Genomic DNA, 245,198 nt, shown 5'->3' with positions numbered 1-245,198 from the left:
TGATTTTGAGGCCTAAAGATAGGTGGAGCAGTGAGAACCAAACAGACCCAGAAAAGCAACTTTCCCTGCATTTAGAAATGCAATTACTCATGGTTCACTGACACAACTCACTTCATAACATCTACAATTTTTTTAATTTTTTTTTTTTTTTTTAATTTTAGTGAGAGAGGAAAGGAACGTCCGTCGGCCTGCTCCTGTATGCACCCTGGCTGGAGATCAAACAGGCAACCTCTGAGCTTCGGGACGATACTCTACCAACTGAGCTATCTAGCCAGGGCACAAAAAGATTTGAGACAATACCACAGCGTTAAAAAATCATTTTTCTTCAAAACACATCACAGAAAACTTTATGTAAATTGCTTAAAAGCCAGGAATATCAAATCCATGGAAATACTTTAAGCAAATGCGTATGAAATTATGTTTTGAAAATTTGACAACACAAATAACAGTCGGATTCTCAAGCGCAATGATCAGTCCGTATGCTTGGGGACGGGGTCCGTTTTGGGTTGAGTCTTCAGAGTCAGTCCCAGACCTTTTAATTAACTGACACCTCAGGCAAGGGCCCCTGCTGCCACCCACTCCCACCTGGCTTGTCCTGAACATACCAATACTTTCCAAGTTCTCGGACCCAGAGTCACAGAATGAGACGTGAAGTTCCTCCTGCTTGGAACACAGGCTGCCACTTACATCTTTATATTCCCCAGCTAGGGGGGCAACTCAAGTGTCTCAGGACAGATTCCTCTCCTGTCCTGCAACAACGTATCCATCAGCCACTGAAGATGCTGCTAACACATTCTCACATAAATTACTGGCGCAGGAAGCCCCCGTCCTCGCCCCCAGTCGCCAACAGCTTTGTGTACCCTGAATAAAAAGGAAGCCTTTCCCTGAAAATGACAAATAAGAACATCTATGTCCAGGCGCAGTCTGCAGGATTTATTCTTTACGGGGATGAAAAGCCTCCAATCCATCAAGAGCCCCTTTTTCTCTCTGGAGTGTCTATTTTTTTTTTTTTTTTTAAGTGAGCAAACTCCTCAGTTTTGAGAAAAGCAAAAGCATGTTTGGAATTTTAAAAAAAAAACCAAAAAACTAATTCTGTCATCATATGTAGGCTTCAAGTAACCTCCGAGGGTCTAGGGAAGCTTTCACACCCGAGAGGCTTCTGAATGAGAAAATAATCTCTTTACAGTTTTTTTCCTCTCTCTCTCTTCTCTCTTCAAGTGGCTGGACCCCCTTTTGTCAATGGCTTCCCGTGAATGGTGTGGCTAATAAGCCTATTAATGAGCTTCCACGGCCGAGTGTGAATAGGTAAATAAGCCCCAATCTGTCGAGGTTCAGGACCGAGGGCAGAAAAACCAGCGAGAACTAAAGGTGACAGTTTGAACTGAACTCAGAACGCCAGCACCAGGTTTCAGCTGAAAGAACCGTCAAACAAGGGCCACATTCACAAACCCTCCACCCCCTACTGGGGACCCTTTTCTTCACAGTTTTTCCCCCTTTACAAAATGTCCTGAGCAGTCACCCTTTTTTTTTTTTTTTCAAAAGCCCTGGAGCGGCCCTTCAGTTTTTCATTCTAGTGATGCTCCATCAATGGATGGGAGAGAAATGGGGACAGATCGCCAACGGCCCCAAGTCTCAGGACCAAATTGTGCCGCGGACCCGTTGGTTATGGGAGGAGAAACGGGAAGGGGGGTGGGGACACGCTGCCTCTCCCCTTCAAAGATCTGGAATTTCTGTTTTATTAATCTGCTTTTTGATGGGTGGCTGTTCCTTCGCCCTATAGAGAAGTTAGATGAATAAAGGCTAATTAAGTGCTAATGAGCCCATCGAATGTGATTCTGAGGCTCTCTAAAAAACGATGAACTTCAAGCTTGAAACTACATCTCAATAATGTCTGAAGCATAAAAGAAGCCTTTGAAAGGAGAAATCAGGGACAGCCCCAGGATTATGGTAAGAGTTGTCCTGCTGGGGTGGGGTGGGGCCCTGAACCCATCTTTGGGGAGGAGATGGCATTACACTGAAGCAAAACCAGGGGTCCCCGCAGTGAGCATCCCCAGTGATTTTTAACTTAGAACTGAATCTCAGAGCCTGGAGAGAAAGTCCTACCTCATTTTGAGGCTAAGGGCTCTGGTTCCAGCAGGCACCGTGTGGCTCTCTTCAGTCCTGGCTCTGTGACCTTGGACATGTTGGTTAAGTTCCCTGAGTCTCCCACGTCCTCAGGTGTAAACTGAGGACAATAATAGTACCTATCCTGACATACGAGGGTCATGGAGAGGGTTCAGGGAATTAAGGTTGGACAAGAACTGTTTTATTTGGACCTCCTTTCGGTTCTAGAGAAACTCTTTGGTACATGGGAAGGGCAGTGTGTTTCCTACGATTATTATTAGCTCTTAGTATTCCCTCCTCCTGGAGCTGTCAGACGGGCTGAAATGTTTCAGTGAAGATTCTAGAACCCACTAGCGCCACCTGGATATTATTAGGGATATGGTTTTAATAGAGTCTGGAGATACTAACTTCTGAGCTCCCCATGCTGCCCCCACCCCTCTGCCCAGCTGAAACGCCTGCTGGTTCTGCACACAGCCCGTCTGAGTGTGGCCCGGGCGGGTAGCCTGAGTCCTGCAATGGCCACCCAGTGGAAGGTGATGCAACGCCCACTGGTACCCCTGCTCCCAGCAGCAGTCCTGGGGGTGGCAAAGGAGACAGGGTGATGCCAGGTGGAAGGCAGTGTTTAAACTGTTGAACAGTTTAGCCCCAGAGAAAGAGCTTCTTTAAAAACAAGAGCAGCATCTGAATAAAAATGGCCTCTATGCCCCACTCTTAAGGTTGACTGGAATTCCAAGTGGCTTGAGTCACATGGATAAGTGTTCGTAAGAAGGCTGGGCCCCACGGTGAGGACGCGTGTGTTAAACCATCACACTGATCCCCATGTTATATCTACAAGGGAGGAAAGCAGGGCACAGAGTGGGGGCTGACGGGTTCCAAGCCACCCCAGTGCTTAGTGGCTGGGAAACCAGAAGTCTGGTCTCCTGATCAAGCTGGGGTTCATTCCAGTGGCCACCAGAGCAAGTGACCAATTTCACAAATACAGGCCCGGTAGTCCAACTCAGTGTAGAATGGAAATGTTTTGAGCAGAATTCATTGCCTCCCCAAATGTTGCTATTTCCAGAGAACAAGTACCCACTCACCATGGGTTTAGTCTAATTCTTTCTCTAAACTCTCCAAGGAGAACTTGTGTTTCCAAGAAGCTCCAAGTTCAGGTGCATACGATGGGTTGATGTCACCTGGCCTGTGGTGGCTCAGTGGATAAAGTGTCAACCTGGAAATCTGAGGTGGACGGTTTAAAACTCCGAGCTTGCCTGGTCAAGGCATATATGACAAGCAATCAAGCAATGAACAACTAAAGTGAAGCAACTCTGAGCAGATACTTCTCATTCCCCATCCCTCTCTCTGTGAAATCAATCAATAATAATAATATTATTAATAATAATAAAAGATTATTATTAGGTAGGTGTTGCTTTCACACACCTGCAGTTTCACCATCTACATTTGCAATCTTCAAGATAGGGGAAGAATTAAGAACCAACATTTGTGGTTCGTAAAATGATTCTTAGTGATATTACAAAAACAAACAGAAATGGAAAATTCTAAAGAATTAATAAAGGCTGAGAAATTAAAGCCTAAAAATCTGTCACACGTTTGCTCTTTACAGCTAGGTGGCCAGGTCTGTCACTCAAAATGCAATGAAGGGGCAGTTCAGGAACCTCGACAGCATTCTATAGTATCGTATAGTTTAAGAAAAAGAAAAATTGTTATAAAAGCTAGTGGGAGGGGGAATAATTGGGGAGATTTTGCTCTGGCTTCAGTACTGTCCCACGGTACCCCCCACCACCATGCTGCAAGTTCCTACCCAGCATCTGCCAGTCTGAACATGTGAAGGAAAATGGACCAATTCACTGGTTGGCCAAACCAGCCATGTGTAATGACTACAATTCCCAAAGTCACAGGGTGCTTGACAAGCCATACTGTGCGACAGAAGCAGCACCAGGATAGGGCCCCCCGAGACCTGAGTTTTCATCCCGACATTGTCAAGAACTAACAGATGTAATTCTAGGCAAGTCACCAAACATGCCCCCCCACACACACACCATGGCCTCACCTCTTTTGCATAATTGAGGTCTCCTTCTTCAAGTTTAAAAGATAAATTTGCCTATGATCTCCAGCCCCTCTGAGCATTCCCGTCTCCAGAGAAACCGAGAAGTTGTCATTTACCCAGTACCCAAGAGAGACGGGGTTACAGGAAGTCAACAGCCACTTTCAAGTATTTTGAAACCATAGTCTAGGAACCCTGCTGTTGACCCCGTCTACCGGAAAAGTCCTCTAATCCTTGGCCCATTGCTGCTTAAGGGCAATTTATGGCATGTCATTGCCTGGCTGCCAGACTGGTGCCCTCCCACCACCCCCAATTTGCACTCAACCACCATCCCCCCTACCACAACGCTTCCTAGCGGACTGGAGAGAAAACTTGCAGGTGTTTTTAGCCCTGAGGGGGGGTGGCAAATCAGGAAGAGATGAACAATGAGGTCCCATGGCCACTTCTGCTTCCTCCCACTCCCACCATCACTGCCGAGAGCTTTGCGGGCACTGTCCCATCTGGCAGCCAGTAGCCAGTGTGACTATTTTAAGTTAATGAAAATAAAATAAAGCTAACTTCAGCTCCTCAGTAGCACCAGCCACATACATTCAAGTGCTCAGTGCCATATGTGGCCAGGGTCACCAAATGGGGAGACAGGAAAGTGTCTCCTTGGCAGAGAGCCGGGTTGGACTTCACTGGAAGGTGCCCCCTGCTTTCCCATCCTTCCTCCAGGAAGATCTTGGCCAGGGGTGTCCGCGGGAACTGCTCCGGCCTTTCTCTCCCGGACATCCACGCACTGTCCTTGGTCTTGTGCCACCAGTAAGGTTTATGGAGCAGACAGAACTCGACTCCTCATAATGCGGGCATGCCCAAGATACCTGGAATGGATCTTGGTTGGACAACACAATACTGTTGCTCACGGGAGAAAACAATCTGGTGCCTGAAGCGTCACCTCCTGATTCTGGGGCTCGTGTGTAGCAGCCCCGGGCTCAGAGGGAGCCGCCGTAGGCCCTATGTTTCTCTCTGTGAGGATGGCAGTGCCCTCCAAGCCTCTGGAATTCAAGCCTGTGCGCTCAGAGCCCTGAACCCAGAGGAGGAAAGGCCGGCCGAGCCAAGGTGGCAATGCCCTTGGAGAAAGCCCTGTTGAAATTGACCTTGGACGACAGTTTTGAGAGAGAACGGTTAATTGGGAACCATTGAATTATAACACCCAGTAAAGCCCAGCCTGTCTCCGGATTCCAGGGCCTGGCACCCTGCCTGGCGAGTCCTGGACAGTTTATTGAGCTGCCTTTGTGCCTAACAGGCCCTGAATAGATAACTTGTTGATGGACGGTAACTGTAATTTAGGCTCTCTGGGAGTCTGCTAATTAAGGCCCATGGTACATTTACAGAGGGTCCTGCATGTAGTCGATGGGGTACCTTTAGCAGTTAGAGAATCAAAGCCATTTTAAGGCAAGGCTGACCTAGCTGTGAGGTGGGAGTCACCCTTCTTGCCAGGACCTCATTTCCATGGGCATTCGGCCCTCTTGCTTGCCGCCTTTGCTGTGTTACACTGTTTCCCGAGGGTGTGCGTCTACATTGTCCAAACGTGGAAAAGAGTTCACTTTAATAAACCAAAGGGGAGAAAAATGATGCTGCCAGGACCCTGGTAAACTCGGGGAAGGAGACGGAGAATACAGAGCAGGACGCGTCGTAAAACCGCAAACCCAGTAACCCTTTTAGAGTCCCGGAGCTCTTGTATTTTGTCCCCAGGCTGGGGAGAAAGGCCGTCAAGGGGGAAGCAATTTCTTTAACAGATTTCTAAGGGCTGCGTTGAGCAAAAATTAACTCCTTCATGGGACCTGGGTGCCGACGTGGCGCCCGGGCCCGCCGCCCAGGGAGCAGGTGGCTTCAGGTGAGGGAGGTCCCCAGGGCTCCCTTTGTTCTCGGGGCTCTGCGCGGGGAGGCGCGCGGCGCGTGCCAGCGCCCCCGTGTGGCCATAGGTGTTCCGTGCGCGTACAGGGTGGATGGGAAGACGCGCGGTGCCCGGGGCGATGTGGGGCCCCACGGAATGCAGGAGGTGGGCAGCCCGCCTGCAGGAGGGGCGATCCCGCCTGCACCCGGCCTCACCCGAAGTCGTTTGGGCTGTGTAGGTGATGAGTGATCAGTGTCGAGGCGTGTCTGCAGCAGGAATCCTGGGGCTTGCCAAAGCACAGCTAGGACAGAATGTCTTGCCCCAAAGGCTACAGCTCCCTAGCAAATGATCAATACATTTTTGCTGGTATTATTTTTAGACTAGAGGAATTCAGACCTCGTTCTTTGCAGCCCTGTCCTAATCCGGGCTTTATTTCCTGCTAGTTTTCTTTGCTAGCTGACTGTGGGCAAGTTACTGAGCCTTCCTGAGCCTCTGTGTCCTTACTTGTAGCCTGTGAATATTGGATGCAACCATGTTCCAAACTCACGTCTAATAGTTTTGAGTCCGGTAGCAACTCAAGCTGTCTAGGACAGAGTATTTTTGCTTACTTTCTTCTAAAGGTCTTTTCAGTAATGGATAGAAATTCATTGTAGTGTTATAGCTCATCATGACCACCAGCAGGTTCTTTGTTTATCCAACTGAGGCATTGTTTTCTTCCTGTCCTCTGGGGACGAAAAATGGACCCATTCATTTTATTTATACAAATCCTCTGCGTGCCTCAAAACAGGAATGAAGATATTTGTTTGCCTTCGGTCGTCCAAATATAAGACAAGACACCACTAGACACACTGCTGGGTCCAGGGTGTGCCAAGTTTAGCTAATGAAATGGGGCCCCCAGTAAAATTAGAATTTCAGATAAACAATAAATAATTCTTTTAGTATGAGTACTCCCCAAAGTCGCATGAACAAAGATGGCACGGGACCTTCTTCTATTAAAACATTATTTCTTTTTTTTCGGGAATTCAGTGTAAACTGAGAGCTCTATGTTTCCTGGGGCAACCTGACCTGCGCTGGGTAGAAACCAGTCCCACAGGCTGGGGCACGTCCAAGAAAGGTGGGCACTAACTGCCTTCTTCTTCCACCTGGAAATGCACCAGAGAACAACACAATAAACACAACAGGACGGGTCCGACAGGGTCACTGAATGGCAGGCTTGGGCCTATTTCAAAGTTATTAATTTACATGTTGACAGAGCCTTTGACTGGTGGTGATGATCATCTATTGTGAAGCTGTGTTTTGCCCTCAGTGACGTAATTGCGGTATTGACTCTGTGCTGTTGGGATGGCATGATATGTGGTCAAGTGTGTATGTGAAATTCACAGCTATGGTCAATTCCCACCACAGAGGTCTTCTGTGAGACCCCAAGCATGTAAGGTACCAGCAGTTTCACCATGAGCCAGACAGACCCGTCACTACAAGCAGGCCCTCAGCAGCCAGCCGTTGGCTCCTAGCCCTCAGGAGGGATTTGGGGCACCATCCGTTTCCCAGAGCCCAGTGACAGTGTCACCAAGGAGTGGTGGTGTCTCATCAGCCTTCCAAGTGCTAGCCTTCCTGGCTCCTGCCTTCCTGTTCCTGGAGGGACCGGCCACAAAGCCTGTGGCGTCAGCCTTCTCTGCCCATCTCTGCCATCCTGTGGGAAGTTAGTTGCTGGACAAAACATGCAAAGCTGTGGGGACCATCTCTGGTCCAAGATACAGGCAGATATCTTGTGTTCCCACACATCTGGTCCATTCTTCCAGCTGCTTCCAGTACCAAGCCTGCTCTTCTACGCCTGCTGTGTTATGGGCAGTATTCGATTCCTTCTGCTGCTGTGACAAATTAGCACCAACTTAGTGTCTGGAGACAACATGAATTTGCGATGTCACAGTTCTGTAGCTCAGAGGCCTAAGTGGGCTCAGTTTAAATCAAGCTGTTGCTGAGCTGTGTTCCCTCCCCTTCTAGAAACTCGTGGGGAAGGCTTTGCTTCCAGGCTCCTAGGGGTTGTTGGCAGAGCTTGGTTCCTTGTGGCCACAGAGCTCAGGTTCTGTTTCCGGCTGGACAGAGCCTCTCTCATCTCCCTTCCGTTTTCAAAGCCAGCAACAACACGTCAAGTCCCCCTCACACTCCGCATCTCCCCGACTTCCCCTCTGCTGCTGGGAGAAGCTTCTCCACTTTTAAGGGCTTTTGTGATTAGATCAGGTCCACCAGGCCATCGCCCTCTTTTTTTTTTTTTTTTTTTTTTTTTTTGTATTTTTCTGAAGCTGGAAATGGGGAGAGACAGTCAGACAGACTCCCGCATGCGCCCGACCGGGATCCACCCGCACGCCCACCAGGGGGCGACGCTCTGCCCACCAGGGGGCGACACTCTGCCGTGACCAGAGCCACTCTAGTGCCTGGGGCAGAGGCCAAGGAGCCATCCCCAGCGCCCGGGCCATCTTTGCTCCAATGGAGCCTTGGCTGCGGGAGGGGAAGAGAGAGACAGAGAGGAAGGAAGGGGGGGGGTGGAGAAGCAAATGGGCGCTTCTCCTATGTGCCCTGGCCGGGAATCGAACCTGGGTCCCCCGCACGCCAGGCCAACGCTCTACCGCTGAGCCAACCGGCCAGGGCCCCATCACCCTCTTTTAATGTCCATACCTTGAATTCCATTTGCAAAGTCCTTCGACCAGGATCAGGGGATTGGAGAATGGACGTCTTAGGTGGGGGGGATATTCTACCTACCACTGATGGGGCAGTGATGTTATTTGGTAAAACAAGGTGTATATTTCCCAGGCTACTGTGACAAAGTACAAACGAGGTGGCTTAAAACAGCAGGAATGGATTGTCCCGTAGTTCTGGTGCCTGGAAGTCCCCAGTCAAGTTGTCAGCAGGGCCATCCCTCAGAAGCCATGGGGGGATCCTTCCTGTCTTCTCCTGGCTCCGAGGGGCGGCCAGGGATCCTTGGCATTCCTTGGCTTACAGCAGCACCCCTCCAATCTTTGCCTCTTTTATCCCGTGGCCTTTTCTAAATGTCTCTATCCAACTTTTCCTTTCTCATAAGGACACCAGTCCTACTGAACGAGCGTCTACCCTAACAACCTTATAACTTCACTCCGTGGACATAGATCCTAATTCCAAATAAGGTCATATTCAGAGATACCGAGGTTAAGATTTCAACATGTATTGAATATTTTGGGAGGACATAGTTCTACCTGGAACACAATGTCATGCCAGAAAAGCACCTTAGTTAGCATGAGTCCCCACCACAAGTAGGTGCCTAGTCAACAGCAGCAGGGGACACTGCACCAGTCTGGTCTCATACACCCTGGGGCGCGGTGGGCATGGACAGGGCCAGTGGCACATGCGCGGTGGGAACCTGAGAAGTCGGACCTCCTCCCGTCCTGCCTTCCTGCCTGGCCCTTTCCCAGCATGAGCTCAGCTTCCCTCTGCCCCTCGCTCAGGCTCCCCGTTTCCCGTGACACCCTCTCCCTTCTCTTGGGCTGTCCAAATTCACATCTTGGCCACTCTTCAAGCCCCACCTGTTCTAGGAGGCTGCCCCTCAGTTACTGCGCCCGTTGGCGGTAGGGCCCACTGAAGACGGAGCACAGAGACACTAGGCCACCTTGGAAACCCTGCTGCCCCACCGGCTGGCAAAACAGCCTTTCTGTTAGGGAATGTGGGTGCAAAGCTCAACCCTGCCCGGGGGACACGAAGGTAAAGCGAGGCGCTGACTCAGGGGCCGGAGGGTTCAGAGGAAGAGTGATTTTCAGGCAAGAAATCACACCCTCTCCCTCTCCTGACCTGATCCATCATTCATTTTGTAAACGTGACCTGCTCTTCCTAGAAGGAAGAACAATGACATCCAGACACTCGTGCCAAGTTAGCCTTCCAGGGGCCATCACTCTTGTGGGTCTGCGTTACACTGGCCGATCACCACCCTCGCACGTTTATTATTCTTCTGCTGGCTTGCCTTAAAATGCAAGGGAGGTAAGGCTTGATAGATTTCCTCAGCGGTCCAGGAATCTCGCTCTATTTTTTTGTTTCGCGCCTCCACATTTAATAAATTAGAGCACGTGCAGCCCCGGAGGAGTCCCCTGCAGCATCCCCGCCCCCAGCAGTCTCACGGAGAGCAGAGGCTCCGCAGAAGTTCCCTAAGATGACTTCCAAATACTTTAGCGTCCTGACCTCTCCTCATTTCTGGAAACCTTCTTGAGCGAACCTCCCCCAGCGCGGATGAGAACAGAGCTGAGAGGACAAGGGACAGCTGTCGCTGCTCCGGGGGGAATGGAAGAGACAGGCAGTCTTGTCTGGGGTTGGAAAATGTGCCAGAGGGAAGTCATCACCCTCCCCCCAGGACAGTGCCCCTCGAGGCGCCACCTTTGGGGTGAGGGTCTCCCAGGGGCCAGGCTGATCTTTTCATCACCAGTGTCTAGCTCAAGGTCCGGGAAAGACCAGCGTTGGTTTGTTACAGAAAGACTTTGAAGTGACTGAAGGCCACAAGTCAAGGTTCTGTAAGACGCTCCCACTTGCAATCAAGACTTGGTCTCAGCCTGACCAGGCGGTGGTGCAGTGGATAGAGCATCAGACTGGGATGTGGAAGACCCAAGTTTGAGATTCCCGAGGTCGCCAGCTTGAGCTCAGGCTCATCTGGTTTGAGCAAAGCTCCCAGCTTGGACCCAAGGTCGCTGGCTTGAGCAAGGGGTTACTCTGTCTGCTATAGCCCCGACGGTCAAGGCACATGTGAGAAAGCAATCAATGAACAACTAAGGTGTCGCAACGAAAAATTGATGATTGATGCTTCTTATCTCTCTCCCTTCCTGTCAGTCTGTCCCTACCTATCCCTCTCTCTGACTCTCTCTCTCTGTCTCTGTAAAAAACAAACAAACAAAAAAACTCCACAAAAAACAAACAAACAAACAAACAAACAAAAACTTGGTCTCAGACCCACCTGGGTCCCGGTGTGTGGGATGTCACCTCCCACTGGCGTCGCCCCCTAGCGGAGGTGGAGGGCAGAGCCTGCAGAAAGTGCAACCACGTTTCAGCAGTAGAGCGTGCGTTCCCCGGGGTCAGTGTGGAGAGCCGCAGCCACATGGGGTGCAGGGAAAGAGAGGCGTTTGCAGCTGTTTATATGATGTGTATCTGGTGGATAAATAAACTTCATTTTGCAGGGCTGCCAATCTCTAAACATGCAGAAATATACACTCGCTCAGAAACTTTAAGAAAATAAACAAATGTGGTGATGTTTGAATCTTCCTTGCATCAGGGTCCAGGGTCCCAAGCTACTCGCCTTTCAGCTGGTTAATAACCCCAGTTTATGGGCCCCTCCTATGGGCCTGTGTGTCAGAGTTCCGCTCGGAGGAAACGCTCCCTGTGAGGATGGGGGAGGGGGCGTCCAAGCCGCAGACCCTTCCAGGACACTTCCCAGCACAGCGAGGCAGGCACAACACAGGCCGAGGTGACTCTTCACATGAGCCAGGAGGGTCCACCAGCATCCACTGCCAGCCTGAAGCCGTGGGGCCCAGCTACTCTTTCTGTCTGTATTTGAGTTTGGATGTGCCTGATGCCAACAGGAAGCCCTCACGGGTGGCAAGCGCCTACTTTAGTCTACCGGGGAGATCAGCCTACGAAACCCACTTCCTGTCGGCACCTTTCAACCCCAAGCCCCAAACACAGTTTCCGACACCTGTGACAGCGATCTAAATAAAGTGGAGCTTAAGTCTGGGGTTTATTTCACCTGTAGCCGATTTTAATCTGCATCGCTAGAGAGTATGCAGGCACGAGAGAGGCACACACACTTGCCTTTGTGTTCTCAGTCTCGCTCATCCCCGACGTTACCTACGCAGATGGCAGATGTTACCTCCGCCCCACAGGGCCCTCTGAGCCGGGCCCCCGAGGACACCTGCACACCCGGACGGCCAGTCCTCTCAGTCCCTAGAAAACCGGGGGGGGGGGGGGAGGCGGTGTAGGTGTTAGAGATAGCTTTCTATGCCTCTCAAACAAATACTGTGAACACCACACCAGGGTTCTAGGAAGCTATTCTCGCAGCCACAGGCCAGCCCAGAGCGCGTGAGGACAGAGCTGTCTGTAGGCGGCAGCCCAGGGGCCCGGGCGGCCACAGTGCCCACGCAGCTCTGCTCACCTCCGCGACAAACAGTGACCTCGTCCGCTGTCCCAACGTCCCAACGTTCCAACGCTTTCTTCTGCAAGGAGTTTGCTCCCAAAGCAAATGTGAAGTCAAAATGGAACAGGAGTGACAGCCTGTCTCCACGTCAAGGCTCATCTGCGAGGCAGCGGAGCAGCGGGTAGAAAGCCCGTGCAGACACACACGATGGGTAACCAAGCCACGCCAGACGGTGGCACTGACCTGTAAACTTGTTTATTCAGTCACTCATTCGGCATGTATCAAGCGCCTGCGATGCCAGGGACAGCAGCACACGTGGGATGCCCCTGTCTGCCGGGAACGCGGGTGCTCCTGAGTACTTACAGGTGGGAAGGGGGACAGAGAACAGATCCTCACGGCCAGAGCAATTCAGGTTATTTGTTCTGAGTGTGAATGAAAAGTTACAACAATTTTGATTCTGCAAAGTCCTATCTGAAAACATAATACACGATGACAAATGATTTGAGCTCTAATGCTGTCCGCAGCTGTGTTTGATTGACGTGATCCCACACATGATGAGATGACCAAGCCACTAAATACCATTCAAAGGTTTGTCTAAAGTTCACACCATAGGTGGACACTTGACCACATAGAAACACAAGCCGCCCCTTCGTGATTCACTGTCTTGGTCGGTTCGGGCTACTGTAAGAAAAATACCATAGACAGGGGTGTGCCCAGGGCAGCCCCAAGAGTGGCGCAGGGGGAAGCACTGAGCTGGGCAAGACAGTGTGTCCTCCGATCTGGAACCGCAGGGCAATGCACACCCCAGTTACATATGCCATCAAGACTGGGCTTCTGCACCAGGGTTTACTTACAGATGTTTCCCTGATAAAATAAATAAGACAACAACCATGGCAGGTGATTGGAGGATCCTTGTGACAAGCCCACACTCCTTCCAGTCAATCTGTGCACATCACACATTTCTACCAGTGGCAGCTTTGTGACAAATGCTTCACAGGTGAGTGAGGCTGACAAGAGATGCCTTTCAGGAACTCAAGAGGGTGGCAACTCGTCAGCCTTTCTTTTTTCCTTCCCCTCTCTCCACATGAATTTGTTCGTTCATTCCTTCACACATGCATGTGTGCGACCAACCAGCCAGCCTACTAGTGTTTTCTGCACAACTTCCTTGGAAGGGGCTGTGGCCAAGGACACTGAGGATCCAGCACGAGATAAGACAATACATCCCCCCCCATAAAATTTACATTCTGGAGACAGACAACAAACACATACATAAATGAGTCGATTGCAGATTGAAAGAGAGTGAAAAATAAGGTGATGGAGCTCAAGAGTCCCTGTGGGCTCGTTCTCGTCGGTGGGCCTTGAGCGCCGACATTCTGCAGGTGGGCAGCCGTGGCATACAGCAAGTCTCCCCTCAGCCCTGGCGGGCTCCTCAGACCGCACTGTGCACGCAGAGCGCCTGACGCTCTTGTGAACACGCAGAGTGCAACGTGGTAGTTCTGGGCTGGGACCTGGAATACTGCATGCCTGACCAGCGCGGGCAATCCAGGGCTGCTGGTCCAGGGGCCACAGATCACGGGGCGCTCCCGGTTACCCCACCAAGTGGCTCAGGCTTCGGTGGCCCCCTAACACAGGGACTGCGGGAGAGAGCTCAGAGGTATCCCCATCAGGTACCGGGATCTTTAGGAAACTCAAGTAAATACATCTACCTTTTGTCTGGAAAAAAACTCCGCTCCCTCTGAGCGTGTGGTGCGATGGACAGCTGGCCGACGGAAGGTGGAATCGTGACGGACTTGTCCGTGGACAGAACCATGAGCCGTATCTCTGCACCCGGCTACTCCCTCCCCCTGCCCTCGCACTTGCCTCTTTCCACTCCCGAGTCTCTGTTTGTCGTCCTCGGTCCCCGGGTGCCCCACGGTGCTGTGGAAAGGTCACGGGTGTGGACTCGGCATTCAAGCCCCGGCTACCTCACCAACCAGCATCTAACCTCCTGTCCCCAGTGGCCCAGCTTGTGTGTGGACTCATAACGCCCATACTGCGTTCCAATCAGAAAAAAACAGACATTGTTCACAGAATAAGGACTCAGCTCTAGAAGCCTGGCGTTTATTCAGCCTTGACATACACAGACGAGAACTCTTAGCAGTGGACCTGAAGGGCTGGCAATGGTCTCGAGCGCTAAGTATTCAGTGCAGCAGACACCGGTCTGCCGTCTAGGAGAGAGGCAGTGATCGGGAGTCAGAGAGAAGCTCTGCATAAACATCATGCAAAATCAAGGTCTAGACCAGCGCCTGACATGCAGGACCTCCCCTTAAAGGGCTGTGGGTAGACATGGAACCTATTGTCCCACCCTCCATCCACACTCCCCTCGGGGATCCCTTTCTTTTCCCCTCGACCTCCACATCCCCGTAACGAAGCAGTCCAGTTGCACCTGAAAAGGAGGTGCTGTCTCTTTAAGGCCCTGGGAGGGCTCCCTGATTTTCGTTGGCATGAGGGTTGGGCATCTCTGGGAACCTGACCCACATCTGCAGATGATAAAGAACAATTGTCAAGCAGAAACATGCCCTGCGCCAAACACACCTACTTAATTGGCGCTTTACTTAAGCTAATGTTTCACATTATTCTGGCCTCCCCAAAGCATCAGGTTAAAAAAATGGCAAAGCTCATTTACGGTGAGATTCCTTGGGGTCAGGATGTGCCGTACACACACCACGTGCACCAAGACCTCCCGTGGGGGCCGTGGGCGTGGGACTCCTTCACGACGCCGTTACTTATGAGCGACAACCAACTCCGCATGCAGAGCTTTTTGAACTTGTTTCTGGAAACCTCTTCGGAGACACGGGTCCAGAATAGGTCACCGGCGCTCTGTAAATATTTGCGGGGCAACTGAACAAAGCTGGGCAGTGGAGCATGGGGACCAGGAGAAATTGAGACGTCGGCTTCAGACAGATCCAGAGCCTCTGTGCTGTCACTATTTTCGTGACCTTGCTGTTCGGTAAGCTTATGTCTTCATAAGCGTAAATGACTAGAGAAAGTGGCTTGAAAATAAAATCATTAAGTGAAATCATATCTATGAAGCACTTTATCTGGCCAGCAGGAAAGACTTTAAAAATGTTAACTAGTGAAAGGGACCATAGACAACACTGTCCAAACAGGAACGCTTTGGTAGGAAATAGGGTGCTGTAATTAATTAATTACACCCGAATGGGAGACGTCAACCAGGACTGTCCCCAGCCAGGGAGAGCCCTCACTGTGACCGTTTACTACACACGAAGCCAGTGAGCCCTGGGGAGGTAAAGAATGACCTGAAGTAATGTTGCTTATTGACAGAATAGAGGTGCAGGGTCACGCTGGCTCAGACCCCAGGTTCAGGGTCACACGGCAGTTGCTAAGCTCCTTGCCGTCAACAGCATCAGCTCTACTGAAAGGCACTGTGAAGAGATGGTCTCTGTCACCGCAGTTCTGCAAGGTCCAGTTGTGCAAAGGATGACAGTGAATCTCAGAGAAGTGAAGAGACTGGCCCAAGGCCACCAGCCATCAGTGCAGGTGGCGGGACTGCAGGTGGTCTGCTGGACTTTCTCCCACTGAGATACAAGACGTCTCTGCGTGGTTTCTAACAGCACGGGAGGTGGCCAGAGTGCTGACAGTGGTTGTGATACCAACACTTCCTCTGGTGCACTCATCTTTTTGGGGGGTGTTTGTTTCAGCGCTCACCGATCATCCTGATTATTCATGCCCGAAGCAGACATTTGGGTGAATTCACTGCCCTTCGCCTTCCTCCTGTACACGTCTCTATCGTTGTATAATTACCTGCTTACGCGTCTGCTTCTACAGACGAAGTCCTGCAGAGAGAGAGAGGCTGTGCCCGGCACCGTGGTGGGGTATGGCCTCTCACACATGACCTTGCGGACAGCACGCAACCTCAGCAGATATCACAGGGCTGACCATCCAACGGGAGCAAACAGTGGGGCAACATTCTGCCTGTCGAGACATGAAAACCTCGGAAAGAGCCTCTAAACATCCCTGCAGAAATGTCCTACCACCAGGAAGAAATGATGAGTGACAGCCATCCTACTGAATAACTGAGCCTACTGGTTCACACTCAACAGGCTCATCTTTTTCCCTTGTGCACATGTCCATCTCTGTCTCTCTCAAACCTAGACAATCACTGTTGGCCTCATACATGTACTGGAGCCAGCTCCTCCTGCTTCACAGGAGCCAGCTGTATGCACCTCTGGCCGAGGCCGTGTCCGGGGGACTCGCGTAAGTAGCCTGACCTTGCCCGTGATGAGCGTGTTCACACCATGGAAACGGCAAACGCTGTCAATGTGGTTACACAGTTATCACACGCCATGGCACCTGCAGCAGAAACCCTGCCTCCCCACACATCATGATGCCCTTTATCCACCCAGTCCTCCCCCCACCATCTCCCCTCATTCCCTCACTTCTCTGCCCTTCCCTGGCCAAGTGGGCAGTCAGCCACTGTTGCAAAAGAGACAAGCACCATCTAGAACAGAACCTTTGATGACCAAGTTTCCCCCCAAATGAGTCCGTTTAGCATGCTGCTTGTAAAAGTGTTTATAGAATTTCTTTCAGATCTATGCCTTACACATGACTTAACTTGCTAAAAAATTATCCAGTTCCCCTCCACTCCCCCCTTGTGTGCCCCAAACAACGTGTGATCTTTTTTTTTTTTTTAATTTCTAGCACGCCTGGGGTCTCGTCAGGGGTTTACATATGGACAGTTTCTTTTCAACAGGCTAGAGTTTCTTAGCTCTCAATTTCGGCTTTAAGGATCAGACTGGGTGAAAGGCACACACACATCACTGCCCAGCGAGGCTGCCAGGAAGAGGCTGGGCAGCCCCCCCCCGCCCCCGCCCATCCCAGCTACAAAGTCTCCTCCTGAGGAAGCTCCCCCGGAGGAAGGCTGCTACACAGAATTAAGTTTCGGCCTGACTGTTTAAAGGGATGGTCATGGACCGTGGCAAAGCCTGAGGCTGAAAGGCAAGTGGCCGTTTCGCAGCATTCGTGGGGATCTTTAGGAAGCCCGCTCACACTGGTGAAACCTTAGCCCTGTCTTTGCCTTGGTCAGTGTCCACGCCCCAGGACTCTCTGGGTATCTCTGGGTAACGCTGCATAAACGGTGGGCTTCATCCGGCTCACCCCAGGAACATTTCTTTACGATGGTTAAAAAAAAAACCACCACAGAGAGAAAGGTTTTTGTTGTTTTGTTTTTTACCTTGAAGAAAAGTCTTATAGAACTCTCCCTGCCTCTTCTGACTGTTAGAAATGACTGTTTGGGGTTCTGAATACTTTTCCATGAGAAACGTATTCAAGCCTCTTAAAACAATAAACTGATCCCCTCCTTAGTAATTTAGCCATAAGGCCATTATTTTGGAAACAAAATGCAGAGACTGGAAAAGCTTACTCACAAGAGTAAGTCACTGCGCTGGGGAAAGTCGGTTCTAAGACAGTTCATTGTGCGGCAGTAACAGTCTCCAGCGTCTAAGGGAAACTGTTCGCTCCTAGTCCTGGATGGAATCAAGCAAGAGACTCGCCAGAAACTCCCCATTCTACACTCATCATGCCGGGGCCCTATAGGGCCGCTCAATCCCTGAGTCCAGTGGAGGAAGGCTCGGGTGGGACGATGGGAGGTAGAAGCCATATTTTGGCCACTTGCGCACCATCGAGGGTGGAAGAAGGCAAGCACGTTTCTTTGGTTGCTGGCGCCCTTCCGTGGGGAGGAAAAGCTCAGTACCTCCCCCATCCCCCCTGCTTGTCACCGAGCAAAAAACCTGGGGGGAAAAACTGCAATCAGGGAAATTCTTTTAGGAACCAAGGTATGTGTGATAAGCTTGGGACCCAATGCGTGCACACGCATTCAGATCACAGGTGTTACCACGGTTCACTCTCCTCTGGTGTCAACCTTTCCTTACGCAGGTGGATTTCGTTCACTGAGTGCTTCGCTGCGGGTGGGGGTAACTCTCTGCACTGTACACACATCTGCTCTTGACTGTCGTGGTGAAAGTGCACGACATACAACTTACTGAGCATTGTCAGTGGGTGGTTCAGCCGTGGTACGTTCCTTCACACTGGTGTGCAACCGTCACCGCCATCGGCTTCCAGGACTTTGTCACCTTCCCAAACTGCCACTGCCACTCCACACAGATGAAATGCTACCTTCCCATTCTCCCCGCCCCCAGCCCTGACAACCACCACCCACCCTACTTTCTGTCGCGAAGAACTTGACTGCTCCAGGGCCCTCCCAGAAGTGGAATCATACCATTTGTCCTTCTGTGTCTGGCTCACTTCATTTAGCATAGTATAAACCTCATAGCATTCCTGCATGCCAAAAAATCTTATTCTTTTGCCTTTTTCAATGATTTATTATTTTTATTTTATTATTATTCTTTTTAGCGAGAGAGAGGGGGGGGAGGAACAGACAGGAAGGGAGAGAGATGAGAAGCGTCAACTCATGGTTGCAACACTTTAGTTGTTCAATGATTGCTTTCTCGTATGTGCCTTGACCAGAAGGCTCCAGCCAAGCCAGTGACCCCTTGCTCAAACCAGAGACCTCTGGGCTTCAACCAGCTACTGCGGGGTCATGTCTACGGTCCCACACTCAAGCAAGCAACCCCAGGCTCAAGCTGGTGAGCCCAGGCTCAAGCCGGGGACCTTGGGGTTTCAAACCTGGGTCCTTCAGCATCTTAGGCTGATGCCCTATCCACTGCACCACTGCCTCATCAGGTGCCTTTGTCATGGATTTAAAAAATGTAAAAAGCTTTAAAAGCTTTCTTCCCTCACCAGCTATACAAAAGCTAGATTTGACACATGGGCCATAGTTTGTCAACCCCTGATATAAAGAAGGTTTTCATCAGTGCAAGTGCAGTCCTCTGCTCTTTACAAATGCTTAAACTCAGGCACAGAGAGGCCGAGCAACCCACCCGTGGTAACACAGCAGCAATACAGCGACCCTCCTCAAATCGGAAGTTGGGAATCGACACCCCCCACCCTCTTTGTTTCAGGCGCAAAGAAATCAAAGTGCAGGTCTCCAAGTTTATCGTCGAAAGTGGCCCCGTGCTGGGTGACTCAGCTAGAAGTGGCATTGCTGCTGGTGAGCACACAGGAGGTCTCCACCAGCTTCCCATCCTGGGGACGGGTTGGCACCGCATTAGACACTCTGCTTTGGAAGAAATGTCAAGTATGCACTTGTCCTTCTGACTGTTGTTCAAGTCAAACACACAGGGCCAGATAGTGAATAGTCAGCTTTATTCACTCAAGCCTCCTTTCATGGGAACATGCATTACTTTTATAGGAGATGCCTTGCCAGATGCTTAAAAGACACATTTTAAAGAATAACAAACACTCCTCTGTTCCTTTCTGGTGGCCGAGGGGCTCCCAGCACGCCCAGCCTTCCCCCGGCTTCCTTCTGCCCGCTCAGCCAGACCTGCACACGTAGGTTCTCGTCAAGCCGCCACTGTCAGCGGGACCGTGGGCAGGGGGACCCGAGGGGGCCCACGTGAGGGGTGAAGGTCAGCCTTCCCCACAACTGCACGGTGACACAGAACATGTGAATCATTTGAGTCGGGCTGGGGACGCAGTCTGACATCCTGCGCTTCAAGGTCAGTGCCGGCGAGAAGAAGCAGAGCTTACGTTCAGAAAAAGACAGAGTTCAGGTTCGTTTTCAATAGCTGTCCTTCCAAAACTGGACATGAGAGACCCCAGGGCAGGGGCAGCGGCATCACCATCTCCGCAGTGTCTTTGGGACGGTCCCACCACTTCCTTTCCGCGACCGCCAGCCTCAGACTTGTTGCCCGGGGTCTTGGCTTGGCCTCCAGGGTTTTGTGGTAAACTTCCCTCTGTGACATTATGAAGTGGATCCTTGGAGGAAAGTGTCCCCAGGCCTCCACTCAGGCAGAACACAGGCTTCCCCGTTTTAATTACTGTCTCACGTGGGATCGGCAGCTCTGGCTGATCCGGTGGAAACTGGTAGGAAATGCTATGTTGTTACAAGCTCCTTCCCGGACATCTAGCCTCGGGAAAGTTTCAGAGAAATACAATCTTGGACCAGTGTTTCAGCATTTGTAATCAAGAATTCTTCTTTATAACAGACCTCCTCTTTGGGACTAAAGTGAATGGCAGGGAAGACCCTGTTTCTTCAATGATTCTAGTTCATTGTAACGTCCATCGTAACTTTGTTCATGACCAAGCTTCCGCACGGCTGTCAGGGTCAGGGCCCTCGCTCAGTCCCTTGCCCCAGGGCTCCTAGCTGACTCCCCAGTTTCTGCGTGACTGGAGCATCACCTTGCCCGCTTCAGGTGACCCAGGGACAGAGTCCAGACCCAGAGCCACATCCCCCTGGGGCCTAAGCCAATACCTCCTATCTGTAGAAAAGGGCTGCTTATGCAGCAGCATGCATGTTAGTGCCCCGTGGCCACCTGGCTTAAAACCCCTGTACCCCGAGGACGGGTCTCACCTCTCTGATCTCTCCGCCCCCGGACGTGGTGAGTAGCAGGTGACACAGGAAAGAGAAAGGGATCATGGCAGGTCACCAACATTCTGGGGAGAGAGAGAAGTGCGGTGCAGTGGAACCAGGTGACGTGACCTCTCCCCAGAGAGCAGTGCTGGACAAGCAGGTTGGCGAGGTCAAGGGCTGGGGCGTCCCCACTTCCACCGCGATTAACTAGAAACTTGTGTAGACTATGTTATAGACTTCCTTCATGTTTTTAAGGAGAATTCTGACAAATCTGGTGGCAGAAATGAAAAGTCTGCACGAAGAACATCATAATAAAAATTCAGTGTCAAACAGGAAAAAGATTTGTGAAGTGCTATATATTAAAGGGTCACTATGTTTACAACATATACAATTATTCCAAAACAAGAAACAGACGCCCGATTGTTTTTAAATGGCCAAATAATACGAAGAGGGAGTTCTTAAAGAAGAAATGAAATTACCAACAAGTATTCAAAAAATCAGCCTCCCTAGTAATCAAAGATTTTCATGTTAAAGCAACTTTCAGACACAATTTTTCATCTATAAGAAAGTTGAAGAAACCCATAGGACGCCTTTTTAGCAAGTTGCGGGGACAAACACAGCCACGTACTTCTCGTGGGGCTGAAATCTGGTCAATCCTCCTAGGTAGCAGTTTTCGATACGCGTTAAACACCTTTGTCAAATGTGTTTTGATTCTGTCCCAGCAACTTCATGTGCAGAAGCAAGGCTGTGCTGAAACATTTACTTACAAGGCATCTTCACGGCATTACAGATTGTAATAGTGAAAGACAGGAAATCACCTAAATAGCCAAGACTGAATTAACTAAAACTAAAGAGCCAAACAGTAAAACAGTACATAATAATAAAACAGTACATAAACTTTGGGGAACAGTTTAAGAACGCGGAAGATGTTCACAGTAAGTTAAGTGGAGAAAAGCATATTGGAAAACAGGGTGGTATTGCGACACTTTGTAAAAAATAAAAATCTCAGCTGCTGTTTATATAGAAAAGCATGTGGAAATACGATGTATGCCAAGGTGTTAAGGGGAGCTGTGACGTGGTTCTGAATAGGTGGGATTGTGTGCTTTTTCTCTTTTTTTTTTTCTGTGTATTTATATTATTGGATCTTTCTGCAGTAGTCATGTATTTTTTATTAAAAAGATTATTTTAATAATAAAAATGTATATGCAAGCACAACTAGAAATAATATTTGCAGCAAAGAAGAGACACACTGATGATAGCAGGGCTAGAAAGCACGGACAAATGCATGTGAAATGGAGAATTATGTAACAGACACATCAACGAAGATCAGTAGGTTGCTGGTTCACAGAGATACGGAAGAATGTTCAGTACCATTAGTAATGAACAACTGCAACATGAATAAATGAAAGCGGATAATTTCCCAATTTCTAATTCATTAAAGCCTTCAAGTTTTTTAAAAAAATACTCGTTTTTCGCCCTGGCTGGTTGGCTCAGTGGTAGAGAGTCAGCCTGGCGTGTAGAAGTCCTGGGTTCGATTCCCGGCCAGGGCACACAGGAGAAGCGCCCATCTCCTTCTCCACCCCTCCCCCTCCCTTTCCTTCCTCTCTGTCTCTCTCTTCCCCTCCCACAGCCAAGGCTCCATTGGAGCAAAGTTGGCCCGGGCGCTGAGGATGGTTCTGTGGCCTCTGCCTCAGGCGCTAGAATGGCTCTGGTTGCAACAGAGCAACGCCCCAGATGGGCAGAGCATCGCCCCCTGGTGGGCATGCCGGGTGGATCCTGGTCCGGCACATGCGGGAGTCTGTCTGACTGCCTCCCCGTTTCCAACTTCAGAAAAAAAAAAAAAAAAATACCCGTATTTCATTGAAAAGTGTTATCCATGTGCCTTATAAACGGAGGTTAATCAACATGAAACATAAAAGACACGCTTCAAACTTCACCACCCAGCAATCACAGAGTTCATGTTTGGTGAGCATCATTCTGGATTCCCCTAAGGATAGACAGAAGGATGAGTAGAAATAACTTTATAGCATTTTTGTTATATAAATTCTATAATAGAAATGTTATATGTTATATAATTATATTACTGTATGTTAATGTGATAAATATATGTAATTATATATACAAGTATATATCATATACATATCACTTTGTTCTTTTTTCTCTTCAGTTTTTCCAGTGTTCAGAATAGTGTCTAGCAGAGGCGCTAAATAAATATTTCTTGAATAAAGTAACTAAAATGTCATTTTAAAATAAAAGTTTTTTAATTTTAATTTCGTGAAAAGTAAAAAAGCTGATCCAATTTCTAAACTTCAAATAAACGTTGGTACTTCATTGACCTTTCAAAAGAAATAGTCTTATAAATGCTTCCAAAGTTTTGAAAAAAATAATGCTGATGAATAGTCATGAAGTAATTAGCATCATTCAGCTTTTTAAAAACTGTTGTTTTAATTTTGATTTTTTTTTTATTCTTAAAAGAAATTGGAGATCTGAACTCCTCGCCTCCCCCTCCCAGTTTGGTTCAGGGCGTTTCGTTCCCGAGTTCTTCACCTGAAGTCATCCTGCCGGTGGGCTGGGCTCCTTCCCAGCAGAGCGCGGACGCTGGACGTCCCCAGGGCTGCCTGCTCCCATGTCCTGCTGCTGCTCTTTTGCTTAAATGACAACTCATATCGGTTTAATATTTTTGGATTTTGCTTCCTTTCCTTCAGAACTTTCTAGACATTGCTCCATTGTCTTCTCTTAATGAGTCTGGGACACCTGACTTTTTCCCCCGTGTGAGCTTCTTCTGCCCGAATGTCTGAGAAGTCTTTGTTCACCCTCCAAGTTCAATAGCTTATCCAGGATACAGCTGAATGGCAGAACTCACATATCGTTTTTTTTTTCTGATGCCCTTTAGATGGAAAAGTTTGTACTTTATTTCTGAGGATTTGTCTCTCTGAGTCTATCCCTCCCCCCGTTTCGTTTGTTGGGTCCCTCTTATTCAGAGACATCATTTATCATTAGATTGGATCATCTTTGTCCTCATGGCTGTCGCCTCCTTTAACCTACTTTAATCTTTGCTTTTCTCCCCTGTCTTGACCACGAATAATTTCAGCAATTCTTCCTTGTCAACCATACTTCTTTTATTGGTTGATTGATTTTAGAAAGACAGAGAGAGGAAGGGAGAGAGAGAGAGGGAAGCATTCACTTGTTGTTCACTTAGCTGTACCTTCGCCGGTTGCTTCCCTCCTGTGCCCTGACTGGGGATCGAACCCACAACCTTGTCGTTTCAGGATGACGCTCTCACCGACTGAGCTAACTGGCCAGGGCCTTCCTTGTCAATAATTTGACTTTTCAGCGATGTCTTTAGCATTTCTTACATCTAATAAACTGTCATTGATATTATTTTTTAAATTTAGTGAGTTTCCTCTGCTCTGAAATCCTTTTAAATTTCATTCATTAATTTTTTTAAAATTTTATTTATTTTTTTGTGACAGACAAAAAAGAGAAAGAGAGAGGGACAGATAGAGACAGACAGGAAGGGAGAGAGATGAGAAGCATCAATTCTTCGTTGCGGCACCTTAGTTGTTCATTGATTGATTTCTCATATGTGCCTTGACTGTGGGGCTACAGCAGATCGAGTGACCCCTTGCTCAAGCCAGCGACCTTGGGCTCAAGCTGGTGAGCCTTGCTCAAACCAGATGAGCCTGCGCTCAAGCTAGCGACCTCGGGGTCTCGAACCTGGGTCCTCCGCATCCCTGTCCGACGCTCTATCCACTGCGCCACCGCCTGATCAGGCTTGTTCATTAATTTAGACCATCTCATTTTTGAGGTCTTGTTTTACTGAATTCATAGTCTTATGAAGTTCCTCTGTCATCCAAAATGTACACTGGTAGTTTCTGTAATATGTTTTCATCCATGACAGGCTCTTCATCTATTTTTCTTCTTTCTTTCTTTCTTTCTTTTTTATTTTATTTTATTTTACTTTATTTATTTATTGCCAGCTATGTCTCATTTCCTTCATTTACTGCTGCTCTGTTTGCACCTCTTTACTTTGAACAGCAGAAGAATTTTCTTTGATCCCCACCACCCCCTTTTCACATTATCTGGGCTCCCTGCCCTATAGTATGACAGTGAGTTTCACTAACCTCTCCACTCTTCTACAGTGAGGTGACACGGAGTGGGGAAGGGGCAGGACATGAGGCAGGGAGCGTGACCAGCAGCCTCTTCTTGAAGGCCTGGGCTCTGCTCTCTCTTTGGGATGCCACTAAATGTCACACATCGAGGTCCGTTCCAGCCAGCCAAGGCTGCACCATGCTTCTGTGGTTTTTGGCTCCCTGCACAATGGCAAGCTTTGACAAGGCCTTCTCTCCCCTGGGGTTTCAAGGTGACATTTTGGGCCTTCCAAGCTCGAGGGATCTTTTGACAGGGCTACCCACTCCTGCCTTGACTTCTAGAGATCCCACTCCTCTCCAAGTCGGTGAGTCTCAGTAAACATGCTGAATGTCACCAACCTCTCTTCTTAGACAGATAGGTTTGGACTCAGGAGCTAAACCCCATCAGAATTTTCTGGTTCTTCACAAGGTCATGACTTCTCCAGACAACAAGGTACTTACTCGCTCTCTGTCATTGGAAAACGGGGAGGAGGGATGTCCCTCGGCCTCCTTCGGCCAGAAGGCCTCCCTCCCTTCTCAGCGCTGCGGCTGAAACAGTCGGCTCCGCCCATCCTCATCCCTGGTGTCGCTCCAGCCAAGACTTCCGATTAGCAGAGAGAGGGTCTGCTTAGCCTGCCCCCCGGCGAAGCGACAGCAGAGCACCTCGGGGAGCTGGTTCCCCAAAGCAACACCAAGTTTCTGTTCAAAACAAGGGGCTCGGCCACCGGGCCAGCAAGTTCTCAGCTATTTTATAATCTCAGCACCAGAAGATGAAGTCCCTTCTCCTGGCAACGCCCCAGGCCGTCGCTCCCACAGGAAAACATGTGACTTTTAATGAAATGTCTCTCTCTCTCACACACACACACACACACATACTCAGAAAATTCTAAGCTATAACAACATTGAATAGTCAGAATAACACATTCTGGGGCTTACGTTAAAGCAGGGAGGTGACCTTGAAGGGAGACAGAGGTTTAAAAACCACCAGCTTTGTCTTTCGAAGGGTGCGAAACCACCGTTCAGCATCAGAGTAGCTTGTCCGTGTGCAGAGAAGCCACTCATTCTGTAGAGGGAGGAAGCAGTCAGAAAAATGTAACTGAGAGGCAGACTAGGTGACCGATCCACCTTCCTCCTGCCAGTGTGGTCCACGGACCGACAGCCTTCCCGTCGCTCGGGAACTAACTCATCAGAAATGCAGAAGCTCAGGTCCCACCCCAGACCTGGGGGGTCAGGATCTGAATTTTAACCAAACCTTCCAGTTATCTGGGCATGTGTGAAAACCCGGGAAGCGCAGATTCAGAGCACAAACTCTTCAGTCAAGCTGCCTAGGCCAGCAAGTAGTCGAGGTGGGAAAACTCTTCGGGGAGGAAGCTCGGCTAATGAATACAGATCGGAATGACAGGATGATAAATCCCCAATTTCCTACCTCGTGTGATGATGTAACAGACCTTGACAGCACTCACTGGTGACTGATGGTTGCTGAGACAGATGAAAGACCGACGGGGAGCTGGGCTTGTCCAGGCTGACGCCACCTGAACTCCCCGGAACAACCCTCCCCATCATTAAAAGTTGAGCATCAGACATCCCGGATGATGGAGGGAGGAGCAGCCCCTCTGCAGGATGCTCTCCAGAAATCAAAGCTGACTGGGATCTCCCTGGAGTTCTAACGCCCAGGTTGGAGGGCATATAAGGGACAGAGACACGTATTAAATGACACCACCAAGATAAAACCAGGAAAATCCAGAACATTTCACAAGTGACTAGCATGGGGGGAAAAAATACGTGGGAAATTGTTTTAGACTAGAAGAAACTAAAAAAACAACAACCGAATGCAGTATCGGGTGGTCGCGAAAGGACATTTTGGGGCAATCAGGAAAAACTGAACGTGGAGCAAGTATCAGATGATATCAAAGAATCATTTTGAGGGTGTGATAAGAGTTTTACAATCTTATAACAAAAGAAAAAGCCCCTACCTAATCTGGAAACTTATGAAAGTATTTACGGGTGAGATCACATAATATAATACTTAGGATTAAGTTATTCCAGAAAACAACGACACGTGGGGAAGAAAGGCAAAAGAAGATGGCAGCACACCGATCACTGTGGAGAGCGGGCGACGGGCACGTGGAGGTTCATTAGGCGATTCTCTCTCCTTTTGTAGGTACGACATTTTCCAAAGCAAAAACTTTGAAAAAGAAAAGGAACTTGTCTGGGCTACAACGTTCCCTGGCTGTGTGATCAAGGGAATGTTACTAACCTCTCTGAGCCTTAATGTTCCATTTACAAATAAGAATAATAACAGTACCTGCCTCACAGGCTCATTGGGAGGATTCAGGAGGTGATACATGTAAAAGCACATTAAAAATGTCTGGTGTGGGCCCTGGCCGGTTGGCTCAGCGGTAGAGTGTCGGCCTAGCGTGCGGAGGACCCGGGTTCGATTCCCGGCCAGGGCACACAGGAGAAGCGCCCATTTGCTTCTCCACCCCTCCCCCTCTCCTTCCTCTCTGTCTCTCTCTTCCCCTCCCGCAGCCAAGGCTCCATTGGAGCAAAGATGGCCCGGGCGCTGGGGATGGCTCTGTGGCTTCTGCCTCAGGTGCTAAAGTGGCTCTGGTCGCAACATGGCGACGCCCAGGATGGGCAGAGCATCGCCCCCTGGTGGGCAGAGCGTTGCCCCATGGTGGGCGTGCCGGGTGGATCCCGGTCGGGCGCATGCGGGAGTCTGTCTGACTGTCTCTCCCTGTTTCCAGCTTCAGAAAAATGAAAAAAATAATAATAATAATAAAAAAAATGTCTGGTGTGGGCCCTGGCCGGTTGGCTCAGTGGTAGGGCGTTGGCCTGGCGTGCAGGAGTCCTGGGTTCGATTCCCAGCCAGGGCACACAGGAGAAGCACCCATCTCCTTCTCCACCCCTCCCCCTCTCCTTCCTCTCTGTCTCTCTCTTCCCCTCCCGCAGCCAAGGCTCCACTGGAGCAAAGTTGGCCCAGGCTCTGAGGATGGCTCCATGGCCTCTGCCTCAGGCGCTAGAATGGCCCTGGTTGCAACAGAGCAACGCCTCAGATGGGCAGAGCATCGCCCCCTGGTGGGCATGCTGGGTGGATCCCTGTCGGGCGCATGTGGGAGTCTGTCTGACTGCCTCCCGGTTTCCAACTTCAGAAAAATACAAAAAAAAAAAAAATGTCTGGTGTGGACCCTGGCCCACTAGCTCGTTGACCTAACATGCCAAGGTTGTGGGTTCGATTCCTGGTCAGGGCACATACAGGAATCAAGTAATGAATGCATAAATAAGTGGAACAACAAATTGATGTTTCCCTCTTTCCCTTCCTGTCTCTAAAAAAGTAAAATTAATTTTTTAAAAATGTTTTTAATTTCTGGTGCATAGTAAACAGTAAATGTTCACCACCAAGTCAGTATTGGGTACCAGCTTGGGTTCTGCACAGGCACAGATCAAGAGGAGGTATCTCTGAAAGCCCTGAGTCAATACAATCTTTTAAAGACACAGGTCTTACCTTATGGAAATAGTAGCAAATACAAAAACGGTCACCTAGTCCAGGTTTGGCTTGAAATCCCCACCTGCTACCAATGAGGTAATGAGAACTGTATAAACAGGCTAATTCCACGCGGCTGTAAGACCCTGGCCTTTAGCCCACACTCGGAAAGTGGTTGCCTCAAAATCTACAGGACACTTCGAGAAGATCATCCTTGTGTGGATGACTTTTCTCTGCTGAGCTTTCATGGATGCTTGGTCTCAGTTTTGAGAGTCTAAAGGATCCTTTCTGGGAAATGAGCAGCACCACACAACACAGCGTGCCTCAGAGCCACCTGGAAGCGCAGGGAGGTACAGGCCCCTTACAGATGCGTTCCTGGGGCTCCTTGTTCTGGCCGCCCCACTGTGACTTTCAATGACTAAGTCCTTAAAGGAGCCTCAGTTTTTGCATCTGTAAAATGGGCGTAAGAACGTCTCTCTTACTTAATCCTTCGAGGGTTAACCAAGTTAACACACTTGCAAAGCACTCACTCCCTGGAAAATTCTTGGGGACAGCTAGTTCCTTCTCAGAGGCAATTTCCCTGCCCTGACCTCTTGCTCTGAGAAGAAAGCTCTCATTTCCTTCCCGCTGGCCTTCACTCTAGTGCCTCCTTTTCTGTTGCCCACCAACCAGGGACGCCAGCGTGGAGCCCAGCACCGCTCTGCTCCGCGGCTGTCTCCCCAAATCCTCCCACATTCCCGCTGCCCCAGCAGCCCCTGGCTCTCTGCCCTGAGTGTGAAGCACAGGAGCTTTCAGAAATGCTTCAAATGAGCTCCACGAACCACTCGCCTCCCCCACCACCAGCCACACTGGCCCTGTAAAATCTCCCACGAGGCTCAGCTCTGTCCCACCTACAAGGTGTGTCTGAAATTCAAACTGGGACACACGTTGGATTCCTGTTCCCAGAATGTTCCTTTCCCCGTGAAGGAAAGAACAAAACCCAAGATTTCTGGCTCTCCACTCATTTCCTAGAGGCAATTACAAGGAAAACACTGAGGCCCGAGGCCCTGTGGCTACCGAGGGTACAGAGAAGGAGTGATGGGAGGGCTTCCCGTAGGAAGTGGAGCGCTCACTCCCCATGTTCTCTTGGGAGCAGGGAGAGCATTCTCTTCTGCAGTTAGAGTATTCCAGATGCTTTGGTGCACTCCATATTCTCAGCAGTGTAACCACCGTCCGGTGTACTCCGGAGCACCAGCTGGGGGACCAGATGGTGCCGGGTCTGGTCCAGGTGGCCCCAGGAGGGGAATTAGCCTCCCTTCCTTCCCCCTGCAGCCCGGTGCAGCCCATGTGGCAGTAATGTGACACCCAAAGTCACACTCAGACTCGACATATGACTGAGAGCAGAGCCCAGGGCAGGGTAAGGGAGGCCCAAACTCCCACCCTATCCTGGCACGCCCACCAACCCCCCCTAAAGCTCCACATTGGATCCCCACGCCAATGGTGAGTGCCCCCAGCCACCTGGCTGTGCCGGTGGGGCGAGACAGGCAGCCTCCGGTGCAGACCAGCACATTTAATAGACCACAAGGGCACCTTCTGCTGCCGTCACTGGTCATTAGCAAGGCAAGGCCACAGCTCCTCCTCCGGCCAGCCAGGCAGGTCACGGATGCTGGGACTCCCTCTCCTATGTCATCCAGGTACACAGCTTCTATACCAAAGGAGCAGTGGACAAGCCACGCTAGGGATTTTCTAGTTCCTGCGAAGGCAGGGCCAGCACACACAGCCCAGGGAAAGGCATGAAGCTTGTAGGGCCTCGGTTTCCGTTCCTGGAGGGAGGGTCGGAGAATGGTCTGAGGACCCAGAGCCCCGCCCCCCCCCAGCTTGCTAGGAGCGCAGGGTCTCAGGCTCCGCCCAGATCTGACGAATGGACCCCCACTTCCTGACAAGGTCAGCAGGTGGTTTGGAAGCACAAAGTTCAAGAAATGCTAGTTTATGAAGCTTGTGTTTCAGCCAAACTATGCAAGGTAGCATTCGGCTCGTGGGGTGACATCACTTGGGAAGTTGGCTCTGTCCTCAAAAGCCGCTGGGAACAGGACGTGGGGAGGGGCGTACGGAGGGGGCGCTGGACCCTCTTAACTACGGACTGCACGCTTGGGGTGCTCAGTCCGCTCCTCCGTGTCTGGGCTGCCGAGGAGGTGGGGAACACTGCATGGCTAGGTAATCACAGGGAGCGATGCTTAGCTCCGTACAACCCAGGCCCCGGGCTTCCATTTGATCCCTGCGCCGGGACAGCGGGAAGTCCTCCCGGCAGACAAAACAAGCCAGTCACGTTTTTGTACTGCTTTGCCCCGATGCACCAAATTATAATATTAATTACTGTTATTAGTTTTATATTATTCACAGCTACACTTACCCAAAATTTACCACGAGCCAGAAACTTCACACTCGAGCCCCGGTCCGTGGACCCGCAGCCTCACGCACAATCTGTGCAGGAGTCCGCTGAACAGACCCAACAGACAGTCCTAACGAGCACGAAAAAGTTCTACAGGGCGGGTGGAGGGGAAAACAATCTGGGAACCAAACCTGGACACTGACCATGGAGTGGCCAGTGCCGGAGAATGGACAGGTTAGAACCTCAGGTCTGAGAGGCAGAGAGGGGACGGGTCCTGGGCCTAAGTCCTCGCACAGAGAAGGACCAGCGAAGGCCAGGGAGGAAGGATGAAGTCCGCGCCAGGTCGCTGGTGGATTTGAGGGGGGTGGGGGGGTGGGTAGCGGCTCATAGGTAAGGGGTTTTCTTTAGGAACAATGAAAATATTTTGAAACTTTATACAGGTGTGATATCACACAGCATTGTGAAAGTAGTGACCACCATTGACATGCACATTTTTACATGGTTAATTTTATGTTTTGTGAATTTTACCTCAATAAGGCCCCCAAGGCCACATACTTAATTAAATAAAAGAGGGTATTTGTCTCCTTTGGGTGGAAAGGTAATTCTGACCCTGCCAAGGTCATGACCCTATGCTCACAGATGTCTCCAAGGAGGAAGGGAGGCCAAAGGCCTTCAGCTTGGCTCCTGGGCTCACTACTCACCGTTTGCATAACCTTGGGCAAGACATTTAATGTCCCTAAGCCTCAGCTTCCCACTCTATAGAATGGGGTAATATACGTGGGAGTGCATAAAGTCTCATCTGAGCAAGGCCACCAAATGCCCTGCCCATCTTGCCAAAGTAAAACTCTTGAGACCAGACGTGTCCCCTGGGCCATCATTTACAATCCAGAGGTTCCATGAAACCAGAGCCATAGCCTTGGTGTGAACTAGTTTATCAGACAACTGGTCAACCTGAGAAAGTGGAAAGGTCGTGGTAAGTAAGAAGCAGGTGGACAAGAGTGGGGAGCAGAGAACAGACCATGGGGACTAGACCGTGTTCATCCATGGCCATGGGCTCAAGGAGCCAGGACACCTGCTGGGTTCCTAGGAGAGCCGGGGTGCCCAGCAGGACAAGGAAGTGGGGCAGACCCAAAGCCACGGGACAGCTCCCTCTAGACTCGAAGCCACAGGATCAGAGCAAGGAAGAGGACACTAAGTCAGTGGCTCCACTGGATGCATCAGCCCCAGTGAGAGCAGATCAACCAGATAACGGAGTTCAGTGAAGAAGTCCGTAAGCCAAGCGCCAAGCCACCCACCCACCCAGTGGGGCTGTGAGGACTCTGCACAGGTCAGTTTTGATGAGGCGAGGAGGGGGGTGGGGAGCAGACTAGGTAAGAACTGATCTGAAGACAGAGGTGCAGGGTGCTAGGGTGGGGATGCTGGCCAGACAGGAGCTACCACAGGGCTCGGGGTTGGGGGGGCGGGGAAGAAGGGGGATGGGGAGCAGTAGACACCTGCTGTGCGAGTTGCAGATAACAAGAGTGAAAGGGAAGTGGAAGAAGATAAAGGGACAGAGAGAGAGGGGGAGGGAGGGAGGAAGCAGAGGAGGATGGAAGGAAGGGGAAGGGGAGGGATGGGCTGAAGTACAGAGATGTAGAAACAGCGCTCATGGGCCAGGGGCAGCCGGTGCCAGCCCAGTGCTGCCACCTTGATCCTCAGCCTCCCCAGCCTGGCCAGAGCCCTTCAGTGCCTCTTTGTGATTCAAGTGGGAGCCCAGCCGGAGCGGAGGCCTCGCCTCATGTGGCAGCCCACGTGGCGGGGCGCGGGGCGAGGAGGCGGCCTCTCTCGCTGGCACCAGAAGCTGCCAACTACAGACTGATCACTGCCCCTTTGTGTGGGAACAATGGGCCCCCATGAGCCCCACTGGCCAGAGAGAGGAAGTCTCAGGACAATGACCTCCCTGCCCCCACTTCCTCGTCTGCATGAAGCTGTGGGGATGGAAGAAAGCCTGGTGTTGTGACATCTCGGTGGCTCAGTGACCCAGCCAGGACCGAGGTCTTACTGGCATGTTGTCACCAGCTCTGAAACCCTGCCTGCCAGGTCACCTCCTTATCCCACATCTGTCCCCGTTTCCCAGCCCTGCCTACGATACCTTCTTAGCTGTCACTTTGTCTCCATGTCCCACACTGGTCCTGGTGACGCCTGCTCTGTCTCCGGTCTGGACTCCTCTACCGTCTGCACTCGGGGTCCCTCACGCTTTCCCCATCTCCCACCTGGCTCCACCCCGGCTACTCTCCACCAGCAGCCAACGTGGTCTTCTAACAATGCACATGTGTATCAGTCAGCTCACGCTGTTGTAACAAATACCACAGACTGGGTTGGGGGAGGCGGGGCTTAAACAACTGGCATTTACCCTCTCACAGTCCTGGAAAGACTCATTATCCCGCACCCGTCTCATTATCCCGGGCACCCAGCACGGAGCCCGGCTCTCCGACACAGCATGAGTCTATTTTTAGTGTGCAGTAAATTTAGCTATCACAGCTCATCAGCCCCCAAACCTTTTGTCTTCTCACTCGTTCATTTCTCCATCAAATAATTATTGAGCACCTACGACCGAGCACCTGCGCCTGGAGTCCATGACTTCTGGGATCCCGTGAACTTAGGTAGGAAAAAAAGGACATCTTATATCTTACTAACCCTAAGTTAGTATTCAGCATTCCCATCAATGATGACCATCTGGCCTGACCCGTGGTGGCGCAGTGGATATAGCATCAGCCCAGAGTGCTGAGGTCGCTGGTTCAAAAACCCCAGGCTTACATGCAAAAGAATGAAACTCGACTACAGCCTGTCCCCGTGTACTAAAATTAATTCAAAATGGATCAAAGACCTAAATATAAGACCTGAAACAATAAAGTACATAGAAGAAGACATAGGTACTAAACTCATGGACCTGGGTTTTAAAGAACATTTTATGAACTTGACTCCAATGGCAAGAGAAGTGAAGGCAAAGATAAATGAATGGGACTACATCAGAATAAAAAGTTTTTGCTCAGCAAGAGAAACTGATATAAAAATAAACAGACAGCCAACTAAATGGGAAATGATATTTTCAAACAACAGCTCAGATAAGGGCCTAATTTCCAAAATTTACAAAGAACTCATAAAACTCAACAACAAACAAACAAACAATCCAATAAAAAAATGGGAAGAGGACATGAATAGACACTTCTCCCAGGAAGAGATACAAATGGCCAACAGATATATGAAAAAATGCTCAGCTTCATTAGTTATTAGGGAAATGCAAATCAAAACTACAATGAGATACCACCTCACCCCTGTTAGATTAGCTATGATCAACAAGACGGGTAATAGCAAATGTTGGAGAGGCTGTGGAGAAAAAGGAACCCTCATTCACTGTTGGTGGGACTGTAAAGTAGTACAACCATTATGGAGGAAAGTATGGTGGTTCCTCAAAAAACTGCAAATAGAACTACCTTATGACCCAGCAATCCCTCTACTGGGTATATACCCCAAAACCTCAGAAACATTGATACGTGAAGACACATGTAGCCCCATGTTCATTGCAGCACTGTTCACAGTGGCCAAGACATGGAAACAACCAAAAAGCCCTTCAATAGAAGACTGGATAAAGAAGATGTGGCACATATACACTATGGAATACTACTCAGCCATAAGAAATGATGACATCAGATCATTTACAGCAAAATGGTGGGATCTTGATAACATTATAAGGAGTGAAATAAGTAAATCAGAAAAAAACAAGAACTACATGATTCCATACATTGGTGGAACATAAAAATGAGACTAAGAGACATGGACAAGAGTGTGGTGGTTACCAGGGGTGGGGGGAGGGAGGACAGGGGGAGAGTTAGGGGGAGGGGGAGGGGCACAGAGAACTAGATAGAGGGTGGCGAAGGACAATCTGACTTTGGGCGAGGGGTATGCAACATAATTTAATGACAAAATAACCTAGACATGTTTTCTTTGAATATATGTACCCTGATTTATTAATGTCATCCCATTACCATTAATAAAAATTTATTTAAAAAAAAAAAAACAAAAAAAAAACCCAGGCTTGCCCCGTCAAGGCACATACGAGAAGCAACTACGAGTTGATGCTTCCCCTATCTCCCCTACTTTCTCTCTCTCTCAAATAAATAAATAAAAATCTTTAAAAAGAAAATGATGACCATCTGTCCCAAACACCAGTAGTATTATTAGTATCTGTGACTTTTGTCACCAATAGAAATTTCAGATGATTTTATATCCTTTTTAATTGTTGCAGATGTTGTAGAATAGCATCGACCCTCACCATTACCTTGAAATGCAGTTATTATAGTAGTTATTACACCCATATTGAATTTCATTGTTTAATGTATTAATATAGAAGCATATGCATTATGCCACATGTTTCTAATATATTGATAACCATCCAGTTATATTTCAATATACGTGGTTTCCTTTATAATCTTATATATTTTATTTTATGCATTTAGAAACATTATTCCGAGATGGTCACCAGATGGCAAGGAGGCCCTGAGTCCCCCTGGTGAGCCCTGCTCTAGGACCTGAGTCTCTGACAATGAACCAGGCCAGATGAATCCCTGCCTCCCGGAGTGTGCTCTCTAGGGGGTGGGGCAGAGAACAAGGGCTCAAGTAAGTCAATGATATCATTATACATCGTGACGACTACCGTGAAGAAAAGACAACAGGGTAACGGGCATAGGATGTCTGGGTGGGATGGTCAGCAAAGGCTCTTGGAGAGCAAGGTATTGGAATAAATATAAACGATAAAACTCAAGCAGTCAGAAGAATCCAGGGAGGAGAGATCTGGGCAAAGGTTAGAGCAAATGCAAACATCCTGAGGCGGATCTGAGGGGGCATGTGGCTGTGTGACCACAGGCAGGAAGGAGATGGAGAAAGGGGACAGAGATGGAGAAGGGACGGAGAAGGTCGTCTGGGCCAGTCCTGCAGGACTGGACATGCTGGGGACAGAGTGGGGGGTTCACCCCAGTGTGGTGGGGGCTGGTGCAGCCAGGACAGCGGAGCAGCCCCTTCCATCTCATTCACAGTTGAAAGGATCACTTTGGCTGCCTCGGGGAGATGGGGACAGGGGCTAGTGAAGAAGTCATTGTACTCACCCAGCCAGAAACAATGGGGCCTTGGACCAGCATGGGAGCTGGAGGCAGGATGAGAAGTGCTTGGGTTTGGAATATATTTTGAAAACAGAGATGACAGGACTTTTGATGGGTTGCAGGGGGTGGGCAGGGGGAGGAGAGCTGGACGGAGGAGCTGAGGCGACTCCCTGGCTTGGGCCTTAGCAGCTGGGGGACAGCAGTGCCAGGATGGGGAATTCAGGGCAGGGAGATAGTGGGGCAGAGTGGGCCCTGACCTCGGCTCCTCTGCACCCAGGCTGACGGCCCGAATCCTGTCACCTGGCTTTAAATCCGCCACAACCGGGCCCGTCCTTCACGTCCATTCCGGTCCTGCTCTGCCCCTTCCGGCAAACACTGTGCACCACTCAGCACCAGCCACATCTGTCTGCCTGCCGTAGCCCTGGCAGTGCTCACTGTCTCCCACTCCATTCTCGCCCCGTCTACTCCCATCCCCCAGCTGCCACATCAGAGCCCAGGGAAAACCCGCCTCTTCCACGCAGGTGCCCACAGGTTCTCAACCCTGCGCCATCCAGGTCCTCTCTCGTCCGGCACTCGGCACACCCTGCCTGGTTTGCTGCTCACTTTTCTGCCATCCTCCCTCCAAGTGGTGTCTCCTTCAGGGGTGGGAGTGGCCGCCCTGGACCCACGATGCTCGGGTGCACACACAAGACATTCGGGGTCAGTCCTGATGCCTCTTGGATGTCATCCACAATTAATCTGAGTATCCTTGGCTCTGCCAACAGCGAAAGCCGCAGGTTTTGAAATCTTTGCTTGGTAGTCTCCCAACTTGAACAGTTAGTCAGAAATTACTAACTGAGTTACTATGAAATGTGACATTTTAAAGCATCTGTGACGTTCTGAAATTCTCTTAAGGACATTCCAGCACTAGTCTCATCAGAAAATGCATGACTGAGGCCCCTCCGTGGCACAGAGGGACGCAAAAACCAACGTGCACCTTGGTTAGAATCTCTTGGCTGGTGTTCAGGTCACACAGGCAAGGCAAAATGGAGGGGGGGTTCCGTTTAAAGCCGTGGCCCCCATGTCTCTGGTCTCTGCGTGGTAAGGAACGGGATGGATGGTTCTCCCTGTCTTTGGAGCTGATGGTTCTGTTTCCTCTACTCAACCACAGTGCACAATCCTGGGCACCAGTTCCGTGTAGCAGCATTTAAGAGCAAGTGTGTCTTGGCTTCCCATAAACATTGCAACGTGCTTTGCTTTGTCAGCGAGGATATTTCCCACTGCCTGCCAGACTAGAAATGTGCGGCTGGCGCTCAACAACCCACTACTGTTTTTATGGTAAAATACAACCCTCAGAATTGGAACACCTTCAAGAGAACCTGTAAGTTCAAAACTACATCTGATTATATAATAAAAACTCCCTTGCATCCCAAGCGTCCACCGTGCTCCGGGCCGACTCTGCGCACGCGGTGTGGAAGCCAGGCAGCTTCTGAGGATTAAAGACGGGATGACGTCACAGCGGCTCCACGGCCCAGGGTGAACAGAGGGCTGCGCTCACCTGGTGAGCTGGCGACCTGAAGTACCTGATGTTCAGGGTGGGGCAGCTGTAGAAACACTGGCTTTCTCCCCTTTCCCTGAGAGAAAACCACCAACCCCTGTTTTTGCATGAAGGCATGGACAGTCGCCACCTTCTAGCCAAGCAAGGGGCCAGGGTGCCAGGGAGAAGCTGTACATGAGAAATGAGCCCGGGACAGCACGGAGCCATGTTCTGTCTGACCACCACGGTGGAAATCAGCTCCAGCTTCTGGAGCAGACGGAATCGAATTTGAACCCACCCCCCCCGCAATAAGGCACTAACACCACTTTCTCACTTGGGCACATCTATTACCCCTCTGACCCTCAGTTTCCTCATTTGTGAAAGAGGGATAATACTTTAAGGGCTGGTCTGAGAAAAAAAAAAAAGGAAGAGAATGAATGAGTCTGAAGTTCAGAGACCCATGCCCGGCGCAGAGTAGTTGCTCAATAAATGGGAGCTGGCGACTACGATGAAGCAAGACCCAGCCGGTAATGACACGGTCCACGGTGCGCACTGAAGGGGAGAAGGCAGCCACTGGCACGAGCAAGTTTAGCACTGCTCCCAACTAAAGGGATTGGCTCGGTCCTTTGTGCCACTCATGCCTGGTACCGTGGCACAGCCCGGTGCTTAAAGCTGCCCGCTGACCTGCCAGCCAGACCTCCAGGCTTGTGCCGTGCCCGCCAAGCAGTGCGGATGCCGGGGAGAGGGAGAGAGACATTGATGAATGTGAAGGAGGCCAAGGAAGATTTTACAGGCCAGATAGGTTTTTGCAGCCTATTGATTTTGGAAGCCCATTTGCAGAACTCATTTGAGGACCTGTCCAGGAAGCCTGTCCACCGCGCGGCGCCTGGAAAAATGAAGCAGAACCCTTGTTAATGCCCTTGGCGGCTCTGTGGCCGCGGGGCCGTGCCAGCTCCTGCTCCGCCGACCACGGGGCTCGCTCGTTCCACACCTCGGTTTCTCCAGGCCTCCGGGGGCCCCAGGTAGGCAGCCAAATCCCTGCCCGTGTTACAGAAACAGCGAGTGTATGAACAGAGCAGGAGGCGGCGGTGGAGGCCAGTTGCACATATTATAAGTTGCACTTAATTGCATTCTTTTTATCTGCCTTTTCTCTCTCTGTTTAAAAATGGTTCTTAAGAGGTGGCTAGGACAGCGAGCCTGATATATCTTAGCAACATTGTAGCCTCTCCAAAACACGTGTCAATCATCGCTCCTGGTGGAATAACAATCCATGTGGCCAGCTGGGCTGTATATATGTAGTCCTCCAAAACCCAGACCCAGGTTCCTATAACCTCTTCTATGGATGACGCAGATTAAAAAAAAAAACAAAAAAACAATTAGTCATGAGGTCCCTTCCAGGTTTTACCTGGAGACATACTGTCCATTACAGCACCAACTTGCTATTTTTAAAAAGGCATCTTTTTTTTTTTTTTAGTTAGTTAACCAGGCTGAGGCTTGAATCTTGACCCTGCTACCTACTAACTGCTTGAGCTTGATCAACATAAACCTCTGTCTTTTGGTCACCATCTGGAGATGTGACCTACTTCGTAGGATCGCGGTCGTTCACACCATTGACTTCAAAGGGGCATCATTATTGAATCATCAGGGAACTAAAGGGGAAAAAGGACGCTGTCACTAGACCACGACACAATGCTTTCTTATCACATACCAACACGGGCTGGCGAACTATTGAATTTCCATCTATTTTCATATGGCCCACAAGCTGAGAATGACTTTTATAGTTGTAAATGGTTTCTTTCCCCCATCAATCTAATAAAATTTTGTGACACACTGTATGAAAATTCCAATTTTCAGTCCATAGATAAATATCACGAGATATGTATACTTATATAGAAATATATACACTGCGTTGTGCCCGTTCGTTTACACGGCCTCTGGTGGCTCCGTGTTACAGCAACAGGGTCGACAGGGCGAGACAGAGACCGGTCTAGCCCACACCGCCTGAAACATTTACTGCCGGGCTCTTCGTAGAAAGATGCTGTCAATCCCCAGCTTAGAACATTTCATACTCACAGAGAGAACGGTTTTAAAGTTACTCAGACAGAGATGTTTTTATCACATGCTACTTTGCATTCTTGATGAAATGAGAAATATAAGTGAATTCAATGGGCTGAAATAGTCTTAAACCCACTTCTCATTCACAGTCTTATTCCTCTCAAGGATCTCTGCCCGGGAGCTGTCACCATGCCTGTTTTCCCACACAATACTGTCCTCCATGCTTGCTGGAGACACAGCGTTGCTTAAATCCCTCACTCTAGTGGCCAGTGGATTCTCTCAAAACGATGTTCCTCATTATCTCTGGGGCTTTTCTGTCTAAGCCCCTGACCCAGCAAGTACTGATGTTCACGCACAGGTATTAAGGTACACAGCCAGCTGTGACTGACCGCTAGGATCAAACTGATAATTTTTACTGGTAAAATGTGCGTGTGTTGGGGAAGCATGCTGGTTCAAATCTATACACCCCAAGGCTGGGACGCTATGTGGCCTGAAGAAATAGTCAGCACTTGTGAGGCTGCCCTCTGCCTGCCTAGTCCCATTGTCACCACACTCAGGTCCCTGTTCACAGGGAAAAGTTGAGGAGAAGGCAGCTCTGGCTGATTTAAGATATTTGGAAGAATGGAGGTGCTAACAGAACTGAAGGAAAGAATAAATATTTGAATCTCAGAAAAGACCGGAACCTGATTAGCTCTGGGAATCTACCTTATGAGAAATCTAAGCTACTGTGGATTTTTCCTTCATTGTGTCACTCGAGTACATTTGTGACTTGCTCAGGGAGAGGCACAGCAGCCATGTAGAGGGACTGTGACTCAGGGCGGTGGGTAGGAAGGACAGAGAATGACACATCTGGACGAATGGTCTTCCTGAAGTTCTCTGACCCTCCCTCTGGGGGGCGTTGAGTACAGAAGCTCACAGGGGCTCACCGAGCCATTTCTCATTCCTCTTGCTACAGTAAGGAGAAATCTCACTTCGTAAATTAAAATGATGTCCATAAGGCAGGCTGGATGTCTTCCACATCTGTTCAGAGCAAGAGAGGAGTCGACGTGGGAAAAACAATTTGGGTACAATTGTCGGGAACTATGACCATGTGCACCCAGCATCATGGGGCTCCATGAGAGCCCCTGGGGGAGTAAGGAAGCCCTCCTCGTGGAAGCAGCTCCTACCCAGTCAAGATGGCAAGGTGCCCTGGACTCAGCTCAGGGTCCGTCCTCTGTGAGGCTGGCCCTGACCCCCCGCTAGGTTAGAGAGCCCTCTGTGCTTCCAAGGTAAGCTTGTATGTCCCTCACTTTGCACAATGCTCCATTTCTATTGGTTGACCTGGATCCCACTCTGTACTAGGATGCTAGAGAACCAACAGGGTGTGTATCTACACAGAGAGGAATTATCTTAAGGAACTGGCTCACACAGATATGGAGACAGGCAGATCTAAAACTGGCACAGTGGGCCCTCAGGCAGGAGACCCAGATAAGAGCTGATGTTGTGGCCCAAAACTAAGGGCTGTCCGCTGGCAGAATTCTTCCAGCTCTGGGGACATCAGTTTTGTTCTGTTGAGGCCTTCAACTGATTAGACAAGGCCCACTCACATCATGGAGGGTAATCTGCTTTATCCCAAGTCCACCAATTTATACATAAATTTCATCAAACAAACAAACAAAAACACACACTCTTGGAGAAACATCCAGAATAATGTTTGACCACATATCTGGGCACTATGGCCCAACCAAGTTGGCAGATAAATTAGCCATCACTCTAATGGTGTGGGGACCTCTCTGAGGGCAAGAACTGGGAGAATTTTCACTCTGCTGTTTTGGCAATTGTGGCTGAACCCATGTTAGTTCAAAGTAAGGAATAAGAAGCAGCACATGCTGCACGGCAGGCCAGGACTTCAGACGTGTGCTTTCAGGTTAAAGAGCAGGGAGCTGTGGGGTAAGAACCTCAAGATATCCTTCCACAGGAGGAGGGCTGGCCCTGGGTGTTGCAGGAGCACTGGGATCAGGGAAGTAGAAAGCTTCTAGTCCAGTTGGAAGGCACGTACTCAACAGCTATGTACTGGGTGCCCACCATATGCTGGGCTCTGGGCCTGGGGGGCCTGGAGGGAGACTCTGGGGCAGAGTGGTGAGATATGGGCACAGAGGCCCAGGCTAGTTTCTGGAAGGCCTTAGTGTAGGCTGGAAAAAGTCCCCAGTTTCCTGTCCAGAATCCTGTCCAAAGCTCTAGGTCTGTTTGGTTGTCCTGGCCCCGGCTTTTTACAAGCTGGGGGTGGCCATGAATCAGGTGGACACCCAGAAGCTGGTCTCACTGACACTCCAGATCTTGAGACTGGACATGCAGCCTGTGGGTGCCCGCTGCCGCTGCAGCCTCGGAGGAAGTGCGGGCAGGGTTGGCGGGGTCAGCAGGGCCCCCTGAGCAGGAAGGGGCTGTGCTGTGGGCCTGGCAGGCAGCCTGCCTGCTTGGTGGGATGCAAAAGCCCAGAGTTTCCGCGGGGCAAGCCAAGGTGGAAGCAACACTCAAAGGGTCTCTTCCAGCTGTCTGGGCCGCCAGGGAGCCCAGTGCCAGATGCAACACCAGCGGAGTGACCCAGGAGCATCGGAACCAACACACGGCCCCGGGGGCCTGGCCGCAGGTCAGCAACAACCCCTGCGGAAGCCACAGCAGGAAAGGAACGTGGGGTCCAGGCGGGGAGAGGGAAAAGCCACATCCTCTGGGCCCACGCACGCTGCGGCTTATATAGCCCGAGATGAGACTCCAGCTCCCTTTCCTGAGAGCACAGCATCTTTGTACCAGGGAGCTCCGGCACTGATCCTCACCTGCTGTTGTGGGGGAGGGGGGCGTCTTTCAAAGGAACAGTAGTTCTGTGGCATCAAATGCTACACCTGTTGGTCCAAGTTCCTTTGAGAAGTGAGAGCTTCCCACTGTAGGAACATGAAAACTCTCCTCCTCTGAGGTCCTTACTCTGAAGGATGAGCTACTTCAGGTCTGCGTAGGGCGGAGGCAACCTGAAGTTGGGGAGCCCAGAGCCAGCCCCCCCACGTGTGGGAAGGCGCACAGAGCCAGCCCCGCAGAGGAAAAGGGGGCGGGTGCTTTAGAAACCACGCCCTCCCGGAAGTCACAGAGCTCTTCTCTTCGGCCCCATGAAACCTCCTTCCAAACGACTTCCTCTTCCTGATTCCCAGACTCTGTCAACGCAATTCAACTTAAACAATATTTATTTATTGAGCACCTACTCTGTGGCAAGCCCTGTCATGGAAACAGTGCAGAAAAGTGTCCCTGCTTTGATGCACCTTGTGGTCTAGCTGGAGGAGGTGGGGGAGGGGACAGAAAATAATAAATATATGAAATCAGTGTTATTTATTTAGCATGTTAAAGAATGATAGCTGCTATGAGGGGGTAAAGGGCACCAGGGATACTGGGGACCAGGGCGGGAAGAGGGCAGGTTATAGTATTAAGTAGGATAGGCAGGCATCGCACCGTGAACGTGGGCATCTCAAAACGGGGCACAGAAATCCACCTGCCTGCAGGATGACCCGCACTGCTCAGAGGATGGCCGAACAAAAGGCAGGCCCTTCCCGGGACACACAGGGTTTCTCCAAGGGCAACTTTGGCCAAGGACTCCCCCACAGTCTCACCGAGTCTTCTCAGAGCTGCACTGTGGTTTAAGACACCCCAACCCCGCCCACCAGCCTTCCCTCTCTCCTCCACCAGGTCTGCTGCCTCTCCCAGCCTCTCCCTGCTCCCGCCTCATTTTTCTCTCCTTGGAGTGGCTCCAATAAATCTCTCAGCCCGCTAATCCCATCTTGGCACCTGCTGCTTGGGAGACCTGATGACCACAGCAGGTTGGGGCTCACTGAGAATGCCACTGGAGATTGGGGCCATGTGTGGAAAGGGGGTGGGGACAGCCAAGTTAGCAGTGCCACATCCTCCCAGCCTTGAACCCGGAGCTATGGCGAGTATGTGTATTTGTACATATATCATTGCCTCCTCGACCTGCTTTGATAGCAGAAACCATGCATTTGGGCTCTACGGTAACCGAGTAGACTCTCAGAAAATAAGGACTGAACAAATGAACAAATGCACAGCCGGTTTATGAGAGAGATAGATAAATGGATGGGTGGGTGGGTGGATGGGTAGATGGATGGATGGATGGATAGGTATATGATTTATAAATAGAGGGATGTATGCATTTATGAATAGATAAATGCATATGTGGGTGGGTGGGTGGGTGGATGAATGAAGGGAGGGAAGGATGATGCATGAATGGTCCATCTCTGATCTTTCCTGAGCAAGGAAGAGCAGTGACAAGTATGGTCAGTCTCAGGAGAGGTTCTGAGATAGTTAAGTGACTGACCAAAATCATCAGAGGATGGCAGCAGCAGGGCTAGACAGAGAACCTATACAGGTATTCTTGACTTTTGGAGTTGTCCTTTTGCCAGGAAATGGAGTGGCTTCCCACCTGAAGTCTGACGCTCTCCTCTTGCCTTATACACAACCCCTGCTGGAATTACCAATGCCCCGCCATGGCCAAGGTGGCCATGACCAGCCTGTCCTTTCTTGCCCAGCTCAAGCACCTGCCACCCCTGGGGAGCCTTCACTGCTCACCCTTCCTCATCTGGCCACACCCCCAGGAGCATTTCTTTTTCTGAAATTCTGCTTAGCGTATTTGACCTTTTCACCTTTACTCTACTCACCTGCACACTGTGTCTTATTTCTCCACCTAAACAGGGGCTGTGCCATCTGTCCCCGTAGCACTGCCCCAGGAACCTATGGTGTGTCCTGTTGCCACTCGATAACGCTTGTACTTGAGCTGCAGAACCGTGAAATTGGGTCATCTACAATTAATCTCTCCAAGTCTCCATGCAAAACCATTCCACATGCCTAAGAATTAGAGCACTTGAAAGATATATGTGTGTGTGTGTGTGTGTGTGTGTGTATATATATATATATATATATATATATATATATATATATATTTCTCATTAGCCATCCCTGCTGTCTCAGCTTTCAGCAAGAACTTCGAGCAAGGAAAGCCAATGTAACATGCTTCCAAACAATGCCCACAATTCAAAACAGCAACAAAGACTGGGAACTGACCACATGCAAAAAGAAAAAGAAAAGAAAAAAAGTGACAAAAAGATTAATTGCCTTTGGAAATAAAAGATAATCACCGCGAGCTCGATGGGACCATGCGCCAGGGAAAAGCTTCTGCAGAAATACCACATTAGTGCGACATCCAGAGGCCGAGTCATGTGCTTAGCACATGAGGGTCGGCACAATTTGGCATCAAAATGTCCCAGCCAGGGTCCCCCACCCCCACCCCTGGGAAGGTTGGCAGAGAGCCAGGTGACTCTCACCTGGAGATCTGCTCAGCTTATGAGGCTTCTTCAAGGAGGTGGAAGGCCACCAAACCTATGAAGAAGGGGGCGGTCAGTGGATTAACATCTGACCCCGAGAAAGAGAGAGTGAGGGTACGAGAAAGCTAAAAAGAGTGAGTGAGAGAGAATACACTTTAAAATCGCTCTGGATCTCTCCCCGATCTCTGGGCCAGGTGCCCGCCCCCCCCCCCCCATGCCTACCTCGCAGGGACTGGCAGCCAGCTCTCCACAGAGCAACCAGGACAGGAAACAGCAGCAGGTCCACAGCTGGGCGCTGGCAAGCTGGCCCACAGGAGGCCGAGGATGGGAGGAAATTTGTTTTGGATGCGATGCCCAGATGGGATGCGGATGTTGGCGGGAGAGGAGAGCGAGGCGAGATAAGACGATGCTGTGATTTAACTAGAAAGTGAGGGACAGGAGCGCCGGGGCTCAGAGTCTTAGATCTCCCATCGCGGCTACCTTCCGCCAGCACCGTGTGCGCATGCTCCCAGGCCAGCGCCGCACAGGAACACCGTGACTCAATTGGTCTGCAGTCTGTAACAACCCTGTCCGATGAGGCGGCCACTAGCCACATGTATATTACAATGTGGCTCGTCCAAATTGAGACGTTCTATCAGCATATTAATATGCACCAGATTTGGAAAAGCCAGTATGAAAAAAAAATACATTATCTCATTCATGATTTTTGTATTGATTAAGTATAGAACCGATACTATCTGCATACACAGAATAAATAAAAGATATGAACATTATTAGCGTCACTGTTTCTTTGGACTTTTTTAAACATGGTGACAAGAAAATTACGTCAGCGGCTCCTGTTTGTGGCTATTATATTCCTGTTGGTTAGTCCTGGTCTACAACCTTATTTACCACCTCTGCTCCCAATTTCCAATAATTCTGTTCAATAAATACCTGAGGTGCTGGATACCACCGAGGACACAGAGACGTTCTCAAAATGCTTGGTGCCCTCGGCCCTGCAGGGGATCCTCCACTTCCCAAGTCTTCACCGCTGTCCCCACAGGAGGGGCACCTGGGCCGCCCATGCTGTCCCCCAACTTCGGGTGTCCTTGTTTATGGACAGAGAACAACGCCTCACCCTGCCATGAAACAGCCCATTGGAGTCTCTTGTGCATAACGTTTTCAGCAGTCGAGGTGTGAAGCAGCCGAAGGGACCTCTTGGCTGTAGGTTGTCAGAACGCCTAGAAATGTGTGTTCCCCAGACGGGCACCCACGGTGTCGGAATGCTGCTGTCTCTCCACCCCGGGTGAGTAAGGCCCATTGCCAGTGGCCCGCAGGCTGCTTGGGTTGCCTCAGCACCCAGCAGCCTGCTGGCTCGGGCCAGCCCGAATAAGAAAATGCCAGGGATGGGGGTCAGTGTGATCTTTCAGGAAAGTTTGTTCCTGTAACCCGTGATCTGGGTTCAAAGAAATATCTATTAATTGTAACTCTTTTGCTAAAAAACAACCACACCCCGGCGGCAGCAGACTTTCTGCCAGAGGCATTTATCATTTCTTGAATGGCAGACCCCCCCCCCCCCCGAATAACCTAGTTCCCTGCGAAGGCGGCCTCTCTGCCTAGCTGGGGGGCAGCTGAGCAGCACTCAGCACAGGGCAGTAAGTCCCGGGAGATGCAATGGGGCCACAGAACAGCCTTGCTCTCCGGAACGGACCAGGGAGGGACCTGGTACAGGGATCAGATGGTTCCCATGCAGGGCAGTGAGAGAGAAGCCTGGGACAAACCAGGTAGGTGTCGGCCCTCTGTCACCCTTGTTACCAGTGATGGAAACGGTGACCTGGGGTTTCCAAAGCCAGCGTGACCTGGACTCTGATTTCTACCCTTTGTTGAATAAACGATATTTGGCCACATGATTAAGCCTGACAACTTGCTGGGTGTCTTAGTTCCTTACTGTAGACACTGAGTGGCTTCATTCACTACCACCCTCCTCCTGACGGTGCACTTTTGGGAAAGAGGGAATATTCTACGGGAATAGTCTCTGTATTGAGTCTATTACTCCTCCCCTTCTCTCTCTCTCTCTCTCTCTCCACACGCACATGCACACACATGCGTGCACACACACCTTTGACGACTTTGAGAGCCAAGGATGCCTTTACCAGGCTGGAAGCGATGGCCTGCAGACTGACTGCCCACCCCTGCCAGCTTTCTTGGAGCTGACACATCTGCAGTAATTTATTTCAGAGATTGTGGTAAATTAAGACAGACGTAGAACACAGCCAGCAGGCCGGGAATGGGCCACCAGCCCGCTGCAGCGGGGACAGACTCCTAACTCAGGTCCTCATCCCACCCCAGTTCAGGGTGAGTCGGAGCGAGGCGGGCGCGCAGCCAGGCAGCATCAGGAGAGAGAGGGAGAGACTGAGAGAGAGACAGAGAGAGAGCGAGAGAGCTTCCAGTAATCTCTTCATCTCTTCCCTGTGGCTGCCACCAGCCCGAGGTGATCAGGTGAGCTAAGACACACCTGAGAGGGAGTGATGCCAGAAACAGATGGATCTGAGCTGGAAGCACGCACGTAAAGTCTCTGTCCTCAGGCTCCGAGGTTGGCCTAGGGTGCCAGGAGCCCATGAAGGAATCAGCCCCACAGTCCAGGACGTGCCCTGGAACAGGGTAGAGTCGGAAACGCTCCCAGGGCTCAGCCAAAGGCAGAGGCAGGTGTCAGGGGCTCTTTCTTGAGACCTGCCAGCTTCCCTTCCCAAGCGGGCGGGTGCGGGAGGAGCCAGGAATTAATGCGTTGCTTTGGAAGGACACCAGGCAGCCGGAGGGGCTGGGGGGGGGGGGCAGCCCTTCCCCCTTTATGGGGACTTCTTAACTTTTATAGGACAGGCAATATCCCAGCCTGCTCCTGCAAAAACAGGTCTTAGGGAGTGGAGGACTCTGAGCCTGGGCAAACAGGCGTCTCGCCATCCTTAATTCAACAGATTTGCAGGCACCGAGCAAGGTAAAGTTGTCCCTTTGAATAACATCACTGGCAACGGTGAGCGTGACCATGGAGGGATCAGGGTGTTCTTCCTGGCTGAAGTTTTCAAAATGCCCATGTTCCAGGGTCAGGGCTCACTAGCCTGAGAAGCACCTGCCTATCTGTGTGGGAGGCTGTACAGCATGAAAGTTGCAGGCTGGGTTCAAACCCTGGTTGCTGCTGTGTGACCACAGACTACTTAGTTAACCTCTCTGTGCAGTGGTTTCCTCATCTGTAAAACAGAAGCAACAATAGCACTGATCTCACAGGATGTTGTGTGGATCAAAGGAAATAATGCATTCAACATGCTTAGCATCCTGCCAGCCACATGGTAGATCCTCAGAGGGGGAAAAAAAAACAACTGGCTGCTATTTGTTAATATGATGTCAGGGCATTTGAGAGGTACCCAGTCTAACGAAAATTATTTTCTTCCATGGAACACATGTTGCCAATTTTACATTCCTCCAGGGGTCATCCATCCCTGCCCCTTTGAGTGCCATCTTTTAACTCAGAGGGGTCCTGTCATCCCTCCCACCAGCCCTCATTAGCCCACACTGTGGGCAGCAGGTCTGCAGCATTAGGAACTGAGAATAGTCTTACGGGTGTTCCCTTAACACGAGATCCAGAAAGCTGAAAGCAAAGACCAGCGAATGCACTGAAACTACCTATGAATGACTTGACTTAAATATAAGGAGATGCTCACAGAAAAAAGAAAACCAGGAATAAACATGGCACTCTTTCGATCCCGTTAGATCACGTATTTCACCTTCCAGGTTATCTAGATTCAAAAAGACGGAGACAACCTCAATGTTCGTTATTGGGAGGCTGGTTGTGTTCATTGTAAGTCACAGACGAAAGCCCACAGGGCGATCCCCTCCCTGGTCCGCATTGCACGGCCCCCTTTCACCTGAGTAACCCTAAAATAAGGAGCAGGAGATGGAAGCAGAGGACCCTGAGCCTGCGTCCCATGCTGCTGTTGGCCAACGTCTTTGAGCCTCAGTTTCTCCACCCACAAAATGGGTACAGAAACGCCTTCCCTAGGAAGAGTGGGCAAGTTACACGGGGTGATGTATTTCAAAGCACAGTGTCTGGCCCTTAATAAGGGCTTAGCCAATATTTTTATTATTATTAAATGATTAACCACTACATTGTAGTTAGGAGGGAGACCCTTGAAGCCAGATGGTGTAGGTTCAAATTCTCTAGTGCTACAATCTGTTTTCACTGCTCTGTACCTCAGTTTCCCCATCTGTAAAATGGGGGTGGTTGTGAATTTAAGTGAGCTACTAGACAGCACACACTCAGAATAGTGCTGGGGCAGAAGTGGTGACTAATTGTCAGCCAGTGTCACTAAACTCAGTGCTACTGCTACGGAGTAAAGTCATGGGGTCCTAGCAGAATGACTCCTCGTTTACCTGGGACGCCACCTCCCACCCTCTCCCCACAAAACACGGTGTAGCATCTCCCTCCTCTCTCATCATTTTGTGAGCGAAGCTGAGCTGGTTGGATAAGAGGACCTGCTTTCCTCCCCTTCAGATTCCTGGGGCCATGGGGCCCCTAGAGACATCCCAGCATCTCAGGGTCCCAGTGGGGACCTGGCCGGCCCCCCAGGAGCCTATGTCCACCGAGACTCAGAGAACATGCTGGAACACTGGTGGTGACCAGCTAAGAGAGGCCCAGGACACAGGCCCTGATGGGCACCCTCCTCCCAGGTGAATCCTGCGATGCCTGCACTCTGGGGGCTGTGCCTGAGACAGGAGCCTCCTGGGGAGAATGGAAGCCTCACCTCTATCCTCCGATGGGCCGCGCCACGTGGGATTCCGTCGGCTCAGACGGGAAGTCCACGTTCAGAACCACAGCCTGTGAAAAGCTGCTCGGCCATCTGTGGGGATGGAATCACAACAATAAGACAGGCTGGAGATGGGGGTGGAGAGAGGCTCCTCGTTACCAACGCATCAAAGGACTAGAGAAGAGAGGATGTAGACACGGGCTCCTAGACGAAGGTGGGGCGCATGCGTGTTCCTTGCGGAGCGTTATCCTGAGGCAGGTGGAAAGGGACAGCTGCCCCTCCTTCTTCCCCTCCATTTCACCCGAAGCCAAGGAGCGCGGTTGACACGGGTCTGAGGGGAAGTTTAAGACAGAGCCAGGCAGCAGGCCTGTTCCTGACGTCCTGTCGTGGACCGTCCTGGACCTGGTACGAACGTACAAACAGAAGGACCAGGCTGAGTGGTCTGTTCCCTGCCCCCTTAGGAAATGTCTTCACAGTCTGTGCCTCAGTTTTCTCCTCTGTAAAACGGAAGCAATAACAGAGCCCAACTCATAGGTAATTAATTGTTAGGAAGATTCAGTGAAGCGATATTGGTAAGGAACTTGGGACAGCCTGGCACATAATAAGTCTATGTGTGTGCTTAATAACTTAGTAACACAAATTAAAACACACTAAAGCAGTGGTCCCCAACCCCCGGGCCGCGGACCGGTACCGGTCTGTGGGCCATTTGGTACCGGTCCGCAGAGAAAGAATAAATAACTTACAGTATTTCCGTTTTATTTATATTTAAGTCTGAACGATGTTTTAGTTTTTAAAAATGACCAGATTCCCTCTGTTATATCCGTCTAAGACTCACTCTTGATGCTTGTCTCGGTCACGTGATACATTTATCCGTTCCACCCTAAAGGCCGGTCCGTGAAAATATTTTCTGACATTAAACTGGTCCATGGCCCAAAAAAGGTTAGGGACCACTGCTCTAAAGTATCTGTAAAGGACTTCTCAGGAGACCTTAGGTAGTACTAAGGTTTTCCCAAACAGCCTAGAGGGCCTGGGGCTTGGGAGCAGGCCAGAGGTCTTTAACAGAATATTTCATTTATATGGGGATGCTTTTTGTGTGTAAAATCAATTTGATATGCAAATTAACTAAAGTTGATTGAGGATTATTAACCACATGCTCTGAACAGTGGCTGTGTTTGAGACCAACCACCGACCCCACCGTGGATCTCATTGGCCAGTAGCATTTTTTTCTCCCCAGTCTGGGCCCTGCCCTCCTCTCTGGTAGGATTAGCAAGACCTAACCCTGCCAGGTCTGTAGGGTCACCATAGTGACCACAAGGCTGGAGGTGGGTGTATGTATTTATTCAAAATGTCCTTGTTTCCTTGTTAGAAATTCCACGAGACCTAGCCTGGCCTGTGGTGGCGTAGTGGATAAAACATCGACCTGGAATGCTGAAGTCGCTGGTTCGAAACTCCGGGCTTGTCCAGTTAAGGCATATACAAGAAGCAACAATCCCAAGTTGATTCTTCCTGCTCCTCCCCACCACCTTTCTCTCTTTCTCTCCTCTCTCTAAAATCAATAAATATAATATTTTAAAAAAAAAAGAAAGAAAGGAAAAAAGAAACTCCACAGGGCCTAAGAAGGACATAGGCAGAATGTTATCGGGGAATTTCCAACAATGAAGTGAGGCCGTCCCAGGACAGAGAGCCAGAACTCTGCAGTCAGGATGGGAGGTGCTGGGCACATCTGCTGCCTGGTCTGCCGCAGCCCGGGCGGAGCCCTCAGCTGAGCTGCACTCTGCGGGGCCCTTCTGAGAAAGCCCAAAAAACCAGAAGTCTTTTCCTCCCCAGACCACAGCAGCTGGGCCAGGGAGACAGGAGGCGAAACAGCGTATGTGCTCAACAGTGGGAGCTCCTAGTAGACCTTATTCCAATGCGACCTAAGACTCAAGGATTCCACAACAGGATCTGCAAATCCTGTTGTTTATTTTGTTCTAGTGGTTGAAAAGGAAAGCTGAGATTTTGTTTGTGAGAGTAAAATATATATAACAAAGTTTATACCATTTTAACCACTTTTAAATGTACAGTGCAGTGGCATGAATTACATCCACGATGGCGTGCAAGGATCACCATACAGCAGGCAGTTAGACACGAGCCGAGTAGGAACGACAGGCCAGGTACAGAGGTCACTAGGGTGGAAAGCCCCGGGTAACTAGCAACACACTAGAGTGGGCGAACAAGAATTGTAGGTGGGACCTCACCCCCAGGGTGACCTTCTCTCCCCCAGCATGTCGCTAGTCATGTGCTTTAGACCCCCTGACCTTTCGTATCACCCACCTGTTATGTGGTTCGGACGCTCCCCCGGCATGTTGCTAGACATGTGGAAGACCCCCTTAGAGGGGGAACAAGGGGGCTGGAGAATAGCCCCCTATGACTCCCATACGAGCCCTTATACGACCAGTCCCTTTAGCATTAAGCCCTCGGAACGATGAGGTTCTGGCCCACATCTCATAATCTGAGGAACAAAGTCTCGGATATGTTGACCATAGAGACAGAGTTTCTGTCAAACTAGAGATGACATTCGGGCCTCAGTAGTGTTTCAGCTCCAGGCCCAGAAAAACAGCAAAGCCAGACGAAGAGACGCCATGGCTGACGTCAGTGCCCACTGCAATGACTAGCACTGGCTGATCAGGAGAGACACAATCCTGAAAGCTGATGAAGATTCTATTGAGTTCCTCCCCTGAGACCTCCCCTAGTGTCCCCACCTTTGGAAAGTGGATAAAAGCCCTTAAGACCAAGGAACCAGCTCTCTCTTTCTCTTTCTCTCTCCACCTCCCTTTCCCCCCTTCCTCCCCCCACTCTCAGGAGCACATATTTTCTCCCCTTTCTTCCCTTGAGGCTCATACCTTTGCTTTCTTTTTCCTAAGCTCCAAGAATCCCTCTCTTGCCTCTGTAACTTTTTTCCTGAGCCCATGCAGCCCAGCTGGCTCACTTCTTCTACCTTCGTGATGTCCTAAATAAACATTCTCTTATAATTAGAGCTCTTGCCTCTGAATTCTTTCTTAGCCAAACTCAAGGACTGAGGTCTAACTTCACCAATAACAACTGGGGCCGTTTGCGGTTAACATCACCACTATTTATTTCCAATTTTTTTTCATCACCTGAAATAGAAACTCTGTACTCATTAGGCAACAACTCTCCATTCCACTTTTCCATCAGCCCCTGGTAAACGCTAGTCCACTTTGTCTCTAGACTGTGCTTCCTCTAGATCAGTGGTCTCCAACCTTTTTTGGGCCACGGACCAGTTTAGTGTCAGAAAATATTTTCACGGACCAGCCTTTAGGGTGGGATGGATAAATGTATCACGTGACCAAGACAAGCGTCAAGAGTGAGTCTTAGACGGATATAACAGAGGGAATCTGGTCATTTTTAAAAATAAAACATCATTCAGACTTAAACATAAATAAAACGGAAATAATGTAAGTTATTTATTCTTTCTCTGCGGACCAGTACACCTGGCTTTCAGGAAGCAGTCTAGGGGAGATGGTGGCGGGAAGAAATTCTGAATGTCCTAAAGTAAACTGCAGCAGGCCGGAGTGTGGTAGCAACAGTCAAGGAGGGGTGAATCCTAACAGCGGAACAAAACCCCCAGAGACTTCCCACGCTGCTTGGCGTGCTCTGACTTCGCTCCGGGGGCTCCTTCCTGCGATGCTCTAAGACGAGAGAAAGGCGGGCGCCTTCGGTCCCCAGGGCCTGTGCTCCTAGCCTCCCCCAGAGCTTTGCAGACTCTGTGGGTCTAACCCAGCACCAGCCCGGTTCACCATCCCGCCCCCTTTGTCTGTCACTCACGCAGATTCTCTCACAATAGCCTATAGCTTCCTCCCCGCTACTCGGTGTATAAAACCGCTTGTAGAACTCCAGGGCAGTGGGCACGTCTATCTTTCCTACGAGCCATGCTGTTGCTGCTTGGGACTCCATGCCCCAAGACCAGTCTCTTTTATTTTTTATTTACTTATTTATTTTGCTAAAATGGCCTCCTAACAAACCCTTCCCCTCACAAAGGCTTTCAGCCATGCAAGTCAAAAATGTTTGCTTAGGCCTGACCAGGCGGTGGCGCAGTGGATAGAGCATTGGGCTGGGATGTAGAGGACCCAGGTTTGAAACCCCGAGGTCACCAGCATGAGCACGGGCTCATCCGGCTTGAGCGCAGGGTCACTGGCTTGAGCGTGGGATCATAGACATGTCTCCATCGTCTCTGGCTTGAAGCCCAAGGTTGCTGGCTTGAGCCCAAGGTCTCTGGCTTGAGCAAGGGGTCACTTGCTCTGCTGCAGCTCCCAACCCCCAGTGAAGGCACATATGAAAAAGCAATCACTGAACAGCTAAGGCAACTAAGGAGCTGTAATGAAGAATTGATGCATCTCATCTCTCTCCTTCTTGTCTGTCCCTATCTGTCCCTCTCTGTGTCTCTCTCTCTCTGCCTCTGTCATAAAAAAAAAAAAAATTTCTTTTTTTTTTTTTTTTTTTTTGCTTAGCAATGGTTTCTAGCCAAGAGTTGAGGAAGGTTTCGTGAATCACAGCAGATGTGGCACTTGAGCGGGCTTCTAGGGGATGTAGACAGAGATCAAGGCCAGCCACGGAGAGCCTTAGGCCAGACACTAAGGAGTCCTAGTGCTGGGGTTTGTCACAGCCCCGGTGCTCACGAGAGCATCAGGGTGTCCGGGGAGAGTGTCAGAAATGCTGGTTCCCTGGTCGCATTCCCAGACAGGGCGCTCAGTAGCTATGAAGTGGGGCAGGGAAGCTGCACTTTCGACCGGACCTTCAGGGAACCCTAGTGCCGGCCGTTCTTAGGTCTAGTTTGTTTTTGGTGGGGGGGGTTGCTGCTGGACAGATTTTGGGAGAACAGGCAGGAGGAATCAAATTCCCGTGAGTCAACACCTCAGAAGATCTTGAGCCAGAGCAGAGGTGGGAGTAGGGACAGAAGTTCAGGGGAAAGAAAACAACTTCAACGCCACCACATAGGATAATGATCCGGCCATCCCATTCTGATCCCCGGATAACCCTCGGCCACATGACACTAAGTGAGAGGAGCCAGACACAAAAGGGCACATCTTGTCTGACTCCATCTATATGGAGTACCGAGAAGAGGAAAATTCGTAGAGACAGAAAGCTGACTAGTGGTTGCTGGGGCTGGGGAGGGGGAGGGAGGGGGAGAGTCGATGGGGTATGAGGCTTCTTTAAGGGGCGATGAAAATGTTCTGGAAGTAGATGGTGGTGATGGTTGCACAACCTCGTATGAATGTACTCACGGCCCCTGAAACGCTCAGTTTGAAATGGTGACGATGAGAAATGTGATGGTGTTTGTATTTGACCACCACATAGGTTAAAGAGGCGGATGAACATAGATTCACATGGGTCCCTTTACTAATGAGTAAAAGGTGGCTTTTCTCCAGTGCAGTCAGCGGTCCCAACAAAACAGTTACAGTGTATTTTAAGTATGTTATTCTGAAGGTCGCTGCACAGGGCCTCTGCAGGAGGCTGCTGCATGAAAAGAAAAATTCAACAGCAATAAAGGCTAAGGTGTAAGGGATACACTGAACGCTCATGCACAGCCTCTCCCGGCACTCACAAAGGTGTCTAGAGGGAGGTCCCGCCTCAGAGCCGGTTCCCCCCTCTGTTTGTACTGGCAGGAGCGCGCGGGAGGTGGGAGGAATAACGGCAGACTGTGGGGCCTCTGAGCGAGCGGGCTGCTCTCTGGTTTGCAAACAGGGAACAGATCCCTGGCCGGGGGAGGCCGGCCCCCAAGCCTCCTGGATGTGGCTTCCAGAGCTTAGCCTTGCTGATGCCCATAAGTGTTGGGGGCTATGTTCCCTTTCCTTGGAAGAAGGCAGAGCAGCGAATCCATCCCAAACCGAGATGCAAGACCGAGAAAACCAAGCGGACGGCCTGGCCGGGCCTCATGGCAGATACTCAACTGCCCACAGAGCCAAGACAAGCACTCAGAGACTTCCACGGCAAACCCTACCAGCCACGTGCACCCAGCACCTGGTTCCCGTGCTCGCCCGAAGGTGTGCGAATGTCACCCTCCCCCACCCCCCATTCCCAGCGGGGGACTTCTCCGAGGGACACTGTCAGAAGCATGAGGGGCTGGCCCTCAGGAGCGAGAATGCTAGAGAGCTCTGGTGAGGAGGAAGGACTGGTGTTTTCTTTTCCTTCCCCTGCTGCAGGTTCCCAGCCCTGATGGCGGGGTGGACTTTGATCCCGCTCTCACTCAGCCATCCCCGGGACAGGGAGCGTCAAGGAGAGCCAGCAGAGCCAGGAGCCTGCCAGGATCAGTGCCCGCTCTCACTCAGCCATCCCCGGGACAGGGAGCTTCAAGGAGAGCCAGCAGAGCCAGGAGCCTGCCAGGATCAGTGCCCGCTCTCACTCAGCCATCCCCGGGACAGGGAGCGTCAAGGAGAGCCAGCAGAGCCAGGAGCCTGCCAGGATCAGTGCGCAGTCAGCAGAAAGCGGTCTCCCTGGATGTGGAGAGGAACAGTGCCTGGGGACTCACAGGGCCTTCCCAGAAGGTTCCATTTTAAGAACCACCACGCCTCAGTGTTCTGCTTGGGCTCCAGAAACCTCAAGAAACCCTGGCTGTGTGTTCTTTTCGGAGGTCTCAAGCACTCCTGAAATGGCTTGATTTCACCCCAATCCATCCATCCATCCATCCATCCATCTGTTCACCCACCCATTCATCATTTTCATTCATTCATTCATTCATTCATTCATTCATTCAGTATTTACTGAGTATGTTTTCTGTATACAGAACTGGCCCAGGTATAGTGGGGGCCCAATCCCAACCTCAGCCCTGGGATCAATGCCTCATAGAATATAAGACTCTGAACAAATGTCTGCTGACCAAATGAATAAATGAATGAATACACCTTTGTCTTCATGAAATTAACCATCCAGTGGGGTTGGCAAAACACAGACACGGCAGGTTAATCAGATGCAATCACACGGTGAGAGGGAGGGCAGGGCTAAGCGTCAAAGCGTGCATAGGACGGTACAAGCCCATGGCCAGGATGCTGGTAGTAGAAGGAAGAAGGTCTCCAAGGGCAAGTGTGACTTCAAAGGAGCTGGAAAATCAGAATGTGGGGGAGCAATGAGAGGGGCATGTGAGGAGGCAGGTGAGCACCATGTGCTGGGGACAGAGGTGAGCACCATGTGCTGGGGACAGAGGTGAGCACCATGTGCTGGGGACGCAGGTGAGCACCATGTGCTGGGGACAGAGGTGAGCACCATGTGCTGGGGACAGAGGTGAGCACCATGTGCCGGGGACAGAGGTGAGCACCATGTGCCGGGGACAGAGGTGAGCACCATGTGCTGGGGACAGAGGTGAGCACCATGTGCTGGGGACAGAACCAGGACAGGCCGAAGGAGCAGGGGCAGAGGCGAGCCATCGCGGGAGAGGGAGCTAGGGAGGCAGCGAGGACAGGAGTGTGCACTGTCCACAGGTAAGGCTTTTGCTTGTGGCAGCAGACGCGACAATTATGCTTCGGATAGATTACGCTAACATAAGACACAGACGAACTGGAAGAAAAGCACTCTCAGAGGGAGGAGGACAGTTAGCGTGACGAACTTTTGGCGGGTCTCTGACTCCTCTGAGAACCCATGGAGGACTCTCAGCCCGCCTGCCCGCCATCAGCAGGAATCTACTTTGGTTTCATCTTCCACAAAAGCCTGCGGGGCCTCAGCCCGCGGGGACGGCGGAAGGAGGAAGCATGTTGTTAGGCACGCACCTGAGAGTCGGAGCAAATGAGGGAGCAAGGGGACTTCAGAGCCTCCGAACTCAGAGCCATCACCAGGTTCCCAGCCCGTCATGGAGCGAGGACAACACTTCCAGGGAGGAGGGAGGGACATAAAGACAGTTTTTCAGAGAGGGTCCCCTTTGATGGGGCACTGTGCATAAAATGTGTTCTAACAGCTGGTTTTGGGGAAGACCCAGCGGCTTTTTGTAGACGAGTTATTCAGCCGGCCAAGCACTGAACAGGAGAAGGCGCAGGAGGCCTTTGAAGTTGAGTGTGTTTTTTGGGGGGTGGCTTGGATGTTTCTGGGTGAGAGGTTTTCGCATATCCATCTTCTGGGTCTAACTCAGCCTCCGCCAGGCCAGCGCCATGGGCTCCACCTTCTTGTTGCTCATTAACCAGGAGGAAGGCACGTAGGGCTTTTAGGGGCTTTCAGGAACTGTGCCATTGGAATGGTGCTGATTTATGGTCCTGCTGTTACAGCTCTGACGGGGGCAGCTTGCGCAAAGGAGCGGAGGTGGCTCTCACACACAATGCGGCCACTACTAAGGGATCGCAAAGGAGGGACAAAGGCAGGGGGAACTCTGCTGTCACCCTGGCTGCTGACCCTCCCTGCTCCAGAGGCCTGGGTATAAAACACGGACAACAAACCTGGGCTCCGTAGAGGCGGCCGCTCCTGGACCGTCTCCTTCTTTGCACACCACTAAAGGAGTTTAGGGGGAGGCCGTGGGGGCTCACACAGAACTCCGCACTCCAAGGCACCTGAGCAATACAACTGACGGGCGGACGGCATTTCGTTATTACAAGGATTGTGAAAATTCGATGCATTCTCTAAGAAGCATGGAAGAATGCTTCTTCCCGATGGGAGGAGGTCACGTGACACTTGATTATCAACATGTCCTTCTCATACTGCCTGCCATCCCGATACCCCATCTGTTAAATTTCCTAACTAATATTTGCAAAGGGAGAAATAAACATGGCTGGCTTTGAGCAGGGAGAGGAGCGAGCCTTCCCATGATCTGTATAGGTTTCTTCTGGGTGAAAATAAAAATGTCCAAGCATAGAAATCAAGCGAGAATTAAGCCTGAAAGGCCACCAGCAGCCGCGGGGCGGGGGTGGCTGGGGTTGCCTGGGGTGGGGGTGGGGTCTATGCGAGACTTGTCTTGCTTCCCACGCTGCTTACACTGTTTATTCCGTAACCAGAGGGCTTTGCAGAGGCACTTTACAGAGTCTCACTCACTCCTCCTGTCGGCCAAGGGGGCTGAGGAGACAATGCCTTCTCCTCCGACTACTTCATATCTCTGCTTACTGTGACTACTGCCTTCCTCTTCCTCCTCCTCCTCCTCTTCTTCTCTTTCTTCCCTTTCTCCTTCTTCTTATTGAACATCTAGATTTTAAACCTTCGCCTTTATAAGACCTTATGCCATTTCCTAGTTTTGTTTGTTGGCATTATTAGAAACAGCCTCCTCCTTGCTTGCTCTTTAAGTTTTAATTTTACTTTTAAAAATTGTTTCATCAAGACTATTACTTTCCAGCACAGCACCATCCCAACAACCTCGGACCCTGATGGAGAAACTGGTCGCACAAGGGGGGCCGATTCTGCCAGAACAGCCCCCTTCCATCTCCTTCTCCCCACGTCTGCACCTCCAGGTGCGACAACCTCGACGACCTGCTCCATGCGGGAGAGGAGGCCAGTGCACTGCCAGGTCTCTCCGGGGGGACATTGGGTCACAGAGGCCAGCACAAAGGAGGCTTTGCTCGGAGCGCACACCCCCAGCCGCTTACGTCACGGCATAGGCCCTTGACCCCTTCCTATTTTAGACTTTTAGAATAAAGAGCCCTGAGGGGAAAGCCGGCTTTCCATCAACACACAGAAATTTAATTTAACTTCCATGAAGGCAACGATTAACAAGCAAGCGGTCCCTCTCGGGTAGGAAGGGCTTCCACCGGCCCAGGGCTTGGCTGTGACTCCAGCTCACTTGCTTCCAGGACCAGCTGCTGTGCACATAGGAGGGCGTGTGTTATACAGCGCAAGGAACACCGCACAGCAGAGTACCTTTTTACGTCCCTCTCGTGCGCTCTTTAAAAAAAAAAAAAAAAATCTTTCCAGATCCTATCATCTTAAATAAGGGAACTCGTGAAATGCTAACTTCCGGTGCTCCAAATGTGAAAGCATATGGCTCCCAACGTGGGGAGGATCATCGCAGACCATCACACTCAAGGCAGACGTCTGGTGCGCAGGGGCGAGGCAAAACGATGGTTAGGCAAGCGGCTCCCTGCGCAAAGCGCACTGCGCCCCAGATTGCCGCCAGGGGCGCGTCCCAACTGCACAGTTACCGGGAGGGGTTTTGGGGTGGGAAAGCAGTTAATCAGGCTGAGATGAGTGAAGTTAGGAACATCAAACGTGGGTCTGTCAGAAAGGGCGCCAGTCTGCAGCGTGGAGGGACGGTCTCCTTCGATTATTATTCTTGTATTTTGCAACATTCCCTCCTTGCAATTGAAAAACGAAGTTCCTGAGCAGCAAAAAGAAATGTCCCTGTATAGCTCGAATTCACCTGCACTTTGTCAAGAAATATTGTTTTTCTAGAAAAAGTTGATCTCTTATGCTGTGCACCCCCCTAATTGCCCTCAGCTCCTGCCCCTTTTAAGAAATGGGAAGGGAAACCAGACCTACTCCACTATCAAAAGTCCTAGGTCTAGATCAAACCTATAAAAGCATGTGCCCAGAACGGGTTTGAAACTTGGCTCAACCAACAGGTGTTTGCTACAGAATACCTGGACCTGGTAAACACCGTGGCCACGCCGGGCAGGAGGGTTCACACAATGCACACCAACCCTCACTCATCTCCCCCTGCTGCCACCAGGACAGGTGGAAGGACTCCAGAGCTTAAGCCAAGGACTAGGAACATCACCACTTTCCTTCTAATTTGCAGTTTTTCTTTCTGCGTTGGAAACGTTGACATCTTGGAGTCCTGTCTTAACTCCTCTGTAAAAATCGAAGCTTTAGAAGTTTCAGTCACAGAATGAAATGACTATAATGCAAAAATAACACTTCTTTGTAAGTCAAGGTCGAGTTTCGGAACCTGTGAGAATTGCTTCTTTGTTCCCCTAACTGCCCAGCTCCAACGTGCGTCCCCCTCCTCCGTTTTAGCAGAAAGCCCCAATCCTGCCTCGGGGGCTCAGAATGGGCTTCCTTCTTCCTTCTACCTCTGTCCCCATCCTTTGGAGCCGGGGACATCTCCACATGTTTCCACTAACTTGTATCTGGTTTAGGATCACCTGGCCCTACTCTTGGCATGGCCACGTCATGACTGTAAGAGATGATTATCTAAGCTTGATGGCTTATCACAAAGGCCCCCCACCTCAGTTTCCCCCTTTGTAAGGATGAGTGTAATAACCCCATTATTATTTTTGTGTGTGTGCATATGGATGAAGCCATTTCTACATGGGTTCTGAATTCCTTAGAAGATGCTAGTCTCTGACTTATTTTTACTTCCTTATTACATGTGGAGTCATGAGCATGATAAAAGTTGGGGGTGAGATTACAAGGAAAATGAAACCAATTACTGCTTCTCCAGATCACAGCTCTGAAAAAAGGCGAGGACAGGAATTACGACCATGAAGCTTTTCAAGTCTCCTAAGTACAACTCTCTGAAACCCACTGTCTTTCAAAAACATCATAATGATCTCGCCATCGTGACTTCAAACAGTCTTAACGAAACCCACAGAGAAAGGCACACACTGCTTCTCAGAGGTGAGGGGAGGAGGCTCGTTTAGAAAATTAATAGAAAGTAGACGAGTCATTACACGCAGCCACCCTGTTGCTACAGTAAATTATTACATTGCTGAAGGCTTTTATAAGATGAGATACTTAGGTAGCAAGGGCGGGGGGTGGGGAGAGAAAAATGAAACGCTGTCTCATTTATCGGAAGGATCAGTGGCAACCGAAACAACTCTATCCTGGGAGAGGATTAAATTCGAACCTTTCCAAAAAAATGTCATTGGGATGAAAAAGCCCATCTGTGGCGGTGCTTCGTGCTGGAGCCTGAGCCGCCTCAGAGATGCGTGCTGGAGATAGGAGCCGCGCTCGCCTGTCCCTGCAGGTCCTGACGACGTGATGTCTTTCTCATCCACCTGCTTGTCTGCCATCCAGGCTGGGTGACAGCTAATAGCCAGCCGCCCTGAGCCGGGAGCAGCCTCGCTGGTTTGAACTGGTTTAAAAATGACACGTGTGGCTTCTCTAGCACACATTCTGATGGGTTCGCAGCTCGCCCTGCAGAAGAACAACCAGGGGGAAAAACCTCGGGTATAATTTTAAATGCTCCGTTCTTTCCTGAAGGAGCCTATCGGCTATCTTGATCTAATTAAATGCCCAAGGAAACTTTCATTCTGATGGTCTCCCCAGACCAGGGAGCATCAAGTAACACGAGCGCCCTGGAATTTGGTTTGCATGTTGGTCCTGTCTAGACTAGAGGAACCGTTTCTTCTGAAACGCTTTGACGACAAATGTTCCTTCTTGCTCAGAAGAGCCTGTGCGGAAGCCTCTGTTCACGGTTGCTGCACGCAGCATGTAGTGGACGATGAGACCCGCAAACCAGCGCGGAGAGCGCGCGCGGAGGACTCCTTCCTTAGCGCGTTCACGCCATTTCTCACGAAGCACCCAGGGAGCCTTCTGCTTCTTCATTGCTCTGCGGGTGAGACGGTGCAGTAGAGAAAGCCCAGCCCCAAAAAGCGCAGCCACCAAAGGTTTCTCAAATCTTCTGGGAAAGTTAGTTGGAGGAGACCTTAAAGGCAATGGGGCAGGCCTCTCAATGAAAACGTGGAGGGACAGAGAGGTTTCCATTGCCTGCCCCCGCACCTGGACGCTTTGGGGGGTTCCCCCGCCTCCTGCCACTCATCTTGGAACCCTCACCAGCTGTGGACACCGCTCTGAGAAGCCCCACGACGCTGTAAGGGGAGGCCGCACAGAGGACGAAGCCCTGGCCGGCAGCCACAGCTGAGCCAATGGCCAGCAACCGCCTGCCAGGCAAGGGAGTGAGCCCGCTGTTGCCATGGAGCCCAGATGACCTGTCCCCACCAGACCCTGCCCAAACTGCAGAATCCTTAGAAACAAAGGGGGGTTTTAAGCTTCTCTGTTTTAGGCTGGTTGGCTGCGCAGCAACGGCTGACCGACACTGTGGGGAATGAATAACCTTATTTCTCTATCTGTTTGCTTTCCATGACCTGCCTCCCCCATTGTCCCTACCCTTCCACTAGGATGTAAGCACCACAGACTTATCCTTCCTGCTCAATACAGGGTCCCCAGGACTCAGCACAGTGCCTGGCTCCCAGTAGCACTCAGTAAATGCTTGTCACATGAATAAATGAATGAACGAACGAACAAACAAGAGAAGTCACAAGCTTTGACTGGTTAGACCGCAATGCCCAGAGTCCGGCTCGCCATCTTGTCCTGCTTGGATACCCTCGGGCACCACCACTATTCTACTCTCTCTCATATATCATCCCCTTTGACCCGTGATAGGAATTCAAGTCCTAAATCTACCTGACTTATTCCAGCATGTGTCTTTAATTCCTGAGGGAACACGCTCCAGGCTAAGCATATCTCTAGGTAATCAGAGATTGGTTTGAATATGAAAATAGATTATTGAAAACAAATATTTAGGCCCTGGCCGGATGGCTCAGTAGAGCGTTGGCCTGGTGTGCAGGAGTCCCGGGTTCAATTCCCGGCCAGGGCACACAGGAGAAGTGCCTATCTGCTTCTCCACCCCTCCCCCTCTCTGTCTCTCTCTTCCTCTCCCGCAGCCAAGGCTCCATTGGAGCAAAGATGGCCCGGGCGCTGAGGATGGCTCTGTGGCCTCTGCCTCAGGCGCTAGAATGGCTCTGGTTGCAACAGAGCAACGCCCCAGATGGGCAGAGCATCTCCCCCTGGTGGGCGTGCTGGGTGGATCCCAGTCGGGCGCATGCGGAAGTCTGTCTGACTGCCTCCCCGTTTCCAACTTCAGAAAAATACAAAAAGAAAAAAAAGAAAGAAAAAAAAAAAAGAAAACAAATATTTATTGAGTGTGCCTATGGGCCAAACACACTCCTCCGTCCTTCATGTGTATCAACTCATTTAATCCTCTTCCCAATGCTAGGAGATGGGTACTGTTACTTTTATAGATGGGGGTGGGAGCAGGAGAGAGAAGAGACCGGCACTTGCCCGAGGTCACTGGGCTGGTGATTGGCAGCATAACCTGCCAATCATTTCCCCGTGCACTACAGGGAGTGAGTTGGCACGGGGTCCTTCCCCCTGCCTTGCGGCTCAGCCGGCCCTCTGATGGTTGTATCAGTACGGAGTGTGGTCACGCATCCTTCCCCAGTCTTGCTCTGTAAGGACTTGAGGCTGGGCTGGAGGACGGTCCTTCCAGAGCGGGACAGCCCTTCCATCACAGGCTGGGAAGGGCATGGAGCAAGGAACTCACCTTCTTCTGAAGCCAAATGTTTCCAGCAGAAATCCAGCCTGACTCTTAAGGTGTGGTTGCCTTTTGGCAGAAGCTGGTGTCTGGGTGGTGAGGGAGATGTCTGCCGTCCCCCACCCCTCCGAGAAACTCACACATTTGGGATCGTGGTTTGGCCCGGGTGAAAACTACAATGCTGTCGTCCACAGGGCGTGGCCTACTCTCAGTCTCACCGCCTTCAGTCCAGGGCTGTCCCGAGTGTGACCTGGCGCTGTGCTGGGTATGATCCTTCCCTCCGACTGTCAGAAACGTAGAGTCTAAGAATAGGTGGTGACCGGAAGGAAGGGGAGCTGACGTATCCTTGGAACCTGGATGACTTTATTTCTAAAGTGTATGGGAAAGCTGGGGGCTCCCCTATACCCAGAAAGCAAAGAAAAATTCTTTTCTTCGTCTTATATTCCTTATTTTCAGGCAGAAACCCCAGCTAAAGGGCACCAGCTCAGAGGACCCTTCCTAGGAGCCCCGTGGCCTGTGGGGCTTAGCATCTTGGAACAGAGACAGCATAAGCAGCCATCTGGCTGGGCACAAGCAGTTTCTGCTCCACAGGCTCGCTGGTGCCAAGCTGGGAGCCTTTAATCTTCCCCCCGGCCATTGCCCTAGGGCCCACATTCTCTGCAGCGGCTTCCTGACATTGGTAGGAATTACGTGCCTGGACGGAGAATGGGTGTGGGGAGAAATGCTTCCCTCTGGGGCTTCAGGTCATAGCAAGACACAGAGGATCAAAGGGAAGACAGATGCCTTGATAGGCTCTGCGATGGAGCACCATGTCAGGACCGACTCCGCCCCAGTGCCCGCTGCGCAAGGCGGAGCACAGGGAGCAGGCTGGGTGGACGGGCCGCTCACAGATGCCCGGTACAATGGCCCATTCAGGTGGGTTTCCGAGGGTCATGAGAAAAACCTGCATTAATGTTCCCGCCAGTGGAGCTGGAAAGAAAATGGCTGCAGCAGACACCGGTTCTCTTTAAAAATGGGCCGGGAATCCTTAATTAGTATTTTAAAATCACAAACAAAAGGAAGCAGTAATTGTCCTCGTCTGTTCCCGATGTCAAATTTATAAACACCCCACCCCAAGACATTCACGAGAAGATAGTAGGTCTCTCTTCTTTATCACCTCCAAGTTGAGCTGAGAAAATTCTGAAACTTTTAACTTTTCTTTCTTTCTTTCTTTCTTTCTTTCTTTCTTTCTTTCTTTTTTTTTTTTTTTTTACAGGTTTGAAAAGTGAGCGGAAACCTTTCTTGAGTTCATCACTTTTAGCCCAGCAGAGAGCATGCATTCTTGGGCTCCAGGAGCCATCAAAGCTAGGCTGCCACTGCCCCGCTGAGCAACCTGGGCATGCTTCTTCACCTCTCTCACCTGTCAGTTCCTTTTCTGGGAAACGTGGACCGCCCGCTGGGGTACGTGGAGGGCTTCCGTGCACGGAGACCCCAATGTTTGCTCTTACTGGTTCTGCAGGTATTAGGTGGAGGGTGAGAGAGGGATCCAGCCAGAGAGGACGGAGAACAGTCACTGAGCTCCCAAGAGCGCGCTTGAAATTTCACCTTTGGAGTTGCCATGACTGTGAACTTTTTATTCAAGGGGAAACTGAGGCTCCAACAGCATGCAGGGTTGGCCCAAGGCCACGGTGCAAGAGAGGGGCTGCAGGGGGAGCCATGGAGAATAGACAGCGTCCCTGGGGGGGCAGATCTGCCAAGGGGTGGGGGAGGGGCCCAGAGGGCAGCCATTTTAAGGATACATTTTCAACTCTCAAAGTCATCCCCTCCGAGTAAGTGAAAATGGGTAAATTACTAAAAACGTTTTTAACTTCAAATTTTAATGAAAGGCACTCTAGTATGCTTATCATTTAGCTAAATGTCAGGAAAGTCTTTCTTTCTCCTGAAGAATGGGTATCTAGGTGACCTCTTGTGCCTCTTCTTAATAACAGAGCTTCTGATTTTTTAACTGGGCACGTGATTATTGATTATTCGGAATAGAAACTGTATCTCCCTGATTCTCTTGCAACCAGATATAACTATAAATTAACTTCGGCAAAAAGGATGTTGGAGGAAATGTAGTGTGCAGCTGTTCCCTTTTCTAGCTGCTTGGTAGGTGAATGTGATGGCTGGAGCTCGAGCAGCCACTTTGGACCATGAGGTGCAAGCTAAGGTTGGCAGAAAGGCAGGATAGGAGGAGCCAAGATGATCATGGAGCCACCATCTCAGCCTAGACTGCCTATTCTTAGATGTTTATAAGAAGAAAAAACTCCCCTCTAATATAAGCCCACATTATCTGAGGTTTTCTGTCCCCGCAGCCAAATCTAATCCTGCCCCATTTTTCCCCATATTCCCAGTAGAATCATCTCCAACCACCATTCCCCCTTTTCCTCTATGTGACTGATGACCTCTCTTTCTAACCTTATTCTTATTATTTTTTTTTATCTTGCTGATTACATACCTTTATTTTAAGATGTCAAACTCTGGAAACAGCATATTGAGGTGAACCTGCGTGGCAGTAATATAATCGTTATCCTGAGGGCACCATCATAAACTCCTTCCTAGATTTCTGTGACCTTAAAAGAACACGCAAGTGGAGTCCATTCACTATGACCCTTGGGGACAAGAGCTTAAGCCCTCTTAGTTCAGAGTTTTCTGTGGCCCCTCCAGAATACGTGATTCAAGTACAGCCTATTTAGAATCATCACTGTGTCTTCAACCAGAACCCAGTTGCCTCCACCAACAAGTTTAGACACAGGGTGGATTCAGTTTGTGCTTTTAAGACCCCTGGTGGGTGGAGTGGGAAATCTTGATGTTTGTCACATTTCTTAGAAAAGTTTTCATCTTTCATCTAGAGTTGATATACCAGACAGAAAATGCGTATTCGTTGTTTGGGCTGCCACCAGAGCATGAAAGGAGACTGACATGTCAGGTAATTCTACTGGTGCGACTGAAATCCCCAACTTCCTCCCGGGCTCACCTTTCCTGAGACCTTCCGCAAAACACCCGCACATCCGCGTACCTGTGGAAGGCGTAGAACTGTCCGCGTGCCCTTTGTTTTTGGATTCCTAAAAAAGTTTCCGAACTTCCGAATGTTCATACAACCATCGAGGGCATTTTATTTTATTTTTTATTTATTTATTTTTTTTTTTTTGTATTTTTCTGAAGCTGGAAACGGGGAGAGACAGTCAGACAGACTCCCACATGCGCCCGACCGGGATCCACCCGGCACGCCCACCAGGGGGCGACGCTCGGCCCACCAGGGAGCGACGCTCGGCCCACCAGGGAGCGACGCTCTGCCCACCAGGGGGCGATGCTCTGCCCCTTCGGGGCGTCGCTCTGCCGCGACCAGAGCCACTCTAGCACCTGGGGCAGAGGCCACAGAGCCATCCCCAGCGCCCGGGCCATCTTTGCTCCAATGGAGCCTTGGCTGCGGGAGGGGAAGAGAGAGACAGAGAGGAAGGAGGGGGGGGGTGGAGAGGCAAATGGACGCTTCTCCTATGTGCCCTGGCCAGGAATCGAACCTGGGTCCCCCGCACGCCAGGCCGACGCTCTACCGCTGAGCCAACCGGCCAGGGCCCATCGAGGGCATTTTATATCAGCAGCTTACCCCTCCCCCAGCCCCCTAACACCTGCACTGACCTCACCGTCTCTCTCGCAGGGTCGGGCCGCCAGGTCTTCTCCCCGACATCCACCCAGATTTTTCCCTCTACAGTATTGCCAAGGAGGTGTTTGCCATTTTCCAAAATGCAACCCTGACAGGAATTACCCAAACACAACTAAATAAAAAATAAAATGCGGAGCTTAAAACATTCCAAAGGCCGTGAGCGTTTGTCATGAGCTGACTCTCCTCAGAAGAGCGAACCACAAAAACAGCAGCTCCCTCTGCACACGCGTGTGCGCGCACACACACACACACACTCCACTACCTTTACATATCTGTGTCTGTGTATGTGTGATGCTGTCTTTGCTTTGTTGATACCAATTTGGACGAGTGCTTTAAAAAAAAAAAAAACTTTCCTGGGAGCTATTACAAGTTCTCTGTTAGATTCAAAAATTATTTTGGTCCTTAGGCTCACACTTAGTCATCTGGCCACGGTGTTTATGCTCCAGAGAGCGGGGCCTTTGAAGCCTCCCGGAGAGAATGACCAGGCTGATCAAAGGGCAAGAAGACAGGGCGGGGAAGAGGCTGGAGGTGTGCCAGGCTGCGCCAGGCTGAGCCACGCCGGAGGCGACAGTGGAGACGATCTCCGTAGCAACCTGCGGGCTCACGAGGGCTCCGCGTCGAGGGCGTCGGTCCCTGTTCACCAGAAAAGACCTGGAGCCAGAGTTAAAGCATGACGGTGACAACGAAGGCACCATTCAAGACAAAGGCCACGGTGGCCCTAGCTCATCCCCTACACATCTTGTAGAACAGAGGCCACTCACCTGGGCACAAAGCTGAGACCCTCATGAGATCCAAGCTGAGGGGCTTCTAAGATGTTTCCACCTCCAGTGTGACTACGGAAGCCCAGTCTACCTCCCAGCCCAAGAGTTCCTGTCCCACGTCTCCTTGGGGTCGTGGCTTCTTCTTGGGGTGACATTTGTGAAGTCTCTCAAAGCACGGGTTCAGGCGCTGAAGGAGCACGGAGCGTTATTTATGACCTGTGAAGTCCCAATTTTCCCCGGGCCGGGTTTCCCAGCACAGCTATGTGGTGCTGTCAACAGCCAATGTGCGGAGATGCAGACCTTGCCCGAAAGCATTTATTTTAATGGAAAACAAATACTGTTTGGTAAACTGTAGCAAAATGCGATGTCAAGGGGAAAACATTCCATGTATTCTGATGTCTCTCTGAATAACGGCCGCTTGGAAAATGCACATAAAGACCCGTTGAACCCCAAGAGATCTGGGCCGTTTTGCGGCCTCGAGAACGGTAGCTTTTCCTCTCCTTTATTCCAGTTATAAATACAGTTCGGGTTCTGAGTGTAAACTGGACCACTAATGCTCAGGAACGGCTGATGCCATTACAGATGCATAAAAATGAGGAAACTCGGAGTTATGATTCCCATCGCCACAGTAACTCACCCACACCATGCAGTCTGTTTGTAGCATGTACTACCGAATGTCGTGTTAACTTTTACGGTCCCTGTTACATATGTGTGATGTGAAAAGGTTATAGCAGGAGAGGGAGTCATAACTCTGCATTTTCTGATAGTTATGACTTGAAAGTGAGTTTAAAATGGCTACTCTTTTTCCTTTGGATTTTTTTTTTCCTTGTTCTGGTCAAGTCTGTTTTTCATTGTATCTTGGATTCTCAGAACTATTTGGCGGATTCTTTATTCCGATACAGGGATTGATTATATACTTCTGTTCCAAAAATAGCCCCTAAGTGCCTATGATGGGGAGAAGGGCTGCAGGAACTACGACGGGACTAGACACCTTTCTTATTCTCGATTTCTCCACCTAGTCCGGGGGTACTATGCGCACAAATGATCTTAGCACACAGTAGGGCTACAATAGCTGCACAAAGTAAGAAGCCGTTACTTGATGGAAGGAGAGTAAGGGAAGGGAATTAAAATGTATTAACCCTCCACTATAGTTTACGGACATTTTATGTTATCCCCCTCATCTGATAGGAAAGGCATTCCCATTTTACAGATGTGTAGACTGAGGCTCACACAGCCTGAATTTACGTTTTTATAGCTAAAAGCTCATATTCTACCATCCCAAGCAGAATTTTCCAGCATCCCAAGCTAGGTCTTGAACACTATGTAGGTTCTATTTTTGAAATCCTTTCTGTTACCCCCTCCCCATTAGAGCAAAATATATTTGATATTAAAAATTCAGGAAACAAAGTAGAAAGAAGGAAAAAAAATGTTTGTATGACCCCATCGTACTGAATTTTTCAGTGTTTTTTTCTCAAAATATTTTTTTGAACAAAAGCTTTTGCTTGTTTAAGTGTCTGTCATACAAGTATTGTTCTTTTACATGAATGTGTTTACAATTATTGCACACTGGTCCAGGTGGGGCAAGCACAGCAGGGGGGCGGGGCGGGGAAAGGTGTGAGCAGCAGGCCCAGCAAAGACGGAGCAGGGGCGCCCAGCTGGCCACAGAGCTGGACCAAAGTCTGAGAGCCAGGTGGGCCGCCCGCACGCCTGGTTTCAGGGTGAGGACTTGGTTCCGTAAGCCACAGATAGGCACACTCTCTAGCATACAAGTGGCAGCTAATAAATGTTAAATACACCCAAACGATAAGATGCTGAAGGCTTCTGATTGAGGAGTGAAATATCGCAACGGTGTTTTAGACCATTATTCGGGCCACAGTGCCAGGTGGGTGACAGAGGGCACGGGGGTCTTCCCACATCTGCAAGGGAAGGTCCAGGAGTCTGAAGGGAGGCAGGTGCTGTGGGGGATGGTTAGGAGGAAGAACAGGGATGCGTGAGACTGCGGCGTTCTCCACGGAGCTATACAAACTCTGAAGCAGGAGACCAGGTAAGCCTTGGGTCCTGAGGGCTAAAACACAGTTGAACTGTTCGCTGTTTGAATTTTAAATCCTCTTTTGAGACCAGTTTCAGGTCAGAAAAACTTACCATCCCGCAACAAATTTGCAATATAATTCATTACTTTTGCACGTTGCTCTCATCTCTATTAAGTTTCCACAGGACCAAGTCTTGGCACAGAATTCTCTATTCTTCTTCCTTAAAGCTGGGGGCAGGAGTGGCAGGTGACCCTGACATTGAGGCTGAACTTCATAAGGAGTGCATGTGAGAGATTTGTGAACCGTAGCCCCGGGAACAGTGGCTACAACCCCCTGCCCCCGTGTGACTGTGTGATTTCTATCATGTTCCAATTGCCTGGGTTATAATTATGTCATCTCACTTCTCTCATAGGTTGTGAATTCCCTTAGAGCAGAGCAACCTTGTGTTGTCTTTGTAGTCTAGGTACTTGGCACAACAGCAAACGGAGCAAGCAAGCACTCCATAGATCAGGGGTCAGGAAACTTTTTGGCTGAGAGAGCCATGAACGTCACGTATTTTAAAATGTAATTCCATGAGAGCCATACAACGACCCCTGTACGTTAGGCATTATCCAATAAAAATTTGGTGTTGTCCCGGAGGACAGCTGTGATTGGCTCCAGCCACCCACAACCATGAACATTCGCGATAGGAAATGAATGACTTGTAATACATGAGAATGTTTTATATTTTTAACGTTATTATTTTTTTTATTAAAGATTTGTCTGCGAGCCAGATGCAGCCATCAAAAGAGCCACATTTGGTTTGTGAGCCATGGGTTCCCGACCCCTGCCATAGATGGTTTTTAAAGGCACCAACTGTAAGAAATGGTATGTGTTTACATATGTGTGTGTGTATATGCATATATGCTCACATACATGTGTGTGTATATAGATAAACCCATACACAAATATATGTAGATGTGTATCGAGTAGATCCATAGATGTCTATATGTAGTCATCTACTAAATTGTACTTGCCTCCAGTCTGGCTTTACCGGCCTCATTCCTGCCCATCAACCACGTAAGGAAGCGGTCTTGGTCACCATCAGTGCGTTATCTTACTAAGCAGGTGGGTCCTGCTTCATGCAAGTATTCTGAATGAAATTCCCTACAAATCAGACGTTTCTACGTTGAACTCAATTCTAAGTGGACTGAAGGAGTCTGTTATTTGATGTACACATCCCTTACACTTTTGCAGAGTATACTTCATAGAAATGTAGATTGTCCAACTTAATCTGTTTTCAGGTCCAAGTCTGACACGTCCGTTCTGCTTACTCTTGGACAGAACTCTGCCCGTCTTCCAGGGCCGATGAGGCCAGGATTTCCCTTGCTCGCCTGTGCAGGACTGGTGTGGCCCAGTGGAATGTAGCCAAGGACCCATGTGAGGATGGCTGTTCCGGGCCCTCCACCCCTAAGACGCATAATAAGAATGACTGGTATCATTTTGATCATAGCTAGCACAGAAGTTTTACAAAATAATGCAAATAATTCCATGTGTGCCCCATTAAACATGCTAATAACGCGTAGCACTGAAGAGGAATACTAACAGTATTCGCACGGTGGGAGAAGGCGGGCCACTTGGACGGCATGGGACAGATATGTGTGCTAAATCTGCTCTCATAGCTGGGTTGCTGGTATAGGATTGTGACACCTGTTGCTCTCCAGAGAGAGAAGGAGAGAGGGAGAGAGATTTTGGCCAGTGGCCTGGGTTGTCTGTGCATGGTCTTTGTACCTCCTTCTGACATGTGGTTGTCAACATCTCTGTTGGGCTGGAAAATAGTTTGGGGAGGGGGGACGTCTAGTTTGCTAGGGCTGTCATAACAAAACACCACAGACTGGGTGGCTTAAGTAACAGAAATTTATTTTCTCACCGTTCTGGAGGCTGGAAGTCTAAATCAAGGTGTCGGCAGGTTTGGTTTATTTTGGGACCTCTCTCCTCGGCTGGCAGATGGCCGCCTTCTTGTTGTGTCCTCACATGGCCTTTTTCCTGTGCGCATGCAGCTCTGATGTGTCTTTGTGTCCACCCTCTTCTTATAAGGGCATGGTCTGATCGGACTAGGACCCGCCCTAATGTCCTCAGTTAGCTTAATCACCTCTTTAAAGGCCCTGCCTCCCAATGCCGTCGGGTTCGGAGGTGCTGGGGGTTAGGCTTTAACATACAGATTTGGAGAGGGGAGGGTGGTACATATCAGCCCCTAACAGGGTCCGTGCTCTTCACAGCCCTGAGCACAGTCCTATCCGAGCTATACAGAGACTGAGGACCAGGAGACAGAAACACCTGCCCTCAGTTGTCCTTCCCCCCAAATAGCCAACTGGTCAGGAAAACAGATCCACCCTCTGCTTGGTCCTCACCCCAGGAGCAGGGCTGTGAGCCTGGAACCCGTCTCTAAGATACGGAGCGTCCACCCAGGGAGAAAAGCGGCTCCCCTCACCCCATGTAATTAATTCTCTACGCTGAGGCCGTTCCCTGGTGTAGACCCCCACTGCCTGCCCCTCCACCCAGCTCTGGTCCTCAGCGGGCACAGTCAAAAGCAGGTTGATGCTGACAGGCAATTATGCAGACCCATGAATTCATAATTCAAAATAAACCCATCAAAACATTTGCTCTTACTTTTAACCCCCATTGATCCCCGAGTGGAAATGTTAAGACACAACAGCAGAAGAGATAAATATGGCAGACAAAAGTTTTCCCACAGCCTTTAGCCTCTTAAATATTCTAATCCCACTGAAGACATTTCTGCCTGGACAAACACCGCCCCTGGGGGCTGGGCTCCCGCCGACCGCCCCTCACCGTGCCCTGCCGGCTTCGTAAAGGCCAGCTGCCTGTTGCTATGGCGATTTGGTTACGGAAAGGCAACGCAGGGCACCTAACCCAAGCGCTTTTAAACCAAACCACATGCTTATTAAAAGAAAGGAGAAAGTTTCCATTAAAATATCTGGGCTGATTACATTTGGAAACTTAATAACATGTCTTGACTCAAATAACTCCCATTGAACCGAACCCCAGCAGGACTTAAAGAGTTCACCAGGGGAACAGATATCTCTGATGAAACTTGGCATCTTAACCCCATTTAACATTTTAATTAAGGAAGGAAAATTCGGTGTCATTTGCTTTTCTTTGGTCTCCAGGAGCGGCAGGGGACACGCTTGAGAATTCTTCCAAGAGTCCAGCGGAAAGAAATACATTAGCTAATTAGGGGTGATACAAAAACATCTATATACAAGAGCTACACACCAGTTCTTTGTCTGGTTGGCCAACTGTTCTACTGCCTCTCTCTCTCCAACGGGTTTCTCAGAAGAGGATGCATAAGTATACCTTCTTTTTAAAAAAATTAATTACGAATTCAGTCGTTTCCTGCGCCTTTTAATTCTACACGGCTAGAGAAAGGCTAGGACACAGACACAAAACTAGGGCCCCGCTTTTGAGAAATGGCACCGAGTTTAGTAACTTTAGAAAACTTCTCCCCTCCTCCCCCCAACCCTCATTTCATAATCATCAAAAACTCATCATTTTCATTAGCATTTTCTCTGGCCGGGCAGGCCCCCCGGGGAAAGTTTCTTATGATGGCCCAGTTAAGTTGAAAATATTATCTTCCCTGTTTTGCAAATGAGCTTGTGAAAGGGAGTTTATAGAACAGCAGACAGAGAGGGCCAGCGGCCTCCAGCTCACTTGGCTGGGCTACTGGTTTGTCCAAAAGTTGGAATAAAAAAACAGTAATAAAGTCGGTTTCAGCAGAGGACGTAGAGTTTTCAGTATATCTCCAAACTCACAAGGTAGCCTGGAGACTTTCTTTCCTTTGTTTTGTTTTTCCTTGCGTGGAAACACTCGGTCAACCCGTACCCTGGGTATATATTTTCTCTTCGCCTGAAGCCTGTTCCTCCTCTGGGTGTCCCTCATCCATAGTCAGTCCTGTGCAGCCCAGAGTTCATTTCCTGGGAGCACCCCCCCACCCTGTGTGGCCGGCTATCTCCTGTGGGACCCCCCCCCCCCCGCCCTGTGTGGCCGGCTCTCTCCTGTGGGACCCCCCCCGCCCTGTGTGGCCGGCTATCTCCTGTGGGACCCCCCCCCCGCCCTGTGTGGCCGGCTATCTCCTGTGGGACCCCCCCAGCCCGGTGTGGCCGGCTATCTCCTGTGGGACCCCCCCCACCTGGTGTGGCCGGCTATCTCCTGTGGGACCCCCCCCCCCCCCGCCCTGTGTGGCCGGCTATCTCCTGTGGGACCCCCCCCACCTGGTGTGGCCGGCTATCTCCTGTGGGACCCCCCCCCCGCCCGGTGTGGCCGGCTCTCTCCTGTGGGACCCCCCCCCCCGCCCTGTGTGGCCGGCTATCTCCTGTGGGACCCCCCCCCCCCGCCAGGGAAAGTAATACCCTGCAGCCCCTCCATCTCAGGAGCCCAAAAGGGATGGGGAACAACTGAACTATGTGTTAATTGCGTTAAGGCGCTCTCTCTAATGAAATAGTGGCTTTCTCCATAGCAACAGTGATTAAAAGATGCAGAATGGCATGGCGGGTCCTCCAGGGCCTGTCTATCTGGGAAGTGATTGCCACTTTACAGAACAATTCAGTGCAGAGAGAAGTTTATTGTGCACATTTCGCCTAAGCTGACTGCTCAGGTCACACTCCCCAAAGCCTCTTTCTCTCCCTCTGAGCGCTATTTTCAGGCTGATTTGGGGGAGGGAGGCCGGGATTTAGGCCGCCTGGTTGGGGGTGGTGGATGAGAACTGTTTGGAGCTGGGAGTGGGGGTGAGAGAGAGTTGAGATCTGCTCCAGCTCCATTTAGGGGAGATTGGGGAGAGAAAAAAACAAAACAAAGTTTGCCACTTGAATGTAAGTCAGCTCTAAAGAAGCCCCATGCTTCATTAAGCATCTTTAAACATGCTCATTGAGATGCCCAGAGGAGGTAAGGTAAATTCCCTTTCCATTTTTGTACATCTTTCTAAAGCACACAGCATTCCTAGTTTAGGCACAGTAGGGTGAATTCTTTATGGAGTCAGAGGGAGGGGGAAATAAACATGATCTGAACTACAACACTGCAGAACGAGGCGAGATAATAGTCCTAATAGTCCTAACAGATCGAGGGATCTCAAACGGACGGACGAGCGGGAGGTATCCATTATCCGCTTCTCTGTCCTCCCCCCATGCCTACACCCCTCTCCTCCGCTCCACAGATAAACCGAAGGCCCGAAGGCTCAGGTCCCCCAACCAGGGTGCTGAGATAGAGAGTTTGCCTGCAGCCCCCCACCTCGGATGCTCTGAGGAAGGGTAATAATGACTACCCTTCAGAGACCATGAAATGAAGTTACCAAGAGGTGCCCCCCTCAGCCCCAGGAGGGAAAGGCACATTCTGGAATATGGAAAGCAACTGTAGTAAATATAACTGGGATCTTTAAAATCCAAACTCAAGTTTGAACATATCCCAAAATGTCCTCACTTTATAGCAGACACAGATTTCAACATTTCGTACCGAAGAGCGCAGGTGCTGGTGGCCGGTGGCCGGTGGCCTGGGTTGGTGGCCTGACCCTGCAGCTCAGCTGTGTGACCCCAGGTAAGCTACTGAACCTCTCTGGTCTGTGTTTCTCCACTTTTGACATGGAGATGAGCACCATGTAAAGCACTGCTTCTTGGAACATGGTCAGTGCTCAAAAAATTAAAACCATCATTGTTCCTACTATACAGGGTAAGGCACCATTAGGCTTGTAGAGCACTCTACCATTCTGGTAATCTTCCTAATGACCCTGGGCTATTCTGATCAGCTTTGCTTGTGCCTGGCTGGAGGCAGATCAAAGTCCCTGCACCAGGCAGCTGCCAGGTCAAGCAGAAAAGGCCAGCCACTGGGGACAAAACAAATGGAGATACCCAAACATCAACATCTTGCCCTGGGGACATGGAAACATTCTAGGCTATGGATACAGGGGATGAACGAGAAGCAGACAGTCCTGCCATCGTGGGGCTGACTGTTCAGGGCCTCTGTGGACAGGGAGAGGAGGCGCGGAAGGCGGAGCAGGAAAGAAAGGCTTCCCAGGGACGCTGGCTTCTATTTTGATTAACAACACTTAAAAGATAATGTACTTAAAGGGTCCTGACGTGCTTAGATTTCTCGAGGAAATAAACGCCCTATTTATACTGACATAAAGTATAATTATTCACACTTCCAAAAGTGTTTGAAGAAAATTGGACGAGGGCCACAGATCTAAATATTTATAATGCCAAGAAATCTGTGTGCTACTGTGATTTGTTTTCTACTTAGAAAATAACTCATTTTTATATTATTATGCGAGTAATACTATTACTCAAACCTTCTAGTGTTAAGGGAAAGCTCCAAGTTCTACACAAAAGCTAATATACAAGGGGCCTTCTAATCACACTTTGTACACCGGCACATTTCTGGGTATTTAACATAAATATGCAACATCCTCCGAAGGTAGTTTTACCCAAACAGCTGCAGCAGCAGTGACAGAAAGCTAAAGATGGCACCTGCTGCAAGACCAGAGTGCCCTGAAAGCAGATAGTCCCTCCTGCAGGGTCATCTGCACCCTTGAAGTGTGGTGATGAAGTGTGGTGAGGAAGTGTGGTGAGGAAGTGTGGTGAGGAAGTGTGGTGAGGAAGTGTGGTCCAAGACCCAACAGTATCTGCTTTACCTAGGAATTAGTGGGAAATGTAAAATTTCAACACTCCCACCTCCCACTCATGTCCCTGAATCAGAATCATTTTAACAAGATCCCTGGGTAATTCATATGCACACTTAAACTTGGAGAAATAATGGTCTACACAGGGTTTGCACATAGAGTGAAAAGGCACATGGTCTTCCACTTAGAGACTACGCTTCCCAGACTCCCTTGCAGCTAGGTGTGGCCAGATGACTAAGCCCTGATCATGTGGCAGGTGATCAGAAGTGATCTATACAACTTCTAGGTGCTGGCCTGAAAGGCTGGAGCCTAATTTCCCTTTGCTCCTCCCCTTCTCTGGTGGGTTAGAATACCAAACCAGAGTGATACCCTGCTTCTTCTTTTCACTTAGTTCAAAAGTCTGGCTGACTCTAACAGGGGCACTTCCTCAGGATCCAATAATGTCATTCAATATTCATGTAAGATAATATTCATTTACTTTATTGACTTCTTGCTATAGAAGGAACTAACCTTCTTTGAAAAAGAATTGACATAAAAATAACTCATGCACATGGTGAAAAATCCAAATGGTAAAAAAAGAAGATAAAGTCTGTTTCCACTTTCTCCTCCCTCAAACTATGACTACGACAGCTCCTGTGTGCACCTCCAGTAAACAGCTCATACCATTGCGGCGTGTGTGTGTGCAGTCCTTAGAATCAGTTTCACACAAACTGTAAAGTCTACAGACTATCTTCACTTTGAATTTTTCATTTAATATATCTTGTGAAAACTTCTATTTTAGCACATAACAGTTCTACCTCATTCTTTTTAGCAGTTGAGTAATAGCCCATTATACAGTGTGTCCGTAAAGTCATAGTGCACTTTTGACCAGTCACAGGAAAGACGGTCAACAAAAGACGATAGAAATGTGAAATCTACACCAAATAAAAGGAAAACCCTCCCAGTTTCTGTAGGATGATGTGGCAGCATGTGCGCATGCGCAGATGATGACGTAACACCGTGTATACAGCGGAGCAGCCTATGGCCGTGCCAGTAGAGATGTGGACGGTACAGAGGAAAGTTCAGTATGTTCTGTGGCTCACTAAATTCGAATCCGTGACCAAAGTGCAACGTGAATATCAGCGCGTTTATAATGAAGCGCCACCACATAGGAATAACATGACTCAGTGGGATAAGCAGTTGAAGGAAACCGGCAGTTTGGTGGAGAAACCCCGTTCTGGTAGGCCATCAGTCAGTGATGAGTCTGTAGAGGCTATACGGGATAGCTACCTAAGGAGCCCTAAAAAACCTGTGTGTGAGCCCACATCGAACTGCACTGAATAGGTATGAAACTGGGAGAGTTTTCCTTTTATTTGGTGCAGATTTCACATTTCTATCGTCTTTTGATGCTTTCCTGTGACCGGTCAAAAGTGCACCATGACTTTACGGACACACTGTATATCTGTCCCATAAATTAACCAGTCATCTACTGATACTCCTTTGGTTCTTGCCATTTTGTGCTACTACACACGTGCTGAAGTGAACATCCTCGTACAGAGATGGTTGCATAATTTTGAAAGGACTTGCACAGGATAGATTTCTTAGCAATGGAATCATCAGTTCAAAGGATATGTGTGTTCTGAATTTTGAAAGATACCGTCAAACTATCCTTTACATTTTGCGATGTTTCACACTCCCAGCAACAATCTATTTAGTGCCTATTTCTCCATATCATTCATGACACTGATTATCACATTTATATTTTTGACAAATTAATAAGTGAAAAATTGCATGTCACTGATGGTTTGACTATTTCTCAACTGTGAGTGAAGTTGCTTATCATTTCACGTGCTAATTGGTGACTTTAATTTTTTCTGTGTTCAGATCCTTTATACAATTTTATTTTCAGGCTTACATTTTTCTCAATGGGATCATAAACCCAGAACAGTTACTCAGTTAACTGCAAGGATATATAATAATATATTACCTTATTACCAAAAGGAAGAACCTCACATGGTAAAGCATTAACTTCTGTATTTCGTGGTGTAATTATTCTGAAATGCTTATTGTTATATAGTGTGGTCAAATAACATAAGAGAGAACCAGTCATTACATTTTCTTAGCCATTTTCATAATAGTTTCTGACTTCTTGTTAGCCATGATAAAATTTAACCTAACTCAGCCCTGGCCGGTTGGCTCAGTGGTAGAGCGTCGGCCTGGCGTGCGGAAATCCCGGGTTTGATTCCCGGCCAGGGCACACAGGAGAAGCGCCCATCTGCTTCTCCACCCCTCCCCCTGTCCTTCCTCTCTGTCTCTCTCTTCCCCTCCCGCAGCCAAGGCTCCATTGGAGCAAAAGATGGCCTGGGCGCTGGGGATGGCTCCTTGGCCTCTGCCCCAGGTGCTAGAGTGGCTCTGGTCACGACAGAGCGACGCCCCGATGGGCAGAGCATCGCCCCCTGGTGGGTGTGCCGGGTGGATTCCGGATGGGCGCATGCGGGAGTCTTTCTGACTGCCTCCCCGTTTCCAGCTTCAGAAAAAAAAAAATACAAAAAAAAAATTTAACCTAACTCCTAATAATCTGTCATTACGCAAAATTTTGAATTTAATCTCCGCCTCCTTAATCCAGCAAAAGGTGATCAAATGAGCACTTTCTCCTACCTTGAACTTCCACTGACAGCATATCAAAACATCCTGCAGCCCTCTGAGACCCTGTTTGCCTGTCCGTGAAGGAAGAGCTACATGCCCCCTGAGTCTGCCATTCCTTAGAAACAACATCCTATGAAGCCATGCCTAAAGGAGCTCATTAAACCAGAGCTCAAACAGAATTCGTTTAAGCCTAAAAGGAAGCCAGGCTACATGGAAGAAGAAAGATGTTTAACGTGAAAATCTGACAGCCGGTGACCAAAGATTCTTTTCATCAGTCTTATGGCAATAGCACGGATAAGAAAGATACTTGTAGACTGATTCCATCTGAACTTCACAGTTTCCAAAACCTTCTTTGCAATCACAGAGGTGTCATTCCTTTGTTGGCTGGATCCTAAGTGACATCCTAATTCCCTCTGCAAGTGTCATTGCCCAAAATAGCAACAAAAAGTTTGAATTACTCAAGCAAATCCCCACACAACGTACTCTTGACCGGAAAAACCATTTTCAGTAAACACATTGTTGGTATTGTGTTAGCATTGTTATTCTGAGACCGCTCTGTGTGTGTTGCAGGATAAAGTGAATGAGTGATTACATTGGTATCATGGGGAATTGGAATTTTTCAACATAGAGAAGAGTGACACAGGTGGATACAAGATTGATCCGGTGGGTAAAATCCTGAGAGTCCTAAATTTGAACTAGAAAGATAGTTACAAACTCATGTTATAGTTTTGTTTTTTTTTAAGTGTCTCTGAAGCTGTCCCTTGAAAAGGCCTAAATTAATTCCAGCCCCTTAGTAATGAATGATCTTAGCAGCCAGTTTCTAAAAACCAATTCTCACTAAAAGGAATGGGGACTCCTTAGAGGGGTGGCAGGTCTCCAGAGGGGGCAGAAATTTGCAAGATGAGCTTGGAACAACTTGTCACATCAAAAAGCGAAGACGCTACCAAGGATTCTTAAGATCCTGTCAAAAGGCCACAGCAACAAATCTGACAAAAGCCCGTTGTCCAAAGAGAGGATAATCGAGCAACCAACTCAGGATGATAACTGCAAGGTATTAAAACCCACCAACTCTGTTTAAATCCATGAGAGTTCATATGAAACTTAAAATGAAACTCATTGGTTAGCTTTGAAATATGCTAGGAGACCAGCTCCTTGCTTCTAACATTGCTAAATAAAAAGCAAGAATAAAGAAAGCCCTTATCTGGCTTTTCTATGTGAACTGTCCTTTGGGGTCAATCAGTTGGTGAGGGTAAGTTATCTTTATCAATAAAAAATTAAGATAGAACGATAAAATTAGAATGCCACCATTTTCAACCCCAAATTAAAAAATGGATCCGGGCAATGATCACTACTGGCTGCTAATATCAAACAAGAGAAACAACCAGACTTTTTTTTTGACTCTCGCTAGAACGTATCATCACCATTAAAAAGTCTGAACCTGCATTAAGCCTGGAGATCCAACCAGCCATTTGCAAGAAGTACACAGGAAAGAGGAATGTGTTATCTAACACCAAGGAGACGTCATCACCAAGATCCGGACTTTGGGAAGCTCGGCAGGACAAAGGACCAGGTCTCTTCAACAAATAACTTCCCAGGGAAGAAAACGTGCAAAGGGGACTTACAGACTAAGATAAACTTAAGAGACCCCCATTTGGATCCTAATTTGAATAAACAATCCGTAAAACAATGTATAATATGACTGAGGAAATGTGAACAGATTTCTGATGACATTAAAGAATTTTTGATGAGTATAAAAATGGAGGTGTGATGAGAAATGCTAGTGGTTTTGTAGTTAATCATCTTAAGAGTTTATATAGCTTTTAAAGATACAAACTGCAATCTTTATTGATGAAATAATAGGTCATCAGTTTTATTCAAAATATATAATTCAGGATAGGGGAGGGGAGTCAGGGCAAGGTGAGACAGATGAAACATCGATAATGACTGTGGTTGAGGCTGCGCTAGGTACATGTCCTTCATTACATTGTTCTCGTTTCTGTGTTTGACATTTTCTGTAAGAAAAAAGTTTCTTTCTTTCTCTCTTTCTTTCTTTCTTTCTTTCTTTCTTTCTTTCTTTCTTTCTCTTTCTCTTTCTTCTTTCTTTCTTTTCCTTTCCTTCCCTTTCTCTTCCTTTCTTTTCCTCCCTCCCTCCCTTCGTCCCTCTCTCCCTCCTTCCCTCTCTCTCTCCCTCCCTCCCTCCCTCCCTCCCTCCCTCCCTCCCTCCCTCCCTCCCTCCCTCCCTTCCTCTCTTACCTTCATTCTTTTCCTTTCCCTCTCTCTCTCTTTCCTTTTTAATGGAACAAACAGCAATTTCAAGGGTGCTTAGTTTCTGCTTTCTGACCTGACACTAAGCACCTTGAATGACCCACTAAGTACCTCCCAATACTCCAGTCAATTAATACCATCTGAAATTTCATTCACAACTCTCAGCAAGTTGACATTCCTACAGTGTGATGAACTACCGCCATGCCTTCTTATACAAAGCTTCTTTGACCTAATGAAATGCACCCGATCAAAGACACCTTGCAAAGGACACACACACACACACACACACACACACACACACACACTAGGACAGGGGGCAGGGAAGAAGGATATAGTGACAATTCTTGGAACCCAACTCCCTTCCTCTACTGTAAAACTGTGAGAGCTCAACGTTCCCTCCTTTGGGAGTCTTCACTGCCAGAGACAGGAACGCGTGCATCCTAGAGTATTTCCGAGAGGTTAAATCCATCCTTGGACTTGGGTGTGTCAGAGGAGGCATGGCGGCACCCGCAGCAATGGTCCACCCTCAGCCTATGTAGGAACTTTTCTTCTGACCATTTTTTCTCTTCCTCTCACCCCTGTTTGGTTTCCCATGAGTGGTTCGGTTCTGCCTATGGTGAATGGCGACATAACGGTCACTTCCGCCAGGAACCGGACATTGTTCCCACGGCCAAGTGTTTGCATCAGAACTGCCCCCGTTCCTGCCAAGGGCCGCTGTCTTGATGACAGCTTGCTACCTGTGCAGCTGTTCTATTTACATAGTTTGCAACAAAGAATCAAATGAACAGTCTCATTTATCTTAAGCTATTTTCAATTATTACAGGGTAACAGGGTATATTGATAAGATAAAGTCAGATAGACATTCATCTTATTTTAAAGGGCAAATATCACTGACTCATACAGGCAGGAAACAAGTTAAGTGTGTTCCCCTCCAGTTCTTTGTGATCACCGACTTCATTTTCTGCTGGGAAGTGGGAGAGGAGGGGGAGGTCTGGCTTGCCTAACGGGTGGTCAAACGTGAGTGAGCTCACGAGGGCTGAATGCGCTGGGTACGCGGTCCCCAGACAGCAAAAACACAGTGACAAAAGACTTGATGGGGAAAACCGGTGGAATGAGATATATGTTAGATAACAGTATTGTGCCAGTGTTTACTCTTCTGATTCTGGGGTTGTATATTAGTATACAGAGAGAGACAAAACAGTAACAATTAGTGAACCTAGGTGAAAGGTATGCAGTGGCTCTTTGTATGATTTTTGCAATTTTTCCATAAGCTTGAAGTTTCATATTTTAAAAATATGAAATTCTAAGAAATGAGGAGGAATCTGAGAGCCAGGCCCCACGGGCACTTGATTCCTTGTGCGGCCCCCTAGTGCCACACTGCCTCCCACCTGTGAGCACTGCAGGGGCGGGGGGGGGGGGGCAGGCAGTGAGCCTGGGGCTCCGGGAGAGGGGACACAGGGCGGGCGAGGAAACACGGGGCGGGCGGGGGGCCGCATCAACAGTGAGAGCCGGCCGCCCGCACTCTCCACGGCCAGATGCCTGAGGGCTTTTATTACCGAAGCAAAATAACAGCAATCAGAACAAAACAAATACTCTGTACGGTTTAATCTTTATTTTTACAGGACTGAGCGGGAGCCGGGAGGTCTGGAACGATGGGGTCTTTTGGGGAGCTTTGTGTTTATTAAAATGGCCTGGACACTGGTTCTTATTATTCTTTCTCTCCCTTTGAAACGGGACTGGAAAGGCTGATGCATGGGTGGGGGCCTGGTCCAGATGCGCGAAGCTACGGGCTTTCAGACCCCGTTGTGTCCAATACCAAGACGTACTCCTGCCTGACCCGTGGTGGTGCAATGGGTAAGGTCGCCAGTTCAAAACCACGGGCTTGCCTGGTTAAGGCACGTATGGGAGTTGATGCTTCCTGCTCCTCCCCCCCTTCACGCACCCTCTCTCTCTCTCTAAATGAATAAATAAAATTAAAACTAAAGACATACTCCTGCAATTCAGTGCCTGGAGGGTCTAGCCCCCCCCCACCAAGAAGGGCTGGGCCACGTAGAACACAGGACCTTTGGTCATGCCAGTAAGAGGACAGAGTTTCAATTAGAAAGCTTTGTCTAAGAGAATCTTACAAGGATCATAACTATACTACATGAATCTAGCTCATCCTTCTGTGAAGAGAGGGGGAGTTTCTGCCTTTAGAATCGACCTTTTGTTATTCTGCAAATTCCAGAGTTTTGAAAGTTTGCTTCTTCCAAATACTGAAATGCATCTTCCTGAGACGGCACAGCAGACAACCAGGCTGCTGTGTCATGATACAAGCAGAATTAAAAAACAAACAAACAAACAAACAAAACCTTCGCCTGACCAGGCGGTGGCGCAATGGACAGAGCGTCGGACTGGGATGCGGAGGACCCAGGTTCAAGACCCCGAGGTCACCAGCTTGAGCGCGGGCTCATCTGGTTTGAGCAAAGCTCACCAGCTTGAGCCCAAGGTCGCTGGCTTGAGCAAGGGGTTACTCAGTCTGCTGTAGCTCCACAGTCAAGGCACATATGAGAAGGCAATCAATGAACAACTAAGGTGTCGCAACGAAAAACGAATGATTGATGCTTTTCATCTCTCTCCGTTCCTGTCTGTCTGTCCCTATCTATCCCTCTCTTTGACTCTCTCTCTGTCTCTGTAAAAAAAAAAAAAAAGTTTTAATTGTGATAAAATGCACATGACATAAAATTTAGCATCTTAGCCAATTTTAAGGGTAGGAGTCAGTAGGGTTAGGTATACTCACATTGTTGTACAACCAATTTCCAGAACTGTTTCATCTTGTAAAACTGAAAACTGTCCCCACAAAGCATTTTCCCATCTCTCCCTCCCCCCAGCTCCTGGCAACAGCAACTCCAGTCCATCTCCACGAACTTGACTGCTCTAGGTATGTACGTGGAATCAGACGGCCTCGGTCCCTTTGTAACGAGCTTATTTCCCTCCGCATAATGTTCTTGAGGCTCATGCATGCTGTGACCGCCGCCTAGCACTTCCTTCCTTCCTAGTGAAGGCTGGGTAATATTCTACCTTGTGTATCACGTTTTGTTCATCCGCTTGTCCACAGTTAGACGCCTGGGCTGCCCTCACCCTGGCTGTTGTGAGTAACGCGGCCAGGAACATGGGTGCACAGATATCTTTTTGGGATCCTGCTTTCAATTCTTCCAGATCGATACCCAGAAGTACGATTGCTGGATCATAGGGTGATTCTATTTTTAATTTTTTGAGGAACCACCTTACTGTTTGGCAGAGCTGGGCCATTTTATATTCTACACAGCAAGAATGTGCTAGAGTGCTGATTTCTCTGCCTTCTTGCTATTTTCAGGGGGGGGGGGGTTGTTTGTTTTGGTTTTTGATAGTAGCCATCCTAATGGGGGTTTAAGACTGAACATCTAAGTTTAGTATTTACTTGTGTAATAAAAAGCTGACTCAGCCTAAGAAAAGTCAGGAATTAACGAGAAGGTCTAGAAGGCAAGATCGTATTTTAGGTAGAAATGTCCTTTGCCAATGATTCAGCAAGACATCGGCTGGATTAGAGGGGAAGACTGCAGCCCTTCGCACTCGCTGGGCTGAGAGCTGATGGGTGCGTGAACCTCATAGGTGACCGTCCACTCAGCCATGACCACGCCCCACCGCCACTGAAAGTGGCCCGTGCGCTGCAGGGAAGCAGCTCCCCGCTCCCAGCGGCAGGCTGGCGGTCGGAGCCCACCCTCCGTTAGACGCCGAGTACTGGCCTGTGCAGCTGGGTCACCCATGACTTTCAAGTTCTCTGTATTTCAGCCAAATTACACTGTCTGCCGCTCTCCAAACATGGCCCGTGTTTCTGCCTCTGCACAGGGTCTTACGCCTCTCCTCCTGCCAGGAACGCCCGGCCCGTCCTTTCCTAACTTTGAGTGCGGGTCCAAGGTCAACTCCCTCAAGAAACCGCTCTGATCGCCTTCAGTCAGAGGCTGGCTTGTCCTCCCAGGAACACGCACACGATTCCTTCTGTGCTCTTAGGCCAGTTTGCGTTCCATCTCGTGGTCCTGAGTCCGTCCTCTAGAGCAGTGGTTCCAACCCCCGGGCTGCGGACCGGTACTGGGCCGTGGGCCATTTGGTACCGTTCCACAGAGAAAAAATAAATAACTTACATTATTTCCATTTTATTTATATAATATTTAAGTCTGAACGATGTTTTATTTTTTAAAAATGACCAGATTCCCTCTGTTACATCCGTCTAAGACTCACTCTTGATGCTTGTCTCGGTCACGTGATACATTTATCCGTCCCACCCTAAAGGCTGGTCCGTGAAAATATTTTCTGACGTTAAACTGGTTCGTGGCCCTAAAAAGGTTGGGGACCACTGCTCTAGAGGGCAAACTCTAAGAACACGACTGGTCCGTCTCTGAACCCGTCCTAACCCCATGCGCTCGTGTGTCCACAGTTCCATTCACACGTAACTCGCAGAGACTGTCGCTGCTTCCAAGGGCCTTCCTCCCCAAACACCCCGTCCACTGGCCCTTTGTACCACTGGGCACAGCCCGGCATGGCTGCTTGTCTGTCCACCTGTACACCGCCCGGCTCTCCCCTAGGATGGAATTCCAAGAAGATGGTGACGCAGTCGGCCTTGTTCACCTCGGTGGCAAGCAGAACACGTGGCACAGAACAGGTGCTCAGACGGTGGCTGCTTGGCTAGGTCAATCAGTAAATGAATGAGTGAGGTGTGTGCATGAGTGTGTGTGACTTGGATTCTGCATAGAGCTGTCCAAGAGCGGGCCGTCTGAGAGCCTTCAGCCGCTAGAAGAGATGTGGGTCGGCAACCCCAAGATGTGCTAGATCAGTCGGAGGGCTATTTGCCCTGGAACCCCCTCCCTGCCAGCTGGTGGTGCCGGGCCTCATCGCTCCCGGGCGTTGGGGTGATTCTCTGTAGACATCACTGTGCGCTCGTGTCTGCCGCCAGGCCACAATTCAGATGTCACGCACAGCATGGCTCACAGCTGGGCCTGTTCCTGAGCCTCATGGGCTCCAAGGAGCAGCAGTGGCCTCACTGATGGAGGGATAGTTAACAGAATTGAAGGCCAAGTAGAAGAACCAGCAGTGAGCACTTCACACCCCCGTCCGAGCACGGTCGAGGACTCCGTGGGCATGTGCGATCCCGAGAGGAAGGGGGTGGCACTACCGATGCCTCCTGGATGGTGGCGAGCGCTCTTTCCTGGCCTCGCCGAGGCTCCTTGGCAAGGGGTGATCTCAGTGAGGTGTGAACGGACCACGCCCAGGACGAAGCGTGTGCTCAGCTTGTGTAAAAATGCCTTTGCGTCCACTGCAGGAATGTCTTGCCATATGCGAAATGAATTTAAGAGGAAAAGTCCAAATTAAATAGGGATTACACTGATCCCCTTTAAGAACTTTGTTTTCTTCTGGTCCGTGAGCACCAAACCAAAACCAGGCCTGCCCCCAAGTACTGGGAGCCACAGACCCGTTAGGCCAGGAGTTCATTATGGTTCATAACTGCTCTACCGACATCCACCTGTCCCCGGTCTCTCCCACGTGCCCTTCCCTGCTGAGCACGCCACGCCCAGTTTTCCTGGGGTCCTGTATTGTCTCCTTTCTCTCACTGTTCAAGCGGCAGCCGGTGACCACGAAGGTGCCCATCTAGGCACAAGTGCTATCTCCACTTCCAGTAACAGAAGAAAACGTGTACTGCCATGGACCTCTTCATCCCACACCCCCTGTCTTCATTGTTTCAGACAGACTTACAAGCCTGCAGGACGAAGAATGCATTCCTCAGAGATAACCTTTAGTAACTTGCACATTAAAAAGCAACAGATTGGTGTTTTTCTAAGATTGTAAAGAAAAACTCACTTATATGCATCAAGCTCACAACCCGTCTTTCTGGATCTCTCCGCTGTTCCTAACGTGTTAAGAGCTCCATCTGGTCCACTTTGGACTTGCTTCGTGGGAGGGAATGCTTCTTAAACATTTCCACTGAGGGCTGACCCAGCCTGGGGTCACAGCCTGCACATGACACAAGTGTGCTCGTTTGCTCTGGGGAGCGTCCTCCAATGAGCTCAGCCTTGGGCTGGCTTTGCTGGGAGCAACACGCACCCTTCCTACAGCCGCAGGTGTGCTGCTGACCTTCTAGAGCCCGAAACATTGCCAGGTGAAGAAGGGATTTGGATACTGTAGACGAGATGCTAATTAGGAGGTGACACCCGATCTGAGATGCTAATTAGGAGGTGACACCCGATCTGCAGCTCAGGGACTTGAACCTGGGGAGCTGGAAGGGGCTGGGCCACAGGAAAGGAAATGCTGAGATGGAGTTACAGAAGAAGGGAGATGGAGGGGGAAACGTGTGAAATAGGAGTTGGGGCCAGCCAGGTGGGGCTGTTCATTCATTTGGTGGGGGGTGAGATGCCGTCTGATGTTGGACTGGGAGATGACACGGCGGGGCAGGCCAGGTGGCTGGTTGAAAGGCCTTTGCGAACCCTCATTCACTGTTGGTGGGAATGTAAAGTAGTACAACCATTATGGAGGAAAGTATGGTGGTTCCTCAAAAAACTGCAAATAGAACTACCTTATGACCCAGCAATCCCTCTACTGGGTATATACCCCAAAACCTCAGAAACATTGATACGTGAAGACACATGTAGCCCCATGTTCATTGCAGCACTGTTCACAGTGGCCAAGACATGGAAACAACCAAAAAGCCCTTCAATAGAAGACTGGATAAAGAAGATGTGGCACATATACACTATGGAATACTACTCAGCCATAAGAAATGATGACATCAGATCATTTACAGCAAAATGGTGGGATCTTGATAACATTATAAGGAGTGAAATAAGTAAATCAGAAAAAAACAAGAACTACATGGTTCCATACATTGGTGGAACATAAAAATGAGACTAAGAGACATGGACAAGAGTGTGGTGGTTACCAAGGGTGGGGGGAGGGAGGACATGGGAGGGAGGGAGGGAGAGAGTTAGGGGGAGGGGGAGGGGCACAGAGAACTAGATAGAGGGTGGCGGAGGACAGTCTGACTTTGGTCGAGGGGTTTGCAACATAATTTAATGACAAAATAACCTAGACATGTTTTCTTTGAATATATGTACCCTGATTTATTAATGTCATCCCATTACCATTAATAAAAATTTATTATAAAAAAAAAAAAAAAAAAAGAAAGGCCTTTGCAATGACCCAGGTGGGAGGTGCTGAGGGCCTGCCGTTGCCCGGTGAGGCTGGACACAGGAGAACAACGCAGGAGAGACGGGATGCACGCGGAGCTAGGCCCGGGCACGGTGCTGAATCTCTGCGGATTCCCCCTCACCCCTGCCTCAGATGCAGGACGAAGGATTCATTCAAAGACAACCCAAATCAGAAAGAAATCAAAGCTATGCCAAATGGAAAATAGAATTTATATCAAAAACATTGGCCTAGATGGACCAAAAGAAAGGTTTACTTTTCCTTGTAGTTAGAAGTTAAAAAAAAAAAAAAAGGTTAAGGAAGTTTCTTTCTGCCCCCTGGTGGCTTTGGGGAATATTTAACTAAAAGGGCAGAAAAAAGAAAGGGGACCAACTTCACTTTGCCCTCAAGGCCAGCTGAGCAAACAACACTGTAAATAAGGAAGACTTTCTCCACCACGGCTCACTTCAGAAAATTTTTTAAAAATTTATTGTTTTAGATAGAGATGGGGAGAGAGACAGAAACATTGACCTGTTCTTGTATGTGCCCTGACTGGGAATCGAACCCACAACCTTTGCACATCAGGATGATGCTCCAACCAGCTGAGTCACCTGGCCAGAGTGACACAGCTCACCTTCTGCCTCCTGAGGTTGGCCAGTGGATACCAGGCCACTGAGTCCTGTGCTAAGGGCAAGCAGGTGGCTCCGTCCACCTCCCAGCAGGACAGGAGAGTCAGTGGGAGACTCTGAGTCCACTTGACCAGGCTCTGGGGCAGGGGCTGGACCGTGAGCTATGAGCAGAGTGCTACTCACAACGCCCAGGAAACAGCTCTGCTGGCCCAGGGGCTGGGCGCGCCGCGCCTCACACAAAACTCACTTCTCATTAGGCTGGAGAACGTTACTGCTGATGTACAAATACTTTTCGGTTAAAAGCTACAAATCTATTTGCAAGTCTCACCGCCCACCGCCCACCCCTCAGCCCTAGATCATGTCACCACAGCCCCGGCCTTAAAAATGTGTTTCCCATTTTCTTCCTCCCTCGTGAAAACGCGCTCCGGCTCACCTGTGACCCTGGGAAAGCCCGCTGGAAGGCGCGACGCCCCCTCCAGAACTTGCCTTCATGAAGAACATGGCAGGAGGAGGAAGGGAAACGTGAGCACTTGGGGACAAGGTGAAACAGGTGTCCCGTCCCCCCAGCCCACCCCCATGATCAGTTCAGTGGCATCCGGATGTGGCAGCCTGAAGCCTCAGCCAGCCCGCCAGACAGCGCTGGTTTCCCAGACAGCCTGTCGTTCAGGTTTGTCTCAAACAGGACAAACAGAAATGGGCATGACTGTACCAGACCTGGAAACCCACTTTATCTCCCATCATACCTAGGAAGCTGGAAGGGGGCGCCACCTGGGTAGGAGGCTCCCTCCGAGGGGCCCCTGAGTCGCTGCTTATCCACATTCTCTTAGACAAAAGCAGCATTTGAAAGTTTTGACCCTTCTGAGGTCAGGGTACCCGTTGTGAACGGGGATTTAAAATGGACTCTTAATTCCAAGATCCGGAAGACCTGTTCCCAGACTGTCGATTTGCAAGTAACTCATTTGCCCAGTACGTAGAATCTCTTTTTAAACAATTTTGAATGGAAATATTCAAAGGCCTTATACATCTGCCTTATGTGCATGTACACGGAATGTACTTGAACTGTTTCCTTGCCAATTCATTACCATGGTCATTACCAGTGTCAGCTCTGAAACTGCTGTGTGCTCAGGGGCGGTTGAGATGGTTAGGATTCTATACCTTGGATTACTAAGCGCCGACCAGCAGGCCCCCTCTGCCCGAGTCACCACTCCTGACGGGGAAGCTGAGGTCTGCCGACCTGTGGGTGGCCCTTGTCTGAGGTCACACATTTAGAAAGGGATCCTCGGACTTGAACTGAGTCTGGCTTGTCTGGAGCTGGATCCAAGTTCTCTCCCAACCCCATTTTCTTTTTAAACTTACAGTCAACAAAGGGATCTGCTGGAGGGTAGAAGTGGTCAGCAGGTCACTCAAGGTCCGCTGTCAGCACCCCCAGCCCACAGTCCCTTAGAGACCCCCAGCCCACTTCCCTCCGCGCGAGACCGGGCCCCCGGCACCGCTGTTCACGGGCAGTGTTGAGTGTCGCCGTGCACACAGCAAGAGCTGACCGGGGGACGGTGCGCACACTTCCATGAGCACGTCATTTCCAACTTCATTTATCCTTTCACTTTGGCCCCAGATTTCTTCTTAGGCTCCACGGCCCAGTGGCTTTCCCATGAGAGACATGGGCTTTTGCCTGGACTCAAGTCCGTTTTAGCTAAGAGGGAAAGTTGGTTTCTTTCCTTTCTTTCTTTTTAACCTTATTTTTTGATATTCCATCCATGTTCCCGATGGCGAAGTAGCCAGATAAGCTAGGGGAGGCCCATGACCCACCATCGCTCACCAATTACACTGACGTGGGACAGTTCCCGTATCTCGGCTCAGGCGATCAAGGGTGACAGAGTGAATAGCTCGCTTGTGGTAAGAGGCCTAACCTGTTCTCCAGAGTCCGCCCTCGCAACTTGGTTCCTTTATTTCCAACCTCTCCCAACAATCTTTGGAGACATGAGCAGAAATGTTCATTACGCCGAGTACGACCCACGGGCTGTCATAGATGGAGGACGCAGTCACACACAGCTGGCCAGGCACTGTTCTTCTTCTGGCCTGAACAGCACATGGAATAGCATGAACTCACAGCGTGGCTCTCAAGGACAGCCTGACAACCACAGAGACTGGGGACAGCAATGCTACACACTTCTGTAGCCACCGTCCCTCCCCCTGTGCCCAGGACCTCCACTGGAACCTCCCTGGGCCCCCCGCATGGCCGGCTCTGCTCAGGAGTGTCTGGGAACCAACGCTGGGGAGGGGAGCGCAACCCCGCATCCCCTGGTACAAAAACCACGCCCCTGGTGAGATTCCCTAACAGCTCCATCCATGCTGAGGACAGAGACACAAGTTTTGGTTAGAAGTTGGCTGTGTATCAGGTAAAAAAAAACAAAAGTTATCCTAATTACCCTTAAAATCACAGTGAAGGAATAAAAAAATCTTTTAAAAGCAAAGCAGTAAATGGGCCTCATCTGTCTTCTGGGCTAACCCCTATGAGGCAACACCAGCTGATTCTCACACAGCGAGAGAGATGTAACGAGGATTCATTTGTCCTACTTTTCTTTTGCAAAGTCAGCTCACTGCGTATCTTGGGGTAGACTTCTTTAGGGAGATGCATTTAAATCCTTTTAGTGCTCAAGATTTACTGATGAATTTATAAAATTTTTTTCTATTTGATGAAAATAAACATGTAACTAGAATTAGAAACCTAAAAAATTCAAGATGGAACATAAAAATGGAAATAAGGAAACACCAGGAAAAAGGAATCCTGTATCAATATTCCTGAACTCATCTATCATTCAAATCGTTATTCAAAGCAACATTATCTCGCCTGACGAGGCGGTGGTACAGTGGACAGAGCATCAGACTGGGATGTGGAGGACCCAGGTTCGAGACCCTGAGGTCGCCAGTTGAGCGCGGGTTCATCTGGTTTGAGCAAGGGGTCACCAGCTTGAGCCCAAGGTCGCTGGCTTGAGCAAGGGGTCATTCGGTCTGCTGTAGCCCCCTGGTCAAAGCACATATGAGAAATCAATCAATGAACAACTAAGGTGTCGCAATGAAGAATTGATGCTTCTCATCTCTCTCCCTTCCTGTCTGTCCTTCTCTCTCTGTCATAAAACAACAACAACAACAAAAAGAAACATTATCTCTGCATACAGTTTAATTGTAGAGCATAATGACATGGCAGGTGTCTGAGGAGGCTGACAGCCCCATGGTAACAGGGTACGACAGACTCACACACACATTGCTGTGCTTAATCAGACACTGAATTAGATGGAATACTCAAAATTATGAGCAACCAGGAAGTTGCTCCAAATGCTGTGCTGTAATATAATTCGCTAGTGTTTCGCCATATAGAAACCTAAAAAAATGACTCATTAAAAAATTTAAAGACCACCTTACCTCATACGGCACGTCCACTAGAAATTACTGAGATGACGAAAGCGTTCCATTATCTGCCTTGTCAACATGGCAGCTCTCGTAGGTTGAATTGTGCTTCTGCCGCCAGAAACACTGAGCCCAAGCCCCAGATGTCCGTGAATGTAGATATCTTAGGAATATGGGTCTTTGCAGAAGTATTCAGTTAGAATGAGATCATCCTGTGGGTGCTAAATCCAGTGTGGCTGCTCTCCTTGAGAAGGTGACACAGAGAGACACAGAGGGAAGACCTCGGCCACGTGAACACAAGGACAGAAGGGGGGGATGACACAGCTGCCAGCCAGGAGACAACAAGGGTGGCCAGGGGCCACTAGAAGCGAGGCAGGGCAGGGCAGGATTCGGCCCCGGGCCCACAGGGAGAACGCGGTCCTGCCAACACTTTCGTTTTGGACTGGAAACCTCTAGAACCGGGAGAGAATAGATTCCTGTTACTTTAAGCCACATAGTTTGTGGCAGCCCCAGAAAATCAATACAGTAGCCACAGGGCCACATGTGGATACTGAACACTTGACATGTTGCTAGTGAGGCTGAGAAACTGAATTTTAAATTTTAATTAGACACTCATGGCTAGTGGAGTCCTTATTGGACGGAGCTGCTCTATTGGTGATATTCTACAATAGTCCTGTAAATCCAAACGCTTTGTCGAGTTCATTGAATTAAAACCGAGAATAAATCACACTATTACCAGCCAGCTTTAACCGCATACGCGAGCACGTGCACACACACTTGCTATAATGATGAATAAAATAACAATAGGAATAGTTTCCGTTATACTCTGGCCATTTCTCAGTGTTTTAAAGTATGCTGGGAAAGTGCATGGAACTGTCCACATACAACTGAGCTGAAACTCAAGCTCTGAATTCACAAACCTAAAATGCTGTTTTTCTTCTTTCATGATCAAAAAGTTCCATTAAGACTTACTGTTGCCTGACCAGGTGGTGGCGCAGTGGATAGAGCGTCGGATAGGGATGCAGAGGACCCAAGGTTGCCAGCTTGAGTGCGGGCTCATCTGGTTTGAGCAAAAACTCACCAGCTTGAGCCCAAGATCACTGGCTCGAGCAAGGGGTTACTTGGTCTGCTGTAGCCCCATGGTCAAGGTACATATGAGAAAGCAATCAATGAACTAAGGTGTTACAACGAAAAACTGACGATTGATGCTTCTCATCTCTCTCTGTTCCTGTCTGTTCGTCCCTATCTATCCCTCTCTCTGGCTCTCTCTCTGTCTCTGTAAAAGAAAACAATCCCTGCTATTCAGATCTACTGAATAGCGAATTAACAAAATGTGATAAATTGTGACTTCATGAATATTCATGAGTTCTCACTTTATGCTAATTAAACTTTTTTTTAAGGCCTATGTTAAATGATTTTAAGACTCTGGCACAGCCCTGGCTGGTTAGCTCAGTTGATTGGAGTGTTGTCCCACTGTGCCTAGGTTGTAAGTTTGACCCCCAGTCAGGGCACATGCAGGAATCAACCAATGAGTGCACGGATGGGTGGAGCAACAGACCGATGTTTCTTTCTCTCCCTCTCTGTCTCTAAAGATCAGTAAGTAAACAAAATAAAAAATATATATTTTAAAAAAGACTGGTGCAAACAGGACAAAAACATGAAAACTCAGGTTCAGGGGAAAATATAAACCCAAATTATACAGAATTATGCAAATTAAGAACATTTATACTGTTTTAATATATGGCTCTAGCTGGTGAACACAATAAAATTTAAGAAACCACTTTCGCACACCAGTTTTCATCATACTGTAATGACCAAAGAAAAGGTGTTTGTGCTAGTCATTAGTCGTCTTCCTTACGCCAGACAAGTGGAGGATGTCACTTCTCCAAGGTGGCTGAGCCCTTCATGTTGAGTGCCATATTACAGGGTGATTGACCATCAAGACTCAAAACGGCCCCACAACACTCAAGATCTGTGGTGCTAGCTCTTTCTGAATGGCACTTTTATTGGGAATCAGCGTGGCAGGGGAGGAGAGGCGATGCGGAAACCGGGCTACACGCATCCGAATGCTGTTTGGATCTGGTACATAAAACCGAAGTCAGCAACTTCCATTCTTGGTCCAATTGAAGCAGGTAACAGAAGTCTTTTCTGGACAGCACTGCACTCAAGGTACCAACTGTGACAACCAACTGGATACAGAAAATGCAATTTTACTTAGTACTAAATCTTGAAATATTTTAAAACGTAAAAAAAAAAGTATTTTAAAGAGTAAAAAACTTAGCTGAATTAATAGTGGTCCAGTTACCCACCCTTTCCACTATACACATCTGCAGAGCCTCTGCTCTATAGAGAATCAAGGAATCAGAACCAGTTTGCTTTAAATAACCTTCCATCTTTCAGACAGACACTTTCTGACTGGAAATCCCAGAGGCAGGCAGACCGTGGAAGCAGTACCGGAGGTCTCCCGGAACACACTTTGTTGAGGGACAGAGAGAGGAGGGTACAGTTTTTCTTAAAGCTACTCATTTTCTGAACCTTCAAGGAATAAACACGATCCCTCCTTGCCCAGTGAAAGGCAAAGGGAATCGGAAAGAAGGACATGACATTTTTACAAAGAACTGATTAAAAACTATGAATGCTGCTCAGTTCCACTCCTGGGACGCACAGAGTGGGGCTCAAGTCTTAAGCCCCCGTTCTCAAGCGACAGTAGACACTTCAGATTACCACGCAGCCATTAAAATAACATTCCTCCTTATTTGCGTATTTACAATGTTAAATGTTCAAAAATATCAAATAGATTAAAAAAATTATGATATACAAGGCATGATTCTATTTTTACTTAAAAGGAAAACAAACATATACATCCATGTAGGCAGAAAACAGGCTGAAAGGAGATGCCCACACTGAGTGGCAGCACCAGTCAGAGACGGGGTTCCGAGGGACTGTCTTCCGTACCCTTTCCTACATTGTCTAAACGTTCTCTGGTGTCCATTTCAAAAGAGAATAACAAAGGTAATTCTATTCTGGAAGAATGTCAGTGGCAATTATAGTATCTAAATACCTTGGAAAATTGGGTTCATGTTATCATACCTACCAGGAGCCTCTTTACTGTAAAAAGACAAACACAAGTAGCCGTTAAAAAAGGAGGCCCTGGCTGGTTGGCTCAGCGGTAGTGTCAGCCCAGCGTGTGGAAGTCCCGGGTTCGATTCTCAGTCAGGGCACACAGGAGAAGCACCCATCTGCTTCTCCACCCGTCCCCCTCTCCTTTATATCTCTCTTCCCCTCCCGCAGCCAAGGTTCCACTGGAGCAGGTTGGCCCGGGCAATGAGGACGGCTCCATGGCCTCCACCTCAGGTACTAGAGTGGCTCCGGCTGCAGCAGAGCATCACCCCCCGGTGGGCATGCTGGGTGAATCCCGGTCAGGCACATGCAGGAGTCTGACTGCCTCCCTGCTTCTAACTTCGGAAAAATACAAAAAAATTTAAAAAAAATTAAAAAAATAAAAGGAAAAGGAAATTTTGCCCTTTGCAACAGCGCAGATGGACCTGGAGAGCATTGTGTGCTTGGAATCAGCCAGTCAGAGAAAGACAAGGATCGTATGATTTCACTCATGTGGATCTAACGAACTATAAACAAACAAAACAGAAACATACTCATCAAGAACAGACTGACAGCTGTCAGAGGCGGAGGAGGGTTGGGGGGCTGGGTGAAAAAGTTGAAGAGATTAAGGGAAAAAAACCCTCCTAGACACAGATAACCAGTGGGAAAGGGGGTGGGGGTAGAAGAGGGAAGAGGAGGACAGATGGTGATGGAAGGAGACTCTGACTTGGGGTGGTGAACACAATACAATACACAGATGATGTGTTTCAGAAATAATTGTAACCGCAACCTATAGCGGTCCCTCTATCGCGGGGGTTAGGTTCAGAATCTCCAGCGATAGGCGAAAATCCGCCAAGTAGCAACCTTATATTTAGTTTATTATTTATATATATTTAAAGCTTTATAAACACTCCCCACATTCTTATAAACCTTTTGCACACTTATTTTATGCAAAAATAATTAAAATATTAAAACACCTATATACCACAAAATCCCTCGATATAGCAAAATATCCACAATAAAAGATTAGATATATACGATTTAAAAATCACAATACAGTGAGACCACGAACAGTAAACCACGATATGGTGAGGCATAACTTTTATTAACCAATGTCACTCAAACAAATTCAATAAAAAAAACGACACACACTTGTAAATGTATTCCATAAATAGACTGTAGACTATTATAAACAATTAAAGCACACTTTGCTTTGTGAGATATTTATGAAAATTTCTTTGTAAACTAAACATTTTAAGAGAAATTATATTTGAGTTTGTTACTTAAATCATTCTTTCAAATCCCTCTGGGTAAAATAATGTCTGCTCCTGAATTTATCTTGTGAAAATCCAGTCGTTTTTATTTTTATTAATTCCTTAGAAAGAAATCCATCGTGCTTTAAGTACCTAAAGGATCTGGAATTCCAATTATGGAAAATTAAATATTACATTCAGACAGCCAATGCTTTACCCTCTGTTTTCTGCATATCCACTCCGGATAAAATGTACTCTAGAATTTAAAAGGCGAGAACGTAGGTCTTTTATGTATTGACCAGCGAGAGCTGCCGCTGCAGGCAGAAGCAGCTTTGTTTTCCCCACGCAGGCGTCATCATATGGACTGTTTAAAAAACATATACAAGGGCAAAATATTTAACAAACATGCAGTCCAACTCTGGTCTTACAGTGACTGGTTTTCTTTTGGAAAAGAATATATGTAGAACAGCTTCTAATTTAAACATCTCCCAATTACATCCATTTTCTTTCCCTCTTCAAAGTTAACAACAAACAGGTACATTTTAGGTAACCGGTCATCATATTCTTTTCTCATGTTTATTCATACTGAAATAATATAAAGTCTATAAAATGAAACCATATATTATACAGAAATCTGAAAAGGTTCATTTACATAATATATTCCAATATGCTAAGCAACCACACACAACTGCTGTTTTGCAAAATGGATAAAACGTAGGATGAGCTGTTTGAAAGCAAACATGAACAGTAATAACATCTAATTTTTATCAAATGAATAATATATTTATCTGACAATAGCCTCTATATTTTAGAATATAAAAGTGCTCAGAGTACACATTTTAAAAATAAGAGAACAAAAATCTCAACAGAATGGAAATAATTTAAATAAAGGTGGTAGCATGGGGAATCGCTACACTTTTGCCCCAGACAGGAAGGCAGGTGTGAATTTATCTGAAATCAGAAAGGGACTCCGGTACTAAGATTGTAAATGCAAAGCTTCCAGCTTTGAAAAGGTATCAACCCCTCTGAAAGGTTCTCGCATCTGTCTTCAGGTGAAAACCACTGACATAAAATCAGATTTCTCAGCTAGATTGCTTGTCAACTGACAAAGCCAGGTCACTGTCCTTGTTTTTTAGCCCACTGTCAACACTCAGCTAGAACTCAAAAGAATAATTGTCTTTTCAAAAAACTTTGCTCATTAGGATGACTATACGATCCATTCTCAAAACAGACAAACAAAACAAGAAACCCAGCACATGAATACAGCAATCTAGCAGAAAAACCTTCATGCTCAACTCTCTCTCTGGGGAGTCACTGGTGCTAACCAGAACACCACGTGCAGGGACAGCAGGTCCCCAGACAGGGTGACTCCTCACTCTCCTCTGAAGGAACCCCACACGGAGTTCTTCAGGAAGAAACCGGCGCTGTAGTAACATTCAAGCTTTCTCCTCATCTGATACTCAAGAGTTGCGATCTTTACGAATACCATGTCACACGCCAACCGCGAAGATGGAAGTAGCTACTACGGTCACCGACCTGGACATCCAATGCCAAGGGCACCATATACTTAGACCCGATTTTACTTTAGTACTGAGACTACTCATGACACTTCTGAAACCCTGTTCTGAAATTTCTACTTTCAGATGTTCATAACTAATTATTGAGAAAGCACAGCATGGAGAGCTTAATTCTGTTTATATTAATATTATGTGTGTGTATATGTATGTATGACAATCCTCTCTGAATGGCAGGATTTCAGATTTTACTTTATATTTTTCTTAATGTTTTAATTGCTCACAGTATCATTTCTTTTAATCATAAAATAGTTAAGCTATTTTCATTTTAGAAAAAAAAAGAAATTTCTACAGATTCTGAAGGCAGTTCCAAATAAGAGTGAATTGAACGCTCCTGGGTGCCTGTCTCTGCAGGAGAAGGTCCCAGAAGAACGTGCAATCTGTGCTGAGGAGGTGCTCTGCTCACTACTCAGCCCCCGTCCGCCGGGGCCCTGTGCGTGGCAGGGTTTACAAACTCGGAATGAACACCTAGTTTATGTGCATGTTTAATTTTTAGGCATTTGACTTTTAGATTGTTATATGAGCCTTCCTTTTATTCTAAGCTGGCTAAAATTATTCTTTTTTTTCTAAATGTGCATTTAGAAGAAAAATTTTAACTCAGCAGTGAGATTCAAACTGCTAAGCTTTATTATAACTGGTTTTTAAAAAGATCAACAGGAATTAGACAAATGGACAAAACGGGGACTGAATGGCCAGGCAGCTGGCCACAGAAGACGGGGGCGGCTGGGAAAGCGCTCAAGACAGCCCTCCTGTCCTCACCAGGTGGCCACACAGCCCGACTGTAACTGTAACTGTGACAGACAAGTCTCACCCCTCCTTCTCCCAGTGCAGAGCAGCCCCCTGCGGGGCAGACAAGGGACATCACTCAGTGGGCAAAGGACCAAACTAAAGACAGTGAAAGGCCAAGAGCGGCAGTGTCCTTCCCAAATAACCAGCGCAGCCGCCCTGCCCCGGGGCCTGAGCAGAGGGCAGGCCATGGGGTCTCCTCCCTTCCCCGGGACAGAGGTCAGAGCCATCCTACCTAGTTCAACGTGACTTGTCGCACAGCCATGAAAGAGTTCTCAACCAGCACCCAAGACGAGTGTCCTGAGTCCTAAGGGATGGAAAATGAGTGCACCTGGACTTCTGATGAGGCGGCGCAGGCAGGAGCCAACACTTTCCTTTAAAATGCCATTTCTTAGATTTCTAGGAATAGATCAAATTATGTAATAAATAACTAGGGTAAACATATATTTTTGTCCAAATTGGGATACTCTGAGAGTAAAAGGGAGCACTAATAATAATTTTTCTAAGGAAAAAAAAATCATGCCAAGATGGCGGATATGAACAGGACTGTCCTGGGTCAACAGCCATCTGATGTCAAGACAACAGCCTTTTTTAAACGTCTGCACTTCCCTTTTTCGGGTTCCCCGTAAGCGACACAGCACAACCCTCAGCAGTGACACCAGGTGCCGCCTGGCTGGGCTCTTCTGAGGGGGCATTTTCCAAGTCAGGAGGCAGACTTGCTGCTTCCTGCCCCACGCTGGGTTCTCTCTCTCTCCCTCTCATTCTTTCTCTTTTCAGCCCAAACTAATGTTTTAAATGTATCTGAGGAAACCGTCCGTTTTGATTTCTAACAGAACAAAAAAGTACAACATAATTTAAATCATTTAAGATGCACATACTGATTTTACGTTCCAAAATATCAACAAGAAGTTTACTCTATCTTGTTCATATAACCAACTTCCAAAACGATAAATTCCTATTATGAGGCCAGATAACATATTTTAAAATCTTTATATTAACCATGAGATTCTCACAAATACATTCCACAAAATGGTTTAGAAAGGCTTATGGTAGTTGACAGCCTGGCGGGCCGGGCTGTCAGTTCCGGAAGAGCAGCATCCGCTCGGAGCACGCCTGTCCCACCAGGCCCGCGTACTGCAGCACGGCCGCCTCCGCGCCGGGCTCCCGCTGCTGCTTCTTGTAAACGCCATAAGGCATGACGGCTTTCTTGTAGAACACCTTCAACCGGTCGGGGTCCCTACTGCGACCTTCGTCCTCTGCAATGACAAAAAATGCTGGTTAGAAACATCACGGAGCAAACTGCTTCCCATTTCCTCATTTGAAAACACGTTATCTGCAAGATAAAAATGAAGATGTCCTCTTCGAGCTATTTGGTCAGGCGAGGGTGTACAGCATTGAGACCAACGTATGCCAATAAATAAATAACACACGCGCTGCTGGAAAGTAATAAATTCCTGAAACATCAGGGAGAGACAAAAACTATATGCAATGAAAACACTGGCCTTCGACACTTGTTATTTTCTTGTAACGACGAAGTCTACGACAGGCAGCTTTCCTGAGTCAGACTGAGGCTCGTTACCTGTCCTCGAGCCGCACCTGCCCGAGGCCTCCCTCGGCGGGTGCCATGAGCACTGTGCCGTGGGCGCTGCTGCTCTGTGGGCAGGGTGCAGTCTCGCTCTCACAAAGGACACGGCACAGCCCACTAGGAGCTGCCACTATTGTCTCTCCTTTTTTCCCCACAAAAGAGAATTCCTGGCTTTTAGCAGGACACACTGGCCCCCAGAGGAGAGCCTGGCCCCCAGCCTTCTTCGCAGCTGGGTGAAGTTCTGGCTAAGGCAACACAAGTTGAAGATTGTGTGGTTGTTTCGAGAGAGCTTTAAAAGGATGCCCTCTGCTTCTTTCATCCTTCATCCCTTCCTCCCTCCCCCCCCCACCGCGTGGCACCAGGACACCATGGCGGGAGCTCCAGCTGCTGTCTAGGACCCTGGGCAGAGAGCTTTCTCTCAGTCTAGCAGAAACAAAGTCCAGGAGGTGCCAGGCAGAGAGGACTCCGTGGGACAAGCCCACACCAGTCCTGGCTGCCTGTGTCTAGAATGTGACACAGAACAGAAATGAACCATCTTGTTTAAGCCAACTTATTTCAGGTTTCCATGGCTGGCAGTTGCTACTAATTCAAACTAATACAAAGAACAACGTTAGGATATCCACAACGGCTTGACCGGTGCTGGTGCAGACAGAGCGTTGGCCTGGGACGCTGAAGTCTCATGGTCGAAACCCTGAGGTCGCAGCTTGAGCAAGGGGTCACTGGCTCAGCTTGGGCCCTCCAGTCAAGGCAATCCATGAACAACTGAAGTGCCGCAACTACAAGTTGATGCTTCTCATTGCTTTCCCTTTCCCTCTCCCTCTCCCTTTCTCTCACACACACATACATCCATAGTGTATCATTGACTCAAAAAGGCCACTTGTAAGAAACATCCTACAGTTATGGTTCCCTGGCTGCATACTGGAGTCATGTGAGGCGATTTTAAAAAATACAAAAGCCTGCCTGGCCTGTGGTGGCACAGTGGATAGAGCGGCGACCTGGAATGCTGAGGTCGTCGGTTCAAATCCTCAGGCTCGCTGGGTCAAGGCACATACAAATAAGCAACCAATGAAAAGCGCGAAGGGAGCAACTACTCCTTGTCCCCCCTCTGTAAAATCAATAAATAAAATCCTCTAAAAAAAATACAAAAGCCTGGATCCCATTCCCAGATCCTGATTTAAAAACTGGTCTGAACAGAGCCTGAGCATCAGTCCTTTCTTAAGGCTTTCAAAGTAGGCTGAGAACCACTGTCCCAGAAACACACACGCCAGCGTTTGCACATGTGAATAAGGATGCTTACAGCAATGCTCTGAAAAACCTGGAAGCACCTGCACATCCGCCAATGGAGGGCTGGTTAAATATGGTAAGGGAGAGCCATAGAATAAAATGGTACACAGCCATTACACAGACAAAGCAAGATAATTCGGTGAAAAAAAAGCAAAGAAAGTACAAAAATTGGTTTTCATCCCTCTGCGTCACCAGATCAGTAATGCTGGCTCCTCAGCGGCCCTTTATGAACAGCACCCCCTCTTCCTTGTTCTCTCTCTTCATCACACTCACCTGACACACACATGTACTGCCTGCTGCCCTTCGCACTAGAAAGTACAATGAGTATCAAAACTCAATAAAACACTGCGACTCTTTGCCATTAATAGTCCCCTAGTGTCCAGTACAGCAGGTGACAGGCAGGAGGATCCCTGCTGAATGACTGAGCAAGTCTATCTCTGAAGGTGGGATCACAAGGGACCTCCACACCATGGGACACACACACACACCTTCTGAATTTTCTATAATGAGCATAAAGCTTCTATAATTTAAAAAATAGTTTTTAAGGTTGACTGATGCATTTTATTTCTTTGCTAAATTTGGATCTTCTAGAAATGAGAAGTGGGAGCACTAGTCTCCTCTCCTATGCATCCAAAGGTGGTGACACTTCTCAGGGCCTTTCAGCCAGAAACTCACTTCTCAGTCAATACTCAACCCTCCACAACTTCACTATTTATAAGTTACAAATTTCATTGGATGCCCACTCATCCTCTATGCTTTAATACTTAGGTATACTTAGGTTGGATCACATTCCTTATTATTGTGTAATGAAAGCATCAAATAGTAATTGTCTACTCTTCAACATACTGTTTTCTCTACCAGGTACTCATCAATCAGGATAAACCATCCAAGATCAGTTTCAGAAGAGACGAAGTACCGATATCCCAAGAGATCCCATTCTATGCACTCGTCTCGTAGGCGACCTGATCTCCATCACCTTCTAAGAAAGAATCAGGGCATTCCCAAACCGACCACATTCTACGCCTGTTCAGATATTTGCAATGTGGGTGGTGCACAAGCTAATCAGGCTCCTGGCCAAGAGAGAAGTTACCCACATCAGAGGAAACAAGTGTCTTCCACCAAGAACTGCCTGGGAGAGCACGGTCAATGGGAGGAAGAAACACTGAGGATGCAGCCAGAGGGTCCTCCCAGCGGCAGGACTGAAGGCCGGTGGAGTCTTAGATCGCCATTTTATCCAGGTACTCAGAGGAGAGCAAGGTGAACAGGAACACAGTGGCAGGAGAAGGCCTCCTCAGAGCTGGGCTTCCCCCCCAGTGCTGTCCCCTGTTCCTGGCCCAGCCGTCTGTCAGCCCTCAGCTCCAACCCCGCCTCCTGCATGCTGCAAGAGACAGAAGCCAGGCGGCCTCTCCCCCAAATCTCTCCTCCCTCCTCTCTGGCTCCAGCTGCTCTTGAAGTTGTCAAGGATCCAGCTTCCACGTGTAGCCCGGCCGCTGGGCCCATGGCTCTTCCGTCCAGGCGTGGCGGTGGCTTCCTGCTGCTGCTGAGCTCTGGGAAACCTCTCTGTGCTTGCCGGGCTCTCGGCAGTCCCTGCATCCAACGCGCTCTGCTGGAGATACCTGCCCTGCTTCCGGTCCCTGGGTGGACATACCAACTCCAAAATGTGTTGTTTCTTACAGATTCCTTTATCCAACCGAAGCAGAAAATCCATGTACTTTAAAACAAGAAAATATTTATTTAACATTTACTGTTACCACAGCCCTCACCAGGGTAAGTGACAAGCAGAGGAAAAGGCAGCAACCTGGCTCCTGCTGTCAGTCCCGAGCATGTTAAGGCACATGCATTCATTAGAGCACAGACAGCCGCTTCCATCACCCACTATAAACGCTGCAGGCAGGGAGAGGTCGCTTCAAGTATGCTTTGAGTCTAACAGAAAACCCATCAAGATCAGCGAGAACAGCAAAGGAGAGACACAAGAACATTGCCAAAATTGCCCCATACCTTCTAAATCTAAACCCTTGAATTTTCTAAAATTGGAATTCTAAAGTATGTCTATATGGAAAGATGTTTAACCGTTGAAACCTTTACCCTAAAATATTTTTTAGAACAGACACACTTTAAGATTCAAATAAACTGAACACCCCAGCAAATAAAAATATAAACTTTGATATATTATTTTATCTAGAATGAAATGCCAGTCTCTAATTCTTGTTTTCTAGTATGGCATATAAAAATAAAAATAGAAGATTAGAAAAAAACACACCATGGTGTATAATTTACATCAATGATTTTAAAGTGTATTCCTATAAAGTAGGAAATTTTGTATTGTTTCATTTGTTAAAAGGTATACAGTTGACCCTTGAATTGTGTGGGGGTTAGGGTCACTGGTCCCCTCTGCAGCTGAAAATCCACCCAGAACTTTTGACCCCCCAAACTTGACTAATAGCCTATTGCTGACCAGAAGCCTTATGCAATAACATAAACAGTTGATTAACATATATCTTGTATGTTATGTATTATATACTGCATTCTTACATTAAAGTAAGGAGAAAAGGAAATGCTAGTAAATAAAATCGCAGGAAAATACACGGATAGTACTGTACTATATTGATACTGTTAACTTTGGGTCACCTATTTACAAGATGAACTGTCAGTACCTACACATCTATATTCTTATATAATAAAAAAACGCTGTATGTTATATGTATTACTAATACCAGACATCAAAAATAAAAGATATGAAGAATTCATATTTACAAGAATTCATGCATTGCTAACAAAAAAGCAGCAATACGGCCCTGTCCAGTTGGCTCAGTGGTAGAGCGTCGGCCTGGCGTGCAGAAGTCCCGAGTTCGATTCCTGGCCAGAGCACACAGGAGAAGCACCCATCTGCTTCTCCACCCATCCCCTCTCCTTCCTCTCTGTTTCTCTCTTCCCCTCCTGCAGCCAAGGCTCCATTGGGATGGCTACGTGGCCTCTGCCTCAGGCGCTAGAATGGCTCTGGTCGCGACAGAGCGACGCCCCAGATGGGCAGAGCATCGCCCTCTGGTGGGCAGAGCATCGCCCCCTAGTGGGCGTGCCGGGTGGATCCTGGTCGGGTGCATGCGGGAGTCTGTCTGTCTCCCCATTTCCAGCTTCGGAAAAGTACAAAAAAAAAAAAAAAAAAAAAGGCAATACAATAATTGCTTCACAGTGCCCTCGCCTATACACTAATGAATAAACAACCATAAGCTTTTTTGGCATACAGTATTATAGTTATATTCATAACACAGCACTGTACTGGAAACACTGTTACATTTTTTAAAAACCACTCACCTGCGATGCTAGGCTAATATTCAGTTTCTCCAATTATGAGAGTGGCACATAGTGGACAGTAAGGTAATTCTTCGAAAGTAACATTATAAAACAGTAAAAACAGGAACATACTATTAACCTTGCATGAACTATCACTCACCTTATACAAGGATAGGACTTTGCACAGTGTTCTGTGTGAGTACTGAGATGGTGATGATGACACAGAGCGTCTCATACAGTTCTGGCCGGAGTTACATTGTCACAAGACGACACACGCACGACAGATACGCTTATGAACTGTGCAGCACGATGTTATTTACTATTCTGTAAGTGGAAGCGGACCACCATGAAGGCCGCCCTCCTCGCTGTCTTCACATGAAGGGGGGGAGGGGAGGGGGCGGAGGAAGTCAGGCAGGAGAGGCAGGCACACTGGATGTCATACAGAAATGGACTATAATTCCTGTCTGACCTTTTGCTTTTCCATGTCTCTAAAAACGTCTCTGTACAGCAACAATCCTCCTTCCACTGTCTGCTTCTGTTTCAGGGTCCGTGCCATAAAACAAGTCTTGAGCAACTGGGACCCTCAGGCAGGCTAATATCCAAGTCTTCCTCCTCCCTAGTCTGGAAGCTCTCATCGCCATCAAGTCATTCTGTTAATTCCTCTGGTGTGGTGTCTATTAGCTCTTGAATTTCTTCAAGATCCGTATCTTAAGACCCTCCACCCCATTTTTTTTTTTTTTGCCATAGCCACAACCTCACTATTCCTTCGTTGGCTCTGTCATAAATCCTGTGAATATAAATCCCTCTGGACACAGCTTTTGCCAGCAGGACTTGATTTGTTTCGGGTTCAATGGCTTTCACAGCTTTTTCTCTAACGATGGCGTCTTCAATGGTGTAATCCTTCCAGACTTCCATCATGCTCTTTCCACCGGGATCTCTTCCATAGTGTTCACACCCCTTTCCATGGGGTATGTATGTAATAGGCCGTGGAGGCCTTTATGACCCCCGGATCTAGAGGCTGAATTTGAGATGTTGTGTTTGGGGGCAAACAGATCACTTTGATGTCATTGGTGAACTCGTGGGATTCTGGATGGCGAGAGGCATTGTCCAATATCAGAACTTTAAAGGGCACTCTCTTGCTGGCCATGTACTTCCTGACTTCAAGGACAAAGCATCAATGGAACCAATACACAAAAATGGTTCTTGATGCCTATGTCTTTGCACAAAACAGGAGATCTAAGCTAAGCTATCCCTTCCTTCCTTAAATCCTAGTGCGCATTTCTCTTCCTCATTAATAAATATCCTTTGTGGCATTACCCACCCCACGCCCCCACGCCCCCACGCAATAGGGCACTTTCGCCTGCATTAAAAACCTGTTCAGGCAGCCTGACCAGGCGGTGGAGCAGTGGATAGAGCGTCGGACTGGGATGCAGAGGACCCAGGTTCGAGACCCCGAGGTCGCCAGCTTGAGCACGAGCTCATCTGGTTTGAGTAAAAGCCCACCAGCTTGAACCCAAGGTCGCTGGCTCCAGCAAGGGTTTACTCAGTCTGCTGAAGGCCTGTGGTCAAGGCACATATGAGAAAGCAATCAATGAACAACTAAGGTGTTGCAACGCGCAATGAAAAACTAATGATTGATGCTTCTCATCTCTCTCCATTCCTGTCTGTCTGTCCCTGTCTATCCCCCTCTCTCTGACTCACTCTCCGTCTCTGTAATAAAAAATAAATAAATAAATAAAAAATTTGTACTAATAAAAACAAAAAAACCCCAAAAACCTGTTCAGGCAGACATTCTTTCTCCTCAACAATTTTCTTAGCTGCATCAAGTACTCATCTGTTGCCTCTTGGTGGGCGCATGCAGGAGTCTATCTGATTGCCTCCCCACTTCTAACTACAAAAAAATACCAAAAAAAAAAAAAAAGACACAAAGATATTTCACAAGAAGTGCAAGGTTTCTGTGTCTGCTGGAGTAGCTGCAGGGATGGCCTCACCAACCTCCCTTTCTCACAGGGGCCCCCACGCTGGGTTCATTTATCCTGAAGTGGCGGGCAGGCCCCGCCACAGACCTCAATCTGTGGTCTACTATCAAGCACGTCAGCTACTTCTTGGAATGCCGTGACTTTTCTCTGCTACCTGGGAGCGTTTCCACCATCTCTGCTGGCACTTTGGGTGGATCCCATGTGTTACTCAAGGTTTACGGCATTGAACTAAACACAAATGAATAGAACCATGAGAGATCACTTGAACCTACAACACGCAATTTGCTAGATGAGCTGCGCAAGCAGAGATGATGAGATGATCAGCGTCACAGGGCTTTGTAAGCAGAAACTCGCAGCCACCGAGTTATCCAACCGCAACAGGCAGCGGCCATGAGGTTACTAAAGCAGTACAGGGTGTACGAGTTACTTTTATGCAGTATGACTTAATGCATCTTTACATCTGTTTACATTTCCTTGACAGTAAATGCTGTCATGTATGGTATGTAGTTATGTGCGTAAATTTTGATAAATTTTATGATAGATTTTTTTATAACAGATTTGTGTATATTTTATGGTAGTAAATGATAAAATAGACTGGTACCTACATATAATTTATACATTTATGACAAATCTTTTTAATTTTTTCACTATTTCTAGGCTATGTGGTTCATCTGTGAGTTTTTCTAATTGTCACAAATCTCCAAAAAATTCTCCAATATATTTATTGAAAAAATTCCACTTATAAGTGGACTCACGTTGTTTAAGAGTCAACTGTGCCTGACCAGGCGGTGGTGCAGTGGATAGAGCGTCGGACTGGCATGCGGAAGACCCAGGTTCGAGACCCCGAAGTCACCAGCTTGAGCATGGGCTCATCTGGTTTGAGCAAGGCTCACCAGCTTGGACCCAAGGTCGCTGGCTTCAGCAAGGGGTTACAAGATCTGCTGAAGGCCCACAGTCAAGGTACATATGAGAAAGCAATCAATGAACAACTAAGGTATCGCAACAAAAAACTAATGATTGATGCTTCTCATCTCTCTCTGTTCCCATCTGTCTGTCCCTAACTATCCCCCTCTCTAACTCTCTCTCTGTCCCTGTAAAAAAAAAAAAAAAAGTCAATTGTACTTCGCTTCTGCTTATTAATATTAGGGAAAAGGTTTTTAACATTATATGCAAATCAAATTTGGGGGCAACACAATATACAAGTTTCAAACATCAAATTCCTAAGTGGCTTGTGATGTTGTGCCTATCTATTGTCTAGTGCAGTGATTTTCAACTTTTGTTTCTCACACACTCATAAACTAATTACTAAAGAAAAAGGGGCCCTGACCTCTTCTCCCTTAGTAACTAATTTATTTGTGCCATAAGATGAAAATGGTTGTATTTAGTCAGGGGCACTGACCTTAGTAATTAGTGTGTGTTTGTGCCATGGAAAAAAAAGGTAGAAAATCACTGGTCTAGTGTATATAGACATATCTCATAAAATTTCTAAATAAATTTATAAAATTTTTAGACAAGCTCATAGCATATAAGCTAATCAAGTCCAGTAGTTCTTTTTAGTCCAAATACCTTTGAGGCCTTGGTATCTAAATCAAAGTGATCAAATACATAATATTCTTATTTTTTATTTTTATTTATTTTATTTATTCATTTTAGAGAGGAGAGAGACAGAGACAGAGAAGGAGAGAGAGGAGAGAGAGACAGAGAGAAAGAGAAGGGAAGAGGAGCTGGAAGCATCAACTCCCATATGTGCCTTGACCAGGCAAGCCCAGGGTTTCGAACCAGCGACCTCAGCATTTCCAGGTCGACGCTTTATCCACTGCGCCACCACAGGTCAGGCCAATATTCTTAGATATCAACCAGTTACCTTTTAACATCATATATAATGACAAAAAGCGATGATAATGAACTTTAAAATCTCCTCACTCTTTTCAATATTAATGTTCTTAGTCACTTGGAGATGCAAATACACTTGGTCTTAGTGTTCAGATACTTTGGAAGTATGCGGGGTTGTTGCTGGTGTTGAATGTTAGATGTGGTATTCTAACACCGACTCACAGATGATGATGAGTCAACTGAAATTTATTATACATTTATTGAAATACAAATTCCTTAACTGCCCTACAATCTCAGATTTTCCCATTACCAAACGTTGACTATACAAAGGAGCACTGAGCCAGACCAGGCAATGGCGCCGTGGATAAGAGTGTCAGCCTGGGACACCGAGGATCCGGGTTCGAAACCCCTGAGGTTGCCGGCTTGAGCATGGGCTCACCAGCTTGAGCACGGGGTCACCAGCTTGATTATGGGATCATAGACATGACCTTGTGGTTGCTGACTTGAGCATGGGGTCACTGGCTCAGGTGGAGGCCCTCCCCACCAGTCAGTGCACGTATGAGAAGCAGTCAATGAACAACTAAACTGCGGCAACTATAAGCTGATGCTTCTCATCTCTCTTGCTTCCTGTCTGTCCCTCTCTCACTCTCTCTAAAAAGAGAGTACTGAAACATTAGCAATTAAGAAAGCATTCTCTTTCCCCACCTAAAAAAAACTTATACTGCAACAGGAACCTGAAATATAAACTTAGAATTCTACCTACCCAAAGATCGCAAAGATATCAATCTAAAAACTGCCAGTACTTTAGGAAAAGGGAACAGACATAACAAGACATAAAATAAGAGTTATCAAAAAAAAGATATAATATAAATTTTTAAATATTTCAATAACTTGAACTAACAACCAATTTTCTGGAATTCAGTCATCTATTAATTACTGAACACTCAATAATAAGTACATTATTTAAAAATCTTTTTAAATCATAAAAGAATGTTTGTTGCAAAACTCATACTACAGAAATAAGTAGGAAGTAGTGTCACCCGCCATGTATGACCCTCTCTCCTACCGCTCTTTTTGCTCCACCAAACTCTACCCAAGTTACCAATTTAACATTTTCAGAAGATGCATTTCAATATGCAAATATAGTATTCCATCACCTTTCTGCCATATCTTAAGTCCAGAAAATCAAATCAATCAAGCCTTTCAAATAGATATGTTATATTACCGTCAGAAACCACTCATTATCAGTATAGATGAAAAAATACATTTCTGTCTTCTGAGCTTAACAGCCTGCAGTTTCATAATCACAATAAAGGCAGATTCTAATTCTTGGCACATTATATAAAATTAATATTAAAACCAACTTAAAAGCTAAACAAAAAAATTCTACCAGATACTTAAAATATTGAAAATAAATTAATGATTTACTAAAGTTAAAAAAAAAATGCATCCTAAATCCTCACAAAACCCTTTTGTAATCATCTTGTATTGTTTGCCTGATAAATGTCCTCAGTGCTTGTAGACACATCTTCATAGCTAAACCTACAGAGCACAGCTGGCCCCTTCTTGAGGGGACCTTTAAAAACAGAAAAACAGGCCATTTTGAGAGTGAAGACTATCTGCCATCTCCTCAAAGGGAGACTGCCAGTCTCTTGAGATGTCTTGGAAACGTGCCAACAAGAACACCTCCCGCCTGACCAGCGGTGGTGCAGTGGATAGAGCCCCGGACTGGGATGCAGAGGACCCAGGTTTGAGACCCCGAGGTCGCTAGCTTGAGCGCGGACTCATCTGGTTTGAGCAAGGCTCACCAGCTTGAGCCTCAGGTCGCTGGCTTGAGCAAGGGGTTACTCAGTCTGCTGTAGCTCCCCTGCACCCCCATAAAGGCACATATGAGAAAGCAATCAATGAACAACTAAGCAGCTGCAACAGAGAATTGATGCTTCTCATATCTCCCTTCCTGTCTGTTTGTCCCTGTCTGTCTCTCTCTCTCTGACTCTCTCGATCTCTGATACACACACAAAACATCTCCCATCTTCCCTTTCTCTAATGTATCACAATTTCATAAAACAAAACAAAAATTATCACAAAGGCAATCCAGCACAACTCTTTTCTGAGGTGAGTATTTGATCGCTAGTGATAGAAATATGCTGTCAGCTCTATGATGTTTTAATCTTAAGGAAAACTCTGGTGAGCAGCAATTGCTTGATTCTTACCCAACTTTTTCTTCAAAGGAGATGAACTGTATATCTCAGGTGCCTTCAAAGGAAAAAGAATCTAGAGATCAAAGCTTTACTTCTCCTTATGGGGATTTGACTCATTATTTTTATAGAGACCTGATGACTTCTAGGCTTTCTGGAAAATGATGCAAGTCTACTTCAGGCAAGGTAACGTGAACGAAGCTACATATGCTTGCGCAAAAGTGTGATATATCGGAAGAGTGTGAAGGTTTAAAACAAATGCATGATAGAACTAAACTCAGGAATCAAACTCAACTACGGAAGGTCCAAAGTCAAATATGCTTTAGAATATTTTAGAAAAGGTCTTAACAAATGTTTTAATAGCTGTGAGGGAGGGAATGAAGATGGTGGAGAGAAAAGCAGCTTTAGTATGGGAGAGAAGAGGTTATGCAGAGCAAAGGGAAATAAATGCACAGCAGTTATTTTAAGACAAAAATAAGCTCAATCAGCTAATGCTTCCAGCCTATTTACTCTGGGACTCGATCAGTTTCCTATGCTATAGAGAACGTTGTTAGTAACCTCACACAGAATATATTTTGGTAAAAGTGAAAGTAGTGTGAAGCTAACTCAAAAAATAAAAAATGGAACTTCCTACTGGCCCAGCAATTCCGCTTCTGGGAATTTATCTGATGAAACCCAAAACACTAATTCAAAAGAGTATGTGCTGCCCTCTATTCATTGCAGTGTTATTTACGACAGTCAAGATCTGGAAGCAGCCAGGTGCCCATCAGTAGATGAGTGGATAAAAAAGCTGTGGTAGCCTGACCAGGTGGTGGCGCGGTGGATAGAGTGTCGGACTGGGATGCGGAAGACCCAGGTTCGAGACCCCGAGGTCTCTACCTTGAGTGCGGGCTCATCTGGTTGGAGCAAAAAGCTTCCTGGCTTGAGCCCAAGGTCACTGGCTCGAGCAAGGGGTTACTCGGTCTGTTGAAGGCCCGGGGTCAAGGCACATATGAGAAAGCAATCAATGAATAGCTAAGGTGTTGCAACACGCAACAAAAAACTAATGACTGATGCTTCTCATCTCTCCGTTCCTGTCTGTCTATCCCTCTCTCTGACTCTCTGTCTCTATGAAAAAAAAAAGCTGTGGTACATTTCCACAATGGACTACCACATGAACATTAAAAGTAGAAAATCTTACCCTTTGTGATGGTATGAATGGACCCAGAGACTATGCTAAATGAAATAAGCCAGTCAGAGAAAGACAAATACCATATGATTTCACTTATACGTGGAATGTAATGAACAAAATGAATTAAATAACAAGCAAAACAGAGACAGAGAGCAGGCTGATGGCTGGGGGGGAGAAGCAGGGAGATTGGTGCAGGGTAGTGGAAGGACTGCACAAAAAAGAAAACTCATGGACATGGACAGTGTCAGGGCAGGGGGAGAGGTGGCGGAGAGTGGGGGCAATGAACGGTGATGGACGGAGACTTGACTTGGGGGGTGAACACGCAATCCAGTGAACAGATGATGTGTTGCAGAACTGTGCACCTGAAATCTGTATAATTTTGTGAATAATGTCACCCAAATGAATTCAATAAAAAGTAAAAATAAATAAATAAAAAGCTCAAAAAAAAAAAGAAAACAAATCTAAACTTAGGTTAGCACATTCACAGTAGTTAAACCCTGATAACAACCATTTCAGAGCATCGTCAGCATTCCGGGAAGAAACCCCACACCTCCTCTGTCACTCCCCATGTCCCCTCAACTTCCTGAGCCCTGAGCAACCCGTCCACCTGCTGCCTCTGGAATCATACACTCCACGGCCTTTTGTGACAGGCTGCTTTCCCTCAGCACCACCGTTTCAAGGTTCACCTGCGCTGCACGATCAACACTTCAATCCTTTCTACTGACCAGGAGGATACCCTTGTATGACTTTATCACTTTTTATTTGTCTGTTCAGCAGTTGATGGACATCTGGGTTAATTACACTTTTAACCCATTATGAACAATGTTACACTCATGTAAAAGCGTCTGTGTGTTTTCATGTCTATCGGACATAAACCTAGGAGTGAAACAGCGGGGTCACAGGTCATTCTACGCCAGGGGTCTCAAACTCAACTCAGCATGTGGGCCGCAGAGCAAGATCACAGCCGTTCGGCGGGCCGCACTAGGTCTACAAAAGGCAACTGTTACGCAACACTTTTCTCACTGCAGTTGAAAACAAAAAAAAAATCAGTACAACAAGCACAATCGTACATGCAGTTTACTCAGTGTCACAAAACGACCAGAAACTGTAGTTCGCATCACAACTGCTGTTAACTAAGCTAATATCTAGCTAGGATGCTAGAGAAATGAAAAATACAAGTAGGCCCCTGGGCTTACTTAATTTTATCCAAAATATTTTGAACTTCGTGCATTAGTCTGCGGGCCGCACAAAATTGTTCGACGGGCCGCGAGTTTGAGACCCCTGTTCTACGTGGAGCCCACTGAAGAGCCGCCAATCTGTTTTCCCTGGTGGTGCGCGCACCCTTTCCCAATCGGACCAGCGCAGTTCACATCTCACCAACACTCGTTATTGTCTTTTTGATCAGTCACCCTAGTGCGAAGTATATATATTGCAGTTCTCACCTACATTTCCCTGACTGCTGATGATGTTGAGTTGTTGTTTTCACGTGCTTACTGGCCATTCACATGTCTTTTGTGAAGAAATGTCTATTCAAATCAAACCCATGTTAAACTGGGTTGTCTTTTCACAGAATTTTAAGACTTCTTTACATATTCTGGATACAAAAGGTCCTTATCAGATAGATACATGATCTACAAGTACATTCTACCATTTTCTGGACTTGTTTTATTTTGTTGATGGCATCTTTGGAAGTAGGAAAGTTTTTAATTTTGATGAAGTCTAATTTATTTCTTTTGTTGCTTGTGCTTTTGGAAACTACTGTCTAATCCAAGGTCATGACAATTTATTTATTTTTGCAATTTTATGGTTTTAGCTCTTACATTTAATCACAATCCATTTTGAATTAATTTTTATATATAGCGTGAAATAAGAGAAATGATTTCATTCTTTCACATGTGAATATCCAGTTGACTCAGGACCATCTGTTGAAAAGATTCTTCTTCCCCCACTGAATTACCTCAGTATCATTCCTTAAAACCTACTGACCATGATTTTAAATTTTCAATTCTAGATTACTGCTATATATCTGCACGAACCACACAGTCTTAACTTTATTATTATTTTTCAAGATTATTTTGGCTATTCTAGTTCTTTTCATTTTCATATGAGTTTTAGGAATTGTTAATTTCTGCAAAGAACTTTACTCGTATTTTAATGCATCTTCCAATCCATGAATAGGTACTATGTTCCCATTTATTTAGGTCTATACTTTCAACATTTTACATTTTTCATAATATAAGTTTAATACTGCTGTTAGATTTATTCCCAAAAATTTTATTCCTTTTATAAATATATTTATTTTTAAGTGAAATTGTTTAATTTCATTCTTAAATTTTTTTTGACGTGCCAAAACATAAGAAATTTCTATTTATTTCTTAAATCTCCCACTCTAATGTTTTAAATGTGCCCAGACAGTTTAAAACACCTCAAGTGAGAAAGTAGGAAGATAGAACATGTGTTAGAATAACTGTAAGTGAGAACAAAATGGGCTTGCTCCCAGCACCGCTGAGATGAAATTATACCATGTAATATGCATCTGTTCTCCTTAAATGCTACTGAGCTGAGCTCTTTTCCAATTAAGTTTTGTAAGTATTTATTAAACATTTACTACAGGGGTCCCCAAACTTTTTACACAGGGGGCCAGTTCACTGTCCCTCAGACCGTTGGAGGGCCGGACTATAAAAAAAACTATGAACAAATCCCTATGCACACTGCACATATCTTATTTTAAAGTAAAAAAAAAAAAAAAAAACAGGAACAAATACAATATTTAAAATAAAAAACAAGTAAATTTAAATCAACAAACTGACCAGTATTTCAATGGGAACTATGGGCCTGCTTTTGGCTAATGAGATCGTCAATGTACTCCTCTGACTGACCACCAATGAAAGAGGTGACCCTTCCGGAAGTGCGGCGGGGGCCGGATAAATGGCCTCAGGGGGCCACATGCGGCCCGCGGGCCGTAGTTTGGGTACCCCTGATTTACTATATGCTTACCCATGGTAGTTTCTTTTGATTTTTTTATTATTATTATTCATTTTAATGGGGTGACACTGATAAATCAGGGTACATATGTTCAAAGAAAACATCTCCAGGTTATTTTGACATTTGATTACGTTGCATACCGATCACCCAAAGTCAAATTGTCTTCCGTCACCTTCTATCTGGTTTTTCTTTGTGCCCCTCCCCTCCCCCGGCTTAGATTTTTCATTCTATGTATGTAGAAATAAAATTGATTTTTGTGTGTTGATCTTTTATCCAGCAGCCTTGATGAACCTGTTCATTAGTTCTGCTAATTTCGTAGTATACTCTTTAGAATTTTCTATGTACAAGGTCATGTGATCTCCAAATAAAAATAGTTTTCTTCTTCTTTTCCAATCTGGATGCTTTTAGTTTCATTTTCTTGCCAAATAGCCCTGATGAAAAAACCATTTTTTAAGGGAAAAAAACTAGTAATTGGTTTTTTTTGTTGTTGTTGCTGTTGTTGTTTGCAACAGAGACAGAGAGAGATAGAGAAAGGGACAGTTAGGGACAGAGAGACAAAAAGGAGAGAGATGAGAACCATCAATTCTTCATTGCTGCACCTTAGTTGTTCACTGATTGCTTTCTCATATGTGCCTTGACCAGGGGGCTACAGCAGACTGAGTAACCCCTTGCTCAAGCCAGCGACCTTGGGCTCAAGCTGGCGACCTCGGGGTTTTGAACCTGGGTCCTCCAGGTCCCAGTCCAATGCTCTATCCACTGCGCCACTGACTGGTCAGACAAAAACTATGTAACTGTTAAACTAGCAACCTGATGTTGATAAAAAAAAGAAAAACCTTTTGGCTCCCAGAGACTGTATTACAAACTATAAAACATAAATCACCAAGATAATTCTAACAAAAAACACAAGATTAGTTTCAGTGGTATAGTCATTCGGTATCAAAGTCCTGTAAAAGGTTACCAGAGAAAAGCAGGATGACCCATTATCAAGCTCATGCAAAAACTCACACTAATTCTGCTTCCTGCCTTGGCACAGTGCTGGGAGGACTTGTTCATACTGTTTATCTATGGAAGATGCTAACAGAAACCCTCTTTTGATGATGAGTAGGGTTGTATTCTCTCAAATTTCCACTTTAGGTGTTTTTTAAGGTGTTTCTACCCTTACTCTCTTAAATACTTCTCATTTCACCATTAAGGTTTACCTTAATGAAGCCTACATTTAAAACCTGACAACAATATAATGAAAGAAATGTAAATTCAAACAGGGAAAACATGCCATTACAGACTTTCTCAGGGACGAGGGGAAGTGGGCGTGCACCACTATGCTGCTGGGGCCGATGCCAGTCTGTGCGTCCAGGCATCTGTGGCCTGCATGGTCGAGAGAATAGTTACATACGAGGGAACTGACCACAAAAATAAACACACTGAGAAAAATGAGTCAGATTTCTCTGTCAGAGAAGGGAGGTACCGGTATGGAAAGGAAGAAGAGGACAAAGTCTGGTGTGTCAGAATCAGCGGCACTGGTGAAAATGCATGGTTTTTATACATTGCACAGAGATACAGATAAAAATATATATGAGTGCGTGTGTGTGAGACTGAGTGTGTGTACGTGCACACACATGTATTTCCCAGACCTAAGGGGGCTCGAAAGCAAAGCAACCTCAGGAGCAAGGTGCACACTTAGCGCCCAGGCTTGTTCTGCAAACACTACTCTATGGAAAGAAACCGGAGCACCTTGGAGAAGCGCCTAATGGCACAGCTGGGTCGGGGAAAGTACAAGATGAGCCCGGAATCCTTTGTGCCAGAAGGTAAGTAAGTGCTCGAAGAATCATGGGACATGTCAAGAGAATACGGGAGTCACCCTGAAAAGGTTCCCACTGGCCAAATCTGAGACAATTTGAGCATTCAAAATAAATAATGAGTAATGGGTCATAACACACTGACTGAAACAGGACCCCATGTCCACACTGATATAGACAAGCAGGAAGAAGGGACGGCTCTCTCTCATAATGCAGGAGGAATGAGTGATGAAGTCAGGAATCCGTCCTTCCGCAGCCACCTCAGCAGGAGATGACTCAAATGAGCATTATCAACGGAGGTAAAAGTAGTAGATATAGTTGATAAAACAGAATACTTACACTGTCTCAAAGTACAAACCTACAAAATATTTAATCATTTTCTAACTTTCAAAATCCTATTCACTTCACACTTAGCACATTATTACTTTCCCAAGTGGCACAAATTCAAGTCCCCAGCAGTGAGATGAACTGACAATGTGTGGCTCCTCAGACAATTCATCACTTCTAGGATATTCTTACCCAAACTATATAACCTGAGTCAAATCATAAAGAAATATTTATCCACAAAGATATATTCACCCCTCTGTTCACTGCAGCATTACCCACAGTGGCCAAGACATGGAAACAACTGAAGTGTCCTTCACTAGATGACTGGATAAAGATGTGTCCATATCTATACTGGAATGCTACTGAGCCCTAAGGAAAGATGAAATACTGCCATTTGTGACAACATAAATAGAACTTGAGAATATCATGCTAAGCGAAATAAGTCAGACAGAAAAAGTCAAGAACTGTATGCTTTCACTCATATCTGTAATATAATACTGAAAGCAAAAAATGAACAAACAAGAAAAACAAACAAAAACTCAAGACTGACAACAGTGTGTTGATTACCAGAGGGAAGGGGGTTGGAGGTTAAGGGTAAAGGGGGTCGAGTATCTGGTGATGGAAGATTGGACTTTGGGTAGCGGGCACACAAAGCAATATATAGATAATGTATCATAGAACTGTGCACCTGAAACCTGTATAATCTTATTAACCAGGGTCACCCCAGTGAATTTAATAAAATAAAATATAAATAAATAAAATGCTAGGATTCTAAAAATAAATATAAAAAACATTTTATAAAATATTCTACAAAGTAACTAGACTATGTTCTTTAAAATGTTAAGGTCATGAAATATAAGGATATAGTACTTAGGAACTGTTCCATATAAAAAGAGACTTGGCCCTGGCCTGTTGGCTCAATGGTAGAGCTTCGGCCTGGCGTGCAGGAGTCCTGGGTTCGATTCCCGACCAGGGCACACAGGAGAGGCGCCCACCTACTTCTCCACCCCTCCCCCTCTCCTTCCTCTCTGTCTCTTCCCCTCCCGCAGCCAAGGCTCCACTGGAGCAAGGTTTGCCCAGGCGCTAAGGATGGCTCTGTGGCCTCTGCCTCAGGGGTAGGGTGGCTCTGATTGTGGCAGAGCGACGCCCCAAGATGGGCAGTGGATCCCGGTCGGGCGCATGCGGGAGTCTGTCTGACTGCCTCCTCGTTTCCAGCTATGGAAAAAAAAAAAGAGAGAGAGACTCAAGACACATGACAACAAATGCAACACATGATCCTGAACAGAAAAGTAAAGTGTGTGTGTGTGCGTGAGAGAGAGAAAGAGAGAGAGAGAAAGGACACACACTGGGAGAATCTGTGACATGGGGCAGGGTCTGCAGATTAGGTGGCAGTAACAGATCAATGGCACGGTTCTGTTCTGATGGCTATACTCTGGTTATGTGGAAAAATGTCCTTGTTTTCAGGCAACACACAGTGAACTATTCAAGAAAAGTGGTGCCATATATATGCAACTTACTGGCAAATAGTTCAGAAAAAGAAACAGAGAAGAAGGAGAAAAGGATAAGGCCAATGTGATAACGTTATCACATGGGCAAATACAAAAAATACAAAAACAAATTGTGTTCATTCACAATTTTTCTGGAAATCTGGAATTATTCCAAAATAAAAAATTAACAAATGATAAACGACGTTCTTCAGACTCCCACCATATTCCCTCGCTTTTGTTTGTCTCTGGAAACCAAGCATTACATTTATACTTTATTCATTGTTAAATCCTGGTCTGACACATTTCTTATCACTCTAGGCCAGGGGTCCCCAAACTTTTTACACAGGGGGCCAGTTCACTGTCCCTCAGACCGTTGGGAGGGCTGGCCTATAAAAAAAACTATGAACAAATCCCTATGCACACTGCACATATCTTATTTTAAAGTAAAAAAAAAATGGGAACAAATACAATATTTAAAATAAAGAGTAAGTAAATTTAAATCAACAAACTGACCAGTATTTCAATGGGAACTATGTGCCTGCTTTTGGCTGAGATGGTCAATGTCCGGTTCCTTATTTGTCACTGCTAGCCTTAACAAGTGATATGACGCGCTTCCAGAGCCGTGACGTGTGCGTCCCGCGTCACCGGAAGTAGTAGTGTACGTGAGCGACGCTGCGCTTTGCAGCCTCTCACTGACCACCAATGAAAGAGGTGCCCCTTCCGGAAGTGCGGTGGGGGCCAGATAAATGGCCTCAGGGGGTCACATGCGGCCCGCAGGCTGTATTTTGGGGACCTCTGCTCTAGGCCCTTCCACGCTGTTTCTTTTATTCTGACATGTTAGCGAGCCTCACCAGCTTCACAGCATATAGAAATTTAGCTATCAAGATAACAACAGGCCCTGGAAAAAGTAGTACTATATGAATATAAGTCAATACATAGATAGCTGATAATTTTTTAATGAATCAGTTCATTTTAGGATCTATGATGTCAATTGGTTTGATAAGTTAGATTTTTTTTTTAATCAACAGCTTCAAATCATCCCCCCCCATTACGTGACAGCTCACAAAAGCTAATACCATGATGGCAATAAGTAATCTCATTGGTAAAATCACTGAAAATTCCACTTATAATAAAAGCCAGCCACAATACTAATTTCCAAAGACTGAATTTGGCATTGGAATGACTGATTGCTTCCAAGGGAATCAAACTAGAGAAATGGAAAGGTACCTTTATGAAGTAAAACCTTTGAGAATTTCCCGGGACATAAAACCAAATTAGGAATTACAGTATTCACCTCAGGGGCAAACAAAAATTCACTTTTTTTCCCAAGGTCTCAATCCAGAAATCTATACTCTTCCCCATTCTTGGCCTCAGCCCAATTTGCATATAATCTCTGTAGATTTTAATTATCTCCTGTCATCAATTTTTCTCTTTAGTAGTTCCTTCCCATTAACTTTCATAAAAGTTTAAGACTCTGCCACCTGGCACAAACTAACAAAACTCTCGCCTGACCTGGAGGTGGCGCAGTGGATAGAGCATCGGACTGGGACATGGAGAACCCAGGTTCGAAACCCTGAGATCACCAGCTTGAGTGAGGGCTCATCTGGTTTGAGCAAGGCTCACCAGCTTGGACCCAAGGTCGCTGGTTCGAGCAAGGAGTTACTCACTCTGCTGTAGCCCACCCATCAAGGCACATATGAGAAAGCAATCAATGAACAACTAAGGTGCCGCAATGAAGAACTGATGCTTCTCATCTCTCTCCCTTCCTGTCTGTCTGTCCCTATCTGTCTCTCTCTGACTCTTGTCTCCAAAAAAAAACCTCTCTGATCTCCCACTTACCCTCTAGTTACTCACTATATTTTCTGGCCTTCCTAAAGAGTGTTTATTTAATGGCCATTTCCTCACCTCCCACTCACTCCATAATCGATATTCTGTGTATCTTGGCTCAGTCACCTTCACACTATTCACTAAGGTCACAGGGTCTCCTTGTTCTTTAACACAATGAGCACAATTCAGTCTTCATCACCCTCAGCAAAATATAAACTCAGAGGACCACTCCCACCCCCTGGAAGTCTACTCTGCCTTGGCTTTCCTGATACTGTTTATCCTGGTTACTCACCACCAGCCAATTCTTTACATGGCCATTAAATGTCAGAGCTACAGTGTTCCGTTCTAGGTCATCCTCTCCTCTTGCTCCATGCTTTATCCTTAGGAAATTTCATCCACATCTCTGGTTAGGTCTGACCTACAAACCCTCACTTCCAGCCTACATCCACCTCCTGAGTCTCAGGAGACTCGACAGTCCTCAGTGATGCTAAGGGTAGAAAGTTATGATATACAACTCACCTTGCTAATTCACATTCTCTTGGCCCAAGTAATCCTACTACTCTAGGAATCTGTTGTATAGAGATAGTATGCGTGCAAAAGGATGTATATTTAAAAGTATGTTTTAGCATTATTTGTAAAAGCAGAAATAAAACTAAAATGTCCATCAATGGGGGACAGTTATTATCAACAACACATCTCAGTATGCAACCATTAAGAGAACAAAGAGAATAGGTACACATAAACTGTCATATGACCTAGCAACTGCGCTTCTGGTAGTCACCCAAAACAGCTGAAAACTTATGTCCACACAAAAACCTACAAACATTCATAACAGCTTTATTCAGAATTGCCAAACTGTGGAAGCCACCAAGATACCCATCAATAGGTGAATGAATGAATAAACTGTGGTACAACCAGACAATGGACTACTATTCAGTGATGAAAACAAATGACTTATCAAGCTATGAATAGACATGGAGGAACCTTAGATGTATATAACTAAGTGAAAGAAGCCAATCTGAAAAGGCCACATGCTGTATAATTCCAAGTACAGTCATATATTGCATAACTATGTTTTTGTCAACAATAAACGTATATGACGTTGGTCCCATAAAATTATACTGGAACTGAAAAATTCCTGTCAGTTGTTGACCTTGTATCCATACATCCTAATATTGTAGCACAGCACATTACTTATGGGTGTGCTGATGCCAGTGTAAACCAACCCACAGCACTGCCAGTAGTATAAAAATTTAGCAAGTACATTTTTTTTAATTACGTGACAGAGACAGGAAGAGAGATAGATGAGTAGCATCAAATCATAGTTGTGGCACTTTAGTTGTTCATTGATGGCTTCTCATATGTGCCCTGACAGGGGCAGGGCGCAGGGTGGGGGCTCCAGCCGAGCCAGTGACCTTGGGCTCAAGCCAGTGACCATGGGATCATGTTTATGATCCCACACTCAAGCCAGTGACCCCACGCTCAAGCCAGTGACCTCGGGGTTTTGAGCCTGGGCCCTTGGCATCCCAGCCCAGGCTAACACTCTATCCACTGTGTCACTGCCTGGTCAGACTAGCACATACAATTATGAACAGTACGTAATACTTGACAATGATAATAAACAACTACTGTTACTGGTTTATGTACTTACTATACTATAGTTTTTACTGTTATTTTAGAGTGTTCTCTTTCTACCTATAAAGAAAGTTTGCTGTAACACAGTGAGCTGTGTATGCTGGCAGCAGCCTCAACCAACTCATGTTTATATCTCTTTTTTTTCCCTCTTTTTCTTTCTTTTTTTTCCAGAGGGAGGGATAGACAGGGACAGACAGGAACGGAGAGATGAGAAGCATCAATCATTAGTTTCTCATTGCGCATTGCAACACCTTAGTTGTTCATTGATTGCTTTCTCATATGTGCCTTGACTGTGGACCTTCAGCAGACCAAGTAACTCCTTGCTCGAGCCAGTGACCTTGGGTCCAAGCTGGTGAGCTTTTACTCAAACCAGATGAGCCCGCACTCAAGCTGGCGACCTCGGGGTCTTGAACCTGGGTCCTTAGCATCCCAGTCCAACACTCTATCCACTGCGCCACCGCCTGGTCGGGCATGTTTACATCTCTTGACTGCATCCTTTTCACCTGTGCGTGACCGAATCCCATGTTGTTCTTGTACATGAACATGCTGCCATACATGCTCATGGCCCAGGAGCAAAAGGCTATACCATGCAGCCTAGACGTGCAGTAGGCCGCACCATTCAGGTTTGCGTACGTAAACTCTGGGGTGTTCATACATGACAAAATCATCTAAGGATGCAATTAGCAGGAATTACTCTTATTGGTAAGTGGCACGTGACCGTATATAACACTCTGGAAAAAGAAGAAATGGAGGCAGTGAAAAGGTCAGAGGTTGCCAGGGAATTGGGAGGGAAAGAGAGAAACATGCAGACCACAGGGAATTTTCAGGGCAATAAAATTATTCTGTATGATATAATGAGAGAAACTTGTCAATATATATTTGTCAAAAACTGTTGAATGTACAACACAAGAGTGAATCTTAATAGAAAACATAGACTTTAGTCAATAATAATATAGTATATCAATTCTGACTTATCAACTGAACAAATATATCAAACATACCCCTTCAGATGTTAGTAACAGGGTAAAGGGTTAGGGTGCAGATGTGAATTCTCTGTGCTTTCTGCTCAATTTTTCTGTAGACCTAAAACTGCTAAAAATAGTCTATTGAAAAGAGTGAAAAAAAATAAGCTATTAACAGCAGGGAAACTGGGAATGGCGTATACATAAGTGCTCTGCATCAGTGGTTTTCTATAATCTTCATACAACATCAGGGTGGTTAATTCTTTCAATGACCTGCAGGAAATTTCTGGCGGACCGGCACCAGTCTGTGGATGGGCGGTTGAAAACTACTGTTCTAGGTGGCAGCTGAAAAAAGCTCCATCAAATTCTCAAAGAAAACCCACACTACACACGGCTAATTCCAGTGCAGTAATGAGTCTCAGCTTATGCTGTGCATTTGAGTCACATGGGAAGCTTTAAGAAATTCAGATGCTCAGGACACACTGTAGGACCATCACAGACTCTGGAAGTGGGGCTCCAGATAATGATGTAGAAATACCATTCATAATACAGTCTCTCTCTCTCTCTCTCTCTCTCTCTCTCTCACACACACACACACACACACACACACAAACAGACACACACACACACACAAAATGTCAGCGTATGAAACTCAAGAGTCCAGTACCAATTTCTTGCCATCTGGCTATAAAAGTGCTCAGGACGGAGAATTACTAAAACCACCAGCACCACGCCCAAAGATGCAGCAGGACAACCCTTACATTGCCACATGCATACGGGTAGTTTCACTGCAGCTCCCATTAAAGCTTCAGAAAAGGGAGTGACACTCCATTGTGCCTAAAAAACCAGAGCATCTAAGATCATACAAAATAATCTTGGCACAATAATGTTTCGAATCAGTTTTTTGTTTTAGAACTTGGCAGATTGCTATATAATTTGATTTGTAATGTGATAAAGTGAATCTGTGGAGACTAAAATATCCAATATATTAATCATAGATGAGAGAGAGGAAAAAAAGGGAAAGAGATTGATGTTCCCTTAAAAATCAATTTAAAAACATCAAAACCTCGAGAGCAAGGGACTGTCACTGGTATTATCTGTCATGACTGTGCTCTGTTACTGCCAAAGCTTCCCTCTTTTAAAACATGGCTTTCTCTTCTGGACTTTTAAATGTAAAACTGGTTGCTGTAATCTCTCTGAAATTTAATATAGTGAGTAATATTAGTATGGTACAAACAAGCTTTTCATAATACTTGCATCAGATTCTATCAGGTTCAATTTTCACCAGTCAGTAAATTAACTTCAGAGCTTCTCCGATTACTCATTTGCCACATATTAACTGCCTACGACATCTCTAATATTCTCCACTGTAGTCGGAAATGCAAAGCTAAATAAGAGTGATCGTTTATATACTCCTCACTAGTAAAAAGCAGTTCTTTGGACATTTTTTTCTTTTTAATTCAAGACTGGACAGAAAGGCTTCCACTCCCAGGAAGATGAGAAAAACCTACTTCTCTCTGTTGTCCCACCACCTACATTGGAAGCCCTGAACATTATAAATAACAAACATAAGATGCTGCCAGGTGAGACAAGAAGGCAGCCTGTCAGGAACTCTGAGACTGCAGGAAGGACATGGTGCTGGGTTCTATGAGTCTTCTGCGGCCTCACGTAGTCCAGATCTGGACAGTGGGCAACCCTGACATGCCAAGGCACACAGACTGGGGGAAAAGTACCAAGAAAAGCCTTCTCCTTCTGATCCAAGGACCAGGAAAGATGCAGCCTATCAAGAAAGAAAATTTTGTGACAATAACCTAGAATAAGACAAATTCCTGCAATCACCCAATATGGGATAGAAATATGTAGTCCTATAAACAGTGAAGAAATGGAACTTGCAATTAATTTGCAGAAGAGAAATCTCTAGGCCTCAAAAGCTTTACTGAAGATTTCTATTCAAAATTTAAAGAATACCAATCCTACATAATCTTTTTCAGAAAATAAAAAGGAGGAATACAAACCAAACACAGTACTAAAAAAGAGAACTACAAACCAGCTACCTTATAAACATGGAAGCACAAATCCTTTATAAATTATTAGCAAGCAGAATTCAGCAGCTGCATTTATTCCAGGGATACAGGCTGATTCAGCATTCAAAAACCAATCACTGTAATCCAGGTGTGAACAGTTTAGAAAACTCACATGTGACAAGTTCAAAAACCATATAAATGAAAATTCTCAGAAAACTAAGAATGGGAGAAAACTACCCCAAACTTGATAAAAAATGCATGCTTTCCCCCTAAGATTAGAAACAGGCAAAGATGACTGTTCTGACCATTTTTATTCAAAACAGTGACGTTCTAGCCAATGCAATATGGTAATAAGAAAATAAACTAAAAGGCAAACATTGGAAAAGGATAAAACTGTTCCTATATCCATATAACATAATAGTCTATATAGAGAATCTCAAGGACTCTACAAAAAATTCCATCTAGATCAGTAAGTGAGTTCAGGACACAAAATCAACATATCTGATAGGGATTCATGTTCAGAATAAAGAAAAGTGTATTGAAAATCACATATCTGATAGGGATTAATGTTCAAAATACAGAAAGAACTATTAAAACTCAACAACAAAAACACCAAATAAACTGATTAAAAACAGGCAAAAGACCTGAAGAGATTAGTCTCCAAAGAAGATATATCAGGTCTACCGGAAAGTTCTGTCCATTTCTAGCACAACAAGTTTCGACATGTAAGCACATGTTTATTTGGCGCACGCGTGCCTCTCTATTTTTATCACTTAATGTATACATACTGATGTAGCAAATTAACTAAAACAAAGTTGATTCACGTTAGTCTTATGTGTGAAGCTATAGTGTACCCATGGCTACTGATAAAAGTTCATTTACGCCACTGTAATTTTTACAAATTTCAACAAGGAAGAAATGCTACAGAAGCATGTAGAAATTTATTGAAAGTGTTTGGTGAAGGTACAGTTTCTGATAGGACATGCAGAGATGGTTTGAAAAATTCAAAACAGGTGATTTCGACCTTTCTGATAAGCCACGTTCTGGGCGACCATCTTTGATCGATGACGATGTCATTAAGACTATGTTGGAGCAAGATCCTTTTCTGACAACATCAGAGATCGCAGAAAGGCTTAATTCAGCTCAGCAAACCATTTCTGACCATATTCGGAAGATAGGATTGGTGTGGAAATATTCAAGATGGGTGCCACATTATTTAAGTCAGAAGAATTTGGATGATCGAGTCGTCAAATGCACATCTCTGCTTGCTCAGAACAAAATCAAGCCCTTCTTGAACCGGATGATAACTGGAGATGAAAAGTGGATTACCTATGAAAACATCGTAAGGAAAAGGGCATACTGTGAACCCGGAAAACCTAGCCCTTCCACCTCTAAACCAAATTTGACTCTGAATAAGAGAATGTTGTGTATGTGGTGGGACATTCGAGGACCAATACATTATGAGCTTTTAAATCCGAACGAAAAGCTCAATTCGGAGAAGTATTGTCAGCAACTGGATAATTTAAAGACAGCAGTCCAAGAAAAGAGGCCGGCAATGTTCAATAGGAAGAACATCATACCGCATCATGATAATGCCAGGCCACATACTGCTTTGGGGACTCGTCAAAAACTTGCAGAACTAAGCTGGGAAATTCTGTCGCATCCACTATATTCCCCGGACTTAGCACCCTCCGACTATCACTTGTTTTTGTCCTTACAAAATTTTTTGAAGGGCAAAATATTCAAAAATGAAGAAGATATCAAACAAGCACTAGTTCGCATCAAAAGATAAAACATTTTTCAAAAATGGGATATACAAATTGTCCTCACACTGGCAAGAAATCATTAATAATAATGGCAATTATATTATTTAATAAAGTTTATTGACGGTAAGAAAAATTTGTATTTTGTTTTATTCCCAAAACGGACAAAACTTTCCAGTAGACTGTATACTAATGGTCAATAAGCACATGAAAGGATGCTGAACATCACTAATCACTAGGGAAGTACAAATTAAAACCACAATGACCATGAGGTGCGGAGGCCCGGAGGAAGAGGAGACCTGCGGTGTGTGGCTGGACGCAGCAGCACTGAAGAGACGGAAAGTACAGATTCTCTCCTTGAGACCTGAAGATGGCAGCAGAGTAGGCAGACGCACAGACTCCCAGCTCACACCACCGAAGTGAATTATAAACTAATTTATGAACAATCAGCGTGAAAAACCATTTCTGGACTACAAGAACAGCTCTCAAAAACCAAAAAGCAAAGAAGAAGCCACAACAAACCTGGTAGAGAGCGCCTGATTCTCCCCTGCTTACAGGAACGGGGGGGGGGGGGGAGTGAGGCTGGGCTCTCACTCCAAGGAAAAGAGCAGTAAATACTGCTCACAGCCACTTGCCTGGCGACCAGAGAACAAGGTGTGTTGAAAGGGCCAGCTTGTCTTCCAAAAAGAAAAGAGATAGAGAGAGAGAGAGGGATGGTGAGGGGAAGAGGAATACAGGTGATGACCTGAAAAGCTGACTCATTCAGTGCTGGAGGCAGCCATAACTGGGGGAGGGGATGATCCTTCCACAAAGCAAAATACAAAAGTACTTCCAGGTCACAGAGATACAGACATTTCTCCAGCTCCAATCAGCGCAAAAAGACACAGCCGAAATCAAGAAGTGGGGAGGAGGGGCAGTAACTCAGGTCTCCATGAAGATTTGAGATACACCTCCCCCTACTGAAGCAGAGAAAGAAACCCGTCCCCAGAGAGATTAACTGGCAGAAGAGGGCTTCAGAGCCTAAGGTCACACCCACTGCATTCCTGGATACAGTTTCAAATAAGCCTCCTGCTGAGATCAGCAAACAAGACAATCACCTGTTAAGAAAAAAAACAAATCAAGACTTCAAAGCAGCCCAAATACGAAAGTGGATTACAAATAATAGCTGATGCCAACCCAAGAAGACCTAGAAACAACACAAGTGAAAACTGGAGGCAGACAACACCAAAACTAGACTCAACCAGCTCTACAAAGAAAACACACAAACACACAGACACAATGAGAAGACAAAGAAGTGCAATCCAAATGAAACCACAAGAGAAACCTTCAGGAGATGAACTGAGTGATATGGAAAAAATCAAACTTCCGATGCGGAGTTTAAAATAATGATTGTAAGGATGCTTAGGGATCTTAGAAAAACAATGGATGGTCATCACGAACACCTAAATAAAGAAATAGCAAGTATAAAAAAGGATATTGAAGTATTAAAAAAGAATCAGTCGGAGATGACAAATACAATATCAGAAATGAAGACCACAATGGAAGGAATTAAAAACAGGATGGAATGGCCCTGGCCAGTTGGCTCAGCGGTAGAGCGTCGGCCTGGCGTGCAGGAGTCCCGGGTTCGATTCCTGGCCAGGGCACACAGGAAAAGCACCATCTGCTTCTCCTCCCCTCCCCCTCTCCTTCCTCTCTGTCTCTCTCTTCCCCTCCCGCATCCAAGGCTCCATTGGAGCTAAGTTTGCCCGGGTGCTGAGGATGGCTCTGTGGCCTCTGCCTCAGGCGCTAGAATGGCTCTGGATGCAACAGAGTGACGCCCCAGAGGAGCAGAGCATCGCCCCCTGGTGAGCATGCCGGGTGGATCCTGGTTGGGCGCATGCGGGAGTCTGTCTGACTGCCTCACTGTTTCCAGCTTCAGAGAAATGAAAAAACAAACAAAAAAAACCCAGGATGGATAGAGCTGAGGATCGCATCAGCGACTTGGGAGGACAACTAGAATGAAGGCAAGAAAGCAGAGAAGAAAAAAGAAAAGAGACTCAAAAAGCCTGAGGAAACTCTTAGAGAGCTCTATGACAATATGAAGAGAAATAACATCCGCATCATAGGGGTTCCTGAAGAAGAAGAAAAAGAACAAGGGATAGAGACTTTGTTCAATCATATCATAGCTGAAAACTTCCCTAAATTAATGTAGCAGAAACTCTCACAAGTTCAAGAAGCACAGAGGACTCCATTAAAGAGAAACCCAAAGAAACCTAAACCAAGACACATCATAATTAAAATACCAAAGCTAAGCGATAAAGAGAAAATATTAAAAGCTGCAAGAGAAAAAAAAGCTATCACCTACAAAAGAGCCCCCATAAGGATGACATCCAACTTCTCAACAGAAACACTTGAGGCCAAAAGGGAATGGCAAGAAATATTCAAAGTAATGCAGAACAAGAACCTACAACCAAGACTACTTTATCCAGCAAGGCTATCGTTTAAAATTGAAGGAGAAATAAAAAGCTTTCCAGACAAAACACAACTCAAGGAATTCATTACAACCAAACCAATGCTGCAGGAAATGTTAAGGGGCCTGTTGTAAACAGATCAAAGTGGGAAAAGAATATAGCAAAAAAGGAATACAGCTTTAAAGAATAAAATGGCAATAAACAACTACATATCAATAATAACCATAAATGTAAATGGATTAAATGATCCAATCAAAAGACATAGGGTAGCTGCGTGGATAAGAAAACAGGACCCGTACATATACTGTCTACGAGACACACCTTAAAGATACACATAGATTGAAGGTAAACGAATGGAAAAAAACATTTCATGCAAATGTAAATGAAAAAAAAAGCTGGGGTAGCAATACTTACATCAGACAAATTGGACTTTAAAACAAAGAATATAGTAAGAGATAAAGAAGGCCACTACATAATGACTAAGGGAGTAATCCAACAGGAAGATATAACTATTATAAATATCTATGCACCTAATATAGGAGCACCTAAATATATAAAGCAGACTTTGGTGGATTTAAAGGGCAAGATCAACAGCAATACTATAATAGTAGGGGATTTCAATACTCAACTAACATCACTAGATAGATCCTCAAGAAAGAAAATTAACAAAGAAACAGCAGACTTATTGGACACACTAGATCAACTCAATTTAATAGATATCTTCAGAACCTTTCACCCTAAAGCAGCAGAATATACATTCTTTTCAAGTGCTCATGGTAGATTCTCTAGGATAGACCACCTGTTAGGGCACAAAAGTGCTCTCCACAAATTTAAGAAAACTGAAATCATATCAAGCACTTTCTCCGATCACAACAGCATGAAACTAGAAATGAACCACAACAGAAAAGCTCAAAAATTCCCACCCCCCAAAATTCCCAAACACATGGAAACTAAATAGCAGGTTGTTAAATAACGAATGGATTAAAAATGAGATCAAAGAAGAAAAAAAAAAGCCTAGAAACGAATGACAGTGAGCATACAACAACTCAAAATTTATGGGACACAGCAAAAGTAGTACTGAGAGGGAAGTTCATACTACTACAGGCACACTTTAAGAAGCTAGAAAAAGCTCAAATAAACAACTTAACCCTGCATCTAAAAGAACTGGAAAAAGAACAGCAAGTAAAGCCCAAATGTAGTAAAAGGAAGGAAATAATAAAGATCAGAGCAGAAATAAATGACATAGAGGCTAAAGAAACAATACAGAAGATCAATGAAACTAGGAGCTGGTTCTTTGAAAAGGTCAACAAGATTGATGAACCTATAACTAGACTCACCAAGAAAAAGAGAGAGAGGACTCAAATAAATAAAATTAGAAATGAGAGCGGAGAAATAACAACTAAAACAACAGAAATACAAAATATTGTAAGAAAATACTATGAAGAACTGTATGCCAAAAAACTAGACAACCTAGATGAAATGGAAAAATTCCTTGAAACATACAACCTTCCAAAAATCAATCTGGAAGAATCAGAAAACCTAAACAGACCGATTACACCAAATGAGATCGAAACAGTTATCAAAAAACTCCCAACAAAGCAAAGTCCGGGGCCTGATGGCTTCACAACTGAATTCTACCAAATATTCAAAGAAGAACTAACTCCTATCCTTCTCAAACTATTTCAAAAAATTCAAGAGGAAGGAAGACTTCCAAGCTCCTTTTATGAGGCAAGCATAATTCTGATTCCAAAACCAGGCAAAGACAACACAAAGAAAGAAAATTATAGGCCAAAATCTCTGATGAATATAGATGCTAAAATCCTCAACAAAATATTAGCAAACCAGATTCAACAATATATGGAAAAAATCATACACCATGATCAAGTGGGATTTATTCTGGGGAGGCAAGGCTGGTACAATATTCGTAAATCAATCAATGTGATTCATCACATAAACAAAAGAAAGGAGAAAAACCACATGATAATCTCAATAGATGCAGAAAAAGCATTTGATAAAATCCAGCACACTTTCATGATCAAAACTCTCAGCAAAGTGGGAATACAGGGACCATACCTCAACATGATAAAAGCCATCTATGAGAAACCCACAGCCAACATCATACTCAATGGGCCAAAATTAAAAGCAATACCCTTAAGATCAGGAACAAGGCAGGAGTGTTCCCTTTCACCACTCTTATTTAACATAGTCCTGGAAGTCCTAGCCACAGCAATCAGAAAAGAAGAAGAAATAAAAGGCATTCAAGTTGGAAAAAAAGAAATAAAACTATCATTATTTGCACATGATATGATATTGTATATAGAAAACCCTAAAGTCTCAGTCAAAAAACTACTGGACCTGATAAATGAATTCAGCAAAGTGGCAGGATATAAAATCAATACGCGCATTTTTATACACCAACAATGAACAGTCAGAAAGAGAAAGTAAGGAAACAATCCCCTTCACAATTACAACCAAAAATATAAAGTACCTAGGAATAAACTTAACCAAGGAGACTAAAAACTTGTACTCGGAAAATTACAAAGCATTGATAAAAGAAATCAAGGAAGATACAAACAAGTGGAAGCATATACCATGCTCATGGTTAGGAAGAATGAACATCATTAAAATGTCTATATTACCCAAAGCAATCTATAAATTCAATGCAATACCAATTAAAATACCAATGACATACTTCAAAGATATAGATCACATATTCCAAAAATTTATATGGAACCAAAAAAGAACACGAATAGCCTCAGCAATCTTAAAAAAGAAGAATAAAGTGGGAGGTATCACACTTCCTGATATCAAGTTATACTACAAGGCCATTGTACTCAAAACAGCCTGGTACTGGCATAAGAACAGGCATATAGATCAATGGAACAGAAAAGAGAACCCAGTAATAAACCCACAGCTCTATGGACAACTGATATTTGACAAAGGAGGTAAGGAAATACAATGGAGTAAAGACAGCCTCTTTAACTAATGGTGTTGGGAAAACTGGACAGCTACCTGCAAAAACAATGAAACTAGATCACCAGCTTACACCACTCACAAAAATAAACTCAAAATGGATAAAAGATTTAAATGTAAGCCTTAAAACTACAGGCATATTTGAAGAAAATATAGGCAGTAAGCTCTCTGACATCTCTCGGAGCAATATATTTGCTGATTTATCTCCACGGGGAAGTGAAATAAAAGACAGGATAAACAAATGGGACTATATCAAACTAAAAAGCTTTTGCACAGCCCTGGCCGGTTGGCTCAGTGGTAGAGCGTTGGCCTAGTGTGCGGGGGACCCGGGTTCGATTCCCGGCCAGGGCACATAGGAGAAGCGCCCATTTGCTTCTCCACCCCCCCCCCTCCTTCCTCTCTGTCTCTCTCTTCCCCTCCCGCAGCCAAGGCTCCATTGGAGCAAAGATGGCCTGGGCGCTGGGGATGGCTCCTTGGCCTCTGCCCCAGGAGCTAGAGTGGCTCTGGTCGCGGCAGAGCGACGTCCCGGGTGGATCCCGGTCGGGCGGATGCGGGAGTCTGTCTGACTGTCTCTCCCCGTTTCCAGCTTCAGAAAAATACAAAACAACAACAAAAAAAAACAAAAAAAACTTTTGCACAGTTAAAGACAACAAGAACAGAATAAAAAGACAAACTACACAATGAGAGAACATATTTGACAATACATCTGATAAGGGGTTATAACCAAAATTTATAAAGAACTTGTAAAACTTAATACCAGGAAGACAAACAATCCAATCCAAAAATGGGCAAAAGAAATGTATAGACACTTCTCCAAAGAGGACACACAGATGGCCAATAGGCATATGAAAAAATGCTCAACATCACTAATCATTAGAGAAATGCAAATTAAAACCACAATGAGGTATCACCTCACACCAGTCAGAATGGGGCTCATCAACAAAACAACACAGAATAAGTGCTGGCGAGGATGTGGATAAAATGGAACCCTCCTGCACTGCTGGTGGGAATGCAGACTGGTGCAGCCACTGTGGAAAACAGTATGGAGATTCCTCAAAAAATTAAAAATCGAACTGCCTTTTGACCCAGCTATACCACTGTTAGGAATATACCCCAAGAACACCATAGCACTGTATAAAAAGAAGAAATGCACCCCCATGTTTGTGGCAGCATTGTTCATAATAGCGAAGATCTGGAAACAGCCCAAGTGTCCGTCAGAGGACGAGCGGATTAAAAAGCTTTGGTACATATATACTATGGAATACTACTCAGCCATAAGAAATGATGACATCGGATCATTTACAATAACATGGATGGACCTTGATAACATTATACAGAGTGAAATAAGTAAATCAGAAAAAAACTAAGAACTATATGAATCCATACATAGATGGGACATAAAAATGAGACTCAGAGACATGAACAAGAATGTGATAGCAACGGGAGTGGGGAGGGTGGGGGGGAGGGGGGATGAGGCAAGGAATGAGAGAGGGGTTGGGGGAGGGGAGGGGCACAAAGAAAACCAGATAGAAGGTGACAGAAGACAATTTGACTTTGGGGGAGGGGTATACAGCATAATCAAATGTCAAAATAATCTGGAGATATTTTCTCTCAACATATGTACCCTGATTTATCAATGTCACTGCATTAAATTTAATAAATAAATTTTAAAAAATTATATGGAACCAAAAGAGAACACGAATAGCCTCAACAATCTTGAAAAGGAAGAATAAAGCAGGAGGTATCACACTTCCGGATATCAAGTTATATTATAAGGTCATTGTACTCAAAACAGCCTGGTACTGGCATAAGAACAGGCATATAGATCAATGGAACAGAAAAGAGAACCCAGAAATAAACCCACACACAACTGATATTTTTTTTTTTTTTTAATTTTTCTGAAGCTGGAAACAGGGAGAGACAGTCAGACAGACTCCCGCATGCGCCCGACCGGGATCCACCCGGCACGCCCACCAGGGGCCATGCTCTGCCCACCAGGGGGCGATGCTCTGCCCATCCTGGGCATCGCCATATTGCGACCAGAGCCACTCTAGCGCCTGAGGCAGAGGCCACAGAGCCATCCCCAGCGCCAGGGCCATCTTTGCTCCAATGGAGCCTCGGCTGCGGGAGGGGAAGAGAGAGGCAGAGAGGAAAGCGCGGCGGAGGGGTGGAGAAGCAAATGGGCGCTTCTCCTTTGTGCCCTGGCCGGGAATCGAACCTGGGTCCTCCGCACGCTAGGCCGACGCTCTACCGCTGAGCCAACCGGCCAGGGCCACAACTGATATTTGACAAAGGAGGTAAGAACATACATACATTGGAGTAAAGACAGCCTCTTCAACAAATGGTGTTGGGAAAATTGGACAGCTACCTGCAAAAAAATGAAACTAGACCACCAACTTACACCACTCACAAAAATAAACTCAAAATGGATAAAAAACTTAAATGTAAGCCGTAAAACCATAAGCATCTTAGAAGAATACATAGGCAGTAAGCTTTCTAACATCTGTCGCAGCAATATATTTGCCGATTTGTCTCCACAGGCAAGTGAAACAAAAGACAGGATAAACAAATGGGACTTCATCAAACTAAAAAGCTTCTGCACAGCTAAGGACAATAAGAACAGAATAAAAAGACAAACTACACAATGGGAGAATATATTTGACAATGCGTCTGATAAGGGGTTAATAACCAAAATTTATAAAGAACTTGTAAAACTTAATACCAGAAAGACAAACAATCCAATCCAAAAATGGGCAAAAGAAATGAATAGACACTCCTCCAAAGAGGACACACAGATGGCCAATAGGCATATGAAAAAATGTTCAACATCACTAATCATTAGAGAAATGCAAATTAAAACCACAATGAGATATCACCTCACACCAGTCAGAATGGGGCTCATCAACAAAACAACACAGAATAAGTGCTGGCGAGGATGTGGAGAAAAGGGAACCCTCCTGCACTGCTGGTGGGAATGCAGACTGGTGCAGCCACTGTGGAAAACAGTATGGAGATTCCTCAAGAAATTAAAAATTGAACTGCCTTTTGACCCAGCTATACCACTGTTAGGAATATACCCCAAGAACACCATAGCACTGTTTGAAAAGAAGAAATGCACCCCCATGTTTGTGGCAGCACTGTTCACAACAGCAAAGATCTGGAAACAGCCCAAGTGTCCGTCAGAGGACGAGCGGATTAAAAAGCTTTGGTATATATATACTATGGAATACTACTCAGCCATAAGAAATGATGACATCGGATCTTTTACAACAACAGGGATGGACCTTAATAACATTATACTGAGCGAAATAAGTATATCAGAAAAATCTAAGAACTATATGATTCCACACATAGGTGGGACATAAAAATGAGACTCAGAGACATGGACAACAGTTTTGGGGTTACAGGGTGGGGTGGAGGAGAGGGAGGGGGTTGGGGAGGGGCACAAAGAAAACCAGTTAGAAGGTGACAGAAGACAATTTTATCAACAATGTCACCCCATTAAAATTAATAAAAAAAAAAAAACCAAAGAATTTGTCTCACGGCTAATTCAGGCAGTTAGAAGAATAGTATAAGGATGCTAATTCTGCTTCTCAGGCCATATCCTGCAAAAGGGGCCCCAAGTAAGTTGGTAATTTGGCTCCTCTGATTTTGCCAATTGGATTTAAAAAAAATAAATAGGTCAGGAACGCCCTGAAATGGAACTAACAATACATGAGCATAAATTTAAAGGACTTTTAGATACTGGAGCTGATGTATCTGTTATTGCTAAGCTACACTGGCCTCCTTCCTGGCCCACTCATGCAGCAGCCACAGAATTTCAAGGTATAGGGCAGAGTAAATCCCCTCAACAAAGTTCTAGTTTTCTAAATTGGGAAAATTAAGAAGGTCATTCTAGATTTTTTAAGCCTTATGTGCTCCCTGGATGACCAGTTATTTTGTGGGGTAGAGCTGTTTTGAAAAATATGGGAGCGTTGCTTGTCAATCCTAATGGTTTAGTCAGTACTCAGATGCTTGATCGGGGATTTTTGCCCACCAAGGGACTAGGGAAAGAACAGCGAGGAATTCTGACCCCCATAGAAGTGGCACCCAATACCAGAAGGTGTGGATTAGGATATCAAAATTTAGCATAGGGGCCTTGGTAGCTCCTGCTACCTCAATAATGAATTGTGTAGACCCAATTACTTAGAAATCAGATAATCCTGTATGGGTAGACCAATGGCCCCTTTCTCAGGAGAAACTTAGGGCAGCTGCTCAATTGGTACAAGAGCGGCTACAGCTAGAGCACATTGAACCATCTAATAACCCATGGAATACACTTCCATATTTTGATCTGGTTGCCTCCTGGATTATCAAGGGGCATAAGCGACCCTTACAGCTTACAGGTTTTGAGCCTCAAAATTATTGTTGTTCCTTTTTCAAAGGATCAATAACAATGGCTCTGGAAAACTTCCACTAAATGACAAATCGCTCTTGAAAATCAAGGGACAACTTTATACTGAAACTGTCAACTTAAAATCAGCTCAAAGACTAGAATTATATGCCATTACCATGGCTTTTCAGCATTTGCCATATTCCCCCTTTAATCTATATACAGCAGCAAATATTTACTTATGGTGTTTCCACTATAAAGACTGCGGTCTTAGGGACAACTGCTGATGAACTATTTCAGCATTTCCTCCTTCTTCAAAGACTTGCATGTCAACATAGAGCTCCATGTTTTATAGGACATATTCGAGCTCACTCCATGCTCCCTGGAGCTTTAGCACAAGGGAATGCCCTTGTTGATCAAGCTACCCAAAAGAAAATTATTTGGAGCAACCATGACAGATCAAGCAATTCAGTCTCATACTATTCATCACCAGAACGCTGCAGCCCTGTGTAAACAGTTTCAACTTTCTCGGGAAGCAGCACGGCAGATTGGGAAATCCTGTCCAAGGGGTCCTATACTACAATCTGTCCCTTAATTTGGAGTTAACCCTCAAGGACCCCTACCAAGACAACTTTGGCAAATGGATGTTACTCATATACCTTCATTTGGCAAACAGTTCTATGTTCACGTTACAGTGGATACATATTCTGGATTTATAGTAACCTCTGTCAGAACAGGAGAGGCTGCTTTGCATGTTATAGCTCATTGTCTGTATGCATTGGTCTATTATTGGATTTCCTAAACAGGTTAAACTGACAATGTTCCTGCATATGGAGCAAAAGCATTTACTGTATATTGTCAAACCTTTTGAATTATGTGTATTTCTTAAAATCTTTAAAGTCAAGGTATTATTAAATTGTACCCAGCAAATATTTTAAGGTCAATTAAAAAAAATTTAAAAGGGGGGAGTCATATCCTGAAACTCCTACAGGTCTACCATACCATGCTTTTTACTTAAAAAATTTTAAATTTCTTTTGAATGCTGATGAACAGGAGACGCCAAATCTTTTTCTCCTACAAACTACTACATTCTTTACTTGATCCAGCTAATAACACTGTTTTGTCTATTTCCAAATAGCCCCAGATATATGGAAAAGATTTATATAGGCGGATGAGGATCCTCAAACCTCTCAGCGAGATCTTCTGAGCATGGTTTTTAAGATACCAAGAGGCAGAAAAAGCCCAATAGAGATCAGGGGAACTACCAGCTTTTAGGATACTCCCTTAAAGGCTCCAACGCCCCAAAGGGGTCTCATAGGATGCCATCTGGGTCCTGCTTCAATAGTGAAAAGGAAGGTCATTGAGCTAAAGCCTGCCAGACTTACATGCCTCTGCTGTGAGGAAATAGGGACACTAGAAGGTAGGCTTCCCCCTCGCTCCTCTAAGGGAGGGTTCAGTCCCTTCCAGCCCTGCTCCAGCCACCTATGACCTAACCTTGCCCAGAATGCTGGGGTTTGCCACTGAAGGCTAAAGGTGCCCAGGGCCGTCGGTCCCATCTACGACACTGTAAACTGATCTCATTTACACAAGGGCCACTTAACTATGTCTTGCCTGAATAGTCAGGTTTTTTATTCCTCACTCGAAGATCTCTGTTGTGGGTGTTGAAAGTCTGCTTTTTGCTGCTTTAATATATAGTGTTTCCTTTATTCTTCCTACCTCAATGCCCCACTCATATTTCAGGCTGTGACCTACTCATAATTTAGAGCTCTCTTTCCCCCTTTTGCCAACTTCTATTATGAATCTACCTTTGCCACCCAGCTTAGTGTATCCTAAGGTTCTCTTTACCAAGCCACAGTTGCAGAGCTCCAGGGAAAAGCAACCTGGTCTCATCTCTCCAGGCAGAGGAGAACAGAAGCTCCATCTCCACACATGCTGCAGATGGCTTTTCCAGTCTACCTGAATCATTACCAGCTAGAAGCAGTGGTCATTGGGACTTGGACGTGAGCAGCAAAGTATAGAATTGTGACAACAATTCCAGTGCCATGCGGACTTTTCCTGGATGTGGACTTTTCCTGGACTCCTGCTCCTTGGGACAGCTCCTAACAGACTGAACTGGGGTTGGGTTGCATTTATCAGGGACTTGGCATGGTGTTGGGGCCAACTTGGACTTGGTGAACTTGTTAAGGACACTACTCTTTTATGGATTCTTGCTGTATTGGCCAAGAGTTTGCTTAAAGGCTTTAATCACTGTAAAAAAAAAATAATAGAGGACTAGATAAAGAAGATGTGGCACATATACACCATGGTATACTATTCAGCCTTAAGAAATGATGACATCGGATCACTTACAACAAAATGGTGAAATCTTGGTAACATTATACGGAGTGAAATAAGTAAATCAGAAAAAAAAACAAGAACTGCAGGATTCCACACATGGGTGGGACATAAAAATGAGACTAAGAGATATGGACAAGAGTGTGGTGGTTACAGGGGACAGGGGGAGGAAAGGAGGGAGAGGGGGACAAAGAAAACCAGATAGAGGGTGACGGAGGACAATCTGACTTTGGGTGATGGGTATGCAACAGAATTGAATGACAAGATAACCTGGACATGTTTTCTTTGAATATATGTACCCTGATTTATTGATGTCACCCCATTAAAATTAATACAAATTTATTTATTTAAAAAAACAACAAAAAAATGACATAATGGTAAATATTACACATCTGTCTCCATACAGTTACAGAAAAAGTTTTTGTTTGTAATGAGAACTTTCAAGACCCACTTTCCTAGCTACTTTCAAGTTTTAACACAGTATTATTAAGTATAGTCACCCTGCCATACAGCCCTATGACTTACTAATTTTATAACTGGAAATATGTACCTTTTGACACTCTTCACTTATTTCGCCCACCCACCAACCCCTGCCTCAGGCAACCACCAACGTGTTCTCTATATCCATGAGCTCAATTTTTGTTTTTTTAGATTTCACATATAAGTGAGATCATAGAATATTTATTTCTCTTTCTCTGACTTATTTCACTAGCAAAATGCTCTAAAAGTCCATCTATATTGTCAGAAATGGCAATATTTCATTCTTTTTAGGGCTAGTAAGTCCACTCTTTATCTATATATCTCACACCTTCTTTATCCATCAATGGACATTCAAGGTTGTTTCCATATCTTGATGATTGTAAATAATGCAGTAAACTTGGGGGTGCACAAATCTTTTGAAGTTAGTGGTTCACTTTTCTTTGGATGAATATTCAGAAATAAAATTGCTGGATCATACAGTAGATGTATTCTTTTTTTTTTTTGAGAAACTGCCTTACTGTTTTCCATAGTGGCTGTACCAATTAACATTCCCACCAACAGTTCCCTTTTCTCTACATCCCTGCCAACACTTGTTACCTCTGGTCTTTTTGATAATAACCATTCTAAGTGAGGCCATGGATAGCCTCATTGTGGCTTTGATATCCACTGTGACGATTAATGAGGTTGAGCATCTTTTCAGGTACCCGTTAGCCATCTGCATGTCTTCTTTGGAAAATGTCTATTCAGATCTGGTTTGGTTTTTTGCTATTGAATTATAAGAGTTCTTTATATATTTTGGATCTTAATGATTTATCAGATACATATGATTTGCAAATATTTTTTCCCATTCAGTTTGCTTATCCCCAGCTTTAATAAGGTATAGCTGACAAAAATTAAAAGTGTATACACTTAAGATGTACAAAATTATTATTTTGATATATGTAAACTTTGTGAAATGATTATCACAATCACCTAATTAACATACTCATTAAAAATGGTGCTTTTCAATGCAAAAAACCCCACCCCCTTTATAAGAACAATATTCTAGCTGCTCTTTACTATTTCACATGTAAAAGGCCTTTCCACCCCGACAATAAACTGCTTGAGGGTGGGGACCAAATCTCACACTTCTTGGTACTCAGAAGCCAGACTTCTTGACGAAGACATATAAGGCGCAATGCCGGGTAGACATCTAGTAAATGCAGTAAATGTTTGTGGGTCAGCGTGCTCGTCTTGATCTCAGACTCTTCAGACAAGCATCAGAAGACATATCTTCAGAGCAACTACCCAGCTTTCATTAATTTTCTTGTTAATTAGTTCCATACATTTATTACTCAATGTCTGAATTCTCAATTCAAATCATTCTTGGGTTACTTTTGTTTCTGAATGTGATATAAATGTTGAAATTAATCACAGTAAAATAGCTTTAAGTTGTACTGGATTGACCCATTTTTAGAACAAGGATGGTACCTACATCTTCATAAACTCCAGTTAGTTAACCACAATGAAATATAAGAAAATGATACTAATACAAACGACCTATCACCAACTCCCTAGGCTTATTTGGAATGAAAGATTGTCCCATGTCTCACATCCTGGACTAGTCTCCGTCTGCTTCTCCAGAGGTCGGAAATTCCAGAAACAAAGGCACTTTGTGGAGCATACCCACGCTCCAAATCCTTCAGTAACTGGCAAGACTCAACCGATGATTTGTCTGAAGAGAGGAATTTGGTCCCAAACCTTGACAGTGAAGCGCAGCCAATGTCAACCGCTTGAGCTAAATTCACAGATACTTTTCAGATAATCATGAGCTACATGCGGCTACAGGTCTCCTGGTCAACGTCCATATTCACCTGAGTGTTTGGTTTGGTCATCTTTGGACACTGCTTCCACAAAGCAAACTCCCCTTCCGAAGTGACAAATAAGAAGTCCTGAACTGAATAAGCTTCACCATGTTTCTTCTGGTGTATTCTTCTCTTGCTCAGAGGAAAAAATGTTTTCTTTTAACTTCTTACTGCTACTCAAGTTGAATACTTTTGCTTTCATCTTGATGAAACTCTCCCATCCCTTTCTGTGCTACCAGACCACTGCAATGTTCCACATACTTCCAGTTTCTGCTTTGCTTTCGTTAGTTCATTAGTTCACACTGGCTTATGATGGAATCCATTTGTTACCCAGGGACTCAGATCTCCCCAAATGACATCACAGTCTTGGTTTTCATTTTCATTTCACTACATTGCACCAAACATATCTACTCTGAAGCAAAATGTTTTAACAATGAAAAGGTACAGGGGACACTATAATAAGAATTTTAAACCCCCTTTCTAGTCATTAGATAAGCAACCCAACCTGCAACCAAGTCAGGTGGGGCACAATGTCACCACTGGTACAGTGGACCTCTGGGCGGCAGCAGCAGACTCTGGTTCGGTCCAGGTCACTCCCGGAGGAATCTCTTCTGCGCTCCCGTCTGGCCTGACAATTCCTTCACAGAAACCGCATCCTCGTCTCACGCTGCTCAGCAAATGATTTATTTACAAGTCCCTAAAAGTTGAGACTTTCTAAATTCCAGTTTTTTAAAGTTTAAAATAGATCTTTCAGAACTCCTTCTATATCCCAAGTACTTCTTCGTAAGCCGTGGACTATTACAGAACTTCCAGGGCAGCCACACGGGAGTACAGCATCTGGGGCCTGCTTCAGAGCATGGCTGTCAGTCCTCGTAACCCAAACCTGGCTCCGCTACATTTTAAAAATCTCAACTATTCCTTTAATGTAGCTTGAAAAACAACATAATTAAATATTGTGACTAAAAGCAAATAAAGCAGAGCTTAAGGCACTGTGCTCTTAATCTACACACATTCCTCTCTCCCCTGAAAATCGCAATGTTTTCAAAAATATTTTCAAAAGTGTGTAGTTATGAAAGGAAAGGCTGAAGTTTGTCATTTAAAGCCAGGACTATGTTTCCAAAGCGAACTCTTGGCACCGCTGGCAAAGTCAGCAAGTGTGAATAGACTAAAAGGTTCCTTCTGCTTTTTCTTGCCGTCCTGGATGCAGTTTGAGAGCTTTAAGAAAACATGCTGGCCCTGGCCGGTTGGCTCAGCGATAGAGCGTCGGCCTGGCGTGCGGGGGACCCGGGTTCAATTCCCGGCCAGGGCACATAGAAGCGCCCATTTGCTTCTCCACCCCCTCCCTCCTTCCTCTCTGTCTCTCTCTTCCCCTCCCGCAGCTGAGGCTCCATTGGAGCAAAGATGGCCCGGGCGCTGGGGATGGCTCCTTGGCCTCTGCCCCAGGCGCTAGAGTGGCTCTGGTCGCGGCAGAGCGACGCCCTGGAGGGGCAGAGCATCACCCCCTGGTGGGCAGAGCCTCGCCCCTGGTGGGCGTGCCGGGTGGATCCCGGTCGGGCGCATGCGGGAGTCTGTCTGATTGTCTCTCCCCGTTTCCAGCTTCAGAAAAATACAAAAAAAAAGAAAACATGCTCACAACCCCTAGGTTTTATAACAGTGTAACAAGGTGGCAACGAGATGCACCACAAAGGGACTCTTTTATCAAAGGATTCACAAAACTGTACTTAACAGGGTGCTTTTAAAAAAACATTAAAAATATAGTTCAATTTACAATCACTAGACTCATTGTGACTTTTCTGAAAACATTAGTTTAAAGGACAAGGCTTATGCAAATGTAGTAAACCAGTGCAAGTATATTTATTTACACTTAGTGTATCACCCACCTAACCCCCTCCCTCTCCACGCTCTTGAACTTCATTAGCCTGAAAACATTTTTCTCTTTGAACTCAGGGCTCTGCGAAATGACTTCAGAATGAAGACCAAGTTCCCAGAAGAGCAGTAATTTGCTTTGGACTGACGAGTCTGCCCTGGGGTCTCCCGGGCGGGCGAGAACACAGCAAAGGGAGAGCTCCGCTAGCACTGCTCTCACACGGGCTCTGCAGGGCACTCACTGTTCTCTCACAAGCAACACTCACACTCACACCCTTCTCTCTGGAAGACAGAGACCAAGACAGAAGAGAGCGAGACAGAGAGAGGGAGAGATATACGTGACATTTCTGAAGAGAACTTAACTTAGGCTTACATGTGAAATTAGAACTCAGTTCTTGACACTATCAACTTTTGACTCATATTCCTGCACCAAACCTCTCTGCTAATGTCTGGTAAATAATTCTCTATGCAACTTGACACTAAGAGAGCTAAAAAGAATTAAAAGAGAAAAACACAAATTATATTTTAACTTTCCCTTGCATATTTAAATAATGTTTAGAGTAAAATATTTTTTAAAAAGCATATTCAACTGCACAATATCAAATCCATGGACATGGTATTGCAGTCCACCGTTTGTCCAAGGAGGTAAACCTATAGGGTCACATCTTTCTCTAAAGTCACACACATCTGGAGAACACAGACACCTGGCAGACAAAGATAGTTATACTACAAACAAAACAAAAGCAGTTATTGTTAAGATAAGGTAATATGATTGTACAGTTTGCTAAACCATCCATGCTAAACAATGATATTACGTATTATGTGATAACACAGAATTTAATTGTGTTTAGTTTTGGACAGTTTTCAGTTAAATATCTAGTTAGGGACATAATCTTTGGAATACTTGATCAAAAAAATTATAAAATTAGACTCCAGTAAAATATAAAAATATTAAAGTCATAACCAAGATTAAGAGTAGATCCCTCGATAAAAAGAACATTTAAAATACCTGTGCTATAGTCCTAAGTTTAAATGGAATGTACCAGAGAAAAAAAAACATTAGTCACCTCACCAATTTACAAGTGACATTTCACACCCAAAGCTTATATGTGTGTGTATACATAAGAATAAAAGACAAAAATAAAAAAAAATCATGTGCAAAATTGATCTTAGTTATTACTAGTATCACTAGAATTAAGAAACAGAGAAGAGGCCTGTTAGCGACAAGGGAAGTTCAGAAATGCATAATTCCTATTTAATATAGATGGTTTCAACTTGTACAATAAGTCCTCACTAATACCACTGATACATTCTTGGAAACTGCAACCTTAAGCAAAATGACCTATTAATGAAACCAATTTTAGCATAGGCTATTTTGAGTAATTTTAAGAATATGACTACAGAATTCCATCATGTTCAAATATCTTTAGAGTTAAGTGAGAATCAATGACATATCTTAAAACCTAAATGTAATGCAAATGCCAGTGAACATATAATCTTCTGGGCTGAAAGTGCAAGCTTCAGTGAGTACACCCGTAACTAACTGGGTAAGAAAGCACGGGGTCATGGCTATGTGACCACCTCTCTGACATACACACAAGGTACTGCAAACACACAAACAAAGTGTCTTTCAACCTGGAAAACTCTGAATTAAGAGAAATGTTTGAGAATAAATACCATGGTATTAATAATGGTGTCAAGGGGTCTGAGCATATTTGCTATTCTGCACTTAAACAGTATTTGACAAAACTGAGGCCATTAGAAAATAAGCCCCTCTCATGATGTCATTTGTCATCTTAACACTAGAAGTCTTCAGTCTGTGAACATGGTAAACCTCTCTCTTGTTTCAGTCTCTGAGCAATACTTAATGGTTTCCAGCATAGTGACCTTAATAAATATATTCCCAAATATTGTACTGTATTTTTAATGCTATGTAAGTAAATTTGTATTCATTCATTTTCCAACTATTTGCTTGTAGTATATAAAAATACAATTGAATTTTGTATATTAACCTTGCATACTGTGACCTTCCTAAAATTCACTTACTAGTTAGTTGTAATAGTTGTTCAGAAGACTTCTGGAAATTTTCTATCTAAACTAGGGATAGTCAACCTTTTTATACCTACCACCCACTTTTGTATCTCTGTGAGTAGTAAAATTTTCTAACTGCCCACTGGTTCCACAGTAATGGTGATTTATAAAGTAGGAAAGTCACTTTACTTTATAAAATTTATAAAGCAGAGTTACAGCAAGTTAAAGCATATAATAATAATTACTTACCAAGTACTTTATGTCAGATTTTCGCTAAGTTTGGCAGAATAAATCTTTATAAAACAACTTATATAGTTAAATCTATCTTTTTATTTATACTTTGGTTGCTCCACTACCTCTCACCATGAAAGCTGGAATGCCCACTAGTGGGCGGTAGGGACCAGGTTGACTACCACTGATGTAAACAATAATTTTTGTTGCCAACAGTAAATACATAACTGAATAATTGATTTAGTCTTATAATTTCACAATCAGTAAAAATTTAGATTAACGTATAAATTTATTAGATTTATAAGAGTACTTTGTTAGCCAACTGACTTAAGAGGGAAACTGAATACATTATCATTAAAAGTTTTAAAAACGTTCAAAGAAATTTAATTAGCACTCTGTAAATAAAATCAAATGTTATTCAAAAGCCCTTTAAAAATTATTGCAAGATTTGAAAAGATTTGTTATCCAAATTTAAATGATTAAAGAAGAAACAGACGTTACTTTAACAGACTATTACTTTAATGAACTGAATAACAATTTCTGAAATTAAAGTGAACATTGGACTTAGCTTTTCTGCAAACAAAAGTCATGCTCATGGGCACCAGAAACTTAGTCTTCAATAGTTAATACCTAAATGCTCACAAATTTGAAAACCTAATCTGCATCTTCAAAAGCAGAGATAAAGTACTGCGCATGCCTGGCTTACTGGGCAGACTGGCTAGTAAAAATCTGTGTAACAGCATTTTAAAAATTTCTCTGGAAGGCTGGCTTTAAAACATTCTTTAAGGCCCTGGCCGGTTGGCTCAGTGGTAGAGCGTCGGCCTGGTGTGCAGAAGTCCCAGGTTCGATTCCCGGCCAGGGCACACAGGAGAGGCACCCATCTGCTTCTCCACCCCTCCTCCTCTCCTTCCTCTCTGTCTCTCTCTTCCCCTCCTGCAGCTGAGGCTCCACTGGAGCAAAGATGGCCCGGGCGCTGGGGATGGCTTCTTGGCCTCTGCCCCAGGCGCTAGAGTGGCTCTGGTCGCAACAGAGCGACGCCCCGGAGGGGCAGAGCATCGCCCCCTGGTGGGCAGAGCGTCGCCCCCTGGTGGGCGTGCCGGGTGGATCCTGGTCGGGCGCATGCGGGAGTCTGTCTGACTGTCTCTCCCCGTTTCTAGCTTCAGAAAAATACAAAAAAAACCCAAAACAAAACAAAAAAAACCCATTCTTTAAGAATTGAGAATAGTCACTGATAACTTTTAAAGTTTACTTTAATTCTTAGCTTTATAGTTTTAATAGAAAATGCTACTGATAAACATTATAATACCTCAGTCTTATGCACAAATACTGTAGGAAAGGCTTGGTGTCTTCATTAAAGCACCACACCATCTAGAAAATTCGAGTTCTCAACTTTCAACCACGAGTCATATTAGTACTGCACCAGCACCTGGGTAAGAAGGGCATCCCTGAAAAGGAAGTAAGTGGGGAAAGATAGTAATAATACAATAAAGTGATATTTTTTAAGTGGACAGGAAGTAGATTGAAAAGTCTGGGGACACTAATTTTTCTACATCTTACATTTCAAAACATTCTCCATATTCACCAACTGCATAAGCCAAATTCCCAACAATATTCGTGTTTGTTTTCTTGTGTGAGAGAGACAGAGAGAGGGATAGATAGATAGGGACAGACAGGAAGGGAGAGAAATGAGAAGCATCAGTTCTTCGTTGTGGCACCTCAGTTGTTCATTGATTGCTCTCTCATATGTGCCTTGACTGGGGGGCTACAGCAGACCGAGTGACCCCTTGCTCAAGCCAGCAACCTTAGGCTCAAGCTAGCGACCTCGGGTTTCGAACCTGGGTCTTCCATGTCCCAGTCCAACTCTCTATCCACTATGCCACCACCTGGTCAGGCTACAAAATTCTTGTTTTGATGCCTGTTTCCTTTATGACATTTAGTAGGCTACAGTGAGTTTATCTCCAGCTGGCTACTGGCAGCAAAAAATGTTTATTAAGTATTTATTCAACAATCAAAATAATTAATTTTGTAACATCAAGTGTGTAGATCAACCTCAAATCTAGATTTGAAAATATTTTACCCGTATTACAGCACATTTTCAGAGGCCCTAGTTCTGGTAAATTTACTTTCTCCTTTCCCAGTAATTTAGATGACATTTTGCCTGAGGGACGCCCTTCTGAGGGACCATGAACACAACATTCAGGAAGTTGCACCAGCCTTGGAGAAACCAGGCAGGCGGATCCAGGTCGGAGCTCCTCTGAACCACATATTCCCACAACGGTAGTGTCAGAGGAGACTCGCTTTTTCTGTGGGCATGTATGACAGAAACTACAGAAGTACGGAAAAAATGCCAGGGAACCATGCCAGCAGAAAAAAAGGGGGATATACTATAATAAAATAACACAGATGGAGCCCCAGGAGTTTGACAGACTCAAACAACAAAAAAGCTGTTTATATTAGTTCAGATTTTCAGCAACTACATACAAGGACGAGCTGAGATGTCCTCGAAACTCCCTGAGTAAAATGCACAAAGCATTATGTCCAAATTAGATGCTGGTTTTTGTCTTTTTTATTGATTTGATGGGGGGGGGGGGAATGCAGGTGGAGCGAGAGAAACATCAGTTTGTGTTCCCCTTATTTATGCACTCATTGGCTCAATCTTGCATGGGCCCTCACGGGGGTCAAACCTGCCACTGTGGAATGTTGGGATAATACACTAACCAACTGAGCTGCCTGGCCAGGACTGGTGCTGTTAATTTTGTAATAAACTTAAATTCAACATCCTAACTAATAACTTATGACTTAGTTACATTAGACACAAATTAGGAAATTTCTCACAGACATTTCAAAGTATGTATAGAAAAGAGTGAAATCTAGACTAATCTGTGCTTAAATCTATACTAAAGATTATTCTAATTATCTCCTTTGTAATAAATACTAAGTATAATTACTTACAAAAGTCATAGAGCAATATTTGAGTTAAAATTATTTTAAATCGCCTGACCAGGCAGTGGCGCAGTAGATAGAGCGTCGGACTGGGATGCAGAGGACCCAGGTTCGAGACCTCGAGGTTGCCAGCTTGAGTGTGGGCTTATCTGGTTTGAGCAAAAAGCTCACCAGCTTGGACTCAAAGTTGCTGGCTCAAGCAAGGGGTTACTCGGTCTGAAGGCCCACAGTCAAGGCACATATAAGAAAGCAATCAATGAACAACTAAGGTCTTGCAACGAAAAACTGATGATTGATGCTTCTCATCTCTCTCCATTCCTGTCTGTCCTGTCTATCCCTCTATCTGACTCTCTATCTCTGAAAAATAAAAAGAAAAAAATTATTTTAAATCTCTGATAAAAACAAATATTAGCTGTCATTTTTTGCAATAAATATTATCTGAAGGGCCAATACTGAAACATTCAATTATGTTCTAAGGATAAACTGAGGTAACAGGAAAAACATACAATGGTGCTTGGGAAATAGCATATGCTCAATAAAGTTTACATTTTTTGTAAATCTAGAATCAAAAGACTTTACTACCAACAATAAACACAGTATTAGTCAAACATTAAAAATCACATCGAATCACAGTTTATCATGGCTCTAAAACCAACTCCAAACATCTGTTTTACGCTCTTGATGGCACTCGTAACCCCACCACCAGACGCTGCCGCCCATGGAAGCTGTGGCATGTTTGCTGCATGACTGAATTACCGATTGTGTCATTTCTACGTTACTTGAGAAGCGACACAAAGTACTGAATAAAAACAACAAAAGCGCAAAGCATGATTCCTGTCCCATTTTTTAAAAATTAACAGATTCATGCACATAAAACACAAGATCAGAAGGAGAGCATGAAAATATTAATGATCATTAAATCTTGTTAGTAGTTGTTTTATGCTTTTGGATGAATTTTCTACTAGGGTTCCCAGTAAATAGTTTATAAAGTAATTTTTTAAAAAAGGTAAGCTGTGATTGTGATGCGGAAAATTTAAATCTATCCATATCCAACTATCAAGTTAAAGGCAATTTGAAAAAATTTTACTTGAAATGATTTGAGAAACATCTGAAGTAATTTCTTTAGGGTCCGCGGAGGTCCTGAACTGAAAAACAAAAGACCTATTTATGGACAAATTATTTCTTTAGAATTTTCCAAGTGCCTTCAGTTTGTCAGCCCCTCCCCCACAGTACCTTAAAAGCAGTAAATACACAATAGGTTTTTACTGCTACCCAGACTTCCTAGTTGAGAAGTAACCACGGAACCCCAAAATGCACAATGGACATGTGTGTGCAGGAGCACAGGGAAGGGAAGAACAGGCTTCCGGAGGCTCACGGTGGCTCAGGATGGGGGAACGGAGTTTTCCTGACAAGTGGCCGCCGCGCACCTCGCAGCCGAGAGGTTTCAGAGACCTGCGGCGCCTTACGCGGAGTAATTTAACTCCTGACGACTGAACGGAGACACAAGACTTAGAGAAAGAAGCACCATGCTGACTCACAATATTGCCCATATTAAGCTCGGTATTTCTCTGAGTCTGAGTTTGGGTCAAGGAAAAGTAAAACTGGCCCCAGAGACAAGAACGCCTTCCCACTTATTGCCGTTTAAATCTCAAGTGACCATGTTTCACAGCATGCGCAATCCATTCCAGCATGGAACTGCATTTTAATTTCCTAAAACCACAGGGTGGGAGACTGATTCTCATAGTGTCTGGGATGTGATACTCAATACTGATAAACTATGGTGTTCTCTTGCAAGTTCCAAAGATTCAGCATATGGAAAAGGATCTTCATTTTCTCTTGTTAAAAGTGAGACAACAGGCCCCAAATGGAGTCACCTGTGTTAAGCCCATGTCAGCAAACCTAGACTTACTATCTAACTTAATTAGTTTCAGCCTTCCCCAGGAACAGACTCATGAACCAGTCAAGCTGGAGGTACCTCAGCACTCCTGAGTGAGGTCAACTGCCTGCCAGCCCCCTGCGTCCCCTGAAGAAAGTGACCTTACCACAAACAATCAGCTCTCTGCCACTGTGACTTCCTGGCCCTGCCCTTTCCACCTGTGGAAGTCCTTCATTCTGTCTAGCCCCTCGCTGTCTGCCAGGTGGATGATGCCTGGTCCCTGAAGTTCTGAATCAAGTCAGTTTACTGTTGAATTTAACACTGTGAAGCACTGTTTTCAAAGAAGGTTATTCCTCTGATTTTTGTAAATGAGTTCTAAACAATAAATATTAAGAGTTCAAGCTAATGCTGTAGGAAAGACACCTCAGTAGATTGTAGGAAAAGAACAAGCTTACTGGGGATAGCACCTCCTTGACAACAACCAGGCGATACGAGTTTTAACTTTTCTTTGCCACGAAATGCTCATTATGCTTACTCCAGAAAATGAATGAAAAATCTATGGTCATAAATACATCTTTGCTTGAACGTCAATTCAGTGCATGGAAATTATTCAGACACTTTTCAAGTTTATACAACAGGAGAGCCTGGGATTACTTTAATCTCCACGTATCACATGAAGAAGAGAAGCAACCGTTAAAATGCTCAAGAACGGAGAAACAAAAGGTGAAATTGTGTCCTAAGTTTGGGAGTCAGACAACTATTTAAGATCATGTTATTATTCAGTCGGAAGGATCTTATGAAGATACATTTTTTATACGTGAATGTGAAATAATGCAGTAAGATGTTCAGTAGTTTTATCATAAAACCGGCTCGGACCTGACCTTGCCAAAAGCTAAAAGAAAAAACTCTTTTTAAGAAGAGAAAACAGATAAGTATACGCTTTCCAAGTCTGAGCCTGACTCTAAAATTCAATGTCAAATTCAATGTTTGCTTTTAAGCAACATATCTGTTTGTTGGATCAGAGGTGAAACTTGACTTAGAACCAAACAATGAGATTCTTATTAATAATTGAGGTACAGGAACTACAGAGTTCCGCTTGTTCTATGAAACTTCAATCTAGAAAGCCTGGGGTGAGCCTCCAGGTGCCAGGCTAATGATGAGTCAGTTGGTTTCCTATGGTCAATGTCCATCACATTCTAAGGCCCCACAGGTTGAGAACCGCTGTTCTAAGGTCTCATCATGTGTCAGAAGTACTCACACTGGATTGTCTATCAGCTGAAGACAACAATACAATGGCACATAAACCAATTCTTTATAAGAAAACACCTGATTTGTGAAAAATAAAATGCACAACTTAGAACAGAAGAAATTACTACTCTTTTTTTTTTCACTCCTTTGTCTTCCTATTTGATTTCTCCATTTACTCCCTCCTCCACTCCTGGCCTTTCCAGTTCTTTCCTTCTCTTTTCCCAAACTCAGACCACGGGTGGCTAGTAGAATAATGTTTGTATTCTTAAGACGCGTGCATGGGGCACCTCTGGTGGGCGGGAAGGACTCAGAGGTCAATGAAGCACACACCAGAACATCCGGGACTTCACTCTGGGGGAAGGCACACAGGCACCTTGATGAGAGGGGCACGGAGGGCAGCAGTACGCAGCTGGTGGCCAAAGCCACAGTGGCCCAGCGGTGAAGCGAGGACCGCTGGAAACCATGAGTGGTATCGGACGACAGGGGGGCGGACAGAACTGCACATCTGTTCAGAGATGGGTCCGAGCAAATGAAGCCAAACACCTGAGAGTCTGTGCATATATGGAAAACAGCATCCTAATTTGCCTAACAATTGCTAACACAACAATAGGGGGTTACTGTCAGCATGTTCATATTTAATCCTCGTAACAGGCAGGTCCTACTCTTATCTTAATTTTGAAGGCCAGGAGTCTGAAGCGAGATGATTAATTTGCCTATGGGCAGGCGGCTACCAGCTGAAGATGGAGTCAGGGTCCGAATGCAGGAAGTCTGGCTCCAGGACTGTTTTTACAGCAGTACCCACTGCTAGTGCAGGGTACCCAACGGGGAATAACGAGAAAATATGGCTGGGCTTTTTTGGGCAGGAGATGGAAGAAGGGAAGAAAGGAGCACCAGAGACGCAAGAAGGAAGTCAAGAAAGTGTTATCACAAAACCAAAACCCATCACAGCCTGCGACCCAGCCCCCAGCCGCTGGCCCAAAACCATTCACACATTCATTCAGTCCAACTGGTCAACGTTTCTGTCCTACCGGCTAAATGATCTAGCGAAAGTTTTATGTACTGTGATAGTTATAGAAGTAATGAATACCCACGTCAGCCCTCACAGCAGGATGTAAAAACTAATCGGTCAGATATAGCACAAGCATGTGACGTGTCTGCATTTATTTACAAAACTGAGAGTGCTGCGTGTATGTGATCCCTCTATCTTACACACACACGCACACACACTCATGCACACTAAAATACAGAAAGCTACCTGGACCCTGGTAAGAGCCACAGCTACCTGAATCCTAAAAGCAAAGCCAACAATCTCCAGTCAAGCTCTGCTCCAAACATACCTGCTTCTGGATCCTGGTTGAAACGGCAGTATTTGGAGGTCTCGAGTAAAGGCAGGCACTGCTCGATGGGCACCCAAACATACGTCTCAGGACACAACAAGTCAGAAGGTCTATAGTGACCCTAAGGAGACACGAGGAAAAACGGCACAGGCATTAATAACACAGCAACTTCCTAGTGACAAGGCTCGAGACACAGGAAAGGTTTCCTTACAAATTTAAATGAAGGTGCCTGACCAGGCAGTGGCACTGTGAATAGATCATCGGACTGGGATGTGGAAGACCCAGATTTGAAACCCCAAGGTCGCCAGCTTGAATGCAGGCTCATCTGGTTTGAGCAAGGGGTCACTCGCTCTGCTGTAGTTCCCCTGGTCAAGGCACATATGAGAAAGCAATCAATGAGAAACTAAGGAGCCGCAACGAAGAAGTGATGCTTCTTCTCATTTCTTTCCCTGCCTGTCTGTCCCTATCTGTCCCTCTCTCTGACTCTGTCTCTGTCACACACAGAAAAAAATTAAATGAAGGCAACCAGAACGAGTCAACGAACATGAACTGACTCCTCACCATGTGACGGACAGCAGGTGCTGGAAAGAGAGAGGAACAAATGCACATCTCTGGAAGTCGGGCTACCAGGAGGGACAGGCCGATGAGCGTCACACAGGGTACCCTAGTTGTGACCCTGCAAACTGTCCAAAGGGCCTCAATTTTCACAACGTTCTTCTAAGGCAATACCTGCTCATAACGATGGGTCAGATACTTTATTTCTAACTCTTTAAATACTTAGTTTACCTCACAGAAAAACCGTAAGTGTACTCATTTTAACGTTTGCTCACTGTCAAAATCATATTTTTAGATTGAGTTAAAACATTCTCCTAAGTACAGGCTTATTACAGTGCTTCAAATATTCTCTCAAACTATCAACAAATGCAAAGAGTTCTATGAAATAAAAGCACTTTGAAATGTTTTGTTTAAACTGAGCTGGTTGAGAGTTATGTGACCGAAGTGCTTACAGCTCCATTTAAAGTTCCATCACATAAATGAAAATGCAGAGTCTGGAAGCCGCCCTGCCTTTGCAGCCTGTGTAGAAAATGAGAATTGTCTGTATCAAGAATGTAATTACTTAAGGATTTGGACATACTTTTCCCGTGTTCAGAAGAAAAAATTATTTAATCAACTTCTAAGTACACTCATTCATGCTGGAACAATGAGGCAGAGGTGGCTTAATGCTTTCCTAGTGAGCTTATTTTGGTAAATAAGAAGGAATATGAGTAACCACAGACTTAGAATACTCAAAACGTTGAGAAGCAGTCTGACAGGGCTTAACTCACCTTTTTTACAGCGTTCTTTCAATTTAATCTATAATTGCAGAGAAGAGCTCTACACTCCCTCCACATTGTCTCAAAACAAACAAACAAACAAACAAAAAGAAACCCAACGAGGACAGCACCACAATCAAATCGTACCATGCAGGGCACGTATCTGAAGGAGGAGGCTACAGGAGAGGATGTAGATCAAGACAGATGCCTAGGAAAAGGTAAATGGTACATTCTAAAAAGCCTACATACAGAGAGAGGAAGGTGTATTTTTCATTACAAACGAGTATCTGGTGAGGAATAGCCACGCCATTCAAAGTCCTCCAAGGGAAGGAAGTTCAGCGAGCTGTGATCTATAACAGTGGTCTCCAACTCCCGGGCCATGGACCGGTACTGGTCTGTGGGCCATTTAGTACCGGTCCTCAGAGAAAGAATAAATAACTTACATTATTTCTGTTTTATTTATATTTAAGTCTGAATGATGTTTTATTTTTAAAAAATGACCAGATTCCTTCTGTTACATCCGTCTAAGACTCACTCTTGATGCTTGTCTCGGTCACGTGATACATTTATCCGTCCCACCCTAAAGACTGGTCTGTGAAAATATTTTCTGACATTAAACTGGTCCATGGCCCAAAAAAGGTTGGGGACCACTGCTCTATATAACACTGCCAACTGCTCGACTGTCCCCGGCTCTTCCGGACCGTCCTCACTCTGAAAGCAGAAGAGAAACCAAGGGCCTCTCCGCTCTGAGTTGCCACAGAGAAGCTCAGAGGATGACTAGTACTCAACAGTTGTTTAAAGAAAACCACTTACAGTATCTGTAAAATCCAAAGTATACTGCACTTCCCCCACAAAAATAGATAAAACTAAAATATGATCATAATATTTCAATCAACCTTACTAGGCTGTCACAGAATGAAAGTCAAGTTTGGCAGTTGCCAAAGTCAAATGGAAACCACTGTGGGTGGGAACCTAGCTAACCACATGTCCTGCTCCATTTCAATGAAAATCACTGCTTCCTCTAGAAGAGATCATACAGTTTTGGGTTTTGGTCAATGCAATGAGCAGGCATGCTTTTCACCTGCATCCTTAATTAGAAGAGTATTATATTGATCTAATTTTCTACCCTGTGAAAGAATCATCAAATAAATTATATGGAGACTATCCTGGCTTAGCAAAATAAACTAGTAAGAATTCGGCCTAAAAATTATATTCATTTTTGTAGCCAGAGGGAAAAAATAGCTCACTCTCATTAATGAGTATAGCGAACACACCTATCTAAAGTGCATATAAAAAAGGATGAGCACCTGGAAATCTGATTTCACAATTGATAACAACTTCAAGTTGCTAGAGATTAACATCCTTTACTTCTAATGACAACACAACTAGTAACATTAAGAGACTTTCCTTCAGTGCAGGGGTCTCAAACTCGCGGCTCGCCAAACAATTTTGTACTGATTTTTTTTTGTTTTCAACTGCAGTGAGAAAAGTGTTGCTTAACAGTTGCCTTTTGTAGACCTAGTGCGGCCCGCCGAAGGGCTGTGATCTTGCTCTGCGGTCCACATGCTGAGTTGAGTTTGAGACCCCTGAGTTAAAGTATGAGTTAGAAATACAATTTGCAAAGCTATAGTAAGTGAAGGAGGAGGTGCAAGACATGGTTCTGGCAAACCCTGGCAATGAGTTTCTCTTGTAAATTTTTTTTCTTTTCCAAGTTGAAAGGATGTAATATAAAATATATAATTCACATAACATTCACCCTTTTAAAGTATACAATTCGGTCGCGTGGTATATTTGCAAGGTTGTGAATCAATACCACTGGGAATATCCTGGTCTGACAGATATTCCCACGGGTAACTGTGTCATCCCTTTTAAGTTTTTGCTCAAATGTCACCTTCTCGATGAAGCACACCTACTATTTTTCTTCCACAGGACTCTCCCCCTCCAACACTCCTATTAATTTATTCATTTGCTGTGTCTAAAGGAAACTCCTTGCTAGACCACACAAATCAGGGTAGTTTTAGTCTGGCTTGTTCACTGGCATATCCCCAAACCTGCACAGTAAATAACTGCTGGATGAATGAACAATGATTCCAGTACACCCTCCCCATCTACTTCTCCTCCTCTACACACAGGTGTTATCTACTGTACTGCCTCCCACTCTGACTCAGCTCACACGAACCAATCAGTATTTGCTAAACTTGTATTCCTCATGCAGCCCCATCATATGTTTATTGTAGGAAGAATAGTTCCCAACCTTTAGGAATTCAAAGAAATATCAAAAACTGAAAATCAAAAACATTATCATAAGAGGAACTATAAGAGTTACTAAAATTAAAAATGAGTTCTCATACTCAAGAAGGTTAGAAACATTGGCTCTTGTCAACTTAGTGTTTTGCTCCTCAAAGACGAAAATACTTCTTTATTTCTCTGGCATACATTTTCTTTTAAAGCAAGCACAGTTTTTCACAGTTTCATTTTTTTAAGAGGAGGAAGTGCCACCTGAGAACAGGCCCTTCCTTCCTGACCAAAGCTGAGCAGGGACAATGACAATAATGAGCTCTCCCACATTTGCTAAGGACACAGTCCTCATAACAGCTCTGCGCATTGACGAGTTAAACCTCATCGTCTTAAGAAAGTAATGGGAATGGACATGACTGCAATTGTACAGACAGAACAATAAGATCATATAACAGTAGAGATAAACTCAGAACTAGACTCCTGACTCCCATTATCTTTCTATACCTAAACAATATTCACTGTTCTTTAAAGTATTTTCTGTGTGTGTGTGTGTGTGTGACAGAGACAGAGAGAGATAGAGAGAGGGACAGACAGACAGGAAGGGAGAGAGATAAGCATCAATTCTTCGTTGCAGCTCCTTAGTTGTTCATTTTGCTTTTTCATATGTGCCTTGACCAGAGGGCATCAGCAGAGCAAGTGCCCTTGCTCAAGCCAGCGACCTTGGGCTCAAGCTGGTGAGCCTTGCTCAAACCAGATGAGTCCTCGCTGCTCAAGCTGGAGACCTCGGGGTCTCGAACCTGGGTCCTCCGCATCCCAGTCAGACGGTCTATCCACTGCGCCACCGCATGGTCAGTCTAAAGTATTTTCAAAATAACTTCCTAAAACCTTAACAATCACAACTCAGCTCAGAGTGCACCGGGACGGTGTGCAGCAGCAAGGGTGAGGAGACGGAGCGAACCCAGGGCGGCAGCAGTGCGCAGGCGCGGGGCACAGGGCCCTGAAAGCCTAGGGATGCGGCAGCGGTGTACGAGCAGCATGGGCCACAGCTCCGAGAGGGCAACAACGGCCGTAAACAAACTGCTGGTGGAAAACACGAGCGAAACAACCAGCTTGATTTGGAGATTCCTCAGAAGAAGTGCCTGTTGCAGCGAGTCAAAGCCTGAGTAGCACCAGGGTTGGGAAAATATTAGGCAATTACCAAAAGCAAACACAGATCCAAGACCTACAGAGCTGTCTCCCTCCTGAGCTCCCAAATACATGCCTGTCAAAACCTTCGCCAAATAGGAAGTGAAATGAGAAACAACTGTTTCAACTCAACAGATTGGCATGTGGTCCTGGCTCTATGGTTTGTGGAAGCTTCAAAAATAAATGTATCTTTAGCTTTACACCCAAAATGTTAATGTTGGTTACTTATAAAGAGTAACTCCATCTTTTCTTTGAACAAATGCCAATTTCCATAAGTTCAAATCTATTACCAGTAGGTAACTTTCTTCTTAATACAGAATGTATATGGGAAGCGACTTTCAAGTTCATGAATGGATCCTACTGTAACCTGGTTTTATCTGGAAAAATGCTATGAAACCATGGTTTTAAAATTACATTCTCGTTTCTTTTATCTTACATCTTCCTAGATTCCTACAGAAGTACTTCTTACAAATGAATGTACAACTGATCAAAAATGAAAGAAAAGATTATTATTTACATTATAATGGAAAATTCCCTATAACAATCTGGAAAAAAGCACTGAAATGACTATACCTTTTTGAACAAATTCAGTGTTAAAAACTACTCTGTATTTTAAGTCCAGAAATTAAAATACATGATTTTAATTTCAAAAGGCTTTAAAAGCTTTTAAAAATCTTTTCTTTGGCTTTTATAAGACATATGTAAAATCCTATGTATTCAGGATTACACGTTTATAAATCTGACATGTAAGAATTCTCTTTGAATATTATATTTTTCTTTGTATAAGTTTAAACAACATGCAGATGAGAAGTTTAATTAAAGTAAAGAATTTGAGACTGTTATTTTTCTCAGGGAAAAAACCCCGGAAAATCAGAGAAAAGTAAAGAAATGCTTTCATATGATATCCACCCAAGTGAGCATTCTTGGCATTTAATTGGAAACATCTGGGGATGGGTTTGGCTGAGGGCAATAAAATTGAAGTTACCAATTCACACCCTGCCATTTTGAGGTTATTTTGTTTTTACAGTTTTCAAATTAAAACCAAACGAACTTTCCTTTGAACTCTGGTCCTGACGCAAAGATCTTTATGAGATTTCACTCTCAAAATTACTTTATAAATAATTTGAAAAATATGAAGGATTTCGTGAGTATTTGAGAAAAGGATAAACCAACAGTTTTGAAAGTTCAAGTTAAATTAAAATGTAAGAACACTAAAGACGTTATTTAAGTACAGAGAGAAAAAGAGAGTGAGAGAGCGCGCGAGCCAGTAGCACTGAACAAAAAGAAAGATTCAAGTCTTCTATCAGGTAAAGTGGATAGAGGCATCCCATTTGTCCACAACCTACCTACTGATTTTACTAAAACCAACTGCTTAAAGAGCAGCTGTAACACTACAGAAACAAAAATTAGTTAAAAACAATCCATTCCAGTAGGCTGTACCTCAGAGAAAGCAAGGAAGAGTAAGGGCTTATTAAACCCAGTCTTTTCCCTGAAAGACAACACCAGTGGGGTCCCATCCCCGAAGGCCAGCAGCAGACCCCTTGCACCCCGATTCCATTACATAAACAGAGGCGGACTTATCAGTCCCCGAGAGAGTGCTTGAGGAGTAACTCTAGCCGCTGTTTTCAGAGACTGTGTTTGGACTGTGCCACGCTCAGTTGGTGAGGTGAGCTGAGACCAGGAAGACAAAGGACCCAAACATCTGAATCCATTTGTGTTCCCCAAATTCGGAAAGCCAACACATGCACTCCATGTGCTGCTAGACTAAGCTCTGTAAACTTAAAAATCCATATTTTTCCTACTGACAAACAAAAGTGATGGTATTCTGTGTTTCTTTAATTAAAATCCAAGGGTTCGCAAAAGCTCCAGGACTTACCTTAAAGCTTCCTTAAGACTGGGCTATTTATTTTACTATTAGCGCATAATGGAGAATAAAGGATTCTTATTCAGTTTTAATCACAATCTTTACTTTTATTTTGGAAACCCCGGGTTAATCTTTTTTTCTTCTAGAAAATACAAAGAAAGCTTGTAAAGAAAAGATTCAGGGCGTCAACTTACAGCCCAAATTTAATTTCAAACTGAAGGGTCATAAGTTGAAAAGGATGAAAAGAAAAAGAAATAGAATGAAAGATGAAGACAAAGAAAATAATAAAAAAGAAAAAGTAAAATCCAAAGTTTCTTTAATTTCTGCTAAAGATTAAATATTTAGCATGGCTGGGGTGGCGCACTGGACAGAGCGTTGACCTGGAATGCTGAGGTCGCCGGTTTAAAACCCTGCACTTGCCTGGTCAAGGCAAATACGACAAGCAAGCAATGAACAAGTGAAGCAACTATGAGCTGATACTTGTCGCTCCCTCCCTGGAAAATCAGTAAAATCTTAAAAATAAATAAAAAGATTAAATATTTAAGTGAATATCTGTGTGTGTATTTATGTGTATATTAAATTTGGCCTTCACCATAGTGATAAAAAGAATCAGGTTAGGTCAGTGGTCAGCAAACCACGGCTCACAAGCCACATGTGCACATGTGGCTCTTTGGCCCCATGAGTGTGGCTCTTCCACAAAATACCACGTGTGGGCACTACCTCGATAAGGAATGTACCTACCTATATAGTTTAAGTTTAAAAAATTTGGCTCTCAAAAGAAATTTCAATCGTTGTACTGTTGATATTTGGCTCTGTTGACTAACGAGTTTGCCGACCACTGGTTAGGTGTTTGTTTTAGGCTGTTGCATGGAAAACAGCACTCAGAATCCTGGTCCTGCCACCACTGGAAGCGAAGCCGCCCTTACTCCGATGCAGTGAGAGGGGCTGATGAATCCATCTCCCTGCTGCCAGCAGTGAGAGCTGTGTCCCTTCTCTACAAAGCCCCTTTCTGGCTCTCCAATATATACAGTAAAGTAGGGTGACCCCTTTCTAAAGTAAAAAATTTCAGAGCCCTGTAATTTGAGTTACAGCCGATGAGGAATTACATAAGCTAAAAAGCCATTACAAATTCATTAACACTTTGAGCTTGGATTTTATTAATGACAAGAAGCCTACACATGCCCGTTAAACCGTACTGTACCTACGTTTAGTAGTCTATATCCAGTGTCGTACGATGCACCTCCCTGCCCCCTGGTCCAGAGACCACGTGTACCGAAGGCATGGCACACACCACTCTCAGCCTGCTCCATGACCCCAGCAAGCTCGCCCGGGCACTGCCATGGGGGCACAGGCTGTTCCGCCTGGGGCAACTGCTCATTTGGACCAAACACCTCCTGTACTCTGAACCCGATTTCCTTGGACTCTGCTTCACGCTACCACCAACTGTTCCCTCCCAGCACCAAGCAGAAGCACCTCCTGCAATCTTACTCCTGCAAGTAGGCTGGTAACTATTAAATGCCGACCACCTGCCAGGGTCCATGCTAAGGTTGTGGGTGTGCCAGGCTGAGGAACAACATGCTGTGTCAGTTCTCAGGGACCTCTACCAGAAGGGGAGACAACTTTAAGAAAATAATGTACAGAAACATATCACAACATAGAGTATGCAAATATACAAAGAGAAAGCACATCAGGTAGTGCAACAGAGAAACCTCCTTTAGGTTGGAAGGGTCGGGGCTGGTGTCCTCAGGGGACATCGGGTTTCACAGAGAACTGTTCTAGGATGGACAGGGACCTGCGGCAGCTGTGTTCCCACGGCCACTGTCCTGAAAGCTGGAAGTGGCAGTGTGTCCTCACCTTCTGTGTGCCTGGGCACAGTTCCTTGCATGGACTGCATTCTCAACAAATACTTAATGAGTCTTTATTAAACTAAATTGTGTCGAACTGTATTCCTTAAAAATAGAAAATCACAATTTTAGAACTAGAAGAGACTAAGACCTCCCTAGATAGAATCCAATCTCATTTAAATACTTTAAAAGGGTAGGGGAGAGATAAAAGCTCAGTGACTTAAGGCCAATTACTGGCAAAGCCAAGATTAGAAGTTTAATCTCAATATTCTTTTTCTGTTAAAATTCCCAAGCTAAAGCCAGACTTCACAATTGAACACCTAAACTGTATTATCAGCAATGTCCTCTTTGTTCCTGTTTATGTTTTGCCTAATTAGAATCATTTTAGACTATGGACCCTTTAGACACAAATTACTGACTTTATTTTTCAACATTCTTTTTTAAGTTGATATGCCTTGAGTCAAACAAAAGCTAAAAACAGTTCATGAAAAATATACAGCTTGAGTAAAGTCAGTAAGCTGTCTCTGATTGATCATGTCTCTAACTAAAGCTATTATATTATTTTAGTAAACATTTTTCAATGCCTGAAAACCTTAATCGTAAAAGTCTGTTTAATTATACCCCTGAGGGAAATAAGAAGTTAGCTATAACCTCATATTTATCCCAGGGGTGTGATCTTTGGTAATCATTCCTTTTTTTCTTGCCTGATGGAAAATTCATCACAAATGATTTAAATGCTTTATGTTTAAGGATAACCTTTCCCCCCTCAACTGAGTAGCAGCAGGAGTCCTGGTAGAATTTATATCCTATCGCCTTGAATGTCATCGGTATTATGTATGTTCTGCAAGGACGGACTTGGTAGAAGGCTAATGGAACAGCTCTGAGGAGCACCCACATTCAGCAAGCTCAAAAGATAACTAATAGGTCGTTTCCTCCTTTTCTCAATGACCAGTTATGTAATTATGAAGAACACAGGCACTATTAGCTTAAACAGTTATTCAGAGTGGGCAAATCAAGTCCATTCACAGAATTTTAAATAACTTATTGTATCATAATATGTTATAAACACCAAATAATCTTGGTTGACAGCTTGAGAAAAGCTTATTTATTCATTTTATCTAAGATACCTGCTTAAAATAGCATATTAACCATGTCATTAGAATAAAAGTGAGAGATGCTCAGAATGATAGTAATATCTACTGTCTTTGTACATGGTTATAGCTTTATTTTTAGCTCATTATAAAACCACATATGCACCAAACGCAAAAAATCTTTATGATGTAAGAATTTTTAATATTTTATGCATGGCTTGAAAGGATTTAAATTTGAAATGCATGTGTAAAGGTCAAGTCATCAATGGCTAAACCATTAAAATAAAAGTTCTTCTATAATGATATCCATCTTTGACTTTACACAAAAAATACGTTATCCTAAAAGTTAAGGAGCCAATCATCACCTGCATGTCTAGAAACAGTTTAGAGAAATCAAAACAGCACAATTATCACTTCAGAACTCTCTGGATATAGTATAAATAAAATTAAAGCTGAAAACGACAACTTCCAGATGTGGGAAAGTATAATTTTGACAAGCTACAATTATGCAGAGCCTGAAATGATGGTATCTGTAGTGTTTTCAGTATAGAAGTGTGGTGCACTGAGTGGTCTGTGGGCTATCTATCTACAGGCCAGCCGTCAGCATCCAGCAATGTGGCCCCTAAGTGACATAGTGTGGTACACAGCACAACCCCAGCAATATTCCTCTCTATCATTATGTGCCCACAGGTCTAAAGATAGTTCGTGTATTTCAATCCACTGCAGTTGTCCTATTTGACGCTCAAATTGTCCATATTTTGGTCAGTGGGAGTCCATTTAAATTGGCCCCTGGAAGCTTCTGACATACTCCTGGTAATTTATGATCGTTCCCATGCTTACTAACTTCCATTTACCTTCCCATAGACTGTTTACTAAAGGAGTCTGAACTATCCTCAAACTTCACTGGGTGTTGAGTAATGGACCTGAACTCTATCACTAAATGCACTGAGCCTTCACCCAGGTCTTTAGCTTTAGTGCCGGGGACCAGTATAGCCCGTGAGCCCAAGTCTCTTTCCTACAACAGCAGCATAAAGTGCTGACAAGATGAAGGCACAGAATCATACAAGACAACTGGATACAAGTCTTCCAAAGCACTCCTAGCAAAATATCTAGCCTAAATTGAAGGGCATGGAAAAAGCATCTAAAATTTAGAATCCATAAGCATCAGGAAGAAAAAAAGGAAGTTAATTATATCTTTTAATAAAATGTGAATTAGGCCGTCGCTCTCTAACGCCAGCGCCGCCTCTAGCTCGTCAAGCTCCAGCCGAAGGAGAAGGGGGGTAGTAAAGAGGTCTCTATACCATGGCTCGTACCAAGCAGACTGCCCGCAAATCGACCGGTGATAAAGCACCGAGGAAGCAACTGGCCACCAAAGCCGCTCGCAAGAGTGCACCCTCTACTGGAGGGGTGAAGAAAACTCATCGTTACAGGCCTGGTACTGTGGCACTTAGTGAAATTAGACGTTATCAGAAGTCCACTGAACTTCTGATTCGCAAACTTCCCTTCCAGCGCCTGGTGTGAGAAATTGCTCAGGACTTCAAAACAGATCTGCACTTCCAGAGTGCAGCTATTGGTGCTTTGCAGGAGGCAAGTGAGGCCTATCTGGTTGGCCTTTTTGAAGACACCAACCTGTGTGCTATCCATGCCAAACGTGTAACAATTATGCCAAAAAACATCCAGCTAGCACGCCGCATACGTGGAGAACGTGCTTAAGAATCCACTATGATGGGAACCATTTCATTCTTTAAAAAAAATTTCTCTTCTTCCTGTTATTGGTAGTTCTGAACATTAGATATTTTTTTTCCATGGGGTCAAAAGGTACCTAAGTATATGATTGCAAGTTGAAAATAGGGGACAGAAATCAGGTATTGGCGGTTTTTCCATTTTCATTTATGTGTGAATTTTTTTAATATAAATGTGGGGACATAAAGTATTAATGCAAGTCAAAATGTTTCAGTGAACAAGTTTAAGCAGTTCAACTTTATAACAATATAAATAAACCTGTTAAATTTTTCTGGACAATGACAGCATTTGGATTTTTTTAAAACAAGTAAATTTCTTATTGATGGCAACTAAATGGTGTTTGTAGCATTTTTATCATACAGTAGATTCCATCCATTCACTATACTTTTCTAACTGAGTTGTCCTACATGCAAGTATGTTTTTAATGTTGTCTGTCTTCTGTGCTGTTCCTGTAAGTTTGCTATTAAAATACATTAAACTATAAAAAAATAAAATAAAATGTGAATTAAAAAGACCAAATGTTTATTTCTTCTTTTTGTAACATGAAACTACTAATTTTAAATAAAAATGATGTCCATGTATAATTAAATATTTTACTATTAGTAACTATAATAGCTAATATTCATTGAGTTGTTACTATGAGCTGGCCAATATGCTAACTGCTTTACATGTGCTATGTCATTAATCTTATTTATTTATTTATTCATTCATTCATTCATTTTGGGGACAGAGACAGACAGAAAGAGGGATAGGGAAAGACAGGAAGTGAGAGAGATGAGAAGCATCAATTCTTGGTTGCAGCATCTTAGTTGTTCATTGATTGCTTTCTCATATGTGCCTTGACCAGGGGGCTATAGCAGACTGAGTGACGTGACTGACCCCTTGCTCAAGCCAGAGACCTTGGGCTCAAGCCAGCAAGCTTGGGCTGCAAGCCAGCAACCATGGGGTCATGCCCATGATCCCACACTCAAGCTGGTGAGCCTGTGCTCAAGCCGGCTGAGCCCGTGAAGCCAGAGACCTCGGGGTTTTGAACCTGGGTCCTCTGCATCCCAGCCCAACGCTCTATCCACTGCACCACCGTCTGGTCAAGCATAATCTTTACAATCATCTTATCGGGAGTGATGCTTATCCCCATTTTACATACAGATAAAGGAGATGAGGCTCAAAAGTCTGTGTATACATAAAAAGGCATGAAACTAAGATCTGAACTAAACTCTTTCATCTGTGGGAACTTGATCTTAACTCTGATATCTCCTGACAAAATGATAATCAATGTTCAAATTCCATAAGAAAATAGATTTGTAGTTCAACAGTATTTCATTAAGGGAACACATATAAATTTTAAATGTTTGCAAACTGGAATTATGGCATATGTCTTAAAAATCTTAATATGCAGAAGAAATTGTGAAAAAGAGCAAGATTGTACTAGTGGATAAAAGATTAAAGGTACAGGACACTTGGTCCCAAAGCACGCCTAGAGAGCTCACTTACTGCAATGAGAACAAGCAGCTCTGCAGGAGAAATCTGGAAGATTCCACCTGAACCAAGAGAGCAAACTTACTATTGCCTCTAACGGGACAAACACAGTAAGGGACTCCAGATGTGGTGTCCTAACACTAACACTACATCACCTGGGTAATATTCCAACCAAAGTTTTCCCTGAATAAAATTGTGAAAAACCACACAAAATCAAATTATGGGACACTAAAGTCGTAAAAATGTCAATGTGAAAGTAAAAAAAAAAGCAAAGTTACAGTTATAGATTAAATGACATTTTGAAAACCCATAAAACTAATTAAAATATATAATCCTTGATAAGATCCCAGACTGAGGGAAGAAATAAAATGGACTACTGGGAAGACTGGGAAAGCTGAATATTGATTGCATATTGATTTTTTTATTGTGAGCACATTTAATTTCTTGAAAGTGATAATGGTATTTATTATACTACAGTTGAGTATGAGAGTGTCCTTGTTCTCAGGAGACCCATGCTGAAGGACCAAGGACGAAATGTCAAATCTCTGAAACTTACTTTTAAATTATTTAGCAGGAAAACATACATATACACACACACATACACAAACCTGTACAGATATACATACAGAGAAATAAAACAAATGTGGTAAGATGCTGACCAATGGTGACTTCACATGAAGGTACAGGGGTGGTCACTGTACTATTCTTTTAACTTCTGTAGTTTCAAATTTTCAAAATTGGGGGGGAAATCAGATTCAATAAGTACATACTTTTCTCTACCATGCATCTGTGCTCACCCAGTATTCTGCTCCTTCTTTCTAGAACTTGCCACATTCAATCTTACAGGAGAGGTCTGCAAACGCTTCTCCTATCCAAGAGTTCCTTACACACAGGGCCGACGCCTGATTCATCAGCACAAGTAGAGTGACTTACTGAGGGTCCTCAAAGTGCCTCATTCAAGAGCAGGCCTAGTGAATGTTCGCTGAATCAAATATGGGAGTGGGCAAAAGTAGGTTTCCAGTTGTAACAGAAAGAATACAATAATAAATAACAATACAAGAATAAAATGTGTTTTGCATACTCATAATTATAAACCTACTTTTTGCCCATGCCTGTATTTGCTTTTCCCAAGGTACCATCACGTGAGTGACAATAAATGTGTGTTTTTTTTAATAATACTATAAAGCACTCACAGCAGTGTTAATTCATAATTGATAAAATACATAATATTTTAAACTCAGAAAAATTTAACTGTTAAAAACCTGGAAAGTTAAATAAAAAAATGAAAAAGTAAATAATGGTAATCAAACAATCATCATTATACACTGCTCTCAAAAATTAGGGGATATTTTATCACTTCATATTCATTCCGAAATATCCCTTAATTTTTGTGAGCAGTATATTTAGTCTCTAAACCACTATGGAATCACTCATGGTTTATGACCTCAGTAGTATAAGTTTATGTAGGTAAGAATCCACTTTAAAGTTTGTATTCCAAGTTGGTAAGATGTATTCTAGAGACACCATGACAATTTTATCATTGAGCTTCACAAAGCAAATTGCCGTGATATTTGGGTTTTGTGTTTATAAGGGAATGGCTATAATATGCTAGATCAGGGGTCCCCAAACTTTTTACACAGGGGGCCAGTTCACTGTCCCTCAGACGTTGGAGGGCCAGACTATAAAAAAAAAAATGAACAAATCCCTATGCACACTGCACATATCTTATTTTAAAGTAAAAAAACAAAACGGGAACAAATACAATATTTAAAATAAAGAACAAGTAAATTTAAATCAACAAACTGACCAGTATTTCAATGGGAACTATGGGCCTGCTTTTGGCTAATGAGATGGTCAATGTCCGGTTCCATATTTGTCACTGCTAGCCATAACAAGTGGTATGACGTGCTTCCGGAGCCATGACACATGCGTCCCGCATCACCGGAAGTAGTATTGTACATGAGTGATGCTGCGCTTTGCGGCGCTGCCACATACAGTACTCCAATATTGACCACCAATGAAAGAGGTGCCCCTTCCGGAAGTGCGGTGGGGGCCGGATAAATGGCCTCAGAGGGCCACATGCAGGCCGTAGTTTGGGGACCCCTGTGCTAGATGATCATCATGTTAATTTGGATACACATAGGCTGGATTAGCAGGGGGTCAACAATCCATGGTCATGAGCCCAATCTGGTATGCTGCTCGCTTATGTACTGCCTGCAACCTAAGAATGGTTTTTCCAGTTTTCAAGGGTTGAAAATAAAAGAAGAATACTTTGTGACATGCAAAAACTATACAATATTCAAATGTCCATGTCCATAAGTAAGTGCTTACCGGAGTGCAGCCACGCCCATCTGTTTACATACCTTCCCTGGCTGCTTTGGCCACAGCAGCAGGCCATCTGGCCTGTCAACCTAAATATTTACATTTGGCAGTCTCCAGAATGACTGCCAGGGAGAGAAATCTCAATTTCCAGGAGACAACGAGGATCCATGGGCATGTTTATCTTGAGTGGGCTGTGCACTCTTCTATATTTATAGTATGCCTCAATTAAAAGGTTTCTTTAAAAAAACAAAAATCCCTTCCAATTATTGTGAATTTAAGGATGTATGAAAGAGATAACATTCCCATAATGTATCCAAAATTAAACATGTAAAAGACTAATTTTTTTAAAGCTGTTGTCAGATGAGGATCTGATTTGCGGCAGGGAGTCTAGACTATGAATGGTCAAATATGGAAACCACAGAGAACATGTGAGCAAGAACTGAGACGGTTCCAGAAAACTAAAAGCAGCCCAGACAAGCAGACAGTGACAGCAGGATCTGACCCAAGTCGCAGACACACCAACACAGGTTGGGGCGCAACAGCAAGACTCAGGCTCTAGGAAGATGGAAGAGGGGGACCTAGACATGGCTTTGACTTGACAAACACTTCATGGCAACTATGGAAGCACAGGCGCACAAAGACATTTCCAACTGCTGTCACACCCTACTAGCATGCCAAGATGAAAGGCTTGTCAGCTACACTGCTCACAAAAATTAGGGGATATTTCAAAATGAGTATGAAGTGATAAAATATCCCCTAATTTTAGTGAGCAGTGTATGTGGCAATATTTACTTGTTAGAACAATTTAATCACAATTTGCTCGAGGATCTTCAACTGTAAAATTATAGAATAATTTAAAGCAAAAGCTGCCTCATCCCAAGTGACCAGGACTGCTGCTGAATTAACAGGCACTGCCCATTTCGGAGTACACAGAGGAACAGCATACAAACGCACATGCCTTAAACCAGGGGTCCCCAAACTTTTTACACAGGGGGCCAGTTCACTGTCCCTCAGACCGCTGGAGGGCTGGACTATAAAAAAACTATGAACAAATCCCTATGCACTCTGCACATATCTTATTTTAAAGTAAAAAAATAAAACGGGGACAAATACAATATTTAACATAAAGAACAAGTAAATTTAAATCAACAAACTGACCAGTATTTCAATGGGAACTATGCTCCTCTCACTGACCACCAACGAAAGAGGTGCCCCATCTGAAAATGCAGCGGGGCCGGATAAATGGCCTCAAGGGGCTGCATGCAGTCCACGGGCCGTAGTTTGGGGACCCCTGCCTTAAACTCTAAGTCAGAACACAGAACTGCACATTCACCAGCCAGTCAGGACAAAGCCTTTTTCTCTGAGGATCCATCATTGCAACTTTCTGTGACTTGGTTTTAAAAATACAGTGAGAATTTAGATACTTAGGAAAGTGTAGAATCTCTCCAGGTTTTTATTTTCCCAAAAATCTTTTTTAGGTATCTGATTCACAACTAACTTGGCAGCTCCATATTTGTGATTCATCTTTAACCTATCCAAGTATTCAAATTAAGTTTAAAGCAAATAACTATTTTTAAAAACATCATTCATCAGTTTACCTGATACTGAATTAAATCACAACACTGCAATAACAAGTACTGGCATAAAAACGGATAAAAATAGACATGCATGCATACAAGGTATTGTCTCCCTGTTTTGAGCACTGAGACTGCCACAGGCATCCCCAGATGAACAGAACACAAAAGGAACAGATTCAAGGCACCAGGCAGGGAGCAGCAAGGTAGGGCGCCACCACTAACAGGACACAGTGCTGATCCCCCACACTTCCGGGGTGTGATGTCCTGGGGGTGGGGCCAAAGTGGAAGAGTAGAGGACCCCACAGAAGAGTTAAAGAAAAATGGGAATTGTCAGAACAGAGACAGTGTCACACTGATGGATGAAAAGGAAATAAGCTAAGGAAGGAAAAAAATGAACAAAAATAGCAAAAGACAATTATCTATTTTCATATTGTTTGAGGTACTCCTCATTTTTCCTGCCACACTGTTCTCTTATGGGAAATAAAGTTAAAAAGAGAACTTTTATTTCCCTTAGTACACAAGGGCCTGACATCACCGGGTTCGTCAATTTTCCTTATGATCTTCTAGAGAACTTGCAGACTAAGGAGGGGAAGTCCTGACAGAACAAAAGTAACCTCTTAGTACTTCCACTGAAATCAAAGCAGCCCCCCCCCCCATCAGCACTATGACTCAGAAAAGGTACTATAAAATGTATCAGTACGCAAGTGAATCCAAAGCACTGTAGGAACAGGGAGCTGAGCTAACACTTGATCAGTTCATGAAGAGCACAGTCAGTCAAGGTACGTGAACTTCTAGTGTAGAATTTTCAGAGAAACAGAAAAAGTAAAATAGAAAATGAACTGGTTTATCCTTCCTAAAAGGAAGTGCCCTTTGTTACACTCCGTCTCACCACTCTCCCATCTTAATATCTTTGGACTCAGACCCCTTTGAAATCCAGATCAAGGACATCCATAGACGATACCCTCAGGATCAATGTGCCTCTGTATAAAACTGGTTACAATTCAAACTTTATGGACCCATGTATCGAGCCCTAATCTAACTCAGAGCTTTTGTTACCATCTTCTGGTGGCTCTATGACTGCCCCCTCTAACTACTGATTCTCCCTGTAGTCTCAGTCTAAACTTCCCTGAGAATCTGATTGCTTCAGTCACCCACTAGTCAGTGCGCAGTTTGAATGCTGAACTTTATGATATTAATTTATCCTAGACTGACCTACTCTGGGGCAGGCACCCATATTTAGTCCAATTAATAGTGATTAAGGTGGTAGGGTCACATGGTACTTAGCATGGTGACCTACACAGGAAGGCTGCATTTCCTCTGGCAGAGGCCACAGGAACAGCAGCTCCCTTCAGAAAAGGGCCACGGGCAAGGCAGACATCTGCGTGCAATGGACTTCTCTGTCCAGGACAAACCCAGCAGAGGAGGCCGAGTGGATAAGCAAGTCACCACTGGTCAGAGCTGAAATCGGAAGTGATACATACACACACATACATGACTGAAGAATGTCTGAAGGCACATCAGAAAGGACGGTAAAGCGGGGTCAGACACACTACTGGAATCGTGTACTGAAACCGACAAGAATGGAGAGAAATGAACGGGCGGAGAGAATGAACGTGGCACCCTGACAAGCAAAGGCGTGTCTCAGGCAGAGGGTAAGGAATCTGGAGAAGAGACCCACTAAGACAAGTAAAGGGCTGGGCTGAATGGAGCTGTGTGAGACCCTACAGACTGTCCAGCAGACAATCCTCCCACGCAGTCACCAGCCCAGACAATTCTGCGGTGGCGTGCACCGGATGGAAGGGGGGTGATGACGAGAAGACCCCCCCCAGCAGCAGACTCTGGGCTCCCTCCACTTCTTGGCCTTGTCGTTTCAGCCAACCACTGCACATCCGGAAGGGTTATGCTCCTCGGTGACTTCCCTTTAAGCTAATGCCACGGACTTCAACAGCAGGCTCCGAGTGCCTGCGAGCACCTTATTACCACAGAGGAAGGCATAAGAAGCGGAGTGTGTACAGATACAAGAGGGAAAGGAGATCAGAGAGTCCGGGTGAGGGAGGGGAACCGGCTGCACTCTAACATCAGCGCCCACTTAGAATAGCAGTGAGAACAACAGCTGAACACACATGCACATGTGCATCCTCAGACAGCTTGGTTCCCACCACGAGCACAGGATGGGCCAAGCCCCTCAGTCTCAGCAAAGCTGAAAATGAGTATCACTTCCCTTCTTACAATTTCAGAAGCCAAAACTGAGCCTGTATAACTAAAAAAGATGAACTGAATTTAGTTGCTGGATAAGAGTAAATCAATTCACCTGGTTATTATTATAAAGTGGTACAGTTTCTTTTTATTTCTACAAAGCGGGGAAAACAAAATGACTTATAAATACTACAGACAGACCCTACCATGCACATTAGAACTAAAAAAAGTATGCATCAGATTCTGGACATTTTAACCTTACTTGCTGTGGCTGCTCCTCTCAGAGGCCTCAAGATTTGCTAGATAGCTCCCATTGTACAAAACACTAAATTACCTTTAAGTCGACACAAAGGCTACACATAAGCCTCCCCAAGAAAATTTAAGACAGTCCTGGGGTCTTCAATGAGTTTATGGCTGTGCAGGGTCATGAATTAGACATAAGAAACTCCTCTTCAGTGTGTCATACGGGAATCTTTACTTCAACATTGTTATGGTGAACCCAAGATTAATCTTCCTGACAGTTCCTTTTTGACAGCAGTAGTCATATTACCACAGTAACTGAACTGGGAAGCCCTACAGACTTCAATGGCAAGGAGTAACCCTTTGAACAGGGTTTCCCAAACTCACTGCTGACATTTTGAGCCAGAGAATTCTTTGTTGTCAGTTAATTTTCTCAGCACTGGGACAATGACAGGTAAGACACGGTTTGCTCAAGCATGGGCCATGTGTGGCCATGTTCCTCTTGCCTTGGCTTCTGGCACGATGTTCCTTCACACAGAGCCAACCCTCCATGAACACCGACCGATCACACACCTACACACAGCGTGCAAGGCGAGCTAAGGCAAAGCACTGAGAAACAACGGGAGCTCACAGAAACCTGGCGACCTCCAGCCTCAGCACGCAGGGCGGGGGGTGGGGTGCTGAAGTGGGGAGAGACAGAGGATGGCTTCACTGAAGAACTGGTGCACGAGCTCGGTCTGGAAAGGAAGCCACAAGTTGCATGAGCAGAAATAGGTGAGTGACCTTTTAGATGTGAGAGACAGCATGCAGAAAGGGAGGTTCAAGAGCACATAAAATAGTGCCCGGCAGTCCGAGGATGGGGCTAGGGAAGAGAGAGGTGGACCCTGTCTTCATTAGGTCAGGGCAGAGCTCAAACACTAGTCTTTTTCAAAAGCTCCAATGATGATCAAAGTTTCCCAAAGGTTAGCAATTATGTACTATTCCAAGCTCTCTACTTTATCGTGGGAAAAGAGTTGAGAAGGATGAGAAAATAAGAAACTGATTAAATGCTTTTAGTTCCCAAATAACATTCACTTTTTTTGGGGGGGGGGTCTTTTTTTTTTTTTTTCCTGAAGCTGGAAACGGGGAGGCAGTCAGACTCCCGCATGCCCACCTGGGGGCGATGCTCTGCCCATCCGGGGCATCGCTCTGTGGCGACCAGAGCCACTCCAGCGCCTGGGGCAGAGGCCAAGGAGCCATCCCTAGCGCCTGGGCCATCTTTTGCTCCAATGGAGCTTCAGCTGCGGGAGGGGAAGAGAGAGACAGAGAGGAAGGAGAGGGGGAGGGGTGGAGAAGCAGATGGGCGCCTCTCCTGTGTGCCCTGGCCGGGAATCAAACCCGGGACTTCTGCACGCCAGGCCGACGCTCTACCACTGAGCCAACTGGCCAGAGCCTAACATTCACTTTTAATTAATAGGCAAGTATTTCAGGATTCTCTAGAATAAAAAGCTATCTAAACCTCATAAATCTGATAAACAGAGCCAGTTATATGTATTTCAATTCTTCATACGCTCATTCATGATGTGAAAAATAAAATGTGAGCTGATGCAAACTCTGGGCAAATAACCACATGGAACTTCAATTTTCTCATCTGGAATGAGACTTTAGAACACAAGACCCGTTAGGAACTACTTTTAACTCTGATGTGACAAAATTTAACATGTGACAATTTTAAAAACAAGAATTTGTGATGAGCATATAAGTTTTTTTTTTACCTCCCACTGCCAGTAGGAGGCATCCAAAATCCCTCACTAAAATTATGCTGTGGTCATTTTTTCTACTACATCTAACTCATTGGATTTTCACATCAGGAAAAATATGTGCTGTGGTGTTCTGTCCTGGGCTGTAGGTGACAGATGAGATCACCGGTATTCCTTTCAGACCAGCAGCAGCAGAGTCACTACCACGTGTCCCCACATGCATCACCTTGGGCTGTGAGACTGCAGTGAAATAACATTTGCTAATTTGCCTGCTCAGAAAACTGAAAAGCTTGGGAGCTGGGGGATTTCAGTAGCACATGATTTTGCAGATGTAGCTTTATAAACTCCTATTTTTTTTGTAGGGGCTTTTATAAAAGTAAGGCCAGCCACCTTCTTTTAGGCAAATGCCTGCAGAATCCAGGATGCTGGCAGACCACAATCAAGCTGAGGCACTGAGTTTAAGAGTGATTAATCACAGATGAATTAGCCTTTTGTTTCTTTTCTGACACTTCTGAGCCCGTTCCGCAGTTTCGGCTATCTGATGTCTGGCCATGTCACAGTACCAGAGCTGACTGCCGGCAATCACGGTTTACGCTGGCCACAGACAGGCCTGGGTAAAGAATTCAGTCAAAGCACCTCCGTCAGGTCACAGAAGGGCCCACAGCAGCACTCTGAGACAACGTGGAGAAGAGAGTTTTAAAAATTATACCTAACACCATTTCTATATACTCCAATTTTCACTTTCAAAGGGAATCAAGCATCTTTGAAATGTGTTGAAAAGGGTCAAAGTAAAGAATATAAACTAAGCTTTGCCTGCAAGTATTAAACATTTTGAAAACATAAAATATTAGTTTTTAAATATGGCTTAGAAAACACATGAAATATATTTAAAACAAAGGCTCAATTTAAAAAGTATGTACAGGGACTGGCAAAAGATTTATAGCCGTGAGTATGCAAAAGTTTATTCTTATTTATTTATTAATTATAGGCTCATTACTCAACAGAGATTAACTTTGGGGATTTGAAAGTAAGAAATGTGAAATTCTGAAATTCTAAATTATTCTCAAAATACTTCCAATATTCTTTTTTTTTTTTTTTGTATTTTTCTGAAGCTAGAAACGGGGAGAGACAGTCAGACTCCCGCATGCACCCGACCGGGATCCACCTGGCACGCCCACCAGGGGGCGACGCTCTGCCCACCAGAGGGCGATGCTCTGCCCATCCGGGGGGGTCGCTCTGCCGCGACCAGAGCCACTCTAGCGCCTGGGGCAGAGGCCAAGGAGCCATCCCCAGCACCCGGGCCATCTTTGCTCCAATAGAGCCTCGGCTGCGGGAAGGGAAGAGAGAGACAGAGAGGAAGGAGAAGGGGAAGGGTGGAGAAGCAGATGGGCGCTTCTCCTGTGTGCTCTGGCCGGGAATCGAACCCGGGACTTCTGCACGCCAGGCCGACGCTCTACCACTGAGCCAACCGGCCAGGGCCAAAATACTTCCAATATTCTTCCAATTCTTTACTCATTAATATGGCTATCTTAAAAATTAGTTAATAAGGCCCTGGCAGGTTGGCACAGTGGTAGAGCGTTGACCCATGCATGTGGCCGTCCTGGGTGTGATTCCCAGTCAGGGCACAGGAGAAACGACCATCTGCTTCTCCTCCCCTCCCCATCTCCCATCTCTCTCTCTCTTTTTCCTCCTACTGCAGCCATGGCTCGATTGGTTCGAGTGCATTGGCCACAGATGCTGAGATGCTGAGGATGGCTCCATGCGGCCTCCGCCTCAGGGGCTAAAAATATCTTGGTTGAGAGAGCATGGCCCCAGATGGGCAGAGGATCAGCCCCATATGGTGGTGGCCAGGGAGATCCCAGTTGGGGCGCATGTGGGAGTCTGTCTATCTCCCCTCCTCTCACTTGGAAAAGAAAAAAAACTAGTTAAGAAAAATTAACTTTAGTAGTGTTATCAAGAATTAGCCTATAAAGAATATTAAAACACTGTAAAATGCCAGCAAAATTACTACATACTATTTCCAATAATCTAACATTTGGATCTCTTAACATGTTAGTAGAACTACAGGAAATGGCAAACTGAAATTAAAAACTTAAAAACTTATTTTGCTTCCAAAACTTATTTATTGGAACACCACTCACATACTGTACTTTGTACATAAACTGGTTAATATTATTTTTACATTGTTAATAGCAGACAGGGCCACAAAACAACCATAACATGACTATAGTTACAAACAAGACCAGCTGATTAGATTGTGACTCCACACTCCTGTCCTTTTCCTAAAAATGTCAACCTCCCCTTGGTTTAGAGCCAGTGGTAGTCAACCTGGTCCCTATCGCCCACTAGTGGGCGTCCCAGCTTTCATGGTGGGCGGTAGCAGAGCAACCAAAGTATAAATAAAAAGATAGATTTAACTATAGTAAGTTGTTTCATTAAGATTTATTCTGCCAAACTTAGCGAAAATCCGACATAAAGTACTTGGTAAGTAATTATTATTATATGCTTTAACTTGCTGTAACTCTGCTTTATAAATTTTATAAAGTAAAGTTACTTCCCTACTTTATAAATCACCTTTACTGTGGAACTGATGGGCAGCTAGAAAATTTTACTACGAACAGAGATACAAAAGTGGGTGGCAGGTATGAAAAGGTTGACTACCCCTGGTTTAGACTGTTGATGTACTCCTTCAAACCAGTAACTTTTCTATGATGATTATTCAGCTTTAATTCTTGTGATAGAATTATAATACTTTCCCCCAATTTCCTGACTTTTCAGTGAATTTTCCTCAGGATCCATTTGAAAAAAACATGTCAATTTACCCAGAACAGCTAGGATTTCTATGTGTTCAATTATTGCCTGTGTTAAACAAATATTAAGTGCCTGTCAGATAGGCACTATTCAAGGCAATGAAGAAGCTAGATTCTATGGAAAGTTTAACACATTTAAAAATAACTCATGATTTACATTAGAAATGTACAAGCGAGTTAAACTATTATGATGAGAAAGTATAAAAGCACTAATTTTCATAATTGGAAGCCACAGCAGACACGTGTGTGAAATCAACTGTACCTTGTATTTCATCTTGGGACAGGAATGAATGTAGAAACCCATGTAATAATAGCTGAGTTGAGGCGTTTTCTCATGAAGTTGCCTAATGAAAGCAATTTCTCTGCCAAAAGAGGAATACAGATGAAGATACCATTAAATTCTGTTCCAATATTCAAAGTACTATATAATTTGATGACAAATATTTGATAAAATTTGATACTAAGCTATCAAAAAAAAAATCAAAGTGTTGAAAGAAAATCCTATTTTGAAAATATTGTAAGATGATTTTTACTAAAAAGCACCCAAAAAACCGTCTAAGTTACTTTGAGCAAATACACCTAAGTTCAGATTTTATACTTCCTGGGCATAGACAGTAGTTAATCTAAAATTCAAATAGCATGAAATTAAAGAGATCTATTTAATATGGTTTCTTGTTATTATTCACTGAGCAGATCAGGTGAGCGTGCCAAATGCTTCAACCTCACCTGGGGTTGATGTCACACTTATATAAAATCCAACCTCCCTGCTGTCACGCTTCACCTGCCCCCTGCTCACCAATGCCACCTGCCTCTCTGCCCTCCTTGTATAACACCTTCTATATTCACCCAATATCTAGCCCATGGGACATTCCTTCTCTTTACTCTAACCACCTCAGAGCATTTGGATTTGCTTCCCCTTTACCTGGACTTCTACCCTCGGATTTTTACATCGCTGCCCCCTTCTCTTCTTTCTTGGATCCTTAAATGCCAGCTGCTCAGAGAGGTCTCTCCTGACCACTTGATATAAAAATGGCCTCGTGCCTACCATCAGTTTATTTTCGTCACAGCACAACAGGGCACTGAAAATCACGTTCTCGGTCTTCTAATTTCCTGTCTGTTTTGACAGAGCTGGAAACCTTGCCTGGCATACTCACGTCTATGAACAGTGTTAGAGCACATGAAGAGCACTCAGGTAGGAAGTGGACGGGGGATAGAGGGGACAAATGGCGATGGACGGAGACTTGGCTGGGCCAGGGGAGCACACACACAATACGGGATACAAAAGCCATGCTGCAAACTGTGCACTGGAAACCTGTATAATTTTGTCAATCAATGTCACCCCAATATATTCAATTGAAGAAAAAAAAACCCAACTCAGGTAAACATCTGTTAAATTAATTATATTTCTAAAACTCGTCTTTCAAAAAGAAAATGAAAATAAATGCCATGCTCATGCTCTCCAATTCAAACATTTTTTAAAATCTGCAGACTAGATATGTAAAAGTGTCTATTAATTATAGATTAAAACATAGAACTCTGTATTTATTAAATAACTGCTCAAGAAACTGAAGAAATGAGGGAAAACGACATACCGTTAAGAGAGCCCACGGAACTACCCTGAAATCAGTAACAAAACTGGCAACTAGGAACCTCCCTCCCCACTCTAGCTCTGAAACGCCACCTGGCTCTCCTTCCTCTTCCATAAACTCAGCAGTGGCTGGTTCAGTGAGCTGACCGGCAGGGGCGTGGCTCCGTGAGGCCGGCCACTCCCCACTCTCCATGCTCAGTTCCTCTGCACCCTGCGCTCTCCAGCCCGAGAACTAGCAAGAGCTGTACCAAACAATAAAAAGAACTCGGTCTCATTTTGCTGTGAATTAACTATTATCTCAAATGAGGTGGGATGTCTAAGTCTCATAATTATGGAGACATGAAATAATATTTCACATACAAGATGGGATTTATTGTGTAGGAAAAATATCATCCTTAATATATATCTGCGAAGTTCAGACAAATCCATAGCTACAACTGTAAAGAGACAGAAAAAAAAAGGGCAATAATTTTAAAATATTAACTGAATTTGGTACAAAGAAGGGTATCTTTTCCTGAAATAAATAGAATATACTTCTAAAATTACAAAATGTGATTGCTTCAAATGATCATTTCCAATTTCAGTGATATCATGAATACCTTTTGGTTTATCTATAAAAATGTAATTACATATATAAGAAAAGTAAAAGATCATTACAGAGATCAGTTGTAGACACTATATAATTATGAATGTGCTTTAACTTGGTGTTAAGAGACAGGTTTGGGTTGAAACACCAAGATGGAGAACTTCTTTAAATCATGGGCCCCTAAAACACACACAAAAAAATCAATTATTGACCAATTTTTTAAATATATCATATGGTGATTAACAAAAAATGTCAACTTTTCTACTTTTATAATCCAAGAAATAAAAGGCATATACACAATAATTAAAATAATTTGAGTCTGACCAGGCAGTGGTGCAGTGGATAGAGCATCAGACTTGGACATGGAGGGCCCAGGTTCAAAACCCCAGCCGGCTTGAGCGTGGGCTCACCAGCTTGAGCACAGGGTCAAAGACATGACCCTATGGTCACAGGCTTGAAGCCCAAAGTCACTGGCTTAAGCAAGGGGTCACTCGCTCTGCTGCAGCCCCCTGGTCAAGACACGTATGAGAAAGCAATCAATGAACAAGCAATCAACGAACAACTAAGGAGCTGCAATAAAGAACTTATGCTTTTCATCTCTCTCCCATCCTGTCTATACCTATCTGTCCCTCTCTCTGAATCTCTGTTTCTGTCAAAAATAATAATAATTCCAAAGTATTATTTTCCTTTTTGTGTGTGTGATAGAGGTTGGGGGGGAGAGAAAGAGAAAGAGAGAGAGAGAGAGAGAGAGAGAGAGAGAGAGAGAAAGTGGGGGGGCATCAACTTGTAGTAGTTGCCTCTCGTATGTGCCTTGACCAGGCAAGCCCAGGGTTTCGAACTGGCAACCTCAGCGTTCCAAGTCGACGCTTTATCCACTGTGCCACCACAGACCAGGCATCTCAAAGTATTTTTTACCATGCTGTAAAAACGTGACTATCAGCCAGACGGACTGGAAAAAGTAGAGGAAAGAATGACACAATGCCAGAGGGAGAAGAGAGACCTGAGCTCCCAGACAAACAGAAAGACTCCTCGATTCCCCGCCCCCTTTCTTTACTGCACTATGCACGAGCCAGCACAGAAACAGGAATAGATCCCCACCTCTTTACTGCTCGGATAATGACCTTCAGAGTATTTGTGCTGTGTTGCACATATTTGCAGCCACGGACATTAAAGGGAAATCACTGCTTGATGAATGTCATAAAGTCAAGCAGAGTCAGAGACCCCTCATTCCTAAACTCTATACAACTGCGTACTTCTTCCAACAAACACACACTGCTTTAATTCATTTATGCCAGATTCATTTAACTTTTATGAAACTATATATTCAATAGTGATAACAAGAAAAAAACAAATATACCATTTAAGGAACACTACTAAGTGGTTCTGACAAGGGCGCTTAAGTAAACACGTAATCTACAGAACAAAAGCATCCCACAAATACAATGACTTCTCAGAGACTAGATCGGATGGACGGACGCCTTAAAAGGCTGTCGGCAAACTCATGAGTCAAGAGAGCCAAATATCAACAGTACAATGAGTGAAATTTCTTTTGAGAGCCAAATTTTTTAAACTTAAACTATACAGGTAGGTACATTCCTTATCGAGGTAGCACTGCATGTGGTATTTTGTGGAAGAGCCACATTCAAGGAGCCAAAGAGCCGCATGTGGCTCATGAGCCACAGTTTGCCGACCAGGGGGCTAGGGGATGACCATAGGAAACTAGTCTCCGTTCTAAGTGGTATTCCTAAATGCCAATGTATGAGACTACTGTAGCAACAAGGTGTTATGCACTATCACAAGAGGGTCTCTATTGTTACACAATGAAATATAATCAATGGAGGAATCATGGTTCTACATGACCCATTACAACTGTCCAAAGCAATCTTACCGTAGTGCAGAGTAGACACCCAAGGACAGGAACGAGTAATCCGGATCATAGTACAAGTACACGGATGACACACAGTGCGGAAGGATGTCAATGACCCCCACGGCGATGATCTTGCCGTCCAGCCAGTACTGCTGGTGGAAGGAGCCGTAGCCACAATCTGGCCCTCCGGGGGGCGTCTCCAGCTATGAGAGAGCAGACACGGCACCATCAGTGCTTCGCCATCTTTCTCTTTACAGTAAAGACCTCAATAATGACTTTATCATACTTTTATTTTATAGCTTACTCAGGTTAGCAAGACCTAAAATTTCCTTTTTGTTCCCATCCCCTTTTGCAGTCAACTCTGTAAAACTTTTTAATAGTGGAAATACCACCTGAACAGGCCATAGTGCAGTGGACAGAGTGTCAGACAGGGATGCAGAGGATCCAGGTTCGAAACCCCGAGGGCCGGCTTGAGCGCGGGCTCATCTGGTTTGAGCAAGGCTCACCAGCTCCAAGGTCACAGGCTTGAACCCAAGGTCATTGGGTTGAGCAAGGGGTCACTTGCTCTGCTGGAGCTCCCCAGTCAAGGCACATATGAGAAAGCAGTCAATGAACAACTAAGGTGTCGCAACAAAGGACTGATGCTTCTCATCTCTCTCCCTTCCTGTCTGTCTATCCCTCTCTCTGTCTCACACACAAAAAAACAAACACTGACCAAAGAAAAAAATGAAAAAGACAAATCGACTGAAGATTTTTTCAACTTGTTTTAAAAGCTTCCAGTAGGCAATATAAGTTTTACAAAATAAGCAAACATTAAATTCTGTTCCACATAAACGCTGGGAAAGAAATGGTGTGTGAGAAAAGACGGAGAATGAAAAAGGACTGACCGACACTACCCTACATCAAGATTTACTATTAACCACGAGAATCAGGACATGATACTGAGGAAGGAACAAATACAACAATGGAACAGAACAGGGAAGCCTACCTAGAAACAGAGCCACATAAACACAGTCCACTGACCTCTGACAAAGGAGCAAAGACGATTCAACAGAGAAAAGACAGTCTTTAAAACAAACAGAGTGATACCAGTGGGACATACAAATGCAAAAAGGCAAAAACTAGGCAAAGATCTTACATCTTGCCAAAATAAAAAAACAAAACCAAAAAAACCAAAAACATCTTACACTAGATCACAGACCTAGATGAAAAATGCAAAATTTCTACATGACAGCAAAGGAGAAAATTAAGTGACCTTGGGTTTGGTGATAAGTTTCTAGATCCAACACTAAAAGCATAATTCATAAAGGAAATAATAGATAAGCAGGACTTCATTAGAAACTTCTGCTCTGTGAAACACACTGTTAAGAGAATAAAAAATCAAGCCACTGCCTGGAAAAAATCTTGTAGAACACATACCTGATAAAGTACTGGTATTCAAAAATAAAAGACTTTTAAAATTCAACAATAAGCAAAAAAACCCTAAAACCCCCAATTAAAAAATGGGCAAAATATCTGAGCAGACCCCTCACGAAATAATAGGTAGAGCTGGCAAATGAGAACGTGAAAAGATGCCCGGTATCACTTGAGATGAAAGAAACAATGAGAAGTTACTACATAGCTATCAGAACAGCTGAGATCCGAGACCGGAGTATCGGGTGCTGACTTGGGTGCGGGGCAGCAGGAACTCCCATTTGCTGATGGTGGGACGTAAATCGGCAGCCACATCTGGAGGAGTTTGCGAGTTCCACACAAAGCCAAAGACAGCCTTACCATACAAAGCAGCACTCAGCACCTAAGTGGTTATCCGATTAGTCAGAAAACCAGGTCACATGAAAACCCAAAGGCCTGCATGCAAATGTTTTTAAGTCTTATTCATAATTGACAAAAACTGAAAGCAAACAAAGACATTTTTCCAATGAAGATAAACAAACTGACACATCTATACAATGGAATATTATTCATCAACAAAAATACACTACCGAGCCACCTCCACGAAACATGCACATTCACAGACTGGAGGGACTGTAAATGCACACTGCTAAGCGAAAGAAGCCAGCCTGAAAACACTACGTCCTGTATGATTCCAGTTACACTCTGTAAGAGACAGAACTAGACAGTAAACAGACGAGGGGGATCAGAGCTCGGACAGTGTAAAGCCAGTATCCATGGCCACCATCACAGCCGCCTGGCCCATGCAGATTCGCATTTGATTTGGACAGATAGTAATGAAACAACGGAGCCAAGAACTAGTGGGCCATTAGCTTTAATCCTAGCTTGCACCAGTGGGCAAGAAATACACACAGTAGGAAAACACTTCCCTTTCCATTCAGGGCCTCAAAAGCCACTGACTTATCCGAGTTTCCTAGAATCAAAGGTTTCTACCTCACCAGCCTTATTCACCTCTGTTCCCCATCTCCTTCTCTCTGCACAAACTGGCTTATCCCTCAGCACTCTGCCATCTTGGCTGCTTCTCCTCTCCTCCACGTGGCCTTTCTCTGTTCTCCTCCTAATGCTAATCTCAGGAACTGAGAGAGAGCAAGCTCCCGGTCTGCCCCATTTTATAGTATAGAAATCAAAACCTTTAATCCAATATACAAACAAGGACATCTCTGATATAAAGTCACTTAGGGTGAGAAAGGCTTAGTCTTAAAACTAAGCCTTAGGGTATAAGGACCCTGCCTGCTTACAGCCTGTCCCCCACACCCAATGCAAATGATTAGTGAGCAAACCTATGTATCATATTTACAAACTTATTTGACCAACAGACAGGTACATGAAGCACCAGGTCCTTTTCAGGTGAAACCAGTCTGTGAAATACTGGAGTAGCGGATACAGGACACAACGCATTGGTCCAAACTCACAGAACTTTGCACCACAAGGAGCGAACGTGAATGCATGCAAATTAAAAGAAAATCATTTAGGAGGTTAAGGGATCCCACAAAGGAAAAATGAGAGAAACTGTGCGGAACAACCTTACTGGAAGAGGCTGGGGAGGGGAAAGGCGCTGACTCTGCAGCCTCTGGGGTCTACAGGATGAAGGCAACAGGAAATCGGCACTGCAGCAGTGCTGTCACCCGGTCAAGGTGGTCCACGAGAGCACTAACAGTTCAGATCCTCATACACATCTATGCTGTTCTTGAACAAGGAAGTCAATGGATGGAGAGTGGTGGAAGCCAGGTTTCCCACTGCTCGTGTGTGCCATAGAGATAGGAGAGGGGAAGAGGCTAGAACGACCCATGAGATAGTGGATGAGAACTGGGGCCATGAGGAAGGACTCATGTTGAGCTTAATACAGACACAGAGGATTGCACACAGAAACATTTATAGGTACACATCTCTCAGAGATATGTTCATGCAAGGGTTAGAGTACACTAATTTATTAATTTGTTCTGTCAAATGACAAGACCTAAAAGAAATGACACCCCAGTAGCCACAAGCCCAGTAGCACCCACGTCTTAGTTTCTCCATTCTGTAATAAAAAGCAGAAAAAGAAAAAGGAACCATTTCTCTTTGGAGAAATGGCTAATTGCAGGACTGGGGCAGGAAATATGCCAGATAAACCTGGAGTATCTTGTAGGGCCTGAAGGTAAGGAAGTACTCAAGAAAAGAAAAACAAACCCCACCGATGGCGGTATATCACAGGGGCAGAGGGGTCAGGAGAAAGGGCTCCCCATGGCCTAAGTCAAAATACTTTGGGAAAAAAAACAAAGTAGCATCAGATTATAACCCAAAGTAAAAAATAAATATCCAGGACTCCACACTGATATATAAGATTGAATCAATTGATGAGGAAGAAAGACCAATCTCCCATGTATCCACGAAGTTTGTGTAGTACTCTTGCCCTGACGGTAAGGGAGCATGACTCCCTACTACTTACGTGTGGGCTGCACAGAGCAACTTCCCTCCAAAGAGTACGGTATGGGAAGGAGAAAAGTATCTGCACAGGTGGTCAGGGCCAACAACAACAAATAAAAGAAGATTTACTAAGGTGCTAGCCGTTATCAGTGATTTCCATAATTCCCACTGCTGTAGTTAAAATGTTGTTTGGACAATACATACATCTTTTAAACTTTTAAGAGCATTTACCACCTAGGTCAAACCCAGATTTCAGCATTCACTGTCACATTTAACTTTCCTTTTAAAAGCCACTATTATTTCCCTGGAAACAGATACAGTTTCAAGAGAACAGGTAAACAAACAGAAGTATTCACCAAAAGGGAATAGGAAAGTATACTAACTTAAAACTACAACAACTGAATTGACACCAATAGCTACTAAGACTTGAAGCCTAACAATCTTTCAGACACTAGACTGCTCCAATTATGTAATAAGAAATAAACCAATTTCTATATATTGTGGCATTTTATAAAATCGACCTTTTCCAGGTAAGCCCTGAGGTTCACAGGGACACGGCTCCCAGTCTCTAAGGATGACTGCACCAGAGAGCAGCCCCCGCAGCGACACTGGGATGAGAGGAGCCGGCAGTTCATGAAATGGAAGGTAGGGAGCTGTCAACTGTCAGAAACCTCCACGTCAAAAGCTCATTAGATGACTTTGAAATGAATCTAAATTATTCCATGATTTTGGTTTAGTACATCACTCTAGGTCATTAAATCTATTTGTGTCCTCCATTCATTCATTCATTCATTCAAGAAATATATAGATATTTATCAAAGACGTAAGTATGGATGGACTCAATAAGCATATTTTCAATAAATAAATGACCCATGTATTCTGTTATGCCTAAATATAAGTCAGTCCTACTTGCTGTACCAGTTTGAATATTTTTTAAAACTGCAATTAACTTCTCAGTTTCCAATATCCATCATTTCTCTCACATCCTGGACCTACCATTTAATAACCTGCTTCCATTTACTTTGCTGGTTTGAATGAGCAATTAATTTGTCCTGCCACAGGCATTATTCCCATCTCTCAATTCATGGGAAAGTCAGGGGTCTTCCCCATCCGCAAAGCACTTTATATAGATATAGGCTGCCTTACAATTACTTGCCGGATGGCCCAGTGGATAGAGCGTCAGCCTGACATGGGGATGTCCCAAGTTTGATCATCAGTCAGGGCACACGTGAGAAGTAACCACCCGCTTCTCTGCCCCTCCCTTGCCCCCTTCTCTCCCTCTTCTTCTCTCACACCCAGCAGCTCGACTGCTTCGAGTGTTGGCCCCGGGTGCTGAGGATAGCTTGGTTGATTCAAGCACTGGCCCCAAAGAGGGACTGCCGGACGGACCCTGGTCAGGGCGCAAGTGGGAGTTTGTCTATCTCCCCTCCTCTCATTTAAAAAAAAATGTATGTTTCTGCATTTCTAAAATAGAAAATCATACTACTATTCACCCTCAAAGGTAGCTGTAAGAAACACATGGCAGTGTGCAAATAAAAGCATTCTGCAGATTGCGAGCGATATAGGTCAGTGTTAGCTTTTGGTTTAAGGTGTCCGAATGGCACATTGAAATTACATAAGTAGCTCATTCATTTAAAGCAGTTATTTAAACTAATAGCAGTTAGCAAATTTCCTAATAAATAAATGATATAATTAGCAATATTTAATAGTTTATCTTCCTCATGCCTGCAGTTTATACAATTTTGGATATGTGAAAGAATAAGCAAAATTATTTCTTGAAAGTTCCTCAATTTCAAGGATTTAGCTGACAACAGAAAAAATACAATAAAGCCTACCACTCGCTATAGAAAAGAAAACCCGCCTTAACTGCTGGAGAAGGGTACATGACTTCTGTGATTAATGAGCCATGCAGTACAATACCAGAGGCACTATGTAGAAACGCCATCAATATTAATAGGCCAGTTCAGGCTTCTAGTCAAACTGCTCCCAAAATGAGTGTATATTTATTCTGATAAAGTACACCTGTCTCCTGACCCATCTGCCTCCACGTACCTCAGTTATGCTTAACACAGACACTGCAGAGACTCAGTGAAACAAGCAAAGGGAGAGTCATATGCCAGGAAGCAGGGGCACTGGGGAGGGGAGGGGAGGGGAGGGGAGGCTTAATGGGGGTTCAAAGACAGGAACAGGAAAAGTCTTAGGGGCTTTAAGAGAACAGAGCCTGTGTTCTCCTTCCTTCTAAAGCATTCAACAGTACCTCCAGCAAAACACAACTGTTCACACACAAATCTACAATTAGACAGTTGGTATCCTGAATTTTTTAAAACAGTATTTCATAGAGGCTCCCAAAGGTAATCTTTTTAAGCACCTGATTAAAAGTCTGCATTGTTTTATAATAACTTATTCTGTTTTGCTTTTTTTAGTTTCATGAAACAGTGTATGTACTAAACTTTGAATTCATTTTAAAAATAGAAACCCAAATGTGTGCTTAATGGCATCAAAATCTTTATTATCTCATTTAAAAAAAAACACTAAATCGGCCTGACCTGTGGTGGTGCAGTGGATAAAGCATCGACCTGGAAATGCTGAGGTCGCCGGTTCAAAACCCTGGGCTTGCCTGGTCAAGGCACATATGGGAGTTGATGCTTCCAGCTCCTCCCCCCCCTTCTCTCTCTCTGTCTCTCCTCTCTCTCTTTCCTGCTGTCTCTCCCTCTCCTCTCTAAAATGAATAAAAAAAAAACAACACTAAATTTGAAATTTTGAAATAGTCTATAAGAAGAAATAAAAAAAAATTTATTATGAAAATTGCAAATAACACTCATGGTTAACGTACCACATAGTTTTGTACAAGTAATTTAAAAATCAAATGCAACCAATTCCTAATTTTCTGGCAAAAAGTCAGTACACTAAAGAATCAAGTTAAACAAAATTATAAAATAAGCTAATTTCAGTACACTTATATAATATAAACAACTGTTACACAGTAATTAAAAACTATTTTTACCAAGTTTTAATAACATTATAAACATTTTTCTAAGTTAAGTAAAAGTATAACACTGTAAAATGCAAGTTTTGATCCCAATTATATGAAAAATTACTGGGTGTCTTTCAGTGCAGTTCTGGGCTTGATTTTCTATTTGACTGTTATTTTATAATTGGGTTGGGTCAGAGGTTAACGTATAGATTTGTGTCCACTGGAACACATATATAGCCCAGAGGGCTCCAGTTTAATTCTCTGTAAGAGAATACCCATACGCTAAGATGGATCCAACCCTAGAATTCCCAACTCAGGGCTCTTACTGTTGGACACTGCTTCTGTGGTACACCATGTTAAAAAACAAACACAATATTACAATATTATAACATGTTCTGTTCAGCATCATGAACTTAGATACTTCGGCAATTTACTAACCCAAAGGATGAATCAAGAGATAGATGTACTTCTCAATAATTCTTAGAAACTGAAATACTTCAAAGGAAGCAAAAAGTTTACCCTAGCATTTATAACTTAAAACTAGAAGCACTATAATGAAAAAATTTGAATTTTACAAAGCATAAGTAATTGAGAAAAGATTTACAATAAATGTCTTAAGTATGATAAAAATGAGAAAAGAATTTCTTTCTGCATTTTTACTGCAGAATAAATAAAAACAGATGTTTATCTGGGTTTTTTAAAAGATTTTATTTATGATTTCACAGAGAAAAAAGGGGGGGTGGAGAGAGACGTATAGTTGCTTCACTTTAGTTGTTCATTGGTTGCTTGTAGTATGGGCCTTGACCCAGCAAGCCCAGGGTTTTGAACCGGTGACCTCAGCGTTTCAGGTCAATGATCTATCCACTGTGCCACCAAAGGCCAGGCTGTTTTCTTTACTTTCAAATTATCTTATACTTTAAATCCTAATTATTCCCAAAAAAATACTTTTAGTGAGACGCTAATCAAAATGGTCACAAGGAAAAGTAACAGAATCCCAAACTTCTCATTTTTACAGAAAAACCAATATTTATTGAACACTACAACAGACAATCTTAGAATCTAGAGTTACTATCTTAATGTGAACCCTTACTTAAAGTAAGTTTGAAACTATTGCTTTTCCAAGTCTCCTCATAGGGCGGGGGTAGGGGGGCATCCCAGGGTGACAATCCAAACTGATATTTTTATTTAGAACTCAAGAGATTGCAAACATCAAACAGACTGACATCCCCATGGAAACTAATCTACCCCAGGATTTACCCTTCAAACATTTTCTGACGCATTCATGCACAGCTAATAGATAACAAAAATTGTCAAGGCAGATGATCCTAACTTGAATACAGCGAAGAGCCCAGGAATAATGACGAATATCACTACTTGCTAAAGGAAGACTGATCTGGCAAAAAGGTATCTTAAATAAACCGAGATCCTAAAATGCGCGAACTAATCAATGCAGAACTAATCAATGCAGAAATTCTTCTACAGGGAAATTTATGGCACCTTTCTACTATTTGTTTTTCTGTTCTAGTGTGCTCTCTTTTATTCTCAGAATAAATTTTGATATTTTTCCATGAGACTGGTTTCTAGGAAAAGACTTCTAGTTGACATTAATTTCACCATGAAATATTAGGTTTCGCCCTGGCCAGTTGGCTCAGCGGTAGAGCGTCAGCCTGGCGTGCGGGGGGACCCGGGTTCGATTTCCGGCCAGGGCACATAGGAGAAGCGCCCATTTGCTTCTCCACCCCCGCCCCCTCCTTCCTCTCTGTCTCTCTCTTCCCCTCCCGCAGCCAAGGCTCCATTGGAGCAAAGATGGCCAGGGCGCTGGGGATGGCTCCTTGGCCTCTGCCCCAGGCGCTAGAGTGGCTCTGGTCACGGCAGAGCGACCCCCCGGAGGGGCAGAGCATCGCCCCCTGGTGGGCAGAGCGTGGCCCCTGGTGGGCGTGCCGGGTGGATCCCAGTCGGGCGCATGCGGGAGTCTGTCTGACTGTCTCTCCCCGTTTCCAGCTTCAGAAAAATACAAAAAAAAAAAAAAAAAAAGAAATATTAGGTTTCAAGTTATATTGGCTCAACTATCATGTGCTAATCAGAAACGACTGGAAGTCAGTTCATTCATCTACTCAACCAACATTTACTGAGTAGTCTGAGAGCCCAGGAAATACTATTCTAATTACCACATAAAAGACGTCCAAGCACCACTGGCTGAAGTGAATTGAGGAAGTGAATTGAACTGATTCTTTGTCAGTGGCCTTGCTAGCAACCCCAGACCAGCGAGAAATAGAGCCCTTTCAGACTCAAATGAAGAGGACAGTAATCAAATGACAATCCTAGGGATCTGAAGTACAGTGTGTCTGTAAAGTCATGGTGCACTTTTGACCGATCACAGGAAAGCAACAAAAGACGACAGAAATGTGAAATCTGCACCAAATAAAAGGAAAACCCTCCCAGTTTCTGTAGGATGATGTGGCAGCATGTGCGCATGCGCAGATGATGATGTAACACCGTGTATACAGCGGACCAGCCCACGGCCATGCCAGTCGAGATGTGGACGGTACAGAGGAAAGTTCAGTGTGTTCTGTGGCTCGCTAAAGTCGAATCCGTGACCAAAGTGCAACATGAATATCGGCGCGTTTATAATGAAGCGCCACCACATAGGAATAACATGACTCAGTGGGATAAGCCATTGAAGGAAACCTGCAGTTTGGTGGAGAAACCCCGTTCTGGTAGGCCATCAGTCAGTGACGAGTCTGTAGAGGCTATACGGGATAGCTACCTAAGGAGCCCTAAAAAACCTGTGTGTGAGCCCACATCGAACTGCACTGAATAGCTATGAAACTGGGAGAGTTTTCCTTTTATTTGGTACAGAATTCACATTTCTATTGTCTTTTGTTGCTTTCCTGTGACCAGTCAAAAGTCGCACCATGACTTTACGGACACACTGTATTTGGCTCCGTAACTCTACCTAACTGGGGCCTCTGTGGCCAACACCCCACTGGATCAAGCCACAGCCTAGCTGTCCACATCTGATTATTCAGTATAACTAACAGTGGCCTGACAACTTGTCTCGGAGATCTCACCTCCCTTTAGACACCTGTCTGCCCTGGCCCTTGAGACAAGACTGGCACCCCTGAGCCCTGCACCAGAGAGGAGGTAAATGCTCCCCCAAAGCACCGACTCGGCCTTCTTCCTAGCCTTCTCTGCACCGCTATCCAGTTCAGACAAGCTCTCTGGATACCGGATTCTCAGTGTTCTCCTTACTTGGTAGACTTATCCAAACCCCTGCTCAAGTTTACCAACTCAACATACTGCCCCCTCCCCCGTCCACTGCTACCCTCGTAAGCTCCTTCCACTTCTATGGGACCCAGTGTGGGTAACGGCCAGTCCCCATGACAAAATGAATGGCTGCTTGCTATGAAGCCAGTGACCACAGCAGGTCCCCAGCCCAGCTCCTACAGCCTGCAATCAGTGCACTCGCAAACACACACACACAGAGCACCAAAAAGACACACAGTATCCCGGCCTATCACAGAGCTTTACATGAGAAGCAAACTAGTTTCCAACTCCAAAAAAAAGGCTTTTACAAGCTATCAAAAACTTAATGGCTTAGCCCTGGCTGGTTGGCTCAGTGGTAGAGCGTCGGCCTGGCGTGCGGAAGTCCCGGGTTCGATTCCCGGCCAGGGCACACAGGAGAGGCGCCCATCTGCTTCTCCACCCCTCCCCCTCTCCTTCCTCTCTGTCTCTCTCTCTTCCCCTCCCGCAGCCAAGGCTCCATTCGAGCAAAAGATGGCCCGGGCACTGGGGATGGCTCCTTGGCCTCTGCCCCAGGCGCTAGAGTGGCTCTGGTCATGACGCCCAGGATGGGCAGAGCATCGCTCCCTGGTGGGCGTGCCGGGTGGATCCCGGTCAGGCGCATGCGGGAGTCTGTCTGACTGCCTCCCCGTTTCCAGCTTCAGAAAAATACAAAAAAAAAACAAAAAAACCCAAAACTTTGTTTAATAATCTAATAGACTTTGGTCACTTTATTGTATTAGGATACTTGTTATAGTATGTATTAACATTAGCTATTTGAATTTTATTGTTTACTTTATATTTTTCCAGTCTGCCTCAAAATCAGAGCATAGAAATTAGGAATTCAAATAAATAGGAAAATGCCACTTAAAACCAGTGGTGTTTTGGGACCCTTATTGCCAAAGGTTTATTTGAAACCAATTAGAAAAAAATTTTGCCAACAGAAAAGGAATAATTAGAAAAGCCAACCTTAGAATCTATTACAGAAGGCATAATATCTCAGTATTTAGTTTGTGTCCAAATAAATACTAAGCAAAATAAGGAAATTATAAGAAATAAACAGAGAAAAAGAAATTTCCCAGGTAAACATTTAGAAGTAGACTTTAATAAAATAATTGACAATTGTTAGAAAATTGATATATAGAATTCTTTCCAGGTTTAGCTTGCTCATTCTAATGTTGGGCCTACATTTGTGTCCACAGTCTCAAAGCTGGTAGGAAGGGAAGACAATATTAATTAGAAACTAATTTGAAGTTACATTATGCCCACGGGCCCCAAAGGTTCAGGGCAAGTGAATTGCATGAATCAAATCATAAAGGAAACGTAACCACTCCTTCCTTAAGAAAAAAAAAGAAAAAAACTTAATGGCTAACATTACCTAATAGTAAAAGTATTAAAACTAAATAGTTAATACTCTAAATATTAGCTAAAACATATATACTTCAATATACAAAGTATCTTGGTGACTACTTAGAACTGCGAACACCTGTACACAACTAGGGATGTAGTACAGAAATGCCAAATTCAGCCAGACCTTCTCTACATGTGGGGAAGTTAAAAAATAAAGAAATGAACTATACTATAAAAAACAGCTTTACTGCCTGACCTGTGGTGGCGCAGTGGATAAAGCGTCAACCTGGAAATGCTGAGGTCCCCGGTTTGAAACCCTGGGCTTGCCTGGTCAAGGCACATATGGGAGTTGATGCTTCCAGCTCCTCCCCCTTCTCTCTCTCTGTCTCTCCTCTCTAAAATGAATAAATAAAAAATTAAAAAACAAAAACAAAAAAAACAGCTTTACTGAGGTATACTATAGATATAAAATTCACCCATTTTAAGCATGGAATTCCGTGATTTTCAGCAAAATACGGAATCATGGGGCACCTGCAACGGCAGAGGGCCCTCTTGTCCTCGCCTGGCTTACACCGTCCGCTCTCCTTCCTTCCCTGCCTTTGAACAGACTGAAGTGTTGCTGCTCTGTGCTGTCTTCACTACTGGCTTATTCCCTGCATCTCTTCGTCTCTTCATTCCTTGTTATATTTCCTAAGGCTGCTCTAGGGCAGTGGTTTTCAACAGGGAGCCAGTCCCCCCCCCCCCAGGATGTTTGGCAGTCTGGAGACACCTTGTTTCAGCTCAGAGGCGGCACTGGGTAGAAGCCAGGGATGCTGCTAAGCATCGCACATGCAGAGAACAGCACCCACAGAAAGGTCTTCACCGGGCCTGACCTGTGGTGGCGCAGTGGATAGAGCTTCGACCTGGAATGCTGAGAGTGCTGGTTCAAAACCCAGGCTTGCCTGGTCAAGGCACATATAAGAAGCAACAACTATGAGTTGATGCTTTCCATTCCCAACCAACCCCGCTTCTGTCTGTCTCTCTCCTCTAAAATCAATAAATAAAATCTATAAAAAAAAAAGACCTCATCAGCCCATGTCAACAGTGCCAAGGCTGGGAATCCCTGCTCCAGCGTTTAGGAAATACACCACACACTTATCACTGTCTTCCTTCAAATAATATTATATTACTTCGGGTACCGTAAGAATCTCACAGCGGTATCATTCCACTGCCTCATCCCTATCTTGTTACTGTTGTCTCGCACTAGACCAGCGGTTCTCAACCTGTGGGTCAAGACCCCGGCGGGGTATTTTCCAATGGCTTTAGGCAACCCCTGTGTTTTGGTCGTTCGACCCCCGCCGGGGTCGCGACCCACAGGTTGAGAACCGCTGCACTAGACTGTGACACTGAACTTTGCTAATCTGCCTCCTGACTATATCTGCCTCGTAGACACTCTTTGAGGCTTAAAACAAGGTACACAAGGAGCTTAGCACAAGGACCCAGACACTGTGGGTACTAAGTTCTCGGAAAGTTATAACTGTGAATGAAGACAATTGTTACTGATCTGAAATGGAGGGACCTATCTGAAGAGAAATCTAAGCACCCCCCAGTCACAAGTGGCTGAACATTTTTCCAAAAGCCTCTCCTGGAGTGTCTCCCTCCGAAACGATGAGACTGCACCCTCCGGGCCTGGCCGGCGGAGTCGGACACAGAAGAGAATTTCAAGAATCTTTTAGCCTCTGATATATAATCCCTTTTATTTACCTACAGTTAATTGAAGACATCTGTAGGTGGTGCCACACAAAATGTAATTCAGACTCAGAAATGTCAATAAAACCGTCGGTAAAGAGAGGCTGTGCAAACCGAGCAGGGCATGCATGGCGGTGGCCACAGAGCCACACGGAGTCAAAGCAGAATGGAAATACGCTGCCTTGCTTGACAAGGTGATAAAAGCTCTTTTCCCATAAAGCTTAATGAGCTCTATTAGTCTTCAGCTTACAGGAATGTAAAAGGGTCAGCCCCACAGAGGGAAGTAACTGACTCTCCACACATGGCTCCATTCAAATGACAGCAGATCACATTACTGATGTAATTACTATAACCTGACAATTTTGTTACATTCATGCGGTAGTTAACTGTTTAGGGCTTACAACAAAGGGGCATGGCTCATTCATAGTAGTTTTGGTGGACAAAGTGAAATTTAAAGCCTCCTTTATTTTCAACTGCAAGTCTCACGTCTCTAGCAGAATTATTTTTCTTTCATTCAAAATCAGCAAAGGTGGTTGTGTAGTTACCGTATCTGTAATTATTCTTCTCCAGCTAAACGTAAGCTTAGAGGCAAAATTAAACACTCCGAGACTCCCACATTTTCCCGCCTTGCTTTGCTCGGGCTCTCGGACTCTGCAGGGGCAGCGGAACAGCCCCGAGCTCCTTGCCGCTGGCGATGCGGGGTAGCAGCCAGCAACTATGTCATCGGGTGGCCCCTGGGAAATTCCAGGCTCAACCATCATCAACAGAGAGCCCTCAAGAATTTCCCTAAGACTTCCAGAAGAGAAAAGCATATTGGTCACCTTTAATTTAAATTTTTTTCTTCCCCCACGTCCATAAGCCTCGTCAGAAATGACCAACTTAGCCAAGCTCAAGTGGCCCACCAAATCATTACCTGGAAAGGCAGATCAGACAGAAAAAGACAGAAACCATCACCAAGTTTCGAGCATGACACTTTCTTTTCTACTTTCAGCAAAGATTAAAGCTTCCACAGATCAAGTCCCAATATTTATTTTTTTTATTTTTATTTATTCATTTTAGAGAGGGGGGCAAAGGGGGAAGGAGTAGGAAGCATCAACTCTCATATGTGCCTCAACCAGGCAAGCCTAGGGTTTCGAACCGGAGACCTCAGCGTTGCAGGTGGACGCTGTATCTACTGCACCACCACAGTGGTCAGGCCATTATATGTATTTTAAAGATAAGAAAACTGAGGCTCGGGGAAATGTGAATTGTCCACGTAACTAGTAAGTGAAGACATGACCTTAAACCAGGGGTCGGGAACCTATGGCTCATGAGCCAGATGTGGCTCTTTTGATGGCTGCATCTGGCTCGCAGACAAATCTTTAATAAAAAATAATAATAACGTTAAAAATATAAAACATTCTCATGTATTACAATCCATTCATTTTCTACTGCTCATGTTCATGGTTGCGGGTGGCTGGAGCCAATCACAGCTGTCCTCCGAGACAACACCAAATTTTTATTGGATAATGCCTAATGTATACGGGTCATTGTATGGCTCTCATGGAATTACATTTTAAAATATGTGGCGTTCATGGCTCTCTCAGCCAGAAAGGTTCCCGACCCCTGCCTTAAACCCACATTTGGTTCCAAATCCAACGGTCTGGACTCTCACACACCTTGCTTGCCTTCCTCTCCCAGTCCTTCTTCAAAGTCCGGTGCATCTTCTACAAGTTAGTCCCTATCGCCTGAGGCACAGTGATTCCAGTTCTCTGAATATCTAACAGTTCTTTCCTTATGTCACAATTGTATCACTGGATTCCCAGCTCTACACTGCAGAGCCATTGTGAGGATTAAATGAGAAAGTGAATAAAGCACCTAGAATAGTGCCTGTGTTACAAGAACAGCTCAATAAAGGTAAGTTCTCTGTTCTTCCCTAATCAACTCATAGATTTTGAAACGCTCTCCCAAACGAAAGGAAGCATCCTTGATGCCAGCCCCTGCCCACGGCCTCCCCAGCCTTCTTCAACTCCGGTGAAAAGAGGGCAAGGCTGATTTTAAATCGCTGGAGTAGGAGCTACAATACTGCTCTTTACAATGAATTTCATTCTACTTATTAAAAAAGAAAATGTACTTAAAAAGAAGCAATGACCTGTTATGAAGGTGGACAGCTCTGTTAAAACTTCTACATTCACTTCATTACTGTTATTGAAGAATGAATGTGTCACAACAAAATGATCCCTCATAAACTATCAAATAAGTGCCCAACAAAAGACAGCAATAGTCAGATTCAATGGGCAATTCTAGCACTAAGGTCAAGCAGTAAACTCTTACCTCCAATGGTGAGCTGCAAAGGAATCCTGTGAACTGCAGTCACATTTGAATAGAATCGGGTTCATCCAATAAACGGGCAGCAGAAGAGAACAGAGAAGGAAAAATGATTATACAACTTTTCAGTACTAGCATCTAAAGTAACTCTAAAAGTTGTTATAAAATCCATGTTTTCAAACACTGTGCAAGTCATGCAGAGTATACAAGAGGTCATCCTAGTAGGTATCCAACTGTTTGAATTAAACATTTTTTTAAAATCTGTATAAAAACAGAACAAATTAGTCCTAAAATATTTCACTTTTGTAAAGTTCACAACCCCTGTATAACAAACCACCAGCCTCTTATGGAGGAATCAGTGTCTACCTGACCATAAATGCCACAGGCAAAGGTAAGTAAAGGCCAAGCAAGGAAAAAGATAGAAATCAAATAAGGAACCAAGAAAAGAGGAATGAAGTCAACACCGAGAGAGGAGGTTGGGTGAGCCAGAGTGCAAGAAGGGGGAAGTTATTCCTCCACAGTTTAGTGCCTGGTGATATTTACCATTTAGCCTATTCTTTCTCAGCCATAGGTGATCGTTCCTCTCTGCTCTCTTTCTCTGAAACACACAGAGGCTTACAGAATTTCATCTGACTATGTATGCTGTCTCACAGCATTTAAATATACATACATACATTTGGGGGGGAGCCATGAACAAATGACAAAACAAATTGCAGCTTAGCTCTGAACTGAGGTCATATAATTTTCATACATATTCATGATGGTAATTCATAATGTTTTCTTAGATGTTACTTACAAAATCAACATTTCAAACCCTTTGAGATTTATTATAATAATAAAACATCCAAGGAGTATAAACTCTTGATCTTTCTAAATGCAAATTAACTACAAAACACTGCAATGGCAGGCTTGTTTCCAAGCCCTGTTGAAATTCCCCTCCACAACAGAGCTAGCTAGCTAGCACTCACAGGGAACACAAATAATTTTATTTTCTTTTAGACACACACACAGAAATATTTCTCAGTAAAATTACATGATGTCTGGGATTTCCTTCAAAATCACTGGGGTGTCAGGAGGGACATAATGGGTGAGTGTGCAGTCAAAACAAGACTGCCGTTATATTAAACTCATAGGGACTACAGATGAACATTTGAGAGGTTGTTGTAAAAGTCTCTCCGATATGTGAATATTTCAAAGTTTCTATAACCAAATTTTAAAAATCAGATACTTCCTCCTTCAAATATTAAATATATTCCTGAAATATTACTAGTACACCCAAAGCCACATACCTATTATCATATAGGCTCTAGATGGCAGGATATATACAGTCTACCGGAAAGTTCTGTCCATTTTGGGAATAAAACAAAATACAAATTTTTCTTACCGTCAATAAACTTTATTAAATAATATAACTGCCATTATTATTAATGATTTCTTGCCAGTGTGAGGACAATTTGTATATCCCATTTTTGAAAAATGTTTTATCTTTTGATGCGAACAATTGAACAAGTGCTTGTTTGATATCTTCTTCATTTTTGAATATTTTGCCCTTCAAAAAATTTTGTAAGGACAAAAACAAGTGATAGTCGGAGGGTGCTAAGCCCGGGGAATATGGTGGATGTGAATTTCCCAGCCTAGTTCTGCAATTTTTTGACGAGTCCCCAAAGCAGCATGTGGCCTGGCATTATCATGATGCAGTATGATGTTCTTCCTATTGAACATCACCGGCCTCTTTTCTTGGACTGCTGTCTTTAAATTACCCAGTTGCTGACAATACTACTCCAAATTAAGCTTTTCGTTCGGTTTTAAAAGCTCATAATGTATTGGTCCTCGAATGTCCCACCACATACACAACATTCTCTTATTCAGAGTCAAATTTGGTTTAGAGGTGGAAGGGCTAGGTTTTCCGGGTTCACAATATGCCCTTTTCCTTACGATGTTTTTGTAGGTAATCCACTTTTCATCCCCAGTTATCATCCGGTTCAAGAAGGGCTCGATTTTGTTCTGAGCAAGCAGAGATGTGCATTTGATGACTCGATCATCCAAATTCTTCTGACTTAATTCATGTAGCACCCATCTTGAATATTTCCACACCAATCCTATCTTCCGAATATGGTCAGAAATGGTTTGCTGAGCTACTAAGCCTTTCTGCGATCTCCGATGTTGTCAGAAAAGGATCTTGCTCCAACATAGTCTTAATGACATCGTCATCGATCAAAGATGGTCGCCCAGAACGTGGCTTATCAGAAAGGTCGATATCACCTGTTTTGAATTTTTCAAACTATCTCTGCATGTCCTATCAGAAACTGTACCTTCACCAAACACTTTCAATAAATTTCTACACGCTTCTGTAGCATTTCTTCCTTGTTGAAATTCATAAAAATTACAGTGGCGTAAATGAACTTTTATCAGTAGCCATGGGTACACTATTGCTTCACACATAAGACTAACGTGAATCAACTTTGTTTTAGTTAATTTGCTACGTCAGTATGTATACATTAAGTGATAAAAATAGAGAGGCACACATGCGCCAAATAAACATGTGCTTATGTGTCGAAACTTGTTGTGATAGAAACGGACAGAACTTGGCCCTGGCCGGTTGGCTCCGCGGTAGAGCGTCGGCCTGGCGTGCGGGGGACCCGGGTTCGATTCCCGGCCAGGGCACATAGGAGAAGCGCCCATTTGCTTCTCCACCCCCGCCCCCTCCTTCCTCTCTGTCTCTCTCTTCCCCTCCCGCAGCCAAGGCTCCATTGGAGCAAAGATGGCCCGGGCGCTGGGGATGGCTCCTTGGCCTCTGCCCCAGGCGCTAGAGTGGCTCTGGTCGCAGCAGAGCGATGCCCCGGAGGGGGAGAGCATCGCCCCCTGGTGGGCAGAGCGTCGCCCCTGGTGGGCGTGCCGGGTGGATCCCGGTCGGGCGCATGCGGGAGTCTGTCTGACTGTCTCTCCCCGTTTCCAGCTTCAGAAAAATACAAAAAAGAAAAAAAAAAACAAAAAACGGACAGAACTTTCCGGTAGACCTGATACTAAAATGCAGAGACTGTAAGGCTTTTTTCTTAGATGGGATCCATAAGCAGTTTGAGTATACTAACTGTTAAGAGAACTTTCTGAAAGTGCAAGATATAACAAAGTTTTAAATTTTCATAAGGCTTAATGAAACAAAGACTTCTACTGAAATTTAAAGTGCAACCTTTATGGTCTTGGATTCTTTTTATAGTAGCCCAACATAAGACAGTCCTTACCCTTCCTCTCAAGAGGAGAAATTGGTAGCTGAAAGACTAGCCAGTTCTAACAGTGGAGAAAAATGAGACATGGTGAATTTATTTATCTTAAAGGAAGAAAGTTGATATTGTAGGGTTTCTATGTTTTTCTCCAGTATGTGCATGTTAACTATATTAGACACTTTGAACTTCAGAATTTAGAAGAGGTCTGGTTCAGTAGTAATTGATGCATCACATAAGACTGCAACCGCTTTAAATAACAACAGAGTATATAAATACTCTCCAAGAAAATTAATGTCTCCTTGAAGCTCCAATAATTTACATATATCTTTGTCCTGGGTATATGTAACATTCTTGTCACAGCTTTTTCAAAACAGACCTACAAATTCTTATCCTATTTGAAGCTGTCAAAACATGAAATACACAAAAGTTCTCAGTCCCTAAAACAGTAAAAACAGAAAAATCACAGGACACACATTTACTCTCCTATTCACAGGACATGAAAAAGGGCCAAGATGCTGCTTCTCAATTTATGTATCAGAAAAACCCACTGCTGTTTTCTTTCAGTTAATTAAGTTCTTTCATAACAAAATTATACATATATTCCAGGGGTCGGGAACCCTGTGGCTCTTTTGATGGCTGCATCTGGTTCGCAGACAAATCTTTAATTAAAAAATAATAACGTTAAAAATATAAAACATTCTCATGTATTACAATCCATCCATTTCCTACTGCTCATGTTCACAGTTGCGGGTGGCTGGAGCCAATCACAGCTGTCCTCCAGGACAACACCAAATTTTTATTGGATAATGCGTAATGTACACGGGTTGTTGTATGGCTCTCACGGAATTACATTTTAAAATATGTGGCGTTAAAAAAATAAATAAATAAAATAAAATAAAATATGTGGCGTTCATGGCTCTCTCAGCCAAAAAGGTTCCCGACCCCTGACATATTCAGTAACAATAACAATACTTTGAAAAAGAACACATAAAAAAACAAATATAGGCCCTGGCCAGTTGGCTCAGTAGTAGAGCGTCGGCCTGGAGTGCGGAAGTCCCGGGTTCGATTCCTGACCAGGGCACACAGGAGAGGCGTCCATCTGCTTCTCCACCCCTCCCCCTCTCCTTCCTCTCTGTCTCTCTCTTCCCCTCCCACAGCCGAGGCTCCATTCGAGCAAAAGATGGCCCGGGCGCTGGGGATGGCTCCTTGGCCTCTGCCCCAGGTGCTAGAGCGGCTCTGGTCACGACAGAGCGAGCCCCAGATGGGCAAAGCATCGCCCCCCGGTGGGCATGCCGGGTGGATCCCGGTCGGGCGCATGCGGGAGTCTGTCTGACTGCCTCCCCGTTTCCAGCTTCAGAAAAATACAAACAAAAAACAAACAAATATAACTGCAAAATGCATTTTGTATACAGTGAAACTGACAGTAGTAACAGACACCTTTTAACAAAGACCACCATGATGTCCAATCAGTACACAAATAGATAAATTTTGCTGTGACTCTAAATTTCTCTAGAAAACAAAGTCTATTACAACAATAAGAAAAAGGCTACGAATATAGCCAGCAGCCCACACCAATTCCATTTTCCTAATGGAGCCATACTAATATGGCTATTCAAAAAATGGGTTACTGGTATACTTAGCTAATAGATTTAAGAGGAAGATCCTACTCAATTTATTTAGGTAAAAGGTTGAGAAAATTAAAAATTTAATATGTTTCACAAAATATCTTACTGATAGGAACATACTTCATTATGCCAGAAAAAAAATTGTAGGTAAGCACAGCCATTGTTCTTCTCTTCCCATTCCCATGATCTATTCGAAAGACTACCTCTAGGAAATACCTTGATTTACTATAGTTAAAAACAGGAACAACCCGCTTGACATTTGGATTTTAAATTTAAAGAGGTAAGTTTCTTGTCAATAACAGTATTAATAACATTAACCTCATTCACTTGATAAAATTCACAAAAAATATTTTACTTGTTAATTATGCTGTCTGTTCTTAAATGTTTTAAAGCAACATGAAGAGTACATTCTATATTTACAATCCAGGAGTGAAAGGCTTCAGTCCCACTGTAAAAATCGTTTAGGTCTCTATAGAGAGAAGACGACGACACACAGAGCTCACGTGCCACGGCCACTTCCTGCCCATGCCTCTGCTAGCACCGCACTGACCCCTCCCAGCACCTCTCCTCTATTGGTCATCGGTGGCCTGTCCCACAGCACACTCTAACAGCCTCCAAAGAGCACTCTCTGCTTAACAAAACATTCTAAAACCGTTTTCCAAGCACACAAAATTGTAGTTAAACCTCCTGTCAGTTATGATTAGTAAATTCCTTCTAGTGTAAGACTTGTCACTAACCACCCCAGTTATTTGGGGTGGGTGGGAAAAGACAGTAAAAGGCAGAGAAGAACACACAACAGGTTTTGTCAAAATATTCCAGAAAAAATATAATCAGCTACTTAACTTTGTAATATACACTATTCAACACGTAAGTAATTATGTTCCTAAAATGCCTCTTCTCTTTAATAAGAAACATTAAATTCCTTTATTTTAAAGAAAAAGAAACAAACAGAGCGGTAACTATTATAAAATAAGCCACATTTTTTTTTTCTACACCAAGGAACACGAGTGAGTGTGCCCATCTGTCAAGGTAGAATTCCAAGTCTTCTAACTGCTCCTATAGGTCACACAAAACACCCTGAACTATAAGACTTCTGCTGGTCCTGCCCCCTCCACCCTAGCACATGGTGCTTACTGTCTTACAAACTATCAGGGGATAGATCTATTCTAGGCTATAATCTAATAGAATATTTATTTAAAATTTGACACACTCTGGCCAGATAGCTCAGTTTGTTAGAGCATCACCCCAAAGCACAGAGGTTGCAGATTCTATCCCCAGTCGGGGTTCATGCAGGAACAGATCGATGTTCCTCTCTCTCTCTCTCTCTCTCACCCTAAAATCCAGAAATTAAAAAATAAAAATTTTGTAATTACAGCCTGACCAGTGGTGGTGCAGTGGATAAACCATCGACCTAGGTTCTGAGGTCATGGGTTCAAGACCCCCAGGCCTCCAGCTAGAGCGCAGACTCGTCCACTTCAGCATGGGGTCGCTGGCTTGAGCAAGGAATCATCCATACAATCCCAAAGGTCACCAGCTTGAACCCAAAGGCCACTGGCTTGAGCAGGGGGTCACTCACTCTGCTGTAGCCCCCCGCTCAAGGCACATGAGAAAGCAATCAGTGAACAACTAAGTTGCCGCAAAGAAGAGTTGATGCTTCTCATCTCTCCCTCCCTGTCCGTCTGTCCCTCTCTGTCCATCTCTCTCTCACTATAAAAGAGAAAGGGTCATTATGTGACAGAGGTATTAGCTCACCGCATATTCTAGTATTACGTGCACCAAATCAATATGGCACACACCTTTAGGCAACATAACGATATGTCAATTATATCTCCTTCAAGTTGGAAACAAAAACAGAAACAAAAAGCCATTCAACTTCATTTAACCTAGTGCTCCCCAAAGTTACATGACCAGGGAATTTTGTTTCTTTGTCTTTTTATTTGTTTTCTTTCGTGTAACATTTATTAACATTCCACAGAACTAATATTCCACAAAACTCACTCAAGGAAACACTGGTCCCTACCAGTTCTGACCCATCACTCAAAATACTCAGTATGGCCATTTACAGTATCAGAAAATTCTAACACAAACTATCAAAGAATCATTGGCCCTGTTTTGTCTTTTTTCTTCTCCATTCCCTTTAAGAATTACAGTTCCTGCCTGACCTGTGGCAGCGCAGTGGAGAAAGCATCGACCTAGAATGCTAGGTCACCGGTCCAATACCCCGGGACTTGCCCAGTCAAGGTCAAGGCACATAAGAGAAGCAACTACAAGTTGATGCTTCCGCTCCCCACCCCTTTCTCTCTCTAAAATCAATAAGTAAAATCTTTACAAACGATAATCCCCAAACTCTGTATTAAAAAAAAAGTTATGATTCCTACCCAATAATATCACTCAAGGGGATGACTGCATGCTGTAGCACTCTGAATTGGTAAATGGGCTAACGCTCAAGCCAACACCAGGAAAGGAACTATAACAAAATGCCTCCTGAAAGATTCTAATTCCTGCCCAGAATCACGAAGGCCCACAATGCTGCGAGCTAGTTACAATGTTCTGCTCCAGTGTTCACTCCAGTTTGCTCACACACATCTTTTATTAGTGAGTTACTTCCATGCCTATTCTTTTACTACTTGTAACCCCCTAATTTCTAAGAGCAAGAGAAATCTGAGCTGTAATTAAGTCACTAACACCTACCTACCTCATGTGATCACTATAATAATGTCTGTTTTATACATAGTGACTTTATTTCTATTTATATTATACAAATAGCATACATTTGAACTTATTAAAAATTCATTTATTATTTATTATCTCCAACTCTGGATGTTAAGTTTGCGATTAGAAGATTAAGTTTGCAATATGGATTTAAAAATTCAGGTAAGAATATTATACTTCTGTAGCTTGAAGAGGTACACTCAGAGAGAGTAGAATCTAAAAGAATCTTGTGCTCAACATTTAATAGCAGCATAGTCACCATAAATAGAGTTCGTATCAAAATGCAAAGAAAAAGAAGTCCTTGGATAAGTCACCACAAGAAACGCCCAGTGAAGAGACCAGCACTGGTGACACTGTGTGCCAAGTTCATTCACAATCACTGGCTTCTCTAGTGGGAGAATCACTGCCACAGGACCCTAATGACCTAAGGTCTGCTTGTTTACAATGTTAAGTCGAGGACTTGCAAAAAATATTAATATATCTCATAAGAAGTATGAAAACAATTTTAAAGGTATATTTAAGAGAAAAAGTAACTTAGGATTTTTTTTTTCAGTCAACACTGGGCCCAGGCCGGGTAGCTCAGTTGGTTAGAGAGCATCGTCCTGATGCACCCAGGTTGTGGGTTCAAGCTTGTATGTGCTGGTCAAGACACACAGAAGAACCAACCAGTGAGTGTGCAAATCAGTGGGACAGCAAATATTTCTCTCTTCCTTCCTTATCTCTAAAAATCAATGAATACACTAAAAAGTTAATACTGGGACCAAAATTTTATATACTATAGTTAAAAGAAATCTTAAATCTGTTCCTTTCTTAAATCTTTAAAGTGAGTGCTCAGGAATGCATCAAAACTAAAAATTTGGCCCTGGCCGGTTGGCTCAGCGGTAGAGCGTCAGCCTGGCGTGCGGGGGACCCGGGTTCGATTCCCGGCCAGGGCACATAGGAGAAGCGCCCATTTGCTTCTCTACCTCCCCACCCTCCTTCCTCTCTGTCTCTCTCTTCCCCTCCCGCAGCCAAGGCTCAATTGGAGCAAAGATGGCCCAGGCGCTGGGGATGGCTCCTTGGCCTCTGCCCCAGGCGCTAGAGTGGCTCTGGTGGCGGCAGAGCAACGCCCCGGAGGGGCAGAGCATCACCCCCTGGTGGGCAGAGCATCCCCCTGGTGGGCGTGCCGGGTGGGCGCATGCGGGAGTCTGTCTGACTGTCTCTCCCCGTTTCCAGCTTCAGAAAAATACAAAAAATAAAAATAAAAAATCCTAAAAAAAAAAAACTAAAAATTTGTTTCAGAACTTGGATTCTTGGCCCAGGCCTGGCAGCACAATGGGTAGAGCGCCATCCCAGTGCACCAAGGTTATGGGTTTGATCCCCACTCAGGGCACATATGAGAAGCAATCAATGAGTGCACAGCTAAATGGAACTAAGTAGAACGAGTTAATGTTTCTCTCTCTCACTCCCTTCCCCTTTCTCCTTTCTCTCCGTCTCTCAAATCATAGAAAAAAATTTTAAAATTGCATTCTTCTAAGAATAGTATTTTCTCCTAGGTATCGAATACAAATATTTCCAGATTGGGGAAAGCGATCTAGAATACACATGGACGTGAAAAGAGTCATATTCAGAGACTGCACAGACCTCTCCCAGTCGATAAAGAGAAAGACACGAGAGCCCGGCTCTGTGCCCCTCCCGTGCACCGGCAGCGTGTCCTCTCGCACCACAATGGGACAGGACAGGCTGGGTGAGAGCGGTGTGGTCCTGAGACAGGATGGTGGAGGTCAGAGTGGATGGATTGGCTGTACTGGGAGCCTGGTCACCAGGGCTGCTTTTAACTCTGGCAAAGTGGATTTTGGGTTGTTTTTTATTTTTATTTTTTATTAATTCATTTTAGAGAGGAGAGAGAGAGAGAGAGAGGAGGGAGGAGCAGGAAGCATCAACTCCCATATGTGCCATGACCAGACAAGTGCAGGTTTCGAACCAGTGACCTCAGCATTCCAGGTTGACGCTTTATCCACTGCGCCACCACAGGTCAGGCGCAAAGTGGATTTTGTTGTCATCAGTGAGCCCTTCGCTGACCTCAACTCCATGGTCTACACCAGGGGTAGTCAACCTTTTTATACCTACTGCCCACTTTTGTATCTCTGTTAGTAGTAAACTTTTCTAACCGCCCACCAGTTCCACAGTAATGGTGATTTATAAAGTAGGGAAGTCACTTTACTTTATAAAATTTATAAAGCAGAGAGGTACAGCAAGTTAAAGCATATAATAATAATTACTTACCAAGTACTTTATGTAGGATTTTCGTGAAGTTTGGCAGAATAAATCTTTATAAAACAACTTATATAGTTAAATCTATCTTTTTATTTATACTTTGGTTGCTCCACTACCTCCCACCATGAAAGCTGGAACGCCCACTTGTGGGCGGTAGGGACCAGGCTGACCACCACTGATCTACACGTTTGAGTGTGATTCTACCCACGACAAGTTTGAAGGCACAGTGAGGTTGAGAACGGGACGCATGTCGTCAACGGAAAGGCATTTCCGTCTTCCAGGAGAGAGACTACAGCGATGTTAAATGGGGTGACACTGGTGCTAGTGTGCTGTGGGGCCCACGGGAGTCTCCGCTGTGCTGCGGGGCCCATGGTGTCTTCACTACGGGCTCCGGCGCTCACTTGAAGGGTGGGACCAAATGGGTCATCATCTCTGCCGCTTCTGCTGACGTCCCTGTTTGCAAAGGGCATGAACCAACCCTGAGAAGGATGTCGACTCCCTCAAGACTGTCAGCACCACCTGCACCACCAACTGCTTGCCCTCCAATCCCTGGCTAAGGTCATCCACGACAACCTGGCCATTGTGGAGGGACCTGTGAGTACCACACACCATCACTGCTACCCAGAAGACGGTGGATGGTCCCGCTGGGAAGCTGTGGTGTGAAGGCCAGGGCACTGCCAGAACATTCTCCCTGCTTCTATGGGTGCTGCTGAGACTGTGGGCAAGGTCAGCCCTGAGCCGAACGGGGAACTTACTGGCATGGCCTGCCACATCCCCACTCCCAATGTGTCGGTTGTGGATCAAACCTGCCACCTGGAGAAAGCGGTCAAGTACGATGACACCAAGACGCTGGTGAAGCAGGCGTTGGAGGGCCCTCTCAGGGGCATCCTGGACTACACTGAGGACCAGGTCGTCTCCTGCAACTTAACAGTGACACACACTCTTCAGCCTTCAAATGCTGGGCTGGCACTGCCCTCAATGGCCACTCTGTCAAGCTCATTTCCTGCTATGACAATGAATTTGGCTATAGCAAGGAATAAGAGTCCCTGAAGCATGAGCCTGAGTGAGAGGAAGAGAGGCCCTCAGCTCCCTGGGAGTCCTTGCCCCGAATCGATCCCCCAACACGCTGAGAATTTCCTGACCTCCAGTTTCCACCCCAGATGCCCTGAGGAAGGACAGGGGCTTAGGGAGGCCTACTGTGTCCTGCACCATCTATAGAATTCACTGTACCAAGCCACCCAAAAAGAGAAGTGGGGCAAACAGGCACTCTACAATAGTGAGTATACGCAAATAAATGGCTGATAAATTTATGGAAAGGTACTCATTTATTAAGAAATTAAAACCCCATTATAATATAATAAAATACCCAGCAAAAAGCCTAATATTAATATGTCAGACACTAACAAGTACTGGTAAGACTATGGGACAGTAAGAACTCTCATATGATACAACCACTATGGAAAAATTGGCAAGATTTATAAAAGCTAAGATATGTTTACCCTATGATAAAGCAATTTAACTCCTAGGTAGGTATATCTCCAAGACAAATGAGTATTATGTCTATCAAAAGACATATATATAAGAATGCTCAGGCCCCTAGCTGGGTAGTTCAGTTGGTTAGAGTGTCGTCCCAATACGCCACCAACATTGCAGGTTTGATCCCTGGTCAGGGCACATATAAAATCAACCAATCATCTGGCCTGTGGAGGCGCAGTGGATAAAGTGTAGACCTGGAACGCTGAGGTTGCCAGTTGGAGACCGTGGGCTTGTCTGGTCAAGGCACGTACGACAAGCAATCAACAACTAAAGTGAAGCAACTGTGAGTTGGTAATTCTTGCTCCCCCCACTCTCTCTCTCTGTAAAATCAATAAACAAAATCTTTATAAAAAAAAAAATCAACCAATGAATGCATAAATAAGTGGAATAACAAAATAGGTATTTATTATTTATTTTCCTCACTAGCACATAATCTCCCTGAGGGTGAGAACTTTTCTGTCTTGGTAATTATGCATCTACAGGGTCTAAAATAATGCCTAGCACACAGTAGGTACTCAATGAGTATTTACTGCTTAAATGTCTGCACACATTCATTCATGAACTGCAGAACTGGCAGAGGTAAGAGGCCATAAACAGAGAAGCAGGGCCGAATTGCTGAGGCAAGAGCCCGCACCCTCCCTGTTAAATCTCAGGCAAACCTGTGTCCCCCCAGGCACTCGAACTTCCTGCAGAGAAACTGCCAGTAAGTATTATTTCTGAGGAGCAACTACTCAGGACACTGAGGCCAAAACTAGGTCATCATTTAAATGACACGAGGCTGGTAAAAAAAAAAAAAAAGAAAGAAAATCAAATTGACCTTGAAATATTGGGTTATTTTCTAAATCAAGACAAAATTTATTTTAAAAGTCCTCTGGTCCAAGTATTGAGAAATAGAATATATCAGCAGCAACTTAAATATGGAAAACACTGGATGAATAATGGTTACAGCTACCATTTGCATACTTAATCAGACCGACTGACTCTTGGCAGGAGCAGATATCTCCATATCATGTCGGGTACATGTAGTCCCAATAACTTTTTTTTTTTTTGTATTTTTCTGAAGCTGGAAACGGGGAGAGACAATCAGACAGACTCCCGCATGCGCCCGACTGGCATCCACCTGGCACGCCCACCAGGGGCGAAGCTCTGCCCACCTGGGGGTGATGCTCTGCCCCTCCGGGGCATCGCTCTGTCGCGACCAGAGCCACTCTAGCGCCTGGGGCAGAGGCCAAGGAGTCATCCCCAGCGCCCGGGCCATCTTTGCTCCAATGGAGCCTTGGCTGCGGGAGGGGAAGAGAGAGACAGAGAGGAAGGAGGGGGGAGTGGGGGAGAAGCAGATGGGCGCTTCTCCTGTGTGCCCTGGCCAGGAATCGAACCCGGAACTTCTGCATGCCAGGCCGACACTCTACCACTGAGCCAACCGGCCAGGGCCCCAATAACTCTTAATAGTAGTAGTACTACATTTTTAATTAACATTAATGCAAACCTATGAAAAGAAGGTTTTTTAAATCAATTTGTTCATTTATTTATTCATTTTAGAGAGGAGAGTGAATGTGAGAGAGCGAGAAAGGGGGGAGGAGCAGGAAGCATCAACTCCCATATGTGCCTTGACCAGACAAGCCCGGGGTTTTGAACCAACAACCTCAGCGTTCCAGGTCGACGTTTTTTCTACTGCACCACCACAGGTCAAGCCGAAAAGAAGTTTTAAAACGTATTTTAGCCTGACCAGCTGTGGCGCAGTAGATAGAGCATTGGACTGGGATGCGGAGGACTCAGGTTCGAGACCTCGGGGTCACCAACTTGAGCGCAGGCTCATCTGGTTTGAGCAAGGCTCACCAGCTTGGACCCAAGGTCGCTGGCTTGAGCAAGGGGTTACTCGGTCTGCTGTAGCCCCACGGTCAAGGCACATGAGAAAGGAGTCAATGAACAACTAAAGTGCCACAACGAAAAACTGATGATTGACACTTCTCATCTCTATATTCTTGTCTGTCTGTCCCTGTCTATCCCTCTCTCTGACTCTGTCTCTGTTAAAAAAAAAAAACACCAAAAAAAAAAACACCAAAAAAAATCACATATTTTCAGATTTGTTAGCTAAAATGTGCAAAGGACAATGTCTTATTCATCTGTGCATCCCCAAACCGACCCCAGTGACCAGAACATGCTGGGAATGAACACTCCTCCACAGCCAGGAGAAAGACACAGGGGAGCCAGTCTAAGGATGAAGTTTTGAACTATTTCTAAAATGTGTCACAGAAAAGCTTTAACACACATGTATGTGTGTGTGTGTCTGTATCTCATATTTACAGAACTACACAAATACATTCCCTATTTTTACACATTCTTAAAGGCAGAATTATGCTCTAAATAAATAACCATGTATATAATATATACATATTTTACTTTTATGACTACTAAGTAGAAGAAAATCAACTACTTTTCAATCATGCAAGCAGTTACCTGAAATTATCTGGCACAGTAAATGGATTACCACAGCAAAACACAACCTTCTTTGTTTAGACTAGTCATCAGTAGGTAGTATTGTTCACCTGTCAAGTCGCTACGGGAGGTCATAAAACTTGAGGCCTCTCAGATTTAATGGAAAAAGCAGACCTAACATACAAGACAAATGGTGCTCACGACAAGAGTATTCCTATCACATGAGCTCTGCACTCACTAAAATGTGCTTAACTCATTGTAGGTAAATTGCTCAACACTCTCAGGAAATTAAGAGCGGCTTTTACTTACTATAGAAAAACAACTGTCAAGAGCTTTTGACATCATCTGAATTTTCCTTTTGCTTCACATCACAGGTTTCAAGAACAGCGTTGCCTTTCTGAGCAGCTCTCGTCTGGCAATGCGTCCTCTCTCCAGCTGCTTCTTCAGCACAGTCACGGCCGCCACTCATTCATTCATTCCTTCAGGGAGTGTTGGTGGCACTGCAGCCCCGGCTCTGCCTCAGGCTCTGTGCCGGGCACTGGGCAGTTTCTCTGACTCGGGCACACCGTTTGGACAAACCGGTGTCACAGCACCAAGCACACTACAGATATGGGCCTCTGATATGGCTAATTCTTCAAAAGCAGACATTAAGAATAAGCAAGAACTTCTATCACCAGTTCAAAAGTCCAGAAACACCCACAATTCCTTTGTCTCTGGTTCCCAGTAAAGCAGTAAAGACTCATCCAAATCTTCACTGAATAATACCTTTCATCGGTTTTATGTGGTAAAAAAGTAATTTAAAAATGAAAATTATTTGGTGATGAACCAAACTGAATGGTTTTAAATATTATTACTTTTTTCCTTTGAAAGGACTAATTCTAATCTAATGATAAAATTTTAAACAGCCTGACCAAGTGGCAGTGAATAGAGTGTCAACTTGGGATGCTGAGGACCCAGGTTCGAAACCCCAGGGTCGCTGGCTTGGGCGTGGTATCATTGACATGACCTCATGGTCACTGGCTTAGCTAGAGCCCCCTGGTTAAGGCACATATGAGAAAGCAATCAATTAACAACTAAAGTGACGCAACTATGAGTTGATGCTTCTCATCTCTCTCTCTTCCTGCCTGTCTCTGTCTCTCTCTCTGGGTTAAAAAAAAAATTAAACATATGTAATCTCTTAATTCAAACAAATATTTAGTTCAATTGGAAAAATAAAACAAACAAAAAATATATATAACTTCATTTGCAAATGCTGGCTGGCTGGCTGGCCAGAGCATCACTACTGTCCCTGCCCTCAGAATCTCTGCTGATCCCTAACGGTTCTCCTCCTGAGTGTAACTTCCAAGGTGCAGTCGGTGGGTTTTCAGCCAAGCACCCTTTCCTTCACTCGGTCCTCACAACAAACACCACTGGACTTCTCCATGAAGTCAGAATGGATCCACTGTGACTTTTCCCCCTTTCATTACCACATATGCCTGAATATAAGATAATTCCCCCAAAACAAGTATCCATCAAAAGCATGGGTCTCCTTACATCTGAGTCTCTCAAACAGAGGTCTCTGAACTAATTTAGGAAATAGTTTCCATGAAAGCACAGTAGCCTAAAATAATTTCTATCAGTAGTTTTAAATTTATACAAAATCATCTGCTGGAATCAGACAAAAAGTATTCTTGATAAAAGGGCATAATTTCAGGGACTTGTTCTCAGATAATCCAATAAACAAAAAGTTGCAAGGGTTTGAAAATGAGGCTCAGTGTTGGTTGTGCTGAACTGGGCTATCTACAGGGCTCACGATACTATTATCTTTACCCTATGAATGCTTCAAGTTGTCAAATTTAAAGTTTCTTTGAAATTAAAGTAAAAATGATTCAGATTTACTTATCAATCTTAGGAATATGTCTTTCAAATACATGAACTTTTATAAAAAGCCTTTTAAGCTAAAAATTCTCTTAAAAGTTTATTAATTTTTTAAAGCCTTTTTAAAAAAGATTTCTTTAAAAAAAATGGTAAGGCCTGACCAAGGGGCGGCGCAGTGAATAGAGCATTGGACTGGGACGCAGAGGACCCAGGGGCAAAATCCTGAGGTCATTGGCTTGAGCGCAGGATCATAGACATGATCTCATGGTCGCTGGCTTGAGCCCAAGGTCACTAGTCCAAGTGGAACTCCCTGCTCAGGCACATATGAGAAAGCAAGTGATGAACAACTAAGAAGCCACAACAAAGAGTTGATGCTCTTCATCTCCCTTCTTGTCTGTCCCTATCTGTCCCTCTCTCTGACTCGCTCTGTCTCTGTCAATCAACCAATCAATCAATAAGTGGTAAGTGACACTGTGAACATTGTGATTATCTACAAACAAGTAGCAAAAAACTGTCCTGATGTCATTTAATTGTCTGTGGATAACATCTGCATTAGCCTTGTAATGGGTTCAGAGTGCTGTGTCTTACACAATCCGAGCAGAAGCAAAGATGACCGCTCTGCAATCTCTGCAATGACAAAACAGCTAGCTCCCTCGGAATACGTTATTCTCCTCTCCTCTCCCTCTTGTTGTTCCTAACTTGTGAATGGGTGACACTGCAGAATGAAGAATTGGAAACAAGGAACCGGGGTGACCAAGAGCCTGAGAATCTTCATCTGTTGAACTAGATAGGAAACGTCACACTTACAAAAGAAAACCCTTTTGTGTACAGATCTTTAACAGGGACTTAGCAAAAGCAGGCTGGTGTTCCCTGCAGATAATAAAGCCATGGGACCAATGGTTCCAGAAGGGTCTAGTCGTCCACTCTGTAGAGAATGAAGTCAGAGGAGTCAGAATCCAAGAACAGTGGCTGCCCAATGCCTCACCGCAGCACCCAGGGTCAGAGGCAATGAGGAAGGCTACACAACAATGCCACCAGAGAGCCCCCTATGTTGACACTAGACATAGCCCAATACATGATTCCACAGTGACTTACAAGCAAACCACTCATGCCAGGCTTATTTCCATCCTTCCTACCTGTACTTCACATAAAAAAATCAACCTCACCAAAAAAAAGAGAGAGAGAGGAGTAGATATCCCTCCCGAAATTTAAATCAAATTTCCTTTCATTCTTTTATAACGTAACTATAATACATATGCACCCACATGCAGCATCACATCACGTTTACCTGACAGAGGGGGAACGGGCTCACTTAAACCTGCCTTTACAGTACAAACAGAACACTTCTCGTGAACCAGTTAAACTATTTTATTAAGGCACTTACCTGGATTTAGTCACTAAATTTAACAGGGCAAATTCACATTCTCACTGAGAAAAATGTTATGGGTCATTAAAGATGCTGTTTGCTAGGTCACTTGTAAGCCCCGTAATTCACACTGTTGATCACATTCCCTGTGCTCAGAAACACACAGCACTGCCACCCCCTCGTCCTGCAGGCTGCTGGTGTTCCCTCTCTCACTGACTCCTGCCCTCAGCATCCGTCTCCTACATGCCATACAACCACGTAAAACAGAAATGCAAAACACAATTCTTTCCAAACATATGAGCCTACGATCACAACGAGGTATCCAAAGTAAGTCACTTTAGAACATCTTTTCAACAACTTCAGAATTAACCAGGGAGATGATTCTCACACATTTTCAAAAACCAAGTCTGAAACCACACTGTTGACGATACTATAGAGAAAGGAACTCACATACTATAATGAAAGAGAAAAGATCTTTTTGGTATAACTGGGAATATGTAAATATGAACTGTGATGTGGTTGTGTAGAAAAATATACTTTTTCTTAGGAGAAGCATGCTTAGTATTTACAGGTGAAATGTTATTCACAACTTACTTCCAACAACTTCAGTTAAAAAATAAATAAATAAAGCAAATCTAACAAAGTTAACTTTGTGGCTATTTATTGTATTCTTTCAACTTTTCTGTTCATAAATTTCCAGTTTCAAAGTAAAAAGCTGAAGAAGTATCATAAAAAATATTTAAAAGATAAAAGCTGTTCTAGAATTTAAAAATATAACAACTAAATATATAAACCTAGATTAGATAATTTTTAAATGGGAAAATCTAAATAAGGATCAGATAGTAGATAATATTTATGAATCAGTTAATTTTCTTATGTATGAAAATAAAACTGCACTTTGAAGGACATGTTTTATTCTTGAACTGCATGTTCAAGAATTTAGGAGTAAAATGTCATGACTCACACACAGCAGATAAAGCATTAGCCACTGCTGAATCCAGGTCATGGGTATACGAGTGATCATCACACTAGTCCAGTGGTTGGCAAACTCATTAGTCAACAGAGCCAAATATCAACAGTATAACGATTGAAATTTCTTTTGAGAGCCAAATTTTTTAAACTTAAACTATATAGAGAGGTACATTCCTTATCGAGGTAGCGCCCGCATGTGGTATTTTGTGGAAGAGCAGCACTCAAGGGGCCAAAGAGCCGCATGTGGCTCGCGAGCTGCAGTTTGCCAACCATTGCGCTAGTCTGTCCATTTTCCTTTACGTTTGAAAGTCCATAATATATGTCAGGAAACAATCTAATCAGGGCCTGAAACGTGTGAGGAAACTACTGGGACTAGGTCTATAGTCTTTTTTTCAAATAATTTTAAAAAGCTGAGACTAATTTTAATTATTCTAAGGAACAAAAGGCATTTAATAAATATTATTAGGTAATGGTATACTCTATAACATAACATCAATAAAATTTTACCTAAAAATCCCCCATTTATATCATAAGGAATTACTGTTATTTTCAAAAACAAAGATTCTTAAATGCTGGTTTTATATAGAACTGTACAAAAGGTAGGTCACAATTACTCCCATTTTATTTTTATTGTATTATTTTGTGAAAATATGGCATCTATCTGCATAATTGAAAATCGTAATGGAAACAAACATAATGATAAGTAATTTATGAAGTCCTATGAAATTTCACTATCTTCAATTATGTACTTTCCTTTCTTTTTAAGTGAGAGGAGGGGAGATAGTGAGACAGACTCCCGCATGCTCCACAACCAGGATACACGCAGCAACCCCCATCTAGAGCCGCTGCTTGAGTCAACCAAGCTATTTTTAGCACCTATGGCTGACACTCCAACCAATCAAGCTATCCTCAGTGCCTAGGGCTAATCTCGAACCAATCAAGCTACTGGCTGCAAGAGAAGAAGAGGGAGAGAAGAAGATGGTCGCTTGTCTTGTGTGCCCTGACCAGGGATGGAACCTGGGATATCCATACACCAGGTCCATGCTCTACCACTGAGCCAACTGGCAGGGCCAATGTGGAATTTTTCTAAATATATTACCAAAAAGGATTGATTTGCTGCTTTAAATATCAAAAATAACCTGTATTTATTTACCTTTTCATCAAATCTCTCAAGAATAACCTAATTTTCAGGGCATTTAAATGATTATTTTATGGTTACCAACAGAGTCAAAATAGATTTTATGCACTGATATGGTGGTTGCTTCAAGTCCTTACTTAGTATGCTGTTACCTAAATGTTTTACAACAAAAGCAAAAAATGTCTTTTCTTGAACATACTTAATTTAGCTGTGGTCATTATATGAGCATAACCACAGTACAGTGAGCTGCCGCCCGGAGCCCCTAAAGCAGGTCAAGAGAACACATTCGACCTAGTCATTCAAGCCAGAAGTTCACAGAATCAGTCTGGACTCTTCACTCTCCACCATTTCTAACTTCCCAAACATCCTCAGGTCTAATACCCAATCCTTGTCAACTCGACCTCCTCGGGATCTGTCGTTTCCTCTTCTGACCACTGCTAGCTTCGAGTTCCATCAGCCCTCACCTGGCCTCTGCCTCAAGTCTCGTCACTCCTGAATAAAAACCTCCCACAAAACCCTGCCACCAAAGTGCCATTCGGCAGCAGGCAGGGTTCTGGATTGTCTAACATTATGTGGGAACCGCTCTACTTTTCTTCAAACATGCAGGTGAGATAAGGACCCTCCTCCAAGTATGCTCTTGAGGAGGGCAGGTGATAACAGGTCATCTCCCAGTTTGCTGGCTCCAAAAGGAACCACTCAGTGGAGAGAAACCCTCTAAAGAGAAATGTACCTTTGACCCAGCAATCAAAACCAGTAACAGACACATGGACAAAAATACAAAACTTCCACGCACAAGGCTACTACTCACCACAACACTAATCAAGAGTAGAAGACAGGAAAGAGTCAAATGAACGTCAATAAATGAGCAAAAATAAGGGGACTTCTATGAAAAGAGTTCTATGAGCTAGGACATGGAGTGGTGACGATCTTTCCCCATATTGTTATAAGTGACCACGATACAAACAAGTCCGACACACCCCTGTGTAAGAAAGGGGGAAATGTGTGCATGAATGGGGAAGGGTGTACTACGGTGTGTACTATAAACCCGCATACAAGTACACACACATAGAAAACACACAGAGAGAGACGTTTCTCTCACACAGACACCATACATAAATAGTCATTTTTATTTTCAAACAGAATCAATGGAAGGAAATAAAACTAACTTCAAAACAGACGACTCAGTTTCTTTTAAAAATGCTTTCAAAGGCATGAGGGAAATCTGGTCTAAATTAAAAGATGTTTAGGAGACTATCAACCAAATGATGTACAGACCTCACATGGATTCCAATTCGAACTGTTTCAAGACAACTAAAGAAAACTGAACTAATACTGGGTATTACATGATATTGTTATTTTAGCTGAGTGTGTTCATGGTATCATATTTTTTTAAGTTTTTAATTTTTAATTTAAAGATTTCCTTCTCTTTTCTAAAGCAGCGTTTGATTACATATCATGTGTTTAAAGAAAAGAGGTCATTTGTCTCACAGAATTGCCTATGTCATTTTTATATGTTCCCTTATCCTTCCTATTTTCTGTGAACTAATCATTGTATCTATAAGCTTGTGGATTCAGGTTCAATTTCTCAAGAACAGTCACTCCACAGGAGGCACCTTACACTTATTACGTACAGTCTGTTGCTGAGAACGCTCTTGTCCCTTTCCGCCTGACAAACCCCCTTTTCAGGCTTGGCTCAGATGAAACTGCTTCAGAAGAGCCTCCCGAACCTCCGTCCAGCCCAAAGCTGCTTCCAGCATTAGCTGTTAACTCACACAGTGCTGAGCTTGCGTCCCCGAGTCCCAACTGCGCTGTGAGTACCTTTAGCAATGAACTAAGTCCGCGAGCAAGGACTCAGCAGAGGCCTGAAGCCTAAGAAGAAACGTCCCGGAAAAGTGATCTTCACCCAGTAAACATATCAACTCATGTCGGCATGTTTTGGCCCCACTATTTAGAGCCAGTAAGCATGCAGGCACAAATCCAGAATCTCCAGGTAGGAGGAAGGACTAATGCTCAGAAAGGAGAAAGACACCTCGAGACTATCAGAGGGAGCGCCTGGGACCCTGCAGCAGCCCTAACACCTGTCAACGCAGCATCCACAGCTGCGTCTCAATGGGGAACTTACGGAAGTGCTTCCCATGGCAGAATGTGCCCATGAATCAATCACATGGGACCGAGTTCAAAATGCAGATTCTGATGCAGGAGGTCCGAGGTGGGGCCCGAGACTGAGCTCTGTACGGTGACAGTCTGCACACAACTGAACTAGCAAGGCTCTGAGACACAGAGCCCTCCCTCTTAGGAGACATGCATTAACTCCTTCCTGTCTTATTAACCAGCACTTCTAAGCTAACGTTTTGTCATTAAAAAAAGAAAAAAGAAAACTTTAATTCTGCATCTGTTGGTATCCTTCTTCTAACACATACATCACTGTTCCTCTGTGACAACTAAGCAATTTCTTGTTCTCAATCCCTCTAACCTGGTAAGTACAGGCCCTCGATAATGCTTATTAAATGATGCTCCATATACATCTGAAACTAATTCAAAATAATATAGAATACAAACTGTAGGCCTGGCCAGATAGCTAAGTTGTTAGAGCACTGCCCCAAAGCACAAAGGTTGCCTGTTCGATCCCGTCAGGGCACATACAGGAACAGATCAATGTTTCTGTCTCTCTCTCTCTCTCTAAAATCAATAAATAAAATTTTTAAAAAAATGCAAACTATGGGCCTTGGCCTGTTGGCTCAGTGGTAGAGCGCCGGTCCAGCATGTGGAAATCCCAGGTTCGATTCCTGGCCAGGGCACATCTGCTTTTCCACCCTTCCCCCTCTCCTTCCTCTCTTATCTCTCTCTTCCCCTCCTGTAGCCAATGCTCCACTGGAGCAAAGTTGGCCTGGGCACTGAGGATGGCTCCATGACCTCCACCTCAGGCACTAGAATGGCTCTGGTTGGAACGGAGCAATGCCCCAGATGGGCAGAGCATCACCCCCTGGTGGGCATGCCAGCTGGATCCAGTCGGGTGCATGCGGGAGTCTGTTTGCCTCCCCGCTTCTCACTTCAGAAAAATACAAAAAAATAATAATAATGCAAACTGTGGCCTGACCTGTGGTGGCGCAGTGGATAAAGCATCCACCTGTGACACTGAGGTCACTGGTTCGAAACCCGGGGCTTACCTGGTCAAGGCACATATGGGAGTTGATGCTTTCTGCTCTTCCCCCTTATCTCTTTTTTTCTCTCTCCATCCCCCCTCTAAAATGAATAAATTAAAAAATGCAAACTGTAATTAAAAAATAAAATATAAATTTTAAAAAATGATGCTCTAAATCAGGGGTCCCCAAACTACGGCCCGCGGGCCCCTGAGGCCATTTATCCGGCCCCTGCCACACTTACAGAAGGAGCACTTCTTTCATTGGTGGTCAGAGAGAGGAGCATAGTTCCCATTGAAATACTGGTCAGTTTGTTGATTTAAATTTACTTGTTCTTTATTTTAAATATTGTATTTGTTCCCGTTTTGTTTTTTTACTTTAAAATAAGATATGTGCAGTGTGCCTAGGGATTTGTTCATAGTTTTTTTTATAGTCCGGCCCTCCAACAGTCTGAGGGACAGTGAACTGGCCCTGTGTAAAAAGTTTGGGGACCCCTGCTCTAAATGATCTCAACATATGTACTTCTTTTTTCCCTTGAGTCTTGTGGAGACATCATCTATCGGTTTGCCTGGCCCATTTGCCTGTCGGTCCTTGAAGTCAGAGGCTTCCCTCTGCCTGTGCAGGAAGGCTGGCACGGAACGAACACTCAGTGGTATTGCTGGCTGGCTTGCCCCGATGACAGCAGACAAACAGGCTGCATTCAGCTTTCTGGGCAGAACGCTGAATAAGAACGTATTCTTTTATTCTGAGGATTTAAGGTGCTGACATGTATGACTCATTTTCACAAATATTCAGCGATACACACTGAAAGTAGACAGTAATATGCACTCCACTTAACATAAAAAGATGACATAAGAAAATTACAGTACGCTTCTTCACAGGCAACCTCATGAACATAGAAAAAAACGTTTAACAAAAGGTACCTCAGTCTTCCCACACTCATCGGGCGAATCCTGGTGTATGGCCATTTGATACTTGACATATAAAGAAAAGGACTGGCTGAAGGACGACTTGAACTCTGGGTCCTCAAAGGAGACAGGTACTAACCTCACCTTCAGAGCAAGGAAAATACAAAATACAAGCAAATGCTATTGAGACCTCTCGACCTGATGACATGCTTCTGAAGGTGAGGCTAGCGTTAAGATCTCCACAAATCCACTTCCAAAGCTCAGCACTGGAATTTGTCATGAAATGAAGACTTTGGAACAAGGGACCTGACACGGAACCTGAAGCCCTGGTGAAAACGATACATCAGGGCCAAGACAATTTAGTCTGACTTGGGTTTTTTCTCTACCTATGGTAGTGTTCTGCACACCCTAGAGTCAATATTGCTGCTAATGGTTAACAGCCACTACTTTTGTCACCACGACGTGGTAGGTGTTTTATGTTTCTTCCTCTTCTGGATTTTTCCTGGATAACTTCATTTATAAAATTAGAAGAAATGAGGACTTCTGTTAAAATAGTCCATCTGACTTTTCTAGTTCCACTCAGGTGAGTATGGGTAGAACATCAACAGAGTAAGTTAGCTGCTATGAACCCTTTCTATATGACTTTAAAATGGGATAAAGCATATTAATCATGTTATGCAAAGTATGCCTATCATAAAAAAATAAAGTTTTTTTGCATTTTTCTCACAAATATCTTTACATAGAGCTCTAATACTTTTAGATAAACGTATCTAAACATAGTGGTTGCAAATACAGATAATTCACTGTATGTGTAACTTTTCCACTTTGAAATTATACATGACTGGCACTTCACCTGGCACGAGGTGAAATCTGCCCTTTCAGAATGCCCACTAACCCAGTCCTATCTTTTTGCAGAGATGCTGCAAAATGAATAGAAGACGTACCACAAGTAAACCACGAACTGACACAGTGCTATCAAGTGAAAGGGAAGGTTCAGTATGCACAGAGAATTACACTCGGCCTGCTGACCTGGCTCACAGTTGGGTTATCAGGTGGGTGGTTGTGAATAACCATCTGGTAACGCTTATAGACCTGGTACGACTCCAGCATTGTGGCTTTGAACTCAGAACTTGGTGGAGATGATCTCACCACCCTCACCTTCAGAAGGAGTTAGAAAAACAATGTTCATTAATGCATTTATTTATTCCATGGAATATGTATTAACAGTTACTCCTACCAAAAAGAACTAAATGTTTCAATACAAATATTAAAGCATAAACATGATATTTTAACATTAAAAATCAACCAGTTAGCAAATAAATTTAAAAAGTTATTTCTCCAAACTTACAAACTCATTAAGAAGGCAGAGGAGCCTGTCTAACTTCTTAAGACTAGTTAGAATCTATGACCAAATTATGTAAGCCTGCGTCTACTGTAAAACAACAGAATACTCTGGGCACTCAATATACAAACACAAATAAATCCTCTTTAATCGGAGCTGGATGTAACTCACCTTCAGGAAATCAGTCAGAAAGACTAAAAATATGAATATATTTTTGGACTCTCCTTCCTGAGTTATTGCTAACGCTAAACTTACAATCTTTTTTATAAATGTAAAAGACAACAAAGTGTTCCTCTTTTGTAGCATACTTAAGAATGAAGATTCTGCTCTGGCAGATAGCTCTGCTGCTCAGAGCGTTGCCCTGAAACACAGAGGTTGTTGGTTCAATCCCCAGTCAGGGCACATAGAGGAACAGATCATTGTTCTTGTCTCTCTCTCTCTCTCTCTTCTTCTCTATCTAAAAACCACAAAAAATGAAGACTCTAAAGTCAGATTTCCTTTACTTAAAGTCACCGTCTTGGTCAAGTATATAAATGAACCTCTTTATGCCTTAGTAAACTTGTATGTAAAATGAGAATAAGTTAAAAATGGTAATTGCAAACAGTGATGACTAACATTTATTTTAACATTAATTATTTACTAACCAGTTAAAATGTGGTAGCAAAAAAGGACAGTAAAACAAAATCAAAAGCAATGTAATAAAAAGATGTAATCGGAAACTTTTCACAATGCCTTGAGAAGTAATCCTTCAATGAAGAAAGAGTGACACCTAGTGGACAAAAAATCTGTATCCACCTAGAGAATCATCACATTAAAAAAGTAAAAGCATCTCATAGTATACCCATGCCAGAGTAAACTACAGCCTTGAACCATGGCCTAGCTGCCTTACCTGTGGGCTGTGAGCACTGAAGGGGGTTGTACAGTGTAAAAAAAAAAAAAAAGTAGCAAGTAGAAACAAATCATAAATAAGAACAGTTATCATTTGGGGATGTAGAACTCAACTAACAATACTCTGAATAAATTCATTCTTAACATCAGTATTCATTGGTGGCCTATATTATAGATTAAGCTAGAAAATTAAATTCTAAAAAAGGTATATTATGCCATCATTGATTTCTAAGAAATTACAGTATGTTCTGGATGACTAAGGATAAAAATATGCAGAAAAAAAAAAAAAAGTAAAAGCGGCCTACACTAGAATTGCTATGTTAGGTGTGCCTGGTACCCTGAATACATTACTATTTACAATCAAAAAATAAAAAATTCCTCATAATATAAGTAGTGTGTTACTTCCAATTTACAATTTTGGAAGGAGAAAGTCAGTAACAAAATCAAAGTAGCCATGGAATTATAATAGTCAAAGCTGTTAAAAACTATGTCAGATAATGTACTAGGTTTAGATTGTGTCAAAGTTAATTTTTGATATTGAATCTTTAGTGCTAAATGATGTTCTTAGATGATATCAAGCTATAAATTCAAAGGCTGACCAGTTACTAATCATGTATGAGAATATCATTATGGCTAATGTTTTAGAAAAAAAAATTTATAAATAAATGAATACTGAAAAATCTAGACAATCTAGAATGTAAATCAATTTGGAAAAATACTAGGAATACTCAAAGTATTCATGGTATGCTCAATCAGTTTGAAGGAATTAATGAGAAGTTTATTAAGGAGTACAATTCAGTACTGTGTAGTTAACGCCTAGCTGCTGGTTTGCATGTGGAGGCTGATTCAGATCAGAGTATGAGGACAGTGAAACCAGTGATTTACCTAGTATTATCCATTCTCTTTCACTATCTGAACCAAAACAGCCAAAAATGGAACTTAAATAGTATTTTTCCTTTTCACTTAAACTAAATTCCAATCAAGGGATATAAAAATCTGAAGTACTTGACACAGCTTAACATGCTAAAAACTAGAATTTTTTCACAATTTTAGTCAAACTGCCTATTTTTTTAAGAAAAAAGTTTCTCTCAAATAGCACTTAACTTACTAAACACAAATGCTACTCCATCCCAATTCACTTTCATTTCTCATTGTTTAAACAACGTATCAATGGGTTAATACAACCTCAAATGAAACAATACAAGGCACTTAACAAAAATAACAAACCAAAAAATTATATATTCTCCAAAGTACCTCTAACTTATGTGATGCATTCTCTGGTAAAGACTCAAAAATGAAATCCTCCAGCGACTTGGGCTGGTTGGACTTGGCCTTCGGTGGGACCGGGGACAGGGGCTCGGGCTGCGCCTGGACACCCTCGCGCTCTCCAGCGGGGCTCTGCTGCATGAGCTTTAACCTTTTCCTCTCTTTCCGGATTTCCTTTGCTTTCCGACAGGGCGGCTTACTCAAATCTGCCCCTTTGCCTAAAAAGATTTTCAAAATGTTAGACCAATCACATCTGACTTTGAAAACGCTTTTTCACAAGTCTCAAACATTCTACAGAGGAAGTGCAAAGCTCTGGGGTAGATGTTTTAGAGAGTCCTGTGTGGAGGTCTACGCTGATCTTAAAATCCTACCTCAGAAGCACGCGTGCACACACATAATAAACCCACTGAATGCTGACTAAAATGGTTAAACCTTAAACCTAATTCTTTTATGTGAAAATATAGAAAAAAAAATCTTACCTTATTAAAGGTGAAGTTAAATGTCAAAACCTGAAAAATTTTAAACTAAAATTTATTATGATTACATAAAGAAATCTAATGATAAACAGAAAAATGGTCCAATGTCTCTATTTTGGACATAATATTTAAAATTGACTTTGTCTCAAAAATAAAAATGTTTAGCATATCTTTTCACCGACAAAAATGTGGTTCTCAAGCCTCTAGGACCCAAAGGTTGCAAGAAGAAATGGAATTCTTTTAAAATGTCTGTATGTGGCCCTGGCCGGTTGGCTCAGCGGTAGAGCGTCGGCCTAGCGTGCGGAGGACCCGGGTTCGATTCCCGGCCAGGGCACACAGGAGAAGCGCCCATTTGCTTCTCCACCCCCCCCCTCTTTCCTCTCTGTCTCTCTCTTCCCCTCCCGCAGCCGAGGCTCCATTGGAGCAAAGATGGCCCGGGCGCTGGGGATGGCTCTGTGGCCTCTGCCCCAGGCGCTAGAGTGGCTCTGGTCGCAACATGGCGACACCCAGGATGGGCAGAGCATCGCCCCCTGGTGGGCAGAGCGTCGCCCCTGGTGGGCGTGCCGGGTGGATCCCGGTCGGGCGCATGCGGGAGTCTGTCTGACTGTCTCTCCCTGTTTCCAGCTTCAGAAAAATGCAAAAAATAAAAATAATAAAAAAAAATAAAAATAAATAAAATGTCTGTATGTGGAAATAATAAGGCTATTCTTTCAAGCTTATTAAACACTGGAGATAAGAAGAGATGTGATTTGTCCATCTAAATCCAGGTAATAAGTTGCATAAAACCGACATCTACTTGTATAGCTCATGAGTAATTCATACTTTTGGCTGACGAGAGGACCCAGGGAGCTAAGTACAAAGGGAAGCATTTAACAGGACTGGAATATGGCCTGATAACTTTTACTACCTGGCTTAGGGACCACATGCGCTTCAACTGAATGCGATGGTTCCCCAGATCCCAACTTCATTTTCTTATCTTGTGACTGAATTAACTCATTAGATTCTTCTTTCTTTGCGCTTCTTCCTTTCTTCTTCTCTTCCCTCTCTAAGCTCTCTTTGAGGTTATCGCCGAGTCTTTGAAGATCGCACTGTATATCCAATTTATTTATTAATGCAACATCACCAGCGACGGCAACCTCCATGGTGGGCTCCATAGGATCATCTACAAATCAGAAAGAAAGCACAGGCCATCACCCAGATACAATAGAGATACACAAAGGGGACAGGTCCCTTTTATCTAGTGTGGCAGAAACTACTGCGTGTGCACCAGAGGTCTTCTCGCGCTTGGAGTAGCAGAGCTGCAGTGAGGACTGTGGCACCCGAGCAAGGAATCGATTGCCAGGCCCTTTGCAACTTGTGACCACGTCCCACCAACCAGATTGGTATGTCCAACTGCCTTGCTTGTTTTAAAGGAAACTTCACACCCTTCCCTGAACTTCCACCCTTTCCCCTCCTCACTGTCTGGATCAGTAAAAACCAGAGTGACCCTGGAAATCACATGAAAAGAGTCCCAGAATGGCCGACGTGGAACACCCCACTGGACAGTCATATGAGGAAAGAATAGACTTCTATCATTTGCTTAGTTGTTGCATTTTAGTATCTCTTTGTTACAGCTTTTGGGGCCTTTACCCTAATGAGTACATCACTGCTATAATTAAGTTATAGACATAAATAATTCAGAAGACAAGTCAAATAAAGAACCAAACTGAAAATTTTATACTGGCGAACCAACCAAATCTACTTAACCGTTAAGATCATGTACTGACAACACGAACCAGAGCAGCACCAGAATTCAGACGTTCCCAACGCTCTGCCTGCCCCTGAACCTCTATGATCCTGGCCTTCCGGCCTCTCTGCTGTCCTAGCTCTGACAAGTCTGCTCCCAGCTGTCCTGAATCCGGGTCCATTAAGGACAGTGTATGATGGCAAAGAACTTGCCCACTCTGCTGGCCACTGTCCCTCCAGTGCTTCAAATAGAGACTGAGACACTGGAGGCAGTTATAACATAGCAGGGAATGGAATACCAAGCTAAGACTGGGGTGGGCAGCACCCAGGATGAGGCATGTCCTATGGTAAGAGGGGGCAAGAACTCCAAGAATGGGTGGCATCCCCAATTCTTATATATGTATTTATGCACTGCCTATAAAAGTTATTAAGTAACAAAACTGAGAATGCAAAGTATCTGTACTCACAGTTAATGAAATGTTACAAATTATCTTTTAGAAAATTCACAACTCAAAATTTATCATACAAGCAAGAAACAGAATTTCAGGCAATGTAACAACTGAAATAAGTGTTAAACATAGAAAACCTGAGCTTTGCTTAACAGTAAAAGTGTGCAATCCTATGTAAGTTGTACGTAAGCACCTACGTCTCCGGAGATTATACCCCCTTTTTTTTTTTTTATCTCATAAGGATATTAATGAGAGCTATTAAGGTAAGAATTGTCAAAGCATTGTAAAAACTAACATTTCAATAAGTTCCAGAATATCACTTCTTGAAAATTATCCTGTCTTCTTCCTGAGCTAGACTCACCCTAGCACACACTCCCCATATCCTTGACTTGGGGCCAGTGTGACAGTAAGACCACATAGTCCTGGCAGTAACCGTCATCACCATGGTAACGGTGGTACCTGACTACAGTAAGGACTCCTTTTCCCCGATCTAATGGAAGAAATAAATGATTAAAAGTGAGAACCTCGGAAAGACATATCATTTTAAAGTAAATACTGTTTAGACCCCCATCTCATCTTACCCTCACAATTTCCTTTGGAAATTTCCCCATTAGCCAGAAATTTCAACATTTTTTTCAAAACCTTCTTGTGAGACTTTGATGGCTGGAACTGCAAAGGTCGGCACCTATGGAAGCATAATAAATATTAAAATGAGCCCAAGATTTGAAGAAATAAAACCAGTTATGGATATTATCCAGTTCAATGAGGCTAAGCTTATGCCTGGGATTTATTTCTAAATAAAGGCAGGGGTTAAAAGCCTCTAATCTCACCTCAAATCTCACTAAAATGAGTTAAGAATTAGAAAAACATAAACCACTAGGAAAAGAATATGGGAGAAATGTAGGAAGCTGAAGAGCAGATGGGCAAGTGGTAACTGACTCAGCAGACCAAAGAAAGTTAAATCCAAAACAACAGTTAGAAAAGCCATAAAGATCCAATTTTCTGTGCATGACCCCTAGAAGTCTGCGGGGTTGGGGATACCTGACACTCAGGAGATGTGCAAGAAGGTGGGTCTAAACTAGGAAGGTGCCCTGAAGGTCTGCTTTGGAAGCAGTCACTGTCCAATGCCCTCCCCCACTTTGCACACAGGACTCCCTACACAGCCCATCAGAAAACAGCAAAATTGTAGGAAAAAGTCCAAAGCAGAGCCTCTTTTCTGAGGGAAATACAAGCACAGTGAAAGCAATGGACCTGGCCTGGAAACAGGAAGCTCAGATCCAAGTCTACAATGTAGACTCTACATACTGGATGTTGAGACTTCACAGCACTTCCCCAAGCCAGCCCCCAACACCAGCAGATGGCACCTTCTCTCAGTAACAGGATCAAATCTAAAAATACTGACATGGGGGAGTCCCCAACAGAGCAGCCCAGACATATCACCCGACTCAAACCCACAGTAAACAAGACCCACAAGAGTGCAGTTTCCAAAGGGGCCCTGCAAAGCTGGAATCACCAGACACCTGAGGAGGGTCTGCGACAAAGACAGATTAAAAAAACAACAAAAAAAACTGGAGAATGTAACGTGAAGGATACAGAGTATGCAGAAGGAAAAGAATCTAAAAAATAACACAAATATCCTCAGAGAACGCTCTTATTTCTCTTAAGCTATACGGTTGTGCAATAATTAATTGCATGTTACAAGAAAAGAAATCAAGAGTCCAAGAACAAAAAACCTCAGCAGTAAAAAACATAATAGAAAAAATTAAAAAATTAAAAGACCAAAGAGAAAGAACTAGAGGACCAGACTAGAAAGGTCCAATATCTGAATAAAGGCATTACAAAAGAGAAGAAAAAAAGAAGAGGCGAGAATTTTGACAAATACTGTATAGCTCAGTTGGTTAGAGCAGTGGTCCCCAACCCCGGGCCACAGACCGGTACCAGTCCGTGGGCCATTTGGTACCGGTCTGCAAAGAAAGAATAAATAACTTACGTTATTTTCATTTTATTTATATTTAAGTCTAAATGATGTTTTATTTTTAAAAAATGACCAGATTTCCTGTTACATCCGTCTAAGACTCACTCTTGACGCTTGACTCGGTCACGTGATACATTTATCCGTCCCTAAAGGCCGGTCCCTGAAAATATTTTGACATTAAACCGGTCCATGGCCCAAAAAAGGTTGGGACCACTGGGTTAGAGCATCGTTCCAAAGCACAGAGGCTGCCAGTTCAATTTCCTGGTCAGGGCACATACAGGAACAACTTGATGTTCCTGTCTCTATCTCTCTCCCTTCCCTCTCTCTAAAATCAATAAAATAAACATTTTTAAAAAATTATGCAAAAGAAAAATTCCCCTGAACCGAAGGATATGATTGGCCCCTTAAGTCCACCTGCAATGGATAGAAAGACATCCCACTAAACACATTATGAAATAGCAAGACACTAAAGACAAAACACTTCCAAAGAGAAAAAACACTTCTGGACAACAGAGCTAGAATCTGATCACCAGGGGACTTCTCAGCAGTAATAAGAAAACAATGGAGCAAAGCCTCCAAAACTCTAACAGAAAATGATTCCCAATCTATACGCCACTCAACTGAACCATAATTTAAGTTGATCTGTGAATTAAAACATTTTCAGACATACTGAGATTAAAAAAAACTTTTACTAAGAGGTTTAAAAGGCATTTTATGATTTAGGCCAAGTGCTCAGAGAGATTCTGTAAATAGGATTTTTATAGTTGTGTGTGACTGACACCAGCTCAAGATGGCGATCACATTCCTGCTTAGGAAGGGTGGTTTTTGTACTAGAAGAGAGGCTTTTATACCAGAAGGTTTTGAAAGGAAGGAGGAAGACTGGGACCCCTCCCTCCTCCACACCTGTGAGGAAGAAGGTAAACAGCCAGGAAGGCGGGAGGGGGAGGGGAGATATGAGTAGCCCTTTCCTCTCCCCTTTCTTTCTCCTTAATGGGCGATTTACAAACGCTTATCCTCTGATATCATCTAACCCCCTCCCATCCTGAAGTCATGTGATTGACGTATGTACCTCTACAAACAAACTATAGAAATGATCCCTGAAAGTATAGTCTTGACGTATGTACCTCTAGCCAAAGGAATCACAAGACCCATGTATGTGAACTTGTGTTTTGTAAAGGGTATATAAGACGTAAGAAATCTAATTTTGAGGAGCACGTGTCTTTGGAGCCACAGGCCCCACATGCTCTGCTGGCTTTAATAAATTCTCTTTTCCTCTTACAATTAGTTATCTGTGTGTCAATCCTCCACTGGGTTGCTTTCCTGCAATACAAAGTCTCAAAAAGTTTATCTTTCATGCACTTTTTCTCAGGAAGCTATCTGAGGATGTGCTTCACTAAAAGAAGGAAATAATCCAGGCCCTGGCCGGTTGGCTCAGCAGTAGAGCGTTGGCCTGGCGTGCGGGGGACCCGGGTTCGATTCCCGGCCAGGGCACACAGGAGAAGCGCCCATTTGCTTCTCCACCCCCCCCCCCCTTTCCTCTCTGTCTCTCTCTTCTCCTCCCGCAACCAAGGCTCCATTGGAGCAAAGATGGCCCGGACGCTGGGGATGGCTCCTTGGCCTCTGCCCCAGGTGCTAGAGTGGCTCTGGTCACGGCAGAGCGACGCCCTGGAGGGGTAGAGCATCGCCCCCTGGTGGGCAGAGCGTTGCCCCTGTTGGGCGTGCCGGGTGGATCCAGGTTGGGCGCATGCAGGAGTCTGATTGTCTCTCGCCGTTTCCAGCTTCAGAAAAATACAAAAAAAAAAAAAAAAAAAGAAGTAAATAATCCAAGAGAGTGGGCAGAGGAGACGGAATCAACTGGAGAACCAGAGAATCCCCAAGATGACAGTCGGGAGAGACCCCAGGGTAACGGAGATGTGTCAGGTGTAGAGGCCGCCCATCCAAAGCCAGTCAGAGGACTCCACAAAAGGTATCAAGAGGAAATTCATACAACTGAGGGAGCATTCCTTAATAACTGGTGATGCTAATTATCAACTCTAGAGAAAGCAAAAACTCATTCAGAAAAGGAAAAGTAACCATCATATATTACATGGCTCCACTGTGAAACATATTGATACAGTCACAGTGATATGAATATAGCTATCTAAAATTATAATACTTCTAAGATGGGAAGTTGAAAATGAAGACAAAACAGAGCTTGAATGTGACAGGGAAACAGGGATAAAATCAAGTTATATCCTTCAAGAGAGAAGCCCAGTGGACAAAACAAATGAACAAGAAAAGCAAGCACTATAATTACACAGGCATGTTAAAGTCAGGGAGATAAAAAGCCAAAAATAAAGTCAGTTATAAGATTTGAAAAAACTGCACTGGGAAACAGGAAATGGGATGGTGGGTGGCCCTGGGATGGCTAACTTGCAAAATAAACTTTATGGAACTATTTGATTCTTTAAATTACTAGCATACATAGTTCTGATAAAAATAAAAACTAAAAGAAATTCATAGCTAGGAAGTTCATACTTACTTATACTCACTATTGAGCAGCCCTAACATCTGCCTGACAAAGAGCTAAACTGTAGGATAGAACTGTTGTATCAGGTCTCGTAACTACTGCATAAACAAGTCAACATAACCAAAAAAGTAACTATGCAAACTGAGCACGTAAGATCAATATACATAAGAAACTTGTGTAAAGAATAACAATTCAGGAAACATTTGATTCCATGCAAAATTATAAAACACACAAAAAATTCACATTTTAAAATTACTTTGTTTTCCAATGCTAACTGAATCCCTTTTCATAAAAACTATTTACCTGAAATAGTCCCTCTTTTTTACTTTTGACAGAGAGCGAGTCAGAGAGAGGGACTGATAGAGACAGACAGACAGACAGGGAGAGAGATGAGAAGCATCAGTTCTTCACTGTGGCTCCTTGGTTGTTCATTGATTGCTTCATATGTGCCTTGACCGGGGGCTACAGCAGAGCTCAAGCCAGTGACCTCGGGGTTGCGCACCTGGGTCCTCCACGTCCCAGTCCAACGCTCTATCCACTGTGCAATCGCCTGGTCAGGCTGAAACAGTACCTTTTGCATGTGACAAGTACTCGATAAATTACATACGCTTTACCTTTTCCTTTAACCCACTGATCTGACCTTTTCTGCTTTGCAATTCTGAGGGTTCAGACCAACCAACTTCAGACTTACTTGAACAGAATCCTGGCCATAACAAGAACTGCTTTCTGAAGGAAAATTACTTCTGCCTTTGAGAAGTCACTGCTTCATAACCACTCAAGCTAAAAGAGGACAGCACCGCTACTCTGCCATGCTCCTCTCTGTAGAATAAATGAGATGGTGTCGGCAAACCAGACAGATATCCATCTTTTCTCTTTATTGTCCCAGGTCTGTGACCAGTTAGATAAGAAAGGATTCTTAACCAGAAATCAGTGGAACTTTTGGGGAATCTGTGATCATTCTAAAATTAACATGTACAATGTTACATATTTTTGTTGACTATACGCCCCCTCCCTCGTTTTGCTACATGCAAAGAAGGCCTCTAGCTTTCATCAAATTCTTAAAAGCCTACAACCCCCCTAAATTAAGCGCAGCTAAGAGAGTTAGTTGTGAGGACCAGCCAAAAGTGATGGCTATAACAGTTTACTTTTTTTTTTTTTTTTATACAGAGACAGAGAGTCAGAGTGAGGGATAGACAGGGACAGAGAGACAGGAACAGAGAGATGAGAAGCATCAATCATTAGTTTTTTGTTGCGCATTGCAACACCTTAGTTGTTCATTGATTGCTTTCTCGTATGTGCCTTGACCATGGGCCTTCAGCAAACCGAGCAACCCCTTGCTTGAGCCAGCGACCTTGGGTCCAAGCTGGTGAATTTTTGCTCAAACCAGATGAGCCATGCTCAAGCTGGCGACCTCGGGGTCTCGAACCTGGGTCTTCCGCATCCCAGTCCGATGCTCTATCCACTGTGCCACCACCTGGTCAGGCAGTTTACTTTTTTTTAAAGTAGGTACATATATATATATTCTCTCTGAAACTGAAGACAAATGCTTCTCAATGTGAAAGTACTCTCCCTACTTTATACCAGAAGAAGGGGAGGGAAGAGGCAGACAAGCAGGGAGCAGAGGAGGAGGGCATTTCTAATCCCAGAAGGGAGCCTCTCCATGCTGGGCTGGGGTGAGGGGAGCAGGGTAAAGCCGATGGTAAGTGCTCTGCAGGAAAATGAGACTATTTAGTTTAAGTCTTCCAACGGAGAAAAGTGGACTCGGAATGCATGTGGCAAATCCCGTTTCAGCCTCCCACTCCAGACCCCATCGCCCTGCTCCAGTGTGAGCACTGTGTCAGGGAACAGGCTGCACAGGGAAAGCTGAGCGAAAACCCACAGAAATTCGTTCTCTAAAAGCAATTTGAGTCTCTACCTAATGTTTCCTCAATATTTCATGGTATCATGACTGCCACAGAAAGAGAACTTTTCATATATTTACATATGAATCAAACATCACTCAAAGTTATTGATCAACACGTGAATATAGCACCATTATGCAGAAAAGCTGTCACTCACTTGCTTTTCCTAATACAGAATGTCTATATCTAAAATGAAAATTAACATTTAAAACACGCAAGATTCTACTAAAAAATTATATACATCTTCACATTATAAAGCCTCTCTATTAATCAAAATTCTTACCTTATTGTGTACTGAGGACAACATGTTTGATTCATCACAGGTTTGTACACATATTTCCCGCTTCTAAAATGATAGAATATAGTAAGTAGTTTTGTCAACTTCTTTTTTTTTTAATTTACTCATTTTACAGATAGAGGGAGAGGAGAAGGGGGTGAAATGAAAAAAGGAACAGGGAGAGAGATGAGATAAGAGGGAGGGGCAGAGAGAGGGGGAGGGGAAGGGGAGAGACACGTGTCCATTTCTTGTCCCATGTTCTTATTTATGCATTCATTGGTTCTGGTTTTGGTTTTTTGGGTTTTTTTGCATTTTTCTGAAGTGAGAAGCAAGGAGGCAGTCAGACAGACTCCCGCATGCACCTGACCGGGACCAGGATCCACCCAGCATGCCCACCAGGGGGCGATGCTCTGCCCATCTGGGGTGTTGCTCCATTGCAACCAGAGCCATTCTAGCACCTAAGGTAGAGGCCATGGGAGCCACCCTCAGCGCCAGGACCAACTCTGCTCCAATGGAGCCTTGGCTGCGGGAGGGGAAGAGAGAGACAGAGAGAAAGGAGAGGGAGAAGAGTGGAGAAGCAGCTAGACGCTTCTCTTGTGTGCCCTGGCCGGGAATCGAACCCAGAACTTTCACATGCCGGGCCAACACTCCACTGCTGAGCAAACCGGTCAGGTCTTCACTGGTTGATTCTTTTAAGTGCACGGACCAGGGATCAAACCTACTACCTTGGTCTTTAGGGACAATGCCCTAATTAATTAAACTACCTGGTCAGAGCACTTTTGTTAATTTCTTACCTATTTCTCACACATACCAAAGTAGATTCACATAGAAGCATAAACTTAACCAGAGCAAAATCTAATCAATAGTGTAAAGACACATTTAGGCTTTAGTTATGCTTCCTAAGCAAATAATCTGCAGTGTGAAGGACCAGAGGCCAGTTTTCCTCTGCTAGACCCTTACCTCTGCTCCAAGGCTCGTCACCTGGGTTACCTCATCGGCGTGTGCAGTTCCTTCCCAGCCAGGCCTGAACTGCACCAACATCCTCAATGCCACGGGCAGAGAAACATACCCAGCATGCTGTGGGGCTAATGCACACGTACCCCAAGCCAACCTGCTCCTTCCATGCTTTCTAGGTATCAGTTAATGGCAGATCCATGACACTGTGAGCTGAATTCTGTCCCCCAAACTTCATGTTGAAGCCCTCACTGTGAATGTGACTGTGTTTGGAAAGAAGGTCCTTAAAGAGGTGGCCGGGTTAAAATGAAGCTTCTAAGATGAGCCCTACTCCAATCTGATAGGCACCCTTATAAGAAAACTGGAAATACACAGACACGGGGTACCAGGGACACACACACAAAGAGAAAGGCCCAGATAAGGCCATGTGGAGAAGGCTGCAAGTGCAGCCAAGGAGAGAGGCCTCAGAAAAACCAAAGCTCCAGGCTGGCCTGTGGTGGCACAGTGGATAAAGAGGCAACCTAGAACACTGAGGTCGTCAGTTCGAAACCCTGGGTTTGCCTGGTTGGGACACATATAGGAGTTGGTGCTTCCTGCTCCTCCCCCTTTTCTCTCTCTCTCTCTCTCTCTCCCTCCCTCCACCTCTATAAAATGAATAAAAAAAAAAACAAAAAAACCAAAGCCCTAGACCCCTTGATTTTGGAGTTCCAGCCTGCAGGACTGTGAGGAAACAAATCTGTTGTTGATGCCGCCCCTTCCGTGCTATTTTGTTACGGCAGCCCGAACACTCACAAGTTCAGTTCCCGAGCCAGGAACCTAGGGGTCAGCTTAGACTCCTCCCTCTGATGCAGTCCTATCTCCTATCAGCATGCTTCTGCCGCTAAAATGGACCTGACATCTGTCCCCTCCTGCCTGCAGCCACTGCTGCAGATGACAGCAGTCCTCACCATCTCACCTCCCAGCACTGCATTACCCCTGCAGCGTCCCTGCCTCCAGGACCACCCTCAGACACTTCTCTGCTATGGAAATGATGATTTCCCAAACACAAATGCCCTCACATTTCTTTGTGACATAAAAGCCTCCGTGGTCCCCTCCCACCTTTACAAAGGTTACTTATCATGGCTTACAAAGTCTCTCAGTACCTGACCTATATCTACATTTGGAACTCATTGAGTTTAAGGGAAGTTGTGAAGTCTCACTTGCTGTACTTAATCCCATGTCCCTAGGGAACTATTGGCACAGGGCGCTTAACACTTATAGTATATAAGGAACTTCACCTAATATTACTTTAAAATCATCTACATAAAAATAACTACCAAAAAAAAATTTTAGCCATCAAAGGCAATGTGTGGACCAACTGTGAGAGAGAGAGAGAGAGAGAGAGAGAGAGAGATATGGTATATATCAGGGGTCAGGAACCTTTTTGGCTGAGAGAGCCATGAACACCACATATTTTAAAATGTAATTCCATGAGAGCCATACAACGACCCATGTACGTTACGCATTATCCAATAAAAATTTGGTGTCCCAGAGGACAGCCGAGATTGGCTCCAGCCACCCGCAACCATGAACATGAGTGGAAGGAAATGAATGGATTGTAATACATGAGAATGTTTTATATTTTTAATGTTATTATTTTTTTTATTAAAGATTTGTCTGCGAGCCAGATACAGCCATCAAAAGAGCCACATCTGGCTCACGAGCCATAGGTTCCCGACCAGTGTTATATATATAGATGTAAATATAGATATAGATAAATACACTTTTTTGAGACCAGCAGAAAATCTGATCAAAACTAGGTAACAGGTGGCTGGCCTATGGTGGCTCAGTGCACAAAGCAGGAGTCAGGAACCTTTTTAGCTGAGAGAGCCATGAACACCACATATTTTAAAATGTAATTACATGAGAGCTATACAACGACCCATGTACCTTACGCATTATCCAATAAAAATTTGGTGTTGTCCCGGAGGACAGCTGTGATTGACTTCAGCCACCCGCAACCATGAACATGAGCAGTAGGAAATGAATGGATTGTAATACATGAGAATGTTTTATATTTTCTAACATTATTTTTTTTTATTAAAGATTTGTCTGCGAGCCACATGCAGCCATCAAAAAAGCCACATTTGGCTCACGAGCCATAGGTTCCTAACCCCTGGCATAAAGCATCAACCTGGAGCACTCTACCCACTGCGCCACCACCTGGTCAAGCCAGGAAAACATTTTAAAGGCAATATTTTTTCCAATTATAAGAAAAGCCTGAGTAATAAGAGAAGTATCTTTGTATTAATAAGGAGCTTTACCTTCGCCATCCTCGGTCGATAAGATCCTGATAATCCTGTACTGTCATGGAATGTGCCCACATGCCTGAAAAAATAAGTAATATGTCAACTACAGCAGGTTGAACTTTTTACTTTTTTTTCATTTCAAAGCAGTATTTTTTAAATGTGAATTTAGAAGTAAAAGAAATCTAGCTCCCACTGAAGAAGTGAAAGTTTATATACTTTATACTTGTTGGTCTGACATATAGTCATCTTAATTTTTTAAAAATACATCAAAGTGATTACATTTAACTCAGGATTAGTCAACAGTTTCCATGACATGATAAATTCAGGTCCTCACTGCAGATCACACCACACCTTTAAATAATAATAATATCCATAATAATTTATTAAGCTCGTCTCTTCAGAAAAATTAGAAAGCAAATGTTTTCTCATGCATATAAATTCTCCTGGTCGTAAACAACAAAAATATGACAAAAATATACAATAATATTCCTATTAATTATAAAAACTAAAAGTAACCCAAAATGCCTAGGAAGAGGAAAGTGATTACAAGTTCTACGTATTAACAATATGATGAAATAATTATGCAACCATTAAAAAAAATGGAAGACTATTAGGAAACATTGAAAGGTATATCTGAATTCACGTTAAGAGAAACATGAATCTTTGTCCTGTAAACCAGTGGTCCCCAACCTTTTTTGGGCTATGGACCGGTTTAATGTCAGAAAATATTTTCACAGACTGGCCTTTAGGGTGGGACAGATAAATGTATCACGTGACAGAGACAAGCGTCAAGAGTGAGTCTTAGACGGATGTAACAGAGGGAATCTGGTCATTTTTTAAAAATAAAACATCGTTCGGACTTAAATATAAATAAGACGGAAATAATGTAAGTTATTTATTCTTTCTTTGTGGACCAGTACCAAATGGCCCACAGACCAGTACCGGTTCGCAGCCTGGGGGTTGGGGACCAATGCTGTAAACAGTAAACTGCATCACAGGTATGGAAAGATCGAGGTGGGCTTGACAGAGCAGAATGGAGGTAGAAGAGCACAGGCACTACAGTGAAACAACATGTCCAGAGCCTGGTGAGTGCCCATTATACCCCAACAAGTTTACTCTATCAGGCTTGCCTTCAACATCTGTAAAGAGGAATAATACAAACTACCCACCCAACAGGTGGGGTGTCCTATCGTGAAGAATATTATCAGAATCAAAATTAAGGTGATAAAAATTAACAATTATGTCTGACCAGGCGGTGGCGAAGTGGACAGAGCATCGGACTGGGATGCGGAAGACCCAGGTTTGAAACCTCGAGGTTGCTAGCTTGAGCACAGGCTCATCTGGTTTGAGCAGAGCTCACCAGCTTGAGCCCAAGGTCGCTGGCTTGAGCAAGGGGTCACTAAGTCTGGTGTAGCTCCCCCAATCCGCCCTCAACACACACATGAGAAAGCAGTCAATGACCAAGGTGCCGCAATGAAGAACTGATGCTTCTCATCTCTCTCTCCTTTCCTGTCTGTCTGTCCCTATCTGTCCCTCTCTGTCTGTCTCTGTCACATACAAAAAAAAATTTAGTTATCTCTTCAAGTAAAAAGGTGGTTTTTGTTCATTTGTTTTAATTTTTATGAGTTAATTTGAACCAAACTCACAACACATGCCAGGCAGCAAGATCTCAAATGTTCCCCAGGTGAAAAGGTTGAAAAGTTTCTTCCACAAAACTTTAAACCAGGGGTCCCCAAACTGCAACCCCCTGAGGCCATTTTTCCGCCCCGCCGCACTTCCGGAAGGGGCACCTCTTTCATTGGTGGTCAGTGAGAGAAGCATAGTTCCCATGGAAATACTGGTCAGTTTGTTGACTTAAATTTACTTGTTCTTAAAATATTGTATTTGGTCCCGTTTTGTTTTTTTACTTTAAAATAAGATATGTGCAGTGTGCATAGGGATTTGCTCATAGTTTTTTTTATAGTCCGGCCCTCCAATGGTCCGAGGGACAGTGAACTGCCCTCTGTGTAAAAAGTTTAGGGACCCCTGCTCTAAACATTTTCCCACTTGTCGCATCTTCATAACCTTCGCTACTAACAACTGCATCTTATGACAGTCTACTCCCTCCCTCACAAAAACCACATAATAAACACTTGTAATTAATTAATAAATGGACACACTACAACCGCCCAAATCGTTCTCTTACCGTAGGGCATTTACAACGTTTTCAAAATGGGAGCTACCTAAATTTACACCTTCGTCGATACCTCATTTTCCACAACGATATCTCATTTTCCACAACATTGGGCTGTTCTTTAAAATGTGAGATTCTACATTTGCCAATGCATGACATGGCAGAAAATCAACACCATGTTTTGTAAACAAACAAACAAAAAAACTAAAGAAACCTGCATCACGAGAGAGAAAGAAGAAGAAAAAATACAAAAACACTTGTGGACCAGCCGGCTTTGTCGTCCTCGAGGTGGGTGGAGAAATGACAGGGCAGAGGAGTACTGGTAAAAATCCCTAACACACCAGAACCGACCGGGTCCTTCGCCAGCAGCGACTCCGGTCCCCGGAGTCTTGTACACGCTCCCGGAGACACTCCCTTCGCGCATGCCCAGGACCGTGTGTGCACGCACACCGTGTTCTACACAAGCAGCACCCCCGACCCTCCCTGCCCGGCACCCCGCGTTCTGCCCTCCCGGGGGGGGGGCACTCCCCGATCGGCTTCGGCCGTCACCGACACCGCAGGGCAACCCGGCGCGGCCCGCCAGCACCTGTTCACCCGTCACGGGTGACGGGCAGGTTTGCACACCCGGCTGCTGCGAGACGATGCCGACGTCGCACATCCCAGCACCTGAATGAAGACCAGGCACCTAGCAGCTTTCCTGCCGGAGTCCGGTGAGGGCCGTTTCCATCCCGACAGCACCGGGGTGGCCGCGCTCCGCGCTCCCCCACCAGGCCGGGGCTGGGCGGGGGCTCCAGGCGCCGCGGGCCCCTCAGGCCGGTCGGCCCGAGCCGGGCAGCCGCGACCCCCGAAGACGCCCCTCGGCGGCGGCGCCCTGCCCTGCCCGCCCACCGACCTGCTCACCATTGGAGCGACTTCCGGACTCGTTCTTGCAATAACCACAGCGGTAAAAGTCCTCGCCCTCGAAGTACTCCACGATGCTGGACGAAAGAGGGGCGCAGGAAGCCATGGCCCCGGCCCCCGAACGCGACGCCAGCCCAGCCCGGCCCAAAGCCGCCGCAGCCGCAGCCGCCGCCACCCCACAATGCCCCGCGCGGCCCGGAGCCCCCGAAGCGCACGCGAGGCCGCCCCGGCGCCCGTACGCCGGGCCCCGCCGCAGTCCGACGGCGCTGACGCCGACCGCGCCATATTGGACCAGGGCAACGTTCCGCTAGTTCTGTTCCTCCTCGGAGACGGACCGCCATCTTCGGTGAGGGTGAGGCGGTGAGACGGAGCGGGGAAGGAAACGGTCCGGGCAGAAAGGAGCGGGAAAGGGAAGTGGGAGTCGGGGAACCGGGCCTGTGTGCTCCCCCGCGAGGCGCTGGCCCGGGGCGCGGCGAGCGGTGCGGGGTGGCATGCGAGGCGGCCGCGCCATCGCCGGGGACGAGGACACTCACCGCACGATGCCTTGCCCTCCTCGGAGTCGCAGTAGCCGCAGTGGTAGCCGGCCCTGAGGCCCTTATACTCCACCAGCGAGGCCATGGCCGCCGCGGGGCTGCGCGGGCCGGCCACGCCTCTGGGCGCCCCGGGGCCGACCTCGGCGGAGCGCGGGGGCCGGCGGCGGGGAGGAGGGGAGAGCCGGCCCCGGCGCGGTGCGTCTCTGCCCGCGCGCCCCGGCTCCGCGCCCTCGGCGCCGCCCGGGTTCCGGCCCCTGCCCGGGCGCGGGCGCGATGGAAGCGGCGCACCCAGGTCCCTTGGCGTGCTCCATCGCCAGTCTTTCCCTCAGCTGCCCCTTGTCAGCCCTGTTTTGCGGATAAGGAAACTGAGGCACGGAGGTTGAGATCACCCTTAGATTATTTCCTGTAGGTCTTAGTTTTAAAGGGACCGCCCAGACTGGCCCTGACCCCCGTGCAGCCACCGCAAGCCTCTTCCCGACCGGCAGGCGCTCACGCTAAGTGCCGGTAGACCCGGTCCACTTGCAGGCATTCTGCGAGTGGCAGTGGTGTTTGCCTTAAAGGAAATCGTCAGAGCTGGTTGCTGCCTTGTACCGCTGTAAGCCCGGTGCCCCCATAACGCACCACTGGTAAAGAGAGGCTGGAAGTCCAGGTTGTTTTTAAATCCAGTGGTTTAAATGCTACTCTAAAAGGATTTTCTTTGGCTGAATTCAGCCTGTGGGCCTCCCAACTGGCCACCACTGTTTTAAAGGGGGTTTCCTAGAGAGTAGCAGTCTGGGACAAAGTCTACAAATGAGCACCGCCAACAAGGTAATATTCCTTGGGCCTTTACCTTGTACGAAGAGATCATGTAAGCCTGCCTGTCCTTCTGTTTTTTTTTTTTTTTAAGTGGACAATAAAGCTAATTCTTCTTGCAATGTTTTAAAAAGTGAGATCATGAAACTTGGAGAAACAGTGGTAAACTTTGCAGATCAGTTTTCAACATTCTTGACCCCAAGGAACACACTGCTGGACATGTGCTTACTTAAATTGAAGAGTTATCGCCTGACCAGGCGGTCGCGCAGTGGATAGAGCGTCGGACTGGGATGTTGAGGACCCGGGTTCGACACCCCGAGGTCGCCAGCTTGAGCGCAGGCTCATCTGGTTTGAGTACAGGCTCACCAGCTTAGACCCAAGGTCACTGGCTGGAGCAAGAGGATACTTGGTCTGCTGAAGGCCCACGGTCAAGGCACATATGAGAAAACAATCAATGAACAACTAAGGTGTTGCAACTAAGATGCTTCTCATCTCCGTTCCTGTCTCTCTGGCCCTATCTATCCCTCTCTCTGACTCTCTCCGTCTCTGTTAAATAAATAAAAATTGAAGTGTTATCTTGGTGAGAGAGTGACCTGTCACGTTGTGAAGCATCCTGTGTGCCTCAGGCAATGGAAAGAAATCCAGGGGTAGCTCTGCAGTATGCCACCGGTTCTCACTGCCACAGTAGGCTCCTGCAGCTCCAGCTCCTTACTTGAAGGCTCCTTGCTAGATAACCATATTCCTGAAAGAGACTCCACCCATTTTGTTTATTATAACAGACTTGATTAGTTCTTTATAAAAGACGTGATTATTCCGATTCTTTCTTGGAATAGGCTCTTATTTTGAATGAAAGGGCCTGTTATATGAACCAGCAGAATGCTACGCTCAGTACAGAGAGTAGGAGGCCAGGAGGCTTTTGGTAGTCTTGTCCCACTTCATGTCTGTACTTTTAAAGTCTCGACCTTATCCCAGTTCTAAACCAACCTCAGCCAGAGCATTCCAGGACACACCAACCTTGAACAATGAGAATGTTCAAAGTCCTAGGCATATGTTTTAATACATTTAATTCCTACAGCAACTTCACAACATAGAAAAGAAATGACCAGAGACAGCAAATAACTTGCCCAAGGTCATACAACCAGTAAAAAAAAACAGAAAAAGGTGATTAACATAAATTGAAGAGAACACAAGATAGCAAATACTAGGTCTGGACTTATGTAGGACAGCAGTTCCTAGAAGCCTTATTTTGCTGAAGATCAGAGACGGTTTTCATCTTCCAGACCCAAATGAGAAAATACAAACCTTCATTTCATTTCCACCTTTTTCCGGAGGGGGATCTGGAACACTGTTAGAATGTTTTCCATTTATGATACTGCCTATAATAGATAGTTACTGTTGTTTTTAATTATCCCAGTTATATCAATAGTCACTTGTCTTTTCAATAATCACTTTAAATGTCAGTGGTGTAAATACAGTGTGTCCGTAAAGTAATGGTGCACTTTTGACCGATCACAGGAAAGCAACAAAAGACGATAGAAATGTGAAATCTGCACCAAATAAAAGGAAAACTCCCAGTTTCATACCTATTCAGTGCAGTTCGATGTGGGCTCACATACAGATTTTTTAGGGCTCCTTAGGTAGCTATCCCGTATAGCCTCTACAGACTCGTCACTCACTGACTGATGGCCTACCAGAACGAGGTTTCTCCACCAAACTGCCGGTTTCGTTCAACTGCTTATCCCACCCAGTAATGTTACTCCTATGTGGTGGCACTTCGTTATAAACACGTCGATATTCACGTTGCACTTCAGTCACAGATTTGAATTTAGCGAGCCACAGAACACACTGAACTTTCCTCTGTACCATCCACATCTTGACTGGCACGGCCATGGGCTGCTCCGCTGTATACACGGTGTTGCGTCATCATCTTGCGCATGCACACATGCTGCCACATCATCCTACAGAAACTGGGAGGGTTTTCCTTTTTGGTGCAGATTTCACATTTCTATCATCTTGTTGCTTTCCTGTGACCGGTCAAAAGTGCACCATGACTTTATGGACACACTGTATATATTAAGGAAATGAATATCTGATTGGATAAAAAAGTAAGGTCCAACTATGTGTATGTTACCTACCAAAACACCTACTTTAAATATGATATAAAAACAGATGCAATCAAAGTAAAGGGACAGATCAAGATATATTGTTAAGGCCTGACCTGTGGTGGCGCAGTGGATAAAGCGTCGACCTGGAACGCTGAGGTCGCCGGTTCGAAACCCTGGGCTTGCCTGGTCAAGGCACATATGGGAGTTGATGCTTCCTGCTCCTCCCCCCTTTGTCTGTCTGTCTCTCTCTTTCTCTTTCTCCTATCTCTCTAAAAAAATGAATAAATTTTTTAATAAAGATACATTGTTAACACTAATCAAAAGAAGGCTGGAGTAGCTACATTAATTTCAAACAATGTAAACATTCAGAGCCAGTAAAATTACAAATAAAAAGGTGCATGAGGGTCAATTCAACAATCCTTAATTGTGTGTGCACCCTCACACAGAGTGGAAAAATATGTGAAACAAAAACTAATAGAAGTGCAAGGATAATTTGATGAATTCACTGTTATAGAAACTTCACCATTCCTTTGTCCATTATTGACAGACCCAGCAGTCATTAAATCAATAAAGACAGCCTGACCAGGCTGTGGCACAGTGGATAGAGCATCAGACTGGGACGTGGAGGACCCAGGTTCGAAATCCCAAGGTCGACAGCTTGAGCGCAGGCTCATCTGGCTTGAGCGTGGGCTCACCAGTTTGAGCATGGGATTGCTGGCTTGAGCGTGGGATCATAAACATGACTCCATGGTAGCTAGCTTGAGCCCAAAGGTCGCTGGCTTAAGCCCAAGGTCGCTGGCTTGAGAAAGGGGTCACTTGCTCTGCTGCAGCCCCGGCCCTGCCAAGGCACATATGAGAAAGCAATCAATGAAAAACTAATGAGCTGCAATGAAGAATTTATGCTTCTCATCTCTCTCCTGTCTGTCCCTCTCTCTGTCTCTGTCACAAAAAAATAAAAAATAAATCAATGAAGACATAATTGAACTCAACAATACCATCAATCAACTGGATCTAACTGACATCTGTAGAATACTTCACCCAACAGCAGCAGAATACACATTCTTCTGAAGGTCACACAGAACACTGACCAAAATAGACCAATGCTGGGTCATAAAAAAACACCTTAACAAATTTAGAAGAGTAAATTCATACAGAGTATGCTCTCAGACCAGAGTGGAATAAAGTTAGAAATCAACAACAGAAAGGTAGCTGGAGAATGCCAAAATGCTTGGAAATTAACACACTTATAAGTAATACTTGAGTCAAAGAAGTTTCAAGAGAAATTTAGAAATATTTTGAACTAAATGAACATGAAAATACAACTTACCAAAACACAGAATGCAGCAAAAGCAGTGCTTAGAGGGAAATTTATAGCACTGAGTACATATATTAGAAACAAGATCTCAAATCAACAATCCAAGCCTCTACCTCAAGAAACTAGAAAAGGAAGAGCAAATTAAATCTGAAATGAGCAGAAGAAAATAACAAAAATTAAAACAAAAAGAAATGAAGTTGAATACAGCAAATCAATAGAGAACAACAAAACCAAAGCTAATTCTTTGAAAAGACCAATAAAATTGATTAACTCTAGTGAAGCTAATTAACAAAAACAGGGAAAAACAAATTACCAATATCGGAAACGAATGAAGGGCCACCACTCTCATCCCATGGACATTAAAAAGATAATAAAGGAATAGTAGGAACAACTCTATGCCCATGATAACCATAGAAATGGATCAATTCTTTGAAGACACAATCTAACAAAATTCAAAGAAGAAATAGATAATTTGAATAGACCTTTATCTAAAGAAATAGAATCAGTAAGTAATGACCAAAATGAGTTCACTAGTGAGTTCTATCAAACATTTAAGGAAGAAAGTTTACCATCTCTCTACAGTCTCTCCCAGAAAATAGCAGCAAAGGGACTTTTCTAACTCATTCTGTGAGGCTAGCATTGCCCCAATACAATAAAAACAGACAAACAACAAAGACCTTACAAGAAAGGAAAACCACAGACCAATATCTCAGTGAACATAGATGCAAAAAATCCTCAACAAAATATTAGTAAATGGAACTAACAATGTATAAAAGAATTATACACCACCACCAAGAAGGACTTATTCTAGTAAGCAAACTGGTTCAACATTCAAAAGCAATTAACTCATCACATCAATAGACTAAACAAGAAAAATCCTATCAATAGATGCAGAAAAGTCATTTGATAAAATCCAGTTATGATAAAACCCAGTTATGATAAAAACTTGGCAAACCAGGAATAGAGAACTTCCTCAACTTGATAAACAACTTCAACAAAACACAGCTAACAGGGATTAAAATTTTGGTATATGGAAAAATATATAAGCCAGGCCATCTTTTGCTTATGTCAGGGCAAGGTCTAGTCTTGCTCATAGTTTGTTTCGACATGACTTCTTTATTGAAAATGTTCTTTGTTTATCTCTCTGGCTTATAAACATTTCTTATTCTTCCAGTTTCTCTTATCAGGTAAGAAACAATATACAACATAGTAATTAAATTAAAAGTACTTT

The 245,198-nt window shown here is 44.8% G+C and overlaps 1 protein-coding gene and 1 pseudogene across 4 annotated transcripts; one reads left to right on the top strand and one right to left on the bottom strand.

Annotated features, from left to right (window-relative positions):
• Positions 1 to 99,096: 99,096 nt before the first annotated feature.
• Positions 99,097 to 241,052, bottom strand: ATE1 (arginyltransferase 1). Of its 4 annotated transcripts, none has more exons than XM_066355734.1 (12): positions 239,756 to 241,052; positions 236,165 to 236,228; positions 232,914 to 232,976; positions 226,827 to 226,930; positions 224,979 to 225,233; positions 223,584 to 223,813; positions 220,115 to 220,243; positions 196,939 to 196,971; positions 181,455 to 181,636; positions 177,655 to 177,754; positions 153,755 to 153,875; positions 99,097 to 100,878 (listed from the first exon to the last, which is right to left on the bottom strand). In XM_066355734.1, exons 1-12 carry the CDS (start codon positions 239,838 to 239,840, stop codon positions 100,700 to 100,702), a joined length of 1,545 nt encoding a protein of 514 aa, XP_066211831.1. In that variant the 5' UTR covers positions 239,841 to 241,052; the 3' UTR covers positions 99,097 to 100,699. The 4 variants fall into 4 exon arrangements, with proteins under 4 accessions (XP_066211831.1, XP_066211830.1, XP_066211827.1 ...); XM_066355733.1 differs by lacking the exon at positions 220,115 to 220,243 and adding an exon at positions 221,129 to 221,257 and having other exon boundaries at positions 239,756 to 241,049; XM_066355730.1 differs by lacking the exons at positions 220,115 to 220,243; positions 239,756 to 241,052 and adding exons at positions 221,129 to 221,257; positions 239,223 to 239,746.
• LOC136384534 (histone H3.3A-like) lies at positions 164,528 to 165,531 on the top strand (annotated as a pseudogene).
• Positions 241,053 to 245,198: the final 4,146 nt, after the last annotated feature.

The sequence above is a fragment of the Saccopteryx leptura genome, chromosome 13, assembly GCF_036850995.1.
Source record: "Saccopteryx leptura isolate mSacLep1 chromosome 13, mSacLep1_pri_phased_curated, whole genome shotgun sequence".
In the NCBI taxonomy this organism is placed as follows: domain Eukaryota; kingdom Metazoa; phylum Chordata; class Mammalia; order Chiroptera; family Emballonuridae; genus Saccopteryx; species Saccopteryx leptura.
Note: the sequence above shows the minus strand (reverse complement) of the source record. Positions and strands in the feature narration are given on the sequence as shown.

Bases quoted from the DNA above. Each gene is read 5' to 3' on its own strand.
- ATE1 (XM_066355730.1), bottom strand. From the start codon at position 239,328: ATGGCTTCCTGCGCCCCTCTTTCGTCCAGCATCGTGGAGTACTTCGAG. The intron at 221,258-223,583 runs GTACTTTGGAGA...CTCCTTCTGAAG, and splicing joins ATGCATCACATAAGTTAGAG to GTGAGGGTGGTGAGATCATC. The intron at 153,876-177,654 runs GTACAGTTGATT...GTGTCTCCTTAG, and splicing joins GTCCCAAGATGAAATACAAG to GGTCACTATAGACCTTCTGA.